This window comes from Sturnus vulgaris, chromosome 17 (genome assembly GCF_052056855.1).
Source record: "Sturnus vulgaris isolate bStuVul1 chromosome 17, bStuVul1.hap1, whole genome shotgun sequence".
NCBI classification, from domain to species: Eukaryota; Metazoa; Chordata; class Aves; order Passeriformes; family Sturnidae; genus Sturnus; species Sturnus vulgaris.
The window spans coordinates 14,487,816-14,768,989 of NC_142259.1; the positions used below are offsets into that span (position 1 = coordinate 14,487,816).

Sequence of the window (281,174 nt, forward strand, 5' to 3'; positions counted from 1 at the left end):
ACATATCTTCCTCCTACAGCTATTCCCAAGTCTTTTGGGACATTCCTGACCAAGCTGGCATATTTTCAGCTTCCGAGAGAACACCTAAAATGGCAAAATCCCTCCAGGACGGGAGCAAAGCTGTGCTTAGTTTTCAGATGCTGACTGGACTTCAGCATAAAGAAAAGGTTCTTTCCCAGAGGGTGCTGGCACTGCCCAGGCTCCCCAGGGAACGGGCACGGCCCCGAGGCTGCCAGAGCTCCAGGAGCGTTTGGACAGCGCTGCCAGGGATGCTCAGGGTGGGGCTCTTGGGGGGTCTGGGCAGGGCTGGGGCTGCCCTGGCTGACCCTGGGGGTCCCTCCCAGCTCAGGATATTCCATATTCTATGAGGTTGCAGCCTTTACAAACCCTGAATAGGAGTCTCAGGCTATCAGTGAAGCTCTTGTGATCCCAAACTCTGGCATTTCTGGGTTTTGAGGTACCTGTGCCGTGAAAGCTTTAGCTTGTAGGAGTGGAAACACATCTCACCTTTGCCAAGGATGTCTGACTGCAGCGACTCCCTGGGACACTTTGTGGATGTGATTTAGAGGTGAGCTTGGAAAATGGGAAGTGCCAGGAGGGAGCAAAACTACTTTGGTAACATCCGAGGCACTGAGGCTGGGCTGGGGACAAACTTATCCATCCTCAGGTATTGTAACACTGGGAGGGGGCTACAGGTATTTTAAAAAACCTTTGGGGTTTGTGTGCAGGTATTTGAACATCTTTTGGGAGTGTACATGTATTGTAGAACGTTTAGGGTTGATATACAGGTATTGTAACACTTTTGGGGTTGCATACAGGAATTTTAACATCTTTTGAGGCTGTATTGTAGCACCTTCGGGGATGTGTGTACAGGCATTTTAGCCTCTTTTGGGGGGTGTACAGGTATTGTAGGAGCTTTGGGGATATGTGTACAGGTACTGTAACACCTTGACGGGAGATGGAGACGTCCGGAGAGGTGAAGAATGGAGCCCATTCGGTCTGTGAGGGCTACACCCCGCAAGTCGGCTGTAACCCACCCAAAATCCCTACACCCCCAACCTCCCACTCCTGCACCCCACAACTCGTCTGTAACTCACCCCAAATCCCTACACCTAAACCTACACAACTGGCCCGTAGCTCACCCCAAATCCCCATTCCCCAACCTCCACAGCTCGCCCGTAGCTCACCCCAAACCCCTCCGTGCCCGTCCCGTCCCCCTCCCGTGTCCGGCCGCTCCGGGGCGGGCCGGGGGAAGCCGCGCCCCGCTCTCGTCACGGCGAGGGCCGGGCCGGGCCGGGCAGGAGGCGCCGAGGATCCGGGCCATGGTGGGGATCCCGGGCAGCTGCCAGGGTGAGAGCCGGGGCCGGGGCACGGGCGGGGGCAGCGCCGGGCCGGGCCGGGCCGGGGGAGCGGGGCTGAGCCCCCGCAGCGGGCGCGGGAGGAGGACGCGCTTTGTACCGCAGTCCGTGATCGCTCGGCTGGCTCTGTGTGTGTTTGTCCGCATGCGGGTTCAGTGCCCCCAGCGTGGGCCGCGGGGACCTGTGCCCGCCAGCCCAGCCCGCCGCTGCCCGGCTTTTGCAGGCTGCGGGGGCTCTGGAGCACGGCGTGCAGCCCCCGGCAGTGCCCGGCCTCGGGTGCTGGAGCCAAAGCGGGTTTGCAGCCTCCTGGCACTGCCCACATTGGCACTAAAACACGTCCGTAGAGTGTCCCCGGGAGCGCTGCCACGGTGCAGTACCCACGGCAGAGCTGGGCACGAGTGTTGTCCGTCATGCGGGCACTCGGGTGGGCAGCGAGCTGGCACCTGGGTGTGTGTGTGTGTGTGTGAGTGTGTGTGAGTCCTGTGCACATAAACCCTGCTGGTAGCAGCACCCTCCCCGGCTGGGAAGGTGCGTATCTTCAGCTCCATTTGCGTTCGTTTCCCCAAAATCCTGGGTTTGTTGCCAGAAGGGTTGTGCCCTCTGCAAGCCTTGGGGCTGGCAGGACAGCACGCCGTGCCTCTCACCCTATTTCAGCCTCCTGAGCGTTCCTGTGGCCTGCGCTTGTCTGTGCACAGTTGGGAATGGAAATGGAGCCATCCCGAGATGAGGAGTTCGGGGTGCCGGACGGAGCCAGCATGTCTCTGTCTAGCAATGTCCATTACACATGGGCTGGACCATGGCCTCAAGGTGACTCTGTGCATGAGGCATTGCTCAGGAAGGGGGAAAAAACAGTTAAAAGCACATCCCAAGGCTCAGGAAATTCAGGAATTTTAAAATGAAGTGTGATTGCTCATAGGGAAGCAGTGTAAAGATAGATGCTGATGCTAATGTGGAAACCACTCTGCAAGCTGCATTCCCGATATGGAGAAGGAATTACCAAGTGACAGAAGTTGCAAAGAGTGGTTTTATACTTTATTGTGCTGCTTAGGGCAGAATGTGTGCAGATTTTGGGGTGAGCCTGTTAGCCCTTAGGGCAGTTAGAGGTGTACGAGTCTGTCAAGGCGTGTGCACTTTCCCCAGCCCGTGTCCCAGGTGCTGCAGAGCACCGTGGTAGCAGAGCCGTGTCCATGTCCACGTGGCTTTGGAGAGCCCTGGCACCTGGCTCCTCACCTTCACTTTGTCAGCCCGGAGGAAAAGGCCCCACAGAAGGAGCTCGGGTGAGATCATGTGCTCTAACCCTGCTGTCCAAAGTCTGCCCAGTCTCTCCTTTCCCCAAGCTCCCTTTGAAGTCACGTCGGAGAAGCAGGCGCTGCTGAGGCTGATTCATCTCTCCAGTCTTGGACACCTCTCTCTGAATGAGACAAATTCTGCACTGGAGGTGCCTGGGCTTTTTCACTGACTGCAAGGAGAGCTGGCTAGGATTTGGCAGTGAGGAACTGGATGAAACAAATCCCACCCAGTGTGTCTGCTGGTGGTGCAGCTCAGTGCTGGGTGCAGAGACTGGTCAGATTCCCTGCTTCCCTGCTTCCCTTCCCAGACCTTTGAAATCCTGCTGAAAATATTTGAAGCTAAGGGAGACACGGATGTTGTGCCTCCATCGTAGCTTCGGGGTGGGTATGTGAAGCTGGTTCCTCTCAGCTGTGACACTTTCTGCAACAAGGGACAAGTTGTTTGAATATTTTATTGGATCGTGGCACAAATGTATCGATGTGTATATGGCTGTTGAGTTTTACAGTATTAAACCATGTCTGAAATTAGGAAGAAATTCCTCCTAGTGAGGGTGCTGAGGCCCTGGTGGCACAGGGTGCCCAGAGCAGCTGTGGCTGCCCCTGGATCTCTGGAAGTGTCCAAGGCCAGGTTGAATGGGGCTTGGAGCACCCTGGGATAGTGGGAATTGTCCCTGCCCATGGCAGGAGGTGGAACAAGGTGGTCTTTCAGGTTTCTCACAGCCCAAACCAGTCTGATATTCTGTGATTAGGGCTTTTCATCTGGGTCTTGCTGACAGAACTGAGCAAACAATCGCTGACCCTATGGCAGCTGGGACAGCAAGGCCATAGCCCCTGGCAGGAGAGGCTGAGGGCACCTAGAATGCTTGGAGTGACTCAGTGGGAGCTAAAGTTATTTTTTATTCAGTTTAATGTGTCTGTGGCCCAGCATCCATTGGGAAGTGCTAAGGATAAGGCTGGTGAGCCATGCAGCTGCTTTATAAAGATATGCACATAGATATGTGCTGTAGTCATCAGGACCTTTGTAAATAGATCAGGTAAGGATGCCCTGTTAGAGCCAGCTATTGAAGAGTGTGAACACTTGCAGGAGACATCACTCAGTTCTTGGGCCCAATGTCAGCCCAAGAGCACTGTTGGGATTTATCTTTGGTCTCAAGAAAGCGAGTAATCAGCTGTAGACTCATAATTTTTATAAATCTAATTATCTGCATAGCCAAATGACTTCTGCTGTATTTTACAGATCCTGGCAATGTCAGGAGGTCGCTTGGTTTCTTTGGGTATGTGTTACAGAGAAGTGGATCAGTGCTCAGTGTGAAAGTAACAATGAGGAAAGAAAGAAAGAAAGAAGAAATGTGGGACTGCTTTGAAACTTTGGGATGTTCCATGTTCACTTAAGGCACATACTGGCTCTCATGAATATGCTCTTCTTTTGTTGATATTTCTAATGGCCAGAAATTGAAATGGATCATTCAAGGACTTAGTCTTGATTTTCACATGCTGTAAAATGAAAGGCTTTAGGTGTTCCTCTTCCTTTGTGCTAGTGTTCAGGAGAGTGAAATAAATCGGCATTTTAAAGCGGTCAGAGAAAAGAAAAAGAGTTTTTTGATTTGCGAGCACTCTGAGGATTGAAAAGAGCTTGTACTTGGGGAAGAGCTTGTGGAGTTGACTCTGTTGGAAGCAGGACTGGAGTGGAATAGTGAGCTGAGTGCTTTCCATCATGCTGAGCTGCCAAGGAGTCACAGGCACCTCGAGAGGCTGCCATGAGCCACTGGAGAGGGGGGTGAGCTGCTCAGGTTTCCCTCTTGCTGGCAAGAATCAGAGGTGAACTCTTCCCCTTCAGAAGAAGGAGGTGGCCGTAAGACTCAAAAAGGTGAATCTGATGTAAAAAGTCCCAGGGGAAGGGTTTCCACCCAGACTGGTGATTTACCTGGAATTCTCCAGAAAACCACCTTCAGGAGGGCATTTGTCCAGCCAGCACCTGGGGTTTAAAACTCCTCCTGTGTCGCTGTCACCTTCCCTTCTCTTTGTGCCACAGCCTGACTGCACACTCTTGTTTGATTCAGCTACAGACGTATCCTGGACATCATTTTGGCTCTATTTGTGCACTCCAGGTTAAACAACCCTGACTTTAGAAGTCAATTAAAATGTCCTTTACTGCGTTTCATGAGAGAGCAGCACTAACTTCTACAGGTAGCAACTTTTCTAGCACTCGGACTTGGAGGTCAAATTTGCACATAAGTTTTCCTCAATGACGTGTTTTGCACACTGGGGATAATTTAAAGGATCAGGCTGTTCAGGCAGGGATTTTCTCCAGTGTAGATTTATGTTGGTATTTAAGGTAGTCATTGCTAATAGCCCTCAGCCTTGGGTTGCAGGGATATTTTCACAAAGTATGTGGCATGCTCTTGGCTTGGTTTTGGGGCCATAGGTGACACTTCAGAGCTTGCTAAAAAGTATTTGAAAAATATTACAGAATTCTCTCATTAAAGGTGCGGTTTTGAATGGAAAATGCAGGATTAGCCTTTTTTTGCCAGTGGATGTAAAATAATCAGAAAAATACCTAGTGAATGCTTGCATACCTATCACTGTAAGATTGGACTCGATGGACACACCAGTTTGTTTGCATCAATACCAGCTTCTCCCTGCTTATCTGTTCTTTTTAGTCCTCATGATCTCTTGGGAGTTGGCTTTCACTTCCTAGTAGTGCACCTGGTTGCTGCAGCAGGAAGTTCCTCCCGATCTGTCACCTGACACGCTCCCACCTGGCCTTTGTGTGTGCTTGATCCTGCCTTTTCTGCCAGGAGGCAACAGGAGGAGGAGGAGGAGGGATAAAGGCGTGAAGGAGGTAAAGCAGGGAGGCTGAAGGTGTTTGAGGTGTGTGGGATTGGGCTGGGCTGGCCATGGACTGGTGAGGGATGGTTGGGCTGAGCAGATACTGGCACTGGTGGCACAACAACAGCCTGGCAGCACAGAGGAGCCAGTCCAGGGACCCTTCCTGACCCCCACCCGCTCAGCAGTGACTCTTCTGTCACCTTAACAGGAGTGGTGAGCACACAAACGGGCCTGACAGCTCATTACATCCCAGCTATCTTTTGTTTGTTGGCCAACAAATATTTGCTTTATACTTTAAAGTTGTGCGTCCTGCCTGCCTCTCCGGATCTGGCTGCAGGTGTTGGATCAAACAGAGGTGGGACAGGGGCTGTAGGGTGGGGTACAGCTGTAGGGTCACACGTGGTCCTGGGCAGGCAGGGCTCCTGGTTGTCTGCTTGGAGCACAGGCAGCTTCCTTTCCTTTGGTGGGTATTGTGGGCTGCAATATTTTGAGGCTGCATTCCCAAGAGCGAGTATTTCCCTGGGTCTTGGCTAAGCAGAGGCTTAATTTAACACTTTTTCAAAGTATGGGGACAGCTCAGCCTGAGGCGTTTCCAGGTGCAGATGAGATTAATTTGCTTATCTTACTTGAGGGCAGGTATTTGTGCAGGGGAGGTACCAGAGTCAGGATGTTAAAACACAAAGAAGTCAAATGTTCCTCTGTTCCTCCCCCGTTGTGCGAGCTTGTTTGCATTAAAACACCCGTCTGGCAGATCTGCTGCAGGAGCCTTCCCTCCATCTCCTCCTCCTCCTCCTCCTCCTTCATGATTAGCTTTGTTGGGGGCCAAGAAGCCACCGATGAATTGTGACTGGAAAGCGCTGAACTTTGAGGGGAGATGAAAAAAATCCCTCGAAACATTTGCGGCCCTGGCAGCGTGTCCGCGGGTCGCTGATGGGGTTTATCTTCTGACATCATGAGGATCTCTGACATTTCTAGCTTAGAAACAATAACTCGCCTTATCCGTCGTCATGTTTTTCTAATTAAAGACAAAGCTTGGTAAATATTTTTTAAATGATTGAATTTCCCAAGTATGGGAAACACATGTCAGGAGTCAGGCTGGCTGCGTCCAATGCGCCTTTTCCCACCGCGTCCCTCGGAGCATGCGAGTGCAAATACAGATTTAGAGCTGCGGGTGACAGGTTTATCTGGGATGATTGGCAAGGATTTATAAACCGGGAGGGGATTTACTTTGCTCTCCCTCTCTTCTCTTCCCCCTTCTCCCCCCTCCTCCCCGACCCTCGTCTCAGAAATAGGAAATTGGGATCACATTAAACCCTAATTGGTTTGGCTCCAGCACTAGTTCGGTGGCTGCCAAATAGTTAATTTATTGCGTGAGAGTTTGGCCATGTGTTGAGAGGCAAATTTGCTTGAAGCAAGGCATCTCTGTAAACTCTACATCCATTCCTGTGCCAGGTCCTGTTTACAGCATCTCCAGAGTGGGGTGCAGGGGCTGTTTTCCGTGCCCATCCCGGCAGGACAGCACAGGGGACCCCGCCGGCCCGCCTCCCTCCTCCCCTGCCAAAACGCTTTCAGGAATTGTTGCCTAAAAGAGCTTAAAGTGGTTTTAGCTGGACTTGGCGCTCGGCATTTGGAAACTGCCAGCCAGATAAGACGTGGGAGGCTCTCAGGAGAATAAATGCATCTGTTTGGGAGATAGCAGCAGGCCTGGGCTGTCACCGCGGAGCGGGGCCAGGTGGGGAGTCCCCGGGGGTGGCAAATGGCTTTTCCTGGATTATGTGAGCAGGGCAAATGGGAAGCTGGCATATATGGCTGCCCCACTGAAATCCTCCTTGTTCCTGCCCTTCTCCACTTGGACTGGTGGCTGTCGGACACCCCGCGTTTGTTGTCACTTGCTCATGGAGCTGTGGCATTTAGTGGTGTTTGGCTCCTGTGAAGTCTTCTGGAAGATTGGCTGCAGCAGAAGAGTTTGCAGGACAAGCAGCGCTTGCTGAGACCATCACTTCCTTCCCTGGCACTTGACAGGGAATTATTTGGATTTAAGAGGATACCGTAGTCAGAGTTAAAGACTCACTGCCAGCGCGTCTCCAGCGTGGAGTATGATTTGAAAGAGGCTGTGTAAGGAATAAATCCATGGCTGTGGCATTTTATTTCGTTCCTCGCTGAGTTAAATAACAAACTTTGTGTAAGTGAGCTGCTTCCAGCTCCGAGGCAACAGAATTATCACTGCCGTGCTCAGCAGAGCCCTTTCTGTGTCAGCTGCTATTTCCATTGTGAACTTGATACCTGAAGGTTCAATATTGTGACCCTTTAATTTTCAGCTGCTGAAACATGCCCTGGGAGCTGGCTAAAGGGGAAGAGCTCAGAGGGGAACTCGCAATGGTTATGCAGTGGGAGCAGTGTGTTTCTTTGGGTATTTCTTAAGTGCTGAGTGTTTAGGAGAAATTGATAGGTAGCTGCAAAGCACATTTAGCAATACTTTTCCTTCTGTAGCTCTTGCTTCCTGGGATGTAATAAAATCCATTAAGTTCTATTTATGATCAAAGGCCCAGTATAGTAATAGTTTTATTTGGATAATTATGGCTGTTATACCAATAATGAAAATACTGCACACTTCCAAATACTGTAGTGTTTAGAGGGGTATAGGGTTGGCACAGCCAAATGTTTGCCAGTTTTGCTGAGGAGTCAGAGAGGTACCAGTTAAAAAAAAAACTCGGATCAAGCTAAATCCCTGTAGGAAGGCATGTCCTGCCCATGGGTGCCATGCTGGGCTATGCTGCTCTGGGTTTTCCAGCCATCCACGGAGGTGCAGCAGGGCCAGGCAGACCAGAAGGGGACAAACTGGACAGGTGTTAGAAGGAAATGTGGTGGTTTATTTTGGAGAGAACCATTTAATCCCCAGGTCTGAAGGCAGGTTGAACATTCAGCTGGGAGCAGCCACTCCCCACTTGTGCATCTCCTGCCTCGTTTGAAATGCAGCCACTTCTGGGATGAGCTGCTGTAATTACTTTAAAGCACATCGTACTTCCACCACTTTTGGCAGGAAGGAAGGAGGAATACTGTGCTCCATCGCCAGACAAAATAGAAATCAACAATTGGGATTTTTCTCAAAGAGCAGATCTATCTTCTCTGCCATTAAATCTGAGTTGGATGGGAGCCTTGTACCCATTTTGCTTTCCTGGTGCGAGTGTGTCGTTCTGCAGCTCACAGCCCGTGTTCATGGGAAGATTTAAAGCAGCAAATTCTAGCCAGGAATTCTTTCTAGCACTTTGCTTCCCTTCTGCTGTTTGCCTCCCTGTTCACACTACAGATGCTGATGGATCACCTTCCGTGGTGAGTAAGGAGACACACTGTACTTCACACGGTGCTGGGAAACTGTGTCATCCTCAGGAATGTTCCTCCACACAGACACTGCCTGGGTGACACAGTTCCTGACCTGTGCTGCCCCAGGAGTGGCAGTGCCTTGTTCTTATCACTCCCATATCAGGGACTGCAGATCAGCTCCCAATGGAATTGTGGGTGGATCACCTGCCTCCATTTACTGGTGTTTATTCACCCCTCTGCTGTAAAACACCTGACTTCAAATTACTGCCCTTGGCCCACCTGAGTTTTCCACATTCCAGAATACACTGGTGGTGTCCTTTTAACCCCCTAGGGGATGATTTTTTTTCCTTCAAAGCTTGGTTTTCCCTCTTTATCTAGGTGTGTTAAGCACCTAGAAGTTAATGTAATGTAATCTTCTGAGGGAGAGTCTTGGTTTTGCACTGCAATGCTCCAAAAACATTCCCAGGTGCTTGTCTGTTTTCTTCTTGAATATATATGTCTTGTTGAACAACCCTTTTTTTTCCTGTGTAGTATTGATTTTAGCAAGAGGGAGAATAAAACTTCTTTGTGCGTGTGAATAAGTAAATAATTGTCAGAGCACACAAGCAGCTGATTTTTAGATATTTCTTCATTTGTCCTCTACCAGTTTTATTTAAGTTTTCAGTCACTGCAGTTACTGTGCTCATCAGGTTCTATTTCCCATTTAATAATTACAGCAGTTTCCCTCGAGCCCTGCACCTCTAATTAAGAAAGCGAAGATAAAATTAATGGAATGAAATTCGTTATGTTTTTATGGTAAAATATCCTCAGATAAAACACTTGTAGGCTCAGTCCCTGCTCCTGAACATTGTTTACCACGCCTTGATCCTCCATCAGTGCTTAGGGCTATCCTGGTGGTGTAAGGAGAGTTGAGCACCAAAGAGCAGGATCTGATCCATGCAGGAATTCTTGCCTTCAGATTCAGAGGTACCAAGCAAGATAGTTTGGTTGGCACAGGATCTCCCCTTTTCCCTTGTGTGTGTGTAAGGTTTGCCTTATTTTCCACCAGCACTGCACTTTTACTGTCCTGCTGCTGCTCCTGCTGGTCTAAGGTGGCCCAGGAAGCCCTGGAGAACCTGACAGCAGCACTCAGAGCTGGTCCAGCTTCGGGTGGACTGTGGGCAAGTGTGACCCAGTCCCCATCCAGGCTCTGAGAGCCCCTTTTGGTGAAGGACAAGCCAATGGACAGCTCTCCCTGTGTCCATGCAGCACAGCAGGAATGTAGATGTGTCCCAAAGGCCGTGCTGCTCCAAGCAGCAGCTCCCTGAATGGAGATGCACCTCTTCACACCTGTTTTATAACACAGGAGCAAAATATTCAGGGCATCTAAATAGTTTATAGCCCGACAAACAAATTCTGGCAGTGGGAGCGTGAGTTTCCATCTCATTAAGCTGTTGGCAAAGCCCTGGTAATTCCAGTCACTGATACAGGACAGGAATTATCCCTCAACACGACTGGTCATGTCAGGTCAGAGCATCACTGCTTTTTCTCAGCAGTTGTGTGTTTGTACTTGAGGGGAAAAGAAAGTGTTGAAATGTCAGTTCATTGGATTCTCCTCCAGTGCTGGAGCAAGGTCTTGTGAGCTCAGAAAAAAGTGTCTGTGGATTTCTACACCTAAGTTGTAATGAGGAATTGTTCTCAAATCTTTTTTTTCTTTTGTCAGACAAAACCTGACACAGATTCCCAATTTGGCAAAGGCTCCAAAGTTTATCTTGGAGCTCAGCAGCTGCACTGCAGCCCAGGTTAGCTGTGATGCAGTTCCTGCCATCTCCCAGCTCTTTGTTGGGCTGTAGGAAATTACTGGGCCTTTGGAGCCCCTGACTTGGGGCAGGTCAGCTATAGCATGGCCATTTCCATGTGGGGAAGTGTGTAGTGAGTTGGAGAAAAGAAGGAGATGATGGTGTCCTGTGGCTCCTGTGGCAGGCAGAGGATGAGGTGTTTTGTTGATGGAGGGGCACACATGGCCAGAGGGATGGGAAATTTGCCTCCAGCACTGGTACAGATTTTATGGTGTCCTGCAAACAAGGGGGAGCAGTGTGCTCTCCCTGCCACGTGTTACCTTCCACAGCTTGAGACAGCCACATGCAAAATTCATTTTAGAGGTCGGTCATCCAGTCCCAGAGACTAAGGAATGTTGTAGTAGGGCTTTTATATGATTTATGTGCTTTATCAAAGGCCCTATAGTTTTCTCATTAAAGCAGGATTATCCTGCTGGGATTAGCTGTTCTGCATGGGTGAGGAAGACAGGCACTCTGCATTTTCCTAGTGAGCTGCTCCTGCCTGCAGAGATGCACTGAGAACCAGGGGACCAGGAGACACAGGGATGCAGGTGTTTGGAAACAGGGCCCGAGAGGGGCTTTTACAAATGTTGGCTCGATTTGACTTGACTCCTGAACACGTAGGAAAATGGCAGCAGGCTGCACCTCCAGCACTCCTTACCATGCAAACATCCCAGTGCTGAGACTCGTCCTGGCATTTAACAGCCTCTCAGTGCAAACCTCAGGGAATGAATTTGCAGCTTTTCCATATGCCGAAACAAACAGGCAGGGAAACCTTTTAATTTGCACAAGGATCTTCTAGAGTCAATACAAGTTGACCCTGCAGGCTTTCTGGAATTGATTCCTGTCAGTTTGGCCTTGCAAGATTTAAGATTTAATTTAACCCTTTAATTATCTCCCTTTCCCCAACATTTTATTACATAGACTCCCAGAATGGTTGGGTTGGAAGGGACCTTAAAGATCATCTTGTTCCAAACCCCTGCTGTGGGCAGGGACACCTTCCCCTATCCCAGGTTGCTGAGAGCCCATTCCAACCTGGCCTTGAGCATTTCTCATGGATTTTTTTTTCCTGTGTGACTACTAGACTGAATTCAGCTCAAGTCACTTGAAAATTACTGCTGAGTAACAAACAGCTTCTTTTGCTGGTGCTTTGGTGACCATAAATGTCTGGAGCCTGTTGGGAAGTGGGTTTGGTTTTTTTTTAATGTTCTGTCTGCCTCTCCAGTTTGTAGTCTTACAGTTATATACCTTGTGTTCTTAATATAAATATTGCCATCCCTGACCAAGGACTTGGAGGAAAATGATGCAAAGGAGCAGCACTGCTAACCAGGTAGTTGTATGACATTGCTGCTTAGTGGTAAGGAGTTTCCAGGAAGAATGAACTGTTGGGCTAAAAGCCTGCTCAGACTGCAGTATTGACTTGAAGAGTGGTGTTACTTGACATGAGTGCTGTAAAAATCCCTTCAAAAACAGTCCTAGTATTTCCCTTGCTCTGCTCATCGTGATATTCCACAGAGCATGAGTGTTTGTCAAATGTTTTTCTAGAGAAGTGAATTTCCAGTATTCACCAGGTCAGACATCAGCAGTGAATAGGACAGGGGTGTTCCTCCCTCTGTCCCAAGGGAGCCTCCTGCCAGCCTGGACACATCTGCAGCTCCTGTGCAGCCCAAAGCTGGTGTATGAGAAATGCAGCTGCTGTAAAGGCACAAACACTGGAGCATCCAGTGGTGCTCTACTCTGAGCAGGACCTGTGCTTTCCACATCTTCAGGAGGTTTTTGGTGGCTGGTCAGTGCAAAGCTGCCCAGCTGAGCTTTTCAGCTTCCCTGGGCTCAAAGTGGGCAGATGATTAACCACAAACACAGCACCTGGAGCCCTGATAGTGCCTTGAACAGGGCAGGAGCTGCTGTAACTCTGCTCTCCCCTGCAGCAGGGCAGGGCTGTGGCTCACCAGGTGTTTGCCTTCAACTGCAGCTGCTCCATCTGCAGAGCCAGGTGGAGACGTTTGGGACATGGGGAAAACACAGCTGGGAGAAGTTAAGAGCAGCTCTGGGAGGTGGTGGCTCACCTGGGCAGAGCAGACCCCAGAGCAGGGTCAGGGGCAATAAACTCAGCTTCACCTCAGGAACAGTCCTGGGTAGGATTAATGAAATGAAAAGGAAGTAAATGTGTGTTTGAGCTGCTTTAGTTTTGTTGTTTTTTCCCCCCTTGTAGTGATAGCTAAATCAAATTGGCTCTTCCCTGAATGCTGTGGTTTAACTGCCTCTGCTATCAACTCCAACCCCACTTTAGAGGAGTTTTGCTGATGAATGTCTCTTTTTTATCTCCTGCTCCAGGTTTTCATTGTTGTTTTTTAAGTTGTCTCTTTCTTATTCTTCTCCTTTATTTTTTTTAATGTAACTCATGGTATAGAAAATAAAGATTTTGATGATTTTTGAAGTTTCAAGTTTAGTAAATCCAGGGTTTGGATTGAAGGTAATTATATTCTTGCTTTTTATTCTCTGTGCATGTAAATTAACTTCACCATACAGGTGTTTAGGTTCTTCTGGCTCTTGAAGTTGTCTGAACAGGTATGTCCACTGTGTGGGGTAGAACACACCTGCCTGCTTTGATGGGATGCTTTCAGCAGATGCTGCTTTCAGCCCATTGCAAAATCTTCCCTTTGAACTTCCCTCCTCCTGCACAGGGATGGTGACACCTGGATGTGAAATGCTTGGATCCAGAGCAGGCAGCTCCTCAGTAATGCCTGGTTTCCTGCTAAGGATTTAGGGTGGAAAAATAAATGTTGGGACCTTTGCGTTACTCTCTCTTTCTCATCTCTCTGATTCTATTGGGAATTTTGTTCTTAGTGCTACTGGCTGATGTGGAAAGAGCTCAGATAGGGAATGAGTGGAGATGTGGAGCTCTGGGTGAGGGGGGATCACCCTAAATCTGTGCTGGGGACACTGTGGATGCAAGGGTTGGGGACAGCTGTGGTGGTGTTGGAAGGACCTGATGCCTGCACCCCTTCTGAGGTTTCAGCTTGGTTGTTTTGAGCTTCTGCATCTTAGATCCTGGAAGCTGGAAATGCTGGCTGAGTGCTTGGTCAGCTTGGCTTTGTCCAGCTCTTTGTCTAGGGAAAAGCCAAGTGTGACTTTTTGAGACTTGGTTTTCTGTACCTGTTGTGTGTTGTTCAATGAGTTTGTTTCAGGGGATCTTGTGATAAGATCATCCTTCTGTTGGAAAATGTCCATCTGTCAAGGCAGAAACTTTCATTGGGAGCACTATGTTCTCAGGAGATCAGATACCACCCTGAGCACTCCATATCTGTCTTTACTAAACTGTACAGCACGGCCTAAATAAATATTTAATGATTTGGGTCTTTGGCATCCTGGTAGAGCTCTGACTGCTTGACCTTTGGCTGTCCTCGTGTCCTCTTGTTTTGTGTAATTTTGGAACAAATATTGGGGTTTTTTGTTTGGTTTCAGTTTCGTGGGGTTTTTTTGTTGGTTGTTTTTTTTGTTTGTTTGTTTGTTTTAGGGTTGATTGGTTGGTTGGTTTTTTAAATAACCATATGAAAGGAGAAGATTTTAAATCCAGGTTTCCTAAGATAGGGCTGTTTAGGGCCAGGGCTCCAGTTTGTGAAGGCAATAAGCAATGTCCTCATCTCCATCTGGGGTTGAGGATGGGGATGGATGGATCCTGGTGGATCCACTCTGTGGTCCATTAATGCCTTTACTGGGCGAGGAGGGCCCGGCCCAGTGTGAGCAGCTGAGCTTGGCTGTGACTCTTGGAGGAACTGCGTAATGGGAATGACAAGAGAGTTGGGCCAGAGTAGAAAAATTCATGTTAGCCTGAATATAGCTTTTCATCCTCTTAAAATTCTTCTGCTTCTTTGAAGTGTGAATCCCAGATGCTACAAAAGTATTTTTCCAGACACGGCTGTGCTGTCTTGCTGTGCATTTTCCACCAAATTGCTGAATTACTGTTCTCCTTCTGGCCTTCAATTTTCTTTTTTTTTTTTTTTTTCATAGTTTTATCTATTTGTGTGTGTGTTTTACATGGCTAGAGCTCATTCCTGTCTCCCATACCCATCTGAGCACTCCCCCATGAGGCAGCCTTCCCACCGGGCTGTGGTGGAGGACAGGAATGTTGCCTTTTTTTCCAGAAACTTGTAAACATGAACTTCCTGTTGACACGAGCTGTAAATCTGCAAATAGGCTCTGCTTCCGGCAGGAGGGGAAGGTAATAAAATTTCAGGTCCTTGTTCACTGTGCCTGGTCCTCCTTGAGCTGCATGCAGGCACTCCAGAGGCAGTGGAAGCACAGAGAACCTGCTGATTGCTCTGTACCTCTGGAAACGAGTCTTTCCTTTCATTTTTTTTCTCCTTCAGGCACCCAAGCACAGATGCAATGCTAATAGAAGCCAGTTGGAGAATGTCAAAACCCCGATGACTCCAAAATGATGCTTCATTGCTTGTTTTCCCTTTTCCTTTCTCACTGCCTGTCTCACCACTGAGCTGATGTGCAGTTTTGGGGAGTTAACTCCATTTTACATCCACACCAGGCATTTTGGGATAATGAGCTGGCCACGATGGCAGCTATGTGCCATTAAGTTCCCTATGCCACGCTTTGGGAGGCTGATGCATGCTTTAATTCTGGGAGGGTAGCAGGGTCAGGTAGCACACACCTGGGCAGGTGGCTGAGCTTGCTCAGCAGATTCCATGAGCTTCCAGTGCTTGGGAGGTTTGGTCGAGTGGTTTCATCGCTGAAAACAGGGATGGTTTTCAGGATCAGCTGTTGGGGCTGCTGAGGATTCTCAGGGATGGAGGCAGACGAGGAACGTGGAGATTTTGGAAGCAGGGAGTGGGGAAGGGAGGCAAAAATAAGGCGAAAAAAGAGATTAAAAGCATGGTAGTGGAAACAGAAAAAGGACACCAAAAGGAAGAAGCGGTTACAGAACACGGCAACAAGGGGATAAAAGGCGAGTCTGGATGGAGGCTGAACTCTCTTAATGAGCATCCCATTAATTAATCAGCTCTCGTGCTGCAGCACGGGGCCGTGGACGATGTCAGCTGTGCCCTGAGCTTGCCGCAGCCCCAGCGCAGCCTCGCCGGGCTCGGGCGGGGTGGGAGGCACATGGCAGCGCTGAAAGGGGAGCCTCTCGCCCTGCCTGTGCCTGGGTGGGCGTGCTGGCCCTTTCGTAAACTAATCGCTCCCAGCAGTGCTCCTAAATCAGACTTTGTGGAGCCGGCAGCGCAGCGCTGGAATGCCGGGCCAGGCGCAAAGGGCTGCGCTGGGCTCTTTCTTCTTTTTTTTTTTTCTCTCCCCTAAGCCAGCATTTGTTAGGTCTAAAGGGTCAGAGGGAAGCAGGAGAAAGGAGCTGGCAAAGAAAAATGGGTAAAAAAAAAATATAAATGTAGGGAAAAACTGCGTTTGAAATGTGTTTTTTGTGGTTGGTTGGGGCTGGAAGGAAGGGAGCCCTGCTCGGTGCTAAACCTGCAAAGCCGACTGGGATGCTACTGGGAAGTCTTGCTTAAAATCCTCTGCTGGTGGTTTTGCTGGGTGTAATGAACGAAACAACTTGGGATTTTTTTTTTTTTTTTTTTTCAAGGGAGACTGGAATTGGGATATTTTTAATCAAGGCTACCCGGTTAGTGACATCTAATTAATGAGAAAAGAACCCTCCTTGGGTGGCTGTATGATAGGGAGGTACCACTTTCCTCCTCCAAAGCACTGGGAAAGGAGCAGAGCCCCAGCAACCCTCACAGATGTGCAGTCCCAGGGCCTGGAGCAGAGGGAAGCTCAGGGTGAAACTGGGAAAAAAAGGCTTCTGTTAAAAGTGCCAAGATAAAGAAGGAAAAGCCATTGTCAGGGGAAGAGACACAGATTGTGGCAGGGAAGGCACCAGTGGAGGGAGATGCTGGAAGCAAACTGGGATGTAGTGAACCTGCTGTAGGGAAGGGGCTTGGGATCCATAATGTGCATTTTGTTGCTCACATGGCCCCTGGGATGAGGCAAAAACCCCAAATCCTGCTGCTTTGCTAGGCTTTAACCTGTGCTTGCTTAATTGTAAATGGCCTTCCACATCTGGAGGTGAAGAGCACTGGGAGCCCAGAGTAGGGTGCCTGATCTAGGACACAGCTCTCAAAGCAACCACCTCACCTGAAAAAGGGAAAAAGGCTTCCAAAGCTTGTCTGCACCATAATCAGGTGCTAAAGAGGATGGTCCTGCAAGAAGTGGGGCAAAACTGTCAGATGTAGAAGGAAATTGGGCTTTTTTTAAAGTAGTGGAGAGGTGGCTGAGAGCTCCATCCACACAGCTGCCAGTGCCAGGAATGCTCCTGGGCTGGGTGTTGGGCAACTGAAGTTGAGAGTCACCAAAATGATAATTGGAGGGGAGTGGATGTATGTATTTGAACAAATCTCTGTAATCAAAAGGCACTGCTATTGATCTGGAAAATACTGTCAAGCTGCAGGGCTGTTGGACTAGAATTAATCCTCTGCAGGCTGGATTTTATTCTCTCCAAATAGGATTACTCATTTTTTCCATATTTCTGTGTTTGGTTTAAATACCCGTGACAGCTACAGAAGCTTGGATTTCTAATCAGAGCAGGGGTGTTAGATTTAGGAATTGGTTTGTTGTTTTGGAGGGGATATTTTTGCATAGGACATCAGTTCCTGCATGTTTTTTCTTTACATATGTGGCCACAGGAATAAAGCTTCATGTGCATATGTGATGTGTGTCCCCTCCCTTAACGGGTGGCCAGGAGTAGCTTCAGTAACTTCCTCAGGCTGTGTTTAATTCAGGTGCCCAGAGCAGCTGTGGCTGCCCCTGGATCCCTGAAAGTGTCCAAGGCCAGGTTGGACATTGGGGCTTGGAGCAGCCTGGGACAGTGGAAGGTGTCCCTGGCAGGGAGTGGAACAAGATGAGCTTCAAGATCCCTTCCAACCCAAACCTTTCTCCATGATTCTGTAACAAATTAAGCTTGTTAATATAATCTGCCATGTGCTAATTCAAATAATGGATGTATTGAAAAGAGGATGTTTGTTAAATGTGATAAATTTGCCAGGAATGGAGAGGTCTAATCTTTGTTTTGGGGGGTTGAGCTTGAACTCGAGTCACTGAGTGTCCCTTGCAACCCCACCAGCATCGCTTCAAAGGGAGCAGTCCCTTCTTGGCTCCACTGTCATGTAAGGCATAAAGAAGGCAATAAAATGTTTGACTTTCCTGCCAGACCTGAGCCTGGAGGAGGAGGAGGATCCCAATTGGTTTCCATCAGATTCCAGTTAGCATGAATTTACGGTTTCTACTTAGCCTGATAAATGGCTTTGGCTGCCTTAGTGCATTTGGATTTATTTCTCTGTGCGATGGAAAGTGGTCAGCTTAAAAAGGCAAAGGCTTTCCAGGGTTGCCTTGAATTCAAGTGAAGCTTCTTTCTGAGGTAAGAACACAGCAGGCAAAAAATAAAGCCGAGGCACATCATGAAATATCTGTGGAATAGCAGAAAAATCAGAAGCAGTTCGGGTCTCTTGTGCTCACTGTGGCAATGGGCTGTGATAGGCATAAAAATTCCACTGCAAACTGGAAAAATTCTTCAGATTTCCTTGCTTTCCTCAGAAACCACACTGAGCAGCAGGTATCAATAGCTCCCAGTGTTCAAAATTTGCTTGCATCGTTCTTTCCATGGAACATTCCCAGGAGAAGAAAGCAGAAGCAGATTAGCATGGTGAGCTGGGGAAAGCAGCTCTCCCCGTGCTGCCTGCAGTTCTGCTTCCTTCTGCTGTGCTGGTCATGTCTGGACTACTAAATCTGCTTTAATGCATATTTAGGAGCAGACAAGCCTCTTGGGAACAGTGAGAGGGGGTCAGTAGATGACATGTGGATGGATTCCCTGTCCCAAGTTGGATGGGGGTTAGAGCAACCTGGAGCCCTGGCACAGGTGCCCAGAGCTGCTGTGGCTGCCCCTGGATCCCTGGAAGTGTCCAAGGCCAGGTTGGACATTGGGGCTGGAGCAGCCTGGGACAGTGGGAGGTGTCCCTGCTCATGACAGGAGGTGGAATGAGATGAGCTTTAAAGTCCCTTCCAACCCAAACCACTCTGGGATTTTGTGATTCCATACTTCACAGACCTGTCTGTGCCAGTGGTGAGCTCAGGGATGAGCTGAGGGATAGGTCATGTTTTGGGTGAGCTGAGCCATGTGGATCATGTGCAAGACACAATCCAGGAGCCTTTCAAAGGAGGTTTGGCAATGACTTCCACTCAGGGCACCTTGGTGTCTATAGTTTTTTTACCTGGAGAACCCAAAAGCACACATCCATCTTTCTTACTCTAATGGTGAGCCACGGGGTCTGGCTTATTCCTGCCAGAATATGGCAAGAAGTGGGGATGTCTTCCCTGAGGATGGTGGGGGTTTGGTAGACCCTGGGCTGTGAATACTGTGATAAAGAGTAGTGTGTCTTTTCATAAAGGTTTATAAAGTTGTTGTGACTATACTTAAAATACTTGCAGTGACCTGAGTTCTTGACATTTCAAAGTGCTTTAGGTTGTAAAAACACTAAAGAGATTTTTTTTGGCAATGAATTGACAGAGGATAGTTAGAACCCAGTTGTCACAGTTGTGGACAGCTTTTGTTTGTGTGAAGAGTTACAAGCTCTTCAGGTCCTTAAGCTGAAATACGATTTAAAAAGCAGGTGAGGGAACACCTTGTGCTGGTTACCTATTTCACATAAAGCCCCCAGCCCTAGGATGTCCCCTGTGCCTTCTGAGGGTACTTCTCTGATGGCTTTGACCCAAAGACCTGACAGATCCCAGGCTGCATCTCTTGAGCATCTGCTGTTCATCATAGAGCATCCCTCCCTCTGTCACACTCAAACCAAAGTCAGCGTTTGAGTTCACTGCCCAGTTTCAGGCTGGTTTGGGGGTGTTGGGACAGGACTGCACAGGGAGCAGCGCTGCCTGATGCTGGATTAATGCTGGGAGCACAGGGCTGCATCCATCTGCCTGGTACCATCTCCACTGGGGACAGAGCTGCAACATGAGCTTTCCTTCTTAGAAGACATCAGAGAATCCACATGAGAGCCACCGCTGTCTCCTCAGCCCGGCCGGGGACGGCTCCTGTTGGGGACCTCACAGCGTGAGGTGCCAGGGAGACAACCATGAGATGCAAGTCCATAGGAAAATAACTTTATTAGTTCTGGTGTTGGTGGAGCTGCTTGGGTTGTGCCTCCCTTCATTGTGTGTGTCATTTAGAGATGGTTTTTCCATCTCAGCTTATGAAACGTTGAGAGCTTCAGTATTTTGCGCAACCTCCATCAGAAGTGTCAGAAACCCCAGCGAGCTGAACTTAAATGTTTTATTGATGTGCCTTGCCTGCAGCCCCTCCAGTGAGGACTGAGTTGGATCTGCCTGTTCCCAACCTGTTTTGCTGCCTGAGCATCATCTCATGGGATGCTCCAGGTGTTTGTATGCTGATACTTGAATATGATTCACTTTTTTTTTTTCCCTAACTGAAGCGTGTGGAATTGCTGCTCTTGGGTGAAGTTTGGAGGAGGGAGAGCTGCTGTAAACCTGTGCCCCCTTTGCCTGCAGCCAGGCTGCTCTTCTCAGGGTGATGCGTTTGCCCAGCCAGGGAAGCAGCAGCTTCATGTGTTCCTAGAGCAGCCCAAAATCTCCTGCCCAAACTGCCCCCCCGTTACCGTGCAGCATCCTGCCTGGACTGGGAGGCCTGTCCTCTGCAGGGGGAGATCGTGGCCCCTGTGTTCACCAACTCATGCCGTGCCTGCTTGCAGAATGTTTTTTAATGCTTCCTTTAAAGCAGTTTGCTCCCTTTATAGCCTTTTCCTCTCCCAAAGGGAACCAGAGGTACCTTAAACTAATTAGGAGTAAGCAGCAGAGAAGCCAGGGTGAAGGGTTAGGTGAGATGCCGGGGGGCAGTACCTCCAGAAGGTTTATGGTCATAGCAGTTAGCAGTAGCCTGCCAGAGCACTGGGAATTTCATAAAAAGGAGCATTTTGCTGCCTGTGAACAAATAACTATCCCGTCATGCCTACACCAACTGTGGAGAATTTGGCATGTGTGATTTCTGGACTTTTGAAAAAGCAGCATCCCCCAGCTTGGGCAGTGGCAGGCTTTTAGTTGGCTGAACTGGGAAAGTATTGAGGTCCCTGGTTCTCAAAAAAAAGTAGCTGGAGAGGAAGGTGGTGTTGACTGCAGAGATTTGGAAAGGATCAAGACCTGAACCTGCTCAGCTCTATGGGCTGGAGTGGTGGATCCTTTCTGAGATCTTAAAATGTGCCTGTGCTTGGTCTGCTGGCAAAATGCCGACGTCGCTTGTCCCGCTGGAGTGGTTTGAGGGGAGCTGGCAGCAGGAGGGTGTGGAGCAGGAAGGTTTGGGCAGTGTGGAGGGGTGCCTCGGGGCAGTAGCCAGGCACGGCGTGGCCGGGAGTGCTGCTGTGTAAATCCGTGTTTGCCCAGCGCCCGGCTGGCGGTGAATGGTGCCGGGCTGATGGGATTAGTCAGGGGCCTGCAGTTAATATCTGAATCTGTTAATATCTGTTGTTCACGCCGCACCTCGGGGAGCAGCCTGCCAGCATTACCAGGAGCCTTGGAGGTGGCAGAGCCGCCACGTCTGTGCATTAATGGGAGGGAGAAATGCTCAAATGTGGGGTCCTGCTCCGAGCCTCCCTCACTGCTCTGACATCTCTGGTGGAGTTTACTCCCGGTATAAAACATTTCGGATTTACATTTTCCTTTAACACTTCCTCTTCGAGCCGGGTAGTATGTTACACATTTAATTGCTCTTCCTTTGAATTTTCCAGTCCGTGTTTGGTACCCTTGCAACATCAGTATCTTGTTATCTTGTTGTTGCTTCTAATTGCTAACACATGCCAGCTTTTCCAGCGCCGCAAACTCTGGCACTGGGTTTGGGGAAGGGGGCGTTTGCAGCGAAGATTTACGTGCATGGGGAAACCTTCGGAAAATTAATGCTCCGGTTTACCCAAGAGCTCATCCCGGTTTCCAAAGGCAGGGCTGAGACAGAGGCTGCCGTGCCGCCGGTGCCGCACAAGGCAGGGCTGCTCTGGGGAGCTGCTCCTGCCGCTGCCTCGCTGTTCTGCCGGCCATAAACAAATTCCGTGTATTTAACAAGTTAATGTCAGGCGGGCGGCGAGGCGCTGGTAGGTGTGTGCCTGGTGACATCAGCTGGCGAGCAGCCTGGCAGCAGCGCGGCGCAGGCAGGGAGCAGGCAGCGAGCCGAGGGTGTGTGCCTCTAAGCTGGGTATTCTGGCAAGGTGGAGAGAGCTGGTCTGTTTGGCAGGACCTTCCCATCTGGGATCCATCTGTGTTTCCCTGGAATCGGACAGGCGGCTCCAGGCAGTGAGAAATCGCAGATGTGCGGGACCTGACACATGTCCAGCTAATGAAAGGAGAAGGCAGGCTGGGCTCCGGCTGCGCTCGAAGATCACGGGCGGAGGAGGAGGAGGAGGAGGAAGAGCGCTTTTCTTTCTATTTGAAAGAAACGAGGTGTATTGCACGGCAGCTGGATCCTCGCAACCTTGCTGGGTAGGGTAAGCAAGGAACGGGATTATTCTGGAGCAGCGCTCGGCGTGCCCGGGGCCGCGGGGGATGCTCGGGGGGATGCTCGGGGGGATGCTGGTGCCCCGGCAAGGTTTTGGGGAGCCCTTGGGTTGTGCGGGCGGGCTGGGAGAGCCCCCAGCTCGGGAGCAGGGACAGGGACAGGGTGGGAGCGGCGGCCGCAGCGCTTTGCCAGCCTTGCCTCGGTCCTCTGCAGTGCTGGGGAAAACTTCAATAGCCCAGCCGGCTGCATGCGAGGATTCTGCAGCTGAAAAAACACTAAACTCTCTCCGAGGAGAGCTGCGGTACAGCTCGTTCTGGGTTGCTATGGAATGGTTATTTTTTTTTTTTTCTTCCCCCCCCCTCTCCCCATGAGCAGAGAGTTGGGATTTGGTGTTTTCTGGGGAAATGGCAAAGCAGGAAGGGTTTTGTGTAATTTAGCAGAACGTGTTTTTCTGCTGTACCTAGGCTTACTCTGGTTTCTGCATGCTGGTATTGAAACTGGGAGGGGAGGGGGGTAAACTGCAGAGGTGGATTTCTTCCATTGGCTCCCAAATTTCCTTAATTTTCCCTGTGTTTTCGGGGTTTCTCTGCATTGTGGCAGAGGCTGCTCCCTTTTTGTCTTTGCACTCCTTGAGCAGCAACTGATGCTCCCAGCATCTAAATCTCCCAGATCAATTTTGTGATACCAGAACACACCTCCCCTATATATTTTCACTGATGGGCTGTTGACATGCTGTATTTTCTCTTTTTCTATTGTAATCCCTGGATCTTGCATATTTAGTTTAAACCTGCCCTTTTCCCCCCCTTCCTGTCTTTTGGGAGGGGTTCAGCAGTTGAAATTATTCCTCTGACCCTCTGGTGCAGCTTGTTGTAAAGATCCTTCTGTTGCATGTTTAAGCTGCTGCCCCAAATATTACCAGCTTTTTCTGCCCCCTACACCACTCAGCTCCTGTGCAATGATACTCAGTCCATTTTGTGTGCTGGAGAAATCCTGCCCAGCCACAGGAGATGCACCAAAATCAGCACTCAAAGTTTGAGGAGCTGAAACGTAGCTGAGCATCACTTGGTGTCAGGCTGGAAAAAGAGAGAGAGGAACATTTGCTGGGCTGCCTGGTGCAGGATGATTCCCTTTGGTGTTGCTTTGTCCGGGTTAGGTTTAAACGTGCCAAATGACGAGGTTTCCTGAGGGAGAGCCTGCCTGGGCTCCCTGGCAGTGAGCTCGGGCTGCAGCTCTGTGCTCGCCCGCTTTGGCCACTCCATGGCCGCCTCAAGGTTTTGCCTCTTTTACGGCGTGTAAGCATTTGGGTAGAGTATTATTTTAAAAATACTGTAAGTCTGCTTCTTTCACACCTCCTGTGTGTCCCTGGAGAGGGGGCAGAAAGAGTGTGTGCCCTTCAGTGTCTCAAAGTACACCAGCACAAAGGAGTTTGAAACCCCAAAAACGTCCAGCAGAGCCATACAGGGTGTGATGATATGGAGGAGCAAAGAGCTGTGCAGGGTGCTGGAGCAGCTCCTGTGCTCTCCTTGCGGGTCGAGCCCTGATTAAGCAAAGGCAATTTCTGCCGGCGTCAGGGCAGCACGGTTTGGCCATTAAACAACTAATTTGGTAGAGTCTTGCTCAAGCCCTGCAGGAAACTTTCTTTCTTTCTTTTTTTTTTTTTTTTTTTTTTTTTTTTTTTTTTTTTCCTCAGGCTTCTTTATTTTTAAAAAGGATTTAAGGTGCCTGATGACCTGAGTGCTTAGATGAGAGGTGGCTGCATTTTGGGGAAGAGGGTGGCTTGAAACTCTGTCGCCTGTCCTAATAATTTTATAGAAATGGTGTAGGACATCCAAGTGAAGACACTTTTCTCCCCTTGCTATTGTCTGCTGGATTGAAATGATTTTCGCTTTCAATATGGAAAAGATGTTTAGTCTGATATTTGGAAGTACCTAGGCTTCACCCAAATGACTGTGTACCCTTCACAGCCAGGTAGCCCAGCACATCCAGCAATTAGAAAAACACACAAATAATGCAGAACTCAGAGACTCCAGTGTGGGAAACAAGGAAAAAGGAGTAAAGCAAAGGCAGTTTGAGCAAATACTGCCAACAGGAAAGTGCAGCTAAGCCAAGGGAAGGATTTGAAGGGTTTGAGGAAGGAGCAGAATTGCTAAAGGCAAGGAGAATAAATCGTTAATCTGAGAACTCTATTACACAGGGAATGCCCCGAGGAAAAGAGCAGAAACTCCATTTAATAGTGAAAAGGCCAAACCAGTGCTGCCAAGCCAGGCTCTGCTCTGCCCAGGGACTAGAGCCACAGCCCCTGCTTACTTCCAAGACGCTGCTATTTTTGCAGCTTGCATCTGCTGGTGTTGCAGAGGCTTGTTTAAACCCGCCAAAGCCCAGGGAGCTTCGCTCACGTGAACCCTGGGTCAGGCGGTTGGGTTTGGGCTTTTTTTTTTTTTTTTCTGGTTTATTCTCCTCAGTCTTACAGGACTGGTGTCCCCAAGAGAGCGGGGTTTCACTTAATGCTGCCTCTCCTGTGGCATCGAGCGTGAGTCCCACATGATTTTACTGCTGCTTCACAGAGCTTTGTCTTGTGTCGCCCACGGTGGATTTGGGCTTGTGCAGGTTATTACTGGTTTGACAAGTTTGTGTGGTTTGACTGCAGGAGCTGAGTTTTCGAGTCAATCAGCCCTCCAGTCCCCAAATTGACCCATAAATGCAGCAACCACCAGCAGCATTTAGCAGGAGGCAGCACTCTCCCACGGTTATGGGATGGGATGGAGGAGCCAGGTGGCCTCTTGTTCTTTCCAGATCTGCTTTTTTTTTAAGATTTGGACAAAGAATAAGATTTGTTTGATGTATATGTGTGATGTTTATAGTATAGCTGGAGAGCTGAACACAGTCATTTGAGGACTTGGGCACACGCAGCAGATTTAAGTCAGTGCTGGCTAGTTCTTAAATCTGAGCAGGAGATGGTCATAATCTGTTGCCTGTTGGCCATTGTAAGAGCTGGCTTATCCATACTTGTTCTGGGCTGGATTGTAAGCTTGCCTCTGTCTAGTGCCGATTTCCATATCTGATTGCTTGTAAGGAGCTAGGTATGAAATGTGTTTCGACAGACACTCCAGAGCAGTCCCTGGGGGCAGCGTCACTGCAGGTCTCTGGGAGTCTGTTCAACTTTTATTTTTATGGTGGAGACTGCCTTAATTCATGCAGTGTTCAGAGAACGGCTGGAAAAACCTTTGTTTAGAGTGGGAGCAGCAGCCAGGAAGAAATGGTGAGCGGTGATCCCACAGTTAAAGTGCAGCACGGAGAGGCTTGGGTTCAGTTCCTGGGTCTGCAAGCAATTTTCTAAGGCAGGACCTTGACCTTAGCACGGCTTTGTGTGTCAGCAGCTTATGTCCAACAGGACAATAGCGATTTCAGAGGTTTCAGAGCATTTTAAAGTGTAACTATCATGCCTTTTATTGGGCTGGGCAGTGGCATTTTTATAAGCTAAGCTTAAGGTCTTAGAATAATGCGTATTGAATTTCCTCAGCGTGCTCCCGGCCGCGGGATTGCCATCTCTGCTGGCTGCAGCAGGACAGTCACAGACGGCCAGGAGACCATTTAGAAGAACCAACACTTGCAGATCTTCAAAGCCAAGAGTCACTTTTCCTCGCTGGCCTTGGCGATGCCGCTGGGATGCGGTGTCACCATCCCTTTCCCCAGAGGAGCGCTTAGGAAGCGGCAGGAGTGTCGCTAGCCGTGTCTAGGGGAGGAAGAGGAGGATGATGATGATGATGAGGAGGCTGCAGGCCGGACCTGTTGCAGGCATTGTGCGAGCAGATGTGCGGGCGCCAGGTGCAGCCATTGTTCCGCTGCTCCCATTCAGCGCCCGCGGCTGCCGCTCCGCGCCCGCGCCCGCATTGTTCCTGCAGGAAATTAGCATTAAAAACCCATCCCGAACCCCCCACGGCCCTCAGCTGCAGGTGACTGTTATTGGCCCCAGCTGCCACCCTTGTGCTTGATTACTTCCATATGGGGCTGTGGCAAGATGTGGGATCTGCTTATTGATTTTTTTTTTTTTTCCCCAATATTTTTTCCCCCTTTTTTTTTTTTATTCTCACCACCCCACACAGACCCTTCAGCTTCAACAAAACCCTGAAATCTATTAAGCCCCCGATCGGCTCCAGTTGCTGTTACAACTGGGATGAACATTTTACAAGCAAAGCTAATTACACCCTCTCTGCTTTCTTCCTTTCTTCAGCCCCCACCCCATAAATGTAAAATAACCAGAGGGCAATTGGTAGTAAATTAAATCTTTGCAGTGTCCTGAGAGGAGGTTTCCTTGCTAGCAGGAAGAAGTGTGCTGGGCTTTAGATGTTTTGTTATTTCGGTTTGGGCTTGTTTCTTGTTTTTGTTTTTTTTTTGTTTGTTTTTTTTTACTAGAAAATGGGAAAGTCTGGCATACTGCTATGACACACCTATTAAAGGGACACACAGATCCCAGCCTGCGTCTGTATAGAAAAGGAAAACATAATTAAACAAGTGGGATGTTAATTTGTGAGTGTAGTCAGCTGTTGAGAGGAGCCAAGGAGAAACTCTATGCCAACTGAGAGTTACAAATTTCTAGGAAAATGTAATTTTCTCCTGATACTATTTATGTACAGGGCAGCAGGTTCCATGAAAGTCCAAACATCCCGAAATATCCCCTGGGGTAGTGCTGGTATGGGGCACCCTGGGTTTTCCTCAAGGCAAGATGGGCTGCAGGTGGTAAGAGGAGGGAGGGAAGGAGGGAGGGAGGGAGCATCCCCTGCTGCCCCAGGTGGGGCTGGGACAGGCACCTGCTGTTCAGAGGCACAGAGCATCACCTCCAGTGCAGGACACAGGTGAGTCCTGTGATGGGCATTAACCCAGGCAGCCCTGACCTCCTTTGTGCCAGGCAGGAATCGAGGAGGGTGGCAGAGCTTCCCTCTGTGCCCCAGCGCCCTGGCCAGGTCAGTCACACCTCTCTGGAGGAACTCTGGGTTTCCCTTACCCACCTGGGACCCCTGGGGTTTGTGCTCATGGGGTTTGTGCTGCAGGCTCCTGAAGGGATGGTGGTCCTTCCTGGAGGTGTTCCTGCTTCTGCCTGGGCCTCAGGAGGCTGCTGAAGGTGGGAGCTTACCAGAGCCTCAGCTGTTACAGCCTGGGAGGCCATTCCTCAGGGAATCATCACCTTTTGTGTCTTGGCGTTCTTGGTGGTGCCCCAGCAGCCACTTCCATGGGACCTCTCTGGTTCCTGCTCAGACCTGGCAGGGCAGTGGGGCTGCAGTGTCCCGTTGTGGTACAGATGCAGGAAATGATCCTAGAAATGCCCATCTCTGCTCACAGAGACATGGAAGATATATTCATAGTGGAGAATGACATTTTACTCAGCAAACAGAGTCTCCTGGCTAGTCTGGAATTTGACACTGCACTGAGACTTTGCTGATATACAAAAGTCTTTAGGACCAGCTGGAACTTGGCTGGTTGGTCTCAAGATTACAAATGCAAGCTTAGTTATGGATGGGGAGTGGACTTGCCCTGAGGCTTTATGTCTCAGCATTGGTGCTCCACTATTTGTCACATTGACCTTCACCATGAGTTTCATCCTCCCTTTGACAGGTGGGACCTGCCAATGTAGACTGGGAGGATTCAAAATAAAAATTACGGTTGCTATCTGAGAATATTGTTCAGCTAAAGGACTTGGTTTATTTATTGCACGTCCCTCCTTCCTGATCCAGACCTCTCCTGGCTTGGCTGCCTGGCATGGACCACCCAGATCTTCATCCGTGCAGGTGCAGTGGTGGGGAAGGCAGTGAATTTTAGAATTCTAAAACAATTCCAGCTCCTAGGGGTGCTGTGCAGCCTGGGGAGAGGCACCAGGCACAGCAGGTCAGAAGGTGGATGAAGGAGGCAAGGGAACCTCATGGAATATCTCGAGCGATTTTCCTCAGGCTTGTTTTAAACCCTTCAAAGTCAAATCTCAAACTTAGGGGGTTTCTTCTCCCTAATTAAATTAACAGGCCATATGGTGTTTACTGTGAGTGCCTGCAATATGGAAGGAGCTACCTCCTGGATCACTTTCTTTTTTCAAAAGCTGCTGCTTTACCTGATGTCACTGTTCTGAAATGTTCTTTTCAGCAGCAGGCACAAGGGGTTATTTCTGCCACCTCAGTGCTGTTGGTGTCACCTTCTGATCCCAGGGTTGAGCTGTACCATAACCTGTTTCTGCAGCTTGCTTTGTTTTTTCTTGGTTTTTGTTAGGCTGTTTTGCTGCTTAGTGGGGAGTTTTTCATGCTTTTTTACATGCAGGTGATGATTCCTGTTCTTGGAACTGAGGAGAATAGAAAATAACTCAGGGTGGGTTTTTAGGGGGTGCTGGTGTTTTCTTTTAACAACTGCTACCATTTTTTGTCATTGAAGGTAGCATGACCATCTCAGGAATCCTTGAAAGTTTTGTAGAGTTTTATTCTTTATTAATGGGCTGGTTTTAAAGAACTTACTTTGCATGTGCTGCTTTTATCTTTGCATGAAATGTGGAGGAGGAAGTGAAGACCTTGAGGAAGAAAAATCTTTGGGTTTTTATAAGATCCTTGCACTTGCTGAACAGGAAATAGGGTAAGACTCTCTAAAGTTGTAGGAGAAGTCAAGGAATGGATAGTCTCAGATTTTGCTGTCTGTTTTGAGCTGCCCTCACTAATTTAGTAGGATTTTTTGGTAATCATCATTGTTGTGTGTGAGTGCACTTGCTGTGAGCTCAGCCTGCATATTTCCAGTGGTGTAACTTAACCTTTCTCTGCAATTTTTAACTTGATGCATCTTTTCCATAAGGGCTGGGTGACCCTTCATCTCCAGCCAGTCTCAGCTTGTTGTGGGGTGTGTGAGCTCCCAGGAACAGATCCATTTGTGGTCTCTGAAAACACCCTGCCACATTAGCATATTCCTGCAACGTATGCTCCAAGGGTGTTTCTTTGCAGAGAAGCCTCTCTAAAGATAGCATCGTGAAGTTCTGTGTTGTCAACCAGGGACACTTGATCTAAAAAACAACATTTGATACACAGACAAGGTTTGCAAGTGCCATCTGGATTCTGGGAGATGAGCTAGGTTGTCTCTGTTTTGCATACACTCACCAGGAAAAAAAAAAAAAGAAAGTGGGCAGGCAGATGAATTCTTCAGAATCACCTGAGCAGAACTGTTTAGTCCACATGAGTGTCCTTAGTGACATGGGACACCTGTGTAATGCCATCCCACTGGGTATCATGTTCCTCTGGACCTTCTTAGGGTGCTGGAAATAATTCTGTAGTTCAGTGATATATTATTGAAACCCAGGTGGAATCAATTGAAATTCTCTCACACCAGTAATATTTTAATCTCTTTTCCAGCATCCTGCAAGGCAGAACCTGCAATGGATGCAAAGCCCTGCAGAAATGTGGGCATCTTTGTAGGGATGCAGGGAACACAGATGTCTTTGTGTGGCTTCAGTTCTGCCTGGTGGAGAGGCTGTCCTCAAACCCATGCCAGCTCTGAGAGAAACCTGAACACCATGAAAACCTAAAGGGCTGAGCAGCAAACTCCCTGTCCACATCTTCCCAGGGACATGTAGCTTATAGAATGTATTTTCCTTCAGGGCCTATTTCTTGACTTTCTAGTTATCCTCTCATATGCAAATCTAATTTGCCTAATGGGCTGGTGAGTGTAATTGAAAGACAGCCTGCACTTACACGATAGTGAAAAGTCTCACCTGTGCCCAGGCACAGATGGGGCTCTGCCTCACTGCTGCATCATTAGAGGAAATTTATAGGCACTGTGTCACAGGCTTTGCTGTGACCAGGGGAGGAAAACGGCAGTTTAGAACAAACCTGGGGGTTTTTCTGGGTTGTTTTGTGCCCTGGTCTCACAATTTTGGCAATTGAGCTTTTTGGGTTTTTTGTCTTTCCCGTGTGCTCCAGTTGATGGGGAGCAGGTTACTGGTAACTACTGGAGGACAGCCCTGAGAACGATGCATTGGGAAGTCCTGTCTGTGCTGTGTTGCCATGGGATGGGCTGAAAGCAAGTGCAGCAGCAGCTGAGCCAGCCCTCATCTGCAGTCCCTGTGCATCAGTGACTCTCCAGAGGTTATCCATGGAAATTCTCCACCTGTGCTGCCCATGAGAGGGAGGGGAAGGAGGCAGGGCAGGAACAGTCACTGCTGTGCATCCATCTCTGCTGGGATCGTTCCCTGAACAGACCAAGAGGTTGTGGATTCCCCATCCCTGGCAGTGTTCATGCTCCAGTTGGACAGGGCTTGGAGTAACCTGGTGTGATGGAAGGCGTTCAGGAGTTTGGAACAGAGTGATCTTTAAGGTCCCTTCCAACCCAAACCATTCCATGATTCTAAATAGTGAATTTTGATGGTTCTCCTGTGCATCATCCTCATCTCTCTGTGCCTGGACTCTACAGGAGATGCTGGCTCGTGGGGCTCTAGGTATGTTGGGGCCCCTCTACATGATCAGGCCCCTACACTCCTCCAAAACACACCCCTAAATGTGTTCCTCCTGTGCTTCCAGCTCCAGAGAAAGGTGGAAATTTCCCACAAGCTGGTCAGGCTTGGGGCACAGAGGAAGAGCCATTTGTGTAGTGGTGTGAGGAGTGTTTTTAAGAGGCAGAATTGTCATCTTGGCAGGGCTCCTGTGTGTGCCATTGATGGCAGGGACTATTAGCTGGGCAGCTCTGAATGCACTTAGCACCCAAGTGAATGAAGTGAGCTCTCCACAGAGCTGGGGAGTCATTAGTGAGGCTTGGCTACCTCAGCAATATCAGCAGTCAGAAGGGTGTTGGTGTGGGCAGCACTGCCAGCACCGTGCCAGGGCTGCCTGGCAAAGCCACCCTGGGGCAGGGGACACTCCTGGGCACACAGTCACAGCGTGGCTCCCATTGGGAGGGACCACAGCAGGGCCTCTGGTCCCACATCCCTGCTCCAGCTGGGTCATCCCAGGGCACATGGCACAGGCTTCTTCCAGACAGTTCTGCAATAGCTCCAGTGAGGGAGATTTTTGCCCTCCCTCAGTTGCCTGTGTGGCAATCCCACTAAAGGAGTTCTTCACATTCACACAATAAGGAGTTCTTCACATTCAGGTGTAACTTCCTGGGCATCAGTTCTTGCCCTTTCCTCTTGTCCCCAGAGAGCAGAGTCTGGTCCCTGCTCTGACCCTTCCCTGCAGACACTGACAGAGGGATGGAGTCCCCTTTGCCACTTGTAGGAGGCTGTAAATAACGAGGACGAAAGAGATTTCCCAAATCTTTCCCAAGTTCCTCCTTGATTTCTTGGACACCTTGCTCAGATTTGGATGAAGTCTGGTGGAGCTTTAGCCCTGGAGCTGGCTGGCAGTGATGAGTTCCTGCTCCTCAGCCTCCATCTGGAGAAGGGAGACTCTGTGAGAGACTCTGCTTTATATTTGGAAATGGGATGACTTCAGGGACCCAAGGGGGATGTTTTTCTGTATCCTTCCTTGATTGCCTCATTTTGGGTTTGTGGTAGAACTTGGTTAGTGGTTTGTTTTGCACTGGATTTGGTTTCTGTTTTGATTTTGCTAAAATGACCATTGTTTTCATCTAAACTGGCCCCTCTGACTACGAGCTTCTGGACTGCTTCCTTCTCCAGATGGTCAGGATTTGTACCTGGTCTGTGCTTAACAAACAGGTTTGATCGTTTTTAGAGGTTTTTTTTGTAATAGCTTTGGGTGTCCTTGCTATTATTTGTGCTTCTCTGCGGTCACATTGGTTGTTATGGATTAAATGTGGTTTTCTGCCTTGAGATCTCAATTCTTTCAAAAGTGACCTTGCTTTTTTTAATTGCTGTTATTTACAATTATTGGTAGTGGTGCTTTAGCTGCTGGCACTGCTGCTCTGTGTCTGCCTGGTATGCAGAGACTTTTTTATCCCAGTTTATATTTTACTCATTTGGAGTACTCTCTACTCACTGGATACCCCTACTCTTAAACCCCACACCTCGTGTTCCTGTTCTCATTAGCCCAGGTCCCTGTGTGCTCAGTGATATTCATGATGCTCTAAGAAATCCAGATTTGCTCAGTACTGCTTGTTTCCTGAGGTCAGTGCTGATTTTAAGGTTGATTTATAGTGTTGGGGACCAAAGCATCAAGCAGCAGGGTTTGGAAGATGCAGGATAGCAAGAGGGATGCCTTCTTAAATGATTTTAAAGCTTGACTTTAAACTCCTCCTGTATGTCTTTAGTAATCAGGTTTAAAGCTCCCAAATCTTCAGTCACTGGGTGATTTTAAGGAGGGTTTGAATTAAACCTTTGATTTTGAAAGATTTAATGATTTTTCAGGCTGTTCCTCATTTTCCTGGTATTACTTGAATTTCTGAGGTGCTCTGCCCAGGGATGGAGCCCTGCCCAAGCCAGGGGCAGTGCCTGTGTTTGCTGTACCCAGTGAGGCAGGATCACCGTGGAGGTGCAGTCTGATCTCAGGGATACCTGGAGGAAAGGACACGTTTGCACAGACAAGGCTTCTCTCCTGAAGGAGCTGCTGTGGCTGAAGGACTTCTGGGTTCTCTGATGACAAAAAACTGGAGTAAACCTTGCTGCCCTCATAACAATCTGTGGAGCTTTTGTACAGACCGTGCACATCCATATAGGAACTTGTCCTGTGTGTGGCCAAAGTTATTGCCAGCAGCCCACAGGGGTGGGCAGGATGTGTGGGATTGGGATCTGAGCTCACCTTGGACTGTCATAAGGGGTATCACACCATCCCTCAGCTGCTTGGGGTTCAGAATGCACCAGGCAGTGCAGTGGCCTCTGCTCTATGGGATCCTTTCTCAGAGGAAACTCCCGAAATGATTGTCCTTGGAGAGGCAGGGATTCACCCTGCAGGGAGCAAAGCAGGACTGCTGGTGGGGAGCCTTCAGCAGAGGGGCTCACTGTGCTGGCCCCAAAACAGCATCCTCCTAAATTTCTTATGGCATTGGCTAGAAAATGTCCTCCTTCCCCACCACTTTTCCTGCTGAAACTCAGAGCTGGGATGTGAAACACCAGCTGTGGCCTCGCTGTGTGTGCTGCACCAGGGGCTGCCAGCTCCTGCTGGCACTGCTCTGTGCACATTGCCCTTTCCTCAGCCCTCTTGGGAAAGTCAGGCATCAAGGAGGCTCAGGGCTCTAAATGGAGTGGTGGAGGGGTGTATTTGTGGCTTAAATCCCTTACAATGGATTTTTAAACCACAAATGGCTGCTTGGACACCTCTAATTGCAGCATCTATGCGAGAGGATCTTGTGAGAAGCACCAGAGCAGGCAGAACCCCCTGGGAATGCTCCCCTTGGCTGAGAGAACCCTGTAACCCTCCCTGGGGCTCCTCCAGAGAAGCCCAGCAAGGGCTGCAGTGGTGCTGGATCCTCCATGGGGAGCTCTGGGTCCCCTGTGCAGTTCCTTGGGTCACTCCTAGGAGCCTGCTCCAGCAGCTCTGCTTTTCCCAAGCCTGTTTAAATCAGTGGATGCATTCCTATTGACTGTTCGGAGCTGCAGAGAGCCCCTTGGAGCTAATTAGTAATTAGAGGATGCCAATTAACCACGGTTCCCCAGGCTCTGCTGCTTTGCTGGTACTGCTGGGTCAGAGAAGGAGGGAACAAAATGGAGCCCAGTGAGAATGTGTTTCATCTGGAGAGCAGGAGAAGGGTGGAGCTGCTTGTTAAATGGCCAGCAATCCAAGTTTTAAAAGGATTTATGAGGGCTAGATAAAATCATGTCCTAAAGGCTGTCTCGAAGCCTCTGTTAAGGTGGAAAATGCTTTCTAAACTTAGAGCTTGTTTCACTGTGTTTCCCCTCTTTTGGACCTCCCAAAATTTTACAGGTACAAAAGTTCCAGCTTTATTTACTCGATGGTATTTAGCCTAAGCAGAATGAAAAACAGATTTGCACTCTCAAAATTACAGTGCTGAGTTGTTCTTCTGTGTAACCTGTGGATTATGTGCCTGCCCACCTTGGGAAATGTGGTCCCTAAAGAGTGGCAGAATTTAAGGAACGCTCCTAAGGGAAACAGACTTTTGCTGCCATTGCCAGGGGAGACTTGGTCATTCAATCATGAGTTTTCCACTTGTTGGATCACTTCTTACTCTCTGGTGTAAACTTGGTGTTCACTGGACCCCAGAGGGTGAATCCATGGCTTTGATGCTCTGGGCAGGGAGTATTTTCAGACCTTTTGGGAATGTAACCCCTTAAATCCAACTCTTAAAATTAATTTTTCTATCTAAAAAGTAGCTGAGCTGATAAAATACTGCTTTTATTTTATTTTTTTAATACAAGCGTAATTAACTCAATTCTTGCTTTCACTCTGCACAGCATTTACATAAATAAAACCCAAGCTCTTTTTTTTGCCCTGACATCTCATTTCCCCACATGTAAAAGTGCTGCAAAATGATCATTAAATAAAAAATCCCAATGTTTGATAGCAGGCTGTTGCTCCAAGCCTTTTCTCCATGGTATCCCTTCTGTAAGTGTTGTGTCTGGGCTCCACCAGCCTGGGAGCCGTTAATCTTCCTGGTGTTTTCTTCCCTGAGGCAAATGAGACACAGATGTTCCCATCTGGAAACTTTGCTCCTGCCACCGTGGTTCCAGTCAGAGCTTTGGAGAGCAGTGCAGCAGGCTGAGACTTTCAGAACTAATTTTTTGCCATGATTGTGATAATTGCCTGTTTGATATCTGTAACTGCTTTCATTTTTCATTCCCGATGCTTTAGCCCAAGGAGTAAATAGTGTGGAGGAGGAAATATTTCTTAATATTGTTATGGGAGTGGGTGATTAAAAAAAAAAAAAAAAAAAGTCTTGATTCTCTAATGTTAAATGGAACAAGGAATTAATGAAAAATTACCAAAATACTTAGCAGTAACTAAGCAAATGCATTAGTGAGCAACTCTGGCTTTGCTGAACGAGTGCCCTGCCCCAGGTTATACCCCAGCCAAAGGGCTGGTTTGGGGTGGCTCCCCTCAATCCCCAAAGTGCTTCCTATCCTAAAACTGCAGAGCAGGCTTTGGATTCCAGGAATGTGTTCTCTATTCCAGGAGCGTGTGCCTCCCTCCAGGGTGGCTGTCTCTGATGAGGGCAGGGCAATGGGGATGGTTCTGTGCCCCAGGACACCGTGGGCTCCCTGGCAGAGCTCACAGCATCCCTTGGAGACAGCGATGAGAAAAAGCTGCTGACAGGGACGTCAAGGCATGAACTTGGGTCCCCAGAATTTATTTGTAGGGATGCTGTGGTGTGGTGGCCAGAGCAGCAGCAGCTGCTGGGTGGGAATGGCTGTCAGGGTAACTATTCCCTGTCTCCTTCGTGGAAAGGAGAGCAGGAGACTGGGGATTACCACAACAGGGTGCTTTCTGCTCTTGTAGAAGCGACATGACCAGAACTTGGGGGCTTGCTGTACGAGAGCTGTGGGGTGTGTTGGATGTGACACTTTGGGGGGTCAGTCCTGGCCTGGGTCCGTGGCCCCAGAGGAGAGCAGAGCTCAGGGGCAGCAATGCTGGCCAGGTTTGTGCTGCTGGCTGTGACAGGGCCATGGCACAGGCAGAGCTGGGGCTGCAGCCACCTTGTCTGGCTGGGAACTGCTCCGAAATCCAACCTGTGCTACCGCTGAGTTTGTAGAGCCAGGCACATTAATAGGATTTTATAAAAATCACTGAAGGGCAAGACGGATAAAGATCTGCAGTCTGCCTTCAGGAATAAATTATTAATCTTATTTCCCTTATTAACTGCTTTCTGGACTGCTTGTGAACGATAACATACTTTGCTCTTTCAAGTTCTTCTATCTGAGTTTCACATTGAATTGAGATTTAAAGTGAAACAGCTGTGTGTGGGAGAGGACTAGATGGCAATGGAGATACACGCGTTTATTTTTGATTTATAAAATGCCTATCCCAGGCTCAGCAGCTCCCTCCTGTGTGATGCAAGGCTCTCCTGAGAGGTGCTGAGCCCTCTCCACTCCCACAGCATCTTACAGCTCAGGAGCTGGGATGTGCCATAAAAGCGAGCTAAACAGGGTAAAAATAGGCTGATCACATGGAGTGGAGGAAATATCTGTACAGTGACATGAGTTACCCACTGCCACTGCTGCTGGAGTAGCATCTTGGCCAGCTCCATGGCATGGAGGGAGCAGGATGGACTGACACCTTGTGTGACCAGCCCTGGCTGGTGACCTGGTTATGCCACACACTCATGTCCCCCAGTGCTGGTTGTAAATCACTTTTTGTTGACTCGAGCAAAGAGAGACCTCTAGAAACCACCCCACAAGCAAATAAATGTCAGTGTTTGTAGACAGAAGTCATCTTGACTGCAGACCTTCCTGTGTCTCACTCTCCTCCAAACTGGGACAGACCCAACCATCCTTTTTTTCTGAAAGCTGCTGTATTGGCTGCCTTGTTCCTGATGCTTATCTTCAGTCTTCTCCCTCCGTTGCTTTTTGATGCAGCAATGCTGCAAAAAGATAAAATATTACTTTTCCCTTGACGCTGTGATTTGAGCTTGAACTTGGGGGAAGCTGTGTGGAAGCAGGTGAGGGAGGGAATTGCGGTGGAGAAGCCGTAAATGGCATCTTCTGGAAGCCTGAGTAATGATGCTCTTGCTTTGCATGTAGATCACTTCTCATCTGCATGCCTTGGAGAACTGCAAAGGTGCTCTACAGATGGCTTAGAGCCATCAAGGGGAGGGAAAGGCAACCTTGGAGCGGAGGAAAGATGTTAATAAAATTTAAATGTAATTCTTCCCATTTCTCAGTTCCTAAATGTGAAAAATATTAGCTTGGTGGAGACTGAAAACAGATGGTGAGCAGTTGGAGCAGATAAGCATGTTATTCAAAATAAACATTCGCCAAAGCTGGGGAGGTGGCGAACCATATTTCATTTCACCCTATTTACATTATCAGGTCAGGTTACACTGATGCTGCCTCTCGTCTGCATTCAGACGATCAACAGGGACCCTGTGACGAGCCAGCTGCAGCACTCCTCCTCCCCGGGGACAGCAGGGCTGCCGTGGCTGGGCTTGGCCATTTCCCTGGCCTGCCCTCCAGCAGGAGACACGGGGCTGCTTGTAGAATTCCGGAGCAGTTTGGGTCACAGGGGGCTGTTTAAGGTCTGTCCTTCTTCACTTCCCTCTTTCCAATGGCCTCTCTATCCACTCAGCCAACTTTGGCACTGCTTTATCTGAAGCCAGGGGCTCTGATCTGTGGAAATGGTGGGAAAAGAAGTTCCAAGGGCTCTTTGTAGGAAGAGGTCGTTTTGCTGACTTGTAGGTGCTCTGTAATTCATGTCTCTAGCCCCAGTGCTCACCTGAGGTGTCAGGGCCAGTGGAAAGAGTTGTGGCTGGAGGGTGGCTGGTGTCCCTTGCTGTGAGGGATGTTTTGGGATGGGCTGGATCAGTTTGGGGTGTCTGCTTGTTCACTGGCTCTGGAATAAGCTCAGACCTGGCTCGTGGGTGACCAAAGAATTTCTCCTGCTGGACCTGACCTTGGCTTTCCAGTTTTCCAGTCACTGCTCTCAAGAGACAGGTATGAATTTGGGCCTTTTAACTTGTTGAGGTAAGGAAAGATGTTTTAGGTTATGAATATGTTCTGCCTGTTCCAGATGAAAGTTGAAAACATCTGCTTTGATTAAACCTCCTCCTTCTCTGATATCATTACTTGCTTTCCCTCCTGAGACTGAACTACTGGGCAAATCCTTGAACACAGCCTTTTACTCAAAAAATATCTTTGTTAATTTACAGATTTGCAATGTAACCACTTAGTGGTAAAAGCTTTGTTGACAAGGTCTGATTTGGAGCCTGTTCTCTGTCCTGCAAGCTGCCAAAGGGAAAAGCAAACCCTTACCTGGGCATAGCTGCTGGTGTGGCAGGGCTGTCTCATGTTCCATGTGGTTTTCTCTTATTTCTTCCAAGATATTTCATGGTTTGACTTCTGCAGAAAGCTGGAGAGCTCGAGTCTGGCACCTGAGTTAGTGAGGCACAGTTCTGACTCTTTGCAGCTTATTTACAAAAGAGAGCTCCAGAATCACTCCTGGGGCAGGCAGGAGTGATTAACTTTTAACTTAACTTTGGTGCCACGGAATCAAAGGGAATCCTCCCCCTGCATGAGCAATGGCACCTCAGGGAGGTGACTGGACTCAGTTGTGCCATGCTGACACTACAGTGTAAGTTCATAGGAAGTATCCCCATTTGCTGCTCTGTCTCCTCCTTTCTTCTCTTGGTCTCAGCAAATCCATGGCACTGCCAGGGAATTTAGATCAAGGCTTTCTCTTGAGCAGAGTGGAATACTGGAATACCTTCTGATACTGCCTTGAATTATATTTTGAGCTTTGGGAAGAGGATGAGGAGGAGACTATTTGTGTCTGTCTGCCTCACTGTCACTCTTCTCTAGTTCCTTATCTTGCTTTTTTAGGGAAGGTAACATCCAGTTCTCCTCATGCACTGTTTTTACTTACTTTTCACCACTTAGTTTATTCTCTAATTGCCAAAGGAATTTAAGGATTAATTTAAATTCCAGTGTACTTGAGATACTCCCTAACTTGTTGCTGTTTTTTTTTTCTTCTGCCTTTTCCGTTTTCTCAAGCCCACAGGTATGAAGAGATTAATAAAGCAGCTTCTTTATACAGTTTATAGTGCAAGTAAATGCTGAGGTTACCTGTCACAGCAACACTCTTTGTACTAAACATGATAGGTGGAAGGCTTCTTTAAAGAAAAGGAATAGGATGAGATCTGTCTGGAGTTGGTGTTGAAATTGCCCCCTCTGGAATGTGCTGTGGTGTTGGAGAGCTGGGACTGCAGGAGTGGCACCTCTCTGAGGATCACTTGAGACCCCAGATTTTCTCTTGCCATCTTGTCCCGTCGTCTCACTTTGCTCTTTCTCCTCTCCAGAAAGGAAAACCATCAGCTGCACTTAATCCTGACATATGTTCCTGTTTAATTTGTTACGCCAGGATGGGAAGTGGAGCAGTGAAGGAAATCTGGTGCACACCAACAGCCAGAGTGGGGGCAGATGAACCCAGGCAGGGAGGGAGGGCTCCAGGTGCAGTCACAGCTCCAGGGCTCTCTGGTCTCTTGCACACCTGGGCTCCTTAAATGGGACACACAAATAAGTAGGGCAGGAGCACAGGCTGGTGCCCAGCCCGAGCTGAGATCTGGAGCTGAGCTGTGAAATCTGCACTGAAACAGCATCTCAGTGGGTTTTCTTCTCTCTGAGTCATCTTCCCATGGGAAATTCCAGTGTGTCTGGGGCTGGGGAGGCAGCTCTCCCAGCCAGGTGTCCAGGTCACTGCTGCCTCTTTCCCCGTCACCCCGGGCACGTCGTGGTGCAGAGCTGAGCACGTGGCACTGCAAAGTTTGGACATTTGGCAGTCAAAGTGTTGTGCCATAAACGTGTCTGGCCTGCTCCTGCAGGCACTGCTTGAGAAGTAAGAACAGCATTTTTGTTTCTAATCCAGGTAAGGTTTGGAAGGAGGAGTTCTTGATTCCAGTTTGGGCAGGTGTCTTGCTCTGGTGCTTGGAGCATTCAGTCTTTGACAGCAATTCTTATTAGAGTATCATCCAAAATCTGTGATGGCATTTGACTCTTCAGGTGAGTGACACAGCTGAGTGACTTGCACATGTTGTGAGGAGCATCTCTGCATCCTCCCTGTGCATCTGGAGGCAGTGCTGAAAAGCTGCTCTTGGTGAGCCAGTAAATATTTCCAAGTGGTGGAAGGGAAAGAATGAGATCAGGAAGGCAGCTTTTCTTCAGAGAGCAGCTCACTGGCTCAGTTTTAGCCCCAGGTCAACTCAAGGCTGACTCAAGCCCTTGGTCACAGCCTGGTTTGCTCAGATGATTCTCATTAAATGGACATGTTTAGGCTAAAAATGAAGAGCTTCAGAAAGATGGTTTTTATCTGCATTTATAGATGCCCTAGGTCATTAGCAGGAAGCTTTTAAATTTAACAATCCTGTTTGCTTCTTGTCTGTTGGAGTGGGCTTGGAAAGGAAGGTGTTGGCTTCTTGTGGGCTTCAGTTTTGGTGTCTCGCACAGTAGCTGGTTTTATTTTGGGGTTATAAATTCCATGCAAAATTTATCTCCCTCCTTGTAAATTAACCAAATTAGTTCTGCTTTCTTAATGTGCCCTAGGAACCTTTTAGGAAGGGATGGGAGAAAACAAGGATTTTATGCTCTCCAGAGTATGGCAATATCAGGTTGGCCATGTACACCTGGGAAAGGGGATTTCATGGGGAGAGGGAGAAGAGGAGGAGGCAGATGGGTGACAGTGGGTCTCTGGATGGTCATCAGGCAGCTGACACAGAGTGCTGGAGAGGCACAATTAGTGCTGTTTAGATAGAAAAATTTGGGTCATTTAGCAATGTGTCTCTTCCTTACCCAGGTGAGGGAACTCAGACTTTTTGTGGTAGAAATACTCCTAACTTTGTGTACAAAATCTCAGTTTTGCTGCATTTATTTAGAGAGGAAAGAAAGTCAGGGGGTTTTCCCTGCTCTTGCTGATAAACTCACCTGCTGGAATAGGTGCCTACATGTATAAATAATGTCATGTTCCTACATCAAAGCATGGTTATTCATCTGAATTTCATATTCATGCGTGGGAATGACAGGGAGAGTCTGCACATCAGGGTTCAATTGTATGGAAGCTGGACCACATGTACAGTAGTTTGCAATATGGGATTAATGTAGTTATTATATATTAAAATTAATGGTAGTTTCCCATGGCTTCAATATCTCCCCACTTCATGACAGAATTTTTTCCTTTTCTTGAAAGCAGGCTTAGATAAATGAAGACACAGATGTTCTGGGATGTGGGTTTTGTAGCGATTCCAACCCAAGTTATTCCACCTGTACTGACAGGGCAGGAAAACATGGATTTTCAGTGTATATCGTCCCTGCTTCCCCTTCCTGCAAACAGCAGAAAGAAATGCTGGGAATAACCAAGTTCATTTGTTACCTCCTGGCATTCCCCATGACTTGCCATAAGGAAAACAAATGAGGCAGCTCGGTGGCAGAGCAGGTGCTGGGGCTGACAGAGCAGATCCCAGGCAGCAACACAAGGGCTCAGGTGCCAGTTTGTGTTTTCTCTGCTCTTGAAAGCAGCGTTTTTGTTGTTGGGAGTCGAGAAGGAGCAGGTTTGGGTTGTATTTCAGTGCAGAATTTTGCTCCCTATTCAGCACTCTATGGGAACGCAGCATTTCATCGCTTTGCTCGGGCTCAAAAGCTGAGGTTCTTGCAGCTGACAGATATCGGTAAGAACTGTGGGTAGCAAATTAGATGGTAATGGTCCCAAGCCCAGCTTGCATCACTGGAGAGGTGGGAGCTGAGCTGAGCTCTGTCACAGCCTGAGCTGGGCTGCAGCTGGACGTGCAGGGGAGCCGGCCGTGTTTCTGGGTGGGACAAGCTGCTCACATCTCGTTAATTGAGTTAATTGAGCGAGGGAAGGGCAGCCTGAAGAGCAGGGAGTGGGGACCATCATCTCAGAGGGGTGATTTCTTTGGGGTCATGGACACTGGAGACACTAGCAGTGCAATACAGAGCACCCCTGGAATGAGACTGGCTCCCATGGGAGCTGTGCTTTGAAGATCCTTAGGCTTTGTCTACATTTTAAAAGCCAAAAATGCCTCAAAACACCCCTCTCAAAAAAAAAAAAAAATCTCCCTATTATATTAGGATATTTCTTCCTTTTTGTCTTGTGAAGCTGATCCCACTGGAGCTGGGAGTGCAGTCACACTGTTCCCCTGAGCTGGGACATCCCTCAAGGCTGGAAAGAAAGCTGGTGGTAGATTAGACACTAGAGACAGCACACAGGAGTGGGGCTGTGAGTAGCTGATACCAGCTCACCTCTCCAGCCCCAGGCCCGTTCCAGTCACTTCTGGCACAGCCCAAATCCAGATTATTTGTTGCATGACTCCCAGAGGTTGGGATTCCCCTGCAAAGGCTCAGCGAGGTGAGTTGTGGGCACATCTGGGGAGTATCAGAGAGATCTTCAATAGGGGCAAAGCAAATGGGCAGAAACGCTTTGAACAGCACCTTTGGGCTTGAGAGGTGAGGAGATGGAGGCAGGAGGTTGGGATGGTGAGCACAGGCAGCACGGGTGTGACCCCAGGTGCCTGTCCCCAGCCCGGGGCCCTGCAGAGCGGCGTGGGAGCCGTGCGTGACTTCCCCAACTCTTCTTATCTTCAGCCCTGCACCGTTCCTGCCATGCTGGGCGGGGAAATGCGTGTTGGTGACTGTCTCTAAGCCTTGCCACCTTCTCTTGGTACAGTTGCCGGTGAGAAGAGGGTGCCAGTGATGCCCGGCTCGCCCGTGGAAGTGAAGATACAGTCCAGGTCGTCTCCTCCCACCATGCCGCCGCTGCCCCCCGTCAACCCCGGCGGCCCCCGGCCCGTGTCCTTCACTCCGGCTGCACGTAAGACCCCGGGAATGCTGCGGGCCCCTGGGAGCAGCTCCAGCCGGGAGGGAAGGCTCTGCTCATGGAACTCACCAGGATGTCTCAGCCCTCGGCCAGGGCACAGGGGGTGATGCTGCCTGCCTGGGACAGGGGGGGATTGGGGCTCTCCTGCAGTTCTGCAGTGCATGCAGCAAATAAAACAGGGCGTGTTATCCCCCTTTGCCTGCTCCTGCCTTGCTCCCGGTGCTGCTGCCTTGAGTCTTTCCCTTCGCAGGTGCAGCCTTGATTTCCACCATAAACTCCTTAAGAAATTGAATCTTTTATCAGGTCAGCTTCAAGCAAGCCAAGAGCTGAGCTTTCCTCTTTATCTTTTGGAGGAGTTAATTCCCACTCTGCTGTATCTCACTTTGCAGGCAACATTCCTGCAGCTGAGATTAGAAAGTTCTTCTTTTTTTTTTTCCATTTCCCAGCCTTGAAAATTCCTTGCTGTCCATCCAGATTCTCTTTTCTCCATCTTCTCTTTATAATCTTTTCTATTAAGCCACAGTCAGTCCTGATCCTGCTCAGCTGTAGCACAGCCTTGCACCCACTTCTAGCTGAGTGTTGCTCAGAGGTGACTCCATGGATGGAAAGGACATTCAGCCTTTTCTTACAGCCTAGAAAGGGTCTTTTTGTTTCCTTCTTTAGCCAACATTTAAGCCATTTACTGTCTTTTTAAGAGCATTGTTCAGAGGAAAGCTGCTTTACTTTGTTGGGCATGGAGTTATCTGACCTCCACACATGGCATGTACATATTTTCCATGCTCTCCTCACCCCTTGTCCCTGCACAGGACGTTCCCTAGCTGCTTCTGTGTTGCTGTGCTGTCCATGGCGGTGTCTGGGCTATCTCAGAGTTCCATGCTGGCAGTGGGATTTGGAGATTTCCAGCCCAGCCTCCTGGAGGACACAGTGTGATGTGCTGCGTGGTGCTGGCAGCAGCACTAATCACCGGGTTATCCCGCCAGACACATTGTCCCCATCTTTATGTGCTCAGGCGTTTTTAATGGCTCTCCTTTTGCTCAGGCAGAAAAAGACCATTAGCAAAGTGACAGAAATTAATTTTTCCAATGAGTATGCTTGGCACGCTGTTAAGGGCCAAGAAGCCTGAATCTGCTGATTGCAGATGACTTAATTGCCTCTTTCCAAGATAGATGAGACATGCGACCTGTGGTGAAGTTCCTTCTTGCTCTTTCATTTCTCAGTTGCACCAGAGGGTCTTGGTCACTCACTGGGGGTGTGACCTGGCCCGTCAAAGCCCATGGCTTGGGCAGGTGAGGTGGAGCATTGGAGCAAAGCCATGCCTGCCTATGGATCACTAACACAGGGTTGGAGAAGCAGCAGAACCTTTCACTGTGTAGGACCTAATGCAGAATGTAAGAGTAGCCTTAGATGAGAACTTTGTTCCCAGGAATGTTACCATCCTGCTGTCCCCAGACCAGCAATCCCACTGGTCTTGGTAACACTGCCTTGCCTGTTCCAGCGCTGTGCTCTCACCTGGAAGCTGAGGTGCCAGCCTGGCTGTGTGCTGTGTGCTGGGGCAGATGCTGGTGGTGTGCAGGATCAGATAACTGCCAGCTGCCCTGTGGTGATGCCGTTGGCAGAGGGTCAGGAGGGGTGAGCCCAAAATCGCAGAGCGCGGTTCCGGGGCTGTATGTAACGGCAGCCCTGGCCCATGGCATCCCCTGTGCACCAGCGTCCTCTGCTCCCCCCGGGGCAGCCTCTCCCGAGGGTCCACACAGCCCCTGGGCTGTCTCACAGCCCCTCTTTCTCCTGAGGTATAAATAGAGCCCGTTGCTCTCCTCAGACTTTCATCTGAAAGAATAAGAGGAAGTGAAATAGAGAAGGGGGAAAGCGCCTCAGCTGTGGCCGCCGGAGAGCACGGAGCTGCACAGCCCTTGCTGTTTGAGAGGAGCTTCTCTTGGCAGCTTCACCCTATTTATAACCCTTTTATAGTGAAATAAAGGCCTTTATGAGTAATTACCAGAAAGGCCTTGCCTTTCACACAGCTCTGGTGTACTCTGTGGAGCTGTACCTGTGGGTACATTCTGATGTCCTTGTTGCTTTGCTGCTTTGGGAGTGTGAACAGGAGTTTTTCAGGTTGCTTTGCTCCATAAAAAAAGGCATGAGCTTGCATTGCCCGTGTACTTCCATCCTCTCAGTGCTGGCCTTCACCTTCATCTCATCATCTGTCTGTGAGGGCTGTCACCCCTTGGTGAGCAGGAGCCACCTTTGATGGTCTCTGTAGCCTTATCTTTCCTTGTATCTTAACTGACTCTGGTTAAGTTTCCCTCCTGTGCTCACCACGAAGGTCCAGGTGTGTGGAGCCTTTCCAGCCTCTGACCCTGGTATGCCCCAGAGTGGTTTAACTGTTCAAGTACCTCCTGTCTTCTCTGAAAAACCCCTCACTGGGTTCATCAGGATTTGATATGATCCTTGTGAAGCTGCAGCAGAAATTTTGGCATCTTTTCTTGCAAGTTTCTGCTCCTCCCACAGGCAAAGGGCAGGTCTGCCAGGTGATTTCAGGGCTTCTCTGAACACCATCACTTGAAATGGTTTTTATACCTTATGGCCCCCTTGTCAGCACTTAAATCCATGAGGGATTCAGGGCTGTGTTTTTAAGGATAAACCCAGTGGATCAGCTCTGACTCTACTTCCAGTGATGTGTTTTTCACTCTGAAATTCTGGGTTTATATCGAGCTGGGGCCCCAGTGCACAGCTGCTCATCAAACAGGGCTCGACATTGCACAACCACAGCATGGAGATGTCAACAATTTATCCTAATCCCTTGCCGAGTTCCCAGACTTCCAGCCCTTCAGTCTGTTCCAACATGCTCACCAGTTACAGGAGGCAAAGTTGCAGATGGGAGCAGGTTGGAAAAAACAACTGTGTTTGCGAAACTCCCTGTAAATCCCCAGGGAAGGGTGGCAGGCTCAGGGCAGGGTCTGTCAGCCCTCCTTGGGTGAGGTGGAACCACCTGAGCTGCCCCTCAGCGGCAGCAGCAGCCTCCTGGCTGGAAGATGGATCCACTCGGGCAGCAGAGCACAGGGATGTGCCCATGTGCCGCTCAGCTTGGCTTCTGTCTCTCCTTTGCAGTGCCCAACGGAATAAACCATTCCCCCCCGACACTGAACGGGGCCCCATCCCCACCCCAGAGGTTCAGCAACGGTCCTTCCTCATCCTCCTCCTCCTCACTGACCAACCAGCAGCTCCCAGCCACGTGTGGAGCCCGGCAGCTCAGCAAGCTGAAGCGTTTCCTCACCACCCTGCAGCAGTTTGGCAATGACATTTCACCCGAGATTGGGGAGAAGGTGCGGACCCTCGTTCTGGCACTCGTGGTAAGTGCTGCACCATGCCAGGCTGCCTGGCTTTTCCCAGATCCTGGCACACAGTGCTGTCTGTTTGCATCTTTACTGAGCAAGACTCCTACGTTTGTGCTTCTTGAGAAACTCAGTGATTTCTTTTTTCTTGCCTTTGTTATGTTTCAAAAAGCTGTTGGTCCAGTGGCTTAGGCACGAGCTTGTGTGCAGCTAAACTGAAGGAATGGAATTGGACAAACCTTTTCTGTAAATCATGGAATCACAGAATGGTTTGATTGGGGACTTTAAAGATCATCTCATTCCTTACCCCTGCAGTGAGAACACCCTTCATACCCAAATGTATCCAGTGTTTGCATTTATACAGAATAACTGGGAGAAATGCTGTCCAGTGCATTAGACATGATATTCCACATGCTTTACAAAGGCATGGAGTGACAGGACAAGGATGAATGGCTTTAAACTGAAAAAGAGGAGGTTTGGATTGCATATTAGGAAGAAATTCTTCCCTGTGAGGGTGGTGAGGCCCTGGCACAGGGTGCCCAGAGCAGCTGTGGCTGTTCCTGGATCCCTGGCAGTGCCCAAGGCCAGGCTGGACAGGGCTTGGAGCAGCCTGGGACAGTGGAAGGTGTCCCTGCCATGGCAGGGGTGGAATTAGATGGTCTTTAAAGTTGTTTCCAACCCAAACCATTGTGTGACCTTGGACTGAGGCCCTGGAGCCCTGGGCAGCTGTGGTCCTCTGGGGCACCCAGTGGGGCTCCTGCACTGACCTCTGCTTTTTGGCACATTTTCTTTTGAGGCTCAGCAGGCACTGAAGGGACCTAGACTGCAGCAGCCTGGAGCATTTCTGCTTCCAAGGCTGGCAGCAAACCTGAGTCTGTCCATGTCCTCAGGGTCACTCCCAGGGCTTAAGCACTGGATGTAAAATGCTGCTGCTGCTGCATTTAGATAGCATATTTAATTCCAGGGGTGTAGGGTAGTACCTTAGCCTACCCTTTTGGGGAGGGAAAGAGAAGCTGTTCCTTTGGCTGTTGTTCTCACCCCACACTGTGCTTATTGCTGCAGAGGTCAGTGTTGTATATGCAGATTATCAAATGCTGCTGTCCCAGGCATTCCCCAGCCTGAGCAGCGCCAGAAGAGGCAGGGCTGGACCAGGAGAGGACCACAGTGAACAGAAGGCTGATGAGACTCCATGGATAGGTTAGATGAGGAGAACTGAAAGGGAGGAAGGTGTGCAGTTCTGAGCAGCTGGGATCGAGGTCTGACTCTCCACAGCCTGCCCCAGCATGCAGTAGATGCCAGCTGGGTCCTGCTGCCCTGGAGTCAGCCTCTGCCTCCCATCCTGGAGCTGGGAGGGTGCTGAGCCAGGCAGTTCCCACCCCTGTCCTAGTGCAGCATTCCTGCTCCGCTGGCCTGAGCCTTGCTGGCTGCATCCAGCAGGATCCAATACAAACACTGTCAGTCCTGGAGCAGCAGATGCTGTCTCCCTCCCAGTTCTGTTCATTTGGAGCCATTCCCCACACGTCTAAAAATAAGAAAAAATTGTCATTTCGTTTCTTAATTTCTTTTCTCAGAACTCAACGGTGACAATCGAGGAATTTCACTGCAAGCTGCAAGAGGCGACCAACTTCCCCCTCCGGCCGTTTGTGATCCCCTTCCTGAAGGTGACAGGGAGCTGCTGGGGCTTGCTGACACTCCATGTGCCTGCCTGTGCCTCTTGGCAGTGTGACATTGCTGGGAAAGCTCTCCTTGCAAGCACCACAGCAATTCTGCTGGAGTTCAAGACAGACTGCACAGAGCGTAGCGCTGGCCGTGTGGGACTGGCTGACGTTGTGCCGTGTGCCACATATGTCTGCTTGTGTGCTGGAGATAAAGGAGGCAAACCAAGCTCCATGTGGCAGCTTCTGAGCCTATAATCTTATTTGCAAATGTTCAGATCTAGAATGTTTGAAGTGCTGGCACATGGAGTCTGCCTGGGATGGTAAAATCACAGAATTGCAGAATAGTTTGGGATGGAAGGGACCTTCAAGTCCGTCTCACTACAGCCCCCTGCCATGGGCAGGGACACCTTCCACTAGACTAGGTTGCTCCTGGCCCTGTCCAACCTGGCCTTGAGCACTTCCAGGGATGGGGATTCCACAACTGTAGCCCTTGGGTTTTGGGTCCACCAACATCAAGCTCCTGGGAAAATACAAGTAAATCTGACAGTGCGGACACCAGGAGCTGGAGGATCCTGGGTGGGGGTCATGAGGTGTTACTGCTCTGAGGTATTAATGAAGACCAAACCTTTTGGAACAGCTGGAAACCCCTGTCCTGCTGTAATCCAGCCCTGTGCTTGTTTTCCAGGCCAACCTCCCTCTGCTGCAGCGGGAGCTGCTGCACTGTGCCCGTGCTGCCAAGCAAACGCCCTCCCAGTACCTGGCACAGCACGAGCACATCCTGCTCAACACCAACACCACATCTCCTGCTGACTCCTCCGAGCTGCTCATCGAGGTCAACGGCAATGGCAAGAGGCACAGTCCAGACAGGTGAAAAACAGCTTTTGTCACTCTGCTCAGTTGTTGAAGTCATGACTTCTGGTTTATCTTTGCTGCTGACAAAGCTTTAAGCAGCATCCAGGATCTTATTGCTCCCACCAGCTATTCTGGCTGTTCTGAGACTGCAGTGACTGTTCCTGCTGCACTGTGAATTCAGGTTGTGTTCCTCTTTCAGGCAGGTTCTGTCCTAGAGGGACTTTTGGTTAGCTCTGCAAAGCCTGAGCCAGAGAGCTGAGCAGTTTCCCACCCCCAAGGCAAAGAACAGAGGCATTGGCAGGGCTGGGAAGGATGCGCTTCATTTTCACCACGTTTTATTCCAAGATAAAAGTTGTTATGCAATTATGTGGAGCATGCCTCAAATTTATAAAAACTGTGAAATTTTAATTTGGTCATGCTCAGAGAGATGAATCACAACACTCATGCATCCTGAACCCTTTTCTTTGATGGGGTCACTTTGTGCATCACCTCACAAACTGAGCACATTTATTTGAGCTCTCTGCATTTACCCTGTGGTAAAATCATTGCTGCCCAAACCCTGCTGATTCTGAATCTGCATCTTTCTGAGTACATTTATGGGATGCTAAGGAATGCCTGTCTGTGCTGGTGTGATTGCAGGAGGGAAGACAGCAGCTTTGAGAGGGAGCCACTGCCAACAGAGCCTCCGGCCAAGAGGGTTTGCACCATCAGCCCCGCGCCCCGGCACAGCCCTGCCCTCACCATCCCCCTGATGAACCCCAGTGGGCAGTTCCACCCCACCCCACCACCCCTCCAGCACTACACCTTGGAAGATATTGCCACCTCCCACCTCTACAGGGACCCCAGCAAGATGCTGGAGCACAGAGAGATCCGGGACAGGCACGGCGGGCTTGGTGAGAGCCTGGAGGGCTCCTTGTTGAGCTTTGGTGTTGGTCTCTGCTTGGCCACTCGTACCCAAAGATGTGTGATGCTGGGCATGTCCTCACAGCTGAGTCTGTGCAGGGAGTCGAGAGGGAACAGCTCCCCATGGGAAGTTAAAAACAGGAAGATTGAGGGTTTGTTATTTCCCTGTATGAAGGCTGGAGTCACTGAGGGTGAGGAGGAAGGACTTGGTGTGTGAGTTGAGTGTAGCCAATGCAGTGGGCAGGGAAATAGAAATTAACTTTTCCAAGATCTCCGAAGCAGAGATTGACCCCCTGCCCTGTTTCTTCAAGGGATGTGTGGGAGGTGCATGATGTGTTTCCAGCACAACAGCCTGAATCACAGGCTCTGAGCTGCTGTGAGTTCATAACAGGAGAACCAGCTCCACAAGCAGGTCAGAGCTGGAGCCACAAGTGGATTGTAGCACTTCTCAGACAGTGAAGCAGACAGGGATAAAAAAGCACCAGCGTGGAATTACCCCTGTAGAGCTGCCACCTGGAGACATGTTTTAAAATCCCAGCCAGGTGGAGCTGGAAATAGAGCTCTTTTTTCTTGCTTTGGGGCCACTTCTCTTTGCACTGGCCCATCTAATCCCTCTGTGGCTTGTTGCAGGATTGAATGGAGGCTACCAGGACGAGCTGGTGGATCACCGCCTGACAGAGCGGGAGTGGGCGGATGAGTGGAAGCATCTCGATCATGTAAGGAATGGCAGAGGCTGTGGGAAGCTCTGTGGGAAGCAGCAACCCAGTGTTGCACCTGCTCCACCTGGTGATTTCCTTTCTGATACCATATCCAGGCTCTCCTGGTGGCTGGAACAAGCCACCACAGGCAGGTGGATGGTGGGGAGGGCTGAGAGGAGCTGGAGCACTTTCCTGGCAGGTTTCCTCTGCCCATGGTCAGTGGAAACTAAAATCAGTGTGGATGAAGTGTCTGGAGCTGCAGGGCACGGCCAGGTGCTGCCATGGCTGGCTGAGCAACCAAACTCAGCCTTATCCCCACTGGGGTCTTTTCTGCCCCAGCCCTGGCCAGCACAAGTGCACAGATGTGCTAAGTGCAGTCAGGATATGGACTTACAAAATTAGTAAACCTGTCATTATGGTATTTTAAGACTTTTCTCCCTGAGGTGCCAGCTTTTTGTGGACCAAAAAAGGCACCAACAGCAAGACCTGGCGCTTCTGGCAGGTTTTATGCTGAGCTTTTTCCTTTTGAGCAAGGCAGCTCCTCCAGGCACTTCACTGCTGTTTCCCTCGGAGAGATGGGATTAAAATTCAGCTTTGATCATAAATGCAGAGGGACCTCATGGTCTAAAGCTAATGGGTTTTTTGAAGGGGATGGGGTTGGGGTGGATCAGAGGCCCCATAGCTGAATATTTGGAGTGAGACTGTGACTGTGGAACGCTGACACCAGGATCACAACCGTAGAAAAGTGGTGGCATTTTCCTGTCCGCTTCTAGGAGCGCTGTCAGGAGGTGTTGAACTACCTGGTGCCGCATCCTTGAGCACGGCCCCATCCCAAATCCCGGGAAAGCAGAGCTGACCGCGCACCCTTCCCCCCCGCAGGCCCTGAACTGCATCATGGAGATGGTGGAGAAGACGCGGCGCTCCATGGCCGTGCTGCGGCGCTGCCAGGAGGCCGACAGGGACGAGCTCAACTACTGGAAGCGGCGCTGCTCCGAGACGGCCGAGCCGCGCAAGGCGGGCACCGAGCTGCTGAGCCGCCAGCACAGCCCCGCCAGCGCCGACTCCCTGGGCAGCGGTGAGAGCACAGAGCCCCCCGGGCACGCAGGGCAGTGCCAGCCCTGCCATGAGTTTGGTTAAACTCTGCTCTAGTGGTTTTGTCGAGGAGAAAAGAGAGGCAAAACAGGAAGCGGCTCTTTGACAACGTCCGAAAGCGGCTTTGCTCGCTCCTCCTTACTGCTGGCAGAAGTTGGTCCAAAGCTGATAAACCCCAGGGTGAAAAGGGGGAGAGGTGTTAGTCCCCACCACGCTCCCCCCTTCCAGTCCCTCCTGCCTGAAGGATTTTAAATGTCAAGGTCTATTTATTCTAAAAATAACGAAGGCTTTTGTAAGTGATAATAGCTACCTGTGTTACTAATTCTATTTTTGTATCGTGAGTCAACTTTATCAAAGCTGACTAGTTTCAACCTCCAGCATGCAGGGCTTTGACCCTATTGAAAAAACAAGTCTAAAATGCTGCTTTATTTCAATGTAATTCTGATTTCCATCCAAACAAACTCACTGCAAATCAAGTTCTGGGGAAAAAACCCTCTGATTATTCAGTAATAAAAAATTGATTTCTTCTGGCAAGAAGAAATGTCAATTTGATGTATATTCTACTTGTTTGTACACAAAATACAGAGTGAATCCTCCTGCAAGGAATCCAAGTGCCCCTGGCTCCAGTTGTCACAAAGCCTGAGGAGCAGTGGGTGTGTGTGACAGCCTGGGGGGCACAGCAGCTTTTTACTTCTAGATTTAAGTATATCGTGACTAATACACTTCCAGCCAGGTGATATAATTTAAATTTTTATGTAAATTTGGAACGCTGTTGCTTTCTCCCCTTGTGAGGCCTAGGGATAATTTTCAAGCTCCATTGCTCTTGTGAGAAGGTGCAGTTAAGCATCAAGCAGCATCTCCAGGGATCTTGGAGGAAGTTTGTCCATCAGTTCACACCTTTGAATTGCCCTGGGATTGGGAAGTGCCGAGCTTAATGTAAACTGCTGGTCTACAGATTGATGCTTGTAGCCTCTGGACTGTGCAGAAGTTGGATAACATACATTTATAAGTATTTCCTGTTGTTTTAGAGTACTAGGAGATAGGTTATACAGTGTCATAAATTATGCAAGGTGCTAATTAAATGCTGTAATTTATCATCTGAATGTTTGAGGAATGGCTTTAACCGTAGGAATCCTCTGCTTTGAGTTTGAGCTGGTCAGTCCTTCCCTGCCCTGTGGTGTCCTGAGGTACCACTGGGCACATGAGCTGGGTGGGATGAGGCTTTGCCAACCTTTCCCTGTGTCCCTTACTCCACAGATTCCCTGCGGGAGTTCAGCAGCAGGTCGGGACCGGGCTACGTCACGGAGGAGATTTGGAAAAAAGCCGGTGAGTGTTTGTGGGGATCCTGCCCGGGCTAAACACAGATGCTGCAGATCTGCTGTGTAGAAACAGCTGCAGGAACGCCCCAGGGTGTCCACATGTGGCTGCCAGCATCCCCACCCTGGCTTTTCCAAAGGGCTCTGCTCCTCTGTGATGCCACGGGCATCCTGTGGGGCTGAGCCCGGCCTGGCCGCTCCCGGGAGCGGTCGGGATGCTGGTGCTGGAATCGTGCTCCTGGAGCCGTGTTCCTGTGGGGGGCTCCCCTCGCTGCCAGGGCGGGTGGGTGAGGCTGCTCTTTCCTTCCAGAAGAAGCTGTGAACGAGGTGAAGCGGCAGGCCATGTCGGAGGTGCAGAAGGCGGTGGCCGAGGCGGAGCAGAAGGCGTTCGAGATGATCGCGTCGGAGCGCGCGCGCATGGAGCAGACCATCGCCGACGCCAAGCGCCAGGCCACCGAGGATGCCTTCCTCGTCATCAACGAGCAGGAGGAGTCCACCGAGGTGAGGTGCCAGGGCACAGCCTGGGAAGGGCTTTCCAAGGCTGCAGAGTCTCCAGGTCAAGCCTGCAGGTCCCCCACTCTTTCCACACAGCCATAATTCCCACAATGGGTTGGGTTGGAAGATCAAAGATCATCTCAGTCCCTATCGGCTTCCACTACACAGGGTGCTCCAAACTCCATCCAGTCTTCCACACCTTTTCTTTTTAGAAGTCACTCCCCAATCAATAATTAAAGCAAGGCACCAATGTCATCAAAATTCTTTTTAGGTTTTGCTAGCAAGGAATCAGCGTGAGCAATGTCTGTGGACACGTGTGTGTGCAATGACTGGGCACCCTGAACTGGACTCAGTGTAATGACCAGGGATTTTGTGGGATTGAAAGAGGTGTAGAAGCAAAGAGAAAAAGATTCTGGTGTATGCAGCAGTTTAGCTCAGAAATTATGGTGGGGTACTTGATCTTTGCAGAAAAGAAATTGCTGTTTGTGGGCTTGAAAATAGGCCAGGGCAGAAGCTGGACTGCACATTGCTGGTGATCTGTACCATATTTGCATGTTGGAAAAGAAGGGATGGCTCTTGGTTTGTCATAGCCAGTGCTATGTGCTGAATGGGTGCCTCAGAGAATCTCTTCCTACTTTTCTATCATCAATTACCCTCCTTATTCCTTGACAGGAAGTTCACTTGGTAGAGCTTTTGAGATTTTGGGGAATGAGAATTACATGGGTCATTCCTGCACTACCACAGCCCATCCATGTGGGCTTTGCTCCATATTTTAATTTCTCTACACGTACAAGAGCAGAGGATTTATGTCTGCTGAGCAGAAATCTGATGGGACTATGCTGTTCATGTCTGCTGGGTTGTGGGGGCAGCAGCTCCATCCTCTCCTCCTAGTGGGTTTCAGCTCAACTGGGACTTAGGAATAATTCCATGGCCAGAACCATGGAATCATTAGGTGTCATTCCAGAGAATTATGTCCATACTGCAATTCCCAATGAAATTGTTGAGGGTTGAATGCATCAGTCACATGGTGGGAGTGGGTGGAACTGCTCAGGAAGCCGTGGAAGGAATGAGGCAAATAGTGATTTCTCCATAGGGGAATAGCAGAGGAGTGTCTTCCTCCTCCAGCTGTGCTGTGGAGCAGTCTGGGACCTTGGGAGCTGCTGAGCACCCCTGTGCAAGCCCTAGGGCCCTTGTCTAAAAGCTGTCCTGTGTTCTGACACATCTTGTAACCTTTACAACACAGCTGAAAAGCACTTGAAGTGTAAACAGCTGCGAAGCAGTGACCCAGTTTTCCAAGAACTACCACAGCTTTTGGAAGGGGCTTTTTGGTCACAAGTCCTTCTTCTCCTGGAAGGTGGAGGACCCTTGGGGACACACAGGGTCTGGAGCAGCTTAGTCCAAAGTGAACCAGCCAGGTGCTTCACTGCCAGCCTATAAATCATCAGTGTGAGCTGGTGGTTCCAGTGCTGAGCCTGGGAGTGGGAATCTCCCAGCCCTTACAGCCCAGCCTCTCCCACCACCCCTCACCCATAGCTCTTTGACTGTGGTCACAGCAGTGGTGTCCCCACGAAGGCCAGCTCTGCCAGAGGCTGTGTTCCCACAGCTGAGCCTGCCCTCCCCAGGATGTGTTTGCTACGCCCGGGTCCAGCTGCAGGGAAGCTGCTCCGCCGTTCCTGCCCTCCCCGGAGCAGCTGTGGCCGCCGCTCCAGCCTGGCCGCTTGCCCCGCGCTCCGAGGGAAGCAGGGGCACGCCGGGAGCCACCAGCTGACACCTCTCCCCTCGGCCAGAGGGGCTTTGCTCTGCTTCCACATTGAATCTCGGGGCTCTGGCAGTGCTTCCACCTGCCTGGGAGGCTTTCAAATGAGCATTTGCTTTTCCAAATTGGCCTGCTCCAACCTCTTGTGCAGCGAGGCAGGGTGCGGAGCAAATGGTGCCTGTGCAGCGCCGCCGTGATCCCTGCGGAGAGCGCTTGGCTGGGAGCGAGACCAAAATAGAGCTGCTTAAAACAGGAAATGAAAAGGCCCAATAGCAGCATCTGCAGCGTGTTTTTCAGTCCATGCCTGCTGCACTCGGGTGGGTCTAGGGGAAAGGATGTGCCTGGAGCAGTGTGACAGCGGCTGTGGGCAAAGAGCGGTGGGGGTTAGAACCATTGACAAAGAGCTGGGAAATAGCGGGAATTAATGGATTGCTCATTTTAATATTCCCAAATGTGGGCCAGAGGGGATGAACAGTCCCCTCCAGAGCTGAGTCAGCACCATGCTGTAGCTCTTAGGGAAACTCAACCCCTTTCAAGCACAGTGTCTTTGGTCTTGCAGAGCTGCTGGAACTGCGGCCGCAAGGCCAGCGAGACGTGCAGCGGCTGCAACATCGCCCGCTACTGCGGCTCCTTCTGCCAGCACAAGGACTGGGAGAGGCACCACCGCATCTGCGGGCAAGGCCTGCACGGCCAGAGCAAGCCCCTGGCCCTGCCCGCGGGCCGGGTGGCAGCAGCAGCCAAGAGCCTCGATGGCATCCCCAGCCCAGCCCTGGAGAAGAGCTCGGCCACCACCTCGCGCTCGTCCACGCCGGCCTCTGTGACAGCCATAGACACGAACGGACTCTAGGAGGGAGGGTTTGCTGCGCTCCACTGGATGAGTTCCCTGGGGTTTTTAAGCTGAAAAAACCTCCCACAGCAACTGTTACCACTTGACATGTTTGACACATCCCCTCGGAGCGCTGACACTCCGGCTCTGCCCTCTCATCCTGCCTTTGCCTTCGTGGCTCGTGAACGGGGCTGAGCCTCGCCTGCAGCATCTCTCTGCTCCTCTCAGGGGGACACCAGAGCAGCGTCAGGACCTGGGGGACACTGGGCACCCTCTTGGGGAACCTGGACTGGGAGGAGTGCACTGGCACATACTGGAGATACTGAGAGCGTGGTGCCCAAGCAGGGAGCCCTGTCCTTGTGGCATGCTCAGGCTCGCTTCCCAAGGCCTCAGAGCCACCACTGCCTCCTTCTGCCACCTTTCCTCCACGATACCCAATGTTTTTTCCTGCTCCCAGACAGCTGTGCCTCAGGTGGCCCTGTGGACTGGTGTTGCTGTGAACAGACCAGAGCCAATTTCTCAGCAGGAGCATCTCGTCCTCTGTGCAATGGCAAAAGCTGAGCCCACTTCTCCTGCCTCCAGGCTGGCAGCTGAGGGTTGCAGAGGGGGAGGAAAGGATTTGTCTGCTCTAAAACTAGTGGCAGTGGCAGGGAGGTACTGCTGGATGGCTGGATTTCATCCCGGTCTGTGGTGAGACAGACAGTTGGGTGTTTCCTGGGTGGGGCCAGTGCTGGGGGAACACGTGCAGAGCAGATCTGGGCTGGGTGCAGGTGCCCTTTCCAGCTGGGGCCGTTGTTTTGTTTTTTTCACTGCCTGGAAGCTGCTGGTTTGGGAGTTCCTGCTGTTGTTTTTGAGCCCAGGGATCCTCACTGGTGCGAGGGGTTGTTTACAGCCCATACTCTGCACACACATCAGCCACAGCAGTAAAAGAAAGGCAGGACTGCGTGTCCTGTGGCAATTCTTATCCCAGCTCCAGGGGGTTTCTGCAGTGCTGCATGCAGGGATGTGCATCCACCTTCAGAGGTTGTCCCAAAAACAGGGCTCAGAGTGAGGTCCCGTGGGGATGGGGCCAGCCTGGGGAGGTCTGTCCCTCTCGGAGTTCCTGCTGTGCTGTGCAAGGAGGGATTGGAGGCACTCAGTGACTCTGTGACAGCACAGCCCTGCAGCAGGGCTGTCCCGGGGTGTCACACAGGCTGGCAGTGGCACTGCCCATGGCAGGGAGGACAATGTGCCCTCCAGGAGCTGCTCCCAGCTCCCACAGGCACACACAGAGGCTCTGGAAATCCATCCCTTCAGCAGAGCCCTGCTTCCCTGACTGTGTGTGCCCCTGCTGGGCTGGAGCCCAGTGAGGTGAGTAATGCCCAGGGTTTTTTGGATCACTTTTTCAATTGGAGGTGAATAATGGAGCTGTATTGAGTCGTCACTCAGAGTGAGCAGGGGACCTGCTGCTCCAGCCCTGGCCCCTCGGGAAAGCTCCTTGGGAAGCTGCTGTTGTGGGGTAGAGCTGCTGATTCCCTGTCTGCAAGGTTTCATTAAAAAGCCACCAGGTCTCCTGGTGCTGAAGACAGCTCCAGTGGCCCTGGGAATGTCTCCCCTGTGTCCCCAGGAGTCGGTGCTGGAGCCCAGCACAGCACTGCCAGTGAGGCAGCTCCCAGTGGAGCCACCCTGACCTGCAGCAGCCCATCCCTGGGGTGTTCACTCCGGGACAGTCAGGAAGGGATTTCCTGCCCTAAGGGGACAGGGACACATTTGGAACGGCCTCAGTCCCCTCCTCACCTGCAGCCCCAGCCCCGTGCTGTGGGTCCGTGGTGGCAGTGCCAGGGTGGGCTGGGAAGGGAGAGCAGGGCAGGGCAGGGCTGGAAGGAATTGCTTGTAAATAGATTGTCTTCCATAATTCTCATGCAACACTGATGGCTGTGTATTAAAATTAACCCCAGTGTAAATGAATGAAATACTAACAGTCATGATTAGAATGATTGCTTCTTTCTTTTTTGTTGGTTTCTTTTTTTTTAAAAGATGGAATGATAAATGTGAACTTGGGGCATGGGAAGATATTGGGTTGAGGTTTCTATTTTTTTTTGACATTTAATTCTGTAATAGAAATTTGTTACTTCATTCCTGTGCATAACTTATTTAATGTCCTGTATAAAGGAACCCAAACTGTTACAGATGTATTTAGTTTGTTCTACTCAAAAGTAGTCAATAAAAAGACTATATTCATCCTCCAGCTCCCCCTTCTCTCTGGGAAGGGGCAGAGGTTTTCAGCAGTGCTCAGGCAGCTTTTGGGTTTTTGGAGAAACTTTTAGGGACAAAATTTGCCTCCTCTCTGGTGGTGATGCTGTGGGCAAAGCCTGGGAGCAAGTGCAGGCAGAGCTGGAGTTCAGCCCTATCCTCGGTGATTTCTTTGAGTTTATAGTTCAATGTGTAGTTTTCTGAGCATTTTTAAAATGATCTTTTTTTTCTGTGAGCACAGAGCAGCCTGCAGGGTCACAGCTGTCACAGCTGGCTGCCACTGCCAGCCCTGTGCCCCCCAGTGATGTCCCCTGCCCACACCTCGGCTTAATCTGAGGATTTTGGCCTCCAGGCTGCTGCAAACATTAATCCAGGGGTGAAGAAACCCAAAACAGAGGGGTAAACCCCACAGGGGGCTGGGGGGGCAGCTCAGGAATCCCAAACCCGTGCCTGCTGCAGCTCTGCCTCTGTGGCTGCCCCAGTGCCCCTCTCTCACCCACCCTGGCTGTGCCCTGGCACAGCTGGTCCCTTCCTGATGGCCCACGGTGCTGCCATCGTGGCAGCTACACCTGCATCTGGTACACCTTGCCAGGAGCACTTCATGAGATTTTTTTTTCCCCTATGAAACACTTCCCAATCTGTATCAGGCCACCTGGCTCCCCGGGCAGGATGTCACAGCTGGCCAGTGCCACCCTGCCCCTCCCAGCACCCTGGGCAGCCTGGGAGCCAGGAGGAAGAGGAGCAAGAGGAAGAGTGCAAGAGGGACCGAGGGCTCCTGGGCAGCACCAGCCTCCCCCAAGGGCCAGTCTGCCACCCCCACACACCCCAGGCAGTTCAGACAGTCTTAGGAGCAGGATCAATAAATAAATTAACATGAAAAGACCAAAGGAGCAAAACATTGGCAGGGCCGAGGGCAGGCAGCCCCCGCTGGCCACAGGAGGGGATGGAGGGACAGGGAGGTGACAAAGGTGATGCTGTGCCCAGGGCTCCACGTCCTCCCGCATGCTGATGGTGTCCTGGAGACACTGCCTCGTGTCAGTTGTTGTTCATGATCCACCAGGAAGCTGGGAAGAGAGGGAAAGCAGGGAGGTGAGGGCAGTGTCAAACTGGGAATGGGGATTTGGGGTGGCAGAGATGGGGGGGCCTGACCCTGCAAGTCCCTGCCTCTAAAGCACCCACCCACACTGGGCAGGGAGCGTGGCCATGGCATGACCTGGAGAGGGGTGACCCCTGGAACTGTGGCAGCTTCTGCAGGACAGCACCGGGAATGTGCTCAGTGGGACTGGGAATTCGGGAGCAGCACTGGCAGTGCAGGGTTCAGTCCAAATTAGTCCGTGTTTTATTGATTAATATTTGACAAGACCCTGATCATGTTACAGTGATCCCTGAAAGCAAACTGGGGCTTAATTTGGTTCCCAGTTCCCACACCTGGTCCCATTTCTGCGTGCACGTTCCCTGTGTTGGGCTCCCTCCTGCCCCGGCACTGGGTGTAACCCTGGATGCAGCCCCTGGGACTGGCCCAGGAGAACCAGTGCTCAGGTGAAAAACAAAACAAGGCACCAGGTACATTTGGGACAGGACTCAGCTGATCTGCTACCCAGGCAGTGTCCCTGCTCCTGGCTGTCCCCACTGGAGAGCACCCGTGGGCAGGGGACAGACCCCAGCTCACACAGCCAAACCTGCTGAGGACAACGGGGTTCACCCTGGCTTGGAAAATCTCCTTTAGGTCACCCCAAACCAATCTTCTCCTCTGAAGGGAGCCACAGTGGCTGTTCCTGCCCTGCTCCTGCCTCTGCAGCACAGCCAGGGCAGGATGAGGCACCCCTCACCTGGGAAGAGCATGGTGGTCAGCAGCTCCGGGGACTCCAGCAAGCTGAGGATGGACTGCTGGAAAGTCTTGCTGCAGCTGGACTGCAAGTGGCTGTAAAACAGGGTGTAGGGTCAGGGACATGTGGTGCTGGGACCCTCTGCCCACACACAGGGACAGGGCAGCTTCTGCAGCCCCAGCACCAGCCCCTGCTCCTGCCCTGCTCCCCAAACCCTTGATCAGGGTGTGCACAGATGGCCCCGGGGCACACAGGGCACAGCAGAGGGACAGGCTGGGCAAGCAAAGGGAGCAGTGGGCAACCCCTTTGAGCCCCCCAGCCCCACACACGGACACTGGCCCACCTTCTCCACGAGGTCACGTCCTGCCAGAACTCGTACAGGATGAAGCACGCCTCGTCTGTCAGCTTGCAGGCAGAGACACTGTGGGGACAGAGGGACCCTGAGTGACCCGGGGCTGGGCAGGCTGGCATGGCCCTGGCATGGCCCTGGCATGGTGTGGCACGTGTGCCCCAGCAGCCTGGGACAGCAGGGCACTGCTGTGCACATCAGCCTCACCATGAGGCTCCCAAAGCACAGTCTGGGGACATTCACAGTTTGTGAACAGCTCCAGAGGATCCCAAACCCAAGTCCTGCTTCACACTCCTGTGTCCAGGTGGCAGAGGAGTTTTACAGCACTTCCACTGGTCCTGCTGCCCAGGAGCCAGCACATTCTGTGTTGGATCATTTCTTATTCCTCCCTAGCACTGCCACAGCTCATCCTGCCAGCCCCTTGGAGTAGGTGTGTGTCATTTGTCACCCTTCACACGGAGGGAAACTGAGGCACGGGGGCAGGAGCTGAGCTCACAGCACCAACCCCCAGCTCCCTGTCCCCAGAGTGATGCTTCCCACATTCCCTCCTGCCCAGGAGAAGCTCGGGCTGCCCCCAGCCCGTGGGCAGGGGGGTGGGAGGCAGCAGGGGCAGCAGTGCAGTGCTCGGGGTGCAGGGCCAGGGGAAGCAGCTGTGCTGGGCTGCAGCAGCAGCAACTCCAGCTGAGGATGAGCCTCTCCTGCAGCTGCTGGCAAGGGGAGCAAGCCCCAGGGGGACAGCACAGCATGTCACCCAGCAGCTCTGAGCCTGCATCCCCTGCTCCCAAAGGAGCTTTGGATTCCCTGGAGTGACCCAGGCCCATGGAGTCTCCCTGGGCTCTGCTCCAGCTTTCTGCTCACGTGGAGAGCCAGCCCACGCAGCCACCCCGCTGTCTCCACAAATAGCCCTGATGACAAAAAAGCCCAATCAGTTCCAAAGAAAAAGCCTCCCATTCTCTCCACCGCACGTGTCACAGCGAGCATCTTCCTTTTGTTTGGACTGAAAATGTGAATTTGTGCTGTTGGAAGCGAAGAGCTGAAAAAGGACACTTGAAATGCAAACAGAATGAACATTCCCTGGCCTGGAGTGTCTGTGGGACAGGGGAAGGGAGCAGCTGTGCCATCAGGGCCAGGCTGGCACTGCCATGTCCCTGCAGGCAGAGCAGGGCTCTGGGGCAGCCCCAGGCTCTCGTGGCAGCTTCCCACACCCTCCCCATAAATCAGTGCCCTGCTGGAGCTCTGCCCTTCACCTTCCCATTGCTTCTGAGTCCTTCTGTGCTGGAGGAACTCGTGCATTCGCTTACAGGAACACACCACAGCCACTCCTGCTGCCATAAACCAGAGCATGAACCAGGCACTGGTTCTTACTGGGAATACCTGCAGCAGATGGGATGTTACTGCTGACAGTGCCACTCATGCTGCCTGCCAGCCCCGAGCCCACCCTTGTCCTGGCCAGCACACAAAACACTCCACACAAACCCTTGTGCCCCTCGAGGGTGTTAAAACCCCATTTCTGGGGGTGCCACCCCAAAGCACTCCCAAAACTCCCCCAAAGCCCCCCACTCACTGCAGGCAGCTGCTGTGCCCGGCCGTGCCCTCGGTGTAGGAGCGGAACGCCCGCCGGAACTCCTCGATGCTGCTCGTGGCCACCGAGATCTGCCTCTTGGCCACCAGGATGTGCTGCCGAGGGACAGGGGTGTCAGGGGCTGGCCTGTCCCCCCTTGCCCTCCCTGCTCCCCCCTCTGTGCGGTCCTGGGGGGCCGCAGTGGGTCTGGCACCCCCGTGCTGGGGACAAAGGGCCCCCAAAGTGGCTCCTTCCCCCGGACAGGTTGTCTTGGTAAGAACCACACCGACAGGAGAGGCTCCATCCCCAGGAGGGGGGTCCTGCTTTGGGGCTGCTGCAGTTCCCCCAGCACAAAGGGGCTTGGGGACCCCTTCAGCTGGGTCTGTGGGCACTCAGAGCACTCCTAGGGGATTTGGGCTCCTTCCTCTCTGGGCACTGCCCGGGGCTGGCAGGGACAGGAGGGGCTGCGTTTGTCACCTGGCTCACAGCCCTGAATCCCACCCGGCTCCATCAGCAGAGCTCCCCAGCCTGGGGCACGGGCAGAGTGTGAGAGGGGTCCCCTGCAAAGCACCAGGACAGGGACAGGGAAAGGGACAGGGATAGAGACAGGTATAGGGACAGGGATAGGGACAGGGATAGGGACAGGGACTTACTGCATCCTGTCCCTTGCACATGGTTTCCTCCTTCAGCGGCTCCAGGCGTGGGCTCTGCATAAACACCAGGGGAAAATCAGAGTTACCAGGGGAGCTCTGCAGCAGGAGGGGCACTAACCCAGGGGACAGCTCCAGGGACATTTCCTGTGGCACCTGCACATCTGTGGGGTCAGTGGGGCCTGACAGATTGGTCAGCATCCCTGCAGAGCCGGGGAGGGTCAGCAGAGCAGGGAGGGAAGGGTGACTGCAGATGCAGGGCTGGGGTGCATGGTGCAGCTCTGTGACAATGCCAGGGCTGAAGGGGGGGGCTGCTGGCACAGGGGGAGGGGTCTCAGCCGTGCCCAGGTGTGGGGCAGCCCCAGCACCCCCCTTGGGCACACACCTTACACTCCAGCTTCTCGATGAGCTGCTGGAGCCTGTTGATCTGAGCCATCCACTGGCTGTTGTCCTCGACACAAACACCTGCATGGCAAAGGGCACAGGGGTGTCACCCAAAAAAAAAGCTCAGTTTTGTTATGGCCAAAACTCGCTCAAGACCCAAAACCCACAAAATCTTCTAAACCTCTCATTTAATCCAAATAACTCGATTTTTTTTTTCCTACTGCCCAAGAGATATAACATCCCACAGAAGCTCCAGCTGGCATCTGAGACACTCCAGACTCCATCCTGGGGAAGCCCTCACTGCCCAGTGCTGCTGGAGATGTGGCACCTGGGGACACGGGTTAGTGATGGCCTTGGAGATCTTTTCCCACCTTACTGATTCTGTGATTCTGTTCTGTGATTCCCACACCCCCTCCGGGCTCCAGCAGGGCACAGACAGCCTGAGGGACAGCAGGTACCTGTTGTCAGCATCCCAGAGTAGGGGTCTGTTGGGGACAGGCACACGTTCTTCTGTCCCCTGCGCCCACACCGCCTCCCTGACCTCAGGCCAACAGAAGTCTCGGATTTCTTGATCTCCTTTCTGGAAAAAAAAAAAAAAAAAAAAAAAGCAAAAGGAGGGGTTGAAGTCATTCCTAGAGGTGTCAGGGCAGATGTCCCCCCCAGATGTCCCCCCCAGTGAGGAGTGGCTGGGACAGGGTTGTTCCAGCAGGTCCCAGCCCAGTACCTGTCCCGTCCCGCCTGCTCCTCCACCGTGTCCACGGCGCACTCCAGGGACGCCTGCAGGGACTGCAGCTGGTGCATGGTTTCCCGCAGCAGGAACCGGGTCAGGAACTGCTCCATCTTCGAGGCAGTCTCGTACCTCTGGGGGAGAGGAGAGAGCATCTGTCACATCTGGCTCTGAGCAGCAGAACCACACCTGGAAGGGGCTGTCACTCAAAGAAACCAAACGGGGTGGATTTCAATATCAATTTCAAATTTTAATTATCACCAAAAGTGACACTTGAGGGCAGAAGTGATGCTGTGGGGCAGAAGCCTCGGGGTGCACTGCCTGTGAGATCACAACAGGGAATGCAGCCATGGTTCCATGGGCACTCCAGCCCCAGCACTGCCAGCTCCAGGGCAGGAGGGCACATGGACACAAGCCACAAGGTAAAGGTGACTCTCACAAGGTAAAGGTGACTCTCAGGGACAGCTCCCAGCCCCAGGGAGGGCTCCAGGGCTGGCACAGCATCCCCTCTGCCCCCTGCTCACACACTGCTCTGCTCACTCCAAGGCTGGGAGCCTCTGGTGCCCCCCTGGGTGCTGGCAGCTCCTCCCAGCGACCCCTGTACCACTGACAGGCCCGGGCAGGGGCTGGCTTTGTGCCCTCTCTGCCCAGGAAAACAGTGCCAAGCCTGTCTGCTTCCACGAGAGATTCCCTGATGAATTTCTGCCTGTGCTTATACTGGGGAATGTAAAACTGGGTCCAGAGGGACACATGAGAACACGTAAGAACTTGTTTTGGGAGAACAAAAGGGTCACCTGGCCTGGAGGGTGCCCAAAGAATGGGTCAAGAGGCACACCATGCCACAGGAGCAGGTCTGGGAGGCACAGAGACAGGGAAATGCCTGGACACACACAGAGACACCCCAAACTCCCTTTCTCTGCCAGCTGGGATCACAGATCCTCTCAGCTCCTCTCCATGTACTATGGGCTCTGCTGGCAGCAGCATTCAGAGAGTCAGAGGATTTTAAGGGATTGGAATGGGCCTTGGAGATCACCCAGTTCCAATTCCCCCCTGCCATGGGCAGGGACACCTCCCACTGTCCCAGGCTGCTCCAAGCCCTGTCCAACCTGGCCTTGGGCACTGCCAGGGATCCAGGGGCAGCCACAGCTGCTCTGGGCACCCTGTGCCAGCCCTGCCCACCCTCACAGTATAGAACTTCTTGCTAATATCCAACATAAATTTCCCCTCTTTCAGTTTGATCCCATTCCCCCTTGTCCTGGCCCTGCAGTTCCTGAGGAAGAGTCAATCTCATTTCCCTGCAGCCCCTGGAAAGGTGCAGGGAGGTCTCCACACGACTTCTCCAGTCTCAACAGCCCCAACTTTCTCAGCCTTCCCTGTAGGAAAGGTGCTCCAGCGCCCTCAGCAACTCCATGGCCTCCTCTGGACCTTCTCCAACAGTTCCATGTCATGGGGAAACATAAATTGTGCACAATATTCCAAATGGGGTCTCATAAGAACAGCCTAGATGGGGAGAATCACCTCCTCTTACCTTGGCCACACTCCTTGGGATGCAGCCCAGGATTTGGTCCAACCACTCAACTTTCCTGTCCAGTGTCCACTTAATTCCTCAAAACCACCTGACGTTCTGTCCTGGCACTGTCAGAAAAGCTCTGGCCATGGAGACAAGGTGCCCAAGGCAGGATGCTCAGGGACACAGGGAGTGAGGGGACAGGAGACAAGGCTGTGCCATACCCAGACACCTGTAGAGCAGACACTGCTGTCCTCCAGCGGGGCTGAGCAGGTCCCTGAGCCTGCTTTGCCCTCCTGTTCCCCTGCAGGCTCTTCCTGCATGCTCAGCATCCCTGCAGAGCACCAGCCATGCTGAAGCCCGCAGTGGTCATAGACAGCGGCAGCTGCTTCACCCGGGGGGGCTTTGCTGGCCAGGAGCAGCCCCAGTGCGTGCTGAGGACAGCGCTGGTGCACCCGTGCAGGGCGGGCAGCCCGGGGGATGCCCAGCAGCCCTGCCCTAGCCCGGAGAGCCCGGCGGGCCCGGCCCCCCGCTCCTCCCCGCTCAGGTACGGCGTGGTGGAGGACTGGGACAGCATGAGGACCCTGTGGAGCCACCTCCTGTGCTGCCGCCTCCAGGTCCTGCCGGAGGAGCACCCGGTGCTGCTGGCAGAGTCCCCGTCGTGCCCTCCCGGGGACAGGGCGAAGGCGGCCGAGCTGCTGTTCGAGGGCTTCGGGGTGCCCGCCCTGCACGTGGCCAACACCGGGTTCCTGTCGCTCTGTGCCCACGGCAGAGTCACCGGGCTGGCCGTGGAGGCCGGGGCAGCCATGTCCCACGTCACCCCTGTCTGTGGGGGCCACACCCTGAGGACAGGCACCCGCTGCCTGGGGGTGGCCGGGGATCACCTGTCCCGGCACCTGCACCGGCTGCTGCTGGAGAGCCCCACCGAGCTCCCGGTGCTGCAGGCTCTGACCACGAGGGTGCTGACCCAGCTGAAGGAGCAATGCTGCTACGTGTCCTTAGACTACGAGGGAGACCTCCTGGAGGAAGGCTCCCATCAGCCAGCCAGGTTCCAGACCCCCGACGGGCGCTGGATCACGCTGGGCAAGGAGCGCTTCTGCTGCCCGGAGCCGCTGTTCCGGCCGGGGCTGCTGCAGCACAGCTGCCCTGGGCTGCACCAGCTGGCCCGGCAGAGCCTGCACACGCTGCCCGAGCACGCCAGGAGACACGTTCTGGGCAACATCGTGCTCTCAGGAGGCTCCTCCATGTTTCCTGGCTTTCCCGAGAGGATGTGCTTGGAGCTGAACCTCCTTCTGCAAGGCGCGGGCGTGCACATCGAGGTCCTGGCAAACCCCAAGAGGGGCACGGCAGCCTGGGCTGGCGGCTCCATGGCAGCCTCGCTCACGTCCTTCCAGCAATCGTGGATGACAAAGGACGAGTACCAGGAGCACGGGGCTGGCTACGTGCACACGAGGTTCCAGTAGAGAGGTGGCATCCACCCCAGTGTGGCACTCTGCAGCAGGAGTGACTCTGAAACGCTGCACAGCTGCAGCAGGGGTGACCCCGTGGCTCCTGCGAGGCTGCAGGAGTGCAAAGTCAATTAAAGTGCCCCAAAAACAAAGTGCTTCTCACTGACACTCCCGGTTATTGCTTCTCCACCGTCTGACAAGGGTGTGTCCCTTCGGGCTGGAAAACAATTGGGGCTCATGCTGGGGGTCCCGGCCACGCTGTCTGGTCTGGGTACATTCAGTCACTCCTAATGCTCCAGGCTGCATTTCCCAGCTGGAAATGCAACTGCCAGGATGAGGAAGGGACCTTCTCCAGCTGTCAGCACTGCAGGACCCCCAAGGGGAGCCACAAGTGTGGGAGGAAGGAGCTGAGCAGGGGAAGGTCCCCACAGCACCTGCCCTGCAGCCACTTAGTGCAGGAGGTGATTCCTCATGCTGGCACTGGAACAGGTCAGCACTGGCTGAGGAAAATGAGCTGAAACCCAGGGAACTGCACTCACTCCTTGTCATTTCGGTCTAAAGGTCGTTTGGGGCTTCAGAGAGCCGATCCAGCTCCCTGAACAGGCATTTTCTCACCTGGCTTTGCTGCTGCCTCGCTAGACTGACTCAGCCGGGCAGGTCGAGATTAGAAAAGGATCAGAGGCTGCGGAGGAAGCAGCTGGGGAGCACAGCCCAGCTGTCACAGCAGACCCTGTTCCCATGGCCAGCCCCGTGCCAGCTCCTCAAGGGACACAGAAACCACAGGATGTCCCCGTGAGCACTGAGAGAGACGGGACCGGCAGTGGGAGGTCGAGGAAGGAGCCTCCACATGATGCCGGAGGGCTGGGTGCTCCCCAGGAGCATCCACCAGGGGAGGTCCACCCCTTTCCTGGCCAAGACAAGGAGACAGGCTGGAGCAGCATCCCTGCCTTTCCCATGGAGTCCTTGTGTGACCCCAAGGCTGCAGCACCCAGAGCCAGGCTGCCCTCACTCCCCCAGGCTCCCTGAACCATGTCCAAAATAATGTCCAGCAATGCCACCCCATTACTCGGGTCAAATATTTCCAATTCCTGCTGCATTTCTCTCCAGCACGCTGAGGATCTGGGATTCCAGAAGCTCTGCACACAAGGATTTTGTTGTAACCCTTCCACTGCTGGTGCCAAAGAAAGGGAGCAGTGGGGAGGGTCCTGAGCCCCTCATGGTTTCCTGGGTGCTCTGTGCCACCAGCCCAGTCCAGGAGCTGTGTCTGACTGGGCACAGCTGGGTGGGATGGGAAGAGAAGTGGGAAGAGATGCTGTGCTGAGAACATGAAGATCTCCTCCTTCTCCTTCTTCCTGCCATCCTGGCCATCACTGCCTGCTCCAGAATCAGGCAGAGTCCTCGTAAATACAGCCTGGCAAGAGCAGGCAGGGCCTGCAGGTCCTTTAGCAGGGCTCTTCCAGGGCTCCCTGGGATGAAAATTCACCTGGTTCTTCCATGCAGGTGCTCTCTCTGCCAAAGTGGGGCTCCCAGCCCTCAGAGAGGTGTTGGAACCAAAGGAATTGAGGGGCAGGTGCAATATGGGACATCTGCTCTCTGTCCTGGCTCACAGAGGTGTGAGCTTTGGCTAAAATCCAGCCCTCTAATCCCACAGCAGAATCATAACTCAAGCTGGAGTCCCTCTCTGGAAGTACAAATGTGGGATATATTCATGTCCCAGCAGGCAGGAATGCAGCATTTCTCCTCTCTGGCAGCCTCCAGCAGTGGCAGGTGTCCCACAGCCCTGCAGGATTGCTGCCCACTCCTGCCTGCTCCCCAGAGCAGAGCCCAGCACGCCAGGGAAGGGCAGGGAAGGGATTCCCAGGAGGATCCATAGCTGCACTGGGGCACACGGGGCTGGGATCAGAGCACCTGATCAGCACAGACCCCTCCTGGGGGAGAGCAGAGCTGGGAACTCCGGGCTGCCCTGGCTCCAGGCACGTTCAGACAGCTGGAGAAATGAGGCCATCAAATTTGCTTCAACAGGAAAAACCTGCAGCTCTTTTCCAGGGAGCACCAGTGGCACCTGAAGCTGTGGAGGGAGGAAATGCCTCACACCAACACTGAGGAGCACAGAGACTGTGCTGCCCTGTGGGCAAATACATGGCTATGCACATTCATTACCCAAAAAACCAGAACACAAAGGAAGTGAAATAAAGCACAGCTCTCCAGAGAGGATTCCTCCTCTCCCTCTGGACTTGTATTTAATAACTGTGAGTAGGGCCAGGGACTTGAACCAATGAGAAAATGAATTTTCAGGAGATTCCCTCTCCTGGCATGACATTTCCACACTTACAGGGAGACACTGCTGAGGCTGGCTCTGGCCAGAGGAAAACTCAGAGAGGACTGACACTACAGAGGCACAAACAGCACTCTGATGAGGGTGGGACTGGTCCCCCTTTTCCTCTCTGTCTGACCAAGAGGTCAGGGGAGCATTCACATGCATGATGCCCCTCATGTGCCTGAAACAAAGTGAGAGGAATGAGGGATTTGTCTTTACAAACTAGCTGTGGATGCTGGTAGGTAAGACTGGCACTGAGAGATAAAAGAAACAATGGGAAGGATTCCACTGATTGATAAATGGAAAAAAAAAAAGAGATTTGCCTTTACAAACAAACTGTAGGGCTGCTGATAAATGAAATTGGATATTGAAAGATAAAAGAAGTATGGGGAAAAACCACGAATTCTATAAGAATTAAAAATTAAAAGGGAGGGTTGTACATTAGAGGGGAATCTCAGGTATCAGGAGTTCTGGGAAGTCTGTGCCTCTCAAGTACCTGAGCTAATGGGGAAAGAGAGAGGGAAATGTGGATGGGAAATTGGGATAAAAAGGAGGCTGCGTCCTCCAAAAATGTGAGAGATCCCAGGGGAATGTCCCATGGCCTCTCCCTTTATTAGAATAAAGTCAAAGGACTCCTCTGTCTCCTTTTTGGACATAAACCTCTGGTGTTTGTGGATTAATTTTCCTGACACAAGATTTACTCTTCCCCTCCCTGGCCTTGGCTCCCCATCCTCCAGGCTGTGTGGCTGCAGCACTGCCTGCACATGCAGACACCCCTTGATTTGAGGGGTTTGCTGCCTCGGACCCCCACATTTCACACTAAGGAGCAGCTGAGCTCACCACAGCTCCAGTTCCACACCCAGCTGCCCTCCCCTGGCCCCATCCTCACCAGCTTGGTTTTGTCCATGGCTGCCAGCACTGCAGCATTGAGGGTTTCCAGGGCAGAGAGCACATTCCTGTATTCCCCGAGGTATGCAGAGAAATAATCTGGAGCAGGACAGAAGAACACCATGGTCAGGTTCCTGAGCACCTCCATCTCTGCCCCCCCTGCTCCTTCTCCCCACACACCCCCACAGCTGCAAGGGGGCATCCCCTCCCTTTCCAGAGTCATTCTCCCACTTGGACTGGAATTAAAATCCTTCCCTATCCCCTTGGGAAAAGCACCTCGGTGCTGGGATCCAGCCACAGGGACTTTTGATGCCACCCAGCCCTGCCCAGGGCACACACAGACCCCACCACACACACCCTGGGGAGGGGGAGCTCTCCAGGACAGGAATATCCTGACTTACCACACAACTTCTCCGTGTCCACGTTGCTGCAAGAAACACAAAAAAAGCTCCTGTTAGATAGTGGGGCTGGTGTGGGGGAAACTGTGGTGCTGAGCAGGGGTCTGGGGGCTTGAGTCCCACTGGATTTGTTGGTTGCTCATGCATTTTCAGAAGCTGCAGTAGGAAAAATAAGGAGCTGCACATATTCAGATCCAGTAGCTCAGGAGCCATGCCCGGCCCCTGCAGCACACAGGGGCTGAAGGAGCAGGGAAATCTGCTCCACCCACATCTCCTGGAGCTGGGGTGTGCTGAGAGGGATCTGTGACACCGCAGTGGGGCTGGGATGGAGATGCCCCACAGCCCTGGCTGGCCAGCTGGGTTGGCAGCCCCATTTCTGAGCCCTGGAGCTGCTTCTTCAACCCAACCCCAAAGGTGGGAAGCATCCAGCCAGGATTTATCTGTGTTTGTCCCTGACCTCAGCCCAGGTTCTCTCCGTGGCACCAGACCCCCTCCTCTCCCCCCTGCCCCCTCCAGCTGCTCTTGCTGCCCTTCCCTCGCTCAGAGCCCAGCTGATGTGGGGCTGGCTGCAGGCTCCCAGGGCCTGGAGGACTTCACAGCCCTCAGAGTGGTTGTTCCTGCCCTGAAGGCCATTAAAGCAGGGATCTGGCTCCAAAAACCTGGGGGCAGGGCTAGACCCCCACCCTTTTCACTAACAGAGAGCACTGCACTGCACCATCCACCCTGGCACCCCTGCAGGGCTTGTGCAGGTCCTGTGGCTGCTAAAGGTGGTGCTGGGGTGGAGAGGGAGGAGGAAATGTTCAAAAACAGCCCCAGGTTTTGGGATGGTGCTGTAGGATCTGCTCAGATGGCAAAGCTGCTCTCAAAGCCCAGCATCACCCAGAGCCTGCAGGGACACACCCCAGGATGAAATTTATTCGAATCAGTCTCTGCTCAAGGCATTCTGCTGCCTCAAAATCCCCAAATGATTACAACCATTTCAAATCCTGATTGGGAAAATAGAAGAGAGCCCCAAAGAGAGCTTTAAAAGTGTTTTTAAGTGCTTAAGTGCTGTCACACGTGGAGGAATTGGTGGTGCCTGGAGTTTGCCAGGCTCCAAGAACAAGGAATGCTGCACTGCTGCTGCCCAGGAGGTGGGAAACCAAGGCCACATCACCCTGTCCCCCCTCTGACACTGCTCACAGGGCCAAGGGACAAAAACACCCCCATGTAAAACTAGAGCACAGTGTGTGAAGTGTCCAAAATGCCATTTAAGGTGAAATAATTAAGGCAAAATCCTCCTACAGCTTTTCACAAGACATCAAAGGCTGGTTTCTGTCTCTCACTTTCTTCTGGGCTTCCACTGAGAGCACTTTAACAGCAGGAGGTGTTTCAGAGGATGGAAATGTTTTGGCATGGGGGGTGGCAGAGCCGGGGCAGGGTTGTGCAGACGCTGTGCTCTGGAAGTGCCTCTGGAGCTGTGCAGGTGCACAGAGGGGCAGTGCGAGGCTGGGACTCAGCTCAGCTCTTTTAAACACGCAGGAGCTGAGTTAGGCAAGGCTCTGCACGCTGACCTGGCACTGCAGGCGATTTTTAAAGTGAGTAAAAAAATCGCGTTTCCCTCGAGACTCAGTACAGATAAACCTGCAAAGCCACAGCCCCTCGCTCTGCCAGCTCCACTCTGCCCAGCCCAACACACACACTGAGGTGTGGAGCACTAGTGCACGTTGGGAAAAGGTTTTGCTCCTTCTGAAGTTTTCCCCTTTCTTTCTGGCAGCTGTGTGGAGCCTGCAGAGCTGCTGCAGTGCTGCAAGAGCCCTGGCACTGCAGCATGCACAGCACGGCCAGAGCCGTGCCCCAGAGCTGGCACTGCAGGGAAACACTGGCTGCCACCGCAGAGAAGGGGAAAAGGCACCAAACAGGGCATGGGGACACCTCGTGCACACCTTCCCCAGGCATTTGCACTGGTCCCAGTGAGCACCTGGGGCTGGGACTGGTTTCAGCAGGAACAAGGAGCCCCCAGCTCGGCTCCAGCAAGGTGTGACAAAGAGCTGCCATCAACCCCCACCCTGTGGCTTCTAAGGTTATTAATAACTCTTTAGATCTTGGCTGCTTGCTACTTAAAAAGGAATGTTAACTCATCAATCACTAAACCACTGAACACTGAACCAATGGAGGGCATCTCGTGGCAAACACCATCCCTCTGGGAGCTGTCCAGGGGAAGATCTGCTCCCTCCCCTCCCCTCTGCAGCCTGTTCCACCAGCAGCCCTGCACAGGAACCTCTCCCCACGTCCCACAGGCTGCCCCAGAGCTGCTCCATCCTCATGCCACCAGGACTAAGTGACACAAAAACCAGGTGGAGCTCACGGGCAGGATGTGCACACAAACCCTGGCCCGTTCTGCAGGCTTTCCTCTGCTCCTCCCTGCCACTGCCACTCCACAAGAAGAGCCATCCTCTGCTCCAAAGCACTCATCCTGAGACTCTCCACATTCCCCATAGCTGTATTTTGACTGTGCTCAAACCACTGATTAACTGTAATTAAGCCTGAACTGATGATGGAGGATCTTGTCATCATTATGCTGTTGGGATTTTATCAGAATGTGCCTGGAATTTATGCAAGAAAACAGCAATCAGCTGCAGAAAAGCAGACGGGTTTTTTTTTTTTAATTTTTATCATTTATCATGTTGGGAACCTCCACTGCCATCACAGATCTGGTTTCCAAACCCTTTTCATGTGACAAGGAGTGTTTCAGCCACTCTCCATCATCAGGGACTGGCAGCTCTGAGTCTCTGAGTAAAGAGAGAGGAGGGAATTCACTCAAATCCCTTCTTCCAGACACTCACAGGCTTGAGGTTATTTCCACTGAGAGACTTTAAGAGGCACTAGGCCAGCACTCCCACCCCTTGTGGCTCCAGGTCAAAGGCTCTGAGCAATCTGCACCCAATTCCTGAACACCTTCATGGAAAGATGGATTTTCCATCCCTTACTTTTCTAAATTTCCCCAACAGGTGCAGGACAGAAGGACAGGTAAAACCAGACAGCACTTCCCTGGGCAGGTTTCACAGTGCAGGCATTCAACCCCTGAAATTCTGGATGCAGCTGTGGAGCTCTCATACCTCCAAAAATATCAGTTTCTTCTCACCCAGACATTTCAGAGGATGAGAATGCTCTTTTCCAGGAAGATGAACCTTACTGTGCCACTGCCAGAGCTGGTGTGGAGCTCTGGACCAGCCAAACAAAACCATGGACCTTGCTGTTGTACAGCTGCCATCCAGAGCTGAATTTGGTTTCAACATAAACTTTTAAATGTCACAGAATTAAAGTGAGGGGATACTTTATGACAAAATGGAACCATTTTCTGAAATGCAGAGCAGAAACAGCCTCATGTGGAAATGTAGAATGTGAAGTGGGCCCAGCAGAGGTGTGTGATGCACAGGCCCCAGCATCCCACCTGAGAGCCAGAGGGGTGGGAGGTGGAGGTGGGAGAGCATGGGGCTCTCTGGAAGGAGAACAAGAAACGTGGGAAAATTCTGAACTATTCATGTTTCCATCTGTCAGCTCTGGGGCACAGGGGAGCAGCTGCACATGGCAGGGATGGGTGAGGGTCAGGATGGGTCTGGGCAGTGCTGGGCATGGAGGTCTCTGTTCCTGCCCCTCCTCAGGTCAGGCTGGCAGGGGTGAGGAAACACAAATTCCTGCCTAGACATGACAAACACAGCACCAAACCCACCTGCTGCATTAAGGGTGAGACTTTGCCAGCATCACAAAAGCTTTGGGACACAAAAGCAGCACACCAGATCTGCTTGGAGAACTTGTAGCTGATTTCCAGCTCTTCTATCTGGCAGCAAATTTTGGCCAGCTCTCTGAAATATTAAGTTCCTGACAGTGCAGGGAACAAGCCCGGGGCAGAAGGGCAGTCCAGCCCCCCTCCACGGGGACAGCAGGACACCAGCACAGCCCTGACATGACACCAAATCCTGCACACCCCAAACCCCACATTTCCTACATTTGCTGAGAGCCACTGAGGGCAGGAATTTGGAAGCAGCTCTGTCTGAGGGTCCCTTCTGCTCTTGGTGACAGGAAGAGAACAAAGAGCCAAGGCTCATGCCCTGCTAACAGATGTCACCAGCTGGATGCTGCCATTGCCACGTTGCCATAGCACCCTCGTTAGGTAACGAGCTGTGGGGACACTGCAGCTCCCTGGGCAGCACCAGCCCAGACAGGTCCTCAGCTGCTCCACGCAGCTGGAACAAGCCCTGAAGGCAGGAGACCTTCCCTGCTCAGTTTTGAGCTGGGTTAGAGCTGCCAGCTTTGCTGCACCCTGTGTTTTCTAACGTTGTTGTGACTCCAGGATCGCCCCACAATGGAGCAAAGGAAAGGAGCATTTCCAGAGGAAAGGGAACACTCACTGCCAGCTCCCTGGGATCACAGCCCAAAGGGACAGAGATATGTCCAGGGGACACCTCCTGCTGCCTACATCCACAAGCCCAACAGCAGCAGCCAGGCTGCAAGGAAAGCAGCACGAGGCTGCCCACACCTGCCCACTTCTCTGCCCATCCCTGCAGTGGGAACTAAAAACAGCTCCAACAGCACTGGGACTCCAGTATTCCCAGTGTCCCAGTCCTGGGTGTCTGCTGCTGGTGGCATTTTGTGGCTGTTGGCATCTCAGTGTGGCAAGAGGGCCCTTGCAGCTCAGGCTGCCCCAAATTTCCTCACCCTGGCAGGGATCTCTGCCTTCAAGGGTGTCAGAGGTGCAGGAGGTGCTGGGGAAGCCAAACCTGCCACCCAGACTGGGAAGAATCTGCAGCCCCTTGTCCCCCAGCAGCACCCCAATGTTTGGACAGACCCCAGCCATGTAATTCAGCAGCACCCAGTTCCTCCCAGTGCCAGGACAGACTCACCCAGAGCAACCAGCTGGGCATAGAGACCCCAGTGACACCAAAAATACCCAAAAAGATGGGATGAGAATCCCAGCCGAGCCCAAGAGACCCCTCTGGATAGCACCACTCACGAGGAGACCAGAGCTAAACACAGTTCCTTCTCCTGCTCTTTAGGGCTTTCTTTATTTTTACAAGCAGCTGCCCTAAATTCCCTCTTACATGCACCAGGCTCACTTATGGTGGGAAGCAGCTCTTATGTAAGTGAAAAGCAGTTCCCTGAGTCAGCAGTGGCAAAGTCTGTGACTTTGCACAGTCTGTGCCGTGTCCCCACACCACCACATGCTCCTGCAGACACACACGGGCTGGCTATTCCTGCACTGCATTTTCCAAACCAAAAGAATGGCATTTTCTGGAACTGCAGTAAATCCCATGGCTGCTCTCAAAATGTCTGACTGCTCTCAGCACCAGGGCTCGCTGCTGGTGCTCGGTGGCTTTGAACACCAAAAGAGGTGTGGCAAGAGGTGGGTTTGTCTCACCCTGACTATTTATCACACCCACCCCCAAACCTCCTCCGTCTCCACTCCGGCAGTTTTAGCTTCCCCTCCGTGCCACCACGGTACTCACTCTGAGTGACGCCTGTCAATGCCACTGAACAACTCCCACAGCTCCTCCGAGCTCAGGATGCCATCCGAGAAATAGTTCTTGAACTCCTCAAATGACAGCTTCCCATCATCTGCATTCAAAGAAAAGGGAAGAGTAATTATGTATCTGTGGAAAGCAGCATCCCGGCCCCGGCGATGCTCCAGCGGGAGCGTGGGCAGGCTGGGTGTGTTCTGCATGGAAATTACAGCACAAATCTCCCTGGGAGCGTGGCCCAGCAGCCCAGCAAAAACTGGAGTGCTGCTGGAATTGCAGGTGGGAATTTCAGCCCTTTGCAAAAGACCCCGTCACGGTGTTCTTAGAAATGCATGCAGACTATCCAAGAACAAACAGCATCAGATTTTCATGGAAAGAGAGTACTCTCCATTGACTCAAGAGCTTTTTCCTTCCTCTCTGTGGAGGACTTCAGCTCCTGGGCTGCATTGTGATCTGCAATAAGAGCACCTCCTAAGCCACCGTGAAGGAAAAGAGCCCAAGAGTGTGGGAGGCTCAGGGAAACCACTTGTTAATTTTGGACCTCTTGGTTCCTGGGCGCTGGATTAAAAACTGAGGAGCAGAGCCTAATTCCCATATGTCAGGGTCTCCAGGGGGACCCAGGAACAGGATCACCCAACCAGGAGCACCTGTAAAAGCCTGGACTGAGCACGGAGACAGAACCAATCCTGGCAGGAACCAAGCCTGACAGCCCCCGGGCAGGACAAGGGCTTGGAAGGGGCTGTGCCCTGCGGGGTGCATGGATGGGGAATTGGGGGAGCCCATTCCCCATTCCCCAGGCCCTGGCCAGGCTCTGGGATCCAGGGGAAGCAGAAAAATATTTTCCACCCTCCCTCTTTCAGGCAAACCTCCCAGTGGGAAGGAGCCACGCTGCTTCAGCCAGAGCCAGGCAGGGAGGGGGAGGCGGCAGCAGGAACAAAGCACTCACCGTTCTTGTCGGCTCGCCGGAAAATCTGCAAGACAAAACACAACAGGGCTCAGTGTGGCAGCAGGGAGAGAAGGGCAGCTGAACAGTGAGCCAGGCAGCACCCAGCACCACGGAAAATCATCTCCAGGGGCTCAGGGAGCCGTGGAGAAGCCCCAGCTGCTGGGACTGCACAGGCTGCTCTGGGAAATTCCCTTTGCCAATGATTAAACCCATTTCTTGCCTCTAATGCACAGAGCCCTTGGCTGAGCAAGTCCCACACTCACAGCAAGCACCTTTTAGAGAACACAGAAGTGAAGCAGAAAGGACTTCGCTGCATCCTTGTGATGGCAAGTGTTTAATTTTTCAGTCCATTTAAACTAAAGAACATTAGGTATAAACCCAGTCGGTAAGGAAGCACTTTGTGCATCACCAGTACTCAAACCCCTGCTCCGAGCAGCCCTGAGCTTTGTGAGCATCCCTCAGCACAGCCCTTCCTGCAACACCTCGGTGTGCACACACTCTGTAATGAATTATTTGTGAATTAATTAATCTGTAGCTGCTTCTGCCACGGAGCTCGGTTGGAGAACTGCTCCAGTTCAGGGTCTCAACACAGAATCCCAACCATGAGGCTTCTCCCATGACCCAGGAGAAAGCTGGGGCTGCTCAGCCCTGCCTGGATCTGTTTCACCAGTAATTATTGGACGGCCTGGGGCTGACTCCAGTGAGGAACATCATCTCTTGCAAAGCCTGGGAACAATTTCCCACACCAAAATGTACGAGGTTTCATCTAGCACATCCTAATGGAGTCAATGACAGAAAATTGTCCATGTGGCAACTGTCCTTTATATCATCCTGGGTGATGAAGAAATCTGCAGGTCTGAAGAAAGATTAAAAAAGAAAAAGGGCCGGGAATGGAGAGAGAACTTTCTTATTCTTGCCCACACACCAGCCCGGAGCAGCCCCGCTGCCCCCGGCTCCTCCTGCAGCGCCAGCTCTGCTGCGTGCTCCGAGCCACGGCCCCACATCCAGCCCTCACATCTCCCTGGAAACTGCCCCGAGCTAAAGCAAGAGCTGCCCAGGAAAACCTCTGGCTTGTAACTGGGCAGAGGCTTTTCTAGTGCTGGAGGTCCCTGGTTCCTTCCCCAAAAAGGACCAAAAGCAGGGACAGCAGGGACAGCTCCTTGGAGGATGCTCCTCTGAACACAGCGAGCTCCTCCTGCCCCGCGCTGCTGCAGGAACAGAGGCTGCCTTGGGCTGAGCAGCATTAGGTGACCGTGCCCCCAGGATTCCAGCTGGCCAGGCTGCTGCCCTGGCAGGAAAGCCGGGCAGGCACTCCCTGAGCACCACACGGGACCTGCTGGATGTGCTTTGGGGCTGAGATGGGAACCTGCAGCTCCCAAACAGCGGCGATTTCTCTGGATTTTAAAGCAAAGCTTCCCCCAGGCTAACGGAGTCCTTGTAGGGTCTCACAGCTGCAAGGGCAGCCCCCGTGGGTACCACATGTCCGTGCCACCCTGCCATGGACTGTCCATCAAGGGAGAAGCTCTGTGTCATCAGAGGGACACATGGCTCATGTAATGACACCTCCGTGGCTCCAGGTGTCACAGAGGCCACCTGGCTCATCCCAGAGACAGGCAAGTGTCACCCAAGCACTGGGTGCAGATTCGAGCGAGGGCAAACATTTCCCACTCGCAGGCTGGCCTTGCTCAGCAGGGTTTATCTGTGGGCTCAGAGGGAGAACACAATTTCAGGGAAGATCCCCTGGGGCTGAGAAGGTCTCTAATCCAGAGTGAGCCCATCCTGGGTTCAGCAGCAGCCTCAGCAAACAGAGGGGATGCCTCTCCCTCACACACAAGGCTCAGTGAGTTACACGAGCCAGTGCACACACGACAGCTGCCTGGAGCTCAAAATAAACGTGGCACAAGCAGGGAGCTGTGAGTGCCCCCGAGGCAGGGCCATGTCTGCTCCAGAGCCTCTGGAATAGCAGAGCTCTGCACTGCCTGCAGCCAGCCCGGCCCTGTCTGAGCCAGGACCCAGCTCCAGCCCAGCACAGCCAGCACAGAGCCACTGCCATGCCCCACAGGGCGAATCCTGTCCCCTCCCTGGGCACAGGGACACGCTCAGCGATGGCAGAGCTGTCCCCAGTGCCGACAGCAGCCCTGGGACAAAGCCAGGGAAAAGTGATGCAAAGCCAGGCTGGGAGTGGGATTAGGTCTGCCTGGGCTGCTGGAGAGCCCTTCAAGCAGTCCTTGTCTTTCCTCAGGGTGGATTGGCAGCCTCAGAGGCACAAGGGCACTGCCTGGAGCCCGGGATGCTTCCCTCAGCCCTTGGGCTTGTGTCCAAGCAGCCGCAGCCAGGACAGAGGGAAGAGACACTGAAACAGCATTTATTTACAGGGTGAGCCCCAAAGTGCCCCAGGAAGGAAATTATAGGATTTCTCCCTGCCTGGAGGTCTGGAAGCAACCGCGGCTGCTGGGGAGGGGACAGCTGCCTTGGGGACAATGAGCTCATCGACCCACGGCAGGCTAAGGCAGGCTGGCCGGGCACCAGAACCGTCCTTCCTGAAGCTCCCTTATCCCGGGAGGGCAGCGAGCAAGCCCCAGGCACCAGCCCAGGACAAATCTCCCCGAGGCTCGAGATGCTGCACAGGGCGATGGCAGCACTGCGGTTCGTACCGCACCTGCAGCCAAGCAAGGCAAAGCCCTCCTCCTCCTCCTCCTCCTCCTCCTCCTCCTCACTTCTCCAAAGGCAGGAGATGTGCAGGCAGGTCCCAGGGGAAGCAGCAGCCCCCAGGATCTGTGGAGGGCAGCGCTGCCGGGAAGGCAGGCGGGGCTCCTGCCCTGCTGCCGTGGGATGCTCACCCCGAGCAGCCTGGGGCTGCTGGACAGCGGCCAAATGCCCAGACACAAAAGTGCAGAGATTAAATTCACCCTGCCAAGCTCTAGAGCAAAGGTGGGAGCAAAGGAGTCACAGGGTAGAGGAAGAGAAGCCGTCAGAACCCGGAAAGCAGCTGCTAGCGTTGTTAACATTTCCCATTTTAATTGCTTTAATGACACCCTGAGGGATGGATGTGCGACTCAACGAGTGCCCTGAGGAGCTGAGCTGGAACACAGCTGTCACCACCCGCCCCCTCCTGCCCATATTCCCTCAGACAAGTAATTAGTGCGGTTAATGATGCTGGCTGGAGAGCCTGGCAGCCCGACCCCCCAGGCAGGACAGAGACCCTGACCCCCAGCTGGCAGCTGCGAGAGCACCACGGCCGAGGGAGCCGCGCTGCCCTCCTGGGGATGCCAGGAGGGCTTGGACTGGACCAGACGTGGCATTGACCTTCGCAAAGTGTTGCCCGAGATCTGCTGTTCCCCTTCTCTGGGATGGACTGGGACACGGGGGTGAACCTGGCTCGGGACAAGACGGAGATGACAGCTGGGAGGTGACAGCTGGCACCGACCTGGGCTGTGCAGGTGCCCGGGCACCACCAGCCCTCATCCTTAACCCTCGCTGCCTTTCTCCTCCTCAGCGCTGCGGCAGGGCAGAGCCAGCACCTCTGCCCCCACATCTCCTTGGTGCCGGACACATGGCAATACCAGGGCTCCTTACCAGGGAGATTTGGGCGCTCTCCACCCGACCCAGCTCACGAGAGACACGCCGGAGCAGGAGGTGCTCCAGAGGCGGGCTCTGACCCGGGCTGTGCCACTGGCCCGGGGAGATTGGCCGGGATGGGGATGCTCTGCCTCCCCCGGAGCCCTGGCCCCTCTCACAGCAGCAGCACGGCCTGGAGGGGACGCGGTGCGACAGGGGGAACTGTGCCAGCATCTCTGAACACAAAGACAGCCACCACCTGCATTTTCCACTCCCCCATGCCGCCCACAGCCGCCAGGATGCCCGAGCGACCTCCAACCCGCACGGAGCATCCTCCTCCATAGCCCCGGTGTGGCGGGAGCGGGCAGGGACAGGGGGACAGGGGGACAGGGGGACAGGGGGACAGGGGCTGCACCCGGGAGCTGCAGCAGACAGCGCTCTGTTGGATCCTATGGCTGTGAACGGCTCCAGGGAACCTGGAGCCTGGAACCTGTTCCTGCCAGACACCGCTCCCGCTCCGGGAGTCATGACAGCCAGCTCTGGATGAGGCGTGGGCTGTTTCCAGCCACCCAGAGACTCAGCATTCAGCAGAAGGACACGACATCATTATTTAAGCCATCACGACCAGCTCGGGGCTGGCAGAGCCTCTGGCGCATCCCTCGGGCCGGTTCCTCCGGGAAGGAGCCTCAGCCCGACGCCCACCCGTGCGCGGCTCCCCGGGGATGGGGGTACGGCGGCCCTGGGGCTGGACAGGGGTCCGGGGGTCCCGCCCGCAGTACTCACGTCGTGGAAGATGGGCAGAGGCTGGCGGTGGGGCTTGGGGCCGCGATCTGCTGAGAGCAGGCACACGGCCAGCAGCTCGGCACACGACATCATGGTCCCGGCGGGCGCGGTGCTGCGGGCACCGGGGGAGCGGTGCGGTGCCGGAGGGTGCAGTGCCTTAGGGTGCTGTGGTGCCCTAGGGTGCGGTGCGGTACCGCAGGGCACGGAGCGGTGCCGTAGGGATGGGTTCGGTGCGGTACCGCAGGGCACGGAGCGGTGCCGTAGGGATGGGTTCGGTGCGGTACCGCGGGGTGCAGTGCGGTGCCGTAGAACGCGGTGCGGTGCCTTAGGGCACGGCTCGGTGCGGTACCGTAGAGACGGGCTTGGCGCGGAAGGAATGGCCTCGGTACGGTAAGGATGGGTTTGGTTCGGTGCCGTAGGGATCAGCTCGGTGCGGTAGGGACGGGTTCGGTGCGGTGCCGTAGGGATGGGTTCGGCTCTGTTCGGTTGTGTAGGGATGGCTTCGGCTCACTTGGGCTCGGCACGGGTGGTTCTGCTGGGCTCGGCTCGGTTCGGTTCGGTTCAGTTCGGTTCGGCCCGGCTCGGCTCGGTCCGTGCGCAGGTCGCGCCCCGCCGATCCCGACTCAGCCGAGCGCCTCCGCCGCCCCAGCCAACTTTGGCTCCGCGGAGGCCCCGCCCTCGCCGCCATACGATTGGTCACGAGCTGTGATTGGCACCAAGAACCACCAATGGGCTTGGCGGAGGGGAGGGGGCGGTGCCGCGCTGGGTCCCGGTGCCCGCTCGCCGCTGGGGTGGCCCCGGTTGGACCCGGTACAGCCCAGTGTGGTCCCGCTCTGGGTTGTGTGACCGTGCCTGAGTGTCCCAGGGTGGCCATAGGTCTCAGTGTGGTCACTGCTGGCCCCACAGGAGTGCTGGGTGCCTCAGCTGGCGCTAGGGTGGCTCCAGACTGGTGATGGATGGTCCCAGTGTGGTCGTTGTTGACCCCGCTGTAGCCCTGGGTGCCCCAAGTGAGGCCCCAAGTGGTCCCAGTTTGACCGTGAGTGGTCCCATTGTGGTTGCTGTCGGTCCCACTGTAGCCCTGATCACACCAGTGTGGCCCCAGCTGGTTCCAGTTGAGCCATGGGTGGTCTCAGTGTGGTCATAGCTGGCTCTAGCATAGCCCTAGTTATCCCACTGTGGCCCCAGTTGGTCCCAGTTTGACCACAGGTGGTCCCAGTGCAGTCACTGTTGGCTTTGGGATAGCCCTGATTGTCCCAGTTTGACTACAGGTGATCTCAATATGGACGCTGTTGGCATTCTGAAAGAAATGGTTTCCTCAGCTGGCCCTGGGTTGGCCCCACTTTGACCACAGGTGGTCCCTCTCTAGTTTTGGTGGCCCTTGAGTGGTCCCCTGACACCCAGAGTGGCTCCAAATGAGTTCCTGGTGGTGCTAGTTCCTCCACGCCCACAGTGCCAGGCAGCCTCTGCTCCGTGCTGCTTCCCTCCAGGGCAGCATGCTGGGATCCCAGTACCTCCAGAGATGTGAAACCACCCCTGCCTCAGCAGGCTCCAGGAGATGAGGAGGAGCTGTCCCCATCCCTTGCCTGGCACAGGCATCCTGCATTCCAGGATTTCACTTACTGAGAAAGGGGCATGAACCAGTTTTGCTTGGATTTTGCAAAATCCCAGGCAAGGCTTTGCCTCCCTCAGCAACGCCTCTGCTTTCACATGGAGCTCTCCAGGACACCCTGATTGCTGAGCTCAGCTCCCTTAAGCCAGGTTTCTGATCCAAGCTCCTTCCCCACCCCAACGTGACCGAGCTGCAGCACGTGGAGCTCACTCACCCCCTGCTCCCTTAGGGATAATGTGCTCCAGGCTGAGCCCACGGCATCACAGCTATTTTTACCATCTCCCAGCTGTTCCAGGTGTGTGCAAGGCAAAATAAGGGAAAAAGTGCACCTGGGCCCTGGCAGGGGCATCCAAGGGCTCCAGGATGCACATGCACTCACCACGCTTGGCACGGGGCAGTCCCCAGGGAGGCAGAGAGGTCCAAGGGCTGGAGCTGCTGAGCGTGACCATCATCAAATCCAACTGAAATGGGAGCAGGATCAAAACACAGGCAAAGGATGCAGGAGGGACAGGGGATTCACTTTGACAGGGGTGTGGAAGGGGTTTGGGTGATGGTGAGGCTCTGCCATGGATTGAAATCTCCCCCTTGGAAGGGCTTCCCACACTCCCATCTGCTCCAAAAATCCATGTTCTGTGCCCAGTGGGATCCCTCAGAGCCAGCATGAATTTCCCTGTGGGAAGGAGCAGCCTGAGAGTGAGGATGAAGTTCAGGGCAAAACTGCTGATGGCAGGAGATCACAGGTGCACCCAATTCCACAGGTGCTTCCAAAAAGCCATGGCAGGGAAGGGGGACACGGTCCTGGCTGTGGGGGACACCAGGGCTCTGCTCTGCTCCCCAGGACCTCACAGGGGTGGAATTAAAGGAAGCACCCACTCAACAGCATCCCAGAAATAAACAATGCTGCTCTTCAGCTCCCTAAGTTCCTTCTGTATGGAAGAAACGGGAGAGATTTTTTGGAAGGGGAAATAGAGAAGCACGGGGTGGGATGCAGAGGTGGAGCAGAGCACCCCTGCCGATAGAGACCCCAAAGCCCTATAGGACCCTTTGAGGGAGATTAGGTTAAAGGTACAAACCCCTTATGAGGGGCACCTAATGCCACTGCCAGCCTGTCCCAGAGCTCATCCCACTGTGGAGCTCTCCTGACTCCCCCAGACCCCAACCCTACAAGGACAGGAGAGCCCAGGGCTGCCTGGGCTCAGCACCGCGGCCAGATCCTGCACAGAATTTTCCAGTGCCAATGGAGTCACCACTGCAGCCCAACAGCACCCCAGAGCTGCCTGGACATGGTCACACTGCCTGGGAATGAGAACTGAGAGCCCGTGGAGCAGCAGGATGTGTGCAAGGTGCCCTTCTCCTGACCGTGCTGCCTTCACCTGACAGAGAAAAGCATCTTTGGAGCAGATAAATAAAACTAGGCAGTGCCTGGGGCTGCTTCCCAATGCTGCTCTTCCAAAGCAGCTACCATCAGCTCCCTCTCCAGCCATCCGAAATAGCAGGAGGGAAGCCCTTCAGCTGCATCATGAATCATCCTGGGAGGCAGAGTGGTTATTTTTAAGGTGCCGAGGCTCACGTGGAGCTGCCAGTGCAGCCCCCAGGGATGGGATGGGCTGTGCTGCTGCAGTGGGACACAGCCCTGTCCCTGTCGGGGCTGCTCCCATGGACGATGAGAGTCCCAAGGGTTTGGTGTCCCAGGAGGCTCCCTGTGAGGGCAATGTGATGGTGATGCCATCAGAGCTTTGCCTTCACTCAGGGGAAACAGGCAGAGCTGTGTTGCTGCTGGGGCTTGGCTGGCTCTGGGAACAGCCCTGCGCAGCTCAGGATGTCAGTGCAAGTCCTCTCCCTCTCCCTGTGCCTCCTGGCTCCCACAAAAACCATTTCCTGTGCTGGGGTGTCTCCCCTTTGGCAGCACTGCAGATCACCAGCACCATTCGTCACGACAGAACTCAGCAGAGGAGAGGAGGAGGGATGGATGAGGAGGAGTTGGCATATGGCTGGGCTGGGTACCCTGCAGGAACTCATAAAACCTCCAGCACCTTCCACCTCAGGTAACAAACACCTGCAATGGAGGACACAGCAGGCAGGGACCCAGGTCTGTGCCCTCCCACCTGGTCCCCATCCTGCCCTGGCTCTGTGGGGCAGGAGCCCTATGGATCAGAGCAGCAGGAATGCTGTTCCAGTGCCATTGTCTGAAAAAGCCCCATTGTCACGCACAGGGGTCACCCATGACAGCCTGTGTGTGACACTGCCCTGCTGGGCACTGGTTTGGAGATGGCAGGGCCCTGGCTGGCCCTGCTGCCATGCTTCAGAGGGCTGAATGGTGTGTGGAGCTGAGCTGTGGGGTTTGGCACCCCACACCTGCACACTGCCACCCACACGTGTCCAGCTGTAAGAACAGTCCAGGGGCAGCACAGCCAGCCAGGGACTGCCTCAGGTGTGGGAATGGAGGCACCAGGATGCAGGCAGGAGGCCAGGCAGTGGTGATGGGCTCTGTGTGTCACCCAGCACACAGCAGCAGCCTGTCCTGCAGTGGTGATGGGCTCTCTGTGTCACCCAGCACACAGCAGCAGCCTGTCCTGCAGTGGTGATGGGCTCTGTGTGTCACCCAGCACACAGCAGCAGCCTGTCCTGCAGTGGGGATGGGCTCTGTGTGTCACCCAGCAGCCTGCCCTGAGCCTGGGATCCCAGTCCCTGCCAGTGCAGGAAGGAGCACGGTGAGTTTACACAACCATGGTCAGGGTAAAATATTTATCAGGCTGTTTAAAGGAAAACCAGGCAGGAGGCTGGGCAGGAGGAGGGGAGAAAGTGCACAAACATGGGCAGGAAGTAGCACAGCCCTGGCTGCCACTGAAGCAGAGGCCGTGGCCCCACTGAGCCCCATCCTGGCTGCCAGGGAATCCCTGGCAACTCCAAACGTGCCTCCCTGGGGGTCCCCAGCATCCCCCAGTCCTGGTGTGCTGCAGGGGGAATCAGGGCACACAGGGCCAGGGCTGCTGCTGGCAGACAGAGTGGCCCCAGCGAGCAAGGACACAGGGACCTCGAACTTTGGGCCACAAACTGGTGCCAGCAGGTGCCTTGAGGCAGCACCAAGAGCCAGGGTGAACAGGGAAAGCTGGGAACTCAGTGGATGGAGTGGCTCCACATGGGCCCCATGCTGCAGGCACTGCCAGGAAAATGCTGCCCCAAAACCAGGGGAAGGTGAGGAGGGAACCAGGCAGGAGAGGAGCCAAGCCAACAAGGACTGCTGAAAGGAGAGCAAACCCCATCCAAATCCATCAGCCCATCCTCCTGCAGCACAGCCTCTTTGGTGGAGCAGGATCAGGCCCAGATCCCACCCTGTGTGGGACCAAGGACCAAAGCACCTCTTGCAGCCCCAGGTACAGACATACCGGTCATGTATTTCAAGTTCAAAGTGGAAAACAGACCACAAAATAATCTCAAACCTCTTGGTTTCTCAGCTGAGGTCCCCACCACCCCTTACACCCCCCTAAGGCACCTGAGCAAAGGACAGAGTCAGTAGAAATCTTTATTAAACACAAAGCTCAGAGAAACACAAGCTTGTTAAATGGCAGTAAAAGTGAAAGTGCGTCTCCAGCTCTGCCCAGGGGGACCCCAGGACCGCCCTCCCCTCCTCTCCCAGCCCCAGTGGCCCAGGGATGGGGAGCCAGAGCCAAAAGGCTGAAGGGCTTCACAGAGAGGAGAAGGAAAGCCTGGAGACAGCGTTGGGTGCTCACCTGCAGAAATGCTCCCCCTGCACACCTGTGTGTCCCTCAAGGGGACACTGCACACGATCCCAGGGCCACCAGCCCCACCCAGCCCCGTCCCTGCTCCCACAGCCACCTGCCACAGCCATGGCCCTGCCAGCCCCAGTTTGGACACAAGCAAAGCCAGGATGTGCTAGTGAGACCCTGGTGGCACCCTGTGTGTCCCACCAGCACTGTTCTCCTGCTCCCTCCATGTCCTGGGAGAGCTCCACACGCCATAAATAATAAATAAATACCCCACACTCAGCCAGGCAGTGGGCAGCCCCCAAGTGGGGGGACAGCTCTGGCCTAGCACCCCCCACATCTCCACCACCCCCTCCCAGCACAACAAAAACTCTCAGCACCCCCACTCTGCTGTACAGCCCCCCCCAAACCCCCATGGAAATGAAACGCTGTCCCCAGGGGACAATAATAAATTAATCAAATCCTTAATCTATACACAGGACTGCTTAAAGCTCTGGAACAGGCTCCTGGGGGGCAGTGGCTCTGCCCTGGGCAGTTCCCCCTGATCAGGGCCTTGTGGGGGGGATCCCTAAGATGGGAACCCCACCCTGGCATCCTCCTTGTGGGGCTGGAGCTGGGGATGCCACTAGCCCCCTCCGGGCTGGGGGGGCTGGAGGGATAAAGAGAAAATATTGCAAAAAGGGATGGGGGAGGAACAGCGGGTCCTGGAGCCAGAGAAGCTGCCCTGCCCGGGCTGCCCCCTCCCCTGGCAGCTCCCCCAAGCACCTGGGCGGGCACAGCTTCAGAAGTCCAAGGGGGTGAAGTCCCCAAAGTTGCAGTCAAAGAGCTCGCTGATGCCCTCGCCCTCCTCCAGCCCAAAGTGATAGTCCTGCACCTGCGGCGGCGACAGGTTGATGAACTCATCGGCCAAGAAACCCTCCAAGTCCTCCCTGCTCTGCTGCTCCAGCAGGATGTCCATGGAGGCCAGGGGAGACAGGTTCACCTCCTCCTCCGGGCTCTTGCTGGGCAGCGTGCTGGGTCCTGGCAGCAGTGCTTCTGTGGGGATGGAAAGCAGCTGTAAATCCCACAATACTCTGCAAATAAACCCCAAAAAAGCTTTTCTAGCTATAGAGATCCTGCCTTCCCACCTCCCTGCCTTGCTGGGGTGCCTGAGCAGCATCCCAGCTCCTTGCTTGTGCCAACAGCAGAGGGGCTGATGAGAACCACGGTGACATCCCACCAGCCCCCTGGTGTCCCCAGCCCCACCTTGCTCTCCGGAGAGCAGCGGCATGTTCACCTCCTGGGCGGGATGCAGGAGCAGGGAGGCTCTGGGCTGGGAATGGCTGGGAGAAGAGTCCTCTGCAGGGGCTTTGAAGGGGCTCTTGACGGGGCTGCAAACCCCTGAGCTGTCCTCGGGGCAGAGAAACACATCGATGGGGCCCTGAGTGCTTCGCACGGAGACCTGGAACGCCTGGGGAAGGGGACAGGAATGAGACAAGGCAGCACAAGGATGCCCAGGGAACACCGGGCTGCTCAGGGAGGGCAGAGGAGGAGCAGAGCGTGACCCCAGCTCACCTCTGCTGGGTCTGAGACCTGCAGCTGGGTCTCTGGAGGGGCTTTGATAACCATCACCATTTGCTCCGCGGGGTCCACAATGCTGCGGAGGTCCTGGCAGGTCACATAGGCTGCGGTGGGGCGGGTCAAGGAAGGGACACAGGGATGTGGGCTGGGAAACGCCCTGCCCGTGACACCGAGGCTCAACCACAGCCACCACCCAGCCAGCCCCACCCCAGAAGCAAAGGATATTGCTGGTTGGCGGGGTCCTCGGTGAGCAGGCGCAGCTGCACCGTGCACATCTGGATGAGGTCATCCAGCTGCCGCTCGGCCGCCTGCAGCTCCCGCAGCTCCTTCTCCAGCAGACGGTGCCGACCTGGCGCTCCCACGGCGGCCTGGCTGCCCCTGGGGAGCACCGTGTCCATCAGGAGCCAACCCCCACGGCTTCCTCTGCCCCACCGACACCAGGACACATCCTACCCCACGGCCAAGGAACCAGCCCTGCAGGGATTTTGCAGCAGACCACTCCCCAAGGCTGGATGCAGCCCCCCATTCCCCTGGATGACTTGGGGAGCCCCAGGAGGACTCGCCAGTGACACCAACACTGGTCAGGAGCCTCGTGCCATTGAGCACAGCCCTTCCCACAGGGGGCCACCACCTGGCCTGCAGCTGAAGCTCTGGTGACCCTGCCCTAATATTCTCCACCCCAGTAAGACCCTCTTGCACCCAGAGTCTGGCCCAGACAGCTCCCACACCCCAGGGAACAGCCAGGCACAGCCCCACGAGCCAGGGGACATACAGCCACTGGATGTGGTTCTTGGACTTCTTGGTGATGAGCTGTATGCCCTCCAGGACATTGGTGATGTCGTAGATGCGCCTCTTCTGCACCTTCAGGACCTCGGCCGCCCAGTTGAGATCCACCACACCATCTGGGGACTGGCTCAGCAGCTCCAGGAAGCGCTTGGTGGTGAGGTTCAAGGAGGTTTCATAGCGGGACTTCTCTCCAGGAGACTTTGCCCCTACCAGGAGTGGAGGACAAGTGTCATTTAGCCACAAGGGAAACCCAGAGCTGAAGCTGAAAGGTCACAAAACTGCCACAATTGCAGGTGGCTTGTGGACTAGTGACCAGGACTGGCACCCCAAACTCAAGCTGTTTTCTCAGGGGTGCAGGAAGGGTGTTGCAGCACCTGGCACAGGCTGTGACACCTGTGCTCCGTTGTGACCACAACTGTGACTGAGAACCGAGTGCCAGGCAGGCTCAGGGGGGAGATCAGAGCAGGTCCACCTGGGACACTGCACTGACACCATGCTGGCACCTGCAGCTCCATCCCACAGGGAGGGACAGAGCCAGTGTGGTGCCCAGGAGATGGGCAGGACAACCATGCCACCAGCACAGGGCACAACAGTGAGTGCAGAGAGTGGGCAGGAGCAGGCCAGCCCCAGGAAGAGCCCATTCAGACCGACACAAAGGGACTGGAAGAACCTACCAGGGGTGAGCCTGTGGGAGCACAGTGGGGCTGCAGGACCTCTGCTCTGAGCTGGGCTGGCAAGGGGGGCCGGGGGGAGTGGAGCTGGTACCTTTAGCAGAGTTCCTGGCCTTGCCCCGGCTCACTGGCAAACTCTCTGCTATGTACTGGTGATCCGTCTCCAAGTTCAGCTTCCTCTTCACCTGCAAGGGATGGGGTCAGCAGAGGGACAGCCACCCCCACGGCTCCCCTGCTGATGGAGGGCTTCTGTGAGGAGACCCCCAGCACTGTGGGGTACAGACACCCCAGATCCCGGCAGGAAGGAGCTGACAGGAGCTGTCACACACGCCGGCGGGGATGGGGGGCTGTCTCAGCCGCGGGGAGCGCCCCAAAGCCGGCGTGGGCCGTGGGTGGGGAGGCAAAGCACGGCCCGGCGCCCGGGCCTGCGGCTTCCGGAGCGGCGGCGGGGCAGGGCCGGCCCGGCAGGTGCTGCGTGGCACGGCCCGACCGTACAGCCTGGCACAGCCGGGGACACCGGGCACGGGCTGACACGGAGCAGGGCACGGCACAGCATATGGCACAGCACGGGGCACAGCAGGGAGCAATACAGCCCGGCCCGCTATGGAGCTGGGTTCGGTACGGAGCCCTGTCCGCTATACAGCACGGCTCGGTACGGCACGGCTCGGTACGGCACGGCTCGGTACGGCACGGCTGGCTACACAGCACGGTCCGGTATCCAACCAAGCCCATTGTACAGCCCGGCTCGGTGTAACCCGGTCGGGTATACGGCCCGGTCGGTACACTGCCGGTTCGGTGAGGCCCAACACTGCACAGCCCGGAACACAGCTCGGCCCCGCCGGTCCCCGGAGCCCCCGCCCGGCCCCCGCCCCTTCCCCATCCCACTCGCGGGGGTTACCGGCGGGCGGCCCAGCGCGGGCCGTCTGGGCGCGGCGCCGGGGCGGGCGGGCTGCGGCGTGGCGAAGAGCAGGAGGTCGGTATCGGGGTGGCCGCCGCCCGCGGGCTCCTCGGCGGCGGCGGAGACGATCAGGAGGTGCGGGGAGGCGCTGCCCAGCAGCGCCGCCAGCCCCGCCGCGCCGCCCGCCGCCGCCATGGCTCACATGGCAGCCGGTGCCGCCGGTGCGGCGGGCGGCGCGGCGGGCAGGGTGCGGACAGGGGCGCGGCCCATGGCGGGCGCGGGGCCGCCGCGCTCCAGCTCCGACTCCGGCTCCGCTCGGCTCCGCTCCGCGCCCGCCGCCGGATTGTTCGGTGCGCCGGCCCCGCGCGCCTTTGCGCGCCAAATCCTTTTTGCCGCGAAAAGCGGCGCGAGCCGCCCCGCCGCCCGCCCATTGGCTGCGCCCGCCGCGGCGGGGAGGAGAGGGCGCGCTGTCATTGGCTGCAGCCAGCGGGGCGGCGGGCGGTGCCGCGCGGCCATTGGCGGGCGGGGGACGCGCTGACAGGCGGCCAATCAGCGGCGCCGCGCCGGGGCGGCGGCCAATGGGAGCGCGGCTCGGGGACGCGGCGGGGGCGCCGAGTGGGTGCGGCGCGCGCTGCGTGTGCCCGCTCTGGGGGTGTCCCCTCCCTCCCGTGTCCCTGTTTGTGTCCCCCGTGTCCCGCCGGAGGTGTCCCCCATCGGGTGTCACCTCCCGTGTCCCTGCTTGTGTCCCCCACGAGGGTGTCCCCTCCTGTGTGCCGCCGCGGATTCTTCGTTCCCAACCGGCCCCGGCTCCCGGTTTGCCCACCCGTGGGGATTTTAAGCCTTTCAGAGCCGGTCCCGGGGGGGGCTCAGCCCCGCTGGGGTGATGGGCTTCCGGCTGCGGGCGCGGCCGCTCCCCGCTCCGGATGGCCCGGGAGGACAGCGGCACGCACCCACGAGCAAAGTTCATGTCGCTCCCCTGCCCTGCGGACTCTGCCCAACCACGGGTGTCACTGGTGGGGAAGAGGGTGGCTTTGGGCTCTGCGGGGTGTCCTAGGCTGTCCCTCGTGTGTTCCCCTTCCCCAGGGGTGACAGCAACCCCAGCCTGGCCCAGGCCCGTGGCACCCCCGGCAGCAATGCCTTGGGACATCAGTGGGTGCTCCACTGTGCTGGGGCAGGAGCTCTCCTGTACTGCGGGCCAAGGTGTCTGCAGGATTTTTCTCTGAAAGTGTTGGACAATGAAGGGATCAGTTCAGGGTCGTCATCTCCCTTGTTCAAAGCACCCCCGAGACCATGAATGAGGCTGTTGGGTAAGTCTGGAGGCTCAGATCTGGCTCAGATGCTGCTCCAGGGGTCCAGCGTGCACAGAAGGACTGGGATGCTGCAATCTGCTCCATCCGTTCGGCCGATGATTCACGGCATTCTGTGTTTCCAAATGCCAAACAGCTGCGGATCTCGGCAGCTCCTTCAGGACTGGGCTGATAACCCCTTACAGGACAGAGGAAAAGCTCTGCCGTGAGCACAACCTGGCCTTGACCGTGCCAGGCACTATCTCCGGCCGTGGGACCGTGTGCCTGGGGAGAGGCAGAGACACAGGGACGGCAGACGGAGCCGGGAGTGGCCCCATATGCTGAGAGAGATGAGAATCCACCCATGAGACACGGGACAGGAGGCTCCCAGCACCAGTATCTCCTGCCTGCAGGACACTGATAACCTCCTGCTGCATGAGGAAGCAAAATTAAAAAGGAAAAAAGTACATCCTGCTAATAAACAAAAAATAAAAAAATAAAAAAGCATTTAAAGATTAGGCCTTTTGCAGGGCCCAGCTGTGGGAAAGCTCATGAGGAAAATGCAGAGCAGGGTCTGATCCAGGCACCCAAACGCCCGCTGAGCAGAGCCCAGGCTGTCACCCCTCTGTGCCCCCATGAGCTGCCCCACGTGTCCCTGCAGGTCAGTGGAGCACAGTGGCCCCCAGCCCCCCGCTGCTGCCAGCCAGGGCTGTGAGGCAGCGCTGGCTCCCGCCCCAGCCCCGCTGCCAACCCTGACCTGCCTGCCATGCAGGAGATGGGCTGTTTTTCCCAGCGGTGCGTGGGATGCAGGAGGCATTTGCAGGGATGAGTTAACTCCTCTGCTGCAGAGCAGATCCTGACATGCAGTGCCCCTGTGCTGGCCTAACAGGTTTCTGGCTTTAAAGGATTTGATGCTGGATACTTTGGCAGTGGCTGCAGTTCCCCTGGGGACAGCCAACGCAGAGCAGGGCTGTGATTTCCCTGGATCCCTCCATCCTTAAATACAGCAGTAACATGGTGCATGTCCGTGACCAATCAAATCAACTCGCTGTGCCTCATTTCTTCATCAGCAGAGAACAAACAGAGACGCTGCCTTGCTTAAAGGAAATTAATACAGTTAATTAACACTTGGCCCTTCTAATATTGCAGGCCCCACTCTCCAGAGCCCTTCCCTTGCAATATCATCATTACTGCAAAGCAGAAGCAACAGTTAGACCAGATGTTTGCACACAGTTAATGCTTCTTCCATCTGGGGAGGGGGGAAAAGGCAACCCCAGCAGCCGGGCGGGAGCGCATGGCTGGCCGTGCTCTCCCCATCCCTGGGGAGCCTCAGCCCGGCGCTTCCTGGGATGAGGCCGGGTTTGGGACACAGCTGCTGCACCAGCTGCTCCCGCTGGGCTCACAAAGGCTGCCTTCACCCCTCCCCTAATTCATGCAGGAGCTTTTCGGGGGGAGCAGGCTCTGCCCCCTCTCCCGGACTTCTCCAAGGCTTTGAGCGCCGGCGGCGCGAAAAGGGGCGGCCGTGGAGACAAATGAAAGGCAAACGCTGCTGGGAGAAGCGCGGGCAGGGGCTTTCCTTGCATGTGGATGAGGGGAAGCAGATGAATCCCGTCTCCTGCACAGCTGCAGCCTCCCCCCGGCCCCGGCAGCCCTGCTAAGGAGTGCAGACGTGCTCCCAAGATTAGCTGTCTGGCAGGTGCTGCTCCCTGATAAAGTCCTGTCTGCACGGCCCCGCTCTGTCCCGGACACCATCAGGAAGGCTGGGAAGTTCAGACACTCTGTGCCCCAGCGGGATTTAGCCCGCAGCAGTCGCAGAGTTTGGTGTATGCTGGGAAAAGTCTGCAGGTGGAGCCAGAGCTGGTACCTGCGCTGGAAAAATCACCTGGCAGCGGGAGCAGGGTGGGAGGAGAGCTGGCAGGATGCAAACCTGCACCCCTCAGGATGCTCGGTTCAGGACAACATGTGGGTGTCCCAGGAGCACATTTACTGTCCCTGTCATCGCAGTCGGTCCTGCCTCCAGCAGTTCCCACACGGAGTGTGCTGAGCTGTCACTGGAATGTGCACAGGGCATGAAGGGGAGCAGGACTTCCCGGGGGTCTCCTGCCAGTGCCCCCGTTCCCAGTTCACTGATTTATTCACAAGACCTGGCAGTGTGGCACAATCTTCCTGTGGTGGGGACAGGCAGCTGGGGAAAGCCCAGACCCACCCCAGTTCTGCTGCCCTGAGCCTACAGTCCCTTATTTCTGCCACTTGAGCCATCACTGGTCTGTGCAAACCAAAGCAATTTTCTGTAAGCACAAACTGAGTGTCTAAAGCTGGCCAGTGGCAGAAGACAGCAGCCCTGGTTTAGGTGTCTCCTATCAGATCCCAGTCCCAAAAGCCAGGCAGTGCCTGTTCCCTTGCAGCTTTTACAGGAGATGACCCAGCCCTTCTTCTCGCAGGACACCAGGTCAGCCCCTCTTTTGGATGCTGGGCACAACAGACTCAGCAGTGAGATCTCTTCCTCTCCTGTGGTGGCATGTGTTTGTAAAGCTCACATCGTGCAGAGTGTCTCTGTGCAAGTGATGGGCACGGAGCCCACTCCCCTCCTGCTCTGCTCCTCACACCCAGCCAGGGCAGCCTTGTCTCATCCTCTGAGCCAAAGCACCACAAACACTAAAAGCCACTCCATTCCACAAGGCTCTTCCATTTCCTTCACTCAAACCCCATGGAAAAGTGGAGAGGCTGAAGTGTTTCTGGGGAGCCTGAGGGTTATCAAGGAGTGATTTGGAAATATGCCAGGCTTTAGCTTCTAATTCTCCTTAGTGTCTCCAGCCAGCCCAGGTTCACTTCCCAGCACTCTGAGCACCCAAAATGTAGCAGAAGTGTTTGAACACTTTTGCTTTTGTCAGAACAAAACCTACAGGTCACCCAGAGCTTCATCTAGAGCAGAACAAGGGCTCAGACAGAGTATAACACTGTGTGAGGAGGAAAAAAACCACTTGGAGGTAGGACTGACATCAGTTTGGAAGATTTGGCTTCTCATGGTCCCAGGCTGGACACTCCAGCATTCCAACAGCTACAAAGCTGAAGGTTTGGTCTTACAGACACTCAGCAATTGCTGCATCTCCACTACCACAGCAATCACCTCTACAGCACATTCCCTCAACTTTTAGCTTGGAAGAGGCAGCAAAACCATCCATAGACATCCTTATTTTCTCTATTGGTCAAATTAGGGAAAAAAAAAAAAAGGTGTCAGCCATCCCAATTTGTTTCTGCAGCTGGCATCCTTTATTCCCTACGTTTCCTGGCATTCCCTGCAGGAGTTAAGTCTGATGATGGGGTCAAAGCAGCACTGGTTGTTGTTTCCAAGCCAGTAACACCAGAGCCCAAGCCATGCCAAAACTGCACCTTCTAAATGGCTTCTCTACATCCAGGACTACACACATGCAATAATCAAGCATTGCTTCATAGATTTTAGCTTAAAAATTATGACAGTAAAAAAAGACAAAAAATTAGGATTTTTATTTTTAGAGAAAGCACAGTATTGTCATATTCAAAGAGTGATTATACAGAGATAATGACCACAAGAAGGCAATTCATAGTGCACAGAGCTACATCAACAACCCCCTGCCCTCTCTTTTTTTTTTATTTTAAACCCAAACCCCAAGTTATTTCTACAAGCATTCTGATCAGTGTCACATGAGTTACCTGAGTTTATGTTCTTTACTTTATTCTATGCTGTCAGAAAATCAGGGCCTGGATTACACAGCAATCATGAAAACAAAATATATATCAAAAACAGAGGTAATAATACCTGTATTATAGAGCTTTTATTTTTGTTTTTCTCCCTCCTCATCACCAGAGACATGAAAATTCTTCTAAGTAAAGAAAAAAGTTACCTCCTCCACCAATCTGGTAGGAACACACAGGTTGAAAACTCAAGATTAACACCCCAAAAATATTAACAGTGGCAGGCAGACACGACGCCTTATTTCCCCTCCTCCCTTATCTGTTGGGTTTCAAAAGCTGCATCAGAAAACACATTCTGCTTCAGGCTGGCATGAGCCAGGGAGACAAACACAACCTGACAAACAGGGAGCAGTGCACAGCTCGGGGTATTATCCAAAGGTCACCTTTGTGCTGATGCAGGGAACACGAGCTGGAGTCCCAGCAGCTTCTCCTGGGTGAGGGATCTGCACAAGGCTCTGGTTGCTGCAGCAGCACCAGGCAGCTCCCAGCTGGCTGCAGAGCTCACTCTGCTTTGGGTTTCTTTCAGCAGCCAGGGATCATCTCTGCTCTCCCACCCACACCCAGCTCGGTGTAAAGCAGAGCTTGACCTATTCCAGCAGGGCAGGAAAAGCTCATAGCAACAATATCAAAGCTTCTCTGCAGCCTCTCCACCCTGGCACAGGTGCCCAGAGCTGCTGTGGCTGCTCCATCCCTGGAAGTGTCCAAGGCCAGGCTGGATGGGGCTTGGAGCCTCCTGGGATAACTGAAGGTGTCCCTGCCTTTGGCAGGGGGGTGGGATGATTTTTAAGGTCCCATCCAGCCTAAACCATGGCACAATTCTCTGATAAATGCCCTGAACAGAGCCAGTTCTGTGGTTATTGCACAGACACAGGGTCACAGCTCCCTGCCTCCTCCAGCCCTTCTCTGCAGCACTGAGTGGCCAAACACAGGTTTTGCTTTCAGAAATACCCTCTCCTTCACTGCCAGCATCAAACACAGCCCAGAACACCTTCCCTAACCCAAATGTCAGGCAGCTGTCTCATTTTCACCTTTGTTAAATAATGCAATTGTCCCGGAAAGGGTTCTCCAGCCATCCCCAGAGCCAGCCCCAGCACACAAGCTGTCCTCCAAAGGGAAGGGAAGCACAGTGGGTATGCCAGGGCAGCAGGCAGCGGCAGTAAATAACCCTGAGCCTGCTTTGTTCCTTCATAAAATAAATGATTAATAGCCCAGGATAGTCAGTCTGCTTGAAAAGCTCAGGATTGCTGAAAACTTTTGATCAGTTCGATTAATTAACCTTTAAAACTGCCTCTAAGAGAGGCTTAAAATCTGAAGAAGCATAATTTTAAAACACTTCAGTTTTAACCAGTGTTCCTTGCTTTTGACAAACTGAGCTAAGATTGAGACACTCTGCTCCTCTTGAGAGACACTCAGCATCAGTCAGGTGTCAAGGAAGAAATAAAAAGGGAAAATAAAGTTATTGTAGGCAAATAACCCCGTGCTCATCTTAAAATTCAAAACCAGTCGGGCTGGGGGGAGAAAATGGCCCTTCTTTGTGGTCCTTAAGCACTTGGCCATATGCAGGTGGCTTCCCAACTGTCTCTTTATTTCTTTTGCTTTTAATGCTAATAAAAAGGGAACCCAAACAGGGCCCTCCATTCCCCACACAATACCTTGGGGGAGGGCAGGGAGTGTCACTTACATATCCCAAAAGTCTGACTCAGACAAATTACTTCTAGTTCACTTCCCTACTACACGCCTGCATTGTTCCAACACCTTGGCAGCAGAAGGGGCTCATCCCCAGCTATCTGGTCCCAGGAACAGCCATGGGGGCTGATGTCATTAAGGAGCTGTCCCAATTCTTCCCTGGGGAAAGCACTGACTTGCAGCTTAACGTCCTGGCCCAGCACAGCAGGAAAACCAACGGCCAGCAAAGGCCAAAGCTGTGCTGCTCCCGGGAGCTTCCAGGCATGGCAGCTGCCTCCTGGGGCTCCACTGCACATGGCTGGAGGCCAGGCCATGGCTTCCTTACAAAGGGACAGATTCCTAAAAGAAAAAGGGCGTTTTGAACCAAGGAGAAGTCAGGCTCACTGCTGCCAGGCTCATTCCACACACTGGATTTTGGCTGGGGTTTATTTTCTAGAAGACAGAGAGCAGTGTGAAAAGGTCAGGAAAAGCCACTTGTCCTGCTCAGGGACACTGAAGGGCTTCACCAGCAGCCACAGCAGCACAACTCCCAGCACAGGAAGATTATTCCACAAGCCCTTCTCAGAGAAAGAAATACCAGCTACAAATTTAACAGCTCAAAACCTTCTCAGAGACACCCAGCTCACAGAACCTTTTGCTGCAATAATTACACATGGTCAAGGATTTGTGAGTTTAATAGTTTTAGGGAGCAATTCCCAAGCCACAGCTGTCAGCTTTCTGAAATCCCATCAATGCTTGCAGGAATTCAGCAATTTTAGCAGAATACCAATGCTCTTATTTGGAACAATATTGAGGCTTCTGACAGAAAAAATTGTGATGCTTCAAATACCCAGCAGTGGTGGAAATAAAGATATTTATAAAGGAATCAGACCTCACCTGTAGCTTCAGCATTTTTCTGTATTGAATCTTTATGCTTCTCTATACAGAGAAAAATATTTAACCAAAAGAAACAAACCAAATTCCTAATTTTACAGCTTTCATGGGGTCTGATGGATGTTCCAATTCAATTATTCAATCCAGACTGTAACAGCAGTTAATTAGAAGTTAGCAATGAAATTAGAAGTTAAAGGGATCATAGAAAGTTATGATGACAAAGAAGTATCTTGGTTTTTGGGCATCATGTACATCATGGATTTACATGGACAAAGAAAAGTGGAAAAATAAAGAGCAAAGCAGCACTCTGAATATGAGAAACAGTAACAAAGGATTTAGGAGGAGAAGGAAAAATGACTTAAGAAGAAATTGAGAATTTTTTTCTACTCAGAAGCTCCCTGAAGTTAAACGTGCTGTTTCAGCTGTACCATTGAATAGGAGAAATTGCCAGAGCCTGGAGGGTAAAGAGTTCAAAGGATGATGAAGAGAGCATCAGCAGGATTATGAAATGGCATGGGCAGGTCAGGGAAAAGCAGGTGGATACAGGGAAAGTGAACCAAATAGTCCCAACTGAGCCAAAAGGGAACAGGGAACCTAATGAATCTCTTGGAAATATCATCACATCAAAGCAGTGTGGCAGGAAATTATTTCAGTGCACATCACTGAGTGAACTGTGTAGTGTTACATGGCAGGTGAGTGCCTTGCACTATTAGGAGTTTATTAACTGATTAATTAAACTGCTTTTTGTGCTTTCTCAGCTATCTAGTCAATCTTCTGCCACAGCTCAGGGCGTGCTGCCCTATCCAGGGGCTCAGAAGAAGAGGAAGAGAATTAATAAATTAATTCATGGCCTCAGCCTGGCTCAGCAATGAGCCTGCACAAACTACAGGTACAAAATCAGATTCAAATCTGGGTACAGCCAACATGTGCCACTGCTGTGGAGGGCAGATTCTGGACCTCAGAGAAGCCCTTGTCATGCTCCACCAAAATAAAAGTGCTTGGTAAATGTTGCTCCCTTAGACACACAAAGTCCCCAGCGTGACATCCAAGGCCTGGTTGTAGAGGAGCCCAAGTTGTATAACTGTTTTGGTATTTAGTTTAAGAAGTTTTTAAAAGCTTTACAAACAAATTTAAAATAATTACAGGTTATTCATTAGTGCACTCTGCAGAGGCCCAGATTCAGCCCAAGTGCAGGAAAGAAACCAGGCAAAAACAGTCTTTCCAAGCCTGATTTACCAGGCTTGTACAAAACAATCCTAACAGTTCTATTCTCACACGTTTTATTGTCTCCCTGAGGGAAAACTGCAAAGGAATTCTCTCAGGGAGCACACAACTGTCCTTGTAATAATTTAAAGAGGATTTCCAGCCATCCACAGCAATGAAGAAATGATGGCCCTGCTTTCAGAGCTCAGCAGGTCCCTCACTCCCTTCAGCCTCGATCACACTGCAGCACAGAAAAAACACTTCTAAACACTCAGATGAACTATAGAAAAAAAAACACTTCTAAGCATTCAGATGAGCCATAGAACATGTTTTCACACTCTCCACTTAGTGTCAGGCTGTCATTTTATAAATACATTTAGTTTTTAAAGAACATACCCCAATGCCACACTTGTAGAGAAAATAAGGCCTCTTAAAAAAGACTGTAACAAGTTTCTGTGGGGCGTGTGCTTGCTCTAAAAGGAGCCAAAAGACTGATCAGAACATTCTGGCCTGGAGACAAGAGCCAACTCTGCTTGATAGATGTTAATTTTAAAAAATCACAGGTCAAGAGCAACAGAATAACCTTTTCCCTCAGCTGCTGGGCAGTCCCATCCCATTCTGAGGTGTTTTACAGTGAAGCACCTACTTGCTATCTGTCCTTTTGTTGTAAATGAGGAAGTCAGACAGGTCGTGCCACACCTCGCTGTCCTCGTACAGGTAGGTCATGGAGGACTGCAGGGAGGGCTGCAGAGTCTCCCTGTGGTATTCAAAGAGCCATAGGACTGTCCCCCACACCAGGGCAGCCACGAGAGGAAAGGGATCCTGCTTGGGCTGTGGGATGTAGCCCTTTTCCACAGCCAGCCGGGACAAACCAAACAGGATCCGGGACAGCAGGTACATGATGATCTGCAGGAGGAAAAACCCAGAGCAGGGGGTAAGGACAGAGCACAGCCAGCTGCAGGGATTCAGAAGTGACAATCCAGGCAGGAGGGGTGGGAACAATTCCCCCACTTCAAAGCAAACAGGCTGTAACCTCCCCTGTCAGCAGTCTGCAAAGCCACAGGTATTTGTGCCTCCTCAAAGCCGTGCTGCTCTGATTTAGCGATCACTTCATGCAACGCTTCTGTGCAGCTGCACAACTTCTGTCTTTGCCAGTTCATGCCACCTCGGATGGTGCTGATGGAACAGACCCAGAGCAGTCCTGCCAAGCAGGTGTGAGCTCAGGAGTCTGGACACAGCCTAACACCAGCCTGAAGGCCTGGCTTAAGTCGAGCACTTTGGATTAATCTGCAGTTCCGTGTTTTCCTCCTTGGTTTGTGACTGTGTGTTAACAACCAGCTTAGAATCAAACATCCCCTGAGCAGCTTGTGTCAGTTCAACCAGTTTACTTCAGTGCAGCTCTAAATGATCAAGTTCTACACTCACAACAGAATTTAACCCTGCGATGGCCAGACCAGGAACACACAGGTAGTGACCACAGCTCAGGTGACAGATGGGAAAACCCCCCAGCTTTGGGTCACTTGACTGCCTTCCTACAAACTCAGTGCAGCTCTGGAGGCAAACCTGGACTTCCAGCAGTCCAGCTGCCCACACTGCTCATGGAGACACACAGGCACACCTGGGACTTGAGTGCAGAGCAGTCAAAGCAGCAATTTGTGCAGAGAATATGATAAAAGAGCAATGCTCTGTGGTCAGAAACAGGCACCACCAAGCACTTCCTGGCACCTTTGTTTTTCCTGGCCAGAGAAACTCTTAGCAAGTGCCTTTACCTGGCTGTTGATGGGATTGTTGTCACCAAACACCAGCCAGCCCCCAATGCAGGCTGCAAGGAAAGTATGAAATGGGATTTTTTTCCCCTGCAGCCGGGACTGTGCTGCCAGGAGCCCCTTGTAGGTGAACACAAAATAGGCCAGGTTCCGGGAATGGGCGTACGTGGCCTGGGCAATGGATTTCAGCTTCTCCCTTAAACTGAGAGAAACAAACAGACAATTAGGAGAGCTCAAGGGCAGGACCCTGCACTCGCTCAGCCTGGTCACTGCATCCCCAACCTACACTGATGGCTTGGGAAGGAGGAGAAATCCTCTCAGCTCTGGTTCACTCATCAGAGCACAGCCCTACCCGGACTATGGACTGTGTTTAATTTTCTCACTACTCAAACAGCCCTTTTAAAACTCTTTTTTTTTTTTTTTTTTTTTTTTTGGTTTTTGTTAAATGCAAATCTCTGGCACTCAGGAAAAGGCACAATATGCATTGCTAATTGCTGTAGCCTGGGTTCCCATATTTCAGCACAGGACAGAACACTGCTGTTGGCATCTGCTAATTCCCCCTCTGTCCTCTGGTTCTCATCAACCACTCCATGAGTGATTAACTCCCTCAATTATATATATTTGTGTCTGTTTCACTATCAGGACAAGGCTCAATCATAGCTCACACATCCCCAAGCTTTTTAAACCCTCTGAAAACATGAAAAACGGCAACTGAAACAAAAATATTCTAAGCAGCAACACAGAAATGCAGAATTAGGGTTCATACCTTCCACTCTTGAACAGGAAAGTCATCACCAGGGCGTGTGGGGCACGGATTTTGGCTCCATAACTGCAAAGGTGGACAGGTATTTCATAGACTTTGTTTTATACCACGAAATGATTCTATTTCTATTCTACTAACAGCCTATTAAAGGCTGTTTAGCCAAATATCTATTACTTTTAAGACAGCCCAGCAAACCGGGAGGAGCCCAGCCAGAGGGAGAAGAGCACACGCACCTCAGCGAGCCAGGCCCGAAGGTGACCCCCAATTCAATTCAGACCACCCCAAGTGCAGGTGAGGGAGGCGGAATCACCTCCCCCGCACCCCCGCCACAGCATCCCCGGCCTCCCCACGGACCGGGGGGGACGGAGACCCCGCCGCCCGGGCCCGGCACTCACACGGCGCCATTGCGGAAGCCCTTGATGACGGCGAGCGCGGCGTGGTAGCGGCGCTGCTGCAGCAGCGCGTTGGCGGCGCGGAGCAAAGCGCGAATCGAATCCCCAGCGCCCGCCATGGCCCCGCCGGCCATGGCACCCCGCCGCACGCTGCTTCCGGGGGCGGTGCCCCTCCCGCCGCTCCCATAGGTCCGCACATCTGTCAATCACGGCTCTCGGCCAATAAACGGCACCACCTCATTGTCTCATTGATGCGGAGAGTCTGTCCCGCAGCCAATGGGAGTCAAAGGAGGGGCCCCTCCCACCCGCTCCGTGAGAGTGGCGGGCGCCGCTTGAGCCCGGCCCGGCACAGCCCGGTCATGGGCCGAGGGTCGTGGTCGCAGCGGCCTCGCCGGAAGCCCGAGGAGGGCAGGGGCGGCCGTCGGGCAGTCCTTGCCTGGTCTGCTCGGGCTGTGTCAGTGCCGCCCCGCCGTGCCCCGGGTTGAACACGATCCCCACGCCCCTGGGCCTCCCCCACCTCTCCCGCGCCGTGGGGCCGCTGCGGGCGGCGGGCGCCCCCTGGCGGCTCCGCTACCGCCGCTGCTCCAAGATGGCGCAGGCGATCTTCGAGGCGCTGGAAGGTAACGGGGCCAGACCGGGGCCGCGCCGGGACCTCCCGGGCCGCGGCGACAGCCAGGGTGCGCGACCCCCGCTCCTCCGAGCTCCCCCTGTTCAGCGCCGCCGCCGCACGGGACGAGGGGCCGCGGCGGGGCCGCCCCGTGAGGCCCGGCCCGGCGCGGCGTGTGGCGCTCCCGGTAGCCCCGGGCTGTCTCCCGCGCCGCGGGCGCAGCAGCTGCAGTGCCCGCCGGTAGCCCGGGGCTCGCCACGCCGTCCGCGGTTCCCTGCGACACCGCTGTCACCGCCGGTCCCCCGGCCCTGTGCCACCTCCTAGTACACGCCGCGGCATCGCCGCACCGCCCAGCACAGTGCCCTGTGCACCGGCTAGCCCTCATTAACCACGGGCCCTGTGCTCGGTGCACCGCATCCTTACCCTGCCCCGTGCCCGACGCCCCAAGGCACCCTCTGCCCTCCCTGTCCTGTGCCTGCTGCTCTCGGGCATCTCCTCCCTACCCTGCCCCTGTTCCTGGTGCTCCTGGACACTCCATCCCATCCCGTAGCTGGTGCTCTAGGCCATCTCCTCCCCTCCCTGCCCTGTGCCCAGGGGACAGCAGCTCCAATCCCCAGGGCACGCTCACCCTCCTGTGCCTCCCATGTCCCTGCATGCTGGGGTCCCCCGTCCTCTCCGTGCCCCAGGGCTCACAGTGCTGGTCCCAGCGCTGTGCCGTGCTCCGTGCCAACCCCAGCGATCGTGCCTGGGGCGGTGCTGGCCCCTGCATGTATATTTTGAGGGTGACCGGGCTCTTTGGCACAGCCCGGGCAGTGGCTGTTGTGTGGGTGAATTTGTGCTCAAGTGTATCTCACTTTAGTGTTGGGATATTGTTAAAGGCAGGTGCTATCCAGGGAGGACGTGCCAAGCTGTGGCAGTCTTACACTGTCCTACCTCTTTGGAGAGACACTATTTCATAGGCATTGATTTCCTAAATTGGATTACAGATGTATTTTCCTTTAAATGGGGACACCCCACTGCCGGGGAGGCGTGGCATTGCCATTGTCACCTGTGCTTTTGAATATCACCTGTGACTACAGCAGCAGAGAGAGAAGCAGAGAAAAAATATTTTTCTCTATTTTGTCAGGTTACTTGGTGCATTTGCCAGCATCCTGTCTAGAATCAGGTCCCTATTTCCTCTATGCAACCAGCTTCTCATTGTGTTAGTTTCCCTGTAGAATTCTGGACAGAAAAGCTTTTTAGCAAACTGAAAAAAAGTGGTTTTTTTTTAAGCCCACAGCAACTGGCAGCTTTTAGTGCCCGAGCTTGTTTGTTTTGTCTTGTTGATTGGATTACAAGTCAGTGGTGACTTGGCATTCTTAGGGCAGCCTGCTGCAGGGCACAGGTGCATCTTCACCTCCTGGTACTCCTGTCAGAAAAAAAAGCTTTATCAGGAGGGCAAATTAGCACCTGGGTGACACGGACAGTCTTGTTTCATCTCCAGCTGAGAGAAATTTGAAAGGAAAAAAAAAAGCACACGTCAGTAGTCCTGTGCTTTTATTTTGGCTTCTCCAAATCAGTTCGTTTTTTTGTCAGGCTCTGGGCACCTCGGCTCCTGCTGCTGCCAGGAAAGAGGGAGCTAGGTGTGTTGTGTTAAGTTCCATCCTGCAGACTGGTGCTGGCTGTAGGCAGGGCAGGATCGATCCAGAGCTTTCTCCTGGAGTCTGTGGATGGCTGTGACTGGCACCTTGTCTTCATGGCTTGTTGGCCATGTCTTCAGGGCTTTCCCTCTGGAAGGTGTGGTGGTGTGCAGTTACTCAGTGAAGTGCAGGGGTTCTGAACTGCCAGATAAATATTCCTGGGCCATTTTTCTCCATCAAGTGGCTGAGTGCAGCACTGGTGATGTTGCTGCATCATTGTGTCTTGGCCTCTCCTCAAGCTTCTTCCTCCTAGTGGGATCACTAGGGATGTTTGGCTTTTTTCCTTGGAAGCTCTGATTCTGTGCCAGAAGGAAACCTAGTTGTCCAGTGCCAGGCACATCAGGAATGCCACTATTTGTGCAATTGTAATTATTCCCTTACTATACTTTGTCTGAATTTTGGATCCTTCTTTTCCTTATAGCTTATTTTTGCTGGAGAAACTGCTCCATGCCTCTCTCTGCTTTGACTGTGCTGTCAGAAGCCTGCAGTGCTCCCTTTGCCGCTGACCAGAGGATTTTTGTGCAGGAGGAGGTGTATTTTAGAGCAGGGCTTTGCCTGGAGTGAGGAGATCCTCCCAGCAGTGTTCCAGCGGCATTCTGCCGGCAGGGCTGAGCTGCAGGGCTGGCTCCAGCTCTCCCTGCAAGCCAAGGCTTGCAGAACTGGACCTGCAGCTTTGCTGTGCCTCTGTGATCTGTGTGAAAGATCTCTGCTTCCCATAGGCATGGTGGGAATTTGATGGGAGTGTGTGATGTTGTGGGATCTGCTGCCTTCCAGCAGCTGCGTGTGCCCTGGGAGGGTGGTGCTCTGTTCTCTCCCAGGGACACGAGCAGGGTTTGCAGCATCTTCTCAGTGAAAAGATGAAAAAGGTGTTCACAGAATCTTCATGTGACATACTTCACACTGGAAATGCAGGAGAAATGAGTATTTAGGGTATCTTTAGAAGGCTGTAGATTATATGGGTACTCCCCCATCAAGAAGGTAACATTCCAGTTGTTGAGGAGAAATTTTATGAGAGGAACTTGGGGTGGTGGATGCTCCTGCTGTGCTGTGATCTGCTGTGGTGCTTCACTGTCTTTTGTACTGCTGTCTGCTGAGCAACCTCTCCTCATCTCAGCACAATCCTCACCTCACTGCTTACGAGTGATCAGACCAATTGATTTTCCTGTCCTGTGGCACATAGTTCTGAGTTCAGAGCTTGGCAGTTTCACTTTACAAAGATCTGGAAGTGAAAAACCACCTAAGAACCCCCCAGCTTTCTTCTGTCCCATAATCCACAATATATAACATACAGCCCTGCTGTGCCATTTGCTTCCTTTGTGAGTTCTGTGTCATGAAAGCAATAGGAAGGAATGGTGCATAAAAGTTACCCCTTTTTGCTCTTTTTCTTCCAAAGTCAGATTGTCCTTTGTGTCTTTACATTCAATTTCCAAAAAGAAAGAGTGTGTCATTCTTAGTCCACAGTCCCATGCTGCTGGCCAGGTTGTCTCCCTAGATGAGCAGTCCCAATCTTCTGTATTTAGCTGGAATATTTTAAAATGTTTTAGCTGTAGTGAAAAATGTTTGTGCCAAAGCAAGTAAGTTGATCCTAACAACAGATCTGACTGGGTGTGTGTGCCCTGTGTCTGATCAGATCTGGGAGTGTTGGCCTTGAAAACAGGGAGGCATTTGTGACACTGCTGGGAGAGCTGCTGCACACAGGATTTTGTCTGCCCTGAGCTCGGTGTCTGTGCTGCATCCCTGGGCAGTTCCAGCCAGGCTTCTGCCCTGTGATATCCCCACATTCCCTGTGACATTCTCAGCTCTTTTCCTACCCAGGGTTACAAGCATCCTTCCTCCCTGCACCAAGTGCCTGAAACCAAACCCTCTTTTGCCTTTCCTTGCCCTTCTTCCCTTCTCTTTTTGCACCAGAGGAGTTCTGAAGACAGGTGGGAGTGTTGCTGTTGTGTGGTAGTTGGTGCTATGCAGTGGAGGGTGAGAAGGTGAGGACAGAGTAGCAGCTGGGGAGTGGCTCAGGAGGGAGCTGCCAGTGTGTGGCTGTGTTCAGTTCACCATCCATGCTTGTGTCTCCTTTCAGGGATGGATAATCAGACAGTGCTGGCTGTGCAGTCCTTACTGGATGGGCAAGGAGGTGTCACGGATCCGTCTGCTCCCAGTGTCAACTCCTCTGCTGTCATCCAGCCCATGGGTGAGTCCTGGTGCCACTGGGAGAGAGGACAGGGGCAGGAGGGCTGCACATCCCCCCTGCAGCATGCACAGCTGTGTGTGTAGGGTGCTGCTCTGAGTGTTGTGAGCCCTCAGCAGCAGCAGGCAGAGCAGGAGGAAGAGACAAGTGCCCAAGCGAGCAGTGATGTTTTTGGAGGCAGTCATGACAACAGACTTGACCATGAGGTCCCAATAAAGATACAAAGGGAAGGAGAAGCCACTGTCTCCACATCTAGTGCCTGTTACTGTTCATGTTTTTTATTTAATATCTGCTCCTTCTCTGGAGATGCTCAGATGCTCCAGTCCTGGAGCATTTGTGTATGAAGGAATATGGGAGCTGGTAATTTATGTGCATGTGGACCCTCACAGTGCTGGACTAGAACTTGCTGGGTGTATGGGGAGTTATCCCCCCAAGGAGTTACAGTCTGTGTCCCCAAAAATGGTCAACTTCAGGCTGTGACTCAGACAGGGGAACAGCCTTGTGATTCAGCCTGCATGGAGTGTAAATGGTGTGTGGTTTGCTAACACTGCGGATTTCAGCTGGGACATGTAACTGGCTTGTCTTCCTTTTGCTTCTAACGTCAGCCATAGGTGCCAAAAGCCAGCAGTGTTGTGGAGGGTGGCTTTAGGACACAAGCTGAGAGTGACTCTTTGCCCTTATCCGAGGTCTTCTCATGCTTTGTGCAACCTGAGTAATAAAATCTGCCTCAGCCAGTATAATGCTGATGCTTTGGAAAGAGCTGCTTTGACTAAGTGCAGAGGGTGCTACAGGAGCAAGTTTGGTCGCTCCTGTGTTTGGGATGAGAAGACAGCCAGTGGGATTAGTGTGTCCCAGGGAGACAGTGGGGTCTGTGTGTGGGAGCAGGGCTAAGATGGGCTCAGTCACATGGCTTGCCTTTAGGGAGAGCTTGGGCTGGGGAAGGAGGGACAGCTTGGTCCTTTTATTTTAGCTGCTGTCTCCTGATGATGATGCCCTCGAGATTCTGAAATCCAAATCCAATGTTACCCTGCACTGTGGCTGCTGGCTGGAGCAGTGGGGAATGCAGGAGAAGCATGAAGCTCTGCTCTTCTTCATTGCAGATGATGAAGACGTGTTCCTGTGTGGGAAGTGTAAGAAGCAATTCAACTCCCTGCCTGCCTTCATGACCCACAAGAGGGAGCAGTGCCAGGGCAGTGCCCCGTCCCTGTCCTCGGTGTCTCTGGCCACCAACAGCGTGTACACCCCGTCCATCACCTCGGTGCAGCAGGCTCCCAGTGCTGGCCGGCAGGTACCGTGCTGGCATTTGGGGCTGGGGGCACCAGAGTGATGGCTTTACATCCAGTGGTGCCTCGTGACTGAGCTCTGTTCTAGGAGGCTCAGCTGACCTTTTGTTGGCTTTTTACCTTGTGGTTAAAGTGAGGCCCTCTGCAGTGAGGTGTGTCCTGCAGCAGAAATGTCTGACAGCCGTTTTTCAGGACAGGACAGAAGGGGTTTCGTGTTCTGTCTGTGCTGCAGCCAGACCTGGGCTCCACTGAAGAGCCCCAGTGTCAGAGCCTGGCCACAAGCCTGGGTGCACTCTCATGGTGCTCAGGGGACTGTGGCTCTTGCTGTCCCTCGGGCTGTGGTCTGTCTCATGGGCAGAAGTGGAGGAGCTTTGTTCCTGCATCCCTTCTCTCTCATTCTTGCAAATAAGCCCACGTAATGTGGTGTGATGAATGTTGGGGGAATATCCCCTCTGGAGTAACTCTCACTCCCTAGAGAATCCTCCAGTGTGAGTCTCTGATGCATGACAAGTAATGTGCCTGCAGCTGTGGCTTCCAAAGTACTTTCAAATTTGCTTTTTGCAAATTAATGTAGTCCCAGTGGATGGTGCTTCTTCTCAGGGCTGCAAACACAGGTTATTTACTGCCAAAAAATTCAATAGCCTCCTTCCCATGCTATAACCTGAGTCAAGTCTGAAGAGATTAGCCTGATGTTCACCATCTGAACCAGAGCAGCCTCCCTGAGTTTTCCACCTTCCCTTGCTGGGGCAAGCACCCAGGAGAGGCCTGACCTTATCTGTGACCAGTTTGTCCTGCAGATCTTGTTTAATAACCCCTGATGTGAATTGCAGCCAATGGCCACTTTCTGAGCCACTGTGCTATTTTTTTCCTCCTTTCTGAAGAACGTTTGTGGAGCTAAGAACTCCCATGGACTCAGCAGGAAGCTGCAGATAATTACTGTGGCTCACTGCTGACCAGAGGCTATGAAAGCAGAGACCCTGAGGCTCAGTAAAAGGCAGTGTCATTGTTTGAGTATTGCTTTGTCCTGTTGCTGTTAACAGTGTATCTTTCTTTTCTTTCAGCAAATCTCCACTTACATCACGGTTCCCCCATCACCTTTGATTCAGACCCTGGTGCAGGGGAACATCTTGGTCAGTGATGAGGTGCTGATGTCAGCCATGTCAGCTTTCACCTCCTTGGACCAACCCATGCCAGCGGTGCAGCCCCCAGTGCAGGTAAGGGGCACGTGTGGATTCAAGGAGTTGTGGCTAAAGCTCACCCAATCCAACCCCATGGCCACGGGAGTGACACCTTCCACTAGTCCAGCCTGGCCTTGAACACTTCCAGGGACACTGCCCACACTGCTGAGGATGCTTCCCAGGACATGATTTGCTTTCAGGGCTGCAGGTGCCCACAGCTGGCTCATGTTGAGCTTCTCATGCACCAGCACTCCCAAGTCCTTCCCCTCAGGGCTGCCCTCAGTCCATTCACTGCCAGCCTGTACCTGTGCTTGGGATCACCCTGACCCAGGTGCAGCACTTTGCAGTTGGTTTTGTTGGACCCCCTGGGGTTCACACAGACACACCTCTCAAGCCTGTCCAGATCCCTCTGGATGCCTCATTCCTTCCCTCCAGTGTTTTGACTGCACCACACAGCTTGGTGTTGCTTACAAACTTGCTTGTTGCTGGATGCTCAGACCTTTGTATATAATATGGTCTCTCCAGCTTTTTTTGAGCCCCCATATAATGATTGGCTTCTGGGGCTCTTGTCCGTGGATTCCTCTCCTCCTGGGAGGGTTGTCTGGGCTCTCCCCAGGCTGGCTGGGCTGTACAAGCTCTCCATACTCTGAAAATATTCCTTGTAACCAGAAGGATTAAAAGCTTTAAAAACAAAGCAATAAAAGCAGTGGGGCCTGAGTGCTTGGGTTTTGGAGGAGGCAGTGTGTACCTGCAGGTCATGCCAGGCCTCCAGCACAGTCTGGTCCAGCCGTCCAGTTGGATGTGCCGTGTTTTGCCAAGACATCGCTGCTGTTCCTGCAGGGAAATTGGGATGGGGAATGTGTGTGAGGGAGCAGCCCCTCCAGCTCCTGGCTGCTGTATTTCCAACGTGTTGTGTGTCTCTGTTTGCAGAGCAGCATGAGTATGCACGCTGGGGCCGGCTACCTGTCCCAGCCGCCGCCTCCTCCTCCGCCCCCACCGCCGCCCCCTCCGCAGCCCCCGCCTCCCCCGCCCAGCCTGGGGGCTCCGGGACAGCCTGGCAGCAGCAGCGGGGTGGTGGAGGTGTACAGTGCCCCTGCTCCCATGGCAGCATCCAGCACCGTGGAGATCCAGAGCCTGGGCATGCAGCCCTACCCGCCCATGGAGGTAAGGCCAGGGCTGCTCCTAAGGATCTGTCCTCAGAGAGTCACAGAATGGGTTGGGTTGGAAGGGACCTTAAAGCTCATCCCCTGCTTTTGGGATGGACAATTCCCACTGGACCAGATTGCTCCATCCAATCTGGCCTTGAGGAATGTGGAATTATACTGTGGGAAGATGGGCTAGGCTATTTGACAACAATTATTTTCTCTGGGAGAAGGTGGCAAACAGAAGGAGATGAGGATTCTGAGAACAGGAGAAACAGCTAAGAGAGACAGAGGTCTGACACAGGCTTAGGAGACGTGAACATTTGTTTCTGGCCAAGGGATACCTGCCATGTTGGGAGTGACAGGGAGTAGAGGTGAGGGGCTCACCTTCTGTAGATGCACAGAGCACCACACTGCACACTACAGGCTTATGTGGAGACAAGAATCCAGTCTAAATCTCAATGAGCTTATCAAGGTGGCTTTTGCTAAAGAATGGCACAGGCCAGATGGATTTACTGTGGATCAGCTGTTTGCAGTCTCTACATTTGCACTGCCCTTCACAACAGGAGCTGCTAGGCGTGGCTGAGGTTTGGCATCCTTCCTCTATTACTGGCATCTGCTCTGGAAGTGCCAGTGGGCAGGAATGGATGGGAATGTTGGATAACTAGTGGTGTGTGTTAATTTATCAGGGTGGGCAGCAGAAATGCCCTTAAACTATCACTCCAGACTGATCACTCTGTCTCTTAAGTGTTCTTTCCTAATCTTGATGCTGACATAAACAGCCGTGCTTTGGCACCTGGAGTTTCCTTGTACCTTCCTTCCCTTCTGCAGTCCTGCCAGGACAGGCAGCAGGACCTGGAGATTCCTGCTTCACGAGTGGTGTGAACCCACAGGGTCAGCAGTGATCCTTCTGCTAACCTGCTCCAGAGGGATAAGAAACCCTTCCAGGCATGAGACATATATAAGGGACAAGACAGCTCCCTGAGAGTGTTTCTTTGCTGCCCTGTTCCTGCTCTAATAAATTCTGGATGCTTTTTGATATTCAGCAGAAGGGTTTCACACTGTGCAGGGTGTTAGTTTGGTTAGGGACACATTGTTGGACTGGTAAACCAGAAATTTGATCCAGTTTGGCAGAAGAAGTCAACCCAACTGCAGCCTGGTGTGGGTGGAGATGGAAGTTATGGCATGGTATAATTCTCTGTAGCAAACCTGTTGCACTGATGAATTGCCCTCTCACAGGTACCAAGCCAGTGTGTGGAAAGCCCTGTGTACCCCTCTCCCCCTGTGTACAGCCCTGGGAAGCAGGGGTTCAAGGCCAAGAGCACCAGTGCTCCCACCCCCCTGAGCAGTGCAGGAGGAGGCTCTGTGGTTGGCTTTGATTCCCCTGCTGCTGCCAAAACTCGACGCTGCAAGAATGAGAGTGGGCTGCAGGAAGGTGAGTCCCTGTCAGCACCTGCCCTAGGGTGTCACTGGGATTGTCCTGAGTGGGCTGCAGGAAGGTGAGTCCCTGTCAGCACCTGCCCTAGGGTGTCACTGGGATTGTCCTGAGTGGGCTGGAGGAAGGTGAGTCCCTGCCAGCACCTGCCCTGGGGGTCACTGGGCTTGTCCCAGCTGGGCTTCTGAGCCATGGGCTCCCTGAGGTGTGGCATTGGTTATGCAGCTCTGGAGGGGGAACACAATGGCCTTGCATTAAACTGGTGGTGACTTGATGGGTTCACAGCAGAGACAGAGCTGATGCCCTTCCTCTCACTCAGGCTGTGTCTTTTCCCAGTGCCCAAAGCACCTTCAAGGTTTGTGCTTTGTACCTGGAAAGGTCCCTGGAAGGCAGTGGTGGTTACCTGAGGGGGATGCCCTGCCCCACCAGACTACACTGCTCAGGAGCTGTAGAGTTGGCTCAGGCTGTGTTCAATGAATGTTTGTGCCCATGACCACTCCCCAGGCTGGCCAGGCAGGTGTTACCTTTCCATAAGCTCTTTATTCTTGGTCCTGGACAGTCATGCCTTGGGGTGAGGGCCCTGTGACTCAGTGGGGACAGGGCTGGGCCACTTGATCTCATTCTTGTGTGTGATTTCATTCCTCTTCCTTTCAGGCAAACCCAAGTCCCCCAAGCTGAAATGCACATACTGTGACAAGGCTTTTACCAAGAACTTCGACCTGCAGCAGCACATCAGGAGGTAACAGTGCCCTACCCTGCACACAGCAGAGTGGCTGGGATGGAGCAGGGCACAGCTCTGCTGAGGGAGTCTGTGCAATCTGGTTTGTTATGTCCCAGAATCTGTGCTGCAGTGGGTAGGATCCTTCATTCCTCTCACCCCAGGATACCTTTTCCTCAGTGACTGGAGTGAGGGTTGTATCATGGATGTAATCCTCATGCTGGGACTGGAGGCTCATTTTCCTTGCTGATGAGACCTTGACAGCCAAACCTTTTGTCACCTGATCACTGGAGTAGCAGCATTCCCCTTGCTGCCTCTGCCCTTCCCTTTCCTCTCCCTCCCTAGCAAGCTGCAGCCTTCCTGTTTGCTGCTGTTAGCAAAGTGTAAGCCAAGTTCAGTGTATATACAGGGAGCTCTAATCAGAGAGCTTTTCCTGGCAGGAGGAGGCTGAAATCTGCAGTTTTTTCCCCCAGTGGAGCCAGCTGGACTCAGAACAGATGAAAGGAATAAGTGATGGTTCTGCATCTCTTCCCAGCCTAGACTCTTCACTTTCTCTTGAAGCAGAAGGGCCGAGTAGAAAGACCTTTTTGCTATGGACAAAGGAGAGGACATTCAGGCAGATCAGGGCTCTGCAAGCTAGAAGAGATGTGTGCAGGAGAGAGAAGGGTGACAGGGAAGAAAAGGCATGTACTTTGTAGAAAGTGATGAAGTCCCCAAGGTCTGTGCAGGGGCCCTGACAGGGAATGTCCTGATGTTGCTGCAGAGCTGTTTGGCTCTGCTGCTTCTTCCTTTGATCCCCTGTCATTCCCAGACCACAAGTGTTTTGTCTGTGCACCAGATTCCTTTCCCCAGGCCTCTCTGATTCACCTCCTCTGGTGAATCAGGTCTCACAGCTCTTGTTTGGTGGGTCCAGGTGTGATGTGCCAAACCAAGTGCCCAGCACTGTCCTTTGGCAGCCACCTCTCCACAGGCCCTGCCCTGGGGCTGCCTCCTCTCTCACCTGCTGCCTTTTCCTTCAGTCACACAGGTGAGAAGCCCTTCCAGTGCATCGTGTGTGGCCGAGCCTTTGCCCAGAAGTCCAACGTGAAGAAGCACATGCAGACCCATAAAGTGTGGCCTCCGGGGCTGGGCTGCACCATCTCCCGCAACTCCATCACTGTGCAGGTCATGGCCCTGAACCCCAGCCAGCCTGAGGACGAGGAGAACACAGGTGTGGTGTCTGGGCATGGTGTGTGTGGGGCACAGCAGTGCTGTGAGGAGGCTGCAGGCCCACACAGGGAGGGAGGGGAGCTGTGTGTGCTGTTTGCATTCCTTGGTAGCGTTTAGCATCTCACACTAAGAGTGGCATTTGCTCAGCTCCAGCTGGAAGCTGCATCATTTCATACCCCATGGTGGGTTCAGGTGCTGGTGGAGACAGTGGCTCCAAACTCTGTCCCAGCATGTACATAAACAGTGCAAGGTATCTCCCCCTTCTCACTCCCTGGCAGTACAGCTTTGGCAGTGCAGAAGCCACACCTGACAGCTCTGGCCTAGGGGACAGATGCTGCTGGTTTAGGATAGCCCAGTGCTCTGGCTTTGCACTGTGCAGGCCATGCCCAGGCTGGATCTGGCCACGGTGGCCACCTGTAAATACTTGAGGCAGAGAAAAGCTCCTTGCTGGTGTCTGAATCCCCTTTCTGCTGGTGGCCCCAGACCTGGTAAGGGAGGGAATGCAGTGACAATGTCATGTCTAGGACAAGGGACAACTGGAGCTGCTCTTTGTAGGCATCATGTACTGTGAACCACTGGCTGGATCTTACCTCCTGTCTCCTGCCAGTGGTGGGAGTAAATCTGGCTCTGGTTCACTGGTGGAGGCCTGTTCTCTGACTGCTCCACAGAGCACAGTTACATCCCTGGATAAAGAGAATGGGTTAGGGAGGGGAAGAGGGAGTAGTCAGAGCCCTTAATAATGTCAACGAATTTTAAACAACCCTGTTAGTGAGATTCATCTGATCTGAAGAGTCTGTCTTTGAAAGGGAAGAAGAGCCTGGCCTGGTGTGTCCTGGCAGCATGGTGCTTGCAGAGCAGCTTTCAGAGCTGTCTCATGGCAGGCTGTGACTTTCCCTCTGTCCAGGTTTGCCCCAGCCCTCCAGGAATGCGGTGCCCCCAGCCCAGGAGCTGAGCCCCTTGGAGGAGAGCGAGGCAGGCAAGCTGGAGGCCAAGCAGGTTGTCCTGATTGACAGCTCTTACCAGTGCCAGTTCTGCCCCAGCAAGTTCAACACCTACTTTCAGCTCAAATCACACATGACACAGCACAAGAATGAGCAGGTAGGGACACAGGGTGCCTGTGTGGGTGGCAGTATTGGGATTGGCTTCATATAATGCACTCTTTATTGGGGTCTGTCCTGAGCCTTTTGGTCTGTGGAGCTGACAGTTCTTCACATGCAGCTCACATCTCAGGGTTGTAGCTGTGTGGTCTGGATGGCTTTGAAAACTCATTTGAAAACTGAGTGAGAATTCAGCCAAGCAGGTATGGGTGGCTAGAGAGGAAGCAGAGCAGTGAAGTGTGTCCAGTTCTGGGCCCTTCACTTCCAGAAAGACAGGGAAGTGCTGGAGCCTGTCCACAGAAGGGCAGCAGAGCTGGGGAAGGGTTCTAGAGAGTAAGGCAGAGGAGTGGCTGAGGGAGCTGCAGGGGCTCAGCCTGGAGAAAAGGAGGCTCAGAGGAGACCTTCTCATTCTCCACAACTCCCTGACAGGAGGATGCAGCCAGGGGAGAATCAGGCTCTGTTCCCACAAGGGACAGGACAAGAGGGAACAGCCTCAAGCTGTGCCAGGGGAGGTTCAGGTGGGACATCAGGAGGAATTTCTTTACTCAGAGGGTTGTCAGGCATTGGGCTGGGCTGTCCAGGGAAGTGGTGCAGACATCCTCCCTGAAAGTGTTCAGTTACTGACTGCACTTGGCACTTTGTGCTGTGTTTAGTTGACAAGGTGGTGTTCTGTCAAAGATTTGACTTGCTGACCTTGGAGGTCTTTTCCAATCTTTATGATTCTGTGAAGTCCAAAGTTTCCAGTCTAAGTGGCAGCTCTCTGGTCCTGGGATAATCAGTTCTGGGATGTTGTGGTCCCACCCACTGGAGTGGTTTCAGGCCCTCACATCAACCCCCCTTTGTCCCACCTTGCTTTCTCAGGGGTGTGCCCTGACAGTCTGTGCTTCTTTCCAGAAAGGAAGGAGTTCTGCCTGTTGGCAGAGGTTTTGCCCAGCTTGTTTCCATGGTGAGCCTCTCCAGTTGCTCTCCCTTCTCCCAGGTGTACAAATGTGTGGTGAAGACCTGTGCCCAGACCTTCCAGAAGCTGGAGTCCTTCCTTGAGCACATCAAGAGCCACCAGGAGGAGCTGAGTTACCGCTGCCACCTCTGCAGCAAGGACTTCCCCTCTCTGTACGAGCTGGGCGTGCACCAGTACTCGCACAGCCTGCTGCCCCAGCACAGCCCCAAGAAGGACATGGCCGTGTACAAGTACAGTACAATCGCTGCTCACAAGGCTTGTAGGAGTGAGTGGGTGCAGAGCATGCTTGGTGGGGGCCTTAGAGGGGACAGGGGGCCCTGTGTCTAGTGGCCACAGTGCTTTTGGACACCCTGGTGGCACATGGGAGTGTCCCTCCATCAGACTGAAAGGGTCAAGCACTTTGAATGCAGGGATTCTCTTGGAATGACAGTGAAATGCTGGCACTGGTTATATGGGAAGATCCTGTCACTACAAGTTCTCTTATCACCAGTCAAGATTGAGATGGGCACAACTGAACCTGCCCTGGGCTGGGTCAGAGAGCCAGGGAAACCCCTGTTCTCTGTGATTCTTCACCTCCAGCAAAGAGATTGTGGGTGCCATGCCCAAACCAATTTCCTACCCCTTTGCTGCAGAAGGGTCTGTTCCTTGGAAAGCTTGTCTGCTAGTGTGGAGGGAAAGTGTGAGGAGTTCCACAAAGAGCTCCACACAGCTTTTGGAATGCCCATGGAAATGTTCAGGGAGAGTAGGAAGCCCAGGAGATACTGGAGTCACTTAGTGGAATAAATATTTGCTACTTCTTGCCTAGACCATGGCTTCTAGTTATCCTTGCAGTACAGAGCTTTGTTCTACAGCTCAGCAGTGGGGATCCCTGAGATCAGAGCCCTGCCTGTGCTTGAGGAGGTTTTAGTCTGACCTAGGGAGAAGGGGTTTCACAGCAGGAACAAGATGTGAGTGTCTCTGTCCTCACTGCTGATGGTGCCTATCCCCAGTGCCTGCTGTCAGTGAGCTTTGGCAGAAACACTGCCAGGATGTGTGACCCCTGCCATGCTGTGTCCCCACTCGGCTCCTTCTCTGGGGGCTGATGTCTTCAAGCAGTGAAGATGGAAGGAGGTGTTTGAAGTAAAGTGAAATCCTTACCTAAAGCTTGTCTCCATGAGGAAGCAGTGTGGAATATGTGCTCAGGTCTGGGTGCTCCCATGGCAGCCTGTGGCAAGTGAACTAGTATTTAAAGGCTTCTCCACCCAGTTTTCCAGCAGCTCTCTCTCTGAAGGATTCTAAGTGTGAGTGTGATCTGGCATGTGGGTTGCTGAGGTTTTAGAGCACCTGACTGGTTATTTTCTGTATCAGCTCTGTCAGAGATCACCCTGGAAGCTGGCTAGGCTGGGCAGGTCTGCCTGTGGTGTGGGGTTGGCTGCAGTAGCCTGGCTCACAGGCTCTGTGCTTTCTCTCCACATCCAGGTGTGTGAAGTGTGTCAATAAATACTCCACCCCAGAAGCCCTAGAGCACCATCTGCAGACAGCAACGCACAACTTCCCCTGCCCTCACTGCCAGAAGGTGAGTGCTGAGCACGGCCTGAGCCAGGCCTGGACACCTGGCAAGGGCTCAGAGGGGAACAGGAGCTCTCGGCTCCATGAGTAGGAGCCTTGTTTTTGTGTTTCAGGTGTCCCCTCTGAGCTGTGTTTTTGTGTTTCAGGTGTCCCCTCTGAGCTGTGTTTTTGTGTTTCAGGTGTCCCCTCTGAGCTGTGTTTTTGTGTTTCAGGTGTTCCCCTGTGAGCGATACCTGCGCCGCCACATCCCCACGCACGGCGGGGGCAGCAAGTTCAAGTGCCAGATCTGCAAGAAGTTCTTCCGGCGGGAGCACTACCTCAAGCTGCATGCCCACATCCACTCGGGTACCCATCCTCTGCTCCCAGTGCTCCCCACCTCTGTGCCACAGCCCTGGCTGCCCTGGGCCCTGGCTGCAGGGATGACAGAGTTAGCTCGGGGTCATTTGTAGTACCATGGCTTCAGATTGATGGGTTTGGTTCAGACTCGTGCCCAGCACTGCACTGGTTAGAAATGGGGGACATAGGTGGCTTCCCCACCTGCTGTGATGGCAGAGCTAAGGAATTTGGTCCTGGAGAGTGGGAGCAGTGTGCACCATGGGTTCTGCCCATTCACTTATTATTTTATTGAGAAGTGGCTGAGGGACTTGGGGTTGTTTGGTTTGGAGAAAAGGCGGCTCAGGGGTGACCTTATCACTCTCTACAGCTCCCTGACAGGAGGCTTCAGTCTCTCCTCTCAGGCAGCCAGCAACGGGACAAGAGGACACAGCCTAAACTGTGCCAGCTTAACCAGGGCAAGTTTAGGCTGGACATCAGGAAGAATTTCACAGAAAGAGTGATTGGGCACTGGAATGGGCTGCTCAGGGAAGTGGTGGAGTCACCATCCCTGGAGGTGTTTGAGAAAAGCCTGGATGTGGCACTCAGTGCCATGGTCTAGGTGACAAGGTGGTGTTAGGTTATAGGTTGGACTCGGTGATTTATCCATGGAGCAGGGAAGTCCATAGTGTGGCACAGCTGGCCTGGTGCCCCGTGCATGGCCAGGGCAGCCTTTGTGGCTGGGCTGTCCCTGAGCCCTGGTGTCTCTCCTCCCCAGGTGAGAAGCCCTTCAAGTGCTCGGTGTGTGACGCAGCGTTCAATCGCAAGGACAAGCTCAAGCGCCACATGCTCATCCACGAGCCCTTCAAGAAATACAAATGTCCCTTCTCGTATGTAGTGTGGCTGCACATGACAACACATCTGAACATATCTGGGGTTGGGATGGGGGGAATGTGTCCTGCAGGTATCCTAGGGGACACTGGGGCACCTACCAGGATGCATGGGGAGGTTGGCATGCTGTGTGCTGTTGAACTGGGAACCCAAGAGTCCCGGTTCTTTGTTACTGATTTCCTGTAGGGCCACATTTTATTCCTTCATCAGCCCTGTAAAATAGCTCCTGCATTCATGGGAGACTTGGGGGAGCACTTGAAAGAGAAGGAGCATTATTTGATCACACAGGTTCCCTGGATGATGGACTCTCACTCACTACCTTGTCTCCAAAAGCCTGCCACAACATAGGACCTAATGTACAAGCCAGAGGAACTGAGTTTTGGAAGGTGCAGTCCCAAATCCATGGCACAGCCATGGACTTTGAGATAGCCAGGACTGACTGGCTTCTCCCTGCTCCAACCAACCTCCTACCTCCTTCAAAATACTCTGTCTCCAGCTGGGATCTTGAACCTGCTGCATTTCAGAGCATTCATAATGAGATATAGACCATGTTTAGTTGAGGAAAAGCCACATGTCCCTGTAGCAGCCTGTTTAGTCCTTGCCTGTCCCCAGAAAGGCTGAAATAGTGGAACTCCTGCTGAGGCTGCACCCAGAGAAACATCTAGGTGCTGCTAAAGAGAAGGGTCAGGGATCTCTTTATGATCTGGGATCTGTCTATACATTGTTCCTCAGCTGATTGCCACATCTCACCAGCATTTGTTGTTGCAGAAGCCACACGGGCTGCAATAAAGAGTTCAACAGGCCTGACAAGCTGAAGGCTCACATTCTGTCCCATTCAGGTGAGTGGTTGGGAATGCAGTGACTGGGATTCCTTATGGTGCTGCAGGAGCATGTGACAGAAGGACTAAGCCTGGGAAATAAGAATCATTTACTAGCTTTAGATTTTTACTCTCTGTTTTGCTGCAGGCCTGTTTGAGTGTCTGTTCAGGATTATGTCTAAGCTTTGGGCTGGTTTCTAAAGCAATATAATCTGTAGTCAGGGCCTGCTGGTGAGAATCAGGAGCTGATCTGGATTATTTGGTCTGATTGTTATCAAGTGAATATCCAGAGTGCTCTGTTCACTCCTCCCCATCCCATCTCACATGCAAACAAAGATCTCATGGGATCTGATTCCCTTCTTGTGTTCCAAAAATGATGCTCCCAATTCTATTAAAGACAAATAATTTATTCCCATTATTTATTCCCATGCCCCAGGGAACAATCAGACTTTTATCTCTTGGGGTAAAACTCGACACCTTTCCTTGTGCCCAAAGCCCTGCAGAGTGGGATCAGATGGGATGGGCTGAGAGTGCAGTCATTGCTTCTTTCAGACTGTACATTCCCATATTTTGGAGGGGGGAAAAAAAAGTGAAAATTTCTTTATTTACTAAATACACTTGAAAGAAACAAAACTTCTAGATTGTTTTACATTTTTATCACAATTAGCTGACATGTTTTTCTGGTGATATTATAATGCTCTTACTTGAGGTAAGACTATTTATTTGCAGTCTGCAGCTTTCTCCTAAGGGACAGTGGAGGGACAGGCACTGATCTCTGCCCTCTGTGACCAGGGACAGGATCTGAGGGAACGGCTGGAGCTGTGCCAGGGAGGCTCAGGCTGGATATCAGGGAAGGTTCTTCCCTCCCCCCGAGGGTGCTGGCACTGCCCAGGCTCCCCAGGGAACGGGCACGGCCCCGAGGCTGCCAGAGCTCCAGGAGCGTTTGGACAGCGCTGCCAGGGATGCTCAGGGTGGGGCTCTTGGGGGGTCTGGGCAGGGCTGGGGCTGCCCTGGCTGACCCTGGGGGTCCCTCCCAGCTCAGGATATTTTATGACTTTATAGAGGACTAAAACAATGGTTAAACACAGACATTGAAGCTGTAGCCACCCACCCTTTACTGTGTGTGGCACAATGTCCCCTCCCTTTGATGAGGAGGTGAAGGAGGAGGAGGAGAAGGAGGAGGAGGAGGAGGTGAAGCTGTCCCGCTCCCCCTGGCAGGATGGCTGGGTCTAACTCGGCTCTCCTCTGTGTGCAGGGATGAAGATCCACAAGTGCCAGTACTGTAACAAGTCCTTCAGCCGCCGCGCCCACATGGTGGAGCACCAGCGCTCGCACACCGGCAACTACAAATACCGCTGCCCCACGTGCAGCAAGGGCTTCACTCGCCACAAGTACCTGAGGGAGCACAAATGCCGCCTGGGCTCGCCCAAGGACAAGGAGCTGCAGCTCCGCAAGGCGCAGAAGAAGCGCGTGGGGCGCGGCCGCAAGGCCGGGCTGGCTCTGCCCGGCGCGCTGGGGCTGCCCGAGCTCAAGGATGGCCCTGCTGGGGACGGCCCCCCCGACGGGGACCCCAGCAAAGAGCCCTTCCACGAGTCGGACGCCGTCCTGTCCATCGTGGTTGGCGGGTCAGGAGCTGCTGACTCGGAGCTGGTCCCTGGGCAGCCCAACAGCATGGCCTCCAGCCTGGCCCTGGCAGAGCTGCAGACGGCCTCGGATGGGCCCTGCACTATGCTGGCCGTCCCTGTGTACATCCAGACCTCGGAGTGACAATGCCTGCTGTGACAAAGCCACTGTGTGGCTGGCGGCTGCTGCTGGCACTGTCTGACTTGGTGCTCAAATTTATCCCCGTGGAAAAGACCAAAGCTCTGCTGGGGAGGTAGATGGATATGGGAGAGAATGGCTTCCATCTCCACTGGTTCTTCCCATCCTTGGGCAGAGGACTGCTTGGACGCCTACAAGGCACTGAAGAGAGTGGCTCCATTGTTTCTTGTCCCTCTGCACCACGGGTCAGCTTAGGGCAAGAAAGACAAAGATCCCTGAATCAGGGAAAGAAGAAGGACCATGCAAACTTGCTACAAACAGAGCTGCTGAAATCAGGTGGCTTTGCAAATCACAGCCTGTCCCATCTGTGGTTTTTCTGGCCTAACAGCTGTATTGCCCAGTATTTGGGTGGCCCTTCTGAGAGCAAACATCCTTCCTAGTGGAAGCAAGTTCATCCTGAGATCCTTTGGGAACACTGTTCAGAAATACCCTGATAGACTTCTGTCTGGTATCTTCTCTGTCTCAGTAGAAGGATCACCGTGTCTGTACTACACGTTATAAACACCCTGGATGTCATGTGTGGAGTCTTTGTGGGAACCTGTGTGTGTGTTGGGGGGGGCCTCTTCTGTCTGGGTTCTGTTTTCTCCATGGTGTTTGTTCATTGTTTTTTCCCACATCTGGGGATTTCTGAGTGCCTTAGACATCAATGAGTCAATCCCTGGGAAGAGTTAAATGTGACCCCTCTGTTCAGCAAGGTCACTAAGGGCTGGGTGGCCTGGCCGGGCTTGCACAGGAAACCTGTGATGCATCCAGGAGCCAATGTTCCAGTGTCAGCTGTGGGACAGGTGCTGCAGAGAAGCTCTGGCAGTTGCTCCCCAGTCTCTATGTTCCCTCAGCTCAGTTCTTGTCAGCAGTTTCAGTGGGGAGTTGGTGTGGGTGAGCAGTGAGGAAGTCTGGTGTGACTGGGACATTTGTTGTCCTCTTGGCTTCTCTGATTTCCTAAGCAGGAATCCCAAAGCCAGCATGGGAGCACCAAACCCAAAAACTGAAAATGGTGCAGTGTTGGTGAGGGAGGTGCAGGGGTGCTGCTGCCTGCTCCAGTGCCCTCCCAGGCTCCTTCCTTCCTGTCCTGCCCTCTACCTCTGGTTTTCCACTGCCACCACTGGCTTTTGGGGAAGGATCTGCACCCAGGCCTGCACATCCCTGCTGCCTCCAGGTCCTCTGGGGATGTGTGTCCCCATGCTCTGCTCTTCCATGCCTTCTCTCTGCTCCAAGTGTAGGGCAAGACAAGCCAAGCTTTCCCAGGTGAGTTTGTGTGATGAGCTGCTAAGGTGTCTGTGGGTATGAAGTGCTGCATTCCCAGCCTGTTTATCCAGAGGTGGTGCAGGGTTCAGTCAGCCCTGGGTACAGAAATCCTGCCTGTGTCTGCAGCTCTGTGGCTGTTCTGGCACTGCAGCAGTCAGCCCAGCATTACTGGTCTGACTGGTCTGATCCAGCCCAGTGTTTGACCTCAAGGTATTCTTGTCTCCTTCCTTTAATCTAAAAATCTTAAAAAGAGCAGCTTGCAGAGCTGTATATGCTGTGCTCCCTGACTGCACTGTGTAATGATGGGTTACACTGTCACTCCTGAGACACAGTCACACAGTTCAGTCTGGATGGGCCCTGCCAACAGTTCACTTTGTTCACTCACTTCCTGACTTACTTTCTGCTCATTTCACCTTTTTCATGATGTTTGTGCACCTCCAGCTGTTGGTGGGTGGGAGGAAATGGAGCTCAGGGCTTCCAGGGGAGGCTGGGAGAAGGGGTTATTAAGGGTTTACATGAAGTTAAGAAGAAGTCTTGCCCCTGCCTCATAGAAGGAGGTGGGGAAGGTGGAGCCAGGCTCCAGAGGTGCACAGGGATGGATGGGAAGAGAGGTGACAGGGACGTGTTGAAACGTGGCCCCTTCCAGTACTTAAAGGGGCTTACAAGGGCCTGGAGTGACAGGACAAGGGGGAATGGCCTCAAGATGATGGAAGATTTAAATGTGGTATGAGGAAGAAATTCTTTCCTGTGAGGGTGCTGAGGCCCTGGCACAGGGTACCCAGAGCAGCTGTGGCTGCCCCTGGATCCCTGGCAGTGCCCAAGGCCAGGTTGGACATTGGGGCTGGAGCAGCCTGGGACAGTGGGAGGTGTCCCTGCCCATGGCAGGGGATGAAATGAGGTGATTTTTGGGCTCCCTTCCAACCCGAACCACTCTGATTCCATGATTCTGACTCAGTATAAGGAAGGAGGCTGTAGAGAGGTCCTGAGGCCTCATTACCAATTTGCACAGAGCATCCTGCCCTGAGTGGATGTGCTTGGCATGAGCTGGGCTGGGGACATCCAGGTGGTCCCTCCTCCTTCGGTGTGGCTGTGCTTCTGTGAAAGCTCCTGTCTGCTTTGAAGGACAGTTTATTTACCCATCGTGTTTGTTTTACTCTGCTCTCCCAGGAGGGGAACAGGATCAGGAAATAGTTGGTTAAATATACTTTTCCTATTTCCCTCCCCTGTGTCCCACACTATAGCTGTCATTATGTGGTCTGTGCAGTCAGGTCTATTTTGGGGTGGTGATGTGTGGGTGCAGCTCCTTCAGCTCAGAAGCCCTGTCTGGAGACCTGGCCTGTCATTTCCTAATCCTGCTTTCCCCCAGCTCAGTGGGATGCTGGAACCCAGCTGGCTGCACTGGGTGCCTTGTGTGTGACTGTGAGGGATTCAAGGCTGGGGACTTCCCCTAACATAACTGTGGGACAGGAGGGCTCAGAGATGCCACCCTGGATGCTTGATAGGTATTTGCATAGGGGGTGGTGTTGAACCACAACAAGTTTTATCCTGAGCAAAGTGATTGTCCTCTTAGAGGAAACCTTGGAGTGATTGTCCTCCCTGCCTTGCTCTAGTCCAGCTGCCTCAGCTCCTGTAAACTCAGATGTCTACAAGCTCTTCCCTTTCCTGCAGGGAAGATTTCTGCCCAAATTCCCTGAGTTTGTGTTTCCCTGGCAGAGCCCTGAGGTGCTCAGGGCACTGATTTTCTCCCTGGTTCCATCCTGTGTTCTGGACACTGCTGTTTTCTTTACAGACTCAGCTCCAGAAGCCTCTTGGCACTTCCTGGAAGTTCCCAGGAGAACCCCAGAACCAGAGCCATGCTCTGGAAAAACTGGATCAGAGCAAAGGTCTCTGGTAGTCAGTGACAGCCAGCACTTGTGTGGGAGGAAGAAAAGGGCACGTAAAAGCTCTCCCTCCCCTTGTTCTCCTCAGCCTGCCGTGCTGTCAGCTGCAGCTTTCCTGCCCTGGCACTGTTTCCATCAGCCTCAGTGGTTTTTCCTATGTATTTGCCTTTCCCACCTATCTGCAGTGTTGGGGAGATGGAACAGAGCAGGAGCCATTCCAGGGCTCTGTTGCCCTCTTTTTCAGGGCACAAAAAAGCTCTCTTACCCAACAAGCATTTGTTGGGGTCATTTTTCCTCCTTTCCATGTGGTGTGTGATATCCCACCCCTGCTCCAAAGCAGTGATTGATTTTTCTTGGGTGACTTCCAGTGACAAACAATATTATTGTCTAAGTGTTTTATTAATGACATGTAGTAACAACCCTGCTGTGACTGGAGATGGGGGTTTATCACTTTTACGTGTGGTTGAGGCCAGGCACAAAGAGAAATTGGAAGTATCCAGTTGGCACCAGGCTGAGGTACTAAAGACTCAACTTCCTCATGGGCTTTTGTACACAGGAACTCTGAAATTATGGATTACATCATGGAATTATGTCCGTGCTGCCCCCACAGCTCAGAGCATGTGACTCAGGTGTCCTGGAAATGAGCTCACAGCGAGTCACCACCCAGTAAACAACCCTGCTTGGGGGTTTAAAGACTTCCTTTCGTACAGATGGCACGTTAGAAAGGGAAGTTTGAAAGAATAAATTGTCCAACAGCGGAGCAGGCTTGAGGGGTACATGAAGGGGAGTCACCCCAGCAGTGGGGATGGGTGCTGGAGGAGGGGATTGCCACTGACAGGAGACTGGTCCTGGGCAGGCTCCTGCGGTCACTTCTTGTCACTTCAGCGTGTCGAGGGCAGGGAATGGAGCCCCAGGAGCAGCTGGGGGGGCTCAGCCTGGAGAAAAGGAGGCTCAGGGGGCCCCTGTGGCTCTGCACAACTCCCTGACAGGAGGGGACAGCCGGGGGGGTCGGGCTCTGGGAACAGGGACAGGGACAGGAGGAAAGGGAACAGCCTCAGGCTGGCCAGGGGAGGCTCGGGTTGGATATTACGAGGAATTTATTGATGGAAAAAGTTGTCAGACCTTGGAGCAGGCTGCTCGGGGAGGTTTGGAGACCCCGCCCCTGGAGGTGCCCAAGGAAGGGCTCTGGGCTGGGGACACGGTGGGGATCGGGCACAGGTTAACCCCTCTATGACCTTGCCGGGATTTTCCAGTTTCACCCGCGGCTCCCTGGGCCGTCACTCCCGCCCCGTCCCGGTCACAGCCCAGCGCCTCCTTCCCCGCCCGGCACCCGCCCCGTGACGTCACACCGCCCCGTGACGTCAGCCAGCCCCGCGACGTCAGCGCGCCCCAGCGCCACTGCCGGGTTCCGCTCGGGAGACACCGCCTTCCCGGCGTGCCCCGCGCCCCGCTGCAACCGCGCCTCCATCTCCCAGCAGCCACCGCACGCAGAGCCCGGCGGCGCGCACGGCGGAACGGTGCAAGGCACGCCGGGAGTTGTAGGCAGTGCGGGGGCGGCGGGGCGAGGCGGGCGGGCGGAGTCGGGCAGCGGCGGCGGCCTCGGGCCTCGGGTCGGTGTGTGCGGGGAGCGGAGCGAGGGGAGCGGGCACCGCAGCTGCACGGCCTCGGCCCGGCCCCACGCAGCCATGTCGGGGCTCCTGGGGAAGCTGTTCGGGACGGGCGCCGGCGGGAAGGGCGGCGGGAAGGGCCCGTCCCCGCAGGAGGCGATCCAGCGGCTCCGCGACACGGAGGAGATGCTCAGCAAGAAGCAGGAGTTCCTGGAGAAGAAGATCGAGCAGGAGCTGGCGGCCGCCCGCAAGCACGGCACCAAAAACAAGCGCGGTGAGCGGGGGGGGGCCGGGCCGCGCCGCCCCAAGCCGGGCAACAGGTCGGGAGGGCCCTTGGACAGCGCAGACGCGGCCGTGCCGCTGTGTTTTATACCTGGGGCCTTGATTTTATACCTCAGTGCCTTCAGTTTGTACCTACTGCCATTTCCCGATCGCTCAGCGCCCTCTTCGGCAGGACTCACGCCCCAGCCGTGTTTCCTCACTCCGAGGCGGAGGACACCTCCCCTTCCCCTTTCCCCGTGGGGATGCCCCGTGCGGGAATCGCGTCACTCCTTCCCCATTCCCGTGTCGCGATCCCCATGTCGCGATAGTGCTCGGCCCCTCCGTGGGTTCCCTTCCCGTCCCTGCCGCTCTCACTCAGGGGAGAGGTCGGGGAAATATCCCAGTGCTGGCTGAGCTCAGGCCTCGATTTGCCCTGCTGCTGTTTTTTAATTTTGACTAACAAAAGTCTTTGCGTAACGTAAGGCTTTGGTTAAACCTATGTCTGTTTTTGTCAGCTCTTAACAAAAGTTCTGAGCATGTTGGGGAGAGCAGGAGTTACAGTTTTAATGTGTGTGTTGTTTGTTGTCTGTGGGATGAAGAACTTCCAGGGAGAAAATTGGCCAGCATTAGAAAGGTTTCTGGAAAATAGACAAGTTAATATTCCCTCTTCTGGGAACAACTTGGGAATACTTGTGCTTGTTTTGTGTTCTCATGGAAATATTCATTCTTTTAGAAACAGTATTTTTGTGGGGCTTATTCCCACTCCTCAGCCCCCTCCAAGAGGCTCTTCCATACACACTCCTAAAGCTTATAAATGAAATTGGTGTTTCCCAGGTGGAACTCGGCTTCCCTGGCAGGTCTGGCTGGGTTTTCCAGGCAGTACTTGATGTGTCTGTGTGTCTGGACATAAGGAAGTTGTCACATTACACAGTTCGGTGCTCTGAAAACAAACTTCTTGCTTGTTTTAGCTTGGTTATTAAAAGTTTTCAGGAAAGCACATCCTGATTTCTGTGTGGATGTTGCCTTCTCTGTGCAGGAGCAGGAGTGGCTCTGCCTGTGGCACAGGGAGCTCCAAACGCATGTCTGGCAAGAGTTAATTAGCAGTAATTACCCTTAGGAGTTTCACATCACTCCTTCAGTCAGCACTTTTAGTCTCCTTCCTGACTCCAGAACTTCCCTGTGCGTGGGTGAAGTCGATGGAGCTGGGCTCAGGGATGTGTCCGAGGATCTCAGCAGAGCCTGACTTCAGGCTTAACCAAGTCAGTTCTAAACCAAATACATTGCAACAGTTCCACTGAGTCTGTGCTGTGGTTTTTGGCCTGGTTTGGTAAGGAGCTCAGAAGGAGAACTTAAAACGTGTCTCTGCAGTTTCTTCATCTTCTGGGCCACACTGGGCCTCTTGAACTTGTGTTCAGCTCTTTATCTCGTTCTGCTATAAAACCATCTCTGTGCTGCCCTTCGGAACCTCGGGCAGGGGAGGGATTTAATTTCCTTGGAGGTGGAGGAAGGAGGAAAACCCGCCCATTCACAGGCAGGGTTCTGGGTCAGACTAATTGAGGGCTTGCAGCAGCACAGGAGCCTGAGGAGTAATGAAGGAGCTGTGAATAGGAGAAGGTAGGGATAGGTTCCTGCTGGAAAACGAAACCACTTTTTCCATTTCTGGAACTGAGGCCAACTGTTCCTAGTGGGCTGTGAGTTAAGGCAGCTGATTGTCTGTGGCTTGCTGGGAAGTGAATTCCCCTCAGGACACACTTAGTTTTTCTGAGTTCAAGTTTTCAGTCATCAGCTGAGCTCCTACAAATTGCATTTTTTTATATCCAGTTGTTGGATTTTCCCCTGTCTGACTTCAAGCTGGTTTATAATCCATAATCTATGTGATTTTGATGCAAAGTCACTTACATTCCTATTTTAACTGGAAATAAAAATATATTGGTTTTATATGTGAAAGTCTGTTATTTTAATGGACATACTTTGATATAGTTAAAATGTGTTCAAGTAAAACTGAACGAAAGATAATTAGCTAGAGATTATTTTAAGTGTAGGATCAACTTTTAAAAAATTAGATTTGAAGAATTCTTGGGCTTAGTTCTCCAAGATTTAATCACTTCACTCTAGAAACCCTGGTGCTCCTGGAGGATTTCCTGTGAATGGTGCACATTTGTGATCTCAGCTGGGCAGCCCTGCTGATGGTCCTGGAAGCTGCTCTGGGACAGCCAAAAGAAAGTGATACACTGGGGCAGAGAGCTTACCTGGAAGCTTAAAGCCACCTTGGGAAAATGTGGAATGGCATTTTTGTTGTCCCAGAGGAAAGCTGGGTGTCTGGCACACTCGAGGAAGCAAAAGGAAACCCTCTCTGCTCCCCAGCACACTGGGTGATTGTTCAGGTGCCAAGTGACCCGCTTTCCCAAGGCTCATTCACTCATTCCTGCTGCACTTCTGGAGTCTAAGGAAAGCTTAATCTAAGAAACTTAGAGGCTTCTGGTTCCTGTGTCTGCCCCAAGCACTTGCAGGGCTTTGTTAATTTATGAATTTATTTTACGTGTGTATTTTTCATAATCCGCATTTCGGGTACCCAGGCTGTGTAACCAGACAACTCAGGAAATCCTGCGGTTATAATAAGGAACTTTGTAGTATAAATTTCTTCAGTCTGTGTTGTTTCTTGGCATGGGAGACTTGCAACTTGTATGAAAAGTTCTGAGTGTGTTGGAGATAGCAGAAGTGATGGCTTTGATGTGCTTGCCGTGTTTTGTCCATGGGATGAAGAACTGTCAAGTTTAATCATCATTAGAAGGGTTTTTTGAGAACAGGCAAGTTACTCTTCCCTCTTCTGGGAGGAACTTGAGTTATGCTTGTGCTTTGTTTTCTGTTGTCATGGAAATGTTCAATCTTTTGAAAACGGAGTTTTCTGGGGTTTGTTCCCACCCCTCCGAAAGCCCTCCCACACTTCAGCTCTACCTCACGAGTAGTGGATTTACTCCTCTCAATGAATTTCTAAAAGCAGAAGCAGTAGTGACTAATTTGAAGACTGATCAGGCAGTGTCTCCCTGCATTTGACAAGTGTCCTGGACATCAGCTTTGCCGTGGCAGCAGCAGAGTGCAGCTGGGAGCCCCGTGCTGCTGCTGCCTCCTTTTATTCTGCTCCACTTTGTCCGTGCCCTTGTTTCATCTGGGATCTTTCTCCGTGCTCAAACCCCCGTGATACAAATCAGCTGCTCCATCTCTTCCAAGGGTTCTGGAGCTCTGGGGTTCAGTGCTCAGTTTCAGGGGAGTTTAGGCTTATCCTAATCACAGCTGCTCTGGTGTTTCTGTTCCTGTGCCTGGGCCTGATCACGCAAAGCTGAGCTGCCAGGGGAACAAGGGGTTAATTCCTTGAGCTCTGACTACTTTGGGTATAAAAATTCCACAGTCTGTTTCTCCTGGAACCCAAAGCTCAAGTTATGTCTCTGTGTGAAGATTACAGCAGGGAGAGAAACTCAGTGCTGCCTTAGAGTGCCAGTGTTAAAAGCAGCTCGCTCAGGTTCAGATCCAGAGGGAGTAGATGCAGTTTTGTCCCTGCCTGCCACTGATCTTACCTTTCTGTTAGTTAACTCTGGGGCCACAAACAGTGGAATGGGTGAAAAGCCAATATTGTGCCAAAATATATTTAGGCTAGCAGGAGAGTGACATTTCATGGATTTTTCCCTCCACTCTGGTTTCTGTTAGTGAGCAGTTTTTCCTTCCTGATGTCAAAGTTTCTCTTTTCACATAAATATAGTATTGAGTTTTTTTCCCCAGCACTGAGTATACAAAATAGATGCAAACCCACTGCTAGAGTCCTGCTATATAATTTAGGCTTTTCCTGGAAAGAGAACACTCCTGTTCTCCACCCAGCACCAAAACCAAACAAACCAGGAGCTTGGGTGGAGGCTGGACTTTGGGCCCACCTGGGGCTCTCAGTGCTGCCTCGGGTGATAGAAATCAACTGCTTACATCCCTTTACGTTTTTAAATCTGTGCCATCATTCTGTTGATGTGATTTCCCTGCAGCTCTGGAGGGTTCTGGTGTCAGATCTGCCCCTGTCAGGGAACCTGCCTGCAGTGTCCAGCTGGGACTGGCTGAGTGAGGCTGCTCCAGGAGTGGCCCTGCCTGTTCCTCTGTGCTGCTCTTGGTGTTTGTGTGGGCAGAGCATGACTTGGATTAGCTTGCTGAGCCAGAAAAAAACCCAACTCTTACAAAAAAAAAAAGAGAAAGGAAAGTTGTTTTCCACACTTAACCGCACGAAGTGGCTGGGAGAGGGAGGCAGGAATTTGATGGGAAGGAGGAGAGAGGGCAGCTGAGTCCATCTTTAGGCCCTCAGCCTGCCCACTCTGTGTTTTCAGTCCCAGTCTAATGCAAAATTGCTGGCAGCCTCTCCATGCTGGGCTCTGCACGTGCCCTGTCCTGGAGGACGGTGAGAGGCAGAAGGGATTTTCTGTGAGTGCTTCCCTGGCAGCCCCCAGCAGGAACAGAATTTATTGCTTAGCCTGGCTCTGGAGCTGATCCCAGCCTCAGAGCGTGGCATTGCCATTAAAAACTGCAATTCAGCCCTGAAAAAGTACTGCAGTGTTGCCACCAGAGTGTTTGGAGGTTGAGTCAAGAAGTACAAACTTTTTAGAAATAAATACGGTTTGTCTTATTTGCTTTATAACTTTTGGCTTTGTAAAGGTCCGTGTTCTCAGCTTTTCCCCCTGTAGTTGTGAGTGTTGGAATCTCAGCATTCACCAAAAAGTACTTTTTCACATCCCAAAATATCTCATCTGGGGAGTTAGGCTGTTAAAAAAAAATGCTAAATATTATGACAGCATCCACGAAATTCTTAGACTTGGCAACACTCTAATAATAATGGTCCAAGACTGGAAAATGCCTGATGGATTCCCAGGCAGTCACTCTTTTAATTCACCAGCAAGAAAAAGTCTTAAAGTGTGCACTTCAGGGTAGGATCTTCTGAGTTTTGTGAATTAATTACAAAAACACTGTTCAGTTTAGGGAACTGGATTGTTTGTTTGTTTTTTTTTCCTATGAGAAAAGAGCATTTTGAGATACTTAAGAGCTACTTCTACTCCTGCAAAGCTGAACCTGATGCCTTTCTGGCAGGGATTCAAAGGAAGGTTCTGAGTTTTCACTGGAATTCTCTTTAGAGAGAGAATTACCTTCAAGAAAAGGTTACCTTCAGCAACCACCAAATAAAGAAGAAAACCCATAAAGAGTATTTGCAGGCTGTGGGAATCTCAGGGGCACCTCAGGAACATACATTTCTCATCTTAAAAGTTTAAACTTTGGTTGAATACCTCATTTCACATCAGAATTTTATGTGTGTATCAAAGAAGATGCAGATTTTTAACTGACAAAGTTAGTGGCAGTTGAAAAGATTAAGAGAGGATAATTTATTCAAACAACCTCAGGAAATACCTAATTTAATTTGGAAAGAAGAAATATGTTTTGGGTAGATCAGCTTTGCAGATGCTTTGCAATCCCCTCGCATCATCCAAAGCTGTGCAGGACCCTGAGGAGTGACACACTGAAAATTGGGAAATGCAGTGCAAGCTTTGCTTCCAGAGAATGGATCAGATTTCAAGGAATGGTTTGAAATTTCAGGCTTGAATATTTTTGGCTGAACCAGCATTTCTTAGACTCATTCCAGCTCCTGGGTGGAACAAAGCTGTCTCTGTAACTTGGATTTCTCGTTCCTGGTTTTATCATTTGAACTCCAAGGCTCACTGGAGATGACTTTTTTTTCCTTTTTTTTCTTTTTTTTGACAAAACTGTCCCAGAGTTGCCTGGAGATTATTTTACAGAGGATTATTGACCTGGGGAGTGTTGTCTTGACATTCAAGGGACAGAGGAATCACATTGTGGGCTGTGGATGTGGGACAAGATGAGCAGTCCCTGGTGCAGGGGCTGAGCTGATGCTCTCCACAGGATGCTTTGAAGGTGCTGCTTCCTCTTGTGTTTGGGTGCTGCTCTACAGGTGTTTTTTTTCTTTATCTCTTTGGTTTTTTTCCATTTGTACATTTATAGAGCTTTAGGGCAGGAGTATTTATTGTTTTGTTTCATCTCTTGCACAATAGACTAAATGTTCTGGCACTGCTTTGCTCAAGAGGAAATTGTAATCTTGTATTTTAAAAGATTAGGCAGAAACCTTCTTGTATTGTCTGCCTGAGTTTGGGTGCTTTATTGAAATAGTTTTAATCAGTCATAATCTCTGAGCTGGGAATAGTTGCCTTCCTTTGAGGACAGGGTTTGGAAACTTTATTAGAGATTGAATAAACAGGCAGAGAAAGGCAAGGGAAGGACCAAGCCTTAACACTGCCCATGATTCCCCGCTAAAAATGCACATTTCCCAAAAGAAAGGTGCAGGAAGCTGGGCCCTGGCATCAGGGAGGAGCCTGGATCGTGACTTTTAGAGCTGAACATGTCCCTGAGCCAGCAGAGCTGTCAGGAGATGATGCTCACAGGAGAGGAGCTGCTGCTGCTGTGCACAGGATCAGCGCTGGAATTGATGATTTATTTATAACATCCTTTGGTACCTCTGTCCCAACCACTTGGACACCACAGTGCTTCAAATCACACCTGGCTTTTTGGACCTCTGACATTTTGTGTTCTGACACTCACCTGGGATGAGCCTTCCTTGCTCTGGCCTGGATGCCTTTGTATTGAACCAACATGAACAGTCCTGGTTTAACAGTTCCTGGAGCCATCAAACCTCTGCAAAAAAAGTTCTTATTCAAGGCAGAACTCAAAGTTTGGTCAGCCTGTAGTGACCAGGCTTTTTATCTGCTCGTTGCACTGGGGGATAATTTGTCAATGGCATTAAATTCCCTTCTTAGGGTTTTTTTTGGAGATCTCCTGGGCAGTGTGCTGGATGTCAGGAGTGAGAGGGGAGCAGTTGCTGCCCAGGATAAAACTCCTCACTGCAGGCAAGGCAGGCAGTGACTGCTTCCACCTCCAGTGCCCCTTGTTTATCCCATTCCAAGGACAGGCAGGATGTTGTTCCTGATTAAATTTGCTGCCGAGGAGAGTGCCAGGAAGATGGAATGGTATTTTCAGAAGCAGCAAAAATAATGTCACTTCTTTCTGCAGAGCAATTTATAGATGGGTGCACAGGGTAACGTGCAAAATGCTCTTTCACTATTAAGTTGATTATCTCAGTCCTGTTTAGTGCCTGGGCTTGCAGCTCCAGGGGCCAGGACAGCCCAGTTTGGGCTCTTGCACTCTGGATTATTTTGGCGTGGCTGATATTTGGTGCACGTTATTTTCTGAGGCTGCTCTGGAACTTTCTCATGCCATATTAATATTGCTGCTGTCCCTGTGCCCTGGCACTTGTGCTGCTGCCATCTCTGCCAGAGACAATGCAAGAATTAGCTGTGACACGAAGTGATTGTTCCCCTGCACTGGAGTAATCAGAGTTAGTAACTGCAGTGTCTTTCCCCGGAGGAGAAGCCTCTGTATTTGAGTTTTGGGAGGGTTTTGCAGAGGCAGGAGATCCCTGCACCGTGTGAGGACAAATCCTGTGCTGTCATCAACACTTGGACATGGTCAGGTGTATTTTTGAATTCAGTGAAACTCCTGAGTTCTGTTCCCAGTGCTCTTTGCTCCTCTCAAGCTGAAATGTGTTTTTGCCAGCAAAACTTGAAGTTGCAATTATGTGGAGAAAGTCTTGTTCTTCCAGGTTTTTATCTGCTGATCTACTCTTTTCTGCTAATGATATTTAAAAGCATTAATTCCACAGCGTTGCTGTGTACATAAATATCCCAGGAACACTGCCTGTCCTGCCAGTGTGTAAGGAATATTTATTTGCAGGAGGGTTGTTGATTTTTAACAAAACCACTGACATTCATAGTCAATTTTTCCTCTCTGAATGCAATACCATGTAGTAAAATCATATTTTTATTATCCTGCAAGCTGCTTATCTCAGTGAACATTCATCTCATTTGACTAACAAACTGCTGTAAATATTGCAAAGAAAATCATTAGACTTACAACAGTTCATTTAATAATAATAATGTGCCTATACACAGGTTAAAATAATTCCAAATGCATCAAATTCTTACAGATAGCATTTCTGGAGGACAAAGTGAAATTATCTGGGTGAGCAGTCATGTGTTTGTGACTGATCTGCTGACAGAGGAGGAGAGTCTGGCTGGATGACTCTGCTCTTTTTATTTCAGGGTGTTCATTAGTCAGGATAGTGACACGAGTTCCTGCTTCTGACTTGTGCTGGGGAGCTGGCTCCTGCCATGGTGACATCCCACTGAAACCCTGGATTCTTGGGAATCCCCAGGTCAAACAGGAGGTGCAGAACTGGAATTTTTACCAGTGGAGGTTAGCACAGAAATTCAAATAAATAAAAAATGAAAATAGAATTCTGCACTTCAATCAAAGACTGGAAATAAAAAACCCAACCAACCATCAATAACAAACCATCCCCCCAAAAAGCAGAGGAAGGAATAGATTTTTATGTGTAAAAAAGTTTGAAAATCATTATTTGAATATAGTTTTAGTCATGTTTTGCATTCAGGAAATTGAAGCAGCCAGCCCAGATGTCACTGGACTCAGCTGCAGTTTTATTCCACTCTGGAATCTGGTGTTTTCTTGGGAGAATTTCTCTGTAGGAAGGAACTTCAGAGATCACAGTCTGATGCTCATTAACAGAGAAATTTTCCATTCCTTTGCCAATGGAGAAGAGGTAATAAACTATTGATACCTGTTTTAACTGCTCAGGGCTCTGTGGGGCAATCTTTATGAATAACAGCTGGCTCCAACACCCCTGTCACTGATAATAAAGACAATTAATATATCAAAATGTCATATGGAGAAGAGCATTTTGAGCCTACTCACTGTTCTGATTGATGGCAGAAGTAACCCAGGTAGTTTTAAATGCATTACCTTTAATTTAATTATAATAATAATAACGATATATGAATATATCTGCTATATCCCCAGTCATATGTATTCTCTGAAAGCTTTATTGCAATTCAGATAAAGTGCAGCTAAGGTTTGTTATCTGCTGTTTGGGGTGGTTTTTTTAGAGGATCTTTAATGCTGCACATTGGACTTAGAAGTTAAAACAGGCACTGTGCTCATGGAATGATCAGGTATCTTGTTGTCATGGAGGGCTGTATGAAATGTTAAATCCCCTCTTGCAGCAGCTGGTGGGTGCTGTGAGCTGGTGCTGCTGGTTTTTATGTCACATTCTGGGACATTCCAGAGTGAGCCCAGCTGAACCTCTGCATATCAGGCCGTGTGCAGGAGCTGCTGGGAGAGGCTGGCCCAGCCATCTGGAAATCTTGCATGGCTTTTGGCTCCAAGATAAGGAGTTTGTCCCACTGCTGGAAAGCTGAGATCAGCTGCTGGGTGATCTCTACAACATGAGTGAACTCTGGCTGGCCAGGGGATAAAGGCTTTTAATGTAGTGTATGGTCACAGCTCCTGCTGAAGCAGTTCCACAGCAATTAAAGCTGGTTATAAATTGCATTTCTGCCTCTGTAATTAGTGCCTTGGAAGCCAGAAAGGCAGAACTGGGGGTGTGGGTGCTGAGGAGAGGCTCTGCCATGGGTGTTTGATGTCCATAATGCTACAGCACATTTGTATCCTGCTGTCTCTGGTTCTTATTTATTTCTGATTTTGGAAAAAGGTTTGGTTTGGTTTGTTTTTTTTTTTTTTTGAGAAAAAGAGCCAATGTAATTCCCTTCAGATTAAGTTTTTTATCTTTGACTTTAATAAAAACTTAACAAAAACGTGTATCTCTGGCAGTTTATAAGATTTCAGCAGGTTCCTGATCTTTGCCCTTAGGAAGGAGAGGGGAAAAGAAATCTCTTCCTTGGTGTGAAGGGGTGGGAAACAGAAAATCCCACAAATCCGTGTGGAGTTTAGGGACAGTGCAGTTCTGGTGCACAAGGTGTGGGTGGGAATGGGAGGGGCAGAGTTACCCAATATTCCTGATGGGAACTTGTGATCCTTCACAATGATTCTTGCAATGTTTGGTGTCTGAGCAGTTTGTTTTAAACACGAGCATGAAATGCAGACAAACTGCATTTTTTCATTTCATTTAATTGTTCTCAGAGAAGGCTGGAATGGGGAGCTGTACATAAATTGTAGCACTTTATTTGGCTTTGTATAATGTTATATAATGCTAGAACATCATTGGTTTTGCCAATAATTCTCCATGAGGCACAAAATTCTCAATAAAGAACATTCCCTTGTTCTCAGGCATTTCCCCACATGTGTCACTATATAAACATAGCTATTATCATAGTTTTTATCTTTCTGAGTAAGAAAACTTCACATCCCCTTAATTAAACCATTAGTGCAGAGTAGACCAGCTTAAATATCCCAGCAATGTGCTGCTCATCATTTTATGATCTGGCATAAAGCTGGAATGTTTGGGATATTTGTGTTGTGCCTCGTTCTGCAGAGCAAACATTGTCCTTTGAAAACCCACAAATCTCAATCCTGTCAAACACAGGGATGTTGGACTGGCCCCCAAACTGGGGGGATTTAATGGCCACTGGAGAGAAAGTCAGTGCAGAGGCTTCTTTTGGGTTCTGACTTCTCTTGGAACAGTTCAGGTGTTTTTACTGGCTTCTCCTAAATAATCCTGAGCTACTTCGTGTGCTTGGCATCCAGAGCTGGGCCTTCCCATAAAAAAGTGTTGGGTTTTTTTTTTTTTCTCTAACACATTAGTTAATTTGAAATGAACCAAATACAGCATATTATTCATAACCAGTTGCAGAGCTGAAGTTCTGTTTAGGACTTTGAGGACTTTATTTTTCAGCATCTCAGGATGGCATCTGCTAAAACACCCGGGGTGCCTGTGGGCTCCATCAGCTTTTAGGAGAGCAGCCACTTGGTGTGTGCTGCACAAATCCATCACATCCCTGAGTTCTCAGCCCTCTGGAAGGGGAGATAAGGGAAGCTGTCTCTTGTCAGGATTTCCTACTCCTTGTTTCTACTCTCCTCAAAAAATTCTGCTTGGAAATAACACCTCTCAGAGATTTAAAGCTTTTATTTGCCACTGTTCCCTGTGTGTGTGACTGAGCTCTTGGGAGGGCCAAGCCTGATTTTTAGCAGTGCTGATCCTGTGTCACATTAAGTGGTTTCTGCTGTGAGACTCTGAGAGATCAGAGCACTGAAGAAGTGAAGTTTGTGTGTGCTGTGTGCAGGATTGAGGCTGCTGGAGCAGCAGCTTGGGGCCGAGGTGAGGTTTAAAATACACAGGCTATTGTAGGGCCAGGGCTGTCATGGAGAGGCCAGCTCAGCCCAGAGCAGGGGGGGAAGTGGCAGTGCCATGAAGGGAAGCTGTTCTTGTGTCTTTCTCCATGTGACACGAGGTTTTTGTTGCTCCAAACCCCGTCCAGCCTGGCCCTGGGCACTTGCAGGGATGTGGCATCGACCACATCTCCTACAGCTCCGTGTGAAGGTGCTTTGTGTTCCCTGTCAGTGCTCCAGGAATGGCCATGCCCGTCGTTCCTGTCCAGGTGTCTTGGGCTGCTGTCACCTGCTGGGTGCTCCCTGTGTGGGTGGGATGGGTAGAGCAGGTTGGGCCAGTCCTCCCACACTGATCCCCAGGGCTGGGAGCTGTCCCGGGTGGGCTGCCCTGCACAGCCCACCCTGTACCAGCAAATTGCTCAGACCACCTGCAGTGAGGGCTTCTCTCAGCTCAGGCTGTTGTGTGGAGCAGTAACACAAAACAAGCATAAATACCAACATTTTTAGAATGTGTATTTCACATTAAAGTGCAAAGCTGAGGGAACATTTCTCTTTGGCTTTGAACAAGCTGCTTCTCCCAGGGGTTCAGCAAAGAAGGGGACCTGCAGCAGCAATGCTGCCCCCTGTGATGGGGAGCAAGGGTGGTTTTGGTGGATGAGCTTGGACATTGAAGGTTTCTGTTTGTTGTAGCATGGTTTCTGGCTGTGTCAGGAGTGAGTCTGGGCTGGCATCCTGCTGTGGCAGGGGATGGCCAGGAGGCAGCAGCCACCTCTGAAGAACTTTGCTGAGGGAGGCAAATCAAGGGCTGGGCAGCACCGTTTATGTGGGAAGAGTGAACAGCAACCACTAGAACATGTTCAATATTTCTCTGTGCTGGTGGCAGTGGTGAAAAGTGTGAGTGGCTGCTTTGGGCACACATCTCATCTGTGCCACCCTGTGCTTTGCTTGCAGCTGCCCTGCAGGCCCTGAAGCGGAAGAAGAGGTATGAGAAGCAGCTGGCACAGATAGATGGCACACTGTCAACAATTGAATTCCAGAGGGAAGCCCTGGAGAATGCCAACACCAACACTGAAGTGCTTAAGAACATGGGTTTTGCTGCTAAGGCTATGAAAGCTGCTCATGACAACATGTGAGTTATTCCCTCCTGCATCTTTCCATGGGATCTGTAGTTTGGCATTTGTTAGATCTGCTGAATGCCAGGTGTTTCAAACCAAAGGTGGAGCTGGAGCAGCAAAACCACCTTTTTAAAGGCTCTCACTTAAACTAAAATTGAACAAAATACACAAATATCAATGCTTCCTCAGTTTACTACTGTTTTATTTTCTGCATTTATCCAAAAGCTGGGTAGCACCAGACAATGGGAGCCTGGAGCAGTTACAGATCCATCTTGTAGCAGCCAGAATTTTAAGCCTCAAGGGGGGTCTTAAAACTTGTTTTTCTGCAGTGGAGTTGGTGTATGTAGCAATAATTAAAGGTAAAACTGTATTATGGGGATGTTGTGCTTGCTGCACAGGCAAATATTGTGAATGTAATAATGCTGAATCAGGGAAGAGAGCAAATTATTACTAATATCAATGTTGCAGAACAAAACCTCTCCCTGGTGTCTGTATAATTGCTGGGAGCTAAGCTTGCAGGGAAAACTTAAAAATACATCTGTAATTGTATTGAGACCAGGGGGATAAAACCCAGGCTTGCATGCAAAGTGTATTTTGGAAATGTCACGTGGTGTGGCATTTCTACAGAACCCAGGAAATACAGTGTTGATTGGGAAGGTGCCTGCTGATACTGAATTCTTTCCTTTCTTTTCCAGGGACATTGATAAAGTAGATGAATTAATGCAGGACATTGCAGAACAGCAAGAGCTGGCAGATGAGATCTCTACAGCCATCTCCAAGCCAGTAGGATTTGGGGAGGAATTTGATGAGGTATGGCTTTCAGTTTGCTTCTGTTTGTACCAGTGAGTCATGGAATCCTCTGGGCTGGGAAAACTTGGGACCAGGGAGTCCCAGCACTGAGCCAGCAGTGCCAGCCCCATCACTAGCCCTGAGCACCACTTGTGCATGGCTTTGAAGTCCCTGCAGGAGCTGTGACCCCTGGCACATCTGTCTCTGGACATCTGCACCTTGTGTGTGCCTGGCTGCAGGGCTGGGCTCTGAAACCTCTCCTGGAACTGCTGGTGGCTGGGACCTGGACTTTATGCTCAGAATGTTCTGGATGGCCTGACCTGAGAATGTTTGGACTTGGATTTCTCCTTCTCTCCTCTGCTTTCCCCACCCTCCAAGAGATCAAGTCCAGGAATGATCAAATCAGAATCAGACTCCTCACTCCTCACTTTGCTCTGATCCTGTGCATTTGTGCTATTTTCTTTAATAATATCATCAGCTATATCTTATTGTTAATAAATGTGACTTAAAGTTCCTTCTTTTTTCTCCTTGAAATCCTAGGATGAACTCATGGCAGAACTAGAGGAACTAGAACAAGAAGAACTAGACAAAAACTTGCTGGAAATCAGTGGTCCGGAGACAGTTCCACTACCAAATGTGCCCTCAATATCAATACCCTCCAAGCCAGGTATGGATCAGCCCCTACTGAGCCATGCTGGATCATTAAAAGTGTGCTTGTTAATCTGCCAGCTCCTTGGATTTGGGAGATCTGGCTGCAGGCAGCACAGACATTTTGCTTGGAATTGCTTCCTGAATCCCAAATCACACCCAGTGCCATTTCTCTGTGAGGGGCACCTGCCTTTCAGAAGCAGCACAAAAATCACTCCCTGTCACAGGAGCAGCTTTTTTCTGCTCCAGCTCTTCCAGGTTACCTGCAGCCTGGATGATGTTCAGGGTGCAGTGGAGGTGTGGGACAAGGGAGCCTTTTTCCAGGTGCTGCTGGGCCAACAGGGAAGAAATCTTGATAAGATATCCTGGGTTTGTAGAAGGGAGGGCAGAGTAAATGAACTCATAAAATCATTGAAGTTGGAAAACACCTCCAGGGTCATGCAGCTCCAGGCAGGTTCAGATTGCCCCGTGGATCCATTCTTCATTGCTGCTCCTTTGGGGTTTAATTTGATCCCTGCTTTTCTGGCCTTTGGGAGGATCTTCCTTGGGCTCCCCTCTGGGGGAAGGCCGTGGGCTCCTCTTGCAGTGCCCAAGCCAGGCAGTCCCAAAGTCCTGGAGCACCCATATCCAGGGAGTTTTAGCTGGTGTGAGGATTTTACCTGGAGGCTGGACAAGAAATGTTTATATTTACACAGATGGCTCAAAGCTGCTCTTAAATGTGAAGTGATGCCTCTTGTGTGAGCATTACCCATGGAACTCAGCTGAGCTGGGACACCTCTGGCAGCACTGATGGGATGTAAAGCTTTACAAGCCCATTTTGCTCAATCTGCCTGACTCTGATGAATAACTTGTAGACTTTGCAGCTCTATTCCATGTCCTCACTTGGAAAAGGAGAAAAAGCCCAAAAAAGCAGTGGGTGAAAATAATCCCAATTGGTCAGTGTGTCTATAATTATCCTGCTGCCTTTGCAGGCTGGGATGGGTGTGGAGCAGCAGCAGTGGCAGAGCCAGGTTCTCTTTGTGCCACTGCTCCCTGTGTGTTACTCTGCTTTTATTCTGACACCACTGATTCTGTGTGTTCCTGGTTGTGTTTTGCCAGGCAGAACTGCTCACCAGAGCTGGTGAGAGGGGAGGGAGTTCTGTCAGAATATCTGAAATCTGAGACTTTATCAGATTCAGGAGAAACAGATTCAGTGAACCAGTGCATTGGATTTTTATTGCCTGGCTGGTTTAGTGAGGTTTGTTCTCTAAATAGTCTTAAAACACAATGCCTTGGGCCCAGATCTACTCTTTGCATTTTGTGACTGCACACAAGTAAGAGGTGTTCTAATTGTGGACATATTTAAGGAGCTGCACAGCATAAAACTTAGGGAAACTTCCTAAAATAATATAAATGGTGTACAATTTTGGTAGTAAAAGCTGCAAGCATAAAGCTCAAGTGTTTCAAAGGATTTATGCTAAGCTGCTTTTGGATGGAAATGAGAATTCCATGAATTCCATTAATGTATTTAAGTGGCACTTTTTGCTTCAATAAAGCTGCCTCCAAGGCTGGCACTTGGGAAAAATTGGGATTCTGGAGTGGTGCTGGGTGGGGATTTTGTGTGGGTTTATTTTTTGAACCAGAATTGTTTTTCGCTTAAAACTGACTTATCACAGGGATTAAAAGTTTGCTTGTGATTAACCATGGTCAGACTTCCAAAGGGAATACTGTCCCTGATGGTTCAGGTTAATGTGTAATCATCTTTTTGGGAATAATAATGTGTCTTTTGAGGTAAAGCTGACTCTGTTACCTCCTTTTTATGCATTGAAGGGAAGATGGCCACGAGCTTTCCTGCTTTTCCAGTTCTCAGGAGCTCTCTGGATTCTGGCTTTCATCAGTCTGAATAAGGAATTTTTTGTTGTTGCTGGGCTCAGGAGAAATTCAGGCAGAATCTGGTTTTGTTTAATGGAGCCTGCAGGAGCTTAATATAGAAAATCAAATTCCAGCCTTGTACAAATGAGGGGTCTGGAGCTTGGAGCTGACTCAGTTTTCCTGATGTAAACATTTCTCCTGGAATGATACAAACCACTTGGACCAGGAATTGTTTCACTTTTTTTTTTTTTTTTTTTAACATTTACCAAAATTATTGCAGCTGTTGGTGGTTTCAAAGCTTTTTTTTTTGCTGAGTTAATGGAAACTGGACTTGTCATGTAATGACAAAGAGCAACATTTTCTGCCCAGGAACAACCAGGAGTGAGGAGAGGGCAGTGTCCAGGCTGCTCCCTGCCATCCACATCCACATCCACATCCACATCCACATCCAGCCTGCTCTCAGGGAGCACAGGAGAAGGGCAGTGGGATGTTCCCAGGCCTCTGCATTTCTTGCACTCACAGTACTCAATGATGGAATAAGGAATTAATTTTTGATAGGGAAGAGATTAATACTGGAGATATCAGAAGAGTTTCTGTAAAAAGCTGCATCCCTCTGAAAGAGGCTTGGAAATCACAGAAAAATACCACACTTTAACTTTCATGCCCACTGCCTTCTTGCTGTGGAGCTGTTGTCTTTTTCCACTCAGAGGGGGACTAGCAGGAAGTTTAAGCCATGCTGGCTCTTTCAGCAAAGCATTTTTTTACTTCAGCTCAAAAAGGTTCTGTGTATATTTTTGACCACAGCTGGCCTTAGGTGCTTCATTTACTGGTTTGTCAGTGGCACAGAGGCCACTGGGCTCTGTCAAGATTCCCACTCACTTGTTCTCTTTTGTGATTTTTGCAGCCAAGAAGAAAGAGGAAGAAGAGGATGATGACATGAAAGAGCTGGAAGCTTGGGCAGGAACCATGTAACCACAGCAGCCCCTGGCTGGAAAAAAGACTTTGGTTACCTATTCTGGGTGCAAATGTGTTTTGTTGAGGAGAAAGCATAAGCAAAATGTCTTTATCTTTAATTTTAACCCAGAGCAGTGGGGAACTGCATTGCTGTTTTCTGCATAGCATGGAAAAAAGTCTGCCCAGAGGAGAGAAGGGGGAGCAGGGGAATTGCCTGCTGTCGAGACGGTTGAATTTCTGTAGAAAAGGTATTTGCAAAATCAAACACTCAGCTTTGGGACTGTGCTCCTGCCACTGCTGGATCTTCATCTTCAATTTGGGCCATATATTGAATTGAAATAAGCTGAAAAAACACTCTGTAATTTAAAGTCAGTTTAAGTGTGTCTAGGAGTCTTGTAAGGCATTTAAAAACCAGGAAAAGTCGTAAGCCCCCATTGGCTTCTTTATTGTGTTTTAGGTGCAAGAATGCTTTAGGTTTTTAGTTCTTTGCCAGTTCTATTTATATCCCTTGACTGCTGTGTGCCAGCCCTGTGTCTGTCACCACAACGACGTCGTCACTGTGCCCATTTTAATTGGTGAGAATGATCTGCAGTTGATCCACACTCTCTTGGAAGTAGGGAAGGTTTCAAGTTCAGTTGTACATTTTTCTACATAGCACTACAATGTTTATGGCTTTTTTGTGATAATTGATAACCCATTCAGATACATGCACACAATTATTTTAATTAAGAAACTACTATGGATTGCACTGTATTAAATATCTCGATTAATTTTCACCTGTGGCTGCTGTGGTCAATTCTGTGTCCTGCTTAAGTGATCTGGCTGTGGTTTAGGTGTAGTTTGGCCTCTTTCTACATGAGGGACATCCACTCTAAAGCCTACTGAGCTATGGTTGGGCTCTGCTCCCAGAGAACAAGGGACAGGACAAGAGGAGAGAACCTCCAGCTGTGCCAAGGGAGGTCCAGGCTGGACATCAGGAGGAATTTCTTCATGGAAAGGGTTTTCAGGCTTTGGAAGGGGCTGCCCAGGGAAGTGGTGGGGTCCCCATTCCTGGAGATACTCAAGGAACAACTGGGTGTAGAACTCAGTGCTCTGGGCTGGTGACAAGGTGAGGATCAGTCACAGGTTGGACTCGGTGACCTTGGAGGTCTTTCCCAACCTCAGTGATCCTGGAATTCTGTTCCATGTGAAAATCCCCACACTGAGGAGAAATCAGCTGAATTAAGGTCAAAGTGAGAGGTTTAGGGACAGAGCTGAGCCCTTGGCTTTGTTTTTCATCATGGAAATGACCTCTGCTGTTCACTGTGCTAACAGATGTTGTTAAAGCAGCTCTGTTTTATTCTAGGAATTACAGGGGAGTTTCTCAAATGCAGTGAAGTGTCCCAAGTCCAGCCCCATCAGCACAGTTAATGATGTGGGAGCTGAGGAACTGGAGGAACTGGGAGGGCAGAGGCAGCTCCTGGCAGCTCAGCTTTGCTGTTCAGGGCTTTTCCCAAACACAGCCTGCTCTGCACAGCCCGGGAACTGCAGCAGGGAGTGTGTGCTGGGCTTCCTGCTTCCTCTGAGTGCTGACAGCCTCAGCCCCTACAGCCTCTTCTTTCATCATCCTTCGAGTAAATGATGGGGTGGTTCCTTAATCCTTAACAGTATGTCTGAGTATGTTTCTGCTTTGGGTGTCACTGAATTCCTTACCCATTGCTTAGGGAACAGCTGGAATGTTTGCAGTGAACATTTTGCTGCCTTGCTCAGAGTGGTTCTGAGGGCAGAGCTTCCCTGTCCAGAGCACCAAGGGGCAGTGGGGAGGGAGCAGCTGTGCCTGCCAGCAGCTTCTGTGGCTGCCACTCTGTGCCTCTCAGCCCCTTTTCCTGGGAAAGCCACTCCAGTTCCTGCTGGGAAACTCAGCTCAATTCACTTGCCCTCAACACCTCGAGTTAGAGTTTGTTTTATTGTGGAGCTGTTAAAGGAGGCAAGCAGAAATCTGGGATCCAGGTGTTTTCAGTTTATGAAAAATTCTTGTTTTTACCTCTGGGGAAGGTGGAAAGCATTGTCATTGTTGTGTGTGTATAAGAATGATTGATTTAAAGCAGGGTGAAAAGTTGTGGCTGCCCTGGATCTCTGGAATTGTCCAAGGCCAGGTTGGATGGGCTTGGAACCACCTGGGACAGTGGGAGGTGTCCCTGGTTGTGGCAGGGGTGGCACTGGATGGGCTTTAAGGTCCCTTCCAACCCATCCAATCTAGGATTCTGTGAAAATCCAAACGGCTGAAGGGTCTCACCCCTGCTTTTCCCTTGGAATACTTCCAGTACAGAGAGAATTGTGCAGGTGGAGAAGCCAGGACATGACATTTGTACTGAGATCCAAGGGAAGGACAATGCTGGGAGGGACAGGGAAGTGTTTTGTATTTGTGCTGCGTGTTTGGGTTGGGGGGATCAGGAAGGAGATCCCTCCTTGGTGGCTGCTCAAGGCTCAGAGTCCACTGACACCGAGGATCTGTGTTTGTACCTTTGGAACTGGGTGAGCACTTGGAAAAAGCTGGGCCAGAGAGGTGAGGTGGATAAACTGAGATAAAGAAACGTGAGCAGACATCACCCCTGGGGCTGGAGAGTGTTGGGCAGCAGCTGAGGGACTGTTCCCTCCAGGAATAATGGGAATCCACAGCTCTGCCCAGTGCTGCTCTGTCACACTGATCTCCAGCTGGATCTTGACCTTTCCAGGTGGATAAATGGCTCTTGTATGTGCCTCTCCTGCTCTTCTCTCCAGGGGTTTGTGGGACTCTTCTGGGGCTGTTCTAAGTCATGGACATTGAACTCCAGTGCAAAGTTAAAGAGGGAATGGGGGGCTCCAGCAGCCACAGGGAGGCAATTGCTGCTCAGTTGTTCCACTGGTGAGTTGTTAATGTGTGTGTGGGTTAGTAGGGAGTTAGTAATGGGTTAGTAGTGGGTCCTGGGGAGGTGCTTGGTGCTAAGAGCTCTCTGGAGAGCCTTTGACCTCACATGGAAGCAGGTGGGTACAGGAGCATGCCAGGGAACCTCTCAGGATGCACCGAGGGAAATGTCCTCACTAAAATCTATCATCTACAATTTGGTACTTGAAGCATTTGAGGGAAAGCACAACTTGCCCAGAAAACGCCATCAGATCTCTGCCTGTGCAGCTGCTGCCCAGGATATTCTGAGAGGACACAGCAGAGGAAAAACTTCAGTGCTGCTGGTGAAGGGTCTGTGAGACCCCAAAACTTGCCTGTTCCCAAGCAGGTCTCACTTGCAAGCCTTGCCCAGATAGAAATCACAAGGCACCCTCCAGGCCAGCAGAGGAAGAGATCGAGAAGTGCAGATGAGGTGTAGAGATTTTATTTTATTTTATTTTATTTTATTTTATTTTATTTTATTTTATTTTATTTTATTTTATTTTATTTTATTTTATTTTATTTTATTTTATTTTATTTTATTTTATTTTATTTTATTTTATTTTATTTTATTTTATTTTATTTTTTTATTTTATTTTATTTATTTCTGCTACAAAGGGGTCGTGTCCAGCAAATCCAAAGGGTGAGGTTTTAAGGGGTCTCTTTATAGAGTTTAAGGGGTTTGTATTTTGCACCAATTACCAAGGGAATTCTATAACTAACCAATCTACAAGAGACTTTAGGGGAAAAAGGAACCAATTATCTAAAAGGAAAATAGACCACTAAAATGACAGAAAGAGAACACAGGGGGGCGAAATGCTTCTCGGTATTAGTGAGTCTAAGCAAACCATTTCTTTACCTAAGGTATTGTTTTCCACGGGGCCCTCTCTAGGGATTCAGAGATGGTCTCTGCTTCAGAAACGCTTTCTGCTCCCTGCACGCTTCCCTGGGAGGATTTTCCAGCAGAGGGCAATGCCGGGATGGGATTCCCTCCCTGCACAGCCCTGAGCGTCGAACCAGCTCCAGCAGCAGAGGAGGAAGGTGAGGGATGTTGGGGTCACAGCCCCCCAAAATGCCCCAGCCCCTGCGGGACACTGGGAGCTGCCACCCTCCTGTCACAGGGACTGGGGCTGGGTATCCCAAACCCGGCTGGGCCAGGTCCTGGCTGATGCTGACCCCAGAAACCGGGGGGGTTTGAGCTTGCTGTGCTTTCTTCCACTCATCCCCAGGAAAACACAGCTTTTGACCTGAGGCCTTAGAGACTTCTAAATATGAGTGATGGAGTAAAAATCACGGGTGTGTAGTAAAATAGAAGTGTGTGATTTCACATAGTGATGAGTTTTAAATTTGAAGTTTTTATAGCATAGTAATAAGTATGAGAAAATATGGAAGGTTTTGAGCATTGTCTCTTTCATTGTTCATCTTCTTCCTTCTTCATGGGTTTCAGGTCATAGTTTCTAGTTAGTCAGTGTCACACTAAGGGTCATGAGAATTTAGTTATTGGGTTAAAAGTATAAATAAGTGTTAATTTTCTTTTGGACTGTTTAGCTTTAAGAAATCTTGTAGCAGCTGCATCTCTCTCCATTTTCCTCGCTTCTAGCAAGTAGCTGGAAGTGTTGTTGAATGCTCTGTACTTTCTACTAAAATTTGATAAACAACCAAGCCCAAACATGAGAAAAATCGTTTCCATCATGTTTTTATTAATCCTAGCTCTGAGTAAAAGCACACAAAGCTAAAACAAACCACTAATTAAATAGTACAAAACTCCCACTGCTGTCCCAGCTGAGTGTTGGAACAGCTCACACAGATCAAGGCTGGGCTTTCTGCTTAGTGCTGGGTTTGGCAAGGCCGAGTTCATGGCTGGACTCCATCATCTTGGGGGTCTTTTCCAACTGAAGGGATTCTGTGATTCCCAGTGCTGGAGTCCTGGGGTCAGGCACAGCCTCTCCTGGCTCTTGTCCTCACTCCTGCCAAGGATGGTTTGGTATCAGCTCCACCTGCTCCCTGATGCACCCATCAGTTCTGAGCTGTTCCTACTGCCTGGGTTTTTCCTGCTGGACTGAAGCAGCAATCCCAGCAGGATGTGCACTCCTGTCCCAGTGAAGGCACAGTGCCATTCCAGGGAGGAGAGCACCCCTGACTGCCCGGGCAGGCTGGAGCAAAGGGATGCTGGTGTGGGACAGAGACTCCCTCTGAGGCATCTCCCTGGTACAGAGACAGCCCAGAGGACGTGGGAGTGGACGTGGAGATGGGTATGGAAGTGGAGGTAGAAGAGAATGAAGAGGCCTCCATCCCCCTGTGGTTGTGCTCCCACAGGGGTGTTTGTGAGGGGCTGCTGGAAAAGCAGATTAATGAGCAAGACATTGAGAATTAAACCAATCCAAATCCACACACTAAGCAGGGCTGCTGTCAAGTGCTGCTCCCGAGGGAGATAATATCCCTTCCCCCTTAATGTCTTAGTAAATCCATTATGATTAATGCTATTACAGTGGGAACACTATTATTATAAATACATGGGTGATGGCAGAGCTGTGGCATTAATAACGCTGAGTATTACTTAACTAATTAGCTGCTGTTTTTGATAGGACTCTCAGCCAGCTGCATTAAGCTGAGCCTTGCATTGCAGCCTTCCCTGCTGCAAGGACACAAAATGAGAAGCATCTCCTTCCTTCTGGCCAAAAGCCACCTCCCTGTGGCCACTCTGCCGAGCTCCCTGGGGGTTGGTGGCCCCTGTGGAAAGCCTGGGACACTGCTGATGGATTCTTGTGGTGTTGGACACCAGCAACAAGGGAAGGAGGGAATGGAAGCAGGACCTGGCACCTGCAGGTGAACCTCAGGCTGCCCGTGCAGGGACATGGGGCCACTGCAGCCCATGGGGAGCAGGGAATATTCCCATCCCTCCTTGTGGCCTCCTGGCTTCAGAGCTGCTCAGGAGGATTTTCCATCACCTTCTGCTGCTTTTCATAGACCTGTGGAATGATGAAGGTTGGAAAAGCCCTCATGGACTACCAGCTGTTCTCCCAGCACTGCCAGGCCCATCACTAAACCCTGTCCCAAGTGCCACATGCACAGGGGTTTCAGATTCCTGCAGGGATGGACACTCCACCACTGCCCTGGGCAGTGCTTGACAGCCCTTTCCATGAAGAAATTTTCCTTAACATCCAACCTAAACCTCCCTTGGTGCAACTCAAGGTCTACCCCTTTTGTCCTGTGGCTTGTTGGGAGCTGAGGCCAACTCCCACCTGGCTGCAGGAATGGAATCAGCAGGAGCCCCCTTGGCTGGGGGTGGCTCTGCCTTTCCACAGCCCTTTTCCCTGTCTTTGTGCCCTGCCCCTGCTCCCCAGGGACACTTTGCTGTCCCCAGAGGATGTAGAGTCCCTTCCCCTCCTCCATCCCCATGCCCTGCTGCTCCTGACACAAACTGGCCAGAGGGCTCTTTCTCGTGCCTTCAAATTAACACCTACTTAAAATTCCAATGCAAATACATTTTTAATTTCCTTAATTAAAATTATTTCCTCGTTAGAGCTGAATAATGGGATTTGAAGCATGGAAGTAATGGGGTGTGCCAGGCTGCATGGGAGCCGAGGCAGTGGTGAGCACAGTGAGGGATGGGATCAGGTCCCACATGTTCAGGGAGCCAAAATGAGCCAGAGCTCAGCATCCCTCACACCTCCTGTGAGTAAAATTCCCCCAAGTGGCAGCTGAGAATGATATCCCAGCAGTCACTGGTCTTCCAAAGGTGATGGATTGCTCCCACTGCCTCCCCAACACCCCAAAATGACACCCAAAGGGATGCTGAGCAGGCTGATCCCTTCTCACTGCGGGGAGACTTCGGCTCTGGGGTCAATGTGGAGGAAAATCACAGCAGGATCCCAACATGAGGTGGGGTGACCTCCTCCCTGCTTTCCCCCACGACGCCTCTGCCCAGAATAACTCCGGGCTGTGGCTCTGCAGGGAGCTGTGCTGGGGGATGTGGAGAGCTGGGGCTGTGCTGAGCACATGGCAGGGCAGGAGAAGGGAGAATACAGGATGGTGATGATGATGGTGGTGATGATGATGGTGATGATGATGGTGATGATGATGGTGATGATGATGGTGAGCTAAAGTGCATTCAGAGCTCCTGCTGCCCTTACACACCCCAGTGCTGGGGCTCATGGATGGGAGGTTCTGTGGCAAAGGGATGGATGGGTCCCGCTTGGATCTGACTGAGAGATTACTCAGTGAAAGCACAGATTTCCATCTCCAAATCTCCAAACCCTCTCTGCTGTCTCTGTCTGGATGCCTCCTACCCCTTCCCAAACTCTCCCCTCTGGTGTATTTGGGAGTTTTGAATGTATTTATTTAAATTAATAATAATTTATCCATTAAAATGCTGCAGATCAGTGGGTTCTTCCTGAAGGAGGAGCGTGTTTGGCTCTGGAGGGTTCATCAGCTGCATGTTGGGATTGGGAGGTGCTGTGCACAGAATGATTTATACACATCCCTGCCACTCGAGCCAGTCCAGCCTAGAATAATTCAAAACTAATTCCATAAATCACTTATTAATTATTACTGAAGTATTTATGCAGCAGAGGTGTCTTCCTATGAATTGTTGGGGGTTTTTTACCAGCATTTTCTGCAAGGACAAAAAAAAAAAAAGACTCTTTAGTGCATCCTGAGTGCAAGAAAATCCAAATGTTTGGAGTGTCCCTGCTCTGCCTGGCTGGGGTTTGAGCAGAGCCTCTCCTGCAGCCCCGAGCCTGACCACAGCGTGTGTGCTGCTCCCTGAGTAACGAGCAGCTCTCCTAATTAATCCTCATTTCCAGCAGCAGCCCGAAGGAGCTGCAGGATGAGCACGGTGTCATTTGATGCAGATGAACTGTGCTATGGTGGGAATTCAATTACACAGCTTTTCCTTGCTGAACATAATGCATTTGGACGATACAGTGGTTCTGGTGTTAATGAGATGCATTTGCACTGCTGTGAAGTCTGTATTTCTCCCTGCACTTAGTGCACAGCATCCACATTAATTACACTTCCAATGGAGAAAAACCCACAGAGTTACTACCTGCATTTTCCTCCTGGTAATAACAGTTTCCTTGCATGGCCAGGAACATTATGGATTCACTTCTCAGCCACATTTTATACCAAACAACTTGATTGTGATAGCAGGGAGAAAACAACTCTGCTTCCCTTTGGCTGCCCAGGCTGTGCTGTAAAAGGGTCATTTAGAGGGGGGATGGATCAGATACATTAAGTCAGAACATCCTCGGAATAAAAGCATTTCTGGAAGTTGTTTTAAGAGGGTTTTGTGAGATATGTGGAAGTCAAGACCAAATTAAACCAGCAGCTGATGGGCCTGCAGAAAATGGAGCATCCCCGTGGGATGGGGGCTGTGTCTGCCTGGAGCCCCCCCCTGCAGGGCACTGCCCAGCCCTGGAGCCAGCACAGGAAAACACATGTATGTATTTTATTCCAAGGAATGAAACACATTTGTGCTTTGATTTCTTTCTTTCTTTTTTTTTTTTCTGAGAGTTTTCAAACTCCCAAGCCTGACAGCACAGAATTCCCCTGATATTTCTCCAGTAAGAGCTGTGAATTGGAGGATATCCCAATGTTTGCTGCAAAACTCCACATTTTGACCACAGATTTTGTTGTCACCATCCCTGGAAATGTTCAAAAATTTGTGGCACTTGGCAATACAGTTTAGTGGGAATGGTGATGTTTGGTTAAAAGTTGGACTTGATGATCTTTTCCAGCTTTAATAATCCTGTGATTCCATGGAAAGCTGAGCAGTTGTGTGTAAAGTGTGTAAAGCAGGAGTTGCCAGGGAATAGCCTTGCAGAGATATTTAATAAAAAAGTGAGCAGAGTTGTATAAATCACTGTGTGACCTTCATTTAGCACCTGTTAATAGCTGGAAATCCCTGGTAGCCTCTTTAATTCATCTTGGCAATTGGAAACAACTAACAGTTATTAACAGTTATTTCTGTTAATCATTCATGTCTTTATTCAGGTATTTACATCTCTCCCTTTGTTTAAATCATCTCCCCTCCTCTCAGGAGTTGAAACTCCCTGATTATTGGGTGTGGTGACAAATTTAATGACATGCACAAAGTCTTGGTTTCCCTGAGGAGCAGCTGTGCAGGAGGAGGGGAAACACTGGGATGTGGGGATTTGGTGGGCATGGATGGCAGAGGGGTTCTAGGAAAAGGATTTTCATGGACTGCTGGGGAGAGAAATCCTTGGTCACTGTGCCCAGCTGGGTGTATCTGGGGAAAAAGCAGCGAGAAGGACTCATCCCACTTTTCCCTTCATTCCTTTGGAAATTAACATTGCCCTTTTCCCAAAAAGGCTTCTTTATTTTTCTTTTTTTTCTTCCCTTTTGATACTGGCGTTTAAAACAAAACCAGGAGCTCGCCTTGTCACGCTGGTGGGCAGGGCCCTGTTTGCTGACAGCTTCCAGCAAGAATTTCAGGGGAAATCACCTTTTTCTGGTGTGGTGGAGGCTTTCAAAGACAATGGAGCAGGTGTCAAGATATGAAAAGTCTGAATTCTTCTGTAAACCAGAGCTGTGTTTCAGCTGCCTGAGCCCTTTCTGCTCTTTCAGAGGTTGCAGTGCTTGTGAGCAGCACCTTCTGCAGCCCCAGGTACTTCCAATCAAAAACTAACCAGAGGATTAAAAAAAAATAGAGAATCCCTGGTGGGATCCTCTACAGTCCCTGCTGTAAATGCACCTGAACTGTGATTTTATGGTGTCACCTGCAGCAGCAACAGCTGCAAATGGACTCATTTACTGATGGGGGGAATGTGAAATGCAAATTGTAAATGGGGTAACTGCACCATTTAATCAGTGCCTTGTCTTCATTTTCTTCTGCCTTCGCCCAGAGTCAGGATTAGAAACACAAAGGAGATGAATTTTCTCATGTTTGGGCTTGGTTGTTTATTAAATCTTATTTAAATTACAGAGAGCTCTGCAACACTTCTGGCTAGAGCTAAAAGTGAGCAAAGTGGAGCTGAATCCAGCTGGTTACAAGATCTCTTAAAGCTAAACAGTCTAATAGAGAATTAACACCGATATTATTGATACTTTTGACCCAATAACCAAACCCCTGTGACCCTCAGTGCAGCACTGACTGTCCAACCAAAAACTACTGCCTGAAACCATGAAGAAAGAAGAAGAAGGAACAAAAAGGAGAAAGAGACAATGCCCAAGAACCTCCATCTTGTCCCATCCCTATTGCTGTATTATAAAAACCCCAAATTCCAAACCCTTCAGCATGTGCAATCACACACTTCTATTTAACTCCACACCAGTGATTTTAACTCCATCACTCAAATTTGGAGCCTTCTCCAAGGGCTCAGGTCCAAAGCAGTGTTCTCCTGGGGGTCAGTGCCACACAGCACAGAAAGCTCAGAAATCCCAGATTTCTGGGATCCAACACAAGTCTTTGGAAATCCTGCGGCTCCAGGAGCCCGAGCTTCCCCAGCTGTGGGGAGGAACAAAGCCGGGGTGCCTTGCACTAGATGGAGCTCCAGGACAGCTGGCTCTGCTCAAAGCCCAGCTCCTGCTCCTGCTCCTGCTCCTGCTCCTGCTCCTGCTCCTGCTCCTGCTCCTGCTCCTGCCCAGCACTGCCCGGGGCCTGCACACAGGGCAGGGGACAGGTGACCTCAGGGACCACCCTGCCCATCCCAGAAAAGCCCCCAGGATGCTTTAGCTGATGTTGTTTGGTGCCTCCAGGCTGGTTTGGCTGCCTGCAAAAACAAAACCAGAAGCGTTAAGAGTGTGGAACACCAGCTCCTCCTTCCCTGTCCCATCCCATCCTCCTGGCAGTCAGCACTGACAGGTGCTGCTACACCTTGCCCTCAGCTCACCTGCTGCTGCCTCAGTCTGGAGGAATTTACTTGAGGGTAGAAATTTTTCTGCTTCTTTTCATAAAAGAAGCTGGCAGGCTCTCGTGGTTCAAATTTCCCTTAAATCTGGCTTAGTAGACACCTATGGAGGTTTGATTGGAGCTAATAGGAAGTGCTGGGTTTGGTAATTATTGGGAAATGAATGGAAATGCAGCAGGTGAATGGTTGTGGTGGAGCTTTTCAATATTTCTGAAGCTCTTGGACTCTCAGTGAGATTCTGCTCTTCAGGCAGGAGTGGTTTTACTAAAAATTCCACTTATAAATGGCACTAAAGCCCCCAAAATATTGACTGTGGTTATTTTTGTAGCTGTTCTGAGTACAGGGCACCTGAGGGCTCCAGAAACTGAAGCCCTGTCTATGAAGTGAAGGTTTGGGCTGTACAGAGACACAGATACCTGTTGTTAGAGGGGGGCATCTCTCTGGTTTAAGGAGTATCTAATATTCAGTATGGCCCCTCAGTAGGGGAGTAGGACTGGATAAAGCAGGTTTTGCTCTCTGGGAGCTCAGATATTCCTGTGGCAGCAGGGAATTGTGTCTCAGCCAAAGCTCTGCTTCCAAGGATGGTTTGGAGCCCAGCTCTGGGTTCTTTTTTAGATGAAACTTTGCTAATTTTGTGGCTGGTTTTGTGTGCCACTGAAAACTTTCATGAAAACGTGGGAACTGTGCCAGGCTGAGGATGAGAGGAGGGAGCTGCTCTGGGGGGGAGCTGGCTCTGGGCAGAGCTGGGTGATCTCCCTTTGGGGGCTGAGAAGCAGGAGCCAGAGGGGTTTTTTAATTTGGACCAAAAGCCGAGTGCCTGTGCCTGGGCTGGGAGTTTGGCCGAGGTCCTGCTGCTCAAATCCTGGCCTGGGGAGGGCTCTGAGCACCTCTGATCTGTAGAGACAGACCTGGAGAGCTGGGGAGGTTCAGCCTGGAGAAGGTTCTGGGGAGTCCTCAGAGCCCCTTCCCGTGTCTGAAGCAGCTTATAAAAAAGAGGAAGAGGGGCTTTTCATACGGGCAGACAGCAACAGGACAAGGGAATGGTTTTAAAGTGAAGGAGGACAAGCTTAGCTTGGATATTGGGAAGAAAGTTTTTGTTCTGGGTGAGGAGGCCCTGGCACACGTTCTCTGAGCTGCCCCTGGATCCCTGGAAGTGTCCAAGACCAGCTTGGACAGGGCTTGGAGCAGCCTGGGCTGCTGGAAATTGTCCCTGCCCATGGCAGGGGGTGTGACTGGGTGACCTTTAAGGTCCCTTCCAACCCAAACCAGGCACCCAAATCTGGGATTCCAAGATCAGTTTCTTACCTGTGAACACACCTGCCTTTATTGAGCTTTTGCAGGGAATTGGGTGTGAAGCCCAGCCCTGTGCCCAAAGCCATCCCAGGCTCCTCTAATCCCTCCCTCCTTTCTCCCCACGAGCTCCTCCCCAGGGTCTTTGTTGTGCCCAGGAATCTGCTCAGCCTGTCTGAGCTCTTCTGTTCCTTCTCCTCCCAGGTGCTGCCACACGGCCAGGACTGTGCCTTTGTGCTTTCCCACAAGCACTAAAATCTCATCAACAACCTGCTCAGACACGATTGCCAGCCCTGCTTTGCTCACCAGAGGGGAATGGAGATTTGCATCTATTTCTGAGAGGCTGCTGTGGTTTTGATTCTTTTTTGTGAGATTAATTGAACCATGACAAGTTTTGTGGCTGTAGGAATTCTCCCTCTTCTCCTTCTTGGAAGCAGATGGCAATTGATTCCATGCCATGTTGGGGTAATGTGTGTTTGTGTGCCTCTGTGTTTGCATGGTCAATAGCCCATCTTCATGTGATTTTAAATATCCTGGAGGACCCAAATGCTCAGAGCTGCACTTGGGGACTTCGTGCAGATTTGTGATCCTTTTTAGAGGAGCTGAGGCCATAAAAGAGTGACTGGAATTCAGGGGACCATAAATAGCAGATTTTTCATCTGTGGCAGCTCTAACTTTGCTTGACTGTTGTTCATGTTCTTTAGAGGAATATGAACACATTTGGGTTATTGAAACAATCTGGAAGCTCCAGGATGGGATGGAGGAACGAGTTCTGATAATGGAAAAAGTGCACAAGGCCTGGAAAGCAGCTGAATGTCCTCTGCAAGAAAAAAAAAATGTTATTTTTAGGCCTTTCTAGTGGTTTATTTATGGAGGGAGCTCCTGCACTCTGGAATGGGGCTGTGTTGGTGGGAAGAGCATCTCTGCCTTCATGGGAAAGTCACATGCCATGTTTTAATGATTTTTGGTGGTAACTGTGGGTGAAGGTCAGATTTTCCATAGTTCAGAGCTAAAAATCTGTTTTCCATAGTCTCAGAGATAGGAAAGAGATGAAAAGCATGGGTCTAAGATAAGCCCAGCTCTAGCACCTCTTGCTCCTCTGCAAGGTCAGCTCTGTATTTTGGGTTTTTAGGGAGTCAAATCATACATATGAATTACTTCTTGTACAAAGTTTTTGATTGTCAACAGAGTGATTTGTGAATAAATGTTTTTATTACTTGGCTGGCTCCATGGATGGATGAATAATATCCATCAAATAAATTATTCATCCCTTTCTCTCCTTGCCATCATCAGATAAATTCCTTGTGATTTATCTTTGTTCATTATTCATCTGGCTACGAGGAACAGACATATTAGAGATGGGTTAGGAGCTAAATCTGCTTTGTGGAAGCCAGGAGGGGACTCTGGTTGGTATTGGGGTCTGTATCCACACAAACCTCATCCCAGGGAGCCCCAGTGCCTTGGGGTGGCTCCCTGGGTGCTGAGAGTCCCCAGGGGCAGAGCTGAGGGCAGAGCCCCCATTCTGGCAGGAATTTGTGTTTGGCAGTGGAGAGGAGGCTCAGCAGGCTCTGGGGCACTTTGTGCAATATTTTACACAGCCCAGGGGCCTGGGGCTGCAGAACTTCCCTCCTTTCCCAGGCTCCCACTTTTCATCTTCCTGACAAAGCCACTGCAGCAGCCATGGGGAAAGATTTTCCACCAGTGCCAGAGGAGGAATGGAGGGGAAAGGAATTAGTTGGAGGGGAAAGGAATTAGTTTGGCTCCTCTACAAGAAGAAGCAAAGAAAACCATCACACAGAAGCTGACTGCAAGCTGCTCCTGCTTGGAAGTGACCTGATTTATTCATCTGATTTTCAAGTGTTTTGCTCTTGAAACTGAACCAGTTTCAAGCTTTTGTGATTTTTATTTTTTATTTTTTTGGTGTGTGTTATTCCAGTTCTGAAAAATGCATCTATGGTTATTTTCTTTTTAAACCACTGGGAAAAGCATCTTTCAATTCCCCAAAAAACCAAAAAAGACAATATGTTCTTCAAACCATTTTCCTTCTCAAACAGTTCAGGCAGACACAAAATACAGAAAGTTTCACCTTTAAATAGGCCTCACACCTGGGCCAGGCTGCAGGAGTTGCCTCTGCATGGCTCTGGGTTTGTCTGGAGGTCCCTAAATCACCAGCCTGCTGTTCCAGCAGTGCTGCCCCCACAGCTCCCAGGCATGCCTTGGTGCCCTCCTGCAGGGCCACTTTTACCAGGGATGCTTTGTCATTTTTCTTTTGCTAACAAAAGCTCCAGGAGGTTTCTGCTGAGACTCCCCTCTCTTGTGCAGCTCAGGTGTTTCCAGCTCAGCTGCTGGAGCTTCCAGGAAGTTTTTCTAACATTTATTTTACACACCCAGAATATTCTGTAACTATCTTATAATTAAAAACGTAAGAGTTGGGTAAAACAAATTGTATTTAATATCAACTTAATTAGCCCAATGATATTGCACAGATGGCATTCTGGGTTTTCATGTTTTATTCAAGAAACCTTTTGGATTTGGGATAATATCTGAAATTGAGGCACAATTCAGAGCCTCACCTTGGCATTTAAACCAAGTCTGCTGCAGAGCTCGGGGGGCCTGGGCTGGACTCTGGTTTTGGTGAGGTTCTGGTCTTGGGTGGGCAAGAGAAAATGTGGAGATTCCCAGCTGGACTCACAGGCAGGAACAAAGCTGGGTGATGGAGGGCAGCCCTGGGCTCAGTTTGGTGCCATGGAACCCTCAAAACTCTTCATGTTCAATCCCCACTCTCTGCAGGGCTGCAGTGATCCTGTTAGATTGTCACATCATCCTTTCTGTCCGTGAAGCTCCATTTCTGCTTCTGACTCCATCCCCAGCACAAAATGGTTCTGTTTTCCTGGTCTAATTTGTCGTTTTCGTGGGTGTTTGTGCAGTCGTTTCCACCTTTCTGGGTGAGAGTGGAGTGTGGGGTCAGGAGTGCCAGTGTCACACGTGTCCATTGTAGGCATTTCCTAATCTCTGCTTGCCTTTGCTGCTGCTGCAGGACTCCTCTGGCCCTGCAGAGCCACAGAAAACATCTCCCAGCACCCCTAAACAGCAAACAGGAATTAAGCTGTGCTTTGAATTCTGACGTGTTCTCCTCCTTCCAACACTCAGCACGGCAGGGAAAGGCTGAGGGAACCCTGGAGCCACCTCTGCCAGGAGAGGAAAACCACACTGAGCCTCTTTCCAGGTGCCTTCCTCAATGTATTCACCCATGAGCTACCAAACGTGTGGAGGAGCAACATTTGGGTGCAATCCTGATTTAAACCCCCAGCAATAAATCACTTGTTGGGGGTTTTACTGATGCTTTGACACAGATGCTCCAATTGAAGTTTTGTCCTGTCCATGCCCACCCCCAGCTTGTTCCAAGCTGCAGAATAAAGCAGACAGGTTGTGTCACCTAATTAGTGGCTTGTCTTCATTTTCTTCTGCTTTTACTCAGAGTTGGGATTAAAACACGAAGGAGATGAATTTTCTCGTGTTCAGGCTCAGTTGTTTATTAAGTTTTATTTATAGTACAGAGAGTTTTTGCAGCACTTCTAGTTACCACCTAAAAGTGAGCAAAATGGAGGTGAATTTAGCTTACAAGGTCTTTTAAAGCTAAACAGTCCAATAAAGAACTAACATCTTTATTATTGATACTTTTGACCCAATAACTAAACACTTGTGAACCACACTGTGGGATTTTCTATTCAACCAAAAACTGCTACCTGGAATCATGAAGAAAAAGGAAGAAGGAACAAAAAGGAGAAAGAGACAATGCCCAAGAATCTCCATGTTGTCCCATCCCTATTGCTGTATTATAAAAACCCCAAATTCCAAACCCTTCACCGTGTGAAATCACACACTTCTATTTAACTCCACACCAGTGATTTTAACTCCATCACTCAAATCTGGAGCCTTCTCCAAGGGCTCAGGTCCAAAGCAGTGTTCTCCTGGGGGTCAGTGCCACACAGCACAGAAAGTTTAACTCCCAGATTTCTGGGATCCAACACAGACTTACCTGGGAATCTTTGCCGTGGATTTGGCCCCTTGCTGCCTTCAGTGAATGAATCCCTTTGTGTGCTGGGCTCAGTTTGCTAAGCAGCATCCAGCTGAAGCTGAGACAGCTCCAATGTGTGTCCTGGAAAAGTCTTTTTTTTTTAAAACATGGAACCTCCAAAAGCTAGTTTGGACAGAGACACATGAGAAATTAATATTTAAATTCAGGCAAATTTAAATGTGTTTCTTCCCTGCCCAGGTACATCCATTGAGCTAAGGCAGATGCAAGCTCGCTGCTCTTTCCAATTCTCTTTCCTCTGCCCCCAAACATGATGTGAAACACTGTTTTAGAATGTTTTACCCTGTAAAACAACATATTGCACTGTTCCCTGTTCACTTTCAATTTTATGGAACTCTCTCCGCTGGAATAGGCTCAGTGATCCCAGGAAATAATTGGTGAGCTTGTTAGACTAATGGGATTTTTATTTTCAAGGCTATAGATCAAACAAGTATGCCTGAAAATTCATTATACATGCAGTGAGCACAAAATAATTATTCCTTCCCATAGAAGTGCTGGAGGAGAGACTGTGATAAGGTGGAGCTTAAAAAAAACCTGCTTGATTTATCATTTCTGAGGCAAAGTTCCTGTGAGATGCACCAGTTCAGTATTCAGTGAAAGTCACCTGGCCAGGGGGCAGGGGACAGCCTGGCAAGGACTTTGATTTGCTTTTTTGACTTTATTTTTGGTCTGGAGCTGAGCAGTTCCTGAGTTCTGCTCCTCCTTTTTAGCAAAGCTCCCCAGAACAAATATTTTCCATTTGTACAGCTGGCCAAAGAATTAATTGTTCACATGAGAATTTCCATAGAAAACCCTTTTATAAAAAAAAAATCACAAGTGGATACTGTCTTTGTGGGGAAAATTGGTGAATGTTTGGGATATGACAGGAGAAAGAAAAAAGGAAAAAAAGCAAAGGCAAGTCATAAAAAGGATCAAAAGAGCAAACTGTGACATCTTGGAAACGAAAATGCTTGATATACCTTGGAAAAGCTTGAAAACAAATCTCCAGCATAACTTAAAAATAGTTCTTCTCATTCTGCAGGCACAAAGACTAATTGGAAGTGACACCGTTTAGGAATGTCATTTCCAGTGTGTCTCATTGCCCTGGTGTCTGTGTGCTGGGGCTCCATCCTGGGCTGGGCTGGGATTGCTCCAGGAGCAGGCAGAGGAGTTTTGTCCCTCCCTGGGGACTGGGCTGGGTCCCTCAGCTCCTGCTCCCCACGGATGCACCCACAAGTGCAGAGCAGGGATCTCTTCCCAAGCCAGGATCTGCTCCTTGGTCTGTTTTCCACATGTGCTGATAATGAATGTAATAAATGATTGAAACACCCTGATAGCAGCTCCTGATAGGAAAAGCTGCTCTGCAGGGCTGAGCTGTGCCAGCCCTGGGCACAGCCCTGGGCACCTGGGGCAGCCCAAACTCAGCCTGGGAGTTGGCTTGGAGGTGTGGGACAGGTGTGGGATGTGGCACTGGAGGTGTGGGGTGTGACACTGGAGGTGTGGGGTGTGACACTGGAGGTGTGGGGTGTGACACTGGAGGTGTGGGGTGTGACACTGGGGTGTGGGGTGTGACACTGGAGGTGTGGGGTGTGACACTGGGGTGTGGGATGTGACACTGGAGGTGTGGGATGAGGCACTGGGGGTCGTTATGGGGAAATGAGCCTTGGCTGCACTGTCCATGGGACATTTCCTGGCTGGAGTGTGGGGAAGGCAATGTCACCATGAGTGTCCCACGAGGATGGATCCTGGGGATGAATCCAGCACTGAGGGACCCATGGGGTGCTGCTCTGGGCTGGGATAGAGATCAATCCCTTCCCAGGGCTGCTTTGGGGCTGTGTTTTGGATTTGTGCTGAACACAGGCAATACAGATATCCAGATATCCAGACATACAGATATCCAGATATCCAGACATACAGATATACAGATATACAGATGATATCCAGATATCCAGATATCCAGATATTTTTGTTATTGCTGAGCAGGGCTTGCACAGAGCTGCCTGAGACACCAGGAAAGGCTGTTCTGTATGGGACAGCCTCTCGGGGCTCGTGGTGGCACTTTGGGGACAAAACCCCCTGGTCCCAACAGCTGCACTGAGGGTCCCCTTGGGCACAGCTCCTGCTGAGCTTTTGCAAACATCTCCCTGCACAAAGCACCCGGGGCAGCTCTTCCTGTAGGAATCTCTGCCTTGGCACGGTCGGGACAAACTCAGGCGCTCTCTGTGTTCTGGTGTTGAAGGTTGCAGTTTATTTCGTAGGGTGTGGGTTTATATGAGGCCCTGCAGGGAACTGCAGCCACAGCTCAGAGCAGGGTGGAGAGAGAAATAGAGTGAGAGTAAAAGAAGAGAGTAAGAGGGTAAGAGAGTAAGAGCAAAGAGAGAAGAGAGCGATTTTCCCGTTTACAGTACAGTAAATCTTCTTCTATGTTGAATATTCTAATGTCCACTAACCAATTTAATACAAGATACAAATTCTCTAACATTTGCATGCAACCTACAGGAATCACTGTATTACCATGTTTTACTGCTTTTCTTATCTCTAAATTTTATCTGGGACCCTTCCTGCCATGCCTAGGGAGGATGTCTGTTTGCTTTTAGGTATTGGCAGCATCTAACATTGTCTGAACAAAGGGGCCTTCAGGCATTCAGTTGCTTTCAGCCACACGGTCAAAAATTGCTGTCATTTCTATTTCACTTATATTTTCCATATTCTCAAAGTCTTTTGCTAGACACTTATATTTATGAGGTTTCCCTAATTCATCCTTCCCAACACTTGCAAAGGCCACAGCAGCACCTCTGAGGATCCACAGAACAGCCAATTGCACAGGATGGCTCTGCACGAGCAGCCAGCAATCAAGCGTGTTAATGAGCAGCAGCATTAATTACTGGCCATTTCCCCGAGTTGTTTCTAGCCTCTGGTCCCAGCTGCAAAACCAGCTCACACTGTGCAGCAACTGCATTTAGAGGCCCAGAACATCCCTGTCCTTGGGTTCACTGTGGAAAAATCAGATGCCAATTTGTAGCTCCACGGGGGAATTTTAAAGCTTCACTAATTAAGCCCTGAGTGGTGTGGAATTCTCTGCTGATAATGCTCCGAGTCGGTGTTGGGGCATCACAATGGAATCCAAACCCCCTCCCCTACCCCAGGGTGCTCCAAGCCCCATCCAGCCTGGCCTTGGACATTCCCGAGGATGGGGCAGCCACAGGAAACCTGTGCTGGCCTCACAGGGCAGCACTGGCTTAATTAATGTAATTAACATAGTTCTTTCTGAAGGTCCAATGATGAAAAGAATCTCTGTAGCTTTAGCTGATGAATTTCAACACTGAAAGGCACAAGAAACCTCAGAAGAAATGGAGCTCAAGCTGGCCAGGAGAAACATTTCCTCTCCTGCTGCCAATTATTGGGCAAGAATTACACCACAGCATGTTAGTAGAATTAAATATCTATTTGAACTTTGCTTCTCGTGTACTTTTTAATTTTAATATTATTTATTCTTTGACTTTCAATAATTCATTGAGATGCGTCCATATCAGTAATTAAAACATGTACAGTAAGAAACAGAGCTCACATAAATTATTCCACGGCATTCATTATTTATTTGGCCACTTACAGCTGGGCAAAATTTACTGAGAAAATATGTACATTAATTAACATGTACATTACAGTTTCATTAGTGCACTTTTTTTGGTGAATAAAGATACTCAGATTTGGGTGTGTGAGCAGCTAGAGAGGTCTTGTTTGTGGCTTTTAAATTATTTAGATTTATAAATCTAAATGTGGTTGGAATCCAGGAGGAGCTGTTTGAGGGAAGCCCTTACACATGTGATGGCAAAGTGGTTTTATCCAAACCTGCCAGGACTCCTGAGCCAAACTCAGGGACGGGTGTTTGGCTGTGTTGTACAACCACTGACTTTAGAGTAGAGCAGGGAACAAGAGAAAATCTGATATTTCAGACCCTCTGGTTGAATTTCCTGTGGTTGAGCCTATTGGGGAGTGCTGGTGGGGTGGTCCCACTGCATTTCCTGGCTGGTGCACCCTGGAGGATGAGGCTCAGGACAAGAAGATTCTCTGAGGGTTTCTGGAAGCACCACTGCTGAATTTTAGCAGCCCCACAGACTGCAGCTGAGACTGCTGTGAGGTGACTCCAGTGCCAGCAGCACCTCTGGAAAAGATCCTGTGCATCAGCACTGAGGCACAGCTCAAACAATGAGGAATTTCTCTGTGCCAAGTGGATTAAAAATACCCAAACAACCCAACCAAACAACTCACACATTCTATCGTGGTCTGAAAGGGAAGGGAAACATTTTTAATCAGTGCCACAAAATTTACATCAATAACAAGTCCAGTAGAGCACCAGGAAATTTCCACATGAGTAAACTCCACTCAGTGCAAAAAGGCTTGCATCCACTCCTGGAATTTAATGGTTCAGCTGGCATGTGAAAGCTGTTATTTGGAGCTTTAATTATTAAGGCCAAATTAAATTTCACCTACTGGAGCAATGATCTCCCTCCCTCTGTAGATTCCAGCTGAGGATTCCTTGCTGGGGAGTGCTGGAGAGGATTTTGGTGGATCCACTTAAAATACACATCCCATGGGAGCCTCCCTGCTGGGAGCATGGTCAGGAGGCATCATGCCCTGGATAATGAATTATTCAGGAGGCACAACTCATTTTGGGGGTCCCAGGGGTGCCTTTTCCTGGTTATGAACTACTTATAGTGAAATTTGGCTATGAATTCCTCATGGTGACCTGTGGAATTCCTGGTCAAGGAGCAGCTGCTGGAATGAAAGGAAAGCTCCACTTTGTGGCTGTGGTGATTCTCCTTCCCCAGCAGGAGCTCTGGTAACTGTTTTGGAAATGGGGGTGTTGCTCTGTGAAGACTTGTCCAGGTTGGTGACCAGAGGCAGATGAAGAGCAAAGAGAACAAAGACCCTCCAGAACTCTCTCTGTCTTTCCAAGCAGCCCCAACCCCACAGGGTGTGTCTGTGAGCTTTCACAGCTTTTGAATTACCAGCCACAAAACACTTGTAATTATTTTGGGCCTGGCTGTGAGTGCTCTCAGAGGATGGAGCAGATGAAGGTTTGGGGAAGCAGAGCAGGAGAAAAAAAACTCAGCTTCCTGGAAGGCTGGGGTGAGTTCTTGGAGGAAATCTGCCTGATCTTCTCCTGCCTTTCACAGAGACTGGACAAGGGCCATGAGGCTCTGGATCCTCCTCCCCTGGACTGCCCAGGCATGGCAGCTCCATCCCTGGGTCCCACAGGGAGGCAAACTCCAGAGCCCCCCAGCCTTCCCCAAACACTTCCATCCAGGGCATTTAGGAGCTGATTTCCCAAGGCAAGGCTGCACTTGGAGCATTTGCTTGTTTTGCCTTTACAGCTCAGCTGCCAGGATGCAAAATGAAAGTGGTTTGGATAGACACAAAATACATTTCTTGTGTGTGCAGTGAAAGTCTGCAGGAATTCCTGTTGGACTGAACCATCTGAGTGCCTGACACTGCACAGACCCAAAGTGGGGGTCACTAAAGGGGATCTTCTCTTCCTCCCTGTTCTCCTCCTCATCCTTACAGGTAACTTGGAGGCTGGGACACTTCACTGGGGCTGGGTTGGAAAGGGTCACTCCTCACTTCACTGACATCCTAATGATGGCAATCCTACAAAGATGCATCCCAGAGGAGCCTGTTGCTTCCTGGCAGAGCATGGAAGGAAGTGGAAGCATTCCCAAGGAAAAGGGAGAGGAACTGGGTCCATCTCACCGGTGCCTCAGAGTAAAACTTTTGATGGCATTTCTGTGTATTCCCAACTTCATGGCCAGAGCTGAGGCTGGATTTGAAAAATGTGGACTTACTTCTTTTATAGAGGAACATTTATTTTTTCACATCAGAGGGAACTCTTTTGAGTTTCCTGCTTGAGACAGAGTTTGAAAAATACAGTACCTTGTCTTTCAAAAATGTTCAGAGGAGCCACTGCAAGGTTTCAGATGAGGGCCACGATTATGCTCTGGAGGTTGTCAGAGGGAAGGATGCTGCTCAGTCTTTCCCTGTTCTCTTTACTGGAGCTGGCATGAAAATGGATTATTCTAAACCATCTCTCTGTGTGCCTGTCCCATTTGTCAGGTTCCTGCAGGCACATTCCCTGCTTGATGTTTTCATAAACTGCACTCCTTTTCCTTGGGTTCTGGTGATTAATTGTAATGGCAAGTGAAAATATTCCAAAATAAATCTGTTTTCATGGTCCTCTGCAAAGTCCACTCTGCAGATGCAGCAGTTTGGGAGGAGGTGGGGCAGCACAGCACAGCACAGCCCCGGGTGTCCACATTGCTCAAACCCAGCCCCAAGTCTGGCCATGAAGTTGGGAATGCACAGGAAATGCCTCTCAAGTGTTGCTCTGAGGACACAGGTGAGATGGATTCGATTTCTCCTCCTGTTTCCTTGAGAACACTTCCACTTCCTGCAGTTATTTCGGTAGGGAATGTATTTTCAATTAAGGAGCAAATTATTATTATTCGGTCCAGGAAACTAAAGGAAACTAAGCAGGAATCAGAGAAATTTTCAGGTTGGAAAAGACTTCTAAGATCCAATCCAAGCATGAGCCCAGCCTTTCCAGGCCCGTGGTGATCCCATGGACAGGGAGGTGCCAGCAGCAACCCCAGAGCTGGGCTGTGACAGAGCAGGGATGGGGAACTCCAGAACTGCTTGGGGTGATTGTTTGCAATGACCCCTCTTGTCCTGGGTTCCAATGCAGGCTGTGCCCAGCAGTGTGTGCTCTATCCCAGCTGTTCACCCAGCTGTTGCAGGGTTCTTTATCTTGCCCACAGCCCATCCTCCCTCCAGGAGATCTCTCCTGTTCATGGCCATGCAGTCCCAGGGCAGGGCTGATCAAATTCCATCATCCCATGGGGAGATGCTCCAGCCAGGGCAGGAGCCGAGCATTTCCTACCCAGATCAAAGGGGAGATTTGGAACAGCAGAGCAGCCTTTTCCCACTGGATCCCAGAGGAAAACCAGAGCCTTGCACATCATCCCTGCAGCTTTGGAGGAAAACTGCACCTTGTGCAGGAGCCCTGCTCCAGCAGAACCACATCTGTCACTGCAGGAGGATGCAGCCACCATGGAATGGGACTGCACCAACCCTGACTGACTGACAGGGGCAGCTTGGATTCTGAGCCTGGCAGTGTTTTGGGTTTGTTATTTTTTGTAATACTGGTTTTCCATTTTAATTTTTCCTATTAAAGAACTGTTATTCCTATTCCCATATCTTTGCCCGAGAGCTCCTTAATTTGAAAATTCTAATAATTTGGAGAGAGGGGATTTACATTTTCCATTTCCTGCCTTTCTTAGCAGACACCTGTCCTTCAAACCAGGACATCTCCAAATCCCTGCATCCTCCATTCCTGGTACCAAGGCTGCTGTTTTCCTTGGAAATCTTTCCAGCCCTGAAACTCCCCTCCACTGGAGAAGCCCCAGCAGCAGAGCCCTTTTTGCCCTCTGTGGATGCTGCAGGACAAAGCCTGTGGCCCCTTGGTTTGGGTTCCTGCAGCTCTCAGCACCCAAAAGGAGCTCTGCCAACACCTCCTGCTTCTCCTGCATCCTTCCACTCTGTCTGATGATCTAAGAGCTTTTCCCAAGCCAAACGAGCTGCAATGAGCACAGCAAGAGATGAAAACGAGCTCCAGTGATCCCTGTTTCCTGCAGAGAGGTGAGGATGGGCAAGTCCTTCTGCCGAGGTGCCTTCACTGGGACACTGCTGCCGAGCTGGGCTCAGCTTGATCTGCTCTCCCAAAGTGACAGACAGGCTAAAACTAGGACAAAACAACAAAGAGGGAGTGACAAAGAGGGAGAGCCAAGATTTGAATTGGTAGAAACCCCAGGAACCGCTGTGCAGCCCAGTAAATATTGGAATGACTTTACCTGAGCTTGAGAAAAAATTGATAAATTGTTAGTGGAACTGCAGAGCAAACGCCATGGAGATATCATTATTTCCTTTAATCATTTTCTTTGGCAACAGAATCAGAAGGAAAAAGCTCCAGAGTGACTCTTTTATATTTTCCCTCCCTCTGCCTTTTCTTTCTGATTCTCTCCATTGTTCCCAGCTCTGTCAAGATTGTGACAAACTTAATTACCAGCAAACAGCAGGAATCCCAGATGACATATCCATGGTTTTTTATTTCTTCTGACTTCACGAGAGCTTTCTAGTCTTTAATGTAGAGTGAATAAGGATGGGGAGCAGATGGTGCTGGTGTCCAATAGCAGCAGCATCTGAGCCCTTTTCTCCTTGAGATCTCCAGTGTCAGGGTAAGACACGGGTAAAAAACCCTCCCAGAGCAAGGAGATTTGGGCTGGAGATTCAGAAAATGAGATTGTGCCTGGACAGACACAGATCTGCCATTTGGGGGCTGTCACCTGCCACCCTGCTCTTGAAAACCTGCAGTAATTTCAGGACTGCTCACAGCAGTGACTGCAGAGCCCAGAGCTCCAAGCTCCTGGCACCAGGATAGGCACATCTGTGCCTCCTGCATCTGTAAATGCGATGCTCACTTGGCTACAAAACAAGAGCTGGGTGAAACATTGTCATGAACGGGGTGTTTGCCCTAAACCCATGTTTTGGAGGGTGTGAAACAGCCCAGGGTGAGGTTCAGTGAATGGCTTTGAGTGAGAAAAAAAATGTAAAAGAAAAATGCCCTAAAATACTTTGAGCATTTTTAAGTGAGGTTTTGCCCTTTGATCTTTTCAAAGGGAATTTTATTGTCTTGCTCTCTCGAAGATGTTTTTGGCTGCAGGGATCTGGAGTGGAGGGACTTTTCAGAGTCCTCACCAATTCTCCAATTTCAGGGAAGCTTGTGGCCAGACAGGTTTTGGGCACCTGTGCTCCCATTGCTGCAGGAGCAGGGAGCCCTTCCCTCCACCCTGCCACTATTATTATTATTATTATTACTATTATTATTATTATTATTGTTATTATTATTATTATTATTGTTGTTGTTGTTAATTTTAATTTTAATTTTAATTTTCATTTTCATTTTCATTTTCATTTTCATTTTCATGATGACACCCAGGCAATCCAGTGCTTTGCAGGAAATGCCAGGATTTGCCACACAGGCTCTTTTTTCCCCTGTGCTTCCTCTCTTGAGAGAGGGAAAATGGTCATGTGCCATTCAGCCAAAGCAGGGCCTTGGCAAACACACCAGACCCTGGAGGTTTGGTAGAAAGAAGCAGCAAATCTCTGTTTTGTCTTAGTCTGATCTTCATCAAATCTTCTCTGAACAACTGCACCCCTGCTGCATTCATTTCCTCAAGCTGGATATCTCTGTGGCTCCTGGCTTGCAGAGCAGCTCGTGCTTGGAAACTTCTGGGCCAGCTTCTTCTGCCTGCAAGGAAATGAATTTTCTGCCAGGATTTGTTTTTCTGGGCACTGCTGGGGCTCAGAGCATGGCTGGGACCCCGTGCCAGCTGCACTTCAGTGAATCATTGCTCTGAGCACGGGGCTGCAGGGCTGGGACAGGAACGTGGGCAGTTCTGCCTTTGGGCTGCTCATCAGCTGAACCCCAACCATTGAAATGATTTAAATTGAAATTCTGGACTCCTGGATGATGAAAAGGTTCATGTGATCTTAGCAAGACTCTGGGTGTGTCTCACTGCCCATCAGTTTGGGCACTGGAACCTCTGGTAAAACCCAGATTTTATGGATGTTTGACAAAAGAACCCAAATCTAAAATTCTCTCCTAAGCAAGAAAAGTTACATCATCTTATGATTTTATAAAATCAATTTTTTTTTCCTTTTACTCTTTTTCCTCCATCTAAAGAGAACGGGAGGGTGGCAGAAGAAGGTGGTGGAAACCTCTCCTCCCTTGGGCTTATTGGGTGCAGTGTTTATTCCTGCTTTTGGATGAGTCCTCAGGGAAAGCCAGGCCAGGCTTGCCAGGGAGTGGGAGAAGAGACTGTTTGCAAGTGGCATCGTCCAGCAGAATTCCAAGTGTGACACATTCCTGTCACTTCCTCCTTTACTCCAGCCCCAGCACTGAGTTATAACTTCCTTAGAGCAGGATCTTGAATGGGAAAGCAGGGGATGGATGGAGGCTGTGCCTGACCAGCAGCGAGGGTTGACTCTTGGAACCATGGAGGGAAGGACTCAGGATGCTCCTGGTCCTCAGGGAACAATTTCTCCGTGGCTGGCTTGGTTTCCTCACACAGCAAACTTCCCTTTTAAAAGGTTCTATTGCCACTCCGGTTTTCCCTTTGGGAGCCCTGGGACTTTCCCCTTAACACGGAGGAGAGGATGGGTTAAAACGAGCAGCTCTTGAGCCAAGGGGGCTCTGGGGAGACACCCTTGAGGGACAGGGAAATTCAGCATTGTGAAAAAAATAAAAAGAAAAATATTCCATGCCTTTCCTGGCTGGAATTACTGCAAGGAGAGCAGCTCTGCTTGCTTTGCTGCTCCAGAGTGAGCACATGCCATCCCTGTCCTTCCAGGGCATTCCCAGGCTGTCACCTCCCCTGTCACCTCTCCCCTCTGATGTCCCCAGCTCCCTGCCATGCACTCACAGTTTCCTGGCATTTCTCTGCATGCTGCCTGCCCTGCCCTGCCCTGCCCTGCCCTGCCTGGAGGGTTTGTGCATCAGCCATCCTGTGTGTGAGCACAGCACGGCCCGGACTCAGCTCCACATCAGTGCTGCAAATACAGAAATCATGAATTCAACAGTGAAGGAGGAATGGTCTGGGAGTGCCCCTCTGTGATCCTGGGCTGCTCTGCCCACCCCAGCCCAGCTGGGCTGCATGGGGACACGAAGAAAAGATCCAAAACAAAGAGGGTGGGAAGGAAGGGAAGGAGGAAGAGGAGCATGAGGAATGGGAAGAGCAGCAGCTGGGCACGAGGCAGCCCAGCCTTCCTCAGCAGCTGCATACTGAGGTCTTCTAAACTGCTCATTAATTTTTCACATCACTCTTCAGTGACTCTATTATTGGAGCTGGGATTTCAGCCTGCTGTGTGACAAATCCCCCTTCCTGAATTCTTCTGGGAAGCGAGTGAAGAGATCCATCTCAACCCTAAATCCACCATATATCAGAATCTGCTGGAAGTCACTCCACTTCTCCTCCTTCTGGACCACGCTGCCAGGGATGCTCAGGGTGGGATTGTTGGGGTGTCTGTGCACGGCCAGGATGTTTTTTGTTGGTTCCTTCCAGCTCATTCCATAATTCTAGGATTCCTGAAACAAAGATCCACTTTATAAAGCAATTTATTTATGTTCCCAATTTGACTCGACTGGATGCACACCTTGATGATGTTCCCTGGATGTCACTCTTATTTTTCAGACACATTCTCTTCCCATGACAAGGAAGCTGTAGGATTTATGAGGAGCTGGAGTTATCCATCTCTTATTAGACTGTCAAACCAGCAGAAAATCTATCACGTTTCTTCGGCTTTTCTTCCATATCAACAGCACTTAAAGAAAGGACATCAAGTGGAAATTAAAGAAATTTAGTTATAAAACTCATAGGGAAGCACCAACAGGAAAGATCAGAAAAGCAGAGAACAAAGAAGGCAGAAATAAAATAGTCTGACAAACATTAGAATCGATATTAAAAGGGGAAAAAAGAAGTACAAAAGGCTCAGAAAGCCCCACAGAAACTGTGTAAAAAAGCAATGCCTGGCTTTAGAAATGAGAAATGCAAGGAATGTAACAAATGATTTCAGATCTGATCCTATCAGAGAGAAATCCGATTTTTTAAAAAAAGGCAGCAGCTATAGAGACAGTTTGATAAAAGGCTGTACAATAAAAGATTTGAAAATTGCATCTTCCAGCTACTTTAGAGAATGGCAAAAGAAAGGGATACATATTAAAATACACTAATGCTGCAACATTGAATACAAAATGTTCTGTCAGTGGGGAAAAAAAAGGTATTTTGACAGGTGTATCGAGATTTACCAGCAATCCCAGTGACCCCATCAGAACAAAAAGGCACTGAAAGAATAATTTTAGAATAGCTCCAAAAACTGACTGGGAAGAGCATGGAAGCAAACAGCTCACAATTATTTCTGTGGCTGGAAAAAGATCAAACCTTATTTCAGGGCTATTTTTATGGGAGGCAAAGTAGGGCAGTGCTATCCCACTGCTGGGGATAATAATGCAAACAAAGGCTCCTTGAGAGCAGCGCTGGGATAAAACCCCAGCACCTCGTGGGCTCTGAGCAGAGCCCCAGCACAGCTCCCTGCAGAGCAGGGATGTCTGGAAAAGTCTGCAACCCCATCCGACAGGGAGAGGAGCTCCTGGCCATGCTCAGCGCTGCCAGGAGCTCTGAGCCTCCAGGGACTCAGAAAAAAGATTTAGAGCGAGGAAAATGCACCTTCTCCTCCCAGAGCATCCTGCAGGATGTTGGGGCAGCGTGGCCACGAAGCCACAGCAGCATCAGCTTGGAAATGGGGCCGCTGGAAAATCCCTCTTTGGAGCTGGAGGCATCACTCTAAAGTCAGCTCTAACATCTTTAACTTCTGCCTTCAAAAATACAAACCGCTAAAAAAACGCAGTGAAAAAGCTGCTGGGACATGCGAAAGCAATATATGAGTGTTACAGGCAAGATTGCATCGGGGTTATCCCATAATATTCCTACATTTATAAGTTATCTCGGCAGCCTGGCATCGTGTAGCCACGTAAGATTGGATGTTTATTTGCAGAACCAAGCAGTAAAACTGTTTTAGCCCTCAAGCCTGCAGGTCTGAAATTCAAATGCAAAATAGCTGGGCTGGTGCACAGGCTGCTGCTTCCATAGCCCTGATATTCCCAAAGTTCCCTGGAATTCCCAAGGAATGTGATATTCCCAAAAGTTCCCTGGAATTCCCAAGGAATGTGATATTCCCAAAAGTTCCCAGGAATTCCCAAGGAATGTGATATTCCCAAATCCTCCCAGGAATTCTGGCAGTGGAGTTGCAGCCCAAGGGCAGAGGGAATGGCTGTGATCCATCCTGACCCCGATGTCATTAAACTGCAAATGGAACCAGAGGGAAATGAATCTCCCAAGTGCACCTGCATGGTGGCAGCACATTCCAGGTGCTGTGTGCAAGTTCAGAGCCTCAGGGTTTGGGTTGGGCAGCTGGAATTCCCCTGGACAAACTTGGTTCAGACCCACCCAATTAATGATTCCCATCCTGTGCCTCCCTGCCAAGGGGCACACACGGATTGTCCCCCATCAAATGATGTTTCCCGACCTCCAGGGCTCCACATTTCATCTTCATTCTCCCATGAAAGCCTCAAGCCACGGGGAAAAGAGGCTTCTTTTTGGGATCAGCCAATACAGGAAAAAAACGGCCCTGGTGTCCTTCCTATTTTTATTTTCTTTCCCAGCCAAGCTGCCTGCTCCTTGGGATTTGGATTCCTTCAGCTGCACAGAAGGGCACGTGATTTATTGAAATTGGAAAGCTTGCAGACAAAAAAAGGCTGTGAAATTATTTTGTATCTGACACAATCATTAGTGGTATTATTTCTTTTGGAGCTGGGAAGGACACTTATAAAACATCTAACAAGCTGCTAAGGAGATTGCCTAAAGCAGTGATTTTCAAAATGTGCTGCTGGAGCCCATTCTTTGTGCTCTGCACATATATCAAGCTCCAGTTTCTTTTTATGGAAAGGACTTCAAATAATATTTCTGAGGGGTGTTTATGACAGTTTGCTGGTCACCTTCCTCAAATATATGCCACCTGCTGATGGCATGATGTGGAGATGCCTGAAAGAGGCCAGGACACTCTAAGCAGGTGTGTTGTGGGGCAGAGGGGCACCCAGAGCTCCTCTTCTGCTTTGTGACTCCAAATCCAAGCCCTGAGCCCGTGTCAGTCTCTAAGGATGCTCTTGGAAGGCTGTGGATGGGTGGGCAGCAGGAGCTGGGCACCTGGAAACCTCCAGCACCTCCATGTAAAGGATGAAACAATAATTGCTGTTGGCATTAAACCCTCAGTAAGTGTGAAGTGTAAAGAAATGTCTTCCTAAAAGCTTCTTGTAGTGGGGTATAACTGCTTCAAATAAAACTGCTGCATACAAAATCCCTGTCTCTGGTCTCTCCTGGACAAAGACTGGGAATATTCTCTGTGGGTGTGAACTGTGCTCTTCCCACATGGGATTCCACCGTGCACTCGGGGGAGAGCAGCCAGTGCTCCAGGGAGGATCCCAGGGGCCGAGCCCTGATGTTGTCCTGGGAGGTTGGGATTCCTTCTCTGCCCCAAGCCTGGGGGCCACTGTGTGCCCTGCTGGCACTGGGCTGTGCCTGGGCAGCTGCCAGAGCCCTGGCATCCCCTGGCATTGCTCCTCCAGTGCCAAATTCTCCCCCCCGTGTCCGTGCTGCTGCCTGGAGCAGTTGGTTTGGTGGCTGCAAGGTGGGGAGGCACCCGGCTGTGGTGACACACACTTGGTGACACACACTGCCCTGTCCTGACCAGGGATTCTGGGGAGCTCAGAGCTCCTCAGGGCCGTGTCCAGATGCCTTGGCAAGAGGCTGGGGAGCCCGATGGCTCCAGCCTGGCCAGGAAATGCTGCGGGCTGGGCTCATGGACCAGGTGCCTGTGGGACTGGGAGAGAAAAGCTCTGCCCCTGGCTCCTCATCCTTCTGTTAACAGGACCAGAAATGGAATCTGCTCTCATGTGAGTACTGCTTCTTCCAGAGTTGTTTTTTTTATTTAAAGGTAATTAAAGTTATTTTACGGGAGTCAGAAACAGGGATTGAGGATTGTTGGATCCCAGAAATCTGGGATTTCTGAGCTTTCTGTGCCTTCTGGCACTGACCCCCAGGAGAACACTGCTTTGGACCTGAGCCCTTGGAGAAGGCTCCAAATTTGAGTGATGGAGTTGAAATCACTGGTGTGGAGTTAAATAGAAGTGTGTGATTTCACACGGTGAAGGGTTTGGAATTTGGGGTTTTTATAATACAGCAATAGGGATGGGACAACATGGAGGAATTTGGGAGGTGTCTCTTTCAGTGCTCATCTTCCTTCTCCATGGTTTCAGGCAGCAGTTTTTGGTTGGACAGTCAGTGTCACACTGAGGGTCACAGGTATTTGGTTATTGGGTCAAAAGTATCAATAATATCGGTGTTAATTCTCTATTGGACTGTTTAGCTTTAAGAGACCTTGTAGCAGCTGGATTCAGCTCCACTTTGCTCACTTTTAGCTGGTAGCTACAAGTGTTGCTGAACTCTCTGTACTTTAAATAAGATTTAATAAACCACCAAGCCCAAGCATGAGAAAATTCATCTCACTCAGAGTCAGGATTAAAAATACAAAGGGAAACAGAAGAAAATGAAATCAAGCTGCTAATTAAGTAGTGCAGATACCATGTCTACAGGAGAATGGGTTTTTTTTTGTGGCTGGTGAATGCAGGTTTGAAGAGGTGGTGCTTCCTCCTCTCTCCCATCCAAGTGGCCACTTTTGCACCAGCTACTCCTCATCCTCCTCCCTGTGTGCCAAGGCTCTGTGCTGAGGCAGCAGAGTGTGGGCTCTGGGTTTGGGCAGCAATTATTCCTTCAGGCAACACAACCCCCTCAAGGAGGAAAGGTTTGGGTGCTGATCCCCTGAGCTCAGCAGGTACCACACAAGGCTCTTCCTCCTCTAGCAACCAGTTTGTGCTGCAGGCAAAATAATCAGTTTAAGTTGCCAGGCCGAGGTGAGATGTGAGAGGAGTTCAGGGGTCATCTCTGCACTGTGTGCTCTCCATGCACAGGGGCTTCTCCCTGGAACAAAGCTCAGCAGTTCTGTCTCCTGTAACTGCTGCTGAATTTGGGGAGTGGGAATTGGGGGTATTGGAGCCAGCCCTGCTACTTGGTGGGAAATAAATTGTGTTGTCTTCTCTATAGCAAAGCTGCATCATCACCTAGGAATGCCTGAAATGTGAACTTGCCTAGTTATAAAAGTGGATTTCAAGGAATAGCTGGGCATTCCTGCACTTGGTATTGATTTGTCAGTGCAGCACATCTGAGCTATGCTCACACAGTGCTGAGCCCAGCAAATCCTGCTGCTCCTGCCCAGGCATCAGTGGGATGTGTTTGTGCATGGCCATTGAATCCATTTCCTGAGAACATTCCTGGCTGTACCTGGAGCCCACAGCTCGTGGGACCCTCTGGGACCTCCAGTGCTGTGTGTGACCAGAATCTGCCTGTGCTGGAGCTGGTGATGAACAGCCCAGCACCTGTAAAGATAAAAAAGCCTCAAAAAAAGGCTGCAGAGACTGGAGCAGAAGAAATGACTGAAATGAGCTTTTTGTGGCAGCTCCTAGAGCTCTGCTTGAGGAGGCATCTCGAGCAGAGACTGAGGAGTGGAAGCTTCTCCCTGTTTTACTGCTTAACATCCAAATATTCTGGGAGCCATGGAGACTCTTTACATCAAACTAGAAGAGGAAACTCAGTGCATCTGCACATGGGAATAGTTTGAGTTTTTTGTTTGATCTGTTCTCATCCATGCTGCAGGAACAGCAGGGGATAAAGGTGGGGAGAAGCTGGGAGTGATGAATGGGACTGGCTTCCTGCAGTTTTTAAGGCTGAAGCTCCTCTGAGCTCTGGGAAGGTATCCAGGTTGTTCTTCATTGTCTCCAAGCTGGCCTGATTATTCATGTTTATTTTGAGTAGTTTTGGATAGAAATGAGAACTGTGTTGGTAATGTGACAGCCCCAAGCCAACGCCTTGGCAGGGAAGATGTGCCTTGAGGCACCTCCTGGCTCTCAGCAGCCTGGGGATGATGCAGTGCTCCTGCTTCTGGAAATTACTGCCCTGCTGGTTGTGTCTCACCTTCCCCTGCTGCTGCTGTGCCCCCTGCCAGCTCACTTCTGGGCTGATTTCAACTTTAAATGTGCTCACAGGGGCATTTGCTTCTTGTTCCACTTTTGGTGGATGCCACCACGTGCCTCTGCCAGTTTTCTTAACATTTCAATTATTTCATTGTCATGTACTGCTGCTGCTCTTCCTTCCATCCCTGCTGTTCTCTGCTCCAATACCTGACCTGCAGGTCAGGGACTGGAAGTGCTGGTGTTGGGTGGATGCTCCTTGGCCATCACTCCAGCAGGCTGACACATTTTAGGAGTGAAATTAGCAGGCATTAACCAGCCTATTTCCATGTTTTCCCACCTGGCAGAGGCAATGGCTTAAGGAGAGTTTCCCAAGCTGCTTTATTAAGGCAATAGATTGGGAAAGTGAAGCTCTCAGCAAGTGCTGGAAGGCAAAAGCTCTGCAGTTGCTTGCAAGGAGCTTAATTTCCCCTTTTCCATATTTCCTGTCACTCTTGGATATTGTCATCCCTTCTCCAGAGCTGTGTTATGACTTTTTGTGAAATACACTGAGTGTATAAAAAGTCTGGGGCCTCCCTGAAGGGCTGCTTGGGGAGCTGCACAGCCACGAGCTGTCTGCTTCCAATTTGTGTCACTTTGAGATCTTGTGATTGGAAAAATTCGAGATGTTCAGAGCTCACAGGAATTAATTTGGAATGGGATGGGTTGAAGTTGCTGTGGCTGGTCAGTGTGGGAGCAAAATCAGATTGTGGGCCCTGCTCTGGTGGCTGATGTGGGCAGGCAGGAGCTCTGTTCTGCTGCTTTTCATTTGGTTCTGTGCCTTCCTTGTGTCCCTTTCCCTGTCCCCTCCCTCTCCTACTGCATCTTCCTTTGTATTAGAGAAGCTGAGGGTTCCAGTATTGGGGTGTGAAAAACAGAAACCTCTGAGTCCCTCAGAGACAGATCAGAATACAAGGTTTAATTTAAAACTTTTAAAGAAATTAAAATATATTAAGCCACATAGACATGAAATAGAGGTGTAAGTTTTAGTTTTAAGTAAATAAGTTTAAGTAAGAATATGTTTTAAGTGGCTTAAGGAAGAACAAAAGCCTTAGAATCTAATGTAAAAAACAAGCTTCAATGAGAGAAGCTTATGAGAAAAACAAACAATAGTTCCAGGCATAATAAAAACATAGTAAGAATATTGCTTACATTCTTCAGATAGAATTATTTGTGTAACTAGATATGCTGTATGTGTAAAGGTTAACACCAATTTTGTACTCTAGAACTAGAATTCTAGCAGGTTTAAAAGAAATGCTTCAGGTTTGTGTTTTTAGCTCGTTGGGGAATTTGTAAATTAAAATCCATGTATTAGAGTGAGAGCTCTCTCCTTCTCTCTTCCTTCACCATCATCATCATCACTACCACCTCAAGAAAAAAAGAAGAGGAAGAACAGAAGAACAAAGACCAGGGAGCTTCTGCCTCTACTCAGGACTCTGTACCAGAGCTGCTGCTCCTGCCTCTGCCCAGGACTTTACACCTGGGAGCTGCTTCTATTTGGGATTTTATACCAGGAAGCTTTAAAACATTTTATAGCCTCAGACTCTTTGTCTTTGAGAGTGATGTGCTTCTACAAATAAACAACTTCACAACAACCAACAATGGCTCTTTAAGAGCTAAACCCACAGCAGGGCACAGGAGAGCCCTGGAGGGATTTCCCTGCTCTGGGCTGGACTGTGCCAGCCTGCAGTGGCCAGGTGAGATCAGGGTGGGTTTGGGAGCTGCAGAGAGCCCAGGTTTGTGTAAGAGGCCCCAGGTGCTTGCAGGGCCATCACTTTGCAGTGCCCTGTGCTCCTTCCTGAAGCATTCACTGCTTTTCCAGCCAGAATCTTTGCTGCTGGCAGCATTCAGCTCTTCCCCCATTCAGGGGCTTGGAGCTGGGCTTGGAGCTGGGCTCGGAGCTTTCCTTTGCTTTCCTTCCCTCTGTGCCTGTGGATGCTGTGGGGGTCAGTTAATGTGCCCCAGGCTGCCTTACAAGCCAGTGTGAGGTTGTGACAAGTCCAGAGGATCTTTGCAGGGTTTGTTACAGCCCCTGGCAGATCCATGCTGGGCTCCCTTTGCTGCAGAAACAGCCCCAGCTCCTCCTGGGGGTGCAGGGCACAGCCAGGGAGTCTCTGTCCTGCTGTGCTGCCCCTGGGACCAGGAAAATCCATTTTCAGGAGCAGTTCATTTGTGGCATTGCCTTCCTGGGCCCCCTCTGCTCCTGCATTCACTTAGATCCACCAATGGCTTTGGCTTCTCTTTGGATTCAAGGTGTGATTGACCTGCTGGACGCTGACATGGCTGGATTTTGTATTTTTGCCGTTCTCTGTATGGATTTCACTTTTTAATTCGTGTTTTTGTTAAGCTTGCTTCATGAAGTGGCAGGAGCTCGGTGCAGGAGGAGGCACAGGTTCCTGCCTGGCTCTCCCCAGGGGCCCTGGAAGGCAGAGTGGGATGGGGCTGTTAGAGGAGATTATCTGGGAAAAAAAACCAAAAAAACAGTGGGAGAGGTTTGAGGTTAAGGCTGGGGTGAGGTGGGGTGGGAAGGCAGAGAGACCTGGAGGGGACAGCAGAGAGCAGGAGACAGGCTGCATGGAAAAGCAGTGGGAAATGCTCCAAAATGGTTTGGGATTAAAGGTGAGAATTCAGGGAGTCTGGGGGAGGAGGGGTCAACTGAGTACCTGGAGGATGGGAGCAGGGAATTGTGGACTGGGATGGGCTCACCTGGGGCAAGGTGCAGGAGAGGAATCAGATGGAAAAGAACTGGAAAATCCTTTTTTACAGTTATTTTAGGGGCACTGTGTGTGTTATCAAGTTGACTCACTCACTCTGCCCTTTGGCAAGGGAATGTTGGAGAAAACCCCATTTCCCCTGCAAGAGGAACCCCAAAATATTTACACAGCACGGGCCATCCTGCAGGGCGGTGTCCTCACACCCTCGGGCTTTGCAGATGTTTCTGAGGAAAAACTGCAACACTCAGGAAATCCTGAGCTCTCCCAGCTGAGGGAATAGCAGCTCCACTGGGCATTTCCTGGCAGAGAAATCCAACGTTTGGGGTTGATGCCTCCTGTCCTCCCTAAAACCCCACCCTGCCTCGAGCTGGCTGATTTTTGGAGGAACACCTGGCTGGCATTTCCAGGTACCTCTCACCTGGGGACCCCTGTGCTGCCTCCCCTCCCTGCTCCAGCTCTCCCCTGGGGTGGTGATTGCAGCTGGAAGCTGAAGGTCGCTTGAAATGCCATTTTCATTTAGCTGCCTCGATGGGGTAATTACAGCTGGAAATGCAAGGTTTGCTAAACAAATTACAACCCAAATGCAGTGTTTACCTTGTGAGAGATGGATTGGGAACACCTGTGCCACTTTGTGGAATAGTAAAAAAGCACTTTTAGGGGTTTGAGGTGTTTTTGCTTGTGAGGTTTCCTGTTTGCTGTGTCTTGTGTCCTCTCCCAGGGCTCCCCAGCAGATCAGGGTGCTGCTTGTGTGGTGCTGTGGCTGTTTTGGGGCTCCTCATCCTCCTGGGGACGCTGAACCACAGCCCTGAGGAGTGCAGAGAGCAGGGAGGGCTTTGTGCTCACTGATGCTTTGGGCTCTGGGGAATTGGTTAAAGCAGGGAAGGGTCAGACCTGAGGGGCCCTGAGCACCCAGACAGGACAAGGGGAATGGCTTTGAGCTGACAGAGTGCACGTTTGGGTGGGATGTTGCTGCTTCCCCCCACGTCCTTCTGGGGCCTGGGCAGCTCTTTCAACCCTCCTGTATCTCGAGGTGATTTGTGTGCTTCTATGAGCTCATTTTAGTGTTTCTCTGAAAATCCACAGCAGTAATTTGGTAAATAGAGAATTACCAGACCTGAAGTACTCTAGCCCTGGCCAGCTGTAATTTGCTCTGGGTAATCACTATTCTGCTGCTTCTCTCTGCTAGGTCTGAAAGTGCTAGGAATTTAGAGTAGGAATCAATTAAACAGCAAATAGGTTTCTTTGTCAAAATCAATTAAGTCCTCCTCCCAGCCAGTGCAATGGTCTCCCTGGAATTTCATATTCTGCTTGGCTGCCGTTTCCTCAGCAGCTTTTGCTGGATAATGTTGATGTTTTATAGCTTGATTTAAATCATATGGATCAATGCATATGCATCCCTTATTTGGATTTTTCAATTACAGCTGTATATTTAGCCTAAATGAATTATCTGGGTTGTAGTTGCAGCTACACAGAGAATTTTTCATAATGCCCATTTCAATTTCTACTTTCTCTGTAAGCATAAATGATTTCTTTAGGGAGAAGGATCATTAGGGTTGTTTTCCCCTTCTTGCTGGGAGTCTGGGTCTTCCAAACAGGCCAGACCAGGAATTTTGAAACATCTCCAGCCTGTGGATTCTACTGCAACACTTGGGAATTGTGGATTGTGCAGCTGTGTGGGTGAAAATCATCTTCTGAGTCCCTTGAGGACTCCTTTGGCCTTGAGCCCTCTGTCCCCTCCCCACAGCTCTCAGGTCACAGCCTGAGATTCCCAACCTGGCTCTGAGCTCTTCTGTTGCATCTGGATTTTAAACCATCCTTTTACCTGCCTGCTGTGCCTCTGACCAACCCCCATCCATCTGCATCCCTAAACCCCCAAATGCCTTTGGGAATCTGGCCCTCAGCATCCTTGAGGTTCCAAGGCACCACTAAAACACGACTTGGGCTCCTAAATCTCCAAAGTGTCTTTGTTTCCCATGTTCTTCACTGACAATTCATCCCCAGTCCCTGTCTGGGAGAGGGAAAGAGTTCTGAGTTTTAAGCCAAGCTGTGGCTCATTTTTAAATCAGCAGGTACAAGTTAATTATAGATGTAAGATATGAATGATGTGGGGCTGTGTCAGGGGAGGATCAGGCTGGACTCTGGGTACAGTCCCTCCAAGCACCCATTGCCTATTTAATTCTTAAAACCCAATGGTTCCTGCAGGCAGAGGTTGTGTTTAATCCCTGCTGCCATCCAGGGCAGACCAGACCTTGCCAGCAGTGAGGAAAAAAAAATGGGAAAAAAAAAAAGAGGACTTGTATTTTATAGAATTTGAAATCAGTAAATATTTCAAAGTCCAGAACAATGTTACAGCTATTTTGGGTTTGAATAGAACTCCAGGGTTCCAATTTTGACAAATTAAATCTAAAAAGGGGATAATTGCTAAAATGGTGTGAATGATTGATTTCTTTTTCCATGTGACAGCCAAACTCAAACTTTGTCAAGGAACTGTTGAGCTTTGGAGAGCTGAAACAACACTCGTTGTCCATCTCCCAAAAATCCAGCTCTTAAATACTTCATGTGGCTCAATGCACACTTTTCCACTTAATGCAAAACTTCTCATGCTGAAAATGTTACAAACTGCTGGAGAAGTTGGTGACATCTGAATTTTCTTGCTGCTTGAGGGCATCAGCCATGAGCCAGGAAAGTGCTCTTGCCACAGGCAATGCAAGGAGAGGCTCTGGATGCCCCCATGGCAAACCTCACTTTTCCAGCTTGGTATAAACAATTCATTATTCCCTGAGCAAAGCCACTTCCCAAGCTCCTGTTCCTTCAGGCTAAGGAGCCTTTCTCAAGCTTGTCTTGGGTTGAAAGACAGGGGTTTGTTAAGAAAGGCAGGAGCCTCTCTTGAAATGGAAAATGTAAATCCCCTCCCTCCAAATTATTAGAATTTTGAAATTAAGCTCTCAGGCAAAGATATGGGAATAAGAATAGCAGTTATTACTGAATTCTTATTTTAATGTTTTTTTCTTAGCAAATACCAAAAACCACCCAAACAAAAACAAAAACAAACCCCAAACCCAAAATCCAAGGTGCCCCTGTCAGTCAGTCAGGGTTGGTGCAGTCCCATTCCATGGTGGCTGCATCCTCCTGCAGTGACAGATGTGGTTCTGCTGGAGCAGGGCTCCTGCACAAGGTGCAGTTTTCCTCCAAAGCTGCAGGGATGATGTGCAAGGCTCTGGTTTTCCTCTGGGATGCAGTGGGAAAAGGCTGCTCTGCTGTTCCAAATCTCCCCTTTGATCTGGGTAGGAAATGCTCGGCTCCTGCCCTGGCTGGAGCATCTCCCAATGGGATGATGGAATTTGATCAGCCCTGCCCTGGGACTGCATGGCCATGAACAGGAGAGATCTCCTGGAGGGAGGATGGGCTGTGGGCAAGATAAAGAACCCTGCAACAGCTGGGTGAACAGCTGGGATAGAGCACACACTGCTGGGCACAGCCTGCATTGGAACCCAGGGTAAAACTTTTGCTCTTGGAATTACCAAGGACTGAAACTCCTCCCAGCTGTGGCACTGCAGAGGCAGGAGCAGAGTCCCTCTCCTGGAGGGGACAGGGCTCAGCCCAGGGTCAAATTCCTCCTCCTCCTCCTCCAGGGCCAGAGCAGGGACAGGAATTGTGTTCACAGGGCTCTCCCAGCACCTTTCCCAGGAGGTTTTCAGCCCTCTCCTGCCCCCAGGGATTTGGCAGTTTTCAGGATGTGGTGGCTCCACAGCCTCTCAGTCTTTGCTCCTGTGAAATTTCATCCCTTAATCAAGACAGAAATAGAAATAGAGATGCCAGATGTCACTGCAGGCTGTGCTTTGGAGCAGTTTGGTGTGGAGCTGCAGGATGTGGTTGGGATCCCTCCAGGACAGATGTTGGTGTCACCTGGACTTTGCTGTGTCCCAGGTGAGCATTCCCAGACTCCCACCTGGGCAGAGATCCTCGTTATCCCATTTTGTGACTTTGCCTTCTTTGCTTCCCCTCTGTTTCTTCACTATTTTTCCTCTGCTGCTGGAAAACCAGGGAAATCACCGTTTGGGGACCCATTTGCCATGAACTGGGGGAATGGGGAAATGCACAGATTTCAATTCATCACTTTATTGCTGCTGGGAGACCAAGGCATCCCTTTAATCCCTGGAATCCCCACAGGCCAGTGATTGAGGGGACATTCAGCTCCTGCCTGCATTAGCATCTGACTTTCCCTTCCTCACTCACTGCTGGGCTCTGTCTGCAGGGCTCTGAGCAGCCTCTGCCATCTGTTAATTTAATAATTGCCTAATGTTGTAATACACACGTGCTCTAATGGAGCAATTTCCCAGTTCCCGTCCTGGAATCTGTTTCAGCTGTCAATATTTCTTTACAATGTCTATTTTTTCAGGGTTTTTCGAAAACAATGGCATAATTACAATAACTTTAGTTAAGCCTGGTCCTTCAGCAGCCTGGCACAGTAAATATTCTAAAATCCCCATATGTCTGAAACAATCTGGGAAGTTTTAAAATATTAAAGTAACACATCCCCATTCATGCAAAACGGCAGGCCTGATGGTGCAATTATCCAGTCTATTAATTATTATCCAGTCTGCTTAGGAAGTGAAAACTCTTCTTCAAATGACATCAACTGAGATGAATATAAATGAAGAAGGCTCAGGTTTATTTCATGTCCACTGACACTCTAAAAAAAAAAGCAAACAACTGAAAAAGGCTGGACCAGGAGGCCAAATATAGGTGGGGGATGCCAGATGAAAAAAAGGATTTATTCCAGCACAATCCTGTCTATGCTGATGCTATTTTTCCTTGTCTGCAAACTTATGTGAAGCTCATTTCAGAACAATTCCATGTTCCTTACAGAGCAGGAGGCATTTATTGAAGGGGCCATAAATGATTCAGTTTCACTTGGGTGCTTCAGCTTTGTTTAGATTTGCCACGAAATCTCTCCTAGGGCCAGGCTGCCCTGGGCAGGAAAGGCCAACCCTGACAGCCTCGTTAAAGCTCCTGCTGTTGTCATTCCTCTTTCCCTGGGCAGCTCCTGCCTTTGGCTGGCTCTGGAGCTCTGCAAAGTGAGCACATAAAGTTTCCCATCGAGCTGGAGCCCCTGTGAGCCTGCAGAGAGCTGTGCTTTCAGCCATCTGTGCCCTGCTCCATCCCTGGCTGGCAGGGGCTGCATCCTCCTGGAGATGCTCCCAGCTCATCATCATCATCCCTGTGGCTGCTGTCACCATCCCCACTTGGCTCTCCTGCTGAAACACAAATGCCCACAGCTTGGAATCGTGCTGGGGCTTCATGGCAGAGCAGGGAGGAGCTTTAGGTTGTGCAAAGCTGTAAATCCGTGTTCTTCCCTCTCAGGTTCCTTTACAGCCCACGGAGAGAAGCTGGCAGTGGGACATGTCTCCCACTTTAGGCCTGGAGATGGGATTGATCCTCCCCTCTTAGGGCTGTGTCTTGGTTTGAAGGACAGGTGTCTGCTAAGAAAGGCAGGAAATGGAAAATGTAAATCCCCTCTCTCCAAATTATTAGAATTTTGAAATTAAGGAGCTCTCAGGCAAAGATATGGGAATAAGAATAACAGTTCTTTACTAGGAAAATTAAAATAGAAATACAGTATTGAAGAAAACAAACCCAAAACACTGCCAGGCTCAGAATCCAAGCTGACCCCTGTCAGTCAGTCAGGGTTGGTGCAGTCCCATTCCATGGTGGCTGCATCCTCCTGCAGTGACAGATGTGGTTCTGCTGGAGCAGGGCTCCTGCACAAGGTGCAGTTTTCCTCCAAAGCTGCAGGGATGATGTGCAAGGCTCTGGTTTTCCTCTGGGATGCAGTGGGAAAAGGCTGCTCTGCTGTTCCAAATCTCCCCTTTGATCTGGGTAGGAAATGCTCGGCTCCTGCCCTGGCTGGAGCATCTCCCAATGGGATGATGGAATTTGATCAGCCCTGCCCTGGGACTGCATGGCCATGAACAGGAGAGATCTCCTGGAGGGAGGATGGGCTGTGGGCAAGATAAAGAACCCTGCAACAGCTGGGTGAACAGCTGGGATAGAGCACACACTGCTGGGCACGGCCTGGACTGCAGCCCAAGACAGGCTGATTTTGGTCCAAATGACTTCTTTCAAATTTAGAGAATCCTAGAATGCTTTGGGTGGGAAGGAACCTTAAATCTCCTTCCAGGCCCTGCTGTGGGCAGGGACACCTTCCCCTAGCCCAGGCTGTCACCTTGTTTTGTATCTTCCTGCCCCTGCTGGTCCCTGTGCCGTCTCTCCTCCCAGTCTCCTGCAGAAGGAACACATCTTTTTTCTTCTTTGCTTTGTTGGAAGACTCGTGGAGGATTGTGCAGGTGCTGAAAAGAGGAATTAAATGCAGCTCTCCCAAGCAAAAGGCAAGTGGGCGTTGGGGAACACTTCCTCTTTAGGGATGTGAGTTCAGGATTGCAGAGTGCTGTGAAATCCCCTGGGATGGAAGCTAATGGGAATGTGACAGCTATTATTATAAACTCCCTCGGCAAACTTGAACTTCCCCACGTGTCTATTCATAAGCTTATTAGAAATCAATTCCAAATAATTGCATTATGCCCTTTGTGTTGGTGGATTTTCTACAGTAATTGACTCGACAGAAAAGACATCTCTCAGCTCAGCGAGGGGTTTGTGCCCAGCCCAGTGCCAGGAAAACTGCAGGAATCTGTGTGTGAAATCATCTCTGACACGGGGGAATGAAAAGCAGCCCTAATAATGCTTCCATTGCCAGCACCTCACAGGCTCATCCAGCTAACAAAGGGTTTCATGCTGAGGGAGTTTGCTGAGGGTTCAGGGGCAGCTGGAGACAAGAAATACCGAGTGAGGGTGTGTAGCTCAGGGTTAGGTTGGTGAAGGTGTAATTCTTCAGTTGCAATTTGAGATTGTCACCTCCCCCAGTGGGTGTTGGGGGCAGAAATAGCCAAGAGACCACCAGCATTTATCTCATCAAAACCCCAGTACTGAAAATGCTGCCTGTCAGCAGGTGTGGAACTGCTCAGAGCCCCCCTGAGGTGTGCACCCCTCTCTGGAGAGGCTGAGAGAGCTGGGGCTGCTTGGTCTGGAGAAGAGAAGGTTGTGTGAAACCTCCCTGCACCTTCCCAGGGTGAAGGGGCTGCAGGGGAGCCAGAGAGTGACCCTCTGTCAGGAACTGCAGTGACAGGAAAAGGGAGAATGGGATCAAACGGAAAGAGGGGCAATTTAGATTAGATAAACACATTAAATTCTTTACTATGAGGGTGGGCAGGGCTGGCACAGGTGCCCAGAGCAGCCCCTGGATCCCTGGCAGTGCCCAAGGCCAGCCTGGACATTGGGGCTGGAGCAGCCTGGGACAGTGGGAGGTGTCCCTGCCATGGCAGGGGTGGGATGAGATGAGCTTTAAGGTCCATCCAACCCAAACCAGTCTGGGATTCTGTGATTTCATGCCTGACATTTTTCAAGTTGTAGCTTGGGGTCAATCTTTGGTCCTGCAGTGCAGCCCCTCAGCCTGAGCATGCAGGAAGGTTTAGGGTCACATCATCACTTCCTTTGCCTCTCGTGTTTGAAGAGCTGGGGTTCAGAGCCTGTGTGGGGTGAGGGACACTCAAACATTCATCAGCTGAGCAAGGAGCAAGGAATGAGGAGCAAGGAACTGGGCTGCCACACCATGGCAACTGAGGTAAGAGAATATGGAATATCCTGGGCTGGGAGGGACCCCCAGGGTCAGCCAGGGCAGCCCCAGCCCTGCCCAGACCCCCCAAGAGCCCCACCCTGAGCATCCCTGGCAGCGCTGTCCAAACGCTCCTGGAGCTCTGGCAGCCTCGGGGCCGTGCCCGTTCCCTGGGGAGCCTGGGCAGTGCCAGCACCCTCGGGGACAGGGAAGAACCTTCCCTGATATCCAGCCTGAGCCTCCCTGGCACAGCTCCAGCCATGCCCTGGCTCCTGTTTCAGGTCACAGAGCAGAGGGCTCTGACCTCAGGCTCCTCTGCTCCAGCTGGACAGACCAAGTGCTCTCAGCTGCTCCTCATGGGCCTGCCCTTCCCCATCCTCACAGCCCTTCCCCATCCTCACAGCCCTTCTTTGGACATTCTCTAACAGCTTTTAAGTTAGAAGTAAGGAAAAAAAATATCAAAGTTCAGAAAAGATGCAGGAAAATCCCCAAGTCAACCACCTGAAATGAGATTGAACCACTCTCAGAAGAAAATCTTGGATTGTGTTTCCCCTTCATTTAGCCATTAAAGCATTTCCCCCTTGTCTAAATATCTTGTGATAATATTTCAGGGAGTTTTGAAATGCTAGTTTAAAAATTCTGAGGGAGGAAATGGCCAAGATGTGCCCTTTCACAGAAATAGAAACAATAATGAGCAAAAAGAAAATGATCATCTTTCCTTTGAATGGAAATGTTCTGAAACTTCTGTTGGCTTGCTGAGATTTCATGATTTCACTTCCAGTGAGGTATTTTTTGGAAAACCAAAGGACTTTAGGAGAAATTTGTGGAATTGCTAATGTAGGGCCATGGAAGAATTACAGGATCCCCGAGGAAGCTGTGTGGCCATCAGTCCCATGTCTGTGCACATTTCACATCCTGTGCTGGTGCATTGGGAAGGCTCATCCAGGATCTTCCCAGAAAGCTCACTGGGGAAGCAGCTGAATTCCACAGGCATTTTGAACCCAGCCTTATTCAAATCTGTGATCCCAGGCACTGTTGGGAAGCTGATCTTTAAATCACTAAATGAACACCCAGAGGGAAAAGCCTGCTCCAGCTTCATGTACGAAATGGCAAAGTTCTGCTGAACAGAAACACAGTGCAACCCAAAAAATCAATTCCTTCAGTGGTTCCGAGGAATCTTTCCTGCATTCATAACAAAGCCAAGATTAATTGAGGAACGCTGCTCGTTAGGAAGAAATGGAAACAAGCAGCCTTTCCGTGGATTCCAGAATAATGAACATTCTGCCTCAGTCATCAATAACTCTGAGCAGCTTAACAAGGCAGGCTTTGCTGTAGGACCAGCTTAGCCCTGGAGCCAGAGCAGCTGTGCTGGAGCCTGTGCCACAGCCTCGAGGAGATTTCTGGGTCCTGCTCTGCATCAGCACAGCCACTAGAAACGTTCCCAGTGCTTTCTGCATCTCGAGGGTTGGAAATGCTGCCCCAGCCTCTGCTCTCCCCATGGCACAGGGCACAGTGAGGGTGGAGAAGGAACCTGTAAAATTCAGCTGCAGATATCAAATCCTTCTGTCCTCCCAGAGATTTCCAGGCTAGAATTTCCTCTCCTGGTTTAACACAGAGACACAAACAAGTTGTCTAAACCTTAAATGTGGCTCTGGTGTTGATCACATTGAAGGCACCTGAACATTTTCCCCACAGCTGCTCATCCTTTCCAATGAGCACACTGTGCACTGAGACAGGAATGCAAATAGTGTCCAAATATTGGGAAACCTCTAAAACCCCCAGGGATCAGAGATGAAATGAAAATCCAGAAGCAGCAATAATAAATCTGAAATAACTTTGCTCGCAGTCTCATATTAATAATTTCATCTCCAATCTTTGCAAATATGGAATTTGCAGAGCAGCATCTTGGTAAAATCAGAGCATCTCAACATCTTAATGCATGGAAAGGGCCCCTCTGAGAGCTCACCTGCTTCCCTCCCCAGTCCTTCCACATGCTTCTCTCAGCACAAAACACAATTAGGAAAAAGCTGCGAGTTTGAAAAGGTGTTGCAATAAAATAAAGAAAGACCTCGGGAAAGCTTTGGAAGCTTGATAGTAATCAAATCTACTGCAGAAAGGAAAATCAATGTTGCTATCTTTATATATCAACATAAACATTTTTATTTCATTACAGCAACGGGAAGGACAAAGTGTAATGAATCAAGAGGGATTTCAGGAGGAGAATGAAGATGAAACAGCGCAGCTTGTCACTGTTCCTGTCTCGGGAAGGATAACCCTGTCTCTCCAGAACACTGTAAATCTGTCACCCCCCTCGGGCAGGAAGGAGAGGAGACCTCCAGGACAGCTCATGGCCAAATTCCTGCCCCTCACTTCAGAGGGTCCCTGAGGGGGGACCCTGCCTGGGGCTGTGGGGCTGTGCCCATCCCTGCTGCCAGAGGTGCCATCCAGATGTTCTTTGGGACAGAACCTGTGGGAGGGGGCCTGCCCTGATATCCCCAGGGCTACCAGATCTAAAGATGTCCCAGAGGACCCCGGAAGGACTTTTCCATTCAAAGGGAACGTGATTATTTTCTATTTGCACATTATTGTTTATCTTTCTGTGAGAGGGCAAATCCTGGGCGTTTCCTTTAAAAGCAGCATCTCAAAAGTTTCCAAAATATCACAGTAAGGTAAACAGAGAAGGGGAAAATGCTTCCATGGCTAAATGAAGGAATCTGATGCTAATGTAAACACAATCCAAAACTTTCTCCGGCCTAGCCCTGCCAGCACATGGACACCAAGGGCCGAGGCCGAGCTCAGGAATTCCTGAGGGGTCCCTGGCAGGGACATGGGACAGGTTCGTGTCAGGGTTGGGGCTGAGCTCAGAGAGTCTCAGCCACGAGTAAAATTCTGCGCCCTCTCTTTGGCAAACAAAGCAAAACGTCCCAAAATCCTCCCCTCAGGCTGAATGTCCTTCACTTAACAAGTCAACAAACAGGAGGGAGCAATGAATACATTTGCAAAAATGGGTTTGGCTCGTGGACAGAAGGACTGAAGCACTGAATAATGTATTAATTAATGTGAGCAGCTCTGTCTGAACGAGGGAAGGCAGATTTAGATACACGAGCAGGTTCAGGCATCAGAAATTTTGGTTTGTGCAGAGTTTGGAGCACAGAATGCCGACTCCATTTCAATTAAAAATAATCTTATTAATTTTTGCTCTAAATTGTATGGAAACACAGCAATGTTCTTGTAGCTGTTTCAGAATAAAACTGCTCAGCTGGGCAGCACAGACCTTGGAGCAGCTCCCCCACGTTTTGGGGGTCAGTGGGGACCCTGAGGACAGGGCCACTGGCCATAGGGATCTGGCCAGCTGCAGGAATGGGCTGCTGGGAGCCTCAGAAAAGACAATAAATACAAAAGCAAAATCCTGGGAGGAACACCAGGACCTGACACTGCTGGATCCAGGGAAAGATTTGCAGGAAAAGGTGCTGGGGCTGCTGGTGGACAGGCCAGGCATAAATGGACACTGAGCCCCTGCAGGAGCTGTCAGTGAGGGTGGCAGCATGGCAAACAAAGGGGTCTTTGCCCCCTTGGATCCCAGTGCAAGGCCAGTGGGTCCAGCCATCAAAATGGTCAGGGATGGAGAAAATGGTCAGGGATGGAGAACAAAATGGCCAGGGATGGAGAGGCTGAGAGGGCTGGGTCTGTTCAGCCTGAAGAAGAGAAGAGGAAGCTGAGATCCCATCATGATCTGCAGTGGCCTGACAGGAGGGGGATGAGGTGGCTCTTCCCAGAGGTTCAGGGGGGAGAGGGGAAATCCTCATTAGACAGAAGGGGAAAAGAAAATCACACTGAGAGTGATCAGACACTGAACCAGAGGTGCAAGAGATGCTGTGAGATATCGGAAATTCAGCTGGGCAAGGCCTGGAACAGGAGATCATGGCTTGGACCCCACGTGGGTTCAGGTCCAGCTGAGGGGGTGCAGAGCTCTGAGAAAGGACAGACACAAATCCTTGAATAATCACCTTGAGGCCACCCCTGGAAGCTGCAGCACCTGGCTGTGTGTGATCCCACATGTGCAGGGCAGATGTGAGCCCCTCCTGTGCACTCAGGGAATGTCCATGGCAGCTCCCAGCAGGGCTCAGGGAAATGTGCCAGTGGCTGCTGCCCACCAGCCCTTCCTGTGTGATCCATGGCCAGTCTGTTTTCTCAGTGTGTTGAAATCGTTTTCATAGCCTGGAGTGTTTTCCTCTCGGTGCTTTCCCACACCAGCTGGCCCACAGGCAAACTTCTGGATCCTTCTGCTGGCTGGGGGCCCTCCTCTACCTCCTCCAGGCTGCTCCCTCCTGCCCACATCATTCCCACTTTCCAGCATATTCCTCCTTTATCCCTGAGAGGAATGAGGGATTTGTCTTTACAAACGAGCTGTGGCTCTGCTGGTAGGTAAGACTGGCCCTGAGAGATCAAAGAAACAATGGGGAGGATTCCACTGATTGATAAATGGAAAAAAAAGGGATTTGCCTTTACAAACAAACTGTAGGGTTGCTGTTGAAGGATGAAAGAAGCAATGGGGAAAACCCATGAATTCTAGAAGAATTAAAAATGAAAAGGGAGGGTTGTACATTACAGGGGAATCTCAGGTATCAGGAGTTCTGGGAAGTCTGTGCCTCTCAAGTACCTGAGCTAATGGGGAAAGAGAGATGGAAATGTGGATGGGAAATTGGGATAAAAAGGAGGCTGCATCCTCCAAAAATGTGAGAGATCCCAGGGGAATGTCCCATGGCCTCTCCCTTTATTAGAATAAAATAAAAGGACTCCTCTGTCTCCTTTTTGGACATAAACCTCTGGTGTTTGTGGATTAATTTTCCTGATACCCCCCTGGCTCAGGAAGCCCCACAGCCCTTTGCTCTGTGTTCTCTGGGCTGATTCTCCTCCACAGCTGCCTGGAGCAAACCAGGATGATCCCTCCAAAGGGGACCCGTGCTGAATTTCAGGAAGAGCTTGGGAGTGGCTGCTCCAGCTCTTGTTTCACCTTTGCACCAACACGTTCCCAGCACTGCAGCAGGCAGGGCTCCTCCTTTGGTGTTACCAGAGCTGTTTCAGTAAAATCCACATTCTGACATCACCTGTCCCCTGGGATCTGCCTGGCAGGGCTTGGAGGCACCCAGGATTTCCTCCTGTGTCACTGTCCCCTCTGGCTTTTTAAATAAACGTGACATCCCTTTTGCTCCTCTGGGCTGGAAACTTTCTTTTCTCCCCAGGGAGCTCCATTCTGTTACTCCAAGGTCTCAGGAGGTTTTGGGAATAAAGAGTCCAACAAATTCGATTGGTTTCACTGAGTGGATGAGCCTGCAGCAGGGATATTGGGGTTTTGTGTGCTGCAGTTTAATTTCTTTCTCATCCTGTAAGCTCTGCAATCTCTTCCCTGCTCTTATCCCTGAGAGCAATGTTGGGATGCTTCCCTCTGCTCTGACACTGTTAACTCCTCCAAGTTTAAGGGGAAACTTCAAAGAAGGTTGCCTGCTCTGGGCTCTCTGTAGCCCAACATCTTGTGCTGATTTTGTCTCTGGAGGATTTGCAAAGTCTGCCTGGGGAGCCAATTCCGAGGGTTTGTGACACCTCAGTTCCTCTTTGTCACAAATTAAGAGCTGAGAGGAGATTTCCCACCTCCAGCAAGCGTCCTTAGACCCCATTTACCCCCAGTGAAGGTTGTGTCCCTTTCCTCCAAACCCCTCTCAGAGCTCAGGGAGGAGCAGATGGAGACTGAGCATCCCCAGCAGTGAATCCATCCAGAATCTTCCAGCATCGTTTTAATTACTCAATATAAGTACAGAAGGTATAAATAATTCAGAGAACACTTGTTTATTTTGGAAGCCAGGTTTCTGAAGGCCCTGACACTCCCATACTGCAGAGTTCTAGAACTGGGCTCCCCAGCCAGGAATGCAGGAGCTTGGGAAAAAGCTGTGGGGAAATCTGGAGCTGAGCCAGGTTTCCACCACTCAGCCCCATCTCACCCCACAGATGCTGCTCCAGACACTCCTTGCAGCTCCCATGAAGGATTCACTGGGCTTGCACCAATCTCCTCCAGTCCTCTACTGCCTGCAACAATATTTTTTAAAGTTCCTAATGAGTAAAGAGGATTTCGTCCTGTGTTTGAAATTAATGGTTTCCTACTATCCACACACGTGGAAAACACTCAATCTCTTTCCTTGCAGCATCTTTAAAGATTATTTCTGCATCCTGCCCTTCTTCTGTCCCCTCTGGTTTAAGCTGAGAAGCCCCAGTTGGTTCATCTTCCTCCATAGGTCTGGGGAGCTAAAATATGGAATAACTGCGAGGATCAGGGGTGAGTTTTGCAGCCTCGGTCCTGCAGGGAACGAAACTCGTGACTAAGAGAGTGAAAGGGTTCTTAGTCAGCAACAATCCTAAACCTCCATCTCTGCATTCCTTCCAGAGGCTGAGCTAGAGAGAAAGGCTTCAAAGGCTGGAGATTCTGCTTCTGCATTTCTCAACCACAGCAATTGTTGCAAAGCGTGCTGAAGGAGCCCGGTGTGAGCGGCTCTGCAGGCTGTGAGCAGGAATGTGGGATGGATGATGCACGTGCTGCTCTGCCCACACTCACTCCAGGGAATGCTCTCCATGGAGCCTCAGGATTTGCTTCTGTCCTGCAGAGGCACTGCCAGTGATGGGCTCCTCTTGTTTTTACTGAGCTCCTCCACTGAAGAGCTGAGCAACGAGGGCTGGAAGGAACCCTGGGTCCCAAAGAAAGGCTGGAAATATCCCAGAGATGGCTTAAAGAACACTTTGGACACATAATCCTGGAGACAAATTTATGCAGCTGAGACCAATTGCCTTCTGAGGAGCAAATTGTAAACAATTTATTTTTTGAGTTAAAAATTAGTCTCGTTTAATGATATCTGTTTAGTCAATGTTAGGAAGTAAATCAGTGTGTGAGTAGTAAAACAATAATGTACTTTAAACTAAATTATTAGTAAACAAATCAGTCTGGTAGGCAATGAATGCAGGATACATTATTCATTTCTATTATCCAAAACACTCCAGCAGCTCTCAGAGCCTGGCAATAAAGAATTCAGGATACAGTCTCCACCAGCCCAGCAAGCAGTCTCTAATGTGATATTAAAGTTAAAAGAGAAGTGAAGGATATTCCCCCAAAGCAAGGTATTTGAGTAATCCTGGAATGAATCCATCTCATGCTTCTTTTGAAAGCTGGGTTGGGGTTTTTTGGGGACTAAAGCACTTTCATTACAGCTGGGATGACACTTGTGCCCCACTCGGGGCCCATTACCAAGCCCTGAATTTCTCCCAGGACGACTCAGTGGCACAGGAGAGGATTCTGTGCCAGGCTGGTCCTGCTGCCTGCCTTCATCCCACCGAGGAGGCTGAGCTGACCCCCCTGCCTTCCCTCTCCAGCAGCCAGGGCAGTGTCTGCACTTTGCAGCAGCCCCGTGGTGCCACAAAACCTTCCCTGGCCAGTTCCTGCCCTCCCTCCTGGTCCGTGGTGGCATGGGGAGGAATGGCAGCAGCATTGAAGGATGGGGAGTGGGTTTTTACCCACAGCCAGGAGCCCCTGGAATTGCAGCCAGTGCCACTGAAGTGCTGCACGTGTGCCATCTGCAGCAGGGAGCTGCTCCAAAGGCTGCAGTGAGGAGACACATGGTGGAGTGTGGGCTCTTAGGGATGAGTTTTGCTTTCTTTTATTTGGTTTTTTTTGGAGAAAAAGTCATGCCTCAAAAATCTACAGAAATCCTGATTGAGGTGTAGATGGTGGAGAGGAGGGAAGCAATTTTATTTTCTCTCCCAGGATGCAGAGAAGGCTCCTCTGGCTCCGTGGGCACTTTGAGCTGGGGAACCCTTCCTGCAGAAACAGCAGAGGCAGGAAGTTTACCTCGGCTCAAAAATCGAACAAATTGATGGAGAGAAGAATCCATGGAGGGTTAAATACAAAACCACCTCTGCCTCAATGCTGCAGATCTCTGGTGGGTAGAAATAAATCAGGAAATACCTAAATTTGCTGTTCTTTTACAAACTCCTGGATTAAGTGCAGCAATAATAATTGGAATATTTTGCCCACTGAGCTCAATGAGTGGTTATTGATCCTTGGCTCATTTATAAGTAGCTAATTGTGAGTGTTTGCTGTTAGCTTGCTGCATTAAGTTTATCAATGTAATTATGCAACACAGCACTGTATTTATAGATTACTTCCACTGATTGAATACTTGTAGGAGGCTTGCATTCTTTCACTTCTTTTGGACAAATATTTATAATTCAGCCTTATCTGTGGCTGCATAGATGTTGTTCTAAAACAATTAATAGAGCTGTAGGAGGAATAAAATGTAATGGATAATTTATTTAATGAATTTGGCTACTTCTCCTGCTTATGAATTTGTTTTTGCCAGCAGTTTGTGTCGCATATTTGTTATTTAAAAATATTGGGTAATTGTTAATGTTCCTTCCTGCTCTGGGAATTATTTGTCTGTGGCCCTTTTCTGGTCTTGCTCCACTATGTGCATGTCTGGCTCTCAAAAATGGATCATTTGCTTTAAAGTCCTCTAATATTCCTTCAAAATCTGACATTTCCCTGCTTTTTCAGGGAATATGAACACAAAACTCAGGCCAGGACCCTGAATAAAGGAGTTGGGTGATATCTCTGTGAACAAATATCTACATATCCACAGGTATAAAGTAATATTGTCATTTCTGCTCCACTCTGAGCACCACATGGGCACATCAGTGTCCAGAAATGATGGTCCTTGCAGGGATTTGGGGTGTGCTGGGTTTGGTGCTGCTTTTCCTCCTCCCAGCCCTTGAGGATTTGCTCTCCACTGCTGTCCAAAGAAATGGGAAAAGAGGAAGCTGGAGGACAGCACACAGCATGGCAAAGGTCAGAGGGCTCTCATGTGCAACCAGAACCTTCCAGGAGCTGATGGGGACACTTGCACTTGCTGTGAGGACACAGAATGCTGAGCTGGAAGGGTCATCCAGGAAAGATCATCCAGGATTAACTCAGGCTGAGCCCCTGGGAACACAAATCAGCAGGGTGGCAGCACAAAGACAAACAAAACATCAACACAATCTCTCCCTGTCCTTGTTCTCCAAGGCTCCCTGGTACCTGCTGTGATTTACCTCTCCTGACTTTGTTCCAAGCTCCTCTCTCAGAGGCTGTGCTGAATGAAAGAAACAATTCCTGCTCCATTTTCCATATTGTGGCTCTATAATAAGATTTCCCCCGTTGTATTAGATTTCAGGTGGATTTCTCAAACTGCAGCCAAACAGGCAGGAACACAAGTTTTATAGCTCCTGACAGCTCCAAAAGCACATTATTGAACTCCAGAGTGAGGGCATGACAGAGGTGAGAGGTTGAGTCACAATCCTGGCACAGAGCTCACAGGAACCTCGGGCTCTGTGCTGATGTGGGCACTGGGCAGCAGATGGAAATCCTGGATGTTGCCTTCCTCATCCTCTTCTGTGTGTTCCACTCACAGCGAGGGCCAGGAGCCCCTCAGGGAGAGAAAGGGCAGCCAGAGGGGAAGGGGCTGGAGCTGGGGTTTGGGGGCTGGAGCTGGGGTTTGGGGGCTGGGCTTGCTGCTTCTCTTTCCTGCCATGCATTTCTGCCATGGAAAAGCAGCCGGGATATGTGGCTGTGCTGGCGTTCCTGGCTCCTGCAGGGCGGTGTCTCACGGCTGAGAGCACTGAAATGTGGTGGGGCCCTTTCCAAGGGAATCTTTTTTCATCAGAAATCGTGACATGGCAAGAACGTTTCCCATCCTCCATCCAGGCTTTTGGCATCAGGTCCACGGCGGATTTTGGCTGGTGCTCAGCCTCGGAGTGGGAATTTTAAGGCACATCTGGAGGTTTTGTTGTTTGAAGAGCTGTGTCTCAGTCATGGGAGGGGTCAGGCAGGTGGGATGGGGCTGCTCTGGCTCTCCCAGCGAGGATCCAGCACCTTGACAGAGATGTGTTAGTAACACTTCTCGAGCGTTTTAAGTGGTGTCAATCAGATTTTTAAGTGTTTTAAGTGTTTATAAACACTTCCAACCTGCAGCCTCGACACGGGGCTGCTCGTACCTTAAAGAGAGGTTTTTGGGAGCTCTGGGAAGTTCCTTCCAAAAGCTGGTGGAGTGGGAATCCCTGGAGCAAAGGGGAACCAAAGAATATCAGGGAAGGTTCTTCCCTCCCCCCGAGGGTGCTGGCACTGCCCAGGCTCCCCAGGGAACGGGCACGGCCCCGAGGCTGCCAGAGCTCCAGGAGCGTTTGGACAGCGCTGCCAGGGATGCTCAGGGTGGGGCTCTTGGGGGGTCTGGGCAGGGCTGGGGCTGCCCTGGCTGACCCTGGGGGTCCAGCTCATGATGTTCTATGATTCTGTGATCTCTCCCCAAATCCAGGCAGCGTCTCTCACCTCCTGGATAAGGGAAGAGAGGCCAGCTGGAAAGAGGCTGAGCCCCAGGGACATGGGGACAGGGTCATCCAGAGGTTTCTTTCTCACCATTTCTGCAGCATGTCTCTAATTAAGCTCTCTGAACACACCCTGTTCCAGACTGGCCTGTGGATAAAATTGACCTTTAAAAAGAGAACTGAGATAGCCAAGGGCCTGGACAGGACTGGGCAGCAGGTGAGCATTAATCTGAGAAATAAAATTTTAATGCTACAGCTTAAACCCCCTGTAGTTGCCTGCACAATTTATTTCTTCGTCTCTCTGGGCTTGTTCCTGCACCTGAAAGAATTGCAGGAATGATGTTGCAGTGCTGGAGGACAGAAAGGAGTTTTGCAGCTGTGTGTCAGCCTGGATGGCTGTGCCCTGGGTGGGGTCTGAGGATCCTGGCTGGGTCTCCTTCCATCCCCACCTGCCTCCCTGTGAAACCTTGGCTTTCCCTGACAGTCCCCAAATGACAACCTCAGTTATGTGAGAAAAATGCAGCTCAGACAGTTCACAACCCCACGGATCCAGCACCAGAGGCTTCTATGAATCTTTTTATTAACACTGCCAGGATTCATTATCTGGGGGGAGCAGGGGCTACACTTCAATCTCACCTACCCCTCCATTTCCTCCCATGGAAAAATTACTTTGCCACAGTGAGAAAAATTGTCTGAAAACAAGTGGAAATGGCAGAGCACCACCCTGCCCCCGTGACAAGTGTGACCTGTTCATCCTGAGGAGGTACAGCTGGATCCCTCAAACCCAGCTCAGGACAGAGCCAGGCACATCCCTAAATTCCAGGGCCCAGCCACAGGAGCAGAGCAGGAGCCTTTCAGCAAACTGCCTTGTTTAACACCACATTCTGTAGTAAAGCAGCATCTTTTTAATAGAGCTGCTGTGGGAATAAAGATGGAGACATAAAAGGGATTAAAAAAAATCCGTATTTTGTATTTTGCTGGAATGAGCTGCTGGTAATTGTTCGTGTCCAGCTCCTGTTTATGCCACTGTTTTTGTTGCACAGCCCCTAAATTAAGTTGGCTCTGGAGCAAACCTTTCCCCAGCAGCCCTGCATGGGCTCCCTGGGCTGCTGCATCCACTCATGTCCTGCTCCTGCACTCTTGATTCATTAATTACTCTTCATTAATTAGGAACCTGTGCTTGCTCTGAGGACAGAGGATGTTCCATGAGGAAGCATCCTGGGAAGGAGCTGCTCAACAGAGCCCTGAGTGAGGCTGCTCCAGGGCTCTGCTCCATGGTCCTGACATGGGGTGTCCCTGCTCCTGCCTCAGCAGAGCCCCTTGGAGCATTTCCCATGGCTGTGCAGCTGCCATCCCACAAAAGCAGCTGTTTCTGCCCGTGGCAGGGAATGGGAATGGGAATGGGAATGGGAATGGGAATGGGAATGGGAATGGGAATGGGATGCTCTTTCAGGTCCCTTCAAACCCAAATTATTCTGGTGTTCTATAGCTGTTGTTCTACTGCTTCACCCCCTTAACTCCATCAATAACTGAGATTTCTTCTCCTTGCTCCACACTGGGAATGAATTTGGGAACGTCAGGGCCACATCCTGTGGCTTTGGGGTGGGATTCAGGCTCTGGGCCAGGGGAAGAGCTCCTCATTCCCTTGGCTTCTCACCACGTGGAGCAGCCTGAGCCCACTGGGACTTGGCTCCTGAGCAGCTCAGGGGGAGCAGAAGTTCCTGCTGGTACTGCAGTGGAGAAATGCTGCATTAAAGCAGGAAATATCCAATGTGCATTGCAAATGAAGGGAATTTTCATTTGTGTTCTAAAGGAGGAAAAATACTGCCAAGCCTAGTTAATAACACAGGAAAGCTCTTGTGGTTATCAGGGATCTTCAGCTCTAATCCCCTCTGATAACAGTAAATTGAAGCAGCTCCTCTGCTGAGGTTTTTCTGTTGCTGGATTGTACCCATATAATAAGAGAAATGGGCACTGCATCTCCTATTTACCATTCCTTCATTTAAATAAGTTTTTAAGCTGCACTTTCCTCCCTTCAGAGATATCTGATTTACTGCATTTTAAACAGAAACCACTCCTGCAACAATACCTCTTTCTATCAAGATTTGTAATCAGGCTGTTCCTGTTGAACTGTTGTTATTCAAGTTATTAATTTGTCATTTTGCACAGAGTCTGATCACAGAAAGAGATGAACAGGAGGGTCTGTGCACCTGCAGGCAGAGCAGGATGGATTTAATTAGAGCAAAGAAAGCTGCAGGTTTTATTTTGTGTTTGTGTTGTTGGTTTGGTTTTTCCTCAGCCCAGCATTTTAAGAGCTTATGCAGCGATCTGCATAAATTACTATGCACATTTTTACTTAGGTTCTTACACTTAATTTGATTAATGATAATGCCTGTGACAGGGTAGATGGAGAGGGAGTTTTTACAAAGGCTTGGAGTGACAGGACAAGGGGAATGGCCTCAGGGTGAAAAAGATGGGATATTGGATGGAATTGTTCCCTGGCAGGGCGGGCAGGGCTGGCACAGGACGTTGGGATAGTGGAAATGTCCCTGCCCATGGCACAGGGAGGGGACACTTTAAGGTCCCTTCCAGCCCAGCCCGTGGTGATTGTCAGGTGCCAGGCAGTTTTGAGCACTGATTTCCAGATGAGTCCCTTGCTTTTGGGCTGTGCCTGCAGGGAGTGGAACCCTTTGCACTGAACATTGCTGTGTTTTCTGAGCTCCTGGGCTGCCCTGCCCACACAAAATTCCTGCTGGTGGGAATTTTCTGGGGCAGGTTTGAGGTCCCACTCAGTACCCCCAGTTTGCCTGGTGATTCAGACTGCCCAACCTTCCCTCCACTTGCTGCCTCACACAACAAAGTGAAGTTTTCCATCCATTTCTTCTGCTCACAGTCCAAGGCCAGCAACCCTCTGCAGTCGGTTTTTGCACCAGCAGAGGTGTTAGGGAGAGTAGGAATATTAATTAGAAGATGCTGACATTTTTTTATCCCCATTTCTCTTTCACACTTTCACTCATTTTTAGCAGTGAGGAGAGTGCAGCCCTGGGACAAACCTTGGGATCTCTGCCCATGAAGGTTTTTAAGGCTCAGCTGGGTAAAGTGGTGGCTGAGCTGGTCTGGTGTTGATTCTAATCCTGCTTGGAGGAGGATCTTGGGAACCCATTCCTGTGGTTCCTCAGGTTCTGTGCTAAGCCAGCCCCAGCTGAGAGCCTCTGTAGGAGTGACTTTGGGGGAAAGAAGAGGAAGCTGAGACTGTGATCCCACCTTCCCCACATGAATAAAACAAAAAAAAACCCCCTGAATTCTAGCAGTAAGAGAAGCTCCATTTTTATGGATGCTGCACAGAGGCAAGTGATTTTGCATCCAGTTTTAGGAGAGCAGTATAACTGCTTTTGACAGCCTGGTCTAATAATAATAAAAAGGCCCAGCTCCTCGTATTGCAACCTGATAGGAAAGCTGGAGTGTGAATTTATCCCATAAAAATTCATCTACCATGGCTAAGGCCCTGTAAATTGAGTCCTGTATTTTGGTTGTTAAATAAAAACAAAACCACACCACGGAGTAATGACAGAAACATTGCTCAGCTCTGGCAATTGTGTCTTGTTAAAACATCACTTAGGGTAATTTACAGGGTTTGATTAAAGCATGTATTGAAATGAATTATCATTTCCCTTCTCTCCCCTTCTCCTGCTCCCCCTCCACCCCATGGGGATGTAGAACCCCATGCTGAGGATGGATTTCTTTAGGGAGAAATGAGGAATTTACCCTGCAGGATAAACCTGGGCCACACTGTGGTGTTCACTGCCTGTCCCCAGCCACGGGCTTTGGTGACAGCTCAGAAGGGCAAAGTGTCAGGAAAATCAATCCACAAACACCAGAGGTTTATGTCCAAAAAGGAGACAGAGGAGTCCTTTTACTTTATTCTAATAAAGGGAGAGGCCATGGGACATTCCCCTGGGATCTCTCACATTTTTGGAGGACGCAGCCTCCTTTTTATCCCAATTTCCCATCCACATTTCCCTCTCTCTTTTCCCATTGGCTGAGGTACTTGAGAGGCACAGACTTCCCAGAACTCCTGATACCTGAGATTCCCCTCTAATGTACAACCCTCCCTTTTAATGTTTCATTCTTATAGAATTCATGGGTTTTCCCCATTACTTCTTTCATCTTTCAATATCCAATTTCATTTATCAGCAACCCTACAGTTTGTTTGTAAAGGAAAATATATTTTTTTCCATTTATCAATCAGTGGAATCCTCCCCATTGTTTCTTTATATCTCAGGGCCAGTCTTACCTACAGGAGACCCAGAGCTGGTTTGTAAAGACAAATCCCTCATTCCTCTCAAAAGGATGAGTGAGCTGCTCCCTGTGGTGGCTGGAGCAGTTTTTGGGAAGCAGCAGGGGCGATGCTGCCCCCCCATCCAGGGCTGTGCCACCTCTCCTGCCCAAACCTCCATCCCTGCTCCTTCCCAAAGCACTGCTCAGAGCACAGCAGAGGATGTTTGCAGTCCTGAGCACAAGGAGAGGAATTTGTATTAAAGTGCTTTTAGACATCAGAGATTGTTCCTGGGCTGTCTCAGCTCTGTTAGACGGGAGTGGTGTCAGCTCTGCCAGGGACTGAGAGGGAGCAGATCCCGGGATGCCTCCTGTGATCCCTGTCCCAAGAGCCTGGAACATGCATGGAACATGCAGCCTGTGCTCTCCCCGAGCCACTGCCTCGGCTTTTTGTTGAATTTAAAGGCCTTCAATGGATTATTCTTCTGTGAACTTGCCCAGCTGCTTTTTGAACCCATCTAAAATTTCCTCTCTGCGGGTTCCTGCAGGGAGAAGGGCCCCAGCTGAGCTCTGGGATGTGTGAAAAGGATCTCCTGAGACATGTTCTGAACCTTGAGCCGTGGGATGTGTGAAAAGGGCCTGTTCTGAACCTTCCAATTACTGATTTCACTTTGTGGTCCCAAATTCTTGCATTCCAATAGATCACAGTGACTCATTTCCTCCCTCCTGTCTTTGTGTCTCATTCCATCTTCTGTGCTCTCTGTTCCAATTTTCCTGAAAGGTCCTAATCTGTTTGCTTGCTTCTCATTTGGGAGCTGTTTTATGACTTTGATGACTTTTGCTGCTTTCCCCTGGACATCTGTCATTTCCACTTTGCTCTTTTCCAAACAGAAAGCCCAGACTGTGCCCAGCTCTCGAGATGCTGAATTTATGCAGTGGCAGAAAGCACCAAAATAAATGTTCTCTCTTTTGTTCCCTAATAATCCCCACTCTTTTATTCACTTTTTTTTTTTATTTTGCCATTTCTGAGGTTTTTTTTACAGAGCCTCAAGATCTCCATCCTGCATGTACAGAGCCCAATATTAGAAATACAGAATTGCTGATTTACATCCCATTTATCCTCAGGCACATGCACCATGTGAATTTATCCATATTAGCCTTAATCTAGCATTTGCTTGCCTGGTCAGCCAGGTTTTTTTGCAAGTCTTTGCAGCCAGCTCCCTTTTTTTTTTTTTTTTTTTTTTTTTTGCTGCTGTGAGAAACTTTGGGTCACAATGAAATGCAGTTAAAGCAACAGAAGTACCTGGAGTTTTATTTCGTAGGAACATGGAGTAGTTTGGGTTGAAGGGACCTTAAAGCCCCTCTCATTCCACCTCTTTCCATGGCAGAGACACTTTCCACAAGCCTAGGGTGCTCATGCAGCTGCAAATCCATAAACACTCCCCAAACAGCTGCCTGTGGTCCTGTCAGAGAAATGCTTTAATTTTCATGATTATTTATGGGGTTTATTTTTGTGTGCAGAATTCACAAGGCTTGGAGTCATGGAAGAGCTTGTCCCTGTGAAATTCAGCAAGAAACTGAGAGCATGGAGGAAGCTTTGGGCTGGCCAAGGGTTTCCTTCAGCCCAGATTATCGTTGTCATTTCTTTCCCCAGACTGAGCCAGCCCCTTGCAGCTCAGAATTATTTGACTCCCGTTGTGTTTGACAGGCTCTGACAGACCCCAATCCATCTCCCACTTCCAAAACTGTTGTTAGAAGCCCTGATTATTTCATAACTTCCATTCTGGTTGTGTGCTGACACTGCTTTCCTGTGCTGTGCATTCCTGGCAGATGTGAGTTTTATAACAAAACACATAAATTTACAGCAAGTCTCCCCAGAAGTAATATCTGGGAGTTTTCAGCGAGCTGAGCAGTAAATGAACTTCCCTTCCAGCAGCTGCACTGGAACCAACAAACCCTCCCTGTGTCAGCCCACAGATCAGACTGAGCTCTCTCTCCCAGGACAGGGACGTGCAGGGGCACAATATCAACATTTTTATACCTTAGTGCTATTTCACTTCTGTAAAATAAAGATGTAAGTGTTGTCTCATCATGGGAAACTGATCCTGCCTGCTCATCCCAGCTCCCACTGGAGGAAAAAGAGATTGTGACACCACTAGAGGACATTTTCACCTTCCCCATCACTGGTCCTGCCAGGACCAGGCTGGTCCCCCCCCGAGCCCCACAGTGGCTGCAGCTGGATGAGCCTCTCTCCACACCCCTGAAATCCAAACCTGAGCATCCTCCTGCAGCTCCAGCTTGATGTCAGCCTGTTATCAGCATCTGGCCCCTCTCCTGCAGTGCTGGAAGGGAAAATCCATTGTGTGGCACCAGGGGGACAGGCAGTGACCACAGTGACAAGTGACAGGGCTGGGACAAAGCAGCACCAAACTGCCCTGGCTGGCCCTGAGTGAATGTGATGCAGTGGGGACAGCGTGCAGTGCCTTCCCTCACACACCTACAGCATCTTTTATCTGGTGCTGCATCCTCCAAATCCAGCATTTGCCACCTGCCAAATGCAGGCTGCGAGTACAAGCTCTCAGAGGGGGAAGGCAGGGACAAACAGACAGGGACAAACAGACAGGGACAAACAGGGACAAACAGAGCATTCCTGTCCCCCCAGCACTGAGGTTCCTCTGCCAGGAGCATCCTTCAGCTGGGTGAGTGTCCCGTGTCCCTGCTGTGTCAGGCCAGGAAGACACTGGGGGTGTTTGGCTGAGCAGTGGAGCTGCTGAGCTCCCCAGCAGCTGGGAGCACTTTGAAGAGCTCAGCCTTACCCAGGGCTGGCTTTTTTCCTCTCTGTTCTTGACAGCAGCAGAGGGGACCTTTGGGCTCTTCAAAGCCCGATTTTAATCACTTACCTGATTGAAGAGATTGCCTCCTTTAACTTTGATATTTCTTGTCATTAGCCTGCCGACCTCTGGGATGAAGGATTCATCTTCAAAAGCCAAACTGGCTTTGTCTGTGCTGGGCCTGGGGCTGCTCCTGCTTTCCCCAGTGTGGGACTCACTGCTCAGCTCTGGTCACAGGGGTCATGCTCTGCTCTGGAAACAGGAGGGGCTGCTGCATCTCTGCCAGTCTCCTTGCCCCTTACTTTATTTGCTGTGGAGGTATTTAATTCCACTTAGTGTGGGATTAAAGAGGAGGACGTGTCCCCTTCTCTTGCCAGCTTTAGAGATTATTTTATCAGAGAATTCTGCACACTCCCTGCTGTTTCCTACTTCAGAAGAGCTCTCTGCCACCCAGGGGTGGCTTTTCCTGTTGCAGTAAAACCTGAGGATCCAGAGGAGTTCCAGAGCCTGCACCCACCTTCTGCTGGGTGTAGTGCAGGTGGGACCCACAGAGCTGCAGGGGCTGAGGGAATCCAGAGCAGCTGGATGGAATGGATACAGAGGGATGGGATGGATACAGAGGGATGGAATGGATACAGAGGGATGGGATGGATACAGAGGGATGGGATGGATGCAGAGGGATGGGATGGATGCAGAGGGATGGGATGGATACAGAGGGATGGGATGGATACAGAGGGATGGAATGGATACAGAGGGATGGAATGGATGCCATAAGGATGGAATGGATGCCAGAAGGATGGAATGGATGCAGAAGGATGGAATTCATGCCAGAAGGATGCAGTGGAGCAGCTGTGGGATGGCTGTTGGAAAGCACAGGCTTGCACCATTGCAAACCAGTCCTGCCAGGGTCGGTTACTGGGAGTGGGAGGCTTTCTGTGACTCCAGCCTGTCTGTGGCCACAGGACAGCCACAATTCCTGGTTTCTCTCTTTGGGATGAGTCCATGTGAGTTAATGTTTGGCTTTTTATGACTCAGAAGACATTGGGCCAGTAGGCAACAGTCTGGGCACAAATTTGGACCTGGACACTGCCAGCGACACCACAATATAAAAAAAGACATTAAACTGTTAGAGAGTGTCCAAATGAGGCCATGAGGACAGGGAAGGGTCTGGAGGGGAAACATTATGGGGAGCACCTGGTTTGTTCAGCCTGGAGGAGAGGAGCCTGAGGGGAGACCTCATTGTGGTCTTCAACATCCTCCCAAGGGGCTGATCTCTGCTCTGGGACAGTGACAGGAGCCAGGGCATGGCTGGAGCTGTGCCAGGGAGGCTCAGGCTGGATATCAGGGAAGGTTCTTCCCTCCCCCCGAGGGTGCTGGCACTGCCCAGGCTCCCCAGGGAACGGGCACGGCCCCGAGGCTGCCAGAGCTCCAGGAGCGTTTGGACAGCGCTGCCAGGGATGCTCAGGGTGGGGCTCTTGGGGGGTCTGGGCAGGGCTGGGGCTGCCCTGGCTGATCCTGGGGGTCCCTCCCAGCCCAGGATATTCCATATTCTCTTACCTCAGTTGCCATGGTGTGGCAGCCCAGTTCCTTGCTCCTCATTCCTTGCTCCTTGCTCAGCTGATGAATGTTTGAGTGTCCCTCACCCCACACAGGCTCTGAACCCCAGCTCTTCAAACACGAGAGGCAAAGGAAGTGATGATGTGACCCTAAACCTTCCTGCATGCTCAGGCTGAGGGGCTGCACTGCAGGACCAAAGATTGACCCGGACCTCGATATTCTGGGATTCCCTGATCTTTGGTGCCCTGGTCTCCACCTGCCCCTGTATCTGTCAGAGGTGCCCACACAGCTCTGGGCTCCTCTGGTAGCCAACACCACTGCCAGGATCCACCCCAGCCCTTTCTGTGTGTCAATCCATTTCCCAGCAGAGCTGAGTCCCTGGGCACTGCTCCTGGGGCAGCCCAGGCTGTCTGAGCCCCTCGCTGCTCTCGGGCTGCCAGAGGGGATGGAGAGCAGCACTGAGTGCCCATGAGACAGAGGTGCCACTCTGGCCTGATTTCCTCACTCTTGAGCTCTTCCAAAGGATGAATTTCCTGAACATTTGTTCTTCTCAGCAGGAGCTATTGTTTCTGACATATTTATCCAGCTCAGTGCTACCTTGAGATATCACTTTTGACAGATAACCTTCTTAAATTAAACATACAAATGTGCCCTACTGAGAGGGAAGATGTGAGCACTAATGGCTCTGAGAATGATGGAGAAATCTTCCCATTAGCTCCTCCTGAGCTGCTAAATGTGCTCCTGTATTAGGGAAAGAAACAGGGAGCCAGCAGGATCACAGAGGGAATGGGGAGAGAGATCACAGAGTTGAGATTTGAGATGAATGCTCTTCAAACTGAGGGGTGGGAGATGCCAGGGCACAGAATTCAGGTTCTGTATGTGAATAACTCTCCAAGCTTCAGAGGAAGGGGCTGAGTCTGGGAGATGAGCTGCCAAAAGGAGCCAGAGAATTCCCTGACACCTTTCCTGTGCTTTGCCAGCCCTCTGCCCATGGCAGCTCTGGCACAGGGCACGGCCCAGAGAGCCAGAGAGCAGAAGAAGGAGGGTGGCCTCAATTCCTGTTATTTGTTGGAAATATTTCCCTAGAACCCAGTAGACAACGTGGCTGCAAGGGATGGAGCTGCAGCTGGATCATCCCGAAGAGAAAGGGTGCAAAGAAGTGCCTGGATTTTCTCTTTGCAAACCTCCCCAGTCACCCCACGGCGGTGCCAGAGCAGGGCTGGGAGCAGCCGAGCTCCCCTGTGCCAGGGCTGTGCTTTGGGGATGCCAGGGCACTCAGGGACTGCCCCCATATCTGGGCAAGGACCACCTGCCCACCCCTCCTGGGAGGAAATTCCTCCTCCCTTTGGTTTTATGAGACATATTTGAATGATGCAATGCATTTGAAAAGTGTATTTTAAAATGTATTCACCAGTTGTTCTCAAAGCGAGCCAGCTCACACAATTTCCACCAAATTGCTGCCACCCTTTCCCCCCTCCCTCCTGCCTGCCCCTCTCATGAGAAGGAAAATTTCAATTCCATCTTTTCTTCCTGCCTTCCCTCTGCCTCCAAGTCCCTACTATTCCTCTTCTCTTTCAGCCCATTTTTCTTCCCTCATTGATGAAAACACTTTGACTGATTTCCCACCTCCCTCCCCTGGATGAAATGCCCAGTTTTCTTGACACACTGAAATTGCAAATGGTTCTTGCTGCTCCTTTTCCTAAATGGAGTATTTGTGAGGAATTACTCAGCCCAGTGCTCCATCAGCTGCTTGCCTGGGCTGGGCAGCACCAACCCCAGCACTGGAACTCCAGCCCCGTGTGTCTGTAATTAAGCTGGAGGTTTGTGATTCAGTGTCTGGGCTCTGTTTTTCCTTTGTGAACTGTGAGGAACTCTCTGAAGGAAGTGCTTGTGCTGTTTGCTCAATCACAGTTCTATATATTATATATTAAATATGTTTTATATATTCCTGCCTGGATCCTCTCCCCACACAACGTCAGGAGCACTCTGTTGAAAAATGGATAATCCATATGGTGAATTTTACAGCCAGGGGCCATTTTTAAAAGTCACAGATAAAACCCGGGCAGCAGGAAGGAAGAGAATGAAAAGAAAAAGGAGAAGCCAAGGGAGGGGAAGAAGGTAAAGAGGGAGGGAAGCAGGAGCTGGAGGGGAAGGGATGCTTGGGGACAGAATTGGCCACGTGCAGGTCCCTGTCCCCTGCTGGCCAGCTGCCCCTGTCCCTGCTCCAGCTTTCCCAGGATGGGACCCCACAGCTCCCCCCTGCAGGGTTGATGCCCTCTGGTTTCCAATCCTTTCCATTTCCAGGTCTGTAACAATTCTGGCTCTCACTGGGGCTCTCCTATTCCTGTATGGGATGAGGTCACTTTTGATGCAGTTTTCCAGAGTGACAAAAGCAGTTTCTGCCCAGTCTTGTCTGCAGTGCCAAGATTCCTCTCAGGTCTCTCTCTGCCCCCTCCAACTCCTCATCTCCATCCAAATTCCCAACAACCAGGGGCTGCTGCCATATGGTTTCCTTGTGCTCTTCCAGACCATGCACTGCCTTCAAATTCACTTCAGAAGGAAAGGAGCAAATAACTGCAAATATTCAAGAATGCCTTGAAAGAGCAGTGGGAATTTCAGCCAGAAAAAGGTAGGGAGGATTAAAAGGCAAAATAAATTGAAAAATGTAATCTGGGAATTTCCCAGCTGAAATGCTTTGGAAACAGCAGCAGGTTTCATTAGCAGGCTTTCACAGCAAAGCCTGTTGTGACCACAGAGTTGTTGTTTTGTTTAATTCCTAGAGAGCTTTTAAATTTAAGCCTTGGCTTAGCTGGAGGGAAAGGTGTTAAAGGAGTAAATGGACCCCAAGAATCAGATTGGATTAAAAGGAAATGTTCCTCCTGTAACCCTGAGACTAATCTGGTGGGAAGTGGCACTGGAGTGGCAATTGCAGAGTAGAATTCCCTTAGGCAGCCCCGTCCTGGCCATGAGCCCACCCTGAAGGGCTCCCACAGGTGACAGAGCAGGCCTGGAACACCAGGGATCTGCTTTTCCAGATGCTTCCCCCAAAGCAGGGGCTCCCTGCAGAGAAGAAGGGAGCTCACCCCAGATGTGCAGCTGTGTTGGAGCCACACCTGCACTGAGGGGTGGCTGCACTCACAGCCTGGCAGGTAAATCCCAGGGGAATTGCTCCTTTGCCACAGCTCCTCCTGAATGGAGCCCTGCTAAGCCACGTCCCCAGGTGTCACAGAGCTTTGACAGCCCTCAGGGATGGGGACACACCACCACTGCCCTGGGCAGCTCTGCCAGGGCCTGGCCACCCTTACCCCGAATTCATTTCCCCCCTTATCCAATCTAAACCTCCTCTGGTACAATTTGAGGCTGTTCCTTCTCCTCCTGTCCCCTGTGGGAGCAGAGCCTGACCCTGCCCTGGCTGTCCCCTCCTGTCAGGGAGTTGTGCAGAGCCACAAGGGCCCCCTGAGCCTCCTTTTCTCCAGCCTGAGCCCCTTCCCAGCTCCCCCAGCCCCTTCCCAGCTCCCCCAGCCCCTTCCCAGCTCCATTCCCTTTCCTGGGCACATTCCAGCCCCTCAGTGTCTTTCTCATGGGAGTTTGGATATCTCCATGTGCCCACAGCCCAGGTAAATATCCTGGACTCTGGGGCTGGGGGATGAAATGAGAGTGGGAGTTGGCAGAAAGGACTTGGGGCTGAGCAGCTGCCATTGGAATTCTCATTCTGAGAGCCTGGAATGATCCTAAATTTCCTTCTGTCACCTACAGGGATGCAGCCATTTTTTTTTTTTTTCATGCCCTTTGGATAAATAGAGGTTTTCTCCAGAGCCTCCAGGAACCTTAATTTTTCACCCATCCTAATAATCATAAAACTGAGACAGGCGAGTAATAAAATGTCAAAATCCATGTGTTTTAAAATCGGAGAGGGCTCTGAAATGTCAGTGAAATGTGGGATGGAAAAGGAGATGGGAGGACGTGCAGCTGAGCCTGTGGTGGTGGCTGGGCTGCCCTTTCCACTCTGCTTTGCCTCGGGACCCTCTGGAGATGGGGATGGGGTGGGGATGAGGTGCTTTGGTGCTGAAGGAGCTGGGATGAAGTGAGGATGTGATTCCCGTGTCCATCCCAGTTGAGCCCAGTCTCCACTGGAGTTCTGTGGGAGTTCTGTCCCCTTCTCCACGGGCTTCCTCCTGAGCTTCATGTGCTGGTGAGGCACAGGCAAATGTGGCTGTGCCAAAATTCCTGATCTTCAATGTTTTTAATGCAGAGTGTCAGTGAAGAGCTGCACAGAACGTGCAAGTTAACACAGAAAGTCCTGGACTTGTCCCCACCCCCTTCTCCCATCAAAATCTTATCTAAAAATGCCCATCATGGTGATAACTGGAGCAGAAACAGGGAAGGGTTCTCTTTTCTGGTAAAAAAGGCTTCATATTTTAAAAAAGCAAAAACAGCATCCTGGTCAAATTAGGATGAAAATATGAAAAGTCAAGATTTTTGTCTTTTTTTTATTTTTTTAATTTTTTTTGCTAAGCATACTATTTTTGCAAACCTTTTTTTTTTTTTTTTTTTTTTTGCACAGCCAAGTAGAATTCTGGGCTGTCATATGTCCCATATTCATAAACTCCAGAGGAAGATGACATTTGACATTTCTTCTTTCTTTGCCTGTTGGTTAGTCCAAGATTAAACATGTTTGGAAACCAAAGCTTTTCTCCACTTGGCAACAACAACAAAAAAAAAAAGCCTCAAAATCAAAATGGGACATTTTGACAATGCCTAAATTATTTTATTATTTATTCCCCAAATTATTTTCCTGTGGTTTTGAGCCTCATCAAACACAATCCTCCATGCTTTTGTTCTGTGAAAAATTTGGGCGAGGTTCTAATGCTGCTGCCAGAATGTGTCCCCCTGCACCCAGACCCAGCTCCTCTGCTGGGGAAAGGCTGCTTTGAGAGCAAAGGCTTTAGGGAAGCGTTTCAATTGAGTTCAGTTTTTCACACACCTTGTACAAGACATTTCCCACTCAGCTCTCACCAGGGTAAGGGCACTGGGATCACTGGAGCCTGCCTGGGTGCAGACTTTGCTCTTGAAGCTAAAAAACCTCCTTGGAGCTCTCCCAGAAATCTTGGAGGATGGCATGAGGTCTCTGAAGGGCTGGAGCTGTGCCAGGGAGGCTCAGGCTGGATATCAGGGAAGGTTCTTCCCTCCCCCCGAGGGTGCTGGCACTGCCCAGGCTCCCCAGGGAACGGGCACGGCCCCGAGGCTGCCAGAGCTCCAGGAGCGTTTGGACAGCGCTGCCAGGGATGCTCAGGGTGGGGCTCTTGGGGGGTCTGGGCAGGGCTGGGGCTGCCCTGGCTGACCCTGGGGGTCCCTCCCAGCCCGGGACATTCCAGGATTCCCTGCTCTCTCCTTCCTGCCATGGCCAAGTGCTCTCTGTGAAGCCAGGCAGGGCTGGGGCTGCCCGAGCTCTCTGGGATTTGGTTGTGCCCATGGGGGTGCTGGGGGCTCCTGTTCCGTGCTGGAGAGGAGGGAGCAGCAGCCCAGGGACCTGCAGGGTTTGTTCCCTGCTCGCAGAGGGGATCCAGCAGCTCTGCCCTGCAGGCTCAGCTGTGCAGTGCCAGAGGAGCCCCCAGAGCTCAGCCACGTCAGCCCTGCCAGACATCACCAGTGCCAGGGCAAACCTTGCTGAGTGACTTCAGTGGCAATGCTGAGGTGAAAACAGAGAGAGGCAAAGCTTTCCCACAGCCAAGCAAACCCAAATAAACCTGTCAGAGGGACAGAGCTGTTGTGTGCAAAGCCCCGTGGTTTTACTGCTCAGGAAAACCCTCTTCTATAAATACCCAATAAATGAGTTAGAGGCTAAATAAAACACCCCATATACTGTAGAGCTGAGACCAACAATCCTAAATGAGCAAACATTTCCAAAGGAATAACTCTGCTTGGTGTCAATTTATGTTAATGCTGTACATGATTGAGCCCATTAGAGCAAATAGCCAGTAATAAGAATGCAGATACACCACGAACTAATTGCATTAGAGGCTAACAGGGCTCGGTCTCTCCTGCTCCTGCTCCTGCTCAGCTCCCTGGGATGCAGCCAGCAGCACATGGAAGGTGCCCTGTAGTCTCCAGAGGTTTGGGATCAAGGCTCAGCAGCAGAGCTGGGGAGCTCAGTGCCTCCTGCTCCATTATCTCTGCTCAATTTGTGTTTCAAGAGGGTGAGGGGGATGGAAGAGGGGTTTGGCTGCTCTGGGAAAGCTTGGAAAGAACAGAGAAGCAGGGTGAGTTCTCGTTATGGGACAGCACAGAGTGGTCAGACAACAACCTCTGCCCCAAACACAGCCAGCCCACTTGGGAAGAGCTTGGAGAACATATTAGAACATATTAGAACATATTAGAAAGGAATTGTTCCCTGGGAGGGTGGGCAGGGCTGGTGCCCAGAGCAGCCCCTGGAGCCCTGGCAGTGTCCAAGGCCAGGGTGGACATGGGGACAGTGGGAGGTGTCCCTGCCCCTACAGGAGTGGCACTGGGGGATATTTAACCCAAACCGTTTGGGGATTCCCTGACAGGATTTTAGGGATGTGAAGCAGAGGCTGCAGCAGCACCATCCCCAGCCCCAGCTCCATCCCTGCAGCCCCTGGCACTGCTCAAGGGCCCAGATCCCCCCAGGCCCCTTCGAGCCTGACACAGGAGCTGAACAGCCACCCGTGTTGTGTGCCCAGTCTGCTCTGATCAGTCCCAAAATCCCCTGTGACATTCCCGTGCCTCCCAGCAGCCCAGGCACATGGGCAGCACAGGAGCAGTGCTTGCTCAGTCCAGAGCTGTTCCCAGGCCACTTTGCAACTTAGCAATGCACATAAACATATTTTACATGTAAAATGGGCAATTAAGAAGGCAAATGTTTTAAAATACGAGGATTTACTGGCATAAAATTCACCATCTATCAACGCTGCATAAATAGTTTTACATAAAAAGCCATCTGGAAACAGGTTGTTTATCATATTTATTCAGTTACAACTTGCTGGTTTCCAGGCTGTGCCTCCCTCATTAGCTGTCAAGACAGTTTGACATGGCTGATGAGAGGTGGATGTATTTGAAATCCTGCATGGATTAGGAATTCTGCACAGTGCATGAATATTAACTGGGGCTTCTGAGTAGCTGCACTATTTCACACAGCCTGGACAAGCTCTACACTGGAATTTCACTGATACCTTAGGATTTTAGCTTTTCTATTTTCCATGTATTTGTAACCCTGCAGTTCTTCAGTGTGTAACTCTAAACTCCATATCCAGTGTGAGCTGCTGCTCTCCCATTTTGGTCAGACCCAACAATTCCTCTCCAGGCTGGGAATCAAGGACACCTCACTGTCTCAGGCCCCAAGAAATCCAAACAAAAGTGAGCTGGGGGGAGCAAACTTGGGGTGAATGACTTCATTACCTGGAGCTGTAATTGGAAGATTAACCCCCAATATTCAAATGGACCAAACTTACAAAAGTATGAAATCCCATGACCCATTATCCATTTTTGGGTGCTGCCCCTGAGGGGCTTTGTCTGCCCAAAGTGTATCTGAAGGCCCTTCAATAAATGCAACTGCTTTTTATTCTCTTAATTCTGCCTGGCCTCTGTTTTTAGGTAGCCCAGAAAGGCACCACCTCTGCAGGGAAAAGCAGGCTGGGAAATTGCTCTTTACACCAGGTTTGGCTGGAAAACTTGTGCTCAGGTCTAGGAATGCGTTTGACCGTGCTGGCTTCAGTGGAAGGGTGTGAGGGTGGGGATGAAGGAGGGAATCATTGATTGTGGGGAATGGAGAGCACACAGAGCCTCACAGCCACAGCTCCACACAGCCCAAACTGGGGAGACACGAACATTCCCTGTGCTGGGAACACACCCAGCCTCACAGTGCTGCTGCTTCCAGGCAGAGCAGCACAGCTTGTAGCCACTGAAGGGGTGCTGGAGGTGTCCCCATGGCTCTGTGCTGTCCCCCAGGCTCTGTGCTGTCCCCACCTGTGCTGTCCCCATAGCTCTGTGCTGTCCCCACCTGTGCTGTCCCCGTGGCTCTGTGCTGTCCCCGTGGCTCTGTGCTGTCCCCACCTGTGCTGTCCCCCCATGGCTCTGTGCTGTCCCCACCTGTGCTGTCCCCATGGCTCCGTGCTGTCCCCATGGCTCTGTGCTGTCCCCACCTGTGCTGTCCCCATGGCTCTGTGCTGTCCCCACCTGTGCTGTCCCCATGGCTCTGTGCTGTCCCCGTGGTTCTGTGCTGTCCCCCATGGCTCTGTGCTGTCCCCATGGCTCTGTGCTGTCCCCACCTGTGCTGTCCCCCCATGGCTCTGTGCTGTCCCCACCTGTGCTGTCCCCCCATAGCTCTGTGCTGTCCCCATGGCTCTGTGCTGTCCCCCCATAGCTCTGTGCTGTCCCCCCATAGCTCTGTGTTGTCCCCGTGGCTCTGTGCTGTCCCCAGAGGATGCCAAGGCCACTGTCCCTGCTGCAGCCCGGAGTGACATCCCGGAGTGACATCCCGGAGTGACATCCCGGAGTGACATCCCGGAGTCTCAGCCCGGAGTCTCAGCCCGGAGCCAGCAGCCGCCGGCTTTTGCTGACATTTGCCGTCTCCCTTGGTTTCAGTAATGAGATCCCTGGTTTTAAATGTCAGCTCTCACGAGGTGATGCTATTGTATTTAGCTCCATGCCCTTCTCTGGTTCCAAAACACTCGGCAGAGTTGCTATAAATAACGCAGTAACAAGAGCCAAATGAATGGTTAGAGGCAGGGGAGAGGAAGCCCCTGGCAATCAGGGAGAGCTCCAGGAATGGTCACTGCTGCAGGGGCCACAGGGACAAGGCTGCCCAGGGGGACAGGGGACAGTGACATTTGCTCTGTGGCCTGGGCAGCTCTGTCAGGTGGCACGGCCAGGTGCTTGTGTTCTTGGCCAAGAGCTCCAGTGTCTCCCAGCCCAGTAAAATGGGGCAATTCCCTCTGCTCTCCTCCCTTTGGCTCAGCTCCTTGTTCCATGCTCCAGCCTGGAACCAGTGGGATTTCACCCCAGGGCTCTGTCTGTACCCACTGGGATGCACCCAGCTCATTCCTCTTGGCCTCAGGTATCACTTTCTAAACTGAGGTTTGAAAAAGGCTGCCTCTAACCCTTCAGAACTCACACCCTTCTCTCTTCTTCTCTCAGAGCCAGGATTAAAACACGAAGGGGATGAATTTTCTCATGTTGGGGCTTGGTTGTTGATTAAATCTTACCTGAAGTACAGAGAGTTCTGCAACACTTCCAGCTACCAGCTAAAAGTGAGCAAAGTGGAGACAAATTAGTTACAAGGTCTCTTAAAACTAAACAGTCCAATAGAGAATTAACACCTATATTATTGATACTTTTAACCCAATAACCAAACCCCTGTGACCCTCAGTGTGACACTGACTGTCCAACCAAAAACTACTGCCTGAAACCATGAAGAAGAAGGAAGATGAGCACTGAAAGAGACACCACCCAAAATCTTCCATCTTGTCCCATCCCTATTGCTGTATTATAAAAACCCCAAATTCCAAACCCTTCACCATGTGCAATCACACACTTCTATTTAACTCCACACCAGTGATTTTAACTCCATCACTCAAATCTGGAGCCTTCTCCAAGGGCTCAGGTCCAAAGCAGTGTTCTCCTGGGGGTCAGTGCCACACAGCACAGAAAGCTCAGAAATCCCAGATTTCTGGGATCCAACAGGCTCTCTTGTTGTTTGAGTGGAGTTGGGGATGAATATTAAAACCTGGGCTCAGAGGCATTTCAGAGGAGGGATGGCATTTACCTGCACCATGCTAGCACAGAACAATTTATCTTTCACCACCAGAGCCAATCCCACAGAGAACCTCCCACATGTCTGAGCCCTTTAGGATGAGGAAGGATGAATGACACCACCTCTCCCAGCCTCACAAGCAGCATGAAACCCCAGGAAGAAACTGGGAAAGGCACAGAGCCTCCAGTAGCCACCTTCAGCCCCTGGCTCACTAATTAACAATAGCTAATTAGCAATTAGCCCTTGGCTCTGCTCATCCAAGCTCTCCAGCAGCAAGTCCCAGGGCAGATCCCAGGTAAAGGGATGGCTTTATCTAGTAAGATGTTCCTGGGGTTATTAATCGTGGCACAACTCTGTCTGGGCACGTTATGGCTGTCACTGCATCCCCCTGCACAGTGAGGAACACAAACCTGTCCTTCCAGAGCCCCTGGAAGAGAGGGGAATCCTGCACACAACTGCACTGCACAAAGCAGCTCTGGTGGTGCTGTCGGGCAGAAGGGCAGTGGGAAACAGCCAGCCCACAAATATTCATTAGTGCTTCACACAGGCAGATGAGGAGTGGCTTTGTCTTGTCCAGATTCCCAAATCCCTGAAGATTTCAGGAATTTTGCTCTATTTTTCACTTGTATAAAGCAATACAGCCTCGGGTTGGTGGTGTGTAAAACAAGGGGTGCAGCTCCCAGGTTAGAGAGAAGGCTGGAAAAAGGCTGAAGGGTTTCCTTGGATCCTGCAGTGGAAGCTCTCCCTGTTACAGAACAGAAACAATTTCTAACAATTAAAAAGCAATTAAAGCACCCCCACCAAGAGCCCCTGGGCTGTGGATGCTGCAGCAGGAGCAGCACTGCTGTTCCAGTCTGAGGGCTCAAACCTGCTGGGCTGGGCACACCAACATTCCAATGGAGCATTTGTGCTCCAGGTTTCCTGAAATACCTTCACAGGGGCAAAAAAAATCTTGACTACCCTTAACTTCACTTCCACACAGGGAGGCAGAGGAGCAGTGGGAATTGACTGGGATTTTTAGTGTCCACATCAGCTCTCCAGCAGCAGATAATGGAATAAATTAACTGTGCACTGATTCAGTGCCTAGATATCAACAATTAAGTAGCTTGAGATCTGCAGAAAAAGAGGAGCATCTAATAGGAGCATTGATTACTGACAGTGGGAGCCTTTAAAATACTTTATGCTGCTGCTAGCTGGGAAGCAAGGCTCTCCAGTTCCCCACGTCTCATCTCCCTGGGCTACTCATTTTTTTTTGTTGTTTGTATCTGTTCAGCAACAGAGAAAACAGCCCATGGCATGAGTACAGACAGCAAAGGGCTTGGCAGGTCGCCTCTGTGCAGCCACAAAAATCCCCCAGACCCAGGTCAGGCAGCAAAGCCTCATCTCCCCCGGGCTGCTGAGATGTGCAGGAGCTTCCTGAGTCTCTAATGTGACATGAAACCACCAAATCTCCCTTCTCTCCCCCAGCTAATAAGAGGCAAGGAGGCACAAGCACAGGTATTAATGCAGCAGGCTGACAAACACGCTGCTGACAGCAGCAGAATGGGAAAAATCGCAGAGGGAGCAGAATAATAACCCGGGCAGAGTTCATAATGAAAGCCTGAGAGCATTCCCACGGCTCGGGAGAATGGATGTGCCCCTGGCTCCTTCCTGCCTGGTCCTGGGCACAGGGACACCCTGGTTTTGGGGCCGTGTCCTCCTCCCTGCAGCCCTCTGGGCAGTGCCAGCTGCTGACAGGCAAAGCCCAGCATGGAATGGGGATAATGGGCTGGGAGGGTTGGCATCAGCTGATCTTTAAAGCCCCTTGCAGCCCAAACCTTTCCGTGGTTCTGTGATCCCAGCCAGGCCAGCACCACCACGGATCTCTGCCCAGAGCTCAGTGCAAACAACAGTCACTGCAGAGATCCAGAAACCTCCATTTCCCCTGTGTTTTTAGGCACCATTACTCCAGCTTTCCGTGGTGGCAGAGGCTCTGGAAGCCCCCCGAGGTGACGTTTTTGCAGCATGCACAGCTCATCTCAAAAAAGAGCAGAATCGAACACAAGGTTTGGGGCAGAGGCTTCGAGAGCTTCAGCTGAGTAAATACCCCAACACCAAGGTCTTTGAGCAGAGTGATGCTCAGAGCAGCTCCCAATTAACCTTTTCCCTTGGTTATTGCAGCAGGCTGCAGGACACAGCAGGAGGGACAGAGCAGCTCCATGGACAGAGCAGCACTTTAACCTGTCAGGGCAAATTTATAATTCAGGACCAGGATTAATAGCATGTATCACATTTAAAGTCCTTAATATATGTGGCCAGGCAGATTAACAGAGGAATATAAAAGCAGTGCCCTAGCACCAGGCACAAATTATTCAGGCACTGACTGTCCTACCCTGAACAAGCAGCAGAGCCAGAGGCCTGTGGGTGGAGCAGGGATATGGAGCCCCCATAAATCTGTGCCCAGCCCACAGCCAGCACAAAGAAACCCAGTCCTACAGGGCTGAACAGGGATGGGGAATATCAGAATCTAGAGAGCTTTGTGTTTTCCAGAGCACTGTGAATTCACAGCACATCCCAGAGAACAAATTCCCACCTTTCACCCAAAGGATGCAGGGAGAGGCTTTGCCTTTTTCGGGTTCATGTAAACTCTGCAGTGTCCAGAGGATGAGTTTGGGGGAAGCATCCAAAGCCAGGTTGGACAGGGCTTGGAACATCCTGGGGTGGTGGGAGGTGTCCCTGCCCACGGCAGGGGAATGGGATGAGCTTTGAGATCCCTCCCAACCCAAACCATCCTGTGATTCTGCATTTTCTGAACTTACAGAGCTGGGGGTGAGGATCCCTGCAGAGGGGGGACGTGGGGAACTCCAGGCTGCTGCTGCTGCCCGGCCACAGCTCTGATCCCAGGCAGCAACACTTGGCTAAAATGAACCTCCCAAGGAATCAGCTCAGCTGCTGACAGATCATGGAGTTCTAGCTTGGAAGCACACCCTGAAATCATGGAATTGGAGTGGAATGAGACCTTAAAGCTCATCCCATCCCACCCCTGCCATGGCAGAGACACCCAGGCTGCTCCAAACCCCAATGTCCAACCTGGCCTGGGACACTGCCAGGGATGGGGCAGCCACAGCTCACAGGGAAGAATTTCTCCCCAAAATCCCATCTTATCCCACCCTCTGGAGTTTGAAGCCATTCTTCCCTGTCCTGTCACTCCAGGCCCTTGTAAAAAATTCCTCTCCATATTTCTGCTAGGTCCCTTCAGGTACTAGGAGGCCACAAGGAGGTGACCCCAGAGCCTTCTCTTCCCAAGGCTGAACAATCTCAATCCCCTCAGCTTTCAGGAGCACACAGCTCCTTCCTCCACCACTCCACCTTGTTCATACCTGTGAGGAGGAGTTTAATTAGGAACCACAAGGAAAAGTCCTTCTGTAGCTAGACAAGGCCAGCCACAGATTGAATTTTTATTTATTTTTAATTTTTTTTTTTGGTTGATGTTGTTTGTTTCTTCGAATTATTTTTATTTTATTAGAAACTGTGTGATTTTATCCATGTCAGGTGGCCATGTGAGGGAGGTGTCCCTGCTGTGCAGAGATGAGATAATTCAGAATTAACCTTGGTGAATCACAGCCCTCCCCTGGGGAATTTAATGTCCCAAAGGGACATTGGGGTCACCTCATCTCCCCTGCACACCACAGACATCCCTGTGCTCCTGTTTGAGCTGGGCTGCACCCACAATTAACACAGCCAGCTATTATTGTTCATTGCATGTGGTGGAGAAGCCTTCATTCATCATTTTAACGAGGATGTTCTTCGTTAAAAGAGCCCATATAATTTATTTATAGCCTGGATGAGTTTATCCTGTGCTTTTAGCTTCAAATCCTACCAGACCTCTGGTGTTAAATCTCTGCCTTATTTTGGGACCACTTGTCCTTAACCTCCTCTTGGCTTAGTTTATCTGACTGAACTTGGGCAATTATTGGCTTGCCTGACTTTATCTCATTATTGAATCTCTGCTCTGGTGCATCCCCAAATGTCTCCTCCAATTTAGGGGAATCCTCCTTTGCTTGTGGCTGTTACTGAGCACCTGTGGCTGGGACCCTGCTGTGGATCTTCACTCCAAGGGCTCATTCCCTCCCACCTTCCACGTCTCTCTGCTTCCCAGCTCAGCCTTTCTGCACTGGGAATGGCTCCACATTCCACTGCTCAGGTTCCCAAATAACCCAGCCTGCTTCCCAGCAGCAATATGAGCTCTCCATTCACAGAATCCCAGAATATCCCGGGCTGGGAGGGACCCCCAGGGTCAGCCAGGGCAGCCCCAGCCCTGCCCAGACCCCCCAAGAGCCCCACCCTGAGCATCCCTGGCAGCGCTGTCCAAACGCTCCTGGAGCTCTGGCAGCCTCGGGGCCGTGCCCGTTCCCTGGGGAGCCTGGGCAGTGCCAGCACCCTCGGGGGGAGGGAAGAACCTTCCCTGATATCCAGCCTGAGCCTCCCTGGCACAGCTCCAGACATGCCCTGGCTCCTGTCACAGAGCAGAGATTGGTGCCTGTTTTGTATTTTCTCCTGGGTCAGTACAAATATTGAACAGCACAGAGCCCATCCTTGCAGGACCTTGTTCCAGCGTCCTCCTGTCCATGGGCAGGGATTTACAGCTCAGATTCATCACTGACAATGTTTACAAGTCCAGGGAGTGACAAAGGCCTGGAGTGACAGGACATGAGGGACTGGCTTTAAACTGGGGGGGGGGGGGGGGGGGGGGGGTAGGTGGGATTTTGGGCAGGAATTGTTCCCTGGCAGGGAGGGCAGGGTTAGGTGGGATTTTGGGCAGGAATTGTTCCCTGGCAGGGAGGGCAGGGTTAGGTGGGATTTTGGGCAGGAATTGTTCCCTGGCAGGGTGAGCAGGGCTGGCACCGGGTGCCCAGAGCAGCTGTGGCTGCCCCTGGATCCCTGGCAGTGTCCCAGGCCAGGCTGGACATTGGGATTTGGGACAGTGGGAGGTGTCCCTGCCATGGCAGGGGTGGCTCTGGGTGAGCTTTAAGGTCCCTCTCAACCCAAACCAGTCTGGGATTCCTTGGTTCCAACTTTTCCATCTATTTAACATGCACCGTGTTAAACCCGTCACACTGTAATTCCTTAATTGCAATTAATCTTGTTATATCAAGGAAAACATTATCCTCACACTCATCACAGTGCTTACAAGAAACACACAACCCCTTTGCAATGCCCAGACATGCAATTACCGTTTATTTTATAATTAACCACTTAATTTAGAATTAATAGAGGAGCACTGAAACAAGCAGAAGGAAATTTTTGGCAGTAGCTGGAATGCACCTTTCCATCCCAAAGAGGAGCTCTCAAAGCTCCCTGTGGACTGAGGAATCCTTCCTGTTGGTTCACCTGACTTGATATCATTTCTGGAGACCAATTATGAGAATTTTATTCTGGAAGTACCCCAGGACTTTCCCCAGCAGGGCAACTCTACCTTGGCAGGCCTGGACCTCCACATCTTCTCTCTTTCCTTCCCAGGAAGTGCTGGAAGCATTTTCTCCTCCAAGCCCTACCTGGAACACCCTGCTCTGCCTGTGCCACCCTGGAGGAATAAGAACATCTCACTTGGTGCAGCCTGGAGTCAGGAACACGATCTGCTCCCCCTCCTGCTCCACGAGAGCTGGGAGGCAAAAATCCACGGCAGAGATTTGGGAGAGGGAGGAATTTTGTAGAGGAGGGAATCAGTAAAATGAAAATGAGTCTTTCAAAACCACGTTGCTACTTTTCAGTGCTGTGTGCACAGAGGGAGCACAGGAGCAGGGAGCTGTAGGCACTGGGTTTGAAGTCTGAGTGACAGCAGACCAGGGATGCTGCAATAATAGGGAGGCATTGTCAGTGTTCAACAAGGGCTGGAAATCACAGGAAGTTGGAGGAAAAGGAATGAAAATACATAAAAAATAAAAGGATACAGAGGAGCAGCTGAGTGATATTTCACTCCCTTGTGACTGTGCAATGAGAGGGTGGATTTCTGCAGAGTGTACTGAGAACATATTAAGACTTTTGAACATGGGGGTGAGTCTTTAATTTAAAAAAAAATTTAGATTTCTCTACTGGCCTGTCTCGGTGCTCCAACTCCTGATGCCTTTACTGAAGGTCCCTGGGGCAGAGAGGATATCTGAGGGCCACACCTGAGCCAGAATGCTCCAACTTCTTAGCAAGATCTCAGCAGCATCCCTTTGCACCTGCACCAGTGTCAGAGGGAGCCAACAACTCCATTGATTTCAATTATCCTTTGCAGGGGGTGCTCAATGCCCAGATTTGTCTCTCCCTTGCAGTGTTCAAGGCAGGTTCACATAGTGCAGCTTTAGCATAAATGTATTTCAATAAAGGTAATGAAGAAGGAATCTATTTCCTCCAGTGCTTGCTTGAATTTCTTTCTTGGGCAATGTCCCAGTGGGAGCCAAGGCCATGGATCAGCCCTGGGGGTGCAGCTGGAAATGAGTTTTCACTCCCCACACTGGCACCACAGCACACTAAAAGCATTTGGGGCACTTTCAAACAGGTGTAAAAGCAGCACTGTCAAAACCTGTGGACTGAATGTATGGAAGTGAAACCCATCCTTGTGGGTGAGGAGGTCCCTGAGGGGAAAATCGCTGGAGACTGGGAGAGGATGTGCAGGAAGAGCCTTTTTTTGCAGTCTGGAGTCTCATTTACAAGGCAGTAGCTGGAGTTCAAAGCAATGCCTGGGAGCGAGGGGTGCCAGAGCATTATGGAAAAAAATAAAAATAATAATAATAATCAGGAATCACAGGAGTAGGGAGGAAGTTGGCAACTTGCTACAAACCTCTGCTAAATTCAGGCCACTGAGCCTGAGGTGTAAACAGCCCTATCTGATTGCTGCATCTTTATTTTCTGGTTTTGATCTTATTTCTTTCAAGCAAGATAACAGGGAATGTGCCATGCTGAAATGAGAAAGGCCCATACTCAGAGCTCAGAGCAAACTGAGTTTTGCTGTCACAGCTCCTTGTGAGACCAGGAACCTGTGCAACAGGGAAGGGCTGCTCCTCTTGCTCAGCACTGGTCCAATTTTCAGCTTGAACTGTATGAAAATGCATAAAAATGCAAGAAATAACCTGCTGTCATTAGTAGTCCAATTGCAAAGCTCCTCAGACTCCCAGACTGGATTGTCTGGTTATACAAACTGCATTTCAGTAAAATGTTTCAATTTAGCATCTCTCCCATTTTCTCAGGAGCTTTTTCCATCCAAGGCCGGGCTGGATGGGGTTGGAGCAGTCTGGTGCAGTGGAAGGTGTCCCTGCAGGGGGTGGAATGAAATGAGATTTCAGGTGCTGTGACCCTGCAATTTTACCAACAATGAAAACAGAGATAAAGCTGAGCAAATGCTGAAGAACAGCTCTGCAGCTTTGGCTCCCTGTGACCAGCTCGGGCACTGTTTGTAAGAGTTCAGCCACCACTTGTGTGTCCAGGCTTCCCAAATCCCATCATCACCAGTGGACTGGCACTGAGGACTCCTGCAGTGCTGTTTGGAGCTGCCACACCTTGTCCTGTGGGGTCTGAGGTGTCACCATCAGGGAGCCAGGAGGGTTTGAGGTGACCCTGGGCACCAGCCAGGCTGCAGAGCAAAGGCACCTCCTGGGAAGATCTCTGCCACCCTGGGATCAGCCTGGCTCCTTGACAATGCCAAATAATGTGATTAAAGGAGAACAGGAGGTGCTCAGTAATGCTTTGATCAATTTGGTTACATCCAGAAGGATTTGCTGGAAAAAAGTTATCTATGGATAAACTTTGAACCAAAGCCATGAATGGATTATTGGTTTATTTCCAGCCAATTTGCTTCTAGCTTGGGCTTTCTAAATTCATCCTGAGTAAGGATTTTAAGCAAAGGAGACAGTCCCAGGTTTCCTGAGCAGTGATTTGTTCCCAGAATTGAGGTTGCCAGCAGAGCATTTACAGAGGCAGGACCTCTGTAACCTCTCAGTTGCATTCAAACCTCCCAGAGCCAGACACCTTTTCCTCAGTGACACCTCTGAGGCTGAGACACCTGCACAAAAACCTCATGTTTGTCTGGTATTGTGTAATTATGACCAGAAGAACATGCAAGACGTGATCATCAAAACTTCATCTTTTCCTGGCTGATGTTGAGCAAGTCCCAGAGAATCAGAGGCCTGAATGTCTGTGTTAGACTGAGCTGGCCTTCCTAAAGCATGAAAGATTGTTTGTCTGCCTAGAAATGCAGTGTAGATGGGGCTGTGTGTGTGTTCGAGTAGGGGAGATATCATAAAAATTGGTGGCAGAGAGAACAAAACACTTAAACTGATTTAGAGCAGGGAAAACACAAGATGGCACAAGTAGCATTTCAAGGATGCTGTGTGAAGTTGAGAAACGAGTAATTCCTTAAAGACACAGCCCCCTCCCTGGACAACTCTGAGCAGCACAATTGCACCATAAATCGCTGTGCTCGCCCAGGAAAGGTCCCTGGGCAGTAGCTCATTGGGGTGTCAGACAATCACGGGAGGCATCCTAAAGCTGTCCGTGCGGATTGTGTTATTTTACACACCTCAGAGAAGGTGTTTGCTCTCAGGAGCTGCTGCCTCCAGCAGCTCCCCGGGCCCTGCACTCACGGTTGTCATCAGCAGAGTGTCCTGAGCACACAGGACTTGCTCCAAGAGCCACAGAGTGATCTGCGTGGTGCTGCTGCCTGGTGGCTTGGTGACATTCCCACAGGGACAGGGACAGGGAGGTGAGGGCTTGTGGATGGGTGTGGAGGACACACAGCAAAGCTGGGGCTGCAGTGAACAGCCCCTGCCCCTCCTGATGGGAGCTGAGCCTCCTGGGTCCCTTCCAGGGCAGAGGGGATGAGAATTTCTGGTGCTGCTCAGAGCCCAAAGCTTTGTGTAGCCCCAAAGCTGAGGCTGCAGAGCTGAGCAGAGCCTGGCTGTGCCCCTGGAGCCTGGCCTGGAGCCTGCTCACAAACCTGAATGTGCAGCCAAACCCTGCTCTAATCCCCTCGGGCACTTCAGGTCTCCAGGAGGAATTTGTAGCTCTGATTTCTCTTCCATTCTTGTAGCCTTGGGCTGGATCCCAGGATGGATGAGCCAGCAGGAACAGCCTTCCCAAACCGTGCTGACACACCAGCCCTCAGCTCTCCACGGGACCTCTCCTCCCCTCCACACCAAGGGCTTTGATTCCTTCTTTGCAGAAATGTGCTGTACTGTGGATGTTGAGGGAGCCTTGAGACTGCAGCTGGCCCATAACATTCTCCTGCTTTCCTTTCTTCCTTCCCCTCACAAGCTGGCTTCAATTAAACCACACCTTTCCCACTGCTCTGTGCTGTTTGGTTGCTCCATTTAATGAGAAGTTTTTTTCCAGGTGCTTATGTTGAAACACTGAATCCCCAGTCGCACTAATAAACCTTTTTAGTGTCCTCCTCACTATCCAACAAGGATTTGGATTTGAGATGCTCCTGCCTCCCCAGCTGAGCACCTCACCTCATCTGCTGGGGGAGGCTGGCACAGAGCACGTGGGGGAAAATCATTAATTCTATAAGAATTAAAAATTAAAAGGGAGGGTTGTACATTAGAGGGGAATCTCAGGTATCAGGAGTTCTGGGAAGTCTGTGCCTCTCAAGTACCTGAGCTAATGGGGAAAGAGAGAGGGAAATGTGGATGGGAAATTGGGATAAAAAGGAGGCTGCGTCCTCCAAAAATGTGAGAGATCCCAGGGGAATGTCCCATGGCCTCTCCCTTTATTAAAATAGAGTAAAAGGACTCCTCTGTCTCCATTTTGGACATAAACCTCTGGTGTTTGTGGATTAATTTTCCTGACAAGGGGGTTGGATGAAGCAGTTCCCACCCCAGCAGGTGAAGAAGGGAACAGGGCTCCGAGCAGGAATCACCTTCCCTGGGCTTGCTCCGCACAGCCGCTCCGAAGGGTGGAGTGGCAGCCTCCACATTCAGCCTGGATTTAGGAATCTGAATTTAGGAATCTGGATTTAGGAATCTGCCCTGGAAAACACCGTGCCTGTGGCCCGGCAGATGCACTCGAGCCCCCAACACCAAAACTCCGTTTGTTTACTCCGAAACCGAGCACAAAAGGCATCGCTGCCTTAATTGCCAGCTCGTCCTGACCCACAGGAGCGCTCGGTGCTGGGGATGCTGGAATTAATCACCCAGGGCAATTAGCGGCCCCTCGGAAGAGGCGCTGCCTTTGCCCCGCTCCGTTCATTGCGGCGGGGCAGCGCTGCCGCAGACGCTCCCCAAAGCTCAGCCGAGGTGCTCCGGCTCTTAATTAGGACCAGAAGCCAATCACCGAGCCCTGGGCAATGAGCAGAGTCTCCAGCAAAGCCCGTGGCCGGTGTGTGCCAGCTCCCAACATCCCTCGTGGAAAATCCTCCGGCAAAGGGCACCGAGACCCCCCAGCTCCGCATTGGAGCTTCTCGGGGGCCAGCGTTTGCAGGGAGGCATGTGGAAATGTCAGCACAGATGGAGATTAAGCTGTCTTCACCTCACGTCAAAACTGCCATCTGCTGCTCCTCTGCACAGCTTTAATCAGATTTTCTCCAGGAAAAAGAAAAGAGAGCGAGAGGGATGGGGAGGGCTCCGAGCGCTCCCCGGACGTTCTGTGCCCGCGCACGGGGGCCTGGGGGGCTCAAAGGCTTTGCCCGGACATTTCCCATGGAAAGGCTCGTGTGGTTTCCTCTGGAGAGGCAGGAGTGGGCAGCAAGGACTCACATCCTGCTGCAGAGTGGGCAGAAATAAAAGCCATTATTTGAAAAGAAGGCAAAAGTGGACCTTGTCCTCCAACGCTGGCTTTGTTTGTTTGATCAACCAGCAAAGCCAAGTTTTCAGCTTTCACCAGGAGCCTGCCTGGGTCCCCAGGCTCATCCCACCCCTGCACTCTCATGAGCAGCGTGCTGAGGAACACAAGGGGGTAACAAAAAACCCCAACTAATGGGACAGTTGGACAGTTTGCTCTACAGTCACATCACAATTTCAATCTTGCCTTGCCTTCCAAGCCCAATATGTTCAAAGCTAAATATGCCACTGCTAAGTTGGGGATAAATCATTTCAGAGAACACAGTGTTTTTGTGGGGACATGAAGACTGGCTGAGCATTAACCATATGTGTCCAAAGCCTACGAGATAAGCTGAAGGAGGAGTTTGTGCCATGGCTCACAAATCACAGTTTGTGTGGAGTGAGGCTTTGCCTTCTCCTGCTGAGCACCTGATCCACGATAATCTCACAGACTTCCCTTCAGATCTGCTCACCAGCCTCTTGTTCCCATCTGGAATTCCCACAGCTGGGGAATTGCAGACAGACCTATGCCCACCAAGCCTCATCTCCTTTTTCTTTCAAATCATCTCCAAGTCAGCTCTGAATCTGTGCAGTTCATTTGTGAGTCTGCTCATCCCAAATCCTGGCAGTCCTTTCCATGTGGAGGTGTCAGCCAGCTTGAGAAGTGTTTTCTGTGTTCCATCATTGGGACCATTAATGAAAGTGCTGAAAGCTCAGTCCATACTGCAAGCATCTTATTTTGACAGTAATCTGTCAATGATTGCTCCATCTATAATTTTCTAACCAGTTTTGCAACTACCCAATAATATATTCACTCAGATGATATTTTTCTAGCTCGTGGAAGTATCAGAGGAGACAGTGTCAAAAGCCTGACTAAAATCAAGATCTATGACATGGTCTGTTTCTTCTCTATCCAGAAGGCTTTTTGCACTGTCATAAAGGAAAATTAGATTGGTTTGACATATTTGTTCTTGACAAATCCTTACAGACTGTTACTCATCCCTTTATACTCCTCTGTGAGCTCACAGATAGACTATTTGATTATCCACTTCAGTGTTTTCTGAAAACTGAAGTTTTATAGGTTTGAAAGGGAAGCTCCTGACTCTTTGTCTTCTTATTTAACATTTCAAAGGTTGGCATTTAAAAATGTCTCCTGTCTTTCAAGTTTTCCCGTGCTTTATACAGTGAATCCTTACAACTAATGGACAATTCTTCCAAAATTTCTCCAGATTCTGCTGTAGGTACCACACAATGAAGTTCACCAAGACACAGGCAAATAAGAACATTGACATTTTGGGGGCCACCTCTGTATTTTTCTCAGTATTTTCTGTTTATTGGAGTTGTTCCTTGCATGAAAGATATTCCAGTGAAGTGCAAGTTATTCCCTACCCAGGTCCCTTTGGGGAGCTTTGCTCTGGCTGCATCCCTGCACTGCCTGCTGCTCCCACTGCCCACTACGAGGTGGGAGCTGCTGGACAACTTGCAGTGCTTCCATGCCCGGGTGTGCCCATGGCAGAGTGGCCTGGAGATGGCACAGGGATGGGGAAGAGCTGCTCCCTTCCCTGGGAAGGCTGCAGTTACCTGGAGGCACTGGCCTGGAGCCAGGGCCAGTTTTGCAGGACTGGGCTTTGAGGTGACCTTAAGCTCAATCAAAGTGATGAAGGCAGACAAGGCCTGACTCACCAGCCTGCAGAAGATGTCTTGTCAGCCTGTGGAGCTCTTCAATCATCCTTGTATTTCCAACCCATGGAGCAGCCATGTGATCTGTCCTTCAGGATAAAGGCAGCTGCTGAGCTCAGAGAAGCCAAGGAGCAGCAGCACAGCTGATTTCTCACAAAGCATCCAGCAGCTGCACCTGTCCCCATTCTCCTTCCCAATCTTCACCTGCACGTTTCAAAGTATTCCCCAGAGACTTGGTCTGCAGTGCAGAGCCTGCTGTCATCATCCATGACCCACCTGACAGAGCAAAACCTGCTCTGCTCTGCACAAAACTGCTCCCAGGAGAGGATAGGAGGGACAAAGTTTCCCAGGAGGGACAAAAGGACCTGCTGGCCCTTTGCTTGCCTTCTCTTCCTGCCCATGGAAGATATTTAGGTGTAGAAGTTCCTGCTTTGGGCTTTCTACAGGGAAAGTTGTGATGTCTCCAAGCAGCTGCTCCTAAATTTATTACACACAGAGCCACGGGGTATTGGGAGGATTTTTACTGGATGGACTTCATCATATAAAAAGGCCACTAAAGAATCAGAACCTCCAGTGCTGCCCTTGCTGCCTGTGCTGTTACTCTGGGATCTGCTTCACCTTTGTGCAGAACAGCCAAAGGTCGTTCATTTGTCAGAGACAATCAAATTTCTCCTCTGCTTCCTGAAAGATTGATGAGGTTTAAACATCTTTTATTTGATCATCTAAGCAGCTTGTGTCTGTCCATAAATTCCCTGTAGCTTGCACTTGGACTTTTATGTTTGTGCATGCAGGAAAAAAAGGAGCAAGCAACATTTCTGGTGTAAAAATATTCCTTGGATTGTGTTGAAGTCCTTTGCCCATTGGGTTTTCCTCCTCAAACCATGACCATGTTAATCAGGATCACTCACAGGGTTGTCTCAAGCCCAGTCAGTATTCACAAAGCTCATTCCCTTCCTTTAAAAATCATTTCAGGAAGAAAAGTGCCTTAGCAAGCCATAATTCATAATTCATATATGTGTCAGTAGAGGAAGATGGAAGAAATTATTTTCATTAAAAAAAAAAATATTGCAGGGAAAAAAATCTAAACTTAATGGCAATAATGAGGGATGGGGAGTATTAGCAAATGAAAAAAGTACATTTAAATAGAAACTCCTGCTATTTTTGAGACTCCCTTGGAAAGTGATTACCTGCATTGACCTGTGTCTAAAGCCATTGACAAAGATGAGCAGGGACAGGCAGTAGTCACTTCAGATTCAGTCCCAGTAGTTTGAATTAGATGGACCAAACAAGCTGGAATTATCCATTAAATCAGCAAAATCTGCCTGTCCTTTGCTTTAATGCTTGATTAATGCTGACAAGCAGAGGATGTGGAGCCAGAGCTGGGAAGGTGCCTGTCCCTGGGCAGAGGCTGTGCCAGCCCCATGGCTGGGACACTGGGATGGGATCCCAGAGCCTGGGCTGTGTGGGAGCAGGGGCTGCCCTGGGACAGGGGCCTGAGGGTCCTGCAGGGTCACCCTTGCTGGGCAAAGCTGCTGAGTGCAGAGCCCTGCTCCCCCAGACACTTGGGATGTGCCCCTGTGATTGTCACTCGAGTTTTCTCTGCTTTTCACTTCAAGCCTTCATGGACTGGCCAGGCCTTCCCAAAAAACACAGCCCCAAACCAGATTAGAAAGAAGCATTAAATTGTGTGCAGACCTTCAGGTTTGGCTCTGCCATTAGAAATCAAAGCTAAATCCACAGTCTTGGAGGTTCAAGATCCTGCATGGAGTTAAATCTGGTTGGGTTCTGGTCACCAGGGGTGTCCCCAGGGCTCAGGGTGGATACTGGGGGAGATTTCTTCATTAATGAGGTTGTCAAGCACTGATAGAGGCTGTCCAGGGCAGGGAAGGGATCCTGACAGGACTGGGGAAGTGTGGATGTGGTGCTTAGAGACACGGTTTGGTGCAGACCTGGCAGGAAGGAAGGGATACACAAGGCAAAGGAAGACAAGGCAGCCTTGCAGCCCCTTCCCTTCCCTTCCCTTCCCTTCCCTTCCCTTCCCTTCCCTTCCCTTCCCTTCCCTTCCCTTCCCTTCCCTTCCCTTCCCTTCCCTTCCCTTCCCTTCCCTTCCCTTCCCTTCCCTTCCCTTCCCTTCCCTTCCCTTCCCTTCCCTTCCCTTCCCTTCCCTTCCCTTCCCTTCCCTTCCCTCCCCTTCCCTCCCCCTGTCCTGCCTCACCCTCCTGGGTTAATGGTTGGGCTCAATGACCTCAAGGGCTTCTGCCAACCTAAACATTCTTTTATTCCGCAGGTCTTTACACCTCCCTCTGTTCGCACACACAATGCCTCTTCTCCTAGAACCAGCAGCAGAGCTCAAGCATGAAATAAAAAAAAAATTGTTTCCGAGAGGGAGTTTGAGTTAAACAAAAATTGTGCACAAGAGGCAGCAGAACGGAAACCTTTCAGAAACAGCCTTTTAACACTGACTTTAAATGCTTTGAAGTGAAAGGTTCACATTTCCCTGCATGTTTGCAGGTTGGCTTTGCATTTTTCAAAGCCTCTTTTCCTCTGTGCCGTCCCTTGCTCTGCATTATCTTGTTTCTGCTTGCCCTGGGCTGTGAATGATTCCCATCACAGAGTTGGGGTTTGTCTGCATGGCCAGCCCATCTCCCTGCTGCTCCTTTGGTCAGTGTTTAACCCCTCTCCTGGGCACAGGGAAGGGCTGGAGCTGCTCTGGCAAGGGAGCAGGATGCCATTCCCAGGGATGTGCCATTCCCAGGGATGTGCCATTCCCAGGGATGTGCCATCCTGCTGTGCCGTGTCCTGGGTGCCAGACCTGAACAATGAGGATTCTGGTGCCTTCATGGTTCCAAATCTCTCCTGCATGTACCATCGTGGCTGTTGGAGGACGAAATGGTTGCTGCTGTTAGGAAAAAAATCCACATTCCCATCCGTGTCCATGTTAATGAGCCCTGACAGGATCCAGCTGCAGGTCGGTGACAGGACAAAGGGACACAGTGACAGGATGAGGGGACACGGCCCCAGGCTGCCCCAGGACAAAGGGACACAGTGACAGGATGAGGGGACACAGCCCCAGGCTGCCCCAGGGAAGGTCCAGATTGGACATGAGGAGAAATTCGTGCACAGAAAGGTTGTGTTGGAAGCCAGGAGCCTGCTTTGAGCTGCCCTGGAGAACACTGCTTTGGACCTGAGCCCTTGGAGAAGGCTCCAAATTTGAGTGATGGAGTTAAAATCACTGGTGTGTAATTAAATAGAAGTGTGTGATTTCACATGGTGAAGGGTTTGGAATTTGAGGGTTTTAAAATATAGTAATAAATATGGAACAAGATGGAAGTTTTGGGCATTGTCTCTTTCTGTCTTCTTTCTTCTTCATGATTTCAGGCACCAGTTTTTGGTTGGACAGTCAGTGCTGCACTGCAAGCCACAGAAATGTAGTTATTGAGTCAAAAGTATCAATAATATAGGTGTTAATTCTCTATTGGACTGTTTAGCTTTAAAAGACCTTGTAGCAGCTGGATTCAGCTCCACTTTGCTCACTTTTAGCTGTAGCCAGAAGTGTTGCAGAACTTTCTGTACTTTAGATAAGATTTAATAAACAACCAAGTGCAAACACAAGAAAATTTGTCTCCTGATGTTTTTAATCCTAATTCTAAGTGAAAAGAAAAGAAAAAAACCAACCAAACAAAACCCCAAAAAATAAACAAAAAAAAAACAAACCCCAAAACAAAAAAATGAACAAAACACAAAAAAAACACCCCAAAAATCCTGGATGTGGCTCTCAGGGCTCTGAGCTGGGGGCACAGCAGGGATGTGGCACAGGGTGGCCTCTCTGCCCTCGGAGGTCTCCGTGGTTCTGGGGTTCTGTGATCAGGGGATGAGCTCCATCCCCACCCAGCAGAACATTCCAGCAGCCCATTCCTGAAGGAGAGGAGTCACAGCCTGATCCCTGCAGGGGCCACTCCAAGCTGCTGGTACAGACTCATGGATTGATCCAATTATTTTTACAACTCATATTTAAGGCAATTCTTACTCCTCCTGGTTTTGGGGGCAAAGCACAGTCACAGAATGCCAGGGTCACTGAGGCTGGAAAAGCTCTCCCAGGCCTCTGAGCCCAGTGTGTGACCAATGCCCACCTTGTCACCAGAGCACTGAGTGCCCCATCCAGGCCCTGCTTGGACACCTCCAGGGATGGGAACTCCACCAGGGCAGCCCTTCCAGTGCCTGCCCCCCTTTCTGAGGGAATTCTCCTGAATTGCCATGTCCACAGTTCCTAACCCACCCCTCCTCTGCTGGGAAGGGCTGCCCTGGCAGGGCTGGTGGATTTTGTTTCTCTCAGTTCCCAGCCCAGGCTGGAGAAACCTGAACGAGCTGTGGCAGCTCCTGCTTGCAGGGAAAATGGAAATGCATCCCCTGAGCACCCGAACCCAGGAGCCCTCCAGGATTCCCCACCTCCCTGCAGTGTGAGCACAGCCTGGGCAAGGAGGAGAGGGAACAAAGGAAGGGAGGAGGGATCACAGAATCCTTAACTTTGGAAAAGATCCCCCGGATCATCAAGACCAATTTTCCTCACACTTTTCTCAGCCCACAAATCCAGGCAGGATTGTGCATTCTCCTCCCAACATTCCCAGGATACTGGAGAACTTAAAATATTTTTAAATATCAGAAATAAACTTCTCCTTGGATAGCTTGGCTTAGGATGATGGGAGAAGTTTCACAGCAAAGAGTATTTGAAATGTTTTGCTACAGGAACATAAAAAAAAAATATTGGTTAAACTTACTGGGCCCAAAAAGTTTGGTTGCTGGGCTGCTCTGGACAGAAGTTGTCTCCCAGTTCAAAAGGAAAACATGTCTTTTATGATGATTTGAAATTGAAAATACAAAAAAGAGAATTGCTGAAAAGGATGTGTTTCTCCTCTTAAAAAGAAAATAAATCAAAATAAACATTGAATAAAAACTAGAAACATTTTCAAGCAGGAAAAAGTTCCATTTAAAAAGTGCCAGAACTGAATGCTGTGAATAATTCAAATGAAGGATTCAACCCTGAGATTAAAAAATATCTCATTGTTGCCAGACACACACTCTGCCCTAAAAGCAGCAGGAAGAATTCAGATATTTGCAGTGAAATACTTGAGTCCAGGGATTTTAACCAAAGCCAGGCCCCCACCCCAGGGGCACTGGGATGAGCACAGAGCAGACTGGGAGGCTGGCACAGAGGCAGGGGCAGATCCCTGAGCACAACAGAAATAATGAAAATGTATTTTTGAGGCAGTTTGGCACCAGGCTCTAACTCCTGAGATTTTCCAAATGGATCAGGAAAATAACAGGAAGCAGAGTTTCAATGCAAAACCAACACGGGATTTTTGGTTTTCTTTGGAGTTTTCACAATTTCCACTCCTTGTCTCTGGGCTTAGCTTGGGGAAGGCAGCCCAGCAGCTCTGGAGGAGTGTAGGAGCAGCAGGAGAATGAGCCTGGAGGAGCTGGCAGAGTTAGGGAACATTTCATGGATAACAACAGTGCTGGGGAACACGTGGATCACAGAACAAAGCAGAAAGGAAGCCATAATTAAATATTCCCAAGTACAGCCCCCAAATTACAGTGGACTAAGAAGTGAGCAAATGACACCCAGGAAGAGAGCAGCTGATTCTGAGCTGATTATCATAATGTAAATGCCAACAGCAATTTACTCAAATCACAGAGGTTTATTTGTGGCGTGGAAAGCGGGTTTGGTCCTAATCAAAATAAAATCAATGTATATTTCAAAACAGATCATTGCCGGGAAACAAAGCAGCCATGATTGTTATTCATTATCTTCATCAGCACCGAGAGGGAATCATTTCTGTTACTGCTTAATTACAGAAATGTTAACAATTAATTAAGCCACGGTGGTGATAGCCAGTGATTTGGGGGATGGGGAGGAGGTTGTCCTCCCTTCCTGTGTTTTTGTTGCCTCAGCCCAGCTCAGCCCATGGCTCTGGTGACACCCCTGGCTGGTGGCAGCTCAGGGGACAAGCTGCTCCACTCCTGCCTCCCCCTCCCCATGTCACAGCTGCTCAAATTGAAACCCCAAATCCCTGGTTTTTGGAGAGTCCCCAGAGTCGAAGCCCTGGCTGTCAGCGTTCAGCCTCCCCTGGCTCAGCCTTTGCATCTGTGCCTTCCCAGGAACTCATCACAGATTTGGGACTAAAAATCTCCTTGCTGTGAGTGGGAAGAGCTGGGTTGGGATGGCAGGAGGCAGAGCAGGCTCCAGGACACCCCCAGGCACCAGGGGTGCAGGGATGCTCTGGGCTCACTCCCAAAGAGCCCAAAGAGAGCAAGGGGAGCACTGAGGGCCCCAGGGGCTGCTCCTTTCATCCAGGTTTGTCACTTCTCCTGGGAACAGGAGGTGTCAGCTCAGGGGGGATCCTCAGGAGGCTGATCCAGGTCTGAACATCTCAACCCCACCATCCCCAGCTGTGCTGGGGCTGAAGGGAAAACTCAGGGCTTGGACAAAAAGAGGTTTGAGTCATTGAGTCCCTGTGGCAGTGTGATCCCAAATTGTGGACACACTGTTAGAGATCCAGGAAAATTACAGCCTGGAAAATCATTCTCAGGCTGGAGCTTCTCCTGCTCTCTCAGTTTCTTGCCCAAACTAATAACGTGTCAACTTCAGTAGAGAGAATTTCTCCCAGGATAATAATCTAGTCAAAACACAATAAAATTCATAACAAAAATTAACACCTGGTGCAGGCTGTGAAACTCATCCTGAAGTACAATCCCAAAAACACCTTCTCAATTATCCAGTGAGCTGCTGCCTTGTCTTAGCTCTGTGGAACACACTATGAAAGTACAAATCCTATGTGGACACACACATTTATAGAGCTGGGGAATTCCAGCTTGGAAATTCTTCCCAGGCCTGGATTTCTCCTGACTCTCAGCTCCATTCCCAGGCTGACAAGCTGACTGCAGCTTCAGTTAGGGAGGAGTCTCCCAGGGTGACAACACGGTGACAAACAGAGTGGAATTCATCACCAACATTAACCCCTGGTGTCTTTCCCGTGGGACACATCCTGAGGTGCTGTCCCAAGGATGTTTTTCCCAATTGTCCAATGAGCTCCTGTCCTGTCCTGGCTGCACTGACACACTTTAAATCCGGGCTGTCTGTACAATAAATTGGCCTTTTTTCCCCACAGAGCCCCGTGTGTGTCACTGTCCTTTCTCTCTCTCTGCAGCCCAGTGACCTCAATCATACTCTCAATAATTCTCTTTCCCATCCTGACCACGTAGCTGTGTCTTTTTTCTGCCACTCCCAAAGGGTTAAATCCTTAACCTGGCAGCTGCACCAGTGCCACCTCCCGAGGGTGTCCCTGCCACCCCAGGTGCCCAAACCTGTGCCAGCAGTGCCAGCACAGCCCCAGGTGCAGAGGGCACACAGCCCATTCATCCGAGCCTGCTGCTCCTTGCAGGGCCATCAGTCGTGCTGCTGGCACTCTGGGAGGGATTTCAGGGCAGCCTTGCCTAAAGATCCTCCTCCCTCCTGAGCTGTGGCCCAGCACCAGGAGCTCTGGGTTCAGGCTCCTCAGTGCTGGGTTTATTGCCACAGACTCTAAGTAATTGTTTTTAACAGGATTTTCCTTGCACTCTGTTGCAGGAAAAGTGGCCCATTTATATTCATTGTTCCTTATAAATGTTCCCACCACAACAATTGCTCTTGATTAGAGTGGACTTCGTTTTCCTTTGAATTTAATAGCAAGAGAAAAATGACACACGACAGAAATCTAAATAACATTCTGCTCCCCTCCTCTCTGGTTTCTTTCTGAAGTGTGAGCCACACTTTATATTGAAGAATGATATTGTTCCCAAATATCTTTATTTTTTTTTCTTTTTTATTTTCGGAATGGAGAGAAAAGTGCATTAATGTGTTGGATTTTCCATAGTGTTGAGCAACTGAGTTTTTCCTTGGAGTTTCATATCCTTGACAGCTCAAAACATCAGGCCCAAATTTTTTGTAGGAAAAGTCTGACTTTCAGGGACAGGAAGCTGATGGCCAAATATACATTAGGGATTTTATTTGATCAACTGGATTCAGGATGTAATCATGATTTTCTGTATATTTTACTCAATTAATCTCTTGAAGGAGGCAGTTTAGGAGGGTGGACCTTGTAGAATTTATGTAGGTGTAACAGAGCCTGTTACTGTAATTCAATTAATTCAATTTATTTAATTACAGGGAAGGCTGGAGATGAAAGCATTTGAGATGAGCCCTCCTGGTGTCCCCTTAGGTAACACTGTTGACATGAACATTACTGAGAGCAAAGCCAGGCTGCTCTGAGCACGGAAAAGTCACTTTTTCAGATTTTATCCTCACCAGCACCAAGCAAATGTGTTTTCTGGCTATGATGGAACCATCACCTCCTGTTACCTCTCCCTCCCTAGCCAGGGCTGCAGGATCCTGAGCAGAGGAATCTCATTCCATCCATGCTCTGGCAGGACTTCTGCACCTCCCTAGAGGTGTCTGATTGAACTCGCTATTGCCACAGATAGCATTTAGAGTGTTACAAGTGGAATACATTCATATTTTCCTGCAACGTGCCACTCACCCACCCCAGGGTTTTGGCTGCTTTCATCTGCGTGCTTTTACCTGCATTGTATTTAATCCGTGTGGGGAAAGAATTGTTTCCTTCGTGGAGTGAGGACACTCAGCCCGGCAGCTCCGAGTGTTCAGGGACATTTTTTGGGCTCTTTCTGTTACTCCTTGCCCCTAATGGAGCCTCTGTCACACACTCTGTCCCCACAGGGCACGAATCAATGGGGATAAATGGGGATCCCAGCTCCCAGTGTGTTCCCCCGAGGAGGAGCCAACAGAGCTCTGCACCCCCAGGACCCCCAAACGCTGGAAACCCTGGCAGATCTGCTCTGGTGCTCTCCGTGTCCCAGGAGCCCTCTGCTCCTCTCCAGGTGCTTTCACAGAATCACAGAATCACTGGGTTGGAAGAGACCTTCAAAATCATCGAGTCCAAGGCAGCCCTAACCCCTCAGCTAACCCATGGCACTGAGTGCCACATCCAGGGATGGTGACTCCAGCACCCGCCTCCAAAAATGTGAGAGATCCCAGGGGAATGTCCCATGGCCTCTCCCTTTATTCGAATAAAGTAAAAGGACTCCTCTGTCTCCTTTTTGGACATAAACCTCTGGTGTTTGTGGATTGATTTTCCTGACAGAATGCATTCCTGTCTCCTAAAATCAACGTGCTTAAGGAAAGAGCTGATGAAGAACAAAAGGAAAGGGCTGCTGAGTCTCCTCTGGGAGTCTTTTCCAGGCTGGAAGAGCAGGATGAGAACTGGTCTTGGATTGCTCCCAGCCTTGTCCAGGGCAGCAAGACAAGCCCAGAGATGCGGTTAGAAAGCAGTGTTTGAACTCCTCAGCACACAGAAGCTGGTGACAGAGGGGGTTTGTAGGGCCACAGCCATTTCAGGTGGGACTAAGGCGTGTCCTGAGCTCTGCAGTTGTCTCCTGCTGCTCCATCGAGCTGAGTGCTGCTGATTGATTTTCTACAGTCAGCTCAATGCTGAGACATTCCTGTGGTTGAGAGGGTGGAAAGCAGAGCAGGGGGAGCCTGCAGGGCCAGGCTGAGTGGCAGAGGCCCTGCCCTGTGACACGGCAGTGACAGCTCTTTAACAACTCCACCTCGGAGCAGAGCCCAAGGAGTCACGGCTGACACCACGAGCTGAGCCCCTGGACCCTGCCTGAAGCTTTGCTGTCTCTGTCACACCTCCCAGCACAGCAAAACGTCCCTGTGCACCTGGCAGGGGACACCTGAGCTGGTGCCCCTCCTGCTGTAGCACCTGCACGTCACATCTGGGGTTTAGCTTTTCTTCCCACCCCTCTCGTTTCCTTTCACTATAATTTCTTTTAATCCTGCTGCCTGGCTCCCTGGGCTGGTATCCCAGAGGTGATGGAAATCCTCCCTTGGTGGAGCATGTCCCAGCAAGGCTCTCAAAAAGAGATACAGCTCAGTGTCTTCAAACTGATGCTGAGTTCCAGGCTGTGCTGGTGAGCTCCTCCCCTGCCTCCTCCTGCAGCTCTGGGCTCTGTCTGGCTGCCAAAGGCACAAATCAGACTTGCAAGAGTTCAGGGCTATTGCCCAGGTAATTATATTTACTTTGGAGTCTGGCTCTGTTAGGACTGAGTGTAAACCCAGGCTTCAGTAGGGTGGTCAGTGACTGTCCCTGCATGAATTTATTGCTACTCTGAAGTGACACTGTGTGTTACCTGTTGTGGATTTCAGCCTTTTAAATCATTCTGGAAACAGGACACATTTGGCAGCTAAATCCTAATGGGTTCATTCCTTCTCCCATCAATTCACCATCTTCTCATGCAGGTTTATAAAAAATCGTCTGAGATTGGCATTGGAGAGAGAGATGAGAGAAAGAAAGAAAGAAAGGCACACACTCTGAGAAGGGAGCTCAGAGAGGAGGGGAAAGGCTCCAGAAGAGCAAAAAGAGCATTTGGGAAAGGCACCTCTGTGATAAACACAATGAAATCAGGGATTTCTGCTGTGGTGTGCCCATCTGGGAATGCCCCCGTGGAGCAGGGATCCCAGGGCTCCATGCTGGGGTGCCCCCATTGCTGCTGTCCCCTCAGGGGGGAGCAGGACACTCCTGCTGGCCCTGGCACAGGGGACAGCTCTCTCCAGGCTGGCAGCGTGGCAGGGCTCCGTGGAAATCGCTTTTCAGGGGTGCATCAGAGCAATAGGCTCAGAGCCCGGGAGCTGAGTGATGGGGAGAAGCTGCACGGGAGAATCCCGGACTGGCTGAGTGTGGGACAGACAGAGTGACAGCCCCAGGGTCATGTCCAGAGGGAGGGGGGTCCATGAGCTCACCAGCAGCTCCAGTTTGGTGGGGCCATGTCCAGAACTGCACCTTGGAGGTAACAGAGCCCTGAGCAGCACCAGCCAGGATGATACCTGCTGAAAATCACCCCAAACCAGAACGGGGGTAACGCAGGGGCTGTGAGTGGCAGAGTCCAGTTTCTGGCAGACCCCAGAGCCACTTGCTCCTCCATTTCCACCAGTGCCCAGACCTGACCATGGACAGGAGCTCTGGGAGGTCCCCAAAGGTTTCCTGCCCCAATTCCATCCAGTGCAGACACAGCCTGGAGAGGAAAAGCCTGGCAGAGGCACCAGATCCTTCCTGCCAGCTCTCCCCTCCTCTGCATTAAAATCCAGGTTCAGAGACTGACAAATGTGCTGAAGTCACTGCTAAACCAGACTTTCTGCAGCCTAATGGCAGCTGGTTCCTGCCCAGACCATAGGTAAAACTGAGCTCATTCTGTGCTAAGAAAGACAACGGAGAGCTAAAAATAAAGAGGATGCACGGCTGTCACAATAGAACAGATCCCTTGCAGCCCTTCCCCGTCACTCAGAGCAGAGCTGTGCCTGCTAAGGGCAATTTGGCTCTCCCCTGGTCCAATTTAGAAACTTTATTTTAAATCAAGCCAAGGGAAAATTGGAATTTCTGCAGAAGTGTTGACATTTTCCAGGGAATGCAGAGTTTGAAAAGTTTCCAGTTTCAGTTGCTGGTAGAGAGAGCTCGGTGGGGCTGGTACCAGGCTGGAAGTTCCACCCCCAGGGGGAAGAAGTTCAGAGTTCGTTGCCGTTGAACCCAGGGCCAGATAAAACATTTGATTGCAAAATCAAGTGTTTCTAATGCCTTTTTTAAAATTTTTCTCTTTTTTTTTTTAATGCTAAGAACAGCTGCTCCTCAGAGCTTCCCAGAGATACTCCAGGGACAGCACCTGGCAGAGTCTCACTCGTGCCATGTGGGGCAGCTGAGCCTGGCAGGGCCCTTGGGAGCAGAAATCTGCCCTGGGGGAGTGGCTCCAGCCTCCCCATTCCCCATTCCCCATTCCCCATTCCCCATTCCCCATTCCCCATTCCCCATTCCCCATTCCCCATTCCCTATTCCCCATTCCCCATTCCCCATTCCCCATTCCCCATTCCCCATTCCCCATTCCCCATTCCCCATTCCCTATTCCTATTCCCCACTCCCCATTCCTTATTCCCCATTCCCCATTCCCCACTCCCCATTCCCCATTCCCCATTCCCATTCCCCATTCCCCATTCCCTATTCCTATTCCCCATTCCCCATTCCCCACTCCCCATTCCCCATTCCCCATTCCCCATTCCCATTCCCCACTCCCCATTCCCCATTCCCCATTCCCATTCCCCATTCCCCATTCCCCATTCCCTATTCCTATTCCCCATTCCCCATTCCCCATTCCCCATTCCCCATTCCCCACTCCCCATTCCCCATTTCCCATTCCCCATTCCCCATTCCCCATTCCCATTCCCAAGTTCTCCATGTCTGTCCATCCTTCCACAGAGAGGTTAAGAGAGGGGTGTAAAATCAAGCTCCCAAACTGTTTTGTGTGCAGTTTTGGTACCCCTTGTCTTGTGGATGGTGCTGACATCCCCAGGCACTCCCAGAGTCCCAGAAAGGTTTGGGCTGGCAGGGAAATCAAAGCCCATCTCATCCCAAACCTTCCTCTAGACAGGAGCCTGAAGGTGCCCTCTGAGCCTCCTTTTCCTCCAGGCCAGCCTAGCTTGGAATCCCAAATACTTTTGGAAAAAACCCCACATGCAAGAGTCATTGCAGCTCCCAGTGTGCTGGAGCAGAGTCCTCCAGGCTCTTCAGGAACTGGGGAGAGAAGGATTTCTTCTTCCTTTAGCACAGAATCAACATTTTGTTCTCAGTGCTCTTTTTATTTTAGAAACCCTGCTTGATAAATTACTAGAGGGGCTCATTAACTGCAAAGATTTGTCAGTTTTCCCAAAGCAATCAGGGTGTTAGTTAGACCAAAGGAGCAAATGGGAAACTGAACGGGAAGCCAAGCACAGCCCCATTAATCCTGGGTTATGGATCGACATTTGTCAACTCCATTGAAGTCTGTTGTACCAAATAGAGCCCAGGAGACCACTCAATTACTTTATCTCTGAGCAATTAGGATCCTGCTCTTTCAGGTCAATCTGTTAGCACAGAGGAAAAAAAAAAAATTTGGATACAAGATTAACAATATAAAATCCACTGCCTTGTGTTGGGGGGTCTTCTAGAGGGAAAAAAACCCAACAACAACAACAACAACCAGATTTTCCCTTTGCAATGCTGGGTTTGAGAAGTGAATTCAGTGAATTCAGCATCAGCAAGGGGCTCCCAATATTGCTATGTCCCCCAGCACCCTCCTCTCCATCTCTTCCCAAACATTTCTGTGTTTGCCAGGTGCCTGCAGAAGGATCAATCCATTCCTGCAGCCAAAAATCACCCAGGGCTGGCTGTGCCCTCTGCCCTGGGACATGTCCAGCACAGCCACAGCTCTTGTGCCACAAAAGAAAAGCCCTGTCAAGGTTTAGGCTGGGAAAACCAGGAGCCACTTTTAGCTCTTCCTTAGTGAGAGTGAGGGGTTATTAGAGAAGAAAAGGAATATTTGGGCACACATCCATTTTTCTGTAGCTCATAATTCACCTTCAGGTGGCACAGGTGTCAGGAGATGCACAAGTTTGGAGGAGTTTTGAAAAGCATTCAGAAAGTTACAGAATTTATAACTGAGTTATAAATTTCCAGTATTTGGGGACACTTGGATCTGACTTGAAAGCTGCAGCCTCTGCTTCTGACCTTAAATAAAGTTTGTGTGTGTGGAGCTGGGTCCTTTCAAACAGGAATACCTGGGATAAAAGATGCTGCCTCTCCCTGAGAGCCTTCCCTTCACATCCTCATGCCCACAGTGATGGTGGCACTTGGGAGAACTTGGAAAATGAATCTGAGTGCACACCATGACCCAGAGATGTCCCTGCACTCACTTAATTAATTAACACTTAATTAATCCTCTAAGTTTGCAGCCTGCTTTGTTCATTCCATGATTGTCCATCCAAGGATTCTTTTTTCGTGTTAAGTGGAGATGCTGGAGAATGGGAATGGCAAATTCTTGGATCTGGGGCTGCTTCATAGGGCTCTTGAAATAAGTGAAATGATGGTCTACAAAAAACGGCCAGGAATGAGCAATGGGAAACAGGATGGCCAAATTATTATGTCCAGGTTCAGGATGCTGCTTGACTCATTGAAGACTAGAGAGATGGAAAGAGGTTTCAAAAAACCCCAAACAAGCCAAAGATCTTGTGATAGATGGCTTTCAGTGAATTATTCCACCTATCTGTACAGCTTTTCTTTGCTATTTTAGAAGATGGAAATCATATATTGGGATTAATTTAACCAGTGAGTCAGGTTTGGTGACTTAAATCACTCTCTCCCCCCTCCTCTATCATTTCTGCAAACTCCATTCATTTTTTTCTGTTCGTGAATCATCCCTGGTTTCCCAACTTCCATCTCTCACTCTCAGCTGTTGAATGAACAGAGTGAATGGATGTGTTTTCTCCTCTGCACTGTTGACTCACTGCTCTTTTTTTCCAGAAAAGGCAGCCTGACCATTGAGCTGCTGGCAGGGGGGTTTAAGGAGGAGGAAAATGAGTCAGTGCAGCTGGGTCACAGACTGTGCTCAGCTGATGTGCACCCTCCACATTCCATCCCCAGGGATTTCATCAGAGCCACTCCTGGGAGCTCACTGGGGCTGCAGGGATGCTTTCAGCCCCTCCATGGAGACACTGGATGTACATTTCTTTTATTTTCCACTCTACAGATAGGGAACTAAGACCATGAGAGAATTTCTGACACACAGGAGGGCCGGGTAACCCCAAATATCCCAGGCAGGATGTTGGGACACCAGCTGATCCCTGTGTCCTGGAACAGCTGGGGGATGTTTGTGCCTGGCATGGATGTACAGGTATTTGTGTCAGGAAGGGCTGAGATGGGACAGGGACACAAAGAAAAGCTCTGCTGGTGCTCAGGAGGGCTGGGAGTCCTCTTGGCTTCAAACTCCAACCTCCCCATGCCCAGGAGCCCCTAGAATGAGCAAATATATGGAGATGTTTGTTGGCTCAGAAAATCCCCAAAGCCCCAAATCCTGCTTCTGTTTGCCAAGACTTTTGTCTAGAGGCTCTGCCTAAACTGGGAACACTTCCCTGCTGTTGGGAATGTGCATGTGAGGCACCCTTTGTGCTGCTGTGAGGAGAACAACTCCAAAATTAACACCAAGATGGGCACATAATTCTGATATGTGTGTACATATAAATATTAGAGACATAAAGACTGTATGGATTATATAGGTGTAGATGATATAGATATAGATACAGATATAGATAAATATATATAAATTAGATATAGATATAGATATAGATATAGATAAAGATATAGATATAGATATAGATATAGATATAGATATAGATATAGATATAGATATAGATTATATAGATATAGATATAAATATAGATACAAAAGGCTCCCTCCAGGGTGCCTGGGAGTGTATTCCCCCCATGGAGAGCCCCTGTGTCCAAACTCCTCAGTAGGAATCCTCCTTTCACTCCTCAAACCCTGTGGCTTTCAGCATCACAGGGAGGACATGGACACATCCATCCCTGGAATATCCTTTCCTCCCTGGCATGGGAAGCTTTGTCACAGTTCCAGAGGTCAGTGCCAAGTGCCAGCCCCTGGGTTCCTGGGATCATTCCATGATGCCAGCTTTAATATTTAATGAAGGGGAACTCGTTTGCCTCCTTATTGCAGAGATAAGTTGAAAAAAGCAAGTTGTGGGTATTGAAAAGGTCCAGAGAGCTGGAGGCAAATAAACAGATTGGTTTTATTTTAAACCTCATGGGTTTTTTAAAGCCATCTCCACCCTGCCTTGTTCAGCCCTGTCCAGTTCCTCTCTGCATCACTCCTCAGCTGGGCTGGGATAACTCTGCTGCAGCCCTCGGGTCTGCTTGGCTTTAAATCATGGAATCTTGGAATTATTAAGACTAGAAAAGACCTTAAAGATCATCCAGTCCAACCATCAACCCAGTTCCACCATGTTCACCACTAACCCATGCCCTCAAGTGCCACATCCACAGGTTTTTCAAACACCTCCAGGGATGGGGACTCCTCCAGTAAGAAACATTCCCTAATTTCCAATCTAGACCTCTCCTGGCCCAGCCTGAGGCCATTCCCTCTGCTCCTGCCCCTTGTGGGAGCAGAGCCCAATCTCCCCCCAGCTGTCCCCTCCTGTCAGGGAGTTGTGCAGAGCCACAAGGGCCCCCCTGAGCCTCCTTTTCTCCAGTCTGAGCCCCCCCAGCTGCTCCTGGGGCTCCATTCCCTGCCCTGGACACTCCAGCATCTCAGAGCAGCATTTCTTTCTGCCCTGCAAACCCTATTGCTTCTTCTTCCATCTTGGATGGCTTTTCCCAGCTTCTGTCAGCCCTCAAATATCCCATAAAATAACTTTTCCACAGTATCTCTCTAGATGCTCTCTGGGTCTCCCTTTATGCAATTTCAGAGGGTTGGAGAGCTTTCCATGCTACATTGCCCTCAGAAATGGAATTCTCCTAAAGCACAGCTTTGAGCAGCACGTACATCAGTGTCTGGAATTATGCTAAGCACTGCTCATCGGAATTATTATATTAACTGGAAAGGGGGAGCACACACAATTTAACAGGAGAGGAAGAACAACAAATCTCAGAAGAAAAATCGGTCTTTTACAGAGAGAAGAAAGCCAGGAAAGCAGTGACTGTAAAAGCTTTGCTGCAATTAAGGGACCTTTTATTGTGGGCATTTAAAAGCTTTTGCTTTGCAGGGTACACGTTAAGGCAGTGCAGGATGTGCTGGGCACAAGGGTGTTGGCAGGAGCCCGGGCACCAGGGCTGACACAAACCCTGGGTTTTATGGAAAGGCTTTGGTAGATCTCACAACTGTGTCAGACAGCAGCAGGACAATCACTGGCCCCAAGCTGCCTGAGGAAAAGGCAGGAAAGTGCCAACAGGAGAAGGATCTGCTGGATGAGGGATTTCTGCTTCTCCCAGCCACGCCAGGACGGGCACAGCTCTGTCCTGGGCACTCTGTCACCCTCTGAGCTCTTGGGCACAGATCAGAGCTGCCCTCCCAGCTCTGCTGCCAGTGCTGCCCGTGGAACAGAAGCCTCGCTAAAACATCCCAGCCAGGGGGCAGAGATGGAGTTAAAATATTGATCTGCAAAGAGTTAATGATTCCTGTGGTTGTTCATTCAGCAGGGGAGAGCTGTGCTGCCATCAAAACAAAGCAAAAGGGAATCAGAAATCAGAAACTGCCTGGTTCTCCCCTTAGCTCATTCCTTTGCAGTGGGAAATGGTATTTTACCATCTAAGAACTTCTCTTTCTCATCTGGAAACAGAAATAGATATGAAAATGTGTATATAGACACAAATGCAGGTGTGTGTGAGCACAGGCATCTCTGGATGGATTTATGAGCATATTTTACAGAGGGTTGGGAGTCAAATAATGAACATTTTGGAGTGTTTGCAGCTCTGTTGTTGACAGCAGCTGAAGCAATGCAGAACATCATTCAACGTTTCAGAGCTGCTCCTGCAGTGCATGCAAGGAACTCAACTGGGGAAAACAGAGGAACACATTGTGTTGTGTTGTATTGTGAGAAAACTTTATTTGTTTGATGGTTTTGCTGTGAATAGAAGAAAGAGCAGTAAAAGAAGTGTTCTGTTATTATGCAGAGCACACTGGCTAAGATCTCAGCAGCAGTGGGAGGTTTATTTATCATGGAACAGCTGCAGGAAGAGCTCATGTGGACATAAACCTCCCCCAGACCCAGAGTAGACTTGAGGAAAGAGTCCTGCAAAGACTCTGACAAGACAATGCTAACTCATAAAGTATTGGTTTCTTAATGTATTGATTATATTGCTGTGATAAAATATAAATTTGGTATATCCAGCAATGACAGCTTTACTGCTTTATTGTGCTGATTATTACAGAAAGCATAAATTGGGTCATAATTCTGAAGAGCCACGTGCAACTCTGAGTTATTCATTTGCAATAAGGCTCGGGAGGCCTTCAGGAGAAGATCAATACATCAGTGAGTGGGAATGGGAAGGGCTCTGACACACACACAGCCCTGGGTCATCCCCACTGCACACCTGGACAGTCCTGGCTCACCCAGCCCCAGGCCCAGTCATGCTCCTCATCTCCCCCACCCCCAGGAGTGGCTTAACACCCCTGCTGTGGGGAAATGCTGGGGGAACTGGGGGTGTCCAGCCTGCAGAAGAGAAGGTTTGGGGGTGACCTCATTCATTTCCTGAAGGGAAGCTGTCAGAAGGATGGGGAGTCACTGGGGACAAGAGATGGAGGGACAGGACACAGGGAATGGCTCCCACTGCCAGAGGGCAGGGATGGATGGGATTTTGGGATGGAATTCCTGGCTGGCACAGGGTGCCCAGAGCAGCTGTGGCTGCCCCTGGATCCCTGGCAGTGCCCAAGGCCAGGTTGGACATTGGGGTTGGAGCAGCCTGGGACAGTGGGAGCTGTCCCTGCCATGGCAGGGGTGGGATGAGATGATTTTTAAGGTCCTTTTCAACCCAAACCACCTTGAGATTCCATGATGGATAAGCAACCGAGGGCAGGAGCCCGATGCTGTTTGCAGTGGTGATTAATCACAATAATCAGCATTTCATTCCCCTCACTTTTGATGCAATCTCAGAATTTGATAAAAATGTGCCTCACAAGCTGAAGGGACTGAGGAGAGCACAGGACAGCCCGTGACAGACCCTGTCACCTCACACCCCCATTTGGGAATCCTGGGCATGTGCCCCTGGATCCCAGGTGAGAAATCCTTGCTGGAGAGGGGAAGCCACCCTGAGTTCAGAGCAGAGTGGAGCCTGAGCAGCCCTGCACTTTGGGCACCTTTCCCTCAGTGCTAAACAAACAACCACTCAGCTCCCCCATGGGCTGCTGGGCTGGTTTGAAAGAAAAACCAATGAGAGACTCCAAGTCAGAAATACAATTTAATAGGAAAAAGGGGAAAAAATAAAATACATGCAATAGTACAGAAGAAAACCACTGACAGAGCCAGAATCCAACCTGGCAGCCCCTAGTCAGGGTGGTGGTGGCAGCCCAGATGAAATGATCTTGTTGAAGGGGTGATCCTGTAGGAAGCTCTGGGAGCTCTTGTCCTCTGGGATGCAGTGGGAAAAGGCTGCTCTGCTGTTCCAAATCTCCCCTTTGATCTGGGTAGGAAATGCTCGGCTCCTGCCCTGGCTGGAGCATCTCCCAATGGGATGATGGAATTTGATCAGCCCTGCCCTGGGACTGCATGGCCATGAACAGGAGAGATCTCCTGGAGGGAGGATGGGCTGTGGGCAAGATAAAGAACCCTGCAACAGCTGGGTGAACAGCTGGGATAGAGCACACACTGCTGGGCCCTTCTTTGCATCTCCCACACTGTGGCCACTGTGATGCTCTGCCATCAGGCCAAGCTACAAACCTGCCACAGCTTGGCCCAGCCTGTTTGGTTTTCCCAGAAGCCAGAGTTGGTTTTAGAGCACAGCATTCCCAAGAACATCTCCCAGTCCTCCCCTCCCAGGGCAGCAGGGGCTGTGGGTGCTGTTCTTGTCCCAGCAGCCACCCAAGGGGCAAGGCCCAACAGCCTGGGGTTTAGTTTGACAAATCCAAGCATGGTTTGGGTTGGAAAAGACTTTAAAGCTCATCCCATTCATCCCAAGGCAAGGACATCTTCACTATCCCAGGCTGCTCTAAGCCTGTCCAGCCTGGCCCAGATCCCTTGTGAAGTTTGATTGCAGGGAATAATTGGTCACTTTAAACCTCAGAAAGAATGTAATGGCCTCCAAGTGCAAATACAATAAATCTGGCCATGTTAAAGGTACCACAAGATCAGATAAGAGCTTCTCCATTTGAAATGGAACATGGAGTCTTCTCTCTTCCATTGTATTTTATCAATTAACCTTCAGCAAGCACAAAGGTTTCCCTGGATCTGGTGTTCCTGCTGGCATCTGGAGGAAAAGATACAAACTGTACAGATTTCTCTTTTTTGAGAAGAATACCTTTAATAACCAAAATGTTTCTGCACTTGGAATAATGAGAGTGGCTTTTCTCTTTCAAATGCTAAATTATTTCAAGCTGAGCTGTTGGGAACCATTAATAATTCAAGGAACTCTGCTTTCGGTAAGAACAACATCTGTTGAAAGGTGTTAAGGCATAGGAATAACCTGACTTTCAAAGTTATTTTACCATTTCTTTATTCTCTTTGTGAGGCAAAAAAGGAGGCTGCTTTTGGTAAATTATAGGAAGGAGCTGCTAAAAGGCCACTTGCAAACCATGGAGGTCTGGATGTGTGCAGTGCCAGGGCTCTGCTCTGCTTTGCCTTCCTTCCCTGGAGCAGCAGCTTCTCAGAGATGTGCCTTCAGTCTTTTCTCATCTGCAGACCCCAAAATGTTGCCAGGGCACTTTCAGACCCCTCATGATTATTTTTAACAGATTTATTATTTATCAGCCTTTTGATGTTAGGTCACATTTCCCAACTCCTTTTCTCTGGCTCCCTGAAGTTGTTCACAGATTATTAGCAGACCATAATAATCTCAGAGGATGGTTGAGGTCAAGGAAGAGCTTTGAGATCACCAAGTTCAACCATCAACCCACCACTACCACACTCACCACCAACCCCTATCCCCCAGTGCCACATCCACAAGGTTTTATTCACTCCAGGGGTGGTGATTCCATCACTGCCCTGGTCCAAGGCTTTGCAGCCTTTCCCATGAAAACATTTTCCCAATGTCCAATCTCAGCCTCTCCTGCTGCAGCTTGAGCCACTTCCTCAGAATGGAGGAAAGAATTTCCCTGATTGTTTTTGCCAAAGAGGAATGGGAGAGGTGAAATCATGGCTGGATCTCTGGAGGGCAGCTCATCCCTTAACTGTAGGATCCTATGGATCCTATGGATCACCCTGTGAGCTGCCAGCCTCTGTCCCTCTCCACAGACACCTGGGAGAGCTTAGATGACTGAATGAAACCCTAAACCTGATTTTTGAGGGGTAAAGCTGAGAAACATTTTGTCCCCCTTCCAGAAATGAGTCAAATAACCAGAAACCTGGAAGGATGAAGGATTGGCTTTTGTTTAGCAAAACCTATTTATGCAACAAAAAAACTGTTAAGAGCAGATCTTTCCTGTCTTCTCTCCTGTTTTACTGTGTCTACATTCCATCTTCCCAGTTTATAATCTCCTGTATTTAAAGCCTGTTCTAAACTCTCAGGTTTTATGTTGGACTTAAGAATCAGCTGGTTTGTCATGCACTGCACTTCCTTACCTTTCTCTTCCCCTCTCATTTTGTAGGACTCTGGAACAATAACCGAGTTGAGAAGAAAGTTATCCAATAAAAACCTTCCGGAGGACAAGCATTGATTTTCCTGACACAATGTGGAACTCATTAGCATTTTCTGTTGCAGTTTTGCGTCACCCTTTCTATCAGGTGAGCTGACTTGAACTGGTTTTTAAGAGGTTCTGTCCTGAGAGCATGTGGACTATGGGGGTGAAATCCAAAGTGAAACTCCCAAGGGAAGCTTAGCAGTGGAGTTGTGAGAAAGGAAAGGCACAGGATCAGCCCTGCTGGATGCTCTGCAGATTAAAGTTGCAGAGAGCTCTGTCTTGTACAATACCCAGGTGTGCTGGTCCAGTTCCCAGGCTCCATCAGCACCAGCAATCCTGGCAGAGGCAGCCTTTGGGCAAGGGCTGGGCCTTTCCAGCACCTTCCTCCCAGCCCCAGCCTCCCACTGTGCTGGGAGCTGGCAGCAGGGGAGCTCAGGGCACAGCCAGGCAGCAATCCTGGCCATTTCATCCCTGCAGGCACAGCCACCTTGACATTTTCCTTGCCTGGCTGGTCGGGACAGGACTTTCAGAAACGGCAGAGAACCAGATTTGCCTGCAGCACCAAAATCCTGTTTTCATTTCACAGGATTCAGTGCCTGAGAAGGAAGGGAATCTCCTTTCATTATCCTGGCTCAGACATAGCAAAAAGGCAAAGATTAATGCCATTAAAACATAAGCAATTGGTACTTAAACACAACATGGCAGATTTACTCTGAGCACATTCCAAACTGTGGAGTTTTAACAGTGGTAATAAAGCATTAAGGGAGACATTGAAGCTTGAAGGAAGAGCTGAGAAGCAGTTGTGTGTGGTGGGAGCAGGAATGAATCCCATTCCATGTGCAGCCTGTATGGAAATGGCCTTTGAGTCTAATGGGAGAAGGAACCATTTATTCCCTGGGCTAGTTCTTATAACAACTCCAACTGCTGAGCAATTTAAAACCTATGCATTTTTATAAGTGTCCATTTTTTATATTGGATGAAAATAACCCTTTGGCATTGGTTAAATTATAAATAAGGCAAACAGGGGGGATACACTGCCAGCATACCAATGGGACAGCTGGGAGGCACCAGCAGCACTGTAACACAGAGTCTGTTTGCCTTAGGAGTTAGAGCACACCTGTGGAAAGGTGATTTCACAGGAAAAGTCCCAAACCAGCAGGCCTGGAGTTGTTTCCTGTGGGAAAACCTGGGAATTGTCTTGGTTTGAAAGACAAGCATTGGAGGAGCAGAGCTCAGGAGCCTTGCCTGGCTCAGGGAGTGGCTGTGCTTGCCACGTGTGACATTCCTGTGGCTTAAATCCTCAGGACAGCAAAGAGCAGGAGGGAAACGGAGCCCATTAGGAATGAAAGTTCCCCAGGGAATGGTCAATGGAAAGGCTGCCAGAGCTCCAGGAGCGTTTGGACAGCGCTGCCAGGGATGCTCAGGGTGGGGCTCTTGGGGGTCTGGGCAGGGCTGGGGCTGCCCTGGCTGACCCTGGGGGTCCCTCAGGATTTTCCATGAATCCCCAAGTTGCTGGTCTGGATGAAACCATCTCCCCACAGACCCTGCTCAGGGAAGGAGGAGGAGGATGAGGTGTGGCTTTTCAAATCTGCAGAGTACCTGCCTTGAACGTCTATTTTAAGCAGCAGAAGGCACACATTTGATGTAGGAATGAGGTGTTTTGACACCCCTGCAGCTGGAATACATTCCCGGGAGTTAAGGGGAGCACAGAAAGCTCTGGAAGAAGCTTGGGCAGCTCCTGCAGGTGTGGCTCTGCCAGCTCAGCCTCCCTCAGCCCCAGGGGAGGGCAGCTGGGCTGTGGCTTGTGCTGGGCTTTAGGAATTCCTCCTGGGTTTTCTGTGTGGGCTCAGATGAGTTTGGCTCCGCTGCTCACATCAGTTCCCTGCAGGGAGGGCTGCAGGATCCCTCCTTCGGGCTGGATTTGCTTTGAGGAATGGACAGCCAGGGGCAGCTGAAGGCTTTGAACTTTGTTTTTACCTGGATCCTGCAGCTCCCCGGGACCCGAGGCAGCTGCTCCGTTGGAACTTTGAACAACTTCTTCCAGCACAGCTTTCCCTGGGTTTCATGGTCTGGATGAGGGATGTGGCTCAAAAGCAGCTTCTCTCACAAGCCCCTTTCAGAGACCATGGGAGCCAAAAGAAAACATTTAGGTTTCAAGCCAGTTTTTTAAGGGGAAAATGTGTTTTCAGTGCTTTTCTGCTGCAAGCAGAAACCCCAAATGGTGAAGTTCTCCATCTTTTATGACAAGTTTTCATCACTTACACCTTTCTGCAGAGCATCCACAATCTCACTGGGCACCACCACCTTCTCCTGTGGTTAAAAACTGAATTTTCAGGTAAGAAATTGAGATGTGATGGATTAACCATCACCCTCCTGTCCTGTCTCCAGGCTGGTCCCTGGCAGGGTGTTGGAGGCAGATGGAACCTCTGAGAGCAGAGGGAACACGGGCAGGTCTGTCCCACACTGCCCATGCAGGTAATTCAGCAGCAGACACTGAACAGACCCAAGGGATGCACTAAACACAGATTGGGATATCTAATTATGAGCAGTTGCTTACTGGAAGCAGGATTTAAAGCACAGAATGTTTAATGCCTTTAAATATTTTAGAGGAATCCATAATATTTGTCATTAAAGACATTCTTATGTGATCCAGTGCATCACTTGCATTGCTTAAGAGATCCATTATGCAAGATAAACTCTAGCACCAAAACACATCTTTGACATGTTTGAAGTTGTACTAGAAACAATTTCTGTGTTAGCCATGAAAGGATTATAGCAAAATTCTCACCTTTTTTTTTTTCTTTTTAAAAAAAGAAAAGCTAGTTATTGAATCTTGCTAGAGTGTCATCATTAAATAATCATGATGAAATTCTCAACTGGAATGAAATAGAAAATATTTGTGATAATGGTAAGAAGAGAAAAGCAACTCCTTAGGCACCTACATCATCATCCTCCAGGGACTTCTACTCATCTTTTTTAATTACTGGAGGGTGTAAGATTCTTCCCTTCTTTTCATTTTGGGTTTGTCATGATCCAGAGCTGGAAATAATTTCAATTAGACATTGCTTGTGTTTGGGTACAAGCCTGTGAGCATTTCCTTGGGAGGGGACCAAGCTGCAGAGCACACAATTTCACTGGCTTCATTTGAAAGGCAGCAGAGCTTTGGGGCATGAAATGGGGACCTGGGATAAGCTGGGAGCAGCTCATTCCCTGCACAAACCTGGGAAGGGGAAAGGTGAGGCTGAAAGAGCTGCAGATATGGAGCAGAGAGAGCCCCAGGACTGGAACTGGCTCCTTTGGGAAGAGAGGTGACAGCTGGGTCCCTCTGCACAGCCCACATGGATGGGGAGGATCCCTGCTCCTCCAGGGCACAGCTGGAAGGGAGGGCACAGCTGGAGGGACCCAGATGCCAAGCAGGGACCCCATCAGTGAAATCAAGGCCTTGGCCTTGTGAGAGAATCAGGACACTGAGAAATGAGAATTGGCGTTCTCTGGGTGTTCTCTAACCTTTGCAGGTCATTTATCCTCCTGGGTGTGGGCCGAGCCCCACCCCTGGGGCCGTGCAGGCTGCAAGGAGAGGGATGTGATGGCAGGAGGACACCAGAGGCACTCAGGTGTGTAAATCTCTGGCAGCACACACAGAAATACCTTCAGAACCATTGCTCTGGAAAACTTGGCTGCCAGTCACGTATTCCTCCATTCCCCAGAGAGGTACAAGTACAGGGAGATTTTTTCCAGAAGAGGAGCTGGCAGTCCTGACTGTCCCCTCCCTGTGCTACCCCACGCTTTATTTCCAAGGCAGGGCCATTGAGATGCCACTGAAGAATTCCCTGGACCTGGAGTTTTTTCGTGCTTCTGTCACTCTTTGAGTTTGAATCAAAAGGGGAACACAAAGTCCTTTGTTTCTCCCTCCCCTGAGACCAAGGGATGGCAATTATCCTTCAAACACAGCAGAAACTTTCTGAAAACTCTGGGGGGAGAACTGGCTAATGAATCCAACTGCAGCAGCAGCACAGAACTCGCACACAGCTCCTCTTCAGATCACATCATGTCAGCCCTGAGCAAGCTTGGCCATTTGGCTGGGTCCCCTCTGGGACAGAGAAACAAAATGAGTGAGAACAGATGCTCCAAAGTTATTCTGAAACTGAGAGATGTCAAGGGCCTTGTTATTCCCTCACTGGAGCCACATGAATTTAACGTTGTGAGTAAGAAATCTTTCCTAGGGATGTGTCCTTCTAGGGAAATTTAGGGAAATGAAATTCAGTGTGTGATCTTAGGGCAATATTCGGTTTGATGCTCTCTCACACTCACATCCTCACCAGCACCAAAACACATTTATCCAAGTGCAGGGACCGAGGTGACACGGGTGTGACACAGAGAACAGTTCTGGTTGTCTGGGTGCCTCTGAAATTCCTCTGAACCAGCAACAAAAAATGTGGGCACGATTTCTTTAACAGCTCTCCAAAACCTCGTCCAGTGCAGATTTCAGTGTGCACAGGGAAAGCCCAGAGGTGTTTTCCAGCTGAGCCCTCTGTGACTCAAGCACCAAAGGCAGGTTCAGCTTTGGAAGGTCCAGGGGAGCATCAGCATGGCAGGGCAGCCCTGGGCAGGGCTGGGAGGGCATTTGGAGGGATTGTACCCACCAGAGGATTTTGGCATCAGGAGGGTGAGTTGCTGCCGATCCAAAGCCAGAACACTTTAATTTTCTGAAATAAATCAGGGATTTTTGGGAGCAATTTAAATATTTACAGCACTTTGCATCCTCTACCATGATCTCTGTTGTCTCTCTGTGACCTTTCCCAGACCTTGCAGGAGAACATTAATTAGTTTTCTGCATTTCACATCACTCCAATTACACTCACCTTGCTCCTCACTCATTATGATAATTTTGCTTTGAGAAACTTGACTTATTAAAATGGCTCCATCGTAGAGTTTGAAATGTGGTTGTTTGCTGCCTTGGAGTGTGGATGTTCACTCGTGTTCCTGGCACTGAAAATGCAGGTGGAGAGCAGCCTGGAGCTGGCAATAACAACGTTTGCCATTTATGTTGCATTAGGGCCTAATTGAAGGCAGTGAGGACCCTTCTCCAGCAGACCCTGCACGAGTGCAGCACTCACAGTCTGCAGTGGGTAAATAAATGCTGCCTTATTAATACAATTCTGCAGAGGCACAAAGGAGACAAGAGATTAATGATGCTTTTGCCAATCCTGACCATTCAAAATCACAAATCAGTTCATTCTCCCCTTCAGATGATGAGTGATTGAAAAATTAAAATATGCTTTGAGTCCTTCTTAGCATCTATTGGCAGTTAGGGTATTATTTGCCTACTCTCCTAACCTCCATTTACTGTTGTATTTCAGGGATCCTGGGCAACGTCAGAGAGTAGAATATTACAAAAATGAAAACTGAGACATTCACTTGACTCCAGGTGATGTGACTTCAAACAGTGATAAGTAGAGAAAGACTGCAGAGTAATAACTCCCTTGCCTGTGAGTGTGGAAGGAGCCAGGAATATCTGCAGTTACATTCTAGTGCAGGGGCTCTGTATTCAATGCCCAAATCTTCAGAATTCAGAAAAATATCTTTATTTCCAGTCATTCTTTTTATCCCCTGGCTCAGCACAGCTCTAACTTGTACCATCAGGGGCTAACACACGACAGCAAAATCTCTCCCTGTGTTCAGAGCTGACTCTCTCCAAAAGGAATCTGTTCCTCACATAAATACCCTGACAGGATTTGGGATGCCCCACTGTGAGCCAGGCACCGTGCTGGGCCCATTTTGGTAAAGCTGGAAGAATCCAGAACTGGAGTTGGCTCTACAGCTTGTGCCTAAGATGCCTCTTCACTTCAACTTCAGAACAAAGCAGGAAATAATAATTTCCTTCTAGTTTTTGATTAAGGATCTTTAATTCCACACAGCACATGGCTACATCAAAGAGCTTTTTCAGCTTTGGCTAAACAAACAACAGTCACAAAACCATTTTAGAAGCTGGTCCTTGGAGCAGGCACAAGCAGGAGTTTCCTTTGCAGTGTTCTGTAACCTCCCCGTGCCTGTTAATGACTCCAGACTCGTTAGCTGCAGCAGCAGCTCTGTCCATTGGGAAAACCTCTCATTCCAGGCTGCTGGGTCACAGTTCAGCACAACCATGGAAGGTTCAAACACACACAGTGGCATTGGTACAGCACAGCCTGGCTGCTGCTCCTGGGCAAGAACCTCTGTGAGCAGGCTGGATGTGATGGAGCCTGGGAGTGCCAGGATGGCTGGGCTTGGACAGGACCTGTCCCATGGCAGGGACACCTTCCCCCAACCCAGGTGGCTCCTGGCCCTGTCCAGCCTGGCCCTGGACACTTCCAGGGATCCAGGGGCAGCCACAGCTGCTCTGGGCACCCCGTGAACCTTTGGGAAGAAAGAGCCCAGTGATGCTTTAGGAGCAGGAGCCTCCATCCAAAAACAGCCTCTGCTCATTGAAATGGCTGCATTCTCCTTTTTTTCTCACAACTAACAAATGAGAATGAAGTTTCTCCCTGCCTGTTAATGTTTTCCAGTTCTTTAAAGATCTGACACATTTGAAGTTAAAAGTCCTGTTGAGATGAAAGGCCCATTCCATGACAAGTGGTATCTACAGAAGACAAAAGCCAGGAGTGAGGCTTTGGGGCTTCTTGCTAACAGCCTGAAAAGAGAGTTTGCACTGGCTGCAAAGCACCAATCTGCCTGACTGTTGATTATTTATATTGGCTCCTCACCAGAGAAGTGGGCAAACAAACCAAAGTGGAGCCAGGCTCAGTTTCTGGGCTGGAGAAGGGATGGTTACAGTCACACTGAGGGACCAGCATGGAGCAGTGTGTCCATCCCAGCCCATGTGGCTCCAGCACATTGTGGGTCAAGCTCTGTGCTTGTGGCAGAAGGGCCACCTTGGAGCTCTGGTTTCATGTGACAAATGCTGTGACAGCAACTCTGTTACACACCTAAGGCAAGCAATAATCTCATTTCAGTTTTTACACATCCCCTTCTCTGCCACTAACATGAATACCATTCTAAAAAATGGCATTTCAAATGCATTTTGATAAATAGTCAAAGTTTGAATTTTTCTAGCCCGCAAATAAAATTATTTTAGTTCTGAAAATCGCTGTGAGTATCTCTGGGAGCTTCTGCTTTCCCTTCCCAGCCATGCTTTGGCCTTCCAGCAGTTCCCTTGGGGTGTCTGGGGAAAAGCCTTTGAGCTTGGGCCAGGGACTGCTCCCAGGGCCACCAGCCAGGCCTGAAGTCTCTTCCCCACTGCTGCTGGTTTGGGTGCCAAGGACAGCTCCAGGATGGCCCAGCTCATACCTGGGCTCAGCTCAGTGGGCACCACCCTGTCCCATTCACAAGGAGAAGAAAATGGTTGGGAAGCTTGGCATTTCCCCATGTGTGTCTTCTCTAATTCCTGTAGGAATATTTGCCATTCAGGTCCTCCAGTACCTCTTGTAAAACCAAAACTTCAAGCTAACATCAGGAATTAATGAAACTGTGCTGGCAAAATTCCATCTGCTCCCCAAAGCAGCTGTGGCACAAGCAGCACCCCATTGCTCTGTCCCCTCTCCAGGTACTCCCACTCCTCGTGGTGGCCATTCCTACCTCTGCCCAGGCCACCTTGGCTCAGCTCTAGCAGCCCTTGACCTGAATCAGAATTCTTGCAACGCTCAGAGTGCCACAGGCAGCTCCAGTTCCACGGGCTGAGCACAAGGCAGTCCCCCAGCCCTGCCCAGAGCCTTCAGTCCTGGGTGTGCATTGACTCTGGCATGGACAGAGGGATGGTGAGAGCCCACAAGGGGTGAGCAGGAACTCCCTGAGTTTCTCCTCCACCAGCTGAAGTCACCCAGGATCATCAGGACAATCAGCCTGTCTCCAAGGACAGGACCCTGAGGAGCCAGCTTTCACAGCTGGGGTCTACCCACACCAAAAAACCTCTGGTGACAACTTTTCCACCTCACCTGTGCTTCCAGCCCTCAGGATGGGCACCTGCAGCAGCACCAGCTGGAGCATCCCTCCTGCAGCCAGCACACCCTGCCCGTGCTGCTGGGCCTCCTCTCCAGGGGTTTCCATCACACCTGGGCCCCTTCTCCAGGGGTTTCCATCACACCTGGGTCTCCTCTCCAGGGGTTTCCATCACACCTGGGCCTCCTCTCCAGGGGTTTCCATCACACCTGGATCTCCTCTCCAGGGGTTTCCATCACACCTGGGCCTCCTCTCCAGGGGTTTCCATCACACCTGGATCTCCTCTCCAGGGGTTTCCATCACACCTGGATCTCCTCTCCAGGGGTTTCCATCACACCTGGGCCTCCTCTCCAGGGGTTTCCATCACACCTTCTCCTGCCCATCCTGCTCCCTTCCTCTCCAGGGGTTTCCACTGCTCCCAGTGCTGAACTCCAAACTGCTGCTCTTGTTTCTCCTCATGCTGGTGTCTGGCACACACAGGAGCTGACAGATGAGGTCAAACCAGCCCTTCTGGCCTCCCAGGACAGGAGCCTGGGTGAGGACCAACCCTCCTCCCTGGGAGAAAACCACCAGAAATTTCCTTCTTTCCTTTGACCATGTCACTGTAGAGCATCTCTTGCAGGGGATCTCATGCATGGCATTGTGTGACAGCCATGGGAAGCAGACATGGATTTCCCGTGCTCACAGACTCCTCCTGTGATGCCGAACCCCCGGTGTCACTGCTCACAGTCAACACTAAAAGATGTTCTGATGGAGCCAGGGAAAAATGTGTTTCCCGAGCTCCCTGTGCTGGGAGGGATGTGTGAGAAACCCTGTGCTACACGAAAGGAAGAAGAGAGCAAGATAAAGGCCCCGGGGAGAGTCTCCAAATTGATCGGCTTTTCAGCAGAGGCCAGTGAAGTGTCAGGGCCCCGGAGGCCTCTGTATCACATCACCTCACCCGTGCTGGGTGGCAGCAACCAGCCCAGGGAGCAGCAGCTGCTGCTTTGAACGGCTCAGCTGCTGCTTGGGAAGTGCTTAAAATGTAAGGGCTGCTCACTCAAAGGTCAACATGATGGTGATGATGGTGATGATGGTGATGATGGTGATGATGGTGATGGGAGACCTCACCAGGGTCTGCAGCTTCCTCAGAGGGGCAATGGGGAGACAGCTCCGATCTCTGTGACAGTGACAGGAGCCAGGGCAGGGCTGGAGCTGTGCCAGGGAGGCTCAGGCTGGATATCAGGGAAGGTTCTTCCCTGTCCCCGAGGGTGCTGGCACTGCCCAGGCTCCCCAGGGAACGGGCACGGCCCCGAGGCTGCCAGAGCTCCAGGAGCGTTTGGACAGCGCTGCCAGGGATGCTCAGGGTGGGGCTCTTGGGGGGTCTGGGCAGGGCTGGGGCTGCCCTGGCTGACCCTGGGGGTCCCCCCCAGCCCGGGACATTCTGGGATTCTGTGGTTTTCTCACTCCCTGGTGCACAAACAGGCACTGGGGTCTTTGGGAACCCTCTGCAGAAGAGCAAAATTTGAACCTGTCAACAGTTGCCTTTCTGCTGCTTACCCAGCCACTGGAACTCTGTGAAATTGAGCAGAAAAAGAAAATTCCTCAGTGCCCTGGCATGGGGAGATCATCCCAAACCCTCCTCTCTGGACTCCCTCTGCCACAGGGAGCCCTGGGCTGGGTGCCCTGGGCTGGGTGCCCTGAGCGTGGCTGCAGAGGCTGTCACAGCCTTTCCCTGCCTCAGCCACCCTTGCCTGTGCTCCATGAGGGAAAAATCCTGTCCTGGGGCTGTTCATGTGTCACAGCCTCAGCCTGTGCAGATTTTTCTGGGTGAGGACTCAGAAGGGCCCAGGCTCCTGCTGAAGGCAACAACCACAGGAGCCCCATGCTTCAGGGTCAGGGTGTTCATCATCAAAGTCTCCAGTGCCCGTGGTGTAAAGGCTGGCAAAAGAAAGGAGAGACTGTGTAAAATTATTGCTAGCCCATTACAGCAGCCCCTGAGCAGCTGTGCCACTTGCTTTTGTGCATGGATTAAATATAGTGTTAATTTAAAAATGCAATTACCCTGAGAATACCAACTTTGAGCCATGCTCTCCTCTCCTTGGAACCCTGCACTTGCAGGGAAGGGCTCTAGGCTAAGACACTCTAGAAATATTTAGCTCCAGAACCTGTTTTTTCAGCCACTTAAGATTCCATGAATTGTTAATGAGCATTTAAGTGCAATAATAAAGGATGTATCTACACCATTACAGAGGGAAAAAGAAGTGATTGGGCTCTGCAAAAGTGGTGCCAGGAAATAGTTCAGGGCCTGGTTATTTTGTGGGCAAATAAATGATTGTCAAGATGAGCTGGAAAGAGCAATTTCAAAGCAAATAAGAGAAATATACAGCAGCTCTTGTACAGTAACTGTGGCATCAAAATTACAGCCATAAATAAGAGACAAAAGGAATAGCTGGGAGAGGCAGATGGATGGAACTGGGGCTCTGCAAACGGCATTTTCTGCTGCATACAGAAAGCATTAAAGCTCCCAGTGAGCTCCCCACCTCCACAGGCTGGCGTGGGGCTCCTGCCATCCCATTCAAGTGTGGGAGTACATTTTGTTTGGATACCCTATCAATGACAAAACTTCAGGTCTGTTCTTTGTCCTTACTGAAGGCTTGAGGTGATAAATCCCTGCCTGGGTGGGTGGGAGGATGGCACAGACATTCCAGGTTTTGTCACTGAAGTGCAGCCGTGCTCTGGCTCTGGGGAGGGATTTTTGTTTCCATGGGATCTTTGCTTCCCGAGGCAGCTCCAGGGGCTGGGGGTTAACAGCCTGAGAAAGGGGTTTGGAATGACTGTAAAGCAAACACCACAACTGCTGGGTGTCACCTGGTGTTTTTATGTGCCCTCCAACGAGCAGGGTGGGTGGGGGAGAGGCAGAGGGAGATGTGGCAATTCCAGCTGCTGGGGAAGCAGGAGCTGGGCAGGGCAGGGGGGCATCACTGAACCTCTGGAAACACAGGGGGTGTCTGCACATGTCCCACCCCAGGACATCACCCCCTTCTGGCATCTTCACGGGAAGAACTGGTATCTCAATATTCTCCTCCTCGTGGAGAGTGGAGACCAGCTAACATGGGTCCGAATCAAAGGGGTGAAAGCAGAAAATAACTCGAAAAGAAGCTTTTAGGGAACCTCAAGTTTAGGAGGTTTCCACACAGATTTTATTGAGGGATCTTTAAAAAATAAATAACCCAAAATACCAGAAGCCTTCCTTATGCCCTCCTTCCCGAAGTGCAGAGCAGGCTGTGACAGTGCATCAGGATTTCCAATTTCAGGAGGCCCCTGGCAGCCCAGCTCAGCTCTGGTTTGTACAATCCCCCCTTGCCCACACAGCACAGGCAGCCTCAGATCTGATTTTCAGGGAACAACTTCAGGAGCCCCTCTGAGTCACCAGCGAACCAGATCACTGAACTACCAAATTTCAGACAATTCTGCCCTTGTTTACCTGGCCAGGTTTCTAAACAGAAGGTTTGGACATTTATTTTTGCATCAGCCTCCTTTCCTTGTGCAGGAGCCCTGCTCCAGCAGAACCACATCTGTCACTGCAGGAGGATGCAGCCACCATGGAATGGGACTGCACCAACCCTGACTGACTGACAGGGTCAGCTTGGATTCTGAGCCTGGCAGTGTTTTGGGTTTGGGGTTTTTTTGTATTATTGTATTTCTATTTTAATTTTTCCTAGTAAAAACCTGTTATTTCTATTCCTATATGTTTACCTGAAAACTCCTTAATTTCAAAATGACAATAATTTAAAAGGAGAGGTTTACATTATCCATTTCTAAAGAAGCTTCTGCCTTTCCTGGCAAACAGCTTTCTTTCAAACCAAGACACCAGGTATTCCTTTCATGCCCCTGGCTGCTCTGCCTTTGAGCCAGGTGCTCAGCACCACACGTGGGGAGGGCAAAAACAATCTGGATTTTCCAAACTGCCACACTCTGAGTAAACTGCTTATCATTTCCAAAAGCTGAAATGTCTGAGTGCAGGCAGCCAGTGCAAGAGGGATGGTTTTCAGAACAATTTCAACAAAACAAGGGCATCATAAAAGAAACATAGCAGGGACGTTTTGCAAGCTTTTCAAAGTTCTCAGTTCTCAGGTTTTATTAGCAGAGTTCAGTTCTTGAAAGCTTTGCTATGAATCCACCATGGCCCCTGACACTGAGAGAAAACAGAGCCTAAATAGGTAATAAAAATGAAATGAAGGGTTTATTAGGGAGCAAGGAGTACAACTATAATTACAAGCATTTTATGGCATATGGATGGCACAGGTGCCCAGAGCAGCTGTGGATCCCTGGCAGTGTCCCAGGCCAGGCTGGAGCAGCCTGGGACAGTGGGAGGTGTCCCTGCCCATGGCAGGGGTGAAATGAGGTCATCTTTGGGGTTCCTCCAACCCAAACCAGGCTGGGATTCCGTGGTACATTGAATTTCAGTTTGGGAGGTGCAGAACTGACAGTAGGGAAAACATTTGTGGAAATTTGGACTTCACGTTCTTGGAGGTCTTTTCCAACCTTAATGAATTCTGTGACTCAGTTTTCACCAGGAGGATGGTGAGGCTTCAAAACAGGTCAGCACAGAAGAAATATCCATCCTTAGAGGCTGCAATGTTTAGCTAAATAAAGTCAGAGCCAACCAAAAGTTGGTCGAGTTAGGAGATGTCACAGGAGGTGATGCTCAAAATGTGGCTGGAACATTTGATTTTGTGTGTTTCCAGCAGTGCAGAAGGTCTCTCCCTCGCTGTGGTGGCTGAATTGCAGTGTGGAGATGTCACCTGGAGAGCAGCCCCTGCACGGGATTCACTCCAGCTTTATTCTTCCATTCTTCAGCCACTTCTCACTTTTGTTCTTTTAACCGGAGAGCTGGGAACTGCCGCGCATCATCGGTGATCTTTAGCCTGTCAGCAGCAAACAAGGGCTCTGAAATCCTCGGGAAGCCTCTTCTGAAAGCCATGATTATGCACTGACCTCCTCATTTACTGCATGTGCCCTAATTCTTGGCAGTTTCTGCGAGTTTGTCAGGAAATCGATGATCATTTGCATTGAGAAACTCTTTCTCCCAGCACAGCTCACGGTGGGTGCAGCCTGAGCTGTGTTTAGGACTGACCCTCGGTGAATTTGCTGCTCAGATCTCACCGTGCTGAGCCATCCTGGGATGTTTAGTGGGAATATTCAGTGATCCAATGGCAATTCCTAGTGCAGCTTTTAGGGGCTGCATTCTACAGGGTACGAGCCCATGGAGTGCCACCCCCTCCTGCCTCCAATTGCTCTTTAAGCTGGAGATGCTCCACTGATTCACCCACATGTGGGGAAAGAGTTTTACCTTTCCCCCTTTTTTCCCCATTTTTCCCTTTTTTCCTTTTCCCCTCCTTTTTCCCCTTTTTTCTCCCCTTTTTTTTAATCTGTGGGCCAATCAAAAGCTCTGCATCCACTCAGGCATTGGTTGTTCTGCAGCACATTCAGATTCCATTGAGCAGTGTTGGTTTAATGGTGCTGTTAAACAGCACAGTGGGTTATATTCCCCACACCCCAACAGAATAAGGAAAAATTCTTTATTATATCCCTGTCCATTCCACCATTGGAACCCGTTCCAGTTCCCCAGTGCTGGTTATTATTATGTTATTAAACAGAGCATACTTACACCAGGATTATCTAATATTCTGGAAAGGAAAAAGAGAAGGTGCTGCATGGGACTGTGCTAGAGAGGATCAGAGAATCATTAAGGCTGGAAATCCTCCAAAAGTGAGGAGTCCAGCCTTTAACCCAGCCACGTCTCCCTGTCTCAATTCCTGCCCCTCCCAGTGGCTCTGGGGCTTGCTGGTTCTTCATCTGGAAACTGGAGGAGGATGAGTGTGGGGTGGGAGGAGCAGCAGTGCAAAGACCAGCGATCCTTAGGAGAATTCTCCTTTTCCCAGGGCTGGGCTCCGGGGGGAGCTCCCCCAGCCCCAGCAGCTGCCCCAGGGGCTCCTGCTGCTTTGGTGTCTGGTGGAAGAAGAAACATGACTTGCTGGAGAAAGCCTTTCCTCTTCCTCCTCCTCCTCCTCCTCTTCCTCCTCCTCCTCCTCCTCACCTGACAGGCACCACCCCCTGGTTATCCAGAATGCAGGGGGCCTGCAGCTCCATGGGGTCACTGGTTTATACCTCCAAGAAGCTCCTGCACTCCCTAAATGCCACCATCCACCCTGCTCTTGCCAGGATCACCACATTCTCTTCCAGAAAAGTTTCATAACCATGTCCAAACAAAACAAATCAAAACAAAACAAAAAAAAAAGCCCTGGCATGACAACCTACCCCCCCAAAAAGCAGATTTTCCTGGGATCCTTCTCTTGTTCTTCTCCTGTCTGGGAGGAGAGGCACTGACAGCACACACAGCTGGCAATAAAGTTTTATTTGAGGGGGTTTTTAAGCATCACACGTGTTCCACAGTTTGCCAGAGAGCCCCTGCATGTTGATTTCAAGACTGGAGGGTGTTTGGTCGTTTTTGAAAGCAAATCATTGCTCATATTCCATTCTTTCACCCATTCCCAGTTCTGCACTCCCAAGCCTTTTACAGCCTAGGAAGAATTTGCCCAGGCACCCTTGGAGAGTTCAGGCCCACGGTCTCAAGCCCTCAGTTTGCTCTGCCATCATTGATATTCTTCTCACCTGAATTTGGGATCAGCTTCATGAATTTGTTATCACACACCTACAGGATTAGGGAGACCTATGGACTCCTTTTGAATTCCCCACTCCACTTGCCTGTGTCTGTTGGATTAATGAAATGGACAGCGTTTTATGGATGAATTATCAGATCCAGCAATCTGGGAGCAAAGAGGGAGTGAAAAAATAACAGATTAGTCAGTGAGTGATATTGGGCAAGGCAAATATTGAACCAATTTCCCCTTTATTACAGATACAGGGTAACAAGTTAATAAGAGAAGCAGCAGAAACTGGGTAATGGCCATCACACTGCTGGGATGAATTATATGAGAGTGTAAAATCTTATAAGCACTGCATACATTTTTTAACGTTATAATGAGCTGTACTGGAAAACACGGGAAAATGCCTCGTGGAATTTCAACATTAGGAGTCGGTGGCACTTTTGTCTTGTCTCTACCTGAACTATTCTGTTCATTGGCTTGTGCAGAATTGGCCTGAGCTTCTCCCCTAAAGGTGAAGTTCACACCTCCAGGAGTCACAGCCCAAAATACAAGATGGGTTTTGGGAGGGCTTACTGAATTTTGAGGAATAAACATCTGGAGCACATCCCTCCTACACCTGGGGCCAGAATTGGAGAGCTCAGACCCCAGATTGAAACACATGTCAGGATTTCTGCAAAAACATTTGGGTTTTCACCTTGAGGAGGGCAAAAAACCCAAAACATTTTACTGCACAGTACTGGAGAACACAGGTTGATGCATTTTCATTGCAATCCTTGCTCTGAATTGAAGGCAGGGATGAAGATGGGTTTAGTATCATTTGAATTCTCCTCTGTTTCTAAGCACTCCAGGCACTGATGAGACTTAATTATCTCCTGAACAATTTTAGTAAAAAAAAAAAAAAAAAAAATTAAGACAACTAAAACTAATAAAATATTAATAACAGGTTTTTGCTCATAGGCTGGGGCTGACCTTTTGCTGACATCAGTTAATGTCTGGCTGATATTGAAATACCAGGTGAGTCTCATCCCTTTGAAGCTGAGCTGGAGGAGCCTCGTGGGCAATGCCAGCCTAAGTAGAGCAGTGAGCAGAGACTCTTGTTAACCCTTAATTATAAGATCTCCCATTGGCAAAAAACTGTCTGAAACGTTCGTGACACGTTATAAAACACACTCCAGCTTCATGAGCCACCCTGCAACTTTGATCTGTTTGCAGGTGAAATTTGCATCTGAAATGTCCGTGGTGGATTTTCCTCCTCTCTCTTCTCCCCCCTTGCCTGGCTGAGAGCAGCACTGACAACTGCAACCACTTGAAAATCAGAGTTCAGGTCTAAAAAGCACAAGCAGAGTGGTTGGGAAATCACGGTGCTACTAAAAATAGGGCAGAGGGGAATTGCAGAGTTTGCTGTGTGAGGCCCAGCGGGATGGAGGTGACTGATGGGCTCTCATCTGCATGGAGAGGCTCAGAGCTGCAATCACAGCCACCTCCCCGGCTGCTAGGAAAGGGCACAGCTTTGGCCACATGAGCACATCGCTGCCAGGGAGGTGCCAATCCCATCTCCCGGCAGGGAGGGTGCCCATGATTGATCATTCCATGAATAGTTGGACCTGTGGGCACAGGAAGAGCCAGGGCTGGCCATGGCCAGGCTCTGTCTGACCCTCAGGGCAGGACCCAGATCTCGGACAGAGTCAGGGAAATGCCTTCAGTGATTGTTTTTCCAAGTGCAGCACAGAAAAGGAACATTGCACAAATTGTCCACAAACAGCCCCTGTCCTCCAAAACCTCCAGCAGTGGCTGAGAACAAATCTCTGCTGGCCCCAGGGGCGAGCCATTAAACACAGGCCAGGGGTGAATGGCAGCAGAGCTGCTGGGACTTTGCTCTCATCTCTGTCACCAGGGCCAGCAGCCAGCTCTCCCCAGGGTCCCAGGCAGCTGTCAGGGCTGAGGAGCACAGCACTGTGACAGAAATGCCACGAGGGCTTGGCAAGCTCAGTCAGCTCCTGGCTGAACAGGACACCTGGGATGTTTTGTGGAGGCTTTTCCAGGTCAGGAGCACCCGTGTGAAAGGCAGGGCTGGTACAGCCCCAGCACTTTGCAGTCCCCAGCTGGGTCAGGTGTGGCTTCCTGCTGCCCATGGCTGGTGCACAGCTGGGAGCCAGGTGTCCTCCAGCATCTCCAACACCTGTGACAGTGAAAAGAGCTGAGACAGCGCTTTTGGGGTGTCCTGGAACCTCTCTGGACACCCATTCCACCTCACCCCGTGCCTGTGACAGTTCCCATCCCATCTCCTGTATCCCTCTGGAAGGTGGGATGGATCCCCTGACAGCCCAAACACTCCATTCTGTCACTCTCAGAAACCCGGAGACAGCACTAATCTAAACAGTGGGTAGGTAGCAAGAGCTGAAATAGCAAACAAGCAAGAAGAAAATAAAAAAGAAGTGAATTCAAACAAATATTGTCTGTGCTGCTTCAGAAGAGCTCTGTCTGGAGTGTAATTCTGCCATCATGCATCCAAACAAGGGAGGTGAAACATCGTCACACAGAGACATTTAAGCCTGGCACAAAATCTGCTCTCTGAGCCTGGCTTTCCACCTCCAGTAAAAGTGGCCTCACACGGTTTCTTGTGGAGGTTTTCATTTCTCTTAAGCTTTTAAGGAGTGTAAAACAGGCCCTTTGTCCTGTGCCACCAGCTTTGATCTTCTCAAGGCTCCTTAATGGAGCAGGGCTGGGGGCATCCCCTGGCTACCTGCCCTGGGGGCTCTGCAGAAGAGAATGACCAGCAGCAATGCCAGGGCTTTAAACCCTCTCTGCCTTAAAAAAAACCTTGTCCCCTTCTGCCCCTGGGGCAGCCCTGGAGATGAGCAGTCCTAGGCCACATCTGTGGGATGTCTCTGCCCTGCTCTGCCTCTCTGCCACGCTGGGCTCTGGCTTTTGTAGTTTACAGAGGAACTTAGGTTAAAATGAACCACTGGACATCCCTGACCCCAAACCGAGCTGGAAAGGGATGAGGTAGATCAGGTTTATGAAGATTTTATTTTTGTCTCTCCATACTGAGCCCCTGCTCTAGGATTTGATTGATCTCACAGGAGAACAGTTCTGGTGTTCACAACCCTGTGCCTGTGGTTTAAACGTTGCTGAAGAACAACAGGTGATGAGCAGAGCTTGGGATCCGAGCCAGGCTGTGCCTGATGTGTTGCAGTGGTGCCTGGAGGGGCCAGGCAGGGCTCAGGATCCCCATTAATCCTGCCTGCCTGCAATCCCTGGGGACATTGTGCAGAAGGAGCTGCTGGCAGCAGCAGCAGGAGGCAGATTCTTCCTGCCCAGTGAAAAAAAAAAAAAAAATAATAATAATAACCCCCAGCAGGTCAAACGCTGAGCCTGAGCTGGGCCAGCTCTGTGTGAGCAGAGCAGGAGCTGTGGCATCCTGAGGTCCTGCCCCACAGGGACAGACATTTCCAGCCCCCCTGCTCTGCCTTCCTCCTCTGCAAGCACCGAGTGTCACCCCAGCCTTGTCCCTTCTTCACCTGTCCCCAGCCTTGATGTGTATGGGACACCTGCCCTGCCTGGCCATGGCAGGACACACCTGAGCCAGGTGGGAGAGGCTGCAGGGAAAATCCCAGGTGCTGGGGAGGTGCTGGAGGCTCCAGCCCTGCTCAGGAGGAGCTGTCCCCACTGGCACAGCACCTGCAGCCACAGCCTGCCCTCTCCATCCTGCCCCAGCAAACCAACCCCAGCATGCAGCCAGCTCCCAGCCCTGCCGGGGCCACTCTGCTGCAGTGACAGGGCCTGGGAACAATTCCTGAGCCCTTTTATCTGAGGGCTCCTCAGGGTGAGGGGTGGGATGGCACTGCCTGCTGGCTCAGAACTCATTCTGTGTCATTCTGTGATCCAGAGCTGCAGATCCTCAAGGAACACGAGGTAGTGCTGGATGTCTGATCTAATAAAATATCTGCCAGACACCTTCCTACAGCTTCCACTGACTGCTGTCCCTAATGCCAGGCCCATCCTTCACCATTGCTCTGCCACATCGTCCTGATGGGCTGCTGAGTGAATTATGGAGGAGACATTACCCTGGGAACAGCTGACCTTGTCCTTAACCTCAGCACATTCTTCAATTGATGCCCCACAAGACAAATTAATTCTATTAATCTGCAGAGGCCTTTAAGCAGATGAATTGGGATTTCTGCCTTTCTCCCTAAACCCACTTCTTCCTCCCCCTCCCTAATGAACCTTTGCTTCCAATCAATAGTGAAAGGTTTGGCACAGTCTGAAAGCAAAAATAAGCAGAGTTGTGCTTACAGCCTGGTTGCCTCCTAAACCCTGCTGGGAAAGAGAAAGGATTCTGAAAGCTGATATATATTTCATTTTCCTGTCCCCAACAGGCTCTGCAGCTTTTCCTCACATGCTTGGTGCTGCAAAAGCCAACCTTAGCAGGAGGAAGAGTCCCTTGCAGATCTGCTCAAATTTGCTCACTCTGCCTGTACTTCAAGCAACAGGCTCTGCTGAACATGAGTGAAAATAAATGGATAGGGTGGTTCTGGAAAGATTTGGGGTGGAAAAGGCTGAGATCCATGGTTTAGGGATTTCCCAGTGAGATTCTCCTGCAATCCCCACTCAGTGCAGGAGAACACTGAGCATGGAGCTCGTCTGGAGCATGTGGAGATACCAAAAGATCCCAAATTACCAGGACAGCACAACTGTGCTGGAGGGTCCTGGAGAGCCTGGGGGGCCAAGCTGGAGGTGGAAACCTTTCAGGGCACAAGGGAAAGATCTCAGGGGTGAGAAAAGGGCGACAGGAACTCCTGAAGGTGCCAACAGAGAGCCCCACGCTGCCTCCTGCCTCCTTCTGGCTCCCAAACCTCCCGCAGCCCATCCTGGGCTCTTCCCAGAGCATTCCTGCAGCTCCAGCCCCCTCTGGGAGCGCTGCTTCCCTCGGCCTTGCTGCTCAAAAAACACCAGAGGGAACCCAAACTTCACCTGGAGCCCTGTGCCTGCTGCTTTGCAGCCAAGCAAGTCCCTGCATTGTGCCTTGGCTCTGAAATCATCCTTCAGGCAGCTGGCCCTGGGAAAAGGACACGGGGTGTCCTGCTGAGACCTCCTGGGCTGCACTTCCCCATCCAGGTGAACCATTCAAGGGACTGGCTTAAGGATCTGTTCAAAAACTTTGACTGACTGGCATCACCAGTAACACTCTGAGCACTTGTCCACTTTGCAACCTCAGCGTTATTTTATTTTATTTTATTTTATTTTATTTTATTTTATTTTATTTTATTTTATTTTATTTTATTTTATTTTATTTTATTTTATTTTATTTTTATTTTCTAGACAGCTGTGAGTACTGTCAGTATCTAAGACATGCCCGTGGTAATGAGGGAGACCATTTCTTATGGCATAATAACCATAATTAAGGATGGGATTTTTCAAAAGCAATCAGGGAAGTCAATAAGAGTCCCTAAGAAGTGGGTGCCTCATTTCCTCGAGGTGCTTTTGCAAATCCTACCCTAAAACATTGATATTTCATGTGGGCACATCTAAGTCTGTGTGGGAGAAGCCTCAAATCCTTTTTGAAAAGTGCTATGCATATTGTAATTGGAACAGATTAATATGAATCTCTGTGGCAGCTTAACCTTTTATTCTCCTTATTTCAGAAATCGCTGAGTGTTTCACTCACAAGAAACCACATTTTGCAGTTAATGAGGGCCAGATCCAGACCCGTCAGTGGCACGGCTGCCCTGACTGCAGCAGAACAATCCTGATCCACCCCAGCCAGGCACCAGAGGCTAAGAAGCACCCAGGCACATTCTCAAGCTGCAAATGTATTCAGAGCAGTGTGTGTTACCAGTGCTCAGCACCCCTGATGTCTGCAGCCAGCCTGGGAGCAGGGCACTCACTGCTGACAGCCAGGTAAGCCATCCTGGAGCAGCCTCACCTGCTGGGGTCTGAAAGTCCCAGGCACGGGTGGAGATCCCTGGAAAAGAGATGCTCTGGGACAAACCAAGGGTGCTGAGTGCAGGGATCACGAGGGGAAGCCGGGTTCCAGTCAAACAGGAATTTTTACAGAGCTGATGACCAGGACAGGCTCACCGTGGGGGCTGGGTGTACCTGCCAGGTGTAAATCCTGCTGCTGCCCAAAGGCAGCCCAGCCCAACTTCCCACACACGAGTGGGAATTTCCTCTCCTCTGCATCACCCTGATCACCTGCCTCGCTTTATTTGATGCCTTTGAGCAAACCCAGAGTCCCAAAAGGTGCCCTGTGCAGAAGAGCCACGTCTCACCTGGTGTCACACCAAGCCCCATCATCTGCTCCCTGGTTAAGCTGATGGAATGGCTTGGGAGGGTTCTGAGAGGAATGATGGATTTGTCTTTACAAACGAGCTGTGGGTCTGCTGTAGGTAAGATCAAAGAAACAATGGGATGGTTTCCACTGGCTGATAAATGGAAAAGGAGATTTGCCTTTACAAACAAACTGTAGGTTTGGTGATAAATGAAATTGGATATTGAAAGATGAAAGCAGCAGTGGGGAAAACCATGAATTTCATAAGAATTAAAATTAAAAGGGAGGGTTGTACATTAGAGGGGAATCTCAGGTATCAGGAGTTCTGGGAAGTCTGTGCCTCTCAGAACGGGGAAAGAGAGAGGGAAATGTGGATGGGAAATTGGGATAAAAAGGAGGCTGCGTCCTCCAAAAATGTGAGAGATCCCAGGGGAATGTCCCATGGCCTCTCCCTTTATTCGAATAAAGCAAAAAGGACTCCTCTGTGTCCTTTTTGGACATAAACCTCTGGTGTTTGTGGATTGATTTTCCTGACAGTTCACAACTGACTCTCTCCATCCACTTCATCATTTAGCCCCCAGCCTGCAGCAGAACCTCAGCCCAAATCCCTTTCCTATCAATATTTGGGAGGGTTTGACTTTTTCCCACCACCCAAAGCAAAGCCTCCTAACAAGGCACACATCAGTAAAGAGGAGGAGGTGGGCAAACACAAAGGAGAGGGAGGTGTTTGTGCTGATTAAGAACGCTGGGTGGCAATTAATTTCCATTTGAACACCGGCAGACAGCGATAACCTCTGCATTCCAGAGGGCAGCTCCTCATCAGATGCTCCTCAGGTACTCCGGGCTGGATTTATGCAGCAGGCATTAATCCAGCTCGAAATGGAAGTGAAACAGGGTGGAAAGTAAATCACCGACTCGCCTTGAGTAAATAGAAACGCTGTGCTTTGGCTGGCACGTGAAAATGGGGAGGGCAGGGGGTTGGCTCGTCCTGGGGCTGGGCAGGGTGACCCTGGCACGGAGGGAGAGGTGGCAGCAGGAATCTGCTGGCATGGCTGCAGGAGCCCAGGCACAGCTCCCTGAGGGTCCCAGCCCCTCTCACAGGCCATGGCCAAGGGCTGTCCTCTATGGGCTGGGCCAGAGCTGGGCAGGCACGGTGTGACCAAAACCATTCAGTGGTTTTTTCAGCCCTTCCTGGGCTCCAGGAGAAGGAAAATGTCCCCATCATCACCAGCCGAGCACATCCCGAGGCACTGCAGCACCGATCCCCCCGGGGCTGCACCGCTGCTCATCCTGCCGGGCCTCAGCTTTGCCTCTTCCCTCCCTGCACGGCCAAACCCCCCCGGGCTCCAGAGACCCTCAGCACCGAGCTTGGCAGCTCCCTTGTCACGGCAAACCTTCCTCCTCCCCGTGTCCCCGCAGTCCCCCACTCCTCTGAGCCAGCCGCCCTGCATCTCTCTCAGGGTCCATCTCTCTCCTTCCCCCTTTGCCAGGTGTGCTCTTCCAGCCATTCCAAACACTCTGAGCTGGGTGACAGCCTGAGCTGTGCCACCAGCACCAGGTTAAAGCCCCCAGGAGTGTGGGGACAGACAGGTCTGATGGAACAGCATCCATGGACCCCATTCCTCTGCAGCACAGCACGGACCTGCCCGGGACAGCTGCAGGAGCAAAAGCCTCCACAGCACCGGCTGAGAAGGAAAAAATGAGTTAAAAATCATGTCCTGAGACTGAATGTGCTGGTGACCCCTCACCCCATGCAAGCACCATGAGAGGCAGGTGTGACCTGAGCTAAGTCTCAGAAATCTTGCAGGAAAAAATGAGACAGATCCTTCCTCTGCTTTTGGATCAGGCTGAGCTCTGGGTCACCATTTCCTCCAGCACGAGGGAGAACAGAGCTGGTCCAAGAGCTTCAGTTTTGCCTCCCCATCTCCTTCTGGTTTTGCCATTCTTTGAAATATTTGGGGGCTGTGAGAACAGTTCCCATTAAATGTATCACTGGCTTTTCCTCTTAGTATTTATGATTTAATAATTCCTCAATCTGTCACAATCAGTATTGGAAGAGTGTGGCTGGGTATAATGGAATAATTTGAAAGGGAATGTTGGAGTGCAGTAACAGCCTGAGCTCTTTTCAGCAGATGCAAAAGTGAATAATATTTAGGGAGGTGTTTATAAATCAGCACACCCTTTAATTAAGCAAAACATTTTGCTAAGGAAGATCAATTAGCAATTCATGGCGCCAGGCCTGGCCTATTATCAAAGAGCTTGTACATGATAAAGCACAATTGCTTGTGTGTCTTTCGAGCTAATTATCAGTAACTTGTTTCAGTTGTCTTTCAAAGCTCCACGTGAAGAGAGGAGATAAAGATCGACATGAGCAGGGGGGGCTGGTGCTTTGCCTTTCCCTCCACTCTCTCTTTGGTGTCTGTACTGATTGCCAGGAGGGGAAAGGAGCCACTTTTGGATGGTGTGCAGTCCTGGGATGGAGAGGTAGGACATGGAACATCATTCCAGTCCAGCATGGGATTGTTGGGATCGGGCTCACCCCATAACTTCACACAATCATTTTAATGTTTCATTTTCTCATCTTTACAGCCAGGCCGGCAGTGCTGGCGTGCTGGGGCTCTGCTGAGGGGGAACAGGTGAGATGGGAGGTGTTTGGTACTAGAGGTGGGGTGGGGCAGGGCCATGGGATGCTGTGGATCAGTGCGTGGCAGGCACTGAGGGGTGGCTGGGGGCTCTCAGTGTGACTCCCCAGCCTGCAGAGCCCAAAGCACAGCAGGGGCTCACTCTGGGCTGGAGGAAGGGAGAAAGTTCCCTGTTCCATCAGAAACCCACAGAAATGGCAAAGAGGGCTCAGATCCTGTCTGGGATCAGGGAACGCTGCAGCAAAACCTACAAATTCCTGTGTCTCTTGGGCACGTGCCAGCTCTAGAGCTTAAACACACCATGCTGGCACAAAGTGACAGGATTATGAGCAGTTTCAATCTGATGCAGATGGTCTTCCCATTTGCTTCCTTGTTTAAACAGCAATTTGGCAAGTTTGTCATTCATAAAGCTTTTATAGCACTCCATCCTCTCCTCCCCGGGGCACTGGGAGCTGCAGGGATGTTTGTGGCTGCCTGTAACACACTCGGTCTGTAATGAGGTGTGCTGCTATTGTCTCCTTCGGCCAGAGCAGCCTTGGGAATTCCACTCCATAGCAAAGATTTCCACTTAAAAACTCCCTCAGCCAAGCCAGGTGTCATTGCTGCCTGGAAAGGCTGAGCTGGAACAGAGACTAGACAGAGCAAAAGGAATAAAATCGGGATTTACTGAAAGGTATTTATTGAAAGTGCAAGAGCCTGGCCGAGGCTACACCCAAATCGAATCCAAACTGGATCCTGGTCACGAGATTTTACACTTTTATAAGTTTTGGTTCATCTACATATTGGGATATCTACAATATCCAACCCACAATATCCCAATACCCACCCACAGCCCCAGGCTATGAACTCTCAGCCCCTGCCTTGCCCCCTTTCCCTCGCTGTTGTTTCTGATTTTTGGGAACTGGGTGTCCTTGATTCTCCAGCTAGAAAGGAATTGTTTTGTCCAACTCCCCTGTGAAGAGACCTTACCAACACCTAATATGCAGTTTCAGAGTTGCACACTAAGCAGCAGGGTATGAAAAATATAAAAGCTAAACCCAAGGCATCATCACAACCACCCTGTGGTGGCTGCAAGGGAGGAAGGAGTGCCCTGAGATGTGCCAGGGGCTGAGGAAAAGCCACAGGCTGCTCAGACCCAATGGGAGGTGAGAGAGGCAGGGCCAGGAGGCTGCTCTGCAGTGAGCCTGAGGGAAGGAGAGGTTGGAAAGTGTCACCATTTGTGGTGATCAGGGATCTGGATCATCTCTCCAGGGTGCTGGGAGAACTGGGGGTGTCCAGTCAGGAGAAGAGAAGGCTCCAGGGAGAGCTCAGAGCCCCTTCCAGTGCCCAAAGGGGCTCTAGGAGAGCTGGAGAGGGACTGGGGACAAGGGATGGAGGGACAGGACACAGGGAATGGCTCTCACTGCCAGGGGGCAGGGAGGGATGGGATTTTGGGACGGGATTCTCCCCTGGCAGGGTGGGCAGGGCTGGCACAGGGTGCCCAGAGCAGCCCCTGGATCCCTGGCAGTGCCCAAGGCCAGGTTGGACATTGGGGCTGGGACACCCTGGGACAGTGGGAGGTGTCCCTGCCATGGCAGGGGTGGCACTGGGTGAGCTTTAAGGTCCCTCCCAACCCAAACCATCCTGAGATTCTGTGATTTGAGGAGAGCTGAAAAACCAGATTTGGGCATCATGTGGTCCAGCTTCACAAACCTGGGATAAAACACCCTTTAATGAACCAGGCAGATGGACTGGAGGAGCAGAAAGGGCTTTGTTTGCCCACAAGGATCCAAGCAAAGCACAATGGAAGTTTAATCAATTAACAGCCTCCATGTGGTTTTGCTGAGTGTGAAACAAGGAGGCTTGCATTGGCATGAGCTGCTCACATCTTAAGACAAGTAAATATTTAGCCAATAATTCTGGGGTTTTTTGGCACCACAAGGCATCTTTGTTCTTCATCTGTTTACTTGTGGTTTATTTGTGGTTTAGTTGTGGATAAGGCACAGCAGGGTATTGGATGTTAACTCCAGCTCCTCTCTAATGGGATACCCAGAGTGTTTGCAGGAGCTGAGGAACGAGTTGGGAGTGCTCTCAGGTTCCTGGGCAGTGATTAATTAGTGTGTAATTATCACCTCTAGAGCTACCTGTGCCCATACACACTCATGGTCCTTATTGCTGAGGGCAGGACCTGCTGCCACAGGGGGCTCTATGGACAGGGACTCCTCATTTCTTCTCCAGTCCCCCCAGAGGAAGCCAACCCTGTTCCACTCTAGACCAGGCTTAGCTACAGGCTTCACTCCACGATAATCGTGGAACTCTTAACCCTTTTCTTATCGGAGTGCACTTACTTAGAAAGATTATTTCACAAGGCTTGCAAAAAGTGTAAAATCCAAGAAGCAGGGCCGGGAGGCAGCTGGAGATCACACAGCTGGGGACAGGGACAGGTTAACTGGCTGGGGGACCTCAGAGAACTCAGTGAACTCTTCTGATTCTCACAACGTGTTGTGAGACAGCAAAACAGCCCAGCCAGGAGCAGGGCAGCAGAGGAATTAGCTGCTGACCCGCAGTGATGAGGGCTGGGGTTCACTGGGTGAGGGTGCTGGCATTAATCCGGGCTCACGGCAGGGAGACTTGAGCCGAGCTTTGTCTCTGGACTCCTGTTGGGGCAGGAAGCCCTGGGCAAGCCTTGCAGGGAGATGAGCAGTGCTGTGAGTGGCCAAAGGTTCCCCTGGTGGCTCCAGCCAGGGCCATCAGCAGAGGAAGAGGATGGGGACCAGGCTGGGACACTGAGCAGGGGCTGCCCCAGCTGGGGCTGGGGAAGCTCCTGGGCCAGCTGAGCTCGAGGGGGGGAGAATTGCAGGGTGACCAGCCCGAGGTGTGTGTGGTGTCCTGCTCTGGGGACAGCCACAGTCTGGCAGTCACTGCCTGTAACCCAGGAGCAGCAGCTCTGCTTTCTGCACTGAGAGGATAAAAGGAATTGGGAAAACAACTTTTCCCCCTGGCATTCACAGCTCCTCCTGAATTCCTGTCGGGGCTCTGGGCTGCTGCTGCCATACAAATGCTTCTCTTTCTCTGCTCCTTGTGCAGCTCCCAGGGAATGCATTATCAGGAGGATGAATTGTGACATTTCTGCAATTCTTCTCTGTACCATATTCCAGAGCATCTCCCTGACAATGGATTTCCCTCATGTGCAGCTCCTGTTATTGGGGCCTTTCTCAGGAGTGATGGCTTTGAAAAGCAGTGACAACATTTGGGTTCTAAAAGGGGACAAGAGGTTATGCAGGAGTCTTAATGGATTTCAGTGGAGGCAGGGTTGGAGGCACCACACATCTCCATTTTTGGGAAAATACAGCCCCGAATTCAGACTTGGCATGGGCACTTTGAATTTCTTTATTTACTTTTTTAACTTGCTGTTTCTTCTCTGGAATTTACTCTGAAGGCAAATTTGGTTACAAGGTAGAACTGCTCAGGATTTTTCTGTTTGTCTCTATTTCATGTTCGATTTTCTTCCAAATAAAAGGAATCAATTTCATTTCCAAAAGTATCGTAGGAAAGTCATGCACACACCAACTCTGCAAAGAAAACTGCTACAAATGCCTCGACTGTACTCCTTGATTGTAAGTACAAATAGAGATGGAAAATACCTTCACTTTCATGGAATTCTGGTGAAATTTCTCATTAGAACTTGGCTTGGGACGTTGCCTTGTGTTGATGAACAAGTGTGGGCATCAGAGAGTGTTTTTACAAGTGCTTTAAGGCACAAACAAAAAAAAATCGTAAACATCCGTGGAAAATTGGATTATTGAGCCCAATGTGGCTGAGAAAATGCAGCCCCCTTTGGCTGGACCTCACCCACAGGATGAAGGCAGGAGCTGGTTTTGTTCTTGCTGTTGACTCCAGCATCCTGGCTCCTGCTTTGGAAGCTGAAAGGATTGGATGGTGCCTGTATTTACCATCCACCTCTGCAAGGGTTCTTAAAAAAGCTGGGCTCCAGCTTTACAGGTGGTTGGCAGTACCTGCACAGGTGTTTGACTTCCCCAAAATCAAAGGCTAAAAAGAAATATCTCCAAAAGTTTAGGGCTGCTGGAAAACCATGGTGTTAAAGTGGTTTGCCATTTGAATTTCTTAATTAATAATTTCAAAGGTGATCAAGAAAAGCACTGATCATTGCCTGGGGCAGATGAGGGGACAGGAAAAAGTTCCTTGGGGTCATGTAGAGAGAACTGGGCACAGACTGCTGAGTGGGAGCAGAGGGAACACAAGACCAAGGCTGGACACTATTCCAATCTTGCTGCATTTTCTCTACAAGCACCAGAGCCACGAGCTCCTTCTTGCTAATTGAAAGATAAGATGCAAGCAGGAAGAACATTTTAAAAATAACTGAAAAAAAGGCATCTAAAAGCACAGCCAAGAGCTGAAGATTCTGAAAATCACCCAGTGACAAAGTAAATACCTGGAGGAGGAGGGAGGGGAAATACCTGCAGCCCTGCTCGGGAGAGCCAGGCTCCCTGCCCTGCCCATTCCAGCGCTGGAACTCCTGAGTTTGGCAGTGCTGCCTGTTTGTCCCACGGCAGGGACAATGACTGGGTGAAGAGAGGAAGGATTTTGTCATCTTGGAATTCAGTTTCCTTTGCATTGCCATGGCAATGCAGGCAAGATTTTGATCACTGGCTGAGACACTTCAGTAGATATTAATACAGCTCTTACCAAGGAGGGAGCTGAACGCCAGCTCTGTTTGTAAGGCTGATTTAAACCTTCTGCTTTTTAGGCTGGATCAAAAGCCATGCACCCAGAGAAAGTGGGGAGGGGAGGGGAAAGGGATCTTACTTAGGGCAACTTATGAAAAATGCCTGAAGTTGAGAGAATACATTTAATTCCTACTAAATTGGCATCAACATCTTTGGCTGACTGCAAGGCAAGAAAGTGCAAACTCCCTTGAGGCAGCAAGTTCTAAAATAACCTTCTACTGCAGCACTCTGCTGTCAGAAGTTCTAACTCGTGTTTCTGCTCCTCTGTCTCCTGAACGTCTCCTTGCTCACAGAGCTGCTATTTTAGCCCTTATTTGTATAAGGTGTGACATAATAGGAACACCAGACTCATGTCTGAGACCCCTCAGGTCACAAGCACTCACAGCCCCAATTTGTGCTTCTAGAGGAATTAATTTCCCCTATTCCTACTCTTTCATAACTATGAGAATGTTAATTATGTCCCTAATGAATGTTTTCAGCCCGAGCAGAGGATGCCCAGCAGCAGCCAGGGGAGGGTGGCAGGAAAGCAGGTGGGGTGGCTCCTGTGAGCACAACGCTGAGAAACAAAGGGGCAGAACCTGCTCCCTGCATGGGCAACCTCAGTTCCTCCTACGAGCCCTGGTGACCACCACGAGCAGCCAAGGGGCTCCAAGGGTGTCCCAGTCCCAGCTGGAGCTGAGGGAAGCTCCCACCACCCCACACAGGGGTTTTGTTGCTCTGGTTGTTATTCTGGAATAATTAAAGCTGGCTCAACAAAACTCCTGTGAGGGTGAAAGAATGGCTCCTGAAAGGTTTGGGAAGCTCCAGAACAGGCTGAGTGCAGCCATGCAGGCTGACAAGAGTCCGTGTGGGATACAAGGGCCATCCCCACAGAGCTCCCTTTGTAGGAGAGCCCGGGCTGACAGGGCAGCTGTGACAGAGCTTCTGCCACACGTCTCCAAATGCTGGGAATTGGGGCCGTTTGAAGGAGCTCCTGCCATGGGAATGTTCTCCCTGCTCCCTGTCAGATCCCACTGCCCCCCACCCTCCCCCTGCTGACCCTCTGGGCTCTCCAGGCAGGGCCCCTGACAGGGAACCCACGGAGCTGCAGCCTGGGTGTCTGAGCTGGAACAAAGGCACAGCCTGTGCAGCCCATGGCCCAGAGCTGTGACAGTGCCCGAGAGCCAGGGTGACATCCCTGCCCCTGGGATGCACATCCCTGGCAGCTCGGGGAGCCCTGGGGTGCTGGGGAGCTTTGCACTGCTGAGCTGCAGCCTCCTGAGCCTTTCTGCAAAAGTGCATTTTGTTCTCCAGATCGTTCTTTTTCCCTACTTAGCACTTTATCCCAGCAGGAAATGTTCTGTAAGGCCACCAGCCTAATTAAAAAGTTCTCATGTTGAGGCTGTTCTGAAATGTGCACATTTAGAGCTCACTGCACATGCAGAACAGGAATGTATGCATATGGATATCTGCAACCATCTTCCTATTTTTGGCTGAGTGAGCATATTTTCTGGGATCACATTCTGATCTCTCACTAATTAGTGTGCAGGATTAATATTTTTCAAGGGAGTTTAGCTGTGAAAAAACACGTGTTCAGCTGTATGTTCAATTTGTGAGTGTGCTCCCTGCATTGCCATGGACTGGTCAGGAATTGTGTGGGGAAAAACAAGGTCTTTGTCCATTTGCATCAGTGGTTTTTGGTTTACCAGCACGAGGAGACAGGTGGTTGAATTTAGATTTTGTGAATGCTTGTGCATAGCCAAATCCCTTGGAAAATCTAGGTCAAACCCTGCAGACAACATTTGGGCTGACTTCTGTTTCCACACACTCTTTGCTCTGCAAGAAATCAATTCTAAGCACATCAGAGAAGGGAAGTGGCAACAGAAAGTTCTGCTGAAGCCAGAGGGATTTGAATCCCCCAGTCTCCCCCAAACACAGGTATTGAGACTTCCTCAAATCTTCCCATTCTGTTCAAATCCATTGCAATGGAATCCAGCAGTGCCAGCACTGTGCTCACTGCCACAGCCCTGCATCCTGACCCACGTCCTGCTGCTTCCCTTGGAGTTCACTCTGGCTACTGGGCTTCCCTGGGCACTGATCCAGCACCTGGGTTCCTTCAATTCCAGCTTGCTCCCACCCTTCATTCCCTCAGATTTACTTGGTAGGAAAACAAACAGATCTGAGTCTTTGTCAAAGCTCATCCTGAACCATTTTGTTGGGGGGGGGGAATCCAAAACTTTCTCTTCTCTACAAGCCTGTCACAGTTTGGGGTCTTTGATAAAGTGACACCTCCAAACATTCCATTTTCCTGAGCCCATCACACTCCTCAGCATCATCCCAGCAATTTGTAAGGCAGTTGATGAGCACACAGGCAGAAGTTGTTTGGTTCATGGGTGGCTGTGGCTCAGGTGAGTGGTGATGTCTAGAAGAGAAGCAATGTTCTCCAGCCTTCATGTTCGTGTGATGACAGTGAGCACTGTCAATCCCAGCTAAAATGACTTCAGCTTCACAGTGACAGGACCCTGCTGTCACTGCACTTATCTCTGAATAATGTAAAGAAAGCAGAGAGCCACAAACATAAAGACTGAGCCTGTGGAGACAGGGATTGACAGGCTTGGGAAGTGCCACCAGGGTACAGCAATCGCAGGCAGTGATGGCATTGACCACCACTGCCATCAGATCCAGGGGTATTTCCCTCTGAACGTTCCCACCAGGCTATAAAATATCCTCCAGGAATCTCAGGAGTGTCACTGGCCAGAGCAGTGACAGAATCCCCTGGAACAAAGAGCTCTGAGTACATCTCACATCGTGTGGGAAGTCCACAGAGAGCTCCTTGCTGCCTGTGCTCCCTGGGCCCTGCAAATGCCAGGGCAGGGATGAGCAGGGCGGGGACACTGGGATGTGCTTGTGCAGTGGGTATTTCTGATGGCACAGGGACATCATCTCACTGAAAGGAGGAGCCTCTGCCCGTGAACACATCCCAGCAGTACCGAGCCCTGGGCTTTCTTGGGCTGTATCTGCATGAAAGCACAGGAAAGACGAGGCTGTCCAAAGGGAAGAACAGGCAGAAATGGGAGTTTTCAGCCCCTCCTTGAAGGTGTCCCTGCCTCTGTTGACTGGGGCAAAGCTGGTGAGTGAGAGGTCACTGGGCACAGCAGGAGAGCCCAGAGCCATGGGGAGGGCAGGAGCCAGCAGAGATAATGAAGGAGCCAGGGAAGAGCTGGTTCTGTGGCACGGGAGAAGGGCTCCTCTTCAGAAATGCCAGCTCTGAAGTGTCCTGAAGGGACACACTGAGCAACAGCTGAGCCCTGGGCTAAATTACACAAAGATATTAATGGTGAGGCCGATTATTGACTCAGTTTTACAAAAGGAATCTTGTTTCTTCCTTCCCAGCCCAGGAGGAGTTTGGGGTGTGCTCGCAGCCACAGAGCTGTGACCTCACTGAGATCAGAGGGACCTGGTGGGTGTGGGGGCTCCCAGGAGGGATGTGCTGCCAGGGATGGACACAGGCTCGGTGGAAAGCACAAGGTGGAAGACAGGGACAGCATTAGCAGAGCCCTGCTGGTGGCAGAGGGACAGTCTGGCCTCCAGACCCGAGGCACAGAGCTCTGGAGAGCTGAAGAAGACGGGAGAAATCCCTGCAGTCACACTGAAATTGCCACGTGAATTTCCCATCCTGCCTGTACAATGCCCACGGTTTCCATCAAAAAGTTCCCCTTGAAGCCACTCACTGTCACCTGTCCCAAGAGCCCTCAAAGAGCCCAAGAAATGAGGTGTCAAACCCAATATTTACTCAAGGACTGCTCCTTGCCTTCTCCCACCCCTAGATCCAGCCAAGGGCAGGCAGGAGCCTGCAGGGATAACTCCCAGACCTCTGGCTGCAAGTCTCTCATTCCTGCAATAAACCCCACACTGGCAATAAATCAGGCAGCAAGCAAATGTGATAGCAGGCAAATAGATCCTGCCAAGTCATTTTAAACTGCAATTGCTGGGGCTTTTTTTGTAACACTCTGATGTACATATTTGGCCCATTAGAAAAACAACTTCATTTTCAGCCACAGTTTCTGTAATGGAGCAATTCCCTGCTTGAGTGCAGATCTCTCCAGAGAGTTAGGGTGAAAAGCACACGGTGCTTGGCTCGGGGTGGAGGTGTAAACCAGCTGGCAGTGCACAAAATCCATTTCTCAGGAGCCTGGCGAGACACTTCAGCCCCCTCTGAAGGGCAGCAGTCACGGGGGCCAGGAAATAGAGACAGCAAATGCAGCAGCATCAGCAGCCCTGAGCTGCTGGAGGGTGGATCCAGGGGTCTGGGAGAGCAGAGGCAGCCCAGGCAGGCAGGGATGGGGCAGAGGGATGCAGGACACCCAGCAGGGCAGCTCCAGGCAGTGCTCACTGGGATTCTGTGCTGGAGGAATCTCCAGGAGGATTTTATGGCTGCATTCAGCCTGTCACAGCACAGACAGCTCCGTGGTTAAAGCTCCAAGCACACTCTGTGAGAACACGGATCCAGCACAGGCCTTGGGGCTGCATGAGCAAACAAACTCTCTCCTGGAACAAATGTGCTGGGAGAGTCAGGGGCGAGCCCTGCCCAGCCTCATTGCTCCTCACCTGCAAGGATTGTCCTTGCAGCTCAGGGGCCAAACCAGCCCTGGAGCTGGGGCCTGGCTGACCCCCTGCAATGGGTGAACCACAGATTCATGGAATGGTTGGGGTTGGAGAGACCTTAAAGCTCATCCCGTCCCACCCCTGCCATGGCAGGGACACCTCCCACTGTCCCAGGCTGCTCCAGCCTGGCCTTGGGCACTGCCAGGGATCCAGGGGCTGCTCTGGGCACCCTGTGCCAGCCCTGCCCACCCTCACAGGGAACAATTCCTGCCCAAAATCCCATCCAGCCCTGCCCTCCCTCACCCTAAGGCCATTCCCCCCTGTCCATTCTCTCCATGGCCCTGTGCAAGGTCCAACATGTTCAATCCAGCCCCCCTGAACCCAGGATCCTCCCAGCATAACCACCCACCTCACAAGAGCAACATGGACATCAATATAGGAGTAGCACCAAAAAATTCAGAAGAGAAACTTATCTTAAAGGCAAGAATGGAGAGCAAGAATTATCCCAAAAGTGA

General features: G+C 50.6%; 7 protein-coding genes across 9 annotated transcripts; 4 read left to right on the top strand and 3 right to left on the bottom strand.

Annotated features, from left to right (window-relative positions):
• The first annotated feature begins 1,287 nt into the window (after positions 1–1,287).
• CBFA2T2 (CBFA2/RUNX1 partner transcriptional co-repressor 2) lies at positions 1,288–57,533 on the top strand. 3 transcript variants are annotated; one of them, XM_014876102.2, is made up of 11 exons: positions 1,288–1,350; positions 42,412–42,555; positions 45,670–45,911; positions 47,465–47,554; positions 48,237–48,418; positions 49,043–49,296; positions 49,937–50,022; positions 50,884–51,079; positions 52,354–52,422; positions 52,723–52,913; positions 55,223–57,533. In XM_014876102.2, the coding sequence occupies exons 1-11, from the start codon at positions 1,323–1,325 to the stop codon at positions 55,508–55,510; spliced, it is 1,770 nt and encodes a 589-aa protein (XP_014731588.1). In that variant the 5' UTR covers positions 1,288–1,322; the 3' UTR covers positions 55,511–57,533. The 3 variants fall into 3 exon arrangements, with proteins under 3 accessions (XP_014731588.1, XP_088031285.1, XP_088031284.1); XM_088175159.1 differs by lacking the exon at positions 1,288–1,350 and adding an exon at positions 21,782–22,157; XM_088175158.1 differs by lacking the exon at positions 1,288–1,350 and adding an exon at positions 21,782–22,152.
• A 1,032-nt stretch (positions 57,534–58,565) lies between these two features.
• NECAB3 (N-terminal EF-hand calcium binding protein 3) lies at positions 58,566–81,240 on the bottom strand. Its single transcript, XM_014876074.2, has 13 exons — positions 80,562–81,240; positions 76,221–76,245; positions 75,263–75,371; positions 69,780–69,805; positions 69,380–69,477; positions 63,216–63,352; positions 62,950–63,071; positions 62,493–62,572; positions 62,111–62,164; positions 61,461–61,573; positions 59,891–59,968; positions 59,551–59,642; positions 58,566–58,785 (listed from the first exon to the last, which is right to left on the bottom strand). The coding sequence occupies exons 1-13, from the start codon at positions 80,652–80,654 to the stop codon at positions 58,757–58,759; spliced, it is 1,056 nt and encodes a 351-aa protein (XP_014731560.1). The 5' UTR covers positions 80,655–81,240; the 3' UTR covers positions 58,566–58,756.
• Positions 65,076–66,188, top strand: ACTL10 (actin like 10). The gene has a single exon (XM_088175160.1). It carries the CDS (start codon positions 65,076–65,078, stop codon positions 66,186–66,188), a length of 1,113 nt encoding a protein of 370 aa, XP_088031286.1.
• Positions 81,241–85,675: 4,435 nt separating the features above from the next.
• Positions 85,676–92,144, bottom strand: E2F1 (E2F transcription factor 1). Its single transcript, XM_088175157.1, has 7 exons — positions 89,811–92,144; positions 89,007–89,097; positions 88,228–88,447; positions 87,681–87,833; positions 87,450–87,564; positions 87,141–87,345; positions 85,676–86,930 (listed from the first exon to the last, which is right to left on the bottom strand). Exons 1-7 carry the CDS (start codon positions 90,003–90,005, stop codon positions 86,677–86,679), a joined length of 1,233 nt encoding a protein of 410 aa, XP_088031283.1. The 5' UTR covers positions 90,006–92,144; the 3' UTR covers positions 85,676–86,676.
• A 2,435-nt stretch (positions 92,145–94,579) lies between these two features.
• PXMP4 (peroxisomal membrane protein 4) lies at positions 94,580–101,672 on the bottom strand. The gene is made up of 4 exons (XM_014876125.2): positions 101,515–101,672; positions 101,123–101,185; positions 100,360–100,558; positions 94,580–99,496 (listed from the first exon to the last, which is right to left on the bottom strand). Exons 1-4 carry the CDS (start codon positions 101,643–101,645, stop codon positions 99,233–99,235), a joined length of 657 nt encoding a protein of 218 aa, XP_014731611.1. The 5' UTR covers positions 101,646–101,672; the 3' UTR covers positions 94,580–99,232.
• Positions 101,673–101,866: 194 nt separating this feature from the next.
• ZNF341 (zinc finger protein 341) lies at positions 101,867–120,905 on the top strand. Its single transcript, XM_014876103.2, has 15 exons — positions 101,867–102,131; positions 105,872–105,982; positions 107,080–107,267; positions 108,324–108,476; positions 109,371–109,604; positions 110,822–111,017; positions 111,672–111,756; positions 112,755–112,945; positions 113,849–114,042; positions 115,021–115,229; positions 116,458–116,554; positions 116,760–116,892; positions 117,638–117,749; positions 118,519–118,589; positions 119,824–120,905. The coding sequence occupies exons 1-15, from the start codon at positions 102,101–102,103 to the stop codon at positions 120,333–120,335; spliced, it is 2,517 nt and encodes an 838-aa protein (XP_014731589.1). The 5' UTR covers positions 101,867–102,100; the 3' UTR covers positions 120,336–120,905.
• Positions 120,906–125,057: 4,152 nt separating this feature from the next.
• On the top strand, positions 125,058–142,741 carry CHMP4B (charged multivesicular body protein 4B). Its single transcript, XM_014876104.2, has 5 exons — positions 125,058–125,395; positions 137,560–137,737; positions 138,419–138,533; positions 139,053–139,179; positions 141,916–142,741. The coding sequence occupies exons 1-5, from the start codon at positions 125,200–125,202 to the stop codon at positions 141,981–141,983; spliced, it is 684 nt and encodes a 227-aa protein (XP_014731590.1). The 5' UTR covers positions 125,058–125,199; the 3' UTR covers positions 141,984–142,741.
• The last annotated feature ends 138,433 nt before the right edge of the window (positions 142,742–281,174 follow it).

Bases quoted from the DNA above. Each gene is read 5' to 3' on its own strand.
- CBFA2T2 (XM_014876102.2), top strand. From the start codon at position 1,323: ATGGTGGGGATCCCGGGCAGCTGCCAGG. The intron at 51,080-52,353 runs GTGAGAGCACAG...CTTACTCCACAG, and splicing joins CGCCGACTCCCTGGGCAGCG to ATTCCCTGCGGGAGTTCAGC. The intron at 52,914-55,222 runs GTGAGGTGCCAG...TTGGTCTTGCAG, and splicing joins AGCAGGAGGAGTCCACCGAG to AGCTGCTGGAACTGCGGCCG.
- ACTL10 (XM_088175160.1), top strand. From the start codon at position 65,076: ATGCTGAAGCCCGCAGTGGTCATAGACAGCGGCAGCTGCTTCACCCGG.
- NECAB3 (XM_014876074.2), bottom strand. From the start codon at position 80,654: ATGATGTCGTGTGCCGAGCTGCTGGCCGTGTGCCTGCTCTCAGCAGAT. The intron at 63,072-63,215 runs GTACTGGGCTGG...TTTTTTTTCCAG, and splicing joins GAGCAGGCGGGACGGGACAG to AAAGGAGATCAAGAAATCCG. The intron at 62,573-62,949 runs GTACCTGCTGTC...TTTGCCATGCAG, and splicing joins CTCTGGGATGCTGACAACAG to GTGTTTGTGTCGAGGACAAC.
- E2F1 (XM_088175157.1), bottom strand. From the start codon at position 90,005: ATGGCGGCGGCGGGCGGCGCGGCGGGGCTGGCGGCGCTGCTGGGCAGC. The intron at 88,448-89,006 runs GTACCAGCTCCA...CACTCCTGGTAG, and splicing joins GGCCAGGAACTCTGCTAAAG to GGGCAAAGTCTCCTGGAGAG. The intron at 87,834-88,227 runs GTATGTCCCCTG...GGTGCTCCCCAG, and splicing joins AAGAACCACATCCAGTGGCT to GGGCAGCCAGGCCGCCGTGG.
- PXMP4 (XM_014876125.2), bottom strand. From the start codon at position 101,645: ATGGCCGGCGGGGCCATGGCGGGCGCTGGGGATTCGATTCGCGCTTTG. The intron at 100,559-101,122 runs GTATGAACCCTA...TGTTTCTCTCAG, and splicing joins TTCCTGTTCAAGAGTGGAAG to TTTAAGGGAGAAGCTGAAAT. The intron at 99,497-100,359 runs GTAAAGGCACTT...TTCCTCCTGCAG, and splicing joins ACAATCCCATCAACAGCCAG to ATCATCATGTACCTGCTGTC.
- ZNF341 (XM_014876103.2), top strand. From the start codon at position 102,101: ATGGCGCAGGCGATCTTCGAGGCGCTGGAAG. The intron at 105,983-107,079 runs GTGAGTCCTGGT...TCTTCATTGCAG, and splicing joins TGCTGTCATCCAGCCCATGG to ATGATGAAGACGTGTTCCTG. The intron at 111,757-112,754 runs GTAACAGTGCCC...CTTTTCCTTCAG, and splicing joins CTGCAGCAGCACATCAGGAG to TCACACAGGTGAGAAGCCCT.
- CHMP4B (XM_014876104.2), top strand. From the start codon at position 125,200: ATGTCGGGGCTCCTGGGGAAGCTGTTCGGGACGGGCGCCGGCGGGAAG. The intron at 137,738-138,418 runs GTGAGTTATTCC...TTTCTTTTCCAG, and splicing joins AAAGCTGCTCATGACAACAT to GGACATTGATAAAGTAGATG. The intron at 138,534-139,052 runs GTATGGCTTTCA...TTGAAATCCTAG, and splicing joins TTGGGGAGGAATTTGATGAG to GATGAACTCATGGCAGAACT.